The sequence below is a fragment of the Chionomys nivalis genome, chromosome 7 (assembly GCF_950005125.1).
Source record: "Chionomys nivalis chromosome 7, mChiNiv1.1, whole genome shotgun sequence".
Lineage (NCBI taxonomy): Eukaryota > Metazoa > Chordata > Mammalia > Rodentia > Cricetidae > Chionomys > Chionomys nivalis.
Genome location: NC_080092.1, coordinates 65,618,406 through 65,863,041, shown reverse-complemented (window position 1 = coordinate 65,863,041; position 244,636 = coordinate 65,618,406). Strand labels below are relative to the sequence as shown.

General features: G+C 42.6%; 3 protein-coding genes and 3 pseudogenes across 4 annotated transcripts; 2 read left to right on the top strand and 4 right to left on the bottom strand.

Moving 5' to 3' along the window:
* Nucleotides 1-17,545: 17,545 nt before the first annotated feature.
* On the bottom strand, nucleotides 17,546-17,959 carry LOC130877044 (60S ribosomal protein L22-like; annotated as a pseudogene).
* A 17,122-nt stretch (nucleotides 17,960-35,081) lies between these two features.
* Usp32 (ubiquitin specific peptidase 32) lies at nucleotides 35,082-172,816 on the top strand. Its single transcript, XM_057774344.1, has 34 exons — nucleotides 35,082-35,253; nucleotides 73,474-73,601; nucleotides 83,130-83,235; nucleotides 86,603-86,721; nucleotides 92,813-92,972; nucleotides 103,342-103,473; nucleotides 106,283-106,390; nucleotides 109,084-109,199; nucleotides 109,410-109,472; nucleotides 112,122-112,205; nucleotides 112,552-112,613; nucleotides 115,814-115,916; nucleotides 118,264-118,456; nucleotides 121,061-121,236; nucleotides 121,724-121,864; nucleotides 124,710-124,827; nucleotides 129,747-129,901; nucleotides 130,875-130,956; nucleotides 132,757-132,831; nucleotides 134,888-135,026; nucleotides 135,253-135,358; nucleotides 136,490-136,663; nucleotides 138,314-138,488; nucleotides 138,925-139,076; nucleotides 142,719-142,830; nucleotides 145,789-146,000; nucleotides 151,714-151,898; nucleotides 155,100-155,186; nucleotides 156,965-157,085; nucleotides 161,579-161,770; nucleotides 164,743-165,031; nucleotides 168,253-168,677; nucleotides 169,868-169,960; nucleotides 170,690-172,816. Exons 1-34 carry the CDS (start codon nucleotides 35,196-35,198, stop codon nucleotides 170,861-170,863), a joined length of 4,815 nt encoding a protein of 1,604 aa, XP_057630327.1. The 5' UTR covers nucleotides 35,082-35,195; the 3' UTR covers nucleotides 170,864-172,816.
* Nucleotides 68,708-69,852, bottom strand: LOC130877244 (glyceraldehyde-3-phosphate dehydrogenase-like). Its single transcript, XM_057774345.1, has one exon. The coding sequence runs from the start codon at nucleotides 69,791-69,793 to the stop codon at nucleotides 68,792-68,794; it is 1,002 nt and encodes a 333-aa protein (XP_057630328.1). The 5' UTR covers nucleotides 69,794-69,852; the 3' UTR covers nucleotides 68,708-68,791.
* LOC130877245 (acyl carrier protein, mitochondrial-like) lies at nucleotides 160,085-160,434 on the top strand (annotated as a pseudogene).
* Nucleotides 172,817-195,573: 22,757 nt separating the features above from the next.
* Ca4 (carbonic anhydrase 4) lies at nucleotides 195,574-203,295 on the bottom strand. 2 transcript variants are annotated; one of them, XM_057773309.1, is made up of 8 exons: nucleotides 203,143-203,295; nucleotides 199,176-199,229; nucleotides 198,162-198,317; nucleotides 197,467-197,612; nucleotides 197,274-197,360; nucleotides 197,097-197,163; nucleotides 196,822-196,985; nucleotides 195,574-196,057 (listed from the first exon to the last, which is right to left on the bottom strand). In XM_057773309.1, exons 1-8 carry the CDS (start codon nucleotides 203,216-203,218, stop codon nucleotides 195,863-195,865), a joined length of 945 nt encoding a protein of 314 aa, XP_057629292.1. In that variant the 5' UTR covers nucleotides 203,219-203,295; the 3' UTR covers nucleotides 195,574-195,862. The 2 variants fall into 2 exon arrangements, with proteins under 2 accessions (XP_057629292.1, XP_057629291.1); XM_057773308.1 differs by lacking the exon at nucleotides 203,143-203,295 and adding an exon at nucleotides 202,587-202,885.
* A 26,303-nt stretch (nucleotides 203,296-229,598) lies between these two features.
* Nucleotides 229,599-230,224, bottom strand: LOC130878789 (40S ribosomal protein S8-like; annotated as a pseudogene).
* Nucleotides 230,225-244,636: the final 14,412 nt, after the last annotated feature.

The following is a 244,636-nucleotide window of genomic DNA, read 5'->3' as shown; positions in this document are numbered from 1 at the left end:
ATATTGAATCCTCAAAATGTAGCTAATCTGAATTGAGATTAAGTATAACATAATCAGATGGATTAGCCATGATTACACCAGATGCTAAAGATTTAGATCGCCCTCCTCTTTATACTTTGTCATTGTTGGCTTGCCCACACTCCATTCTAGGCAGCTTGGCATTCTCCGTTACTGCACAGGCTGGTCTCCTAGTGATCATGTGCCAACTCCCTACCATAGGGCCACAAGACCGAGTTCCAACTTTTTTTTTTTTTTTTTTTTTTGGTTTTTCAAGACAGGGTTTCTTTGTAGCTTTGGAGCCTGTCCTGGAACTCCCTTTGTAGACCAGGCTGGCCTCGAACTCACAGAGATCCGCCTGCCTCTGCCTCCCGAGTGCTGGGATTAAAGGCGTGCGCCACAGAATTTCTCTATGTAGCTTTGGAGCCTGTCCTGGAACTCCCTTTGTAGACCAGGTTGGCCTCAAACTCACAGAGATCCACCTGCCTCTGCCTCCGAGGATTAAAGGTGTGTGCCACCACAGCTGGGCATGCCATTCTGTTCTCTTAAAACCTCCCTTTCACTCCAAAAGCTTCCAGCAAGTCCCAAGCTCTGGATGGCGGTACTGTTTACATAATGGCTTTATTACCAAACATGGGGAGCAGCCTGCACTGATAACAGCCAGAGAAATGGCTCATATATAACATTAAAACCAAACACAAATCCATTACTTTTGGGAAACATACTTCAAATTCAACTGGTCAGCATAAAATTACTCTAGGCCAAGTCAATTTATTTAACAGTGTTATTCCTTGCAACATTTTTTTTTAAAAGATGTATTTGCTTATTATGTACATGGTGTTCTGCCTGCCTGTGTCCCTGCCAGTCAGAAGAGGGCACCAGATCTCATTACAGGTGATTGTGAGCCACCACGTAGGGGCTGGGAATTGAACTCAGGACCTCTGGAAGAGCAGCCCCTGCTCTTAGCCTCTGAGCCATCTCTCCAGGCCACAACATTTATTTTTAAAAGCTATACACCATGGGATGGTGAGCTGACTCAGTGGATGAGGGCCTTGCCTGCAGTGTGGTAGCTTGAGTTTGATCACCAGGACCCACAAGTGCAAGGAGAGACTCAATCCCAAAATTGTCTTCTGGTCAGGCAGTGGTGGCGCACGCCTTTAATCCCAGCACTCGGGAGGCAGAGGCAGGCGGATCTCTGTGAGTTCGAGGCCAGCCTGGTCTACAGAGCAAGTTCTAGGACAGGCTCCAAAGCTATACATAGAAAAATCCTGTCTCAAAAAAAAAAAAAAGACAACAAAAACCTGTCCTCTGACCTACACACACACACACACAAATAAATAAATTTTTTTTAAAAAGCTCCTCACCATATTTATTAGTTTTCTATGAGGGGTGTGGGAGGGAGGCCTGTTGGTTTGCCCACACTCCATCTAGGCAGCTTGGCATTCTCCGTTACTGCACAGACTGGTCTCCTAGTGATCATGCGCCAACTCTCTACCATAGGGCCACAAGACCAAGTTCCCAACTTTCTTGTATGTACTCTGACTTAAGTAAGCGTGGAAAACGGTTCTCAGCATCTCCTTGAACTTTGCCCCACAGATCTGAAGATCTGTTTCTCTCCCCCACCCCTCTCTGAGCTGCACAGTAACTTTCTGTTCCCCTCAAAGAACTCTCCTTTATCCCTTTCCTTGATGAGAAACTTAAGGGCATCCTTAGAATTGCTAAAGAAGGTGTTTTGATCTTAAGGCAAATTATTCAGTTATGCAACTAAAATTATATCAAGACCCCTAGAAAAGGAAGGACATTCAAATTCTTATCACAGCTACTATACTGTATCATACACAGCGCCTACAGCTCCCAGGTGAGGGCCAAGGCTCTCCTGCGCCAAGGTCATCAGGGTCTGAATCGAGGGAACCAGCCGGGCTCTGAAGGTGCAGCAAACTGTCCGTGAGGACTCATTAAAGACTTTAGGACCCAGGCTCTAGCGGGTATAATGCAGGTGTGAACACCTCTTCAGCGGTGGTTTGGAGGATTACATAGGTCTTTACATCTAAGTCACGGAAGCTCTCAAATAGAGGAAGAGAAACGTCACAGACAGGACTGATCTTGAGAGGACAGGTACAGGAAAGGACAGAAAGATAGGCAGTCTAGCTAACCGTATTCCAGGCCCCAATCAAGCACCTGGGGATTAAAGTAAAACCAGAGCTTTCAAGATCACACACAGTGAAGGTCAAGTGCCGCAGGCTTACCCTGAGGTGTGGACAGGGGATTAGTTCTGCCTGGGCCAGTCCAAGGCTTCTGGGCCTGTCAAAACAGGCTGTAAGGCTAAGTAAGACCTTACCTTCCCGGCTAAGAGGATGCTGATCCCTCCGAGAATGCAGGCCGTGACTACCTCTTCATCTCCTGTTCCTCTCCAACAGCTCTCAGATAAATTTTGTAGCTACTTCCCCTGCTCTTGACTGGATATTTGCTGCAAGTTTTCCAGTCAACAAAGTTTTTACTTAATCTCACTTTTCTTGTCACAATGTTTTAATTTGGGCTCCTTGCTCTAAAAATATCTCTTCAAGGTATCAAAATAACCCTGCAGAATGACAACCTCAGAACCGCCAAGCACATTCCTAAACAGTCTAATAATATGCGAGTGTCTGGGATGCTGTCACGCTTCTGGGCCCAGGGATTTCTACTCTGCCCTTGCAGGAGGTTTCCTTTCTTGAGATGAGATTTGAGAGACGAGTCTGAATTAATACAGCGGGCAAACACGTGAGCCGAGAATAACATTAGAGGGCAAAAAACTCATCAAGTTTTGTAACAGTTTCTCCTAGGAACTCACTTCTGCTTCCTCTCTTCCTGGGTACTGGATTTTGGCTACCTCCTGTCTCAATCCCAGACTGGTGGTTCTAGGAGCAGTGCTATTATCAGTCTTCTAGACTGAAAAAAAATCACCTTGCTTCAGACCTTTAGAATCAGAATCCTGCCTTGCGATGGTGGCGCGCACACTTGGGAGGCAGAGGAGGCAGGCGGATCTCTGAGTTCGAGGCCAGCCTGGTCTACAGAGCTAGTTCCAGGACAGGCTCCAAAGCTACAGAGAAACCCTGTCTCGAAAAGCAAAACAAAACAAAACAAAACAAAAAGTTCCAACAATATTGCTTAATCCACCTCCCCGGCAGTGGAATAACCAGCACAGGCTACTGGGTATAGCTTTGTTACCTGAGCACTGGGCATGGGTCCATGCACGGCCAGTGCTTTACCACCTGCGCTACCTTCCTAACTCTTGAAGCTTCTGTGTGTATACAAAATATATGTTTATATTTCTATATTATATATAATAGTGTGTGCATGTGTGTGTATATATAAAGTTCCCAGTGTCTGTCTCTGGCAGTGGCTCCATGGCTTCTCTCTGACCCCTCCTCCTTTCTCCCAACATTCCGTTTAGTTTTCCCCAACTAGCTCTGTTCCCCTATAGTTCTGCTATAGGCCCAAAGCAGTTCCTTTATTCATTAATGGTAATCACAGCATACAGAGGGAAATCCCACACCATATTGTGTTTGTATGTGTGTGTCTCTGTGTGTGTGTCAAGTTATTGGCAAGCACCTTTACCCAATGAGTCGTCATCTTGCCCGCCACCTTAAAAAAAAAGGTGGGACAATTGTCGTGGTTCATACCTTTAATTCTAGCACTCTGGAAGCAGAGACATTTGGATCTTTTTTTTTTTTTAAGATTTATTTATTATGTATACAGCGTTCTGTCTGTATGGATGCTTGTAGGCCAGAAAAGGGCACCAGATTTCCTTATGGATGGCTGTGAGCTACCATGTGATTGCTGGGAATTGAACTCAGGACCTCTGAAAGAGCAGTCAGTGCTCTTAACCTCTGAGCCATCTCTCCAGTCCCGACATTTGGATCTTTATGAGTTCAAAGGCAGCCTGGTCTACACAGCAAGTTCCAGGCCAGCCAAGGCTAGCTACATAGTGAGACCCTGTCTCAACAAACAAACAAAACAGCCTAAGGTATCCTAGGCTGGCCCTTAATCTCGAACCTCTGATTTTTCTACCCCAACTTTCTGAATGTTAGGATTACAGGCATACATGACCACATCTGCTTTATGCAGTGCTGGGAACTGAACCCAGGGCTGTGTGCAAGCTAAGCAAGGACTCTACCAATTAAACTATAACCCAGCTAGATAGTGGATATGGTAATAATATCTACACAGCAGATTCCCCAAACACTGCTTTGTAGCAGGGACCTCCCCTTTCCATCAAATTTAAGCATTTTCCAGGATGACACTGACGCTGAATCACAGTTTTCTCAGTCGGAAAAATGAAACAATAAAACTTGTCTCACAGAGTTTCTCTGAGGATTAAATAAAGCTCAGGCAGATAAAAGGGCCATCAATGTGTTTGACACATGGTAAGTGTTTGAATAGCATTTGCTCTTCTTCACCAGAGACCATTGAGCGTAGAGTCTTGTTTAAATCAGCAATTCATAATCCCAGTTTCTAGTCCAGGGCTCAACAAATATTTGTTGAATTGGATAAATGATTGAATGAATGGATAGATGCTCCTGGTACTAACGAAGAAAACATTGTTACTGCCGGCACTAGAACGCCTTGTAGGAAAGGGCAGAGGGTCAAAAGCTGCTGAGGCAGAAAAATACCTGAGCTTATCACCAACGAGAGGCAACTGGGCTAATCTCAAGTGGAAAACGAGAAACTGGATTGGTTTGGGTTTTTTTTTGTTTTTTGTTTTGTTTTGTTTTGTTTTTGATCTGGAAAGTTGCCAACAAAAAAGGAAGTTAGACAGAATCTGTAGAGATAGAAGCTTTCAAATTGAATAGGATGAGAAACGGGGGGATGCTGGGAAGAAGTCTAGAATAGAGACTACAGCTTGGATAAAGCATTCCTGGGGACAAGGTGGCAGAACACATTACTGATTTGGGTTGTGTGTATTGGCTGTATGGTACATGATACAATCATCCACCACAATGCACAAATTGTCAGTTAATCCCCAGTCTACTGGAGAGCCTTGTAATATGTGTTTGGTTTGGAATGGGATGAATTAACTTCCAGCCAAGAGATAAAGGGTAACGGCAATGGCAGTGGGTAGGTGAAGGGGGCTATCAAGGGCACAGCAGGGTGCAGATGCTACAAGGGGTAAATGGGAAGATTGGGGGGTTAACTAGGGAATGAGGGCAATATGGAGAAAGGGAGAAAGGAGCAATAAAGAACACTAGGGATGTTTGGAAAAGTTATGATTGCAGGAGCTAGAGGACCAGGACTCCTGCTGCTAGATAGTCTCCTGCACCCATGAAATCTCAGCAGGATGGTTGTCTGAACAAGACCTGCATGGTGACATGCCAATGTTAATGGGGAAATTTCATATGCCCCCATGTCTAGATGAAGAGCTGTATGAGGTCAGCGGCTGCTGAGAGGAAGATTCTGTCTTCTCGAGAGATGAATCCAAAGTGGCCAGCCCTGACATGTCCATATGAGCAGTCCTAAATGAGCTCAGTAGGACCATACCGATCTACATCTCCATATCTATCCATCCATTCGTCTGTATAGAAGAGGAGGTTGTAAATTTGAGAGGGCGTAAGGGTAGATACAAGAGAAGGTACAGGGAGTGAGGGGGGGTGGGAATGTTATAAATACAGTTGTAATATAAAAAATATGAATGCTGGGCAGTGGTGGCACACGCCTTTAATCCCAGCACTCGGGATGCAGAGCAGGAGGATCTCTGTGAGCTCGAGCCCAGCCTGATCTAAGGAGTGAGTTCCAGGACAGCCAGGGCTACACAGAGAAACTCTGATTCATAAAAACAAAAACAACAGCCGGGCGGTGGTGGCGCACGCCTTTAATCCCAGCACTTGGGAGGCAGAGGCAGGTGGATCTCTGTGAGTTCGAGACCAGCCTGGTCTACAAGAGCTAGTTCCAGGACAGGCTCCAAAACCACAGAGAAACCCTGTCTCGAAAAACCAAAAAAAAAAAAAAAAAAAAAAAAAAACAACAACAACAACAAAAATGGTGTTACAGAGTAAAACAAAACAAAAGCAACAAAAAAAACCTCAGGGAGGGGCAGGACGCGATTGGAAGATACCACTATAATGAGATAGATTCCTAAGAATTTAGGGAAGCCCTGAGAAGTATGGTCTATGGATTGGAGGCCCAACTCAACTTCTCTAGAGTTTAAGCACTGGAGAAATCCCAGGATTCATTCAATTAAAGGTACATTCAATTATCTTGAAATTTTCCGGGCTGTGTAACGGCCCATTACTTGACCACTGTATGTTAATCAATACACCTTCACTCATTCTGTTAAGTTCAATTTCAGGCTGTGAGAGAATTCTTTGTCTTTCTGGACTTCACGTAAGAATTAAGAGTATCCTAAGTAAATCCATAGACTCTAAGGTCATAGCGTCAAACCACCATTCTCTTCTTTGAAATGGCCTTTGATACACACCAAAATCTGAGCTATGGCTGGGTATAATGGCACATACATTTAACCACAGCACTCAGAACCAGAGACAGGATGGTGGTTGTGAGTTCGAGGTAAGCCTGACCTACATAGTGAGTTCCAGGACAACTAGAGCTACATACTGAGACCCTGTCTCAAAAAAACAAAACAAAACAAAACAAAACAAAACCAAAAAAACAACAACAACCAAAGTCCGCGCTGTAACACCTGTGGGTACAGCTCAGTGGCAGAACTCTTGTCCAGCATATACAAGATCTGAGTGTGTTCTCCAGTACCAAAAGAAAAGAAACAGGCAAACAGCAACATCAACAAAACTATCCAAAGAACAGAGCAGGAAAAGGGAAAGACAGCAAACTTCAGTGAAGGAATGGAAAAGGCAACATTAACCAAGTGATGGGGGACAGATAGCAGGAGTGATGGAGGACAGACAGACAGCAGGAGTGATGGAGGACAGACAGACAGCATGAGTGATGGGGGACAGACAGCAGGAGTGGTGAAGGACAGACAGACAGCAGGAGTGATGGAGGACAGACAGACAGCAGGAGTGATGGAGGACGGACAGCAGGAGTGATGGAGGACAGACAGACAGCAGGAGTGATGGAGGACAGACAGACAGCAGGAGTGATGGAGGACAGACAGACAGCAGGAGTGATGGAGGACAGACAGACAGCAGGAGTGATGGAGGACAGACAGACAGCATGAGTGATGGGGGACAGACAGACAGCAGGAGTGATGGAGGACGGACAGACAGCAGGAGTGATGGAGGACAGACAGACAGCAGGAGTGATGGAGGACAGACAGCATGAGTGATGGAGGACGAACAGACAGCAGGAGTGATGGAGGACAGACAGCAGGAGTGATGGAGGACAGACAGCAGGAGTGATGGAGGACACACAGCAGGAATGATGGAGGACAGACAGACAGCAGGAGTGATGGAGGACAGACAGCAGGAGTGATGGAGGACAGACAGACAGCAGGAGTGATGGAGGACAGACAGACAGCAGGAATGATGGAGGACAGACAGACAGCAGGAGTGGTGAAGGACAGACAGACAGCAGGAGTGATGGAGGACAGACAGACAGCAGGAGTGATGGAGGACGGACAGCAGGAGTGATGGAGGACAGACAGACAGCAGGAGTGATGGAGGACGGACAGACAGCAGGAGTGATGGAGGATGGACAGACAGCAGGAGTGATGGAGGACAGACAGACAGCAGGAGTGATGGAGGACAGACAGACAGCAGAAGTGATGGAGGACGGACAGCAGGAGTGATGGAGGACAGACAGACAGCAGGAGTGATGGGGGACAGACAGCAGGAGTGATGGAGGACAGACAGTATTACCAAGCATATCTTTTGAACACTCTGTACTCACATAACATTCAAAAAGAGAGGAGGACACTTCTATCCTAATTGTCTGGAGGAACTCCTCCCCAGACCCCTAAAAACTAAGTGGAAACAAAAGAAACTGTCCCAGTGCGATTATGAGAGAAACAGCAGATAAACCAGTTTAAGAGACAGTCTGGCCAGCACACTACTTGAAATGATAAAGGCTGTAAAAATAGGAAAAGAGAAGGAACTGTTACTGAGAAAAGAAAGGGAAACGTGTGTTGAAGCTTAAGGCAGCTCTCAAGTGGAACAGAACGTGAGCAGCAGTAGAAAAAGTTGTGAAATCCAGAGAAGGTCCCAAGTTACTTAATAATATGCCCGTGTGGATTTCCAACTTTACAATTGTATCACTATAATATGCTGACAGTGGACTAAATGACTAAGGTGTATTATAGGAACACTCTATCAATCTTTTTGTAGCTCTAGAATTATTTTGAAATTTAAGAAATTGGAAATGAAAACTAGCTATGTCACGTAATCTAGCTGTACCAGTCCTGGGAAACATCTGAAGGAATCAACACCAGCTTGTTATAGAGATGGCTGCACACTCCTGTGAATGGCAGCACTATTCACAACAGCTGCATGATGAAATCAGCCTAGATACCTCTCACAAATGAATTGATAATGACAGGGTAAATATACACACTGGAGTACACCCAGCCAAAATCATGTAGAGAAAAATAGATGGAACTGGAAATCATATGTGAAGATTGGCCTTGAACTCACAGAGATTCGTCTGCTTCTACCTCCCAAGTGCTGGGATTAAAGGTGTGCGTCACCACTGCCAAGCGTTTGAAGAAATCTTAATTGGCAAGGAAACAATACCCTTTCCTCCTAGATTCTCAGACTCCAAAATATACTGGAACTTAGGGTAAGGGCTGGTGGTAGAGTTCTTGCCCACCCTTCTAAGGATCCTGGGCTTGATCTTGAGTGGAAGAGAGACACAGAGTGGGATAGAGGGAGGGACATATAAAGAGACAGCAGGGAGGTGTCTGGTCTCTGTGCCGAGGAAGATGCTTTAATTTAAGGGGTTAAACCTGGCTCTTGCAGATCTTACAGATGTGTTATTTGTATACCAATCACATGTCGAGATAGCTTGCAAGTCTGTATATAGCTCTGTTCAGAGTAGCCGTACAAAAAGGAATTAATGCATTCAACAGACAGAGGCAAATAGGCTCCATTCAGGGGAGTTTAGAGCTAGCGGAAAGTACCATAATTACATGTAAATCTGTTATGATACAGGTGAGTAGCATAGTCAGAAATGTGAAGTCCTTGTGCCTCAGGTTGGATGGATACGAAGGTCTGGGAGAAACACAGCACAAAGACTGAGAGGCATGAGCCAGGGATGCTTTTCTGAAATAAAACAGTAGCCAAGTTTGACGGGATGCAATGTTCAGGGGTGGGGAGAACGTGAGCGTTCTCTGGTGGAAGGAGTGGAGGAACTACAGTGTGGTAAGGAAGAACCGTGTGGAAGTGGTATCTCTGCTGAAGGGGAGAAACTAAATCAGAGAATGACGACGAGAATGGCCAGGAAGGAGGTCCCAGGCTAAGCTTTGGTTTCACCTTTAGGTAGAGAATTGACTCACATGGGCTATGGAAGAGAGGTGGGAAGGCTAAGGGAAGAGAGAAGGGACACACAAAGGACATGGCACAGTGAGGTATTCAGGGACAAAGAATTTCTGTATTCATTTGATTCAAGGAAAGCTATTTGTCACGTGTGAAAGGGAACCAGACTTTGTTTACGGGCTTCGTGTATGGACCTTTGATACCCTGGAGAATTCATTCATCAAATATATGCTGACTGTGGATCCTTCAGCCCAGGGATGTTGAAGGGAGTGACAGCCTGTTATTCGAAACACTCCTTCCTGAAGGAAAGACGGGAGGCTCCTAAAACTCATGAAGCTAAGGAAACCTACCAGGCTCAGAGAGCTCACAGACCTTCCAGGACTGGGGTAGCTGTAAGAGAAGCCACACAGGCTGCTGAGCAGTTGCTGGTCAAGTTGAGCAGGGAGCTCCAGGATGGTAGGTGTGCAGATTTTTTTAAAAAATATTTATTTATTTATTCTTTTTTTAAAATTTATTTATTTATTATGTATACAATATTCTGTCTGTGTGTATGCCTGAAGGCCAGAAGAGGGCACCAGACCCCATTATAGATGGTTGTGAGCCACCATGTGGTTGCTCGAAATTGAACTCAAGACCTTTGGAAGAGCAGACAATGCTCTTAACCTCTGAGTCATCTCTCCAGCCCCAAGTGTGCAGATTATTATCCATGCTGGTTGACATTTTTTGGTGACAGAGCTGCCCCTGAGTCACACATGCTAAAATAACCCACTGCCCCTGTTTATGTTTATGTAAGAAACCTTAGTAAATGTGTTGGCTCATCAAGGTAGACTTCGATGGAACTGTTTCTTTGGTCTGACATTGCTGTCCTTCCTAGAGGGAAAAGATTTTCAGGTCTCCCCAGGAAGGGTCACACAGCACACCTGGCACCTGAACAGAGAGTGACAGAAGATGGGTTGTGGAGGAGCATGTGTGTGGTCCCTGTGATGGTGATAAGGCTTATGACATCTGTCTGGGGCAGGGGATTGGTGCGGCCATTTCAGCATAGCTACCTTTCCTAGTGTGGCATGGGATGGTATCTGTCCTTGTATGTCCTTGTTGTAGTGACATAAGCAGGCTGTGGCAGCAGTTGTCTGGCCTTTGCTGTGGGTGATAAGGCATGAAACTGAGGCCCAACTGCCCAGAAGGCGCTTTTCTCTATAAGGGAGGAATTGCAAGGAAAAATGACAGACGCTAACATCTGCATTAGCCTCTGATTTGGCAGGAAATGTGGGAGAAGGGGAGGGTGGGAAGGAGATGTTGGCTTGAAATTTCTCATAGCTGGCAGAAGCAAGGGAAAGAAAATACAAATTAGATCTTTGCTGCAAAGTCCTTCCTGAGATCCAAGACTTAGAACCCATGGGAAGGACCAGACAGTGAGGAGGAAGAGATGTAGGCAGAACAGAGGAAGGGAAAGCGTGACTCAGCATACAGATGGAGCCTGTAATAATGACCCAGTGCCAGAAACCATAGCAATCACGGGATGCTCTACCTCTGAGGAAATGGGGAACAAGAGATCAAAGGGCCATCCCTGTCTGATCTGGGAGACTGCAGGACACAGGACAGGGAGTGAGTGTCTTCTAGAGACAAAGGTTACGTCATCTGAGGTAGTGTGAGGATAATCAGTACTTGATGAACCACCTCAAGTGAGTCATTAGGGCTATCAGTAATGTGACTGGAAGACAATGGAAGACAGGCAGTGATGAGAGAACTGGACACAGGAGTGGGAATCTTTGAAATCTTCACCAGACTTGGCAGGACTGTGTTCACAGGGTAATTAAGGAGATTTAATCCAGTGTGAACCCTGGGTAGGGCTTCAGTGGCTTTGCTGAGCCCCATCGTGGGACTTGATCTTTAAGAGGTATGAGAGGCTCTAGTGGAGCTCAGTGATTTTTATGGGGCGAATCAAAAGGGTTCACTGGGTGCCAAAGCATTCAAGAGGTTATAGGGAGTGCTGGAAAAGACTGAACAGACAGATGTCTGGGTCTTTCAAAGGCAGATGCGGTAAGAGTTCTGTTGAGCCAGAGTTTCTAGAGAAGAAAACTGACAGCCAAATGCTGTGCTTATGGGTCCTTGGAAAGTTTTAAGGTTGGAACAGTTCACCGAAGGACTGGAAGGAGGAAATGATCATCGAGGTGTACAGAAAAGGATGTCAGGCGAGTCTGTGTTGTAGTTATCCATTCAGGGTATGCTGTGTGCTCCCCCGCAAGAAAATATGCGGGGGCCGGGTACTGTTCACCCAGCTGAGCCCTTTCAGCAGCCAGGTGTGGTTGACAGACGGCAGCCTGCCAAGGAGACAGTCTGTTAGACCCCAGAGCAGGCTCTAGCAAGCACAGTGGTCAACTATACAGACGTGCTCCCTTTTGGCCTTGGGCCAGTTCAAGCAGTGTGAGCAGGCCCTAATGACGTCATTGGGTCTGGGGCCTGTGTAAGAGCTTCACGGCAGTGCTCCAGGGTGAGGAAGCTGATGACTAATGGAAAATGCCTGTGACTTGTGGAGGGCCTTGTGCACGTCAAACAAATCCCCCTACCTGAAGAATCTCGATATCAATGGCGGTTACTCGGAGCTTTAAAAGGTTTGTTTGTAAATTGTGTGTGCATTATGAGCACCCAAGTGTCACAGAGTGCCAGCTTGTGGCCAGAGGACAGCTTGTGCTCGTTGATCCTCTCCCTCCACCACGTGTGTTCTGGGAATTGAATTCAGGTCATCAGGCTTGGAGCTTGGAGGCAAGACCTCTGCCTGCTGAGTCATCTTACAGCCCCTTTACTGGGAGCTTGAAGGGAGGCCACACTCTCTCTGTAAAAAGGTTTCAGTGCTAACCCTTGAATGTCTTACAGATTTGGAAAAACATCTGAAAAGAACTGGGAAAATGTCAAAGATTTTAAAAGAAGATATCATATTTGGGTGGAAAAAAGACTTCAGAGAGCCATAGGTTATTGTATAAAATCCAGAAAGGAGGAACTTCCTGTGCGTTGTTTGCCAAGGAGTTTCTTGAGGTTCCCAAAATAGTACAACCGATTGCCACTGCTGTTCCATACCAGACCTAGATGGTTAGACCCAATTGCTGAAGACACCTTTGGTTATAGAAAACAGAAAAGAAGCTGGGACTGAGATGGAAGCTCTCTTCCTTGTTGGCTGTCTTTCCCAGGCCGGAAGGTGCTTTGCAGGCTGCTGGGGAATATTTGTCATCAATAGACCTCCTCAGCCCTGGACCTTCACTGTCAACCTCCCAAACTTCTAGGCAAGATGTGCTTACTGGCTGAATAGTGGCACAGCTACTATGGGTGTAACCAACTGCTTTTCCAACTGGACCTAAGATTCATTCATGCCGCAGGAGGACAATCATACTTGATATTGTATTAGTGTTTCTATTGAGATGATAAAACACCATGACCAAAAGCTACTTGGGAAAGAAAGAGTTTATGTCAACCTGGGTCTCAAATACAGTCCATCATGAAGGGAAGTCAGAGAAAGAACTCAAGGCAGAAACTGGAGGCAGGAGCCGATACAGAGACCATGGAGGGGTGCTATTTACTGGCTTGGTCTCCATGGTTTGTTCAACCTGCTTTCTTGTTGCTCCCAGGACCACCAGCCCAGGGATGGCACTGCCCACAGTGAGCTTGTCCTTTCCACATCAATCATCAGTCAAGAAAATGCACTACAGGTTTGTCCAACAGGCCAATCTGGTGGGCGTAATTTTTCTCAATTGAAGTTCTCTTGTCCCTAATGATTCTGACTTGTGTCAAGCTGATATAAATCAAGTCAGGTACTGTGTGTGAGCCAAGATAAAACTTGTAACTGGGAAGGAAGGTCATAGGTCCTAGTTGGGAAGTTACTGTTGTTTTGCTCAACAGACAAGGCATACCTAAATACATTTATGGCAATAGATTATTGCCACCATCAGGTTGTTCATAGAGGAAAAGATTCTCACAGTAGTTGGTTACTACAGAGACTTATAACCAGGCAAGCAACTGTGAATAAGAGATTGTTGCTATGACACAAGGGCCCAGGGCAAAGCCATACATGAAGGATAATCCTTAGACATCTGCATCGCATGCTCCAAGCTCAGGGAACATCATAACAGCGGTAGAAAGGATAACAGCACTGGAGGAAGGGGTAGATTTTTGGAGAGCTATTTCCTACAGATTGAAACGTTCCTCTCTAAACCATGTGGGGGGGGGCACATCACTACAATCCTAGCACTGGGAAGGAAGAAGCACAGGGTCAGGAATTTAAGATCATCCCCAACTGCACAGTGAGGCTAAGACCAATCTGTGTTAGATGAGATCTTATCACAGGGAGAAAGAGGAGAGAGAGAGAGAGAGAGAGAGAGAGAGAGAGAGAGAGAGAGAGAGAGAGAGAGAGATTATATAGGAGAAGAAAGGGAAGAGAAGAAAGAGAAAAAAGAGAGCAACTCTCCCTCTTGTAGGAAGGGGCTCACAAGACTCAGGAAAATAAGGAAGCTTAACGGGCTCAAGAAGCTTTTAAGACTCACAAGTGGGCCAGGTGTGGTGGTGCACACTTTTAATCTTAGCATTCAGGAGGCAGAGGCAAGCAGATCTCTGAGTTCGAGGCCAGCCAGCTCTACAGAGTGAGCCAGGACAGCCAGGGCTACACAGAGAGACCCTGTTACATAAGAGTAAGCGACTGCTGTGGGAAGGCAAGTCTCTGGGAGAAGTTGTCTTCAGGATGGGCAGAGAGGGCCAGGGCGGCAGTTCTTGTGAATCACCACACATGATGTGGTGGGCTTTCTGGTAATGGATCTACCTCTGGGTTGACCATGCTCCTATAAGTAACCCCAATAAACTCGTTGGTTCACTTCTTTGATTTGACACGGGTGCCTTAGTCAGAATGAATAGACGCTTGTTCACATCTCAGCAGCAGTCACATGCACACAAATCCAGTCTTTGTCCTCTGGGAGCTGTCTGTCAAACTGGGGGGTGGGGGGCGGGGAGGAGAGACATGACTAAGTAGCTCCAAAATTTGAGATAAGGGATGAGAAGGGATGTAGATCCATTGGTAGAGTGATCCCCAATACCACATAAACTAGGGGATATGGGTACTACTCCTATAAGCCCAGCTCCCTAACAACAAAAAGACTGAGGCTTTATGGGCAGGAGCATCAGAGGTTTAAGAGCATCCTTGTCATCCTTAGCTACATAGAAATTCAAGGCCGTGTCTAAAACAATGAAAGTGAGCAGTGGTGGTGCACGCCTTTAATCCCACGACTCGGGAGGCAGAGGCAGATGGATCTCTGTGAGTTCGAGGTCAGCCTGGTTTTATAAGAACTAGTTCCAGCCGGGCGGTGGTGGCGCACGCCTTTAATCCCAGCACTCGGGAGGCAGAGGCAGGCGGATCTCTGTGAGTTCGAGACCAGCCTGGTCTACAAGAGCTAGTTCCAGGACAGGCTCCAAAACCACAGAGAAACCTTGTCTCGAAAAACCAAAAAAAAAAAAAAAAAGAACAACAACAAAAAAAAAGAACTAGTTCCAGACAGTGAGGACTGTTTGTTACACAGAGAAATCCTGTCTCAAAAAACCATAAAAAATTAAAAAAAAAATTAAAGCCAACTACTAGATAGGTACATTTGTTTCATGGGATATTTTTCAATATTTATTGTTTTTTGGAAACAGGGTCTCACTGTGTAGCTATATAATCTTCCTGCCTCAGCCTGTCAAGAGTTAGGAAGTAAGTTTAGCTGGGATTTTTTTTCTTTCCAGTTTTTATAAAATCTTTTGAGTAGGTTGAAGTAGGTTGATAACTTAAGTCCATTCAGGAGCTCAAGACTAGACTGAACAACAAACAATAGCAATATTCTATGTCCAGAATAAATAAGATTTTAAAAATATTTTAAGTGTAGAAATCAGTGGGGGACACATACACACATCTCATATTTCCCAGGCTGGTCTTGAACTCACGTACCCAAGTAAGTGAGAATGTCCTTGAAATTCTGCTCCTCCTCCTTCTACCTGTCAGTGTTGGGGTTACAGGCGTCAGACATAACTAGTTTACCGGGGTCAGTGACTCAAACCCAGGGCTTCATGCATGCTGGACCAAGTGTTGTTGGTTTTGATTTTTTTTTTAAGATTCACGTTTTTTTAAATGTGTATGGGTGTTTTGCCTGAATGTTCTGTGTACTACATGTTTGTAGAGCCCCGGAAGGCAGAAGGGTGATGGACCCTATTGAACTGGAGATACAGACTCTTGTCAGCTGTCATGTGGGTGCTGAGGAAAGAAATCCAGGTCCTCAGGAGGAGCAATCAGTGTTGTTAACTCCTGAGCCATCTCTACAGTCCCGAGTATTCTATTGTTTAAGCTACATCCATAGATCCTATTTATTCTATTTTGGAAATAAGGTTTCTTTCTGTTGTGTAGGCTGTTTCTAGAGCAACTGAGATTACTAATGCCTACAGACACACCTGACTCGGTATTTTAAGTACAGAGCTTAGGAAGTCTCAACAAATACATCCTTATAATTTGAAAAGCCACAATCAAAGTATGGAATAGTTTCATCATTCCCCAAAGTTTCCTTTTGTTGTTTTTGAATCTTTCTGCCTTTCTGTTCAGAGTCCCGAGTAATCTTTGCTTAGCTTTTCATTACTCCGGGTTAACCTTTTGTCAAATGTCAGCCGGATAAACCATACACAATGTACTTATCCCTCTCTGACTCATTTTGTTTAGTTTGTTTGTTTGTTTGTTTGATTGATTTGTATTGAATTTTTTTCTTTTGAGACAGGGTCGCATGTAGCACAGACAAACTTACCATATAGCCGAGACTGACTTAGAACTTCTAATCCCTTTGTCTCATCACAAGCAAAACCCACTGAGGATCACAAGCAAAACCCACTGAGGATCACAAGCAAAACCTACTAAGCCTGGCTTAAGCACAGTGTTTTTCAGATTCATCCACGTTGTTGCATGTTCACTTAAGCTGCGCTTGCTTTTGCTTCAATTCAGGCTCTCTTGTAGCCCACTTTGTATTCAAGGATGACCTTAAACTCCTGATTCTTGTCTCCCCCTTCCCAGTGCTGTGCTTATAGCAATGTACCGAAATATCCAGCTTCCACAGTGCTGGGGATGAAACCCAAGGTCTCAGCTATACTAGGCAAGCATTCTTCTAAAACTGAGCTAGATCCCAAGCCCCCGTCTTTCACTATTAACATTATTGTTATTTTGAAACCAGCCTTGCTCTGTGTTTCACCTTAGTCTGGAGCTCACTTTGTACAACTCAGTTTTGCCTCAGCCTCCTGAGGGCTCATGTGAGTTACCATGCCTGGTTTCATTTATAAACACATACACACATATACATCATATACATATATATATATATATGAATGACTACCCAGCTGTCCCAGAGCCTTTTGTTCACGATAATCTTGTATTAGTATCTACTATTAGGAGACAAATCACTTAAAATTCTATAGCGTAAAACAGTAACATTTTCTCACAGTTTCCGTAGCCAAGAATCCAGCAGTGACTTTGCTTTGTGACTGAACCTAATGTTTTTCAGACATTGCAATCAAGATGATAGTCAGGGCAGGGGAGGAGTCATCTGAAGGTTGGAGAGGGTCTAAGTACCGACTTTCAACACAATACATCCACATGCCTGGCACATTTAGTACCGGTTGTTGGCTGGAGGCATTAGCTCTGCACCACCTTGATCTGTCCGTAGAATTTATTGTTCCCTTCAGTGGTACAGTCATGCCAGACTTCTACAGGAGATAATAAATTTGTTGGATGTAAGCCACTGAGTTTGTGGTTATTTATCATACAATGGACAACCAATGCATTGGATGCGGATGTAGCTCAGTGGTAGTATTTGGATAGCATGCCCAAGGCTCTGGGTTTCATCCCCAGCACTAAAACAAACAATAAAATGTAACAAATTAATGTCATAAAAGGCATTTTATCATCTTTTTTTCTTTTTTTTTTTGGTTTCTCGAGACAGGGTTTCTCTGTGGTTTTGGAGCCCATCTTTTTTTCTTTGTGGGCACTTGCTTTAGTTGAGGGTAACTGCAATACTAAACTTTTCATTTCATATGTCATGTTTTTAGTTCTAAAAGCTTCTTTGTTCCTAAATTTTATTTATGAATTAATACAAAACATTCCAGAACAATATATTGTAATCCTCCTCCTCCTCCTCCTCTTCATCCTGGTTAAGCTGGAAGTAACGCAGCTCATAGCTCTCTTTGCTGTTGGCAACAACACGCAACCAGTCACGGAGATTGTTCTTCAAATATTTTTGGTGAGATATTTCAAATACCTTTTGGATACAGGCACCTCAGAAGACACCTGTCTTTTGCTCCTTTTGGTGGTCACAACCCCTCCGCTGAGATGCCCAGCTTTCCCCTTCACCTTGGTTCTCTCCTGGGGCACCTGCTCAAAGCTGGCAGCATCTATATGATTCATTTTCTACAGGGCGGTGCAACCAATGGCGAACTTTAAAACCTGCTTTTACTTTTTTTTTTTTGCCCCCCTTCACCACAAGATTTTTCTCGGACACCATGGCAGCAGAAGAGGCAGGAAAGGGGGAGTATTTTTCTTTCTAAAAGAATATTATGAGCCGGGCGGTGGTGGCACACGCCTTTAATCCCAGCACTTGGGAGGCAGAGGCAGGCGGATCTCTGTGAGTTGGAGGCCAGCCTGGTCTACAGAGCTAGTTCCAGGACAGGCTCCAAAGCTACAGAGAAACCCTGTCTCAAAAGACTAAAAAAAAAAAAAAAGAAAAAAGAAACTAAAAAAAATAATAATATTATGTTTACTTACTTTGTGTGTGTGTGTGCGTGCGCGCGCGTGCACACATATGGAGGTCAAAAGACAGTTTTCAGGGATAAGCTCACTCCGTCCACCATGTGGAACCTGGGGACTGAATTCAGGTTGTCAGGCTTGGTAGCAAGCACCTTTTACCCACTGAGCTATTTTCTTGGTCCTATGTTGTATTTTTTCGACTTTAAAAGTAATTTTTCTTTTTTATGCCTTCCTTTTCTTACTTTAAGAACCTGAATATAATTATAATAGTTTTATCAGTATTGTCCATCAATTCTGTGTCTTTGACTGACTTCTTCTCCTTTTAGGTATTGTTGGTATCTTACTTCTTGCCATATATAGTTTTTTATTTTATTTTATTTTTTTTAATATCTGGCAGATTGTGACACTATTGGGTGTTGGGGGAGGTTGTTTATTCGTTTCCTGACTGCCCTGGCTCGAAATAACCACACTGAAATTATATTATTTGCAATACTGTTTGGCCAATAGCTTAAGTGTATTGCTAGCTGGCTCTTATATCCTAAACCAATCCACCCGTTAATTTGTGTATCACCATGAGGTCAGGCAAAGTTTTGCAGGCTCTGCTCTGGTGGAGTCTGTCTCCTGCGGGCAGCTACATGGCTTCTCCCTGACTCTGCCCTTCTCTCTCTCTCTGTCTCTCTCTCTCTGTCTCTCTCTCTGTCTCTCTCTCTCTCGTCTCTCTCTCTCATCTAATTTTTAAAGATTTATTTACTTATTAAGTATACAGTGGTCTGCCTGCACGCATGCCTGCAGGCCAGAAGAGGGCACCAGATCTCATTACAGATGGTTGTGAGCCACCATGTGGTTGCTGGGAATTGAACTCAGGACCTATGGAAGAGTAGGCAGTGCTCTTAACCACTGAGCCATCTCTACAGCCCTGAAAGGTGATCTTTTATTAACAAATAAAAGCAACACATATACAGAAGGACTTCCCACACCAATTGAGTGTCTATACTATATAGTCTTGTCTTAGAGTATAGGCTTTGTTAATATTTTTTGTTTTATTGAGACAGGGTTTATACTGTAACTCTGGTTGACTTACAGCTATGTAGGTTATGCTGGCCTCAAACTCACGCTAACCTGCCTGCCTCAGCCTCTTGAGTGCTGAGATAACAAACAGACATGAACCATTGTACTCAGGTCTTTCCTTGAACTTATTATTTCTGTTTACTGCTTTTGAGTTTGGCTTGTTTTTACTTTTCTAAGATCTTAAGCTATATCACCAAGTTATTTATTTGAGCTCTTAACTTTTTCCTTTTTCCTTTTTCCTTTTTCTTTTTTTTTTTTTTTTTTTTTCTTTTGAGACAGGCTCTCACGCAGCCTAGGTTGGCTGGTCTCAAACTCCTTATTGTAGTCAAAGTTGGCCTTGAACTCTACTCCAAAGTGCTGAGATTACAGACATGCACCACCACGCTTTTAACTTTTTAATATAATGCATAGATTAAACTACCTTTGTTGTGTGTGCCTGAAAGGTCTCATTTTTATTTGATTATAGGAATCTTTTTTAAAAAATATTTATTTTATACCGGATGGTGGTGGCACATACCTTTAATCCCAGCACTTGGGAGGCAGAGGCAGGCTGATCTCTGTGAGTTCAAGGTCAGCTTGGTCTACAAAATGAGTTCCAGGACAAACAGGACTGTTACATAGAGAAACCCTGTCTCAAAAAACCAAAAATAAAATTATTTTAATTGTGCCTCTGTATGTATTCAACAGAGACCAGAGGCATCAGATCCCCCAGGGGCTGGGTTTACAGGCACCTGTAAGTGGCCAAATGCAGAGTCTGGAAACTGAACTTGAGTACTCTGCAAGAACAGTGTTTTATCTGCTAAGCCATCTGACTGATTCTGGGAATTCTTAAAACTTCCTACTTGGTTATTTTCAATGATGCATTGTTCATACAAGAACTACTGATTGTTGTTATTTTTTTCTTTTCAAATCTCAATTTCCTTGTTGAATTTCCTATCCACAGTTTTTGACTTACATTTCTAAGTCATATTACTAACTTCCTCATCTACACACTTGACTTTCTTCTCCAGGCTCTGAATTGGCCTCCTTATTTCATTAATGACCTTGTTTATATTTCCTTGAAGTAATTATTTTTCCAAGTAAAAATCTGAATTCTTAATATTACTTTTTAACTAGCTCAGAGTCTTTAAATTTAGTAATTGAGGAATAATGGTCTTTTTTTTTTTTTTTTGGTTTTTCGAGACAGGGTTTCTCTGTGGTTTTGGAGCCTGTCCTGGAACTAGCTCTTGTAGACCAGGCTGGTCTCGAACTCACAGAGATCCGCCTGCCTCTGCCTCCCAAGTGCTGGGATTAAAAGCGTGCGCCACCACCGCCCAGCTGGAATAATGGTCTTTAGCAGTAATCTTATTGACCTATATTGTCATGTTTCTGTGTTATGATTTGCCTTTCTATTGGTTTAGATATCTTTTCTGGATTTATTTGAGAGATGTTCTTGAGGACTCAATCCCTAGTAGCATTCAGAGAAGACAACAAATTGCTCTAACAGCAGCATCACCAAACTGAAGAAGCTGTATAAATACACCTAAAATTTGATAGATGCTCTGCCCCTAACTGGGAGCTATTCAGAGGATGGCCTCTAGGGTGTGGCTGCTGATATGTTTCTTATGCTCCAGTGGATGGTGTCACACCCATGTGCATTCCAGTAGCACTAACTGGACTCAAAGGAATTTTTTGGTGTGGGACAATGGTCTGTATTCTGTCAATTATATTTTAAATAAAAGCTGATTGGCCAGTAGCCAGGCAGGAAGTATAGGTGGGATAACCAGACAGGAAGTAGAGGCGGGTCAATGAGAACAGGAGAATTTTGGGAAGAAGGAAGCCCATTCCTCTGCAGTCCTGTCCCACTCACAGAAGAACAAGATGTGACTGCCCCCCTGAATAAGGTACCAAACCATGTGGCTAACACAGATAAGAATAATGGGCTAACATAAGTTGTAAGAGTTAATAAGAAGCCTGAGACACTAGGTCAATCAGTTTATAACCAATGTAGAACTCTGTGTGATTTCTTTGGGACCTAATGACTGCAGAAACCAGGCAGGGCAGAAAACTCAGACAACAATATTTTTTTTCAAAGTGTGGACTGGAGTGGCACTGGCTGCTGTCCCAGACGACCTGGGTTTGATTCCCAGTGCCTTCACGATGGCTCACCACAGTCTGTAATTCTACTCCCTCTTTTTTGGCTTCCTTAGGCACTGTATGCACTCAGTAACAGACATACATGTAGACAAACACCCATACAGACAAAAATAAAACAAAAAAAGGAGGCCGGGCGGTGGTGGCTCATGCTTTTAATCCCAGCACTCGGGAGGCAGAGGCAGGCGGATCTCTGTGAGTTCGAGGCCAGCCTGGTCTACAAGAGCTAGTCCCAGGACAGGAACCAAAAGCTACGGAGAAACCCTGTCTCGAAAAAAAAAAAAAAAAAAAAAGGAGGACATAAAAATGGGAGGGAAATTGTAGGACCCAGCCATGACAAGCTCAATAGAGGCCTGGGTCTCAGTAGTTTTTCCTAAGGCCAATACCTGGTTCCAAGAAAAACCACAAACAGACCACCCAGGCACCACCCAAGAACAGACCATCCAAAGGAAATCCCTAATGTTCCAATCGTTGTAGATAGGATCACCTGCTAGCACACACCCATCGCTTTGCACCAGGACACCCCTAGATAAATGTCAGCCAATAAGGGGTCCTGAACCATAGAAATCCCTTACCCCCAACTTTGCTACTATAAAAACTCAACCCTAACTGAGCTTGTGGCTCTCCAACCACTCCATTGTGACATGGAGAGTCCGAGTTTACAAACTTGTGTAAGAAGTACATCAGGACTCGGTCGGTCTCTTAGTTGTTTTGGGGGGGACTCTGTGATCTGGGCATAACAGAAATGTAGTAGGGAGATCCAGGAGGAGAATAGGGGACCTAGAGGATAGATATGATCAAAATAAATTGTGTACATGCACAAAATTGTTAAAGAATAAACAAAAATACTATGAAAATAATCTTAGGGCCAGTGAGATGGCTCAGCAGATAAAGCCGCCTGAGTTAATCCCTGGGGACCTCCTGGTGAAGGAAAGAACAAACTCCTGTGAGCTGTCCTTGGCCTTTCACAGAGGGCTGTGCAGGAGCAGGCACAAGCCATACAAACCTGACAACTGAAATGTGTTCCCCAAAGCCCAAGTCAAAAGTCAGAGTAAATGCTGCAAATCTGTGATCTTTGCAGTTCTGTATTGAGATGGGAGGCAGAGACAGGAGAATGCCTGGAATACATAGCCCAGCAGCAGAAACAAGAGATCCTGCCTCAGTGGGGAGGAAGGTGAACACCAATTCCTGCAAGTTGCCTTGTGACCTCTACAAGTGTGCTGTGGCATGTGTGCACCTGTCATTTACACACATACACATAAAAGTAAACTTTAAAATGGTTAAAATGCTACTAGTACAGTATAAAAAGAGTGAGCGGACACAAGGAACAACACGATTGTAAAGCTTCTCCTTTCCGGGCCCTTGGAAAGCGGTGGAGCTTCGTGTGTGTGTGTGTGTGTGTGTGTGTGTGTGTGTGTGTGTGTGGTTTGGACTCGCAGTCTTGCCGGCACTGTTTGTGTTCAGCTTATACCGGGAAGTCTCCGATTCTGCTGGGACAGTCCCCCCTTTAGTAGTCTCCTTTTCACTCGGGAACTCTGCTGATCATACTTAGTTTTGTATGCTGGCTGACTGGATTCTCCAACTGGCCAGTCGTAGCACTGAACAGGAAGATCTGTCCTGAACTTTGGGAAGCTGTAACTACGCCATCAGACAAGTAAGGCTGTAGATATAAAGGAGCCCACTGGCGCTTCAGAGTTCCCAGTCTCTAGAACTGTTGATGAAGTCCATGTCTGACTGAAGGGCTGCGGGACAGGCTGGACAGAAACTTCTGTCTACAGTGAACTTTGCAGAAGCTTAGGCTATCCAGTTATCTCCAGGGTGGGCTACTTCTCCCTGTATACTTCACCTTCTGAGTCATCCCTTTGGCCTCCTGAACTTTTCAACTCGTTGATATGTGGTTCTCCCACTAGTCACAGTACCTTCTTACCCTGGGGCTTTGGTTTTTTGTTTTTGTTTTTTTTTTTGGTTTTTCGAGACAGAGATCTGCCTGCCTCTGCCTCCCAAGTGCTGGGATTAAAGGCATGAGCCACCACCGCCCGGGTTACCCTGGGGTTTTGGAAGGTTGACTCAAGTTCCTTGATTGGGAAGGCTCCTTGTTCCTCTCCCCCCAGGTTAACTTGATGTGCCTATGGGTAGGCCTGCCATTCATTCACCTAGGATGCTGGGCTTACCTCTTGGGTGAGGGTCTGTTTCTCTTTTCCTAGGCAGGGAACTGCACAGCTGGAACTTTATGCTGCTTACTTTTTGCTGAGTAGCCCTGTTTTTTCTTGGTACTTTTTTTTTTTTTTGAGACAGGGTTTCTCTGTAGGTTTGGAGCCTGTCCTGGAACTAGCTCTATATACCAGACTGGTCTCAAACTCAGAGATCTGCCTGCCTCTGCCTCCCAAGTGTTTGGATTAAAGGTGTGCGCCACCACTGCCCAGCTTTCCTGGTACTTTTTGACTGTCCTATACCTTTGTGAGTTTTCAATGAGTTTCGTTTCTCTTTGGAATAGCCTATTCTTTGTTATCCTGTTTTCTCATTCCCTGTGGCACATAGAGTTGGCTTCTAATTTGCTGTATTACCTGAAATCTCCTGTTGTTTTTCTTTTTTAAGGTGCTAATACCTTTGATGTAAGGGTAATGAAGTCAGAATAATCAGTTCCCCCGCCATGCGCCAGAGTCTCACTATATAGCCTAAATTGGTCTCCAGTTCAACTGGTAGCTCAGATTGCCTCCAACTTTTGATGGTCTTGTCTTTGCCTTCTGAGAGATAGGATTACAGGAATGGGCTACTAAGCCCATTTAGAATAATTAGCTTTGAAAGAAACAAATTATATAAATTCATTAAGTAGCCATCAAGTGCCTTTTAAGGATACTAAACATTCATAAAATGAGGTGGGTTTTTGTTGTTGAATTTCAAGACAGGCTTTTTCTGTGTAGCCCTGACTATCCTGGAACTAGCTCTGTAGACCAGGCTGGCCTCAAACTCACAGAGATCCACCTGCCTCTGCCTCCTGAGTGCTAGGATCAAAGGCATGCACCACCACTACCCAGCAAGAGTCATTTTTAATTAGTGCTACAATTCCCAAACAAGGAATAAACACCACTAAAAAAAAACCCTCATTTTATGATTGGGGTGGTGGTGGTGCACGCCTTTAATCCCGTTACTTGAGAGGCAGAGACAGGCGGATTTCTAAGTTAGAGACCAGCCTGCTTGGTCTGCAGAGTGAGTTCCAGGACAGCCAGAATTACAGAGAAACCCTGTCTCGAAAATAAAAAAATCAAAAACAAACAAAACAAAAGACTTATTTAAGTAACCTTTGCAAACTGGAAACATGAGGAGGTTGTATCTCAGCAGCTGCTGTTTTTAGAACTTGGCTCTGCGAGCATCAGCATGGTGTGCCTGGGAAGCTAAGCGAGCATCAGCATGGTGCTCCTGGGAAGCTAATCCCAGTCTTTACCAGGATGACGACAAGCTTCTTTCTCTTATAAGTGCACAGTTCCACTATAAGGTAAAGGAAGATTCAATTTTTCTTTAGTATTGCAGGTAATTTAAAAAGTATTAAAAAACTAAGTTTCAATTTGGTCAAATTTCTCCTCTCAAAGGACTGTCTCCAAAAGGGGATCTGTCTTTTTGTGCACATTTTATATACATCAGGGTAGAGTGTCTTCCCTAAGTCCCTAGTGATAATCTGAAAGTCAAGCCATAATTTGACACTGGTTTAAAACTATGGAAATATGATGTTCAGGACTTATTCCATATGTATCACATTAAAAGAACTGTTTTTTTTGTTTTGTTTTGTTTTGTTTTGTTTTGTTTTTTTTGGTTTTTCGAGACAGGGTTTCTCTGTGGCTTTGGAGCCCGTCCTGGAACTACTCTGTAGACCAGGCTGGTCTCGAACTCACAGAGATCCGCCTGCCTCTGCCTCCCGAGTGCTGGGATTAAAGGCGTGCGCCACCATCGCCCAGCCTTTAAAAGAACTTTTTATTTGGAAAGGATTTTGACTTACAGGAAGGATGGAAGAGAAAAATCCAAAGAATATGAGTCCAGATTCCATACCCATCACCATTTTCTTCAATTTGTTTTGCCATTTGAGCGCTCTCTTAGTATAACTTATATGTATGTATATATGTATGAATATACGTATATACATATGTTACCAATCAAAGGTCTAAAACAATAGTTCTTCTGATTTCTCTCGATTATAGCAGTCACAAAATTCTACCCATGCTCCAGGTGAAAGATAATCTCTACAAATCTATCCTCACAGGGCTGGAGAGATGGCTCAGCAGTTAAGAGCATTGCCTGCTCTTCCAAAGGTCCTGAGTTCAATTCCCGGCAACAACATGGTGGCTCACAACCATCTGTAATGAGGTCTGGTGCCCTCTTCTGGCCCACAGACAGAATTTGTATAATAAGTAAATAAAATTTAAAAAAAAAAATCTATCCTCACAGAAATATATAAATATGGCCGGGTGGTGGTGGCACACGCCTTTAAGCCCAGCACTCGGGAGGCAGAGGCAGGCGGATCTCTGTGAGTTTGAGACCAACCTGGTCTACAAGAGCTAGTTCCAGGACAGGCTCCAAAGCCACAGAGAAACCCTGTCTCGAAAAAAACCAATATATATATATATTTGTATAAAAACATTTTTTCTGAACTATTTATTTATTACTTGATTTTCCAAGACAAGGTTTTTCTGTGGCTTGTCCTGGAACTCACTTTGTAGACCAGGCTGACCTCGAACTCTCAGAGATTCACCTGCCTCTGCCTCCTGAGTGGTGGGATAAGAGGTATACACCACCACTGCCAGGGTTTTTCTGTACTTTAAGGTATATTGCATGTCTCTTTCCCCTAAATAAACTCAGTATATATTTACTAATAATAGGTGTTTGGTTAGAACATTTAGGAAGAATACCTGAGACACCTCATTCACTCCTGGATCTAATCTAGATGCTTATGGCTCCTAAGCCCCAAGTCCAAACTTGATGCTCTAGTGCGGTTTGGAAGAGGGTAAACATTTCTTGCTTAGGGGAGGGTTCTAAATTGCTGTGCCCAGAAGGTAGACTGTTAATAACAGTATTTGTGGAGATGATTTCTCCTCCCCTTGAGCCTCAGCAAACGTTTTGACTGCTTTAATGACTAAAATGCAGCTGAAGTGATGCTGGGCTAACATCTGAAACTAAATCTTTGAAGTGATGCTGGCCAGGTGGTGGCGCATGCCTTTAATCCCAGGCTGGCAGATCCTTGTGAGTTCAAGACCAGCCTAGTTCTAGGACAGGCTCCAAAGCTACAGAGAAACCCTATCTCGAAAACACAAAAACAAACAAACAAAAAAGTGATGCTGGGCTTACGCCTGAAACTAAATCTTAAAAGGTGGTGGCACCTACTTATTAATCCCAATACTTGTTGGGGGTAAAGGCTGGCAGATTTCTGTGAGTTCGAGGCCAGCTGTTGTAGAATATTATTTTAAGGTATATTACTTTTGTTTATGCTGTGGAATATTTGTTTCATGATGCAAAGATATGTTTGACTAAATAAAATTACCTGTGGTCTGGAGGCTGCATCAGCAACTAGCTGACAGGAAGTAGAGAGGAGCCAGGTGGAGAAGGGTTTATAAAGAGGAACAAGAAAAAGCACAAGCTTTCTTGGGAAAGGTGAGAAGGTCAGCTAGCTAGGTGAGCTGCTTGCTATTCAGCCTCTCTGGGAAGTGGAATTCTACCTCAACCGTTGAATCTTGAATTCTTTAGTGGGACAGATTTAGACTAGTTTTGTTGGTAGTTTTGAAAGAGTTGGTGCCTGAGGGAACAGAATTTCTTCAGGCCTAGGCTCCTGTATCCTAGCCGCTGCTGGTAGTGACAGAGCTGTGTTGCTGACTAGGACAGCTGGAATTTAAAAGGCAGACAAAGAACTAAGACAACAACAGCCTGTTCCACAGAGTTCCAGGACAGCCAAGGCTACACAGAAAAACCTTGTCTTAAAAAACTAAACAAACAAAAACAAACTCCCCAAACCTCTCTCTTTTCTTGAGACAGGATCTTTCTATGTAGCTACGGTTGTCCTGGAGCTATGTGCACCAGGCTGGCCTATGAACTCACAGAAATCCATCTGTTGTGCCTAACCTCCCACCTTTTTATTATAAAAAAGAAATGGGAATGTAATGGTGCGTCCTGTCCCTTTAAGATACAGGCCCCACCCACTCCTAAGACTAGCTCCCTAGCAACTGAGAAACCCTGTCTCAAAAAACAAACACACAAACAACAAACAAGGGACTGGAGAGATGGTCCAGCAGCTAAGAGCACTGGCAGTTCTTCCTAAGGTCTTGAGTTCTTTTCAGATCGGGGGTTTCTCTGTGCGACACCATGCTGGCCTTGAACTCACTGAGATCTGCCTCTTGAGTGCTGGGATTAAAGCATACTCTACCACCGCCCAGCTAAAGGCTGATTTTTTTATTTGTCCCTCAAGAGTCACATCCCTTAGGCTTTCCTCCCTACTCCTTTGGCATCCTGAAGGCTTTTCTCCCTTACCCGAGTCCTCTGGTTTGAACTAATACCTTTCACTACGGTAGGTTCCCACACTGCCCTATTTTTCTCTTGGTATAGTAATTCCAAGGACAAACAAAACAATAACACACACAAATTCTTCTGGGGGAGCTGCTGAGATGGTTCATCGGGGAAGGTCTTGCTACCAAGCTAGACAACTTGTTTGATTCCAGGAATCCATATGGTAGAAGGAAAGACCCGACTCTCAAAAGTTGTCCTCTGACTCCAACAAGCTCAACAGGAGCTCCATGGCACAGACGTGAACACATGAATGCACGTGTGCGTGCACATTTACACATATATATACACAGACACACAAAACCCACAAAACTTTCTTTGTATTCACTAGATTTATCATTCAAAAGCTCTTTATTTATACAGATTAAAATGTGTTATTTCCAACACTTACACTAAATGTTAGAGCAGTGGGGGAAATGTTGAGTAGGTACAAGAGAAGTGCCGGCCAACGTCCTCTTTTTTTATATTTACTCCCTTCCCTTTTCTGGGAAACACATATTTGATTCTCTCCTTTACCTCTACCAAAGTACTAGAACTTAAACAGAATTGCCAAACTATTTTTTTTGTTCAAATGCTCTAATTTTTAGCTTTTTTTAAAAAAATATTTATTTATTTATTATGTATACAATGTTCTGTCTGTGTGTGTGTCTGCAGGCCAGAAGAGGGCACCAGACCTCATTACAGATGGTTGTGAGCCACCATGTGGTTGCTGGGAATTGAACTCAGAACCTTTAGAAGAGCAGGCAATGCTCTTAACCACTGAGCCATCTCTACAGCCCATAATTTTTAGCTTTTTAGATTTAAAGATTCCAGTGATTTTCTCTGTCTTTACTTCCACTGGAATTAGCTGCAAATTATAACACAACCACTGGCTATTTGTAGGCAGGAACGTAAGTCTCTGAATTTTTATATGTGTATAGGTGCTAGTGGAGATTAATTAGATGGTATCAAATCCCCTGGAGCTGAAGTTATAGGCAGCTGTGAGCTGCCAACATGGGTGATAGAAACCGAACTCATATCCTCTGAAAGAGCAGGAAGTGCTTTTAACCATTGAACGATCTCTCTAGGTTCCAGAAAGTTTGTTATGTTGGTTTTGAGTATCAGAATAGTTAATTTGTTTTTGCTGTTTGTTTTTTGAAACAAATTCTCATATACCACAGGAAGGCCTAGAACTAGATATGTAGCTAAGGATGACCTTGAACTCCTGATCTTCCTACCTTGATGCAGCATGAATAATAAAAATCCAGATATTGGGGTTCAACCTGAAAACCAGAAAAGCAAGGCCTCCCAATATCTGTCTCTGTGTTTTTATTATTCATGGTACACCTTGACCCACCATCTGCTGCAGTTTTACAGGCGGGGCATATGCCACAGCAGAATAGTTACTGATCAAGATTCAGAGTCTAGAAAGGAAAGATAACTAGAAAAAACAAAATAAGCCGGGCGGTGGTGGCGCACGCCTTTAATCCCAGCACTTGGGAGGCAGAGGCAGGCGGATCTCTGTGAGTTCGAGACCAGCTTGGTCTACAAGAGCTAGTTCCAGGACAGGCTCCAAAACCACAGAGAAACCCTGTCTCGAAAAACCAAAAGAAAAAAAAATGTCAGATGGTGGTGGCGCACGTCTTTAATCCCAGCATTCAGGAAGCAGAGGCAGGCGAATCTCTGTGAGTTTTAGGACAGCCTGGTCTACGAAGTGAGTTCCAGGACAGCAAAAGATACACAGAAGCCGGGCAGTGGTGGCGCATGCCTTTACTCCCATCCCAGCACTCGGGAAGAAGAGGCAAGCAGATCTCTTTGAGTTCGAGGCCAGCCTGGTCTTACAAGAGCTAGTTCCAGGACATGCTCCAAAGCTACAGAGAAACCCTGCCTCGAAAACTTGGGGGAATAAAAAAAGATACACAGAGAAACCCAGTTTTGAAAAATCAAAAAGTGGTTGCATTATATGCATGTTTAAAATAATTAGGATGGGGGCTGGAGAGATAGCTGGGGATGGAGAGATGGCTCAGCGGTTAAGAGCACTGACTTCCTGAGGACCCGGGTTCAAATCCCAGCGCCCATATGGCAGCTCAGAACTGTCTGAAAATCCAGTTCCAGGGGATCTGACACCTTCACACCAATGCACATAAAATAAAGCTAAATAAACCATAAAAAAATTTAAAAATAAAATAAAATAATTAGGATGGTTTTGTAGATAAATCTGAGATGCAGGAATGGATGAAATTAAAAAACTAGAAGTTCACTGGGCAGTGGTGGCATACACCTTTGATCCCAACACTCAGGAGGCAGAGGCAGGCAGATCTCTGTGAGTTTGAGGCCAGTCTAGATTACAAAGCAAGTTTTGTAGAACAGCCAGGAGAAACCCTGTCTCAAAAAACTAAAAAACCAATCAACCAACCAACAAAAAACTCTAGAAGTTCCGTTTAGACTAAAAAAGATGTATGTAAAAGTACAATATTACATACGTGAAAAAGAAGGTAATGCAATCATGGGAAACACCTTCCTTTAGGGAGTGAGACTGGGTGAAGCAGTGAGTTTACATTGTAGACCCTTGAATACCAACTGAAAGAATTTTTGGAGACAAGTTTTCATCATTTAGCCATGGCTGTTCTGGAACTTGGAGTTCTGCATACCTTTGCCTCTTGAATGTTGGAGTTAAAGGTGTGTGCTGCCACAATGGGTGGAAAATATTTTTAGAGGTGTATTATTTGCATAAAATAGCTTAAAATGATGTAATGCAAATACAATTATAATTCAGGTGTCTTCATCCTCAAGTTGTGTAAATTATAAGGTAACAAGTTCATAATACTGAAATCAATTCAGTTACTGGATAATCATACTTCATAGAGCACTGGCCTCTTCTTATGGCAGTCAGATTACTCCAGGTTAGGTGTTGGTCTGTCCCTTGTCATTATATTAGCTAACCTCTAGTGTAGGTATGCTTCTTTGGCAAGTACTAAAACGACTCTGACTTCTTCTTATGTCATTTCTCCAGGAATACAAACTAAGCAACACTGTCATTTAGATTGCTCACTGAGAAGCAAAAATGACATACTAATCTCCCATGCTTTAAATCTTTGTATGGATAACCTTTTCACAGGCATGTAATTACAGCTAAAGGAATGGTTTCCCAAGTACAACCTAATGCTTAAAGTGAGGTAGCTGGCCAGCTCTTCAGTGGATTAAGTGAAACTGAAGAAGCTAAATGATTAATAGAATTCTTTCAGCATCATGACAAGTAGACTTTACATTTTCTGCATCATCAAACATAAGTATTGTATCAATTTAAAGTTATAGGGAGATGTTTAACATTTGACTGCATGACTTGTGATACAAAGCGGAGGCTGGTTCTTACCTCAGCTTATCATTTAAAATTCTCATCACACACAACTATCCTTCTTACTGTTTTCTTCAATAATATGCACAATTTAACTCAGACAAAGCAGAAATAGTACTTCATACTTTGCTATCTCAATTCCTAATTTTTAGGAGGATTTAATCCATGAAACTCTGTGACGGAATGAAACATTTTTATGATCCTAGGGGGAAGCCAGGCCTGAAACATAAGAATAAACCCTCTTTTATATATTACTGTGTTTTGAGACAGGGCATTGCTAAGTAAGCGAAACTGGCCTGGAACTTTGTGATTCTCTTGGCTCTGTGGCCCAGGTACTGAGCAGATTATAGGTGCAAGCCACCACCCCCAGGAAATGACAGTCTTGAAAGTTCCTGTGTGATAGCAATACTTTAATGGGTTTTAAATCTAGTCTTCCCTGATATTAGGATTCAGGCATTATGCTGGCCCCGTCTCCTGGCAGGATGCACTCAGGCAGCACCCTAGCCAGCCTGAGGTCCAACGGCTGCTATGTTACTATGTAGTCTGTACACAGGTGCAAAGGTCCCTTTAATAGACAAGCCCCGCCTAACCACGCTCTCTCTTCCTGCCGCTTCTCTGAAGCAGGTCACCATGTTTATGTCTCTTTTCTTTCCCTCTCTTTTCCCTTCCCAATAAACTTCCTTCCCATATAAGCTCTGTATGATGGCATGTTTGTCCCCCACCGTAGGATCCGAGGTCCTACCTCATGCCACATATCATTACTTCTGTGTCGTGACTTGGGTAGGTCAGTGTTATGTTGGAACCCTAACACCTGATATTTAACACCTGATACTTTTGTGATAATCATCTCATGAGACAAATTCCAACAGCAGTCCCAGCTTTCAAGCCAGGCAGTGTGACAAGTGGAGAAACTAATTTATTCAAAATTCACTGTAAATCAACTGGGCAGTTAAACACCCAGGCCCATCCCTCGTACTGTGACATCATTTTTACACACTATTTGGAAAAGTAGTTATGCATACTGTATCTTGCATCTAAACTCTAAAAATAGTTATTTACTTTTAAATTATGTGTGTTGGGGTATATGCACATGGGTGCAGGTGTTTAAGGAGGTCAGAGACATCAGACTCCCAGAGTTACAGGTGGTTGTGAGCCACCTGACACAGGTGCTGGGAATCGAACTCAAGTCCTCTGGAAGAGCAGCGAATACTCTTAACCACAGAGCCATTGCTCTAGCCCCATTATCTGAAATCTGAACTATCTGAAATGTTTCTCAGAGCTGAAATCTTGGTTTAGATTTTTTCCTTTAGAATTGTTCATAACTCATACTTTGCAGGATGACTGAATTGTTGTGTCTGAACTGATGACGTGGAAATTAAAGGGTTTGGCTATATCCCCAACCTCCTGATTCATGGGCTTTTAGTAAGACAGCTAATCTTAGGTCTCAAATTAACTGCCTCAGAACTGGAAAGGGCAGTGCCCCGATTAAAGCATCCACGCTGTTGATCTGGTCTACCAGGAAAGGTAAGTAGAGAAACAGCTTTCTCTGGCAGAGCATGTGACAATCAGCTGGCTTCAGGAACTGAAATCCTTTTGCTGGCCCTAAATTATCTAATTGGCACCTTGAGTCTTCTCTAATCCAAAGAGCTATTTATTTTTCTTTCTTTCTTTCCTTCCTTCCCTCCCTCCCTCCCTCCTTCCTTCCTTCCTTTTGGTTTTTCGAGACAGGGTTTCTCTGTAGCTTTGGAGCCTGTCCTGGAACTCCCTTTGTAGACCAGGCTGGCCTCGAACTCACAGAGATCCGCCTGCCTCTGCCTCCCGAGTGCTGGGATTAAAGGTGTGCGCCACCACCGCCCGGCTCCAAATAGCTATTTTTCAATGTTTCCTTATGAGGAAGCTTCATATTATGACTTTCATGGTGAAGACAGGTACAAACTAGAATTGAAAGGAAGTGGGAATCAGATGCCAGGCACATGTTTTTCATATCTGTAGGCAGAAGCAGGAGGATCGCCACCAAGTCCCAGCCCAGCCAGCTACGTTAGTTACATAAGAACATATCTCACCACCCCAAAAAGGATATGAAAAAAAAATCTATTGTATTTATACACCTCTTTTTGGTTTACTAACATGACATTTGTTTTTTGTTTGGTTTTTTGTTTTTGTCTTTTTGGGACAGGGTTTCTCTGGGTAGCATTGTCCTGGAACTAGCACTGTAGACCAGGCTGGCTTCGAACTCATAGAGATCCACCTGCCTCTTCCTCCTGAGTGCTGGGATTAAAGGTCTGCGCCAACACTTCCTGGCTGTTTTTTTAACATTTTGACTATTGTATTTACTATTGTTACAAACGTGAGAGCACAAAGTAGTTCACACACCCCTTTGAAGACAGTGTTTGGGAGTACACACTCGCAAGTGGAATTGCCAGACCTTCTGGGAAAATCTAACATGCTACAACACAATGAGACGTTAAGTGAAATAAGCCAGTCGTAGGAGAAATGTGGTTCGATTTGCAGTGGTTGTCATGAACTGGTGTGAGGAAAGACTAGTATTGATTGCTGTTGAGTGAGCAAGTTTCAGTTCTCAGCTAGATGTAGCCCTCAAGAAACTGCTAAGGCTGCAGAACGATGTAAATGTACTCAATGCTACTGAATTCACGCCTTAAAAAAATAAAATAATATATATATATATTTTTTAAGTAAGCTACTCTGTCTTGAACTGTTTCATTTCTGGAAGAGGGCAATTGTTGGGCTGAAGCCACATAAGGAACTTGTATATGAAGGAGGCAGGGCCGGGTGTGGAGGAGCTCTTTGTAGAACTAGTAACGCGGGAGGCTGAGGCACGCGAATCGCCAAGTTCGAGGCCAGCCTGGGCTACAAAGACCCTAGCACCAGAAATAAAGTCAACCCAACCCAACCCAAGCAATATACCCAAGGGCGTTTAAAAAATTGGTGGGTGGGTGTGTGCAGGTCCAGCGGGAAGGAGGCTGGGCCGAAGACCGTGAAAGGAGAACTAAGGCAGCCAGGGAACCGGAGTGGTCCTGAGCACCCCCACACCAGGGAAGGGGTCAGGACCGCCTGGCCTGCTGGGATTTGGAGTCCAGTGTGCCCACTCTCAGGGTCAGGGGGCTAGGATAGATACAAGGGGCTGGGGCCTAAGCTCCCAACTTAACAGGCAGAAAATAATCAATTTTGTGACAAGATTCCCTGCCATTAGAGCCCCTGAGCACTGTGGGTTCTCCACCCGCCCGCTCCTTTGTCTCCCGCACCGCTTTCCTCAGACCCCCGCTCCCTAACATTCCGATTCTTCCAAGGTGGGTCTCGGCCACCGCAGCACCAACCGTCGGCGCTCCGGCCCCGCCTGCCGAACGCCAGGACACGGGGGCGGGCAGAACCGTCCTCGGGCGCCCCGGAAGTCCCTGCCCTGCTCTCCAGCCGAGCGCCGCGGCGGGATGCGAGGCCTACGATTGGCGGGGAGGCGAAGATGACGCGCTACGTGCGGCGGCACCGCCCCGCCCATGCGCTCCGGCGCGCTGTTAGCGTGGGGTGGGGCGGAGCGTGGCCCCCGGCGGCCATTACCCGGAACAATCCCGGGCCCCGGGTCAGGTGACCCACGGCGGGGCTGGCGGGAGGGAGGGCCGAGGGGTGGAGACGAGGAGTGAGGCGAGAAGCCGAGGGAGGAGAGAGGAGAGAAGGGCGGAGTAGGAGGGAGGGGAAGGGGGCGGGGTGGGAGCGGGTCACGTGACTCGGCATGGAGGCGGCGGCGGTCGGGAGGAGTCGCCGGGGCAGAAGCCGCACTTGTTAGTGTTGGGGGAGGAGGGGACCGGCGACGCCGACACCGTCAGCCGGCGACGCCGCGAAGAAGGCGGGAGGGGGTGGGGGCGAAACCGGGCTCCGACCCCCCGGCCGAGGGGATGAGGGGAGCATGGGCGCCAAGGAGTCACGGATCGGATTCCTCAGCTACGAGGAGGCGCTGAGGAGAGGTGAGGGGGAGGGGTCGGGCGAGCTTCGGGGAGGCCAGTGCCGGGCGCCCGAGGGTGGGTGGCCCGAGGGAGGGGCGGTAGGGTCGGCTGGGGCGTGGGGTGTCTGGCGAGGGACCTGGTCGGGGGCAGGCGTGGGAATCCTGAGGGCCGGGAGGTGGAGTGCGGAGCGGTGTTTGGGAATTGGGGCGCTTGGGGAGGGGGCGAAGCTTTCTCAGTGACGGGGTACCGGGCGCTGGCTGGCCATTCGATGCACTCTGGTGGCGTTGTTATCTTGATTCGGTCCAGGGAAACCCTGTCCATCGCTCCTGGGGATGCTTCAGCCTTTCCTTCCAGGCCCCCTCATCCTTCAGTGCCATTTTCTTATATCACTCTTGCATTAAAAAAAAAAAAAAATACAAGCCTCCGACAACGTCCTGATCTGGTTCCTAACAGCGTTGGCTGGAGAAGAGAAGGTGGCTGCATTTTGCTTCTGGAAATCCTTTAGTATTAGGGAACCTCTGGTTTTTCCCAGGGTCTTTGCCTCTCTGCCGAGGGCGATGACCATCCTTGCGCCTCTCACCCTTTCAGGGGTTGACTTGGATTAAGAAAGACCTGGAATGAAGTTGTGTTTAAAGGTGACAAGAGATTAGACAGCTGATGTGGCCATAAGACCTTGTCGTAGGTTTTCTCGCCCCGGACATTGATCGGGTTGAGTGCACTTGCTTCCCAGTTCTCACCCCGGCGCTCCCCTGAAATGGCATTCGGAAATCCAGCATTGTGATACTGTTACATCTCCCTTCAGACAGTGGCCTTGCTGTCAGTCCTAGGCTGCTGCTGCTACCATTGCCTCTGATTTATTAACAGCCCCAACCCCCTACCACTTACTTTTGATACTGTTGTCCCTGATCACGAAAGCATACGCTAACTGGAAGTATCTTGCACAGTTTTTATGGCCGGAATGTGACTTAATTTTTCATGGCTGAGATTTGAATGTATGGTTGTGTGGTGCTTGTATTTATTCTCGACCTTTAATGGATTTTCTTGGTAAGAAGTGAAAAACATTAAGCAGATTAGAGGCCAGATATTATTGTTGACAGATTTCTGAGACAAAAAAAAAAAATTCAGCCTTAGGCCAGGTGGTTTTGTAGCTTCAGATAGAAAATGAAAATAGGACGAAAAAGACATTTTAAAGTGAGATCTAGTTCATATGTAAAGAAAATTGTGAGTTCACTGGACCCACTACCTAATAAATAGATAAGAAGATACAGAGTTGTAGTTGCATCAGTTTTGGACTGAGCAGAATAGCAAAAGTAAGCCTTTTAGTGGTGCCTTCCTCCTCTCAGCAGCACGGTGATTGTTCTTAAGCACAATCTTAGTTGAACTTTTTCTCCCTGTTTCAATATGAGAAATATTCCAAATTCTTGGTGTATTTTCAACCCTAATAGACCAGTCATTTCCTGAATGCTGTTGAGCTTGACAGGTCTGGGGGCAATTAGACAGTGGCTTACACGGCATGAAATAGGGCACAGTAGAATTGATTTACAGCTGATTTACAGGTTCAGAAGTGTTTCTAAGTTTAAGGGTGTGAATACCAGTGATATACCTGGTGTTAAGATATTCTAAAATTAAACTTTATTCCAGCTCTTGCTGTTTTATTTTATATCAAATTAAGATTGTACATTTTTTTTTGTTTTTTGCGACAGGTTTGTTTCTATGTCTAGCCCTGACTGTCTTGGAATTCACTTTGTAGACCACGCTGGCCTTGAACTCAGATATTCACCTGCCTCTGCCTCCTGCGTGCTCAGATTAAAGGCATGGGCCACTATACCCAGCAAGAGTGTACATTTTATAATATAAATAATACATATTATAACTATATAAATATAAATGAAATTGTTATATTTTAAAATGATCTGGTGAAAGGCTTTCATTTAATTTGTTATGAAACATGTCTGAAAGTTTAAAATGCATATTTAAATAACATGTATGTATTAAAGTCTTGGTAAAGGTTATTTGAATGTGTTTGTTTTTGTCAGTTTTGCTACAGGGGTATTAAACCAAAAGAGGAGCAAGTTGATAAAGTGGTTTCTATGTGTAAACAGGACATGTTTAAAACAGGCAACTTTTGCCGGGCGGTGGTGGCGCACGCCTTTAATCCCAGCACTCGGGAGGCAGAGACAGGCGGATCTCTGTGAGTTCGAGACCAGCCTGGTCTACAAGAGCTAGTTCCAGGACAGACTCCAAAACCACAGAGAAACCCTGTCTCAAAAAACCAAAAAAAAAAAAAAAAAAAAAAAAAAACAGGCAACTTTTAAACATGATACTATTCACTCAAATTCGATGTCACACTTCAGTTTAACTACAGAATGGGTTGAGAACCTTTTGGGGGACACTTAAATAAATAGGTGCTAATACTTTATTAGTTTTATTTATCTATTTACTTTGTATGAGGTGAGATGGATCAGATAGGATTTGACAAGTAAAAAAAAAAACATCTTGATCCAGGCTGTAGTGGTCCAAGCCTTTAATCCCACCACTCCTGAGGCAGAGGCCGTGAATCTTTGTGAATTCAAGGCCAGCCTCCTTTACAAGTCAAGTTCCATAGAGAAACTCTATTTTTAAAAACTGGAAAAAAAAAAACAGTACAAAAAAGCCAGAAAAAAAGAAAAGAAAAAAATGAACTTGAGAGAACTATTTGACCCTTTCACTTTAATTTAAATGATTGAGCTCTACTTACTGCTTATCTGTAATTGCACAGCATTAAAAAAAAGTCTGATGTATTACTACAAATAAGAAATTGCAGTTTATGTAGCAAAGTAGGATCTTGAAATATAATATTATAGGGAGAGAGGGAGGGGCAGAAATGATATAAATACAGTAGAAATACTAAAAAATTAAAATTTAAAAAGTGATATAAAGACAATAATAAGAAATGGTGGCGTACAGTATTAATCCCAGCACTCGGAAGGCAGAGGCAGGCGGATCTCTGTGAGTTCAAAGCCAGCCTGGTCTACAAAGGGAGTTCCAGGACAGCCAGAGCTACAAAGAGAAACCCTGTCTCAAAAAAAAAAAAAAAAAAAGAGCAATGTTAGTGATGTTAGTGACAGATAACACTGGACCTGAGTGAAAGGGTGGTCTAGTTTATGTCTGAGGCACTAGAAATTAGGATGATTTTTGGGTTTATATCCTATTTTGGTTAGACTGCCCTTTATTTTAACTTTTATTTTTCTGGATGTATGTAGCTTTAAACATTTTGGGGAAGATGTGTTAGTGGTACTTTTTTTTTTTTTCTTTTTTGGCTTGTATTGTAAATACTTTGAATAATATACAAGGGACTTGACTTTTTATTAAGATATTTGTGCTATATTTATTTGTCTGTGTTTGCTAGCCATAGTGTGTATGTGGAAGTCATAGGACAGGTTTTTTTTGTTTGTTTTTTGTTTTTTTGTTTTCCTAGACGAGGTTTCTCTATATAACAGTCATGGCTGTGTCTCCCTGTAGACGAGCCTGGCTTTGAGATCACAGAGACACGCCTGTCTCTGCCTCCCACGTGCTGAGGTTAAAAACTTTCACCACCACCGCCCAGCCACAGGTAAGTTTTTGACTCAGGAGTCAGTTCTCATTCAACCCTATGGATACCTGGGATTGAACTCAGGTTATCAAGTTGGCAGTGAGCATCTTTACTCTCTGATCCATTTCATAGGCCTAACTTGACTTTTTAAAAAAAATACCATTATTAAACTTAAAGAATGCGTGTGTTTGTCTAGGGAACTATGTCTGTTTTCATGGATACTGAGAATTTTAATAGCTTTGTTTGCCATCTCTTTATTTTACCATGTTTTATCAGTTTGTAACTTTTGTGTGTATATGTGTGTATTTTTTTAGACAGGACCTCATTTTGTAGTCCTTGTTCTCCTAGAACTCACTATACAGACCATGCTGGCCTTGAACTCATAGATTGCCTCTGTCTGAGTGCTGGGATTATAGGTGTCTACCAACAGACCTGGTTATAGCTTGTATATATTCTGTGTGTTTTTGTGCACATGCACACCTGCTCTCACATGAGCACACACATAACATGCACACCTTTGCACTTGCATGGATTGACTAGAGGACAATCTCAGGTGTGAATCTTCCTCAGATGACGTTCACTTTTTTCTGTCTTTCAGTAGTTTGGGGCTTAATGATTAGGCCAGTTATCAAAAGTCCCAACAGGTGGTGGTCCATGCTTTTAATCCCAGCACTTGGGAGGCAGAGACAGGCAGATCTCTGTGAGTTCAAGGCCATCCTGGTCTACAAAGTGAGTTCCAGGACAGGCTCCAAAACTATAGCACTTTACCACTTGGGCTGTCTTTCTAACCCTTGAAACTTGTGTGTGTGTGTGTATACAAGATATATGTGTACATTTTAATATTTTGTTTGTATAATAGTATAATAATATAAACACACACATATATATTTTTAATATTTATTTATTTATTTATTTATTATGTATACAATATTCTGTATGTGTGTATGCCTGCAGGCCAGAAGAGGGCACCAGATCTCATTACAGATGGTTATGAGCCACCATGTGGTTGCTGGGAATTGAACACAGGACCTTTGGAAGAGCAGGCAATGCTCTTAACCACTGAGCCATCTCTCCAGCCCACACATATATATTTTAAAGACGGTCTCTATGTAACCCTGGCTGTCCTGGAACTTAACTATATAGACCAAGCTAGCCTCAAACTCACAGATAACCACTTGCCTCTTCTAAGTTCTGATATTAAAGATGAAGCTTATATATTCGGTAAAATGTTCGAAGTACTCAGAACACATTTAAAATTCATTGGATGAGCCGGGCGGTGGTGGCGCACGCCTTTAATCCCAGCACTCGGGAGCAGAGGCAGGCGGATCTCTGGGAGTTCGAGGCCAGCCTGGTCTACAAGAGCTAGTTCCAGGACAGGCTCCAAAGCTACAGAGAAACCCTGTCTCGAAAAACCAAAAAAAAAAAAAAATTCATTGGATGAGGATTGGCATAGTGGCACATGGCTAATCTCAGAATTCAGGAGTCAGAAACAGGCAGATCTCTGTGAGTTTGAGGCCAACTGGTCTTCATAGTGAGTTCTAGGCCAGCCAGGGCTTCTTCAAGTGAGACCCTATCTCAAAGAAAAGTTGAGTGTCAAATATTTCAGCATTCAAAGAAAAATTAAACATTTTCTCTAGTTATTTCTTCTCTGTACCTTCTTTCATCTTTGTAGAAAGAGGATTATGTTTTCTTCCCCTTTTAATCAAGAATTGACAGATTTAAAATGTTCCTGACTGTATAGTATATTAATTTCCCAATCTTTTTTTCTTAGATCTAGGACCTTGTGCATCTAGGTCAGGTTCTACCCCTTAGCTACTTTCTGTCTCTTTTGATACAGAGTCAATGTAGTGCAGGCTGGACTTGAAGTTGTCATATAACCAACACTGGCCTTTAGCTTTTGGTATTCCTGCCTCAACCTCCTAAAGTGCTGGGATTACAGGTAGGTTTCTGTCCTGCCCGGTCCCGCAGCTTTCAGTCCCAAGGAAACACAGAAGTCTACATTAATCATAAATTGATTGGCCTATTAGCTCAGACTTCTTATTAACTTTTTTTTTTTTTTTTTTTTTTTTTTAAAGACAGGGTGTCTCTGTAGTTTTGCAGCCTATCCTGGAACTAGCTCTTGTAAACTAGGCTAGCCTCGAACTCACAGAGATGCACCTGCTTCTGCCTCCTGAGTGCTGGGATTAAAGGTGTGCTCCACCAAGCCGGATCTCTGGGAGTTCAAGGCCAGCCTGGTCTACAAGAGCTAGTTTCAGGACAGGCTCCAGAGAAACCCTGTCTCAAAAAAACCAAAAGAAAAAAAAAAGTGTGCCCCACCACTGCTCGGCCTTATTAATTCTTATAACTTACATTAGCCAATAATTCTTGTCTGTGTTAGCCATGTGGCTCGGTATCTTTTATTAGCAAGGCGTTCTCATTTTGCTTCCTCTGTATCTGGATCATGACTGCAGACTAACTCCTTCTTCTTCTTCTCAGACTCTACTTCCTGCCTGGCTACTGGCCTATCAGCATTTTACTAAAATACAAGTAACAAATCATTACAGGATACAAGATCATTGTCCCTCAGCAACTACACAGCTGAGGGTTTTTTTTTTAATAGCAATTTATGAATGTTATATATTTATGTATTTTTAAGGATTTGTTTATTTATTAAGTATACAGTGTTCTGACCTGAATGAGGGCACAAGATCTCATTATTGATGGATGTGAGCCACCATGTAGTTGCTGGGAATTGAACTCAGGACCTCTGGAAGAGCAGCCACTGCTCTTAACCTCTGATCCATCTCTCCAGTCCCCAGGTCATTTATTTTTTTAATACTTTTGAAACAAGGTTTCTTTTTGTAGCCCTGACTGTCCTAGAACTCACTCTAGACCAGGCTCCCCTTGAACTCAGGGATCTGCTTTCCTCTGCCTCCCGGTGTGCTGAGAGTAAAAGCATGAGCAAACACTGCCTGACTAGAGTATGTTGTTGTTGTTGTTATTGTTTGTTTGTTTGTTTGGTTTTTTTTTTTGGTTTTGTTGCCAGGTTTCTCTATGTAGGCTGTCCTGGAATTCTCTCTGTAGACCAGGTTGGCCTCAAACTCATAGAGATCTTCCTTCTTTTGCCTCCCAAGTGCTGGGATTAAAGGTGTGCGCTACTACTGCCTGGTTTAAATGTTTTTAGTTCAAATAGAATTAAATCATTTTCCTCCCTCCCTTTATTCCCTCTAGCCCCTCCCATGTCCTCCTCACTTTTAACTTGATAGTCTCTGATTACTATTGTTATGTATATGTGGTGTGTATATCCATGTGTATGAACAAATGCAGATCCTGCTGGATCTGTTTTTGTTGTTTATATGTGTATGGTTTCAGAGCGGACCACTCTTCTTTTGAACCAGTAAAGGGGTTTATCCCTGGCAGAAGCTAATTCTTGTCCCAGCAATTATTGGTTTCTAGGAAAGACTGTTTCACAGCCGACTTGCTGGTATTTTTGTGCTTACAGTCTTTTCATTCCCTCTTCCTTGATGGTCCCTGAGCCATGGATGCATACATTGGGGCTGGACTCCCCATGATCTGTTGATCTCTGTATTGTGTTTATTTGTGGTTACTGTGATAGTCTCTATTTGCTTCTTTGATGGAGGTGTGTTAGCTACACCTATCTAGGAAAGGTGGCTCAGCACAGTCACATTTTAGTGTTCCTTTGCTCATTCATTCAATTTTATTTCTTTTAAGCTCTGACTAAAAATAAAGCATAGAGAAAACAGCTAACTAAGTCACTCTCTGATGGATCAAATGCCTAGGTCTGTAATTTTCACTAAAATGGATATGGAAAATATCCATAAGGAGTGGGAATAAAATAAAAAATGTCAGAACCTTTAATACCAGCACTGAGGAGGCAGAAGTAGGCAAATCTCTGCAAGTTTGAGGCCAGCCTGGTCTACAGAGTGAGCTCCAGGACAGCCAGGGCTACAGAGAAATCCTATCTCAAAAACAAAACAAGCAGAAACAACCCAAGACAAAAAACAAAAACAAAAGAGCACTGAACTTTCATCACCTGAACTTGTTAAATTCATTAGTAAACTCTTCGGTGTTTGTGTAACTTGTAAAAGAAAAAGTAGTGTAATTTTAAATTTGTGTGCTTATATGCATTATCTAAGTACTTACAGAGGCAACTCTTCTCCCTTTACAGTTTTTTTACTTTTGGGGTGTGTGAGTGACAAAGAGGAGATAAAGTCACTGATGAATTCTGGAGTTTAGAGCATGAACAGAGTGATGTGACGTCCCATTTACCAAACTGGATAATTGTTTGTTTTCTGTTATTCATTGTCTGTCTTTGAGTTTAGTGAGCTTTGCAGTGAAAGCAGTCAGGCTTGATTTTTAGTGATGGACAATTTAGAGTTGGACTATGATGCCTGACCAATAGCTAGACACTATCTAAGGAGAAGGGGAGGGTTTTTTTTTGTTTGTTTGTTTGTTTTTTGAGATGGGTTTCTCTGTAGCGTTGGAGTCAGTCCTCTTGTAGATCAGGCTGACCTCGAACTCAAAGACATCCCCCTGCCTCTGCCTCCTGAGTGCTGGAATTAAAGATGTGCACCACCACCGCTCAGCGAGAAAGGAAGATATTTGGCACTTGATTCTATACTAGATCAAGAGAACTTAGGGAATTTATAATTATTATTTTGAAGCAACCATAAAAAAATCTGTTATCACTTTAGAAGTAGAAATAAGGGCTGACAGTTTGGAAGTTGTAATATTAAGTAGCTGCAATGGTCAAGGGATTTTCTTTTTCTTTTTTTTTTTTTTTTTTTTTTTTGGTTTTTCGAGACAGGGTTTCTCTGTGGTTTTGGAGCCTGTCCTGGAACTAACTCTTGTAGACCAGGCTCGTCTTGAACTCACAGAGATCCGCCTGCCTCTGCCTCCCAAGTGCTGGGATTAAAGACGTGCGCCACCACCGCCCGGCAAGGGATTTTCCTTGTAGATTAGAAGTTGGTCATTTGAATGCCAGGTGTGGTGGTACACTCAGGAAGCTAGGGCAGAAGGTAGTACCAAGTTCAAGGTAAGCTTGGCTCATAAAAGCAAGATTCTGTTTCAAACAACAACAGTTTAGTGATTTATGGTGGTATTTAAAAGTCAAGATGGAACTGACAATTTTTTTCATATTGTATCTAAGAAGCATGACTTCTCTGTGCTTCTGCTTTTGACATTTGGGCATCTGGTATTTGTGTGTAGATTGAGGTATTACATTCCTTTCCTAAGTGCTAATCAGTGTGGGCATTTTCAGTTAGTTGTAGGTAGTTAATTATTGACGCAGAAGCCTGATAAAACTGGGCTCTTTAGTATGTACTATTATAGTTAGAGGCATAAATGTCCTAAGGTGTGTTCAAAATAACTAGCAGTCAAGCCCTGCTCTTAACACCTTTTTTTAAAAATTAGGATTTAATAATCACTAACATGAAACTTCTAAGCTCACCAGTGGTTTTATGTAATATGTTTCTTGGGATCCTGGATACTAAATTGCTTTTAAACACAAACTAAAAGGAGGTTTTACAGTGGAGGCTTTATAGCTTCTTTTCCATTTCTATAAAGAAGGTTGTTATCCAATTATATTTGTAAAAACACTTTTTAATTCTATTTTTTGTGGTGTGTTAAGGATTGTGCTTGACCTTTTGCATCTGGGCAAGTGCTCAACCACTGAGTTATATCCTGGCACTTGCTTTTTGAGACAGGTTCTCACTAAGTTGGTAGGGCTGCCTTTGAAATTGCTGTCCTCTTGCATGAACCTTCTTAGGTATCATATTACTGCCATGTGTCATGATGTCTGACAGAATAAGCCTTTTAATATTCACTGTGGTTGACTTTTGATAATGAAGTTTGAAAGGTTCTGGAGAAATTTCCTTTGTAGGAAGGATTCTTTCATTAAAATGGGCCTCTTTTAGTTTAACCCATGACAATAAATGACACCACTGTCCCCACCCTGTTGTTTATGGCCAAAATATAGACACATTCATCTTTAATTCCTTCCTGCTCATCTTGCTCATTTGATGTCCTGTTTAATTTCTGCCCAGCTATCGTACTCTTACCTCTGCTCTAGTCCCAGCTGCCATTATTTATCTCTTGCTAAAGTTGCACAGTAGCCATTGTGATCTTAAAATCCAAGTCTTGTAATTCCTTCCATCCTACCGTTTTTTTTAAAGATAGGTCCTACTATATATCCCCATTTTGAATTCTGCTTCAGCAGTGGGATTGTAGTCTTGTACCACAATGCCAGGTCATAAACCCTTTATTTAAAGCCTCTTTGTTATTACTTTAGGGGAAGGTTTTACCCCTTATAATCTTCAAGGCCCCAAATTATTTTGCTTGAAACTCCAACCTACTCATATCCTTCCCCCTTTATTTATTTATTTATTTATTTATTTATTTATTTATTTAGGCGCAGTCTCACTTTGTAGCCATAGCTGGTCTGGAACTCGTGGTAGGCTGATCTTGAACTCATGGAGATCTGCTTACCTCAGCCTCCTGAGTGCTGGGAGGGTGTGCACTGCCACTCTTGGTCCTACTACTTTCCCTTTCATCTATAAGCACTATCACACAGTTTTCTTTTTGTTCCTAAAACACAGTTCTGGCTTGCTGCCTTTGCATTTGTCACTGTCAGATAGGAAAGGCTGTTTACTTTTGTAATTGTTATTTGTTTGTTTTGAAACAGGGCCTCTAGTCGCTCAAGATGGCCTCCTTTGGACTCCTGATGTACCTTCTCCCGTTTTGAAAAAAAAATGAGAATTCTTCTGGGTTGTTTGTTTTAGTTTCTTTGAGACAGTCATTTTTTTGGGTTTTTTTTTTTTTTTTTGGTTTTTTTCGAGACAGGGTTTCTCTGTGGCTTTGGAGCCTGTCTGTAGACCAGGCTGGTCTCGAACTCACAGAGATCCGCCTGCCTCTGCCTCCCGAGTGCTGGGATTAAAGGCGTGCGCCACCATTGCCCGGCTAAGACAGTCATTTTTTTTTCTATGTAGCCCTAGCTGTTCTGGAATTCTCTATGTAGACCAGGCTGACCTTGAACTCAGATATTTCTGTTTATGCTGGGATTAAAGGAATTTTTAAAAAAGGGTTATTTAGTTTATGTATATAAATGTTATGTCTGCATGTACATGTATCTGCACATCAGAAGAGGTTATCTGATTCCATGAAACTGCAGTTACAGATGATTGTCAGCCACCATATGGGTGCTGGGAATTGAACTTAGGACCTATGAAAATGAGAAGTCAGTATTCTTAATCAATGAGCCATCTTTCCAGCACAGGCATTTTTTTTTTTTTGACACAAGTTCTTGCTATGTGTAGCTCATGCTGTCTAACTGCCTCAGCTTTCTGAGTGCTAGGATTATAGGCATGCATTACCATGCTCAGAATCACCAGTATTTTTAACAACTTTATTTCTTAATTTGGTCCTTGCCTTTGTAATTTATTTTTTAAAATTTATTTTTCTATTATGTTCATTGGTGTTTTGTCTGCATGTAAGTCTGTGTGAAGGTGTTAGATCCTGGAGTTACAGACGGTAGTAAACTGCCATATGGGTGTTGGGAATTATTGAACATGGGTTCTCTGAAAGAGCAGTCAGTGCTTTTAACCGCTGAACCATCTCTCCAGCCCACCCTTGAAATTCAAAATGATATATTTATTGTGCTGCTGTCCCCTTTCCCTATTTAAGGTTTATTTATTGGCATCTAACTATTGTAAAGATCAACCATTGTACTGTATCACTCTCTCAGATTCTTCCTATCCTCCCATTTTTGTCATCTTTATATTGTAATTTTTGTTAGATCAGTGTTCTAATTTACGTAAGTGGGCCTTTATTTTTGGTTTTTCGAGACAGGGTTTCTCTGTAGCTTTGGTGCCTGTCCTGGAACTAGCTCTTGTAGACCAGGCTGACCTCGAACTCACAGAGATCCGCCTGCCTCTGCCTCCCGAGTGCTGGGATTAAAGGCGTGCGCCACCACCACCCGGCTCGTAAGTGGGCCTTTATAAATGTTCTTCAGAGCCGGGCGGTGGTGGCGCACACCTTTAATCCCAACACTTGGGAGGCAGAGGCAGGTGGATCTCTGGGAGTTCGAGACCAGCCTCTTCTACAAGAGCTAGTTCCAGGACAGGCTCCAAAACCACAGAGAAACCCTGTCTCGGAAAACCAAAAAAAAAAAAAAAAAAAAAAAAATTCTTCAGAGTTAAACAGTTTAACACGCAGTATTACTTTTTCTTCATACTTAATTTCCTTTTTATTGAGCTATACATTTTTCTCTGCTCCCCTCCTTTCCTCTGCTCTTCTCCTCTACCCTCCCCCGTGATTCCCAAGCTCCCAATTTACTCAGGAGATCTTGTATTTTTCTCCTTCCTATGTAGATCCAGCTATGTCTCTTTAGGCTCCTCTGTTATCTAGGTTCTCTGGGGTTGTGACCTGTAGACTGCTTTTTATTTGCTTTATGTCTAGAAGCCATTTATGAGTGAGTACATATTATATTTGTCTTTCTGTGTCTGGGTTATCTCAGTCAACATAATTTTTTCTAGATCCATCCATTTGCCTACAAATTTCAAGATGTTATTACGGTTTTTTTTTTTTTTTTTTTTTTTTTTTTACTGCTGTGTAGTATTCCATTGTGCAAATGTACCACATTTTCTTTATGAGGAGCATCTAGGTTGTTTCCAGGTTCTGATTATTACAAATAATGCTGCTATGAACCTTAATTTCCTTTTAAATACTTCCTTACGTAATTGCCTTGTTTTTTTCTTTCCTTTATTTATTTATTTTTTTTTAACTTTGTGGCTAGAGAGACAGCCTTGGGTGCTGGGAACCGAACTCTTATATTTTTGGTTGGGAGCCTAGCCTTTAACGGCTGAGCCATCTCTCCAGCCCAGCCTTGTTTTTTCTTTGAAGTTTCTCTTTACTATAATTTAATCCGTCCCAAATTCCCATTCTTTCCACATGTTCACTGGGTTCATCATCAGTGACAAATTGACAAATACCTTTCTTGTAACCAGTGGCCTGCTCCCAAGTATTCCATATTCCAAACGTCTTTATTCTTGGAGTATAGCTGCTGTGCCATCCTGGGGGTCTTCCTTCACCAAATTCCTGGAGTTTCTCTCTACTGTCTTTAGAGTTGTAGCTCCTGTTTTGTGTATCATTTGTTAATTCTTTCTTGATGCATTCAATGGTAGAGTTTTTTGTTTTTTTGTTTTTTGTTTTCCTTCGAGGCATGGTTTCTCTGTGTAGCTCTGACAGTCCTGGAACTCTAGACCAGTCTGGCCTTGAATTTACAGAAATTTGCCTGCCTCTACCTCCCAAGTTCTAAGATTAAAGGCTTGCACCACTACCATTGCCTGGCTAGAGCTTCATAGCTTTCTAAAAAAGATGTGTAGAAGATAAAGCTTTTTTGTTTTTAATGTGTATGGATGTCTTGCCTACATGTATGTCTGTGAGCTATGTGTGTACCTGGTGTACATTAAAACCAAAGAGGGTGTTCGATCCCCTGTGACTGGAATTACACAGTTGTGAGCCACCATGTGGGTGCTGGGAATTGAACCCTGGACCTCTGCAAGAGCAGCCAGTGTTCCTAATCTCTGAATCATTTTTCCAATCCCGGGAGGTAAGGTTTTGTGCTGTTTTGTTGTTGTTTTGTGACCTGCCTGGGACCATATTTCCTGTCCCAATAAAAAACAAAACAAAACTCCCCCTTCTCCCAAAAAGACAGCCTGCTGAGGCAGAGGCAGGTGAATATCTGTGAGTTCACGGCCAGCCTGGTCTATAAAAGCTAGTTTCAGGACAGGCTCCAAAACTATAGAGAAACCCTGTCTTGAAAAGCAAACAAACAAACCAAAAGACTTGTATTTATTTTTGTGAATGCACACATATGATAGCATCTAGTCTTTATCTTTAATTTTTCATGAATTCTGAAATTTAGCCATTAATTCATTTGTTGTAAGGATCTATATGTTACTATTGTAGAGATTATATGAAGTTAAAAGAAGTTTTTTTTTTTTTTTTTCGTTTTGGTTTTGGTTTGCTCTTCAAGATAGGGTTTCTCTGTGTAACAGTCCTGGATGTCCTAGAATTCACTATTTAGACTGGGCTGACCTCAAATTTATAGAGATCTGCCTGCCTCTGCCTCCTGAGTGCTGAGAGTAAAACTGTACCACTACGCCTGGCTAAGAGGAGTTCTCCAGGTTTGGTGGTAAGTATTTGAAATTACAGTATTGGGAAGCTGAGACAGGAAGATCTAGTGTTTGAGGGCAGCCTGGGCCACGTAGTTAGACTCTGTCTCAACCACCACCAACAAAATGGGGCCATGAAATGATTCTTTGGGAAAAGCACCTGCTGCCAAGCCTGAAGATCTGAGTTTGTTCACTGGTTCTGAAGCATGATTATTAAAAACTCAGAGACAGATATTGGGGTTCAACTTGAAGGTCAGAAAAGCGAAACAGCCAGCCACTGGCTCTTACCTCAGTCTAAAATAGCAATCCTCCCTCCAGGAAACCTCAGATTGAGACTGTGTGTGAGAGATGGCTCCTCCTGTTTTATATTCCTTTCTAGGGCTGGGATTAAAGGTGTGTGTCACCATTGCCTGATCTGTAAGGCTGACCAGTGGTACTGTTTTACTCTCTGGTCTTCAGGCAAGCTTTATTTATCAAAATACAAATGAAATATCACTACAAGGACCCACACAGTGGAATGAGAGTACTGACTCTCTAAAATTGTCCTCTGATTTCTACATATTTGCTATAGCACACAATACACAAAACAAGTAACATGTAGTGATTAAAATTATTTATATTATATAGGCAGTTATTGATTTGCATACTTGTATGGTATTGTATAAGGCCTTTCTCTAAAGTTATAATAATTATTATAGTTATTATAATTATGTTTATTGATTATATTATAGTGATTATTATAAAGTTATAATAATGAGAAAAATGCTATTATCCTATATTGACTTCTGAAAGTTTTTAAAAGCATTAAGAGTGGTTGCAACGAGCCGGGCGGTGGTGGCGCACGCCTTTAATCCCAGCACTCGGGAGGCAGAGGCAGGCGGATCTCTGTGAGTTCGAGACCAGCCTGGTCTACAAGAGCTAGTTCCAGGATAGGCTCCAAAACCACAGAGAAACCCTGTCTCGAAAAACCAAAAAAAAAAAAAAAAAAGAGTGGTTGCAACGAGACCATCCTGGTCTACAAGAGCTAGTTCCAGGACAGGCTCCAAAACCACAGAGAAACCCTGTCTCAAAAAAAAAAAAAGAGTGGTTGCAAATGTATAGGAAAATTTAAAAAATATTTTTAGAGTATACTGTACTTGAAAATAGTCAGAAAAATGTTTTATTACTTAAAAAATCTGTTGAGGGGCTGGAGAGATGGCTCAGTGGTTAAGAGCTCTGGCTGCTCTACCAGACGTTCTGAGTTCGGTTCCCAGCAACCACATGATGTCTCACAACCATCTGTAATGAGATCTGACGCCCTCTTCTGGCCTGCAGGCATACATGCAGGTGGGACACTGTATACATGCCTGGAATTGACTGTATATTCTAGGCTGTCCTGGAACACATAATAGTATCTTTCATTTTCCCTAGTACTATACCTGGCTTGTGTTTGTCTTGAAACCTAAAATAGTATGTTTTTTTTTTTTTTTTTTTTTTTTTTTTTTAGTTTTTCGAGACAGGGTTTCTCTGTAGCTTTGGAGCCTGTCCTGGCACTAGCTCTTGTAGACCAGGCTGGTCTCGAACTCACAGAGATCCGCCTGCCTCTGCCTCCCGAGTGCTGAGATTAAAGGCGTGCGCCACCACCACCTGGCTAGTATGTATTTTTTTTTTTGTCTTGATGAATTACCATGCACCTTCCTATATTTGGATTAGCTTCTAAGATTAATTTTTCTATTTTTATTTTATGTGTATGGAGCTTTGTTTGCATGTGTGTATGTGCACCATATGTGTGCCTGATGCCTAAGGAGACTAGAAGAAGGTGTCAATAACACCCTACCTAGAACTGGAGTTACAGATTGTTTTGGGTGCTGGGAATCAAACCAGTTCCTCTGGAAGAGTAGCCAGTACTCTTTTTTTTTTAATTAATTTATTTCTTTATTAAAGATTTCTGCCTCCTCCCCGCCACCGCCTCCCATTTCCCTCCCCCTCCCCCAATCAAGTCCTCCTCCCTCGTCAGCCCTAAGAGCAATCAGGGTTCCCTGCCCTGTGGGAAGTCCAAGGACCACCCACCTCAATCCAGGTCTAGTAAGGTGAGCATCCAAACTGCCTAGGCTCCCACAAAGCCAGTACGTGCAGTAGGATCAAAAACCCATTGCCATTGTTCTTGAGTTCTCAGTAGTCCTCATTGTCCACTATGTTCAGCAAGTCCGGTTTTATCCCATGCTTTTTCAGACCCAGGCCAGCTGACCTTGGTGAGTTCCCGATAGAACATCCCCATTGTCTCAGTGTGTGGGTGCACCCCTCACGGTCCTGAGTTCCTTGCTCGTGCTCTCTCTCCTTCTGCTCCTCATTTGGACCTTGAGATTTCAGTCCGGTGCTCCAATGTGGGTCTCTGTCTCTGTCTCCTTTCTTCGCCTGATGAAGGTTAATATTCAGGAGGATGCCTAAATGTTTTTCTTTGGGTTCACCTTCTTATTTAGCTTCTCTAGGATCACAAATTATAGGCTCAATGTCCTTTATTTATGGTTAGAAACCAAATATGAGTGAGTACATCCCATGTTCCTCTTTTTGGGTCTGGCTTACCTCACTCAGGATAGTGTTTTCTATTTCCGTCCATTTGCATGCAAAATTCAAGAAGTCGTTGTTTTTTACTGCTGAGTAGTACTCTAATATGTATATATTCCATACTTTTTTCATCCATTCTTCCATTGAAGGGCATCTAGGTTGTTTCCAGGTTCTGGCTATTACAAACAATGCTGCTATGAACATAGTTGAGCATATACTTTTGTTGTATGAGAGGGCATCTCTTGGGTATATTCCCAAGAGTGGTATTGCTGGGTCCAGGGGTAGGTTGATCCCGAATTTCTTGAGAAACCGCCACACTGCTTTCCAAAGTGGTTGCATAGGTTTGCATTCCCACCAGCAATGGATGAGTGTACCCCTTTCTCCACAACCTCTCCAGCAAAGGCTATCATTGGTGTTTTTGATTTTAGCCATTCTGATAGGTGTAAGATGGTATCTTAAAGTTGTCTTGATTTGCATTTCCCTGATCGCTAAGGAAGTTGAGCATGACCTTAAGTGTCTTTTGGCCATTTGAACTTCTTCTGCTGAGAATTCTCTGTTCATCTCAGTGCCCCATTTTATAATTGGGTTGATTAGCCTTTTACGGTCTAGTTTCTTGAGTTCTTTATATATTTTGGAGATCGGACCTTTGTCAGTTGTGGGGTTGGTGAAGATCTTCTCCCAGTCAGTGGGTTGCCTTTTTGTCTTAGTGACAGTGTCCTTTGCTTTACAGAAGCTTCTCATCTCAGGAAGTCCCATTTATTCAATGATGCCCTTAATGTCTGTACTGCTGGGGTTATACGTAGGAAGTGATCTCCTGTGCCCATGTGTTGTAGAGTACTTCCCACTTTCTCTTCATCAGGTTCAGTGTGTTTGGACTGATATCGAGGTCTCTAATCCATTTGGACTTGAGTTTTGTGCATGGTGATAGATATGGATCTATTTTCATTCTTCTACAGATTGACATCCAGTTTTGCCAGCACAATTTGTTGAAGATGCTCTCTTTTTTCCATTGTATACTTTTAGCTCCTTTATCGAAAATCAGGTGTTCATAGGTTTGTGGGTTAAAGTCCAGGTCTTCTATTAGATTCCATTGGTCGACTTCTCTATGCCAATACCAGCAGCCAGCACTCTTAAATCACTGAGCCATCTCTATAGTTCCAAGCTCCTTAGATTGTCTTATTTTTACTTTCAGTGTTGCAAAATACTTAGGAGAGTTCCTTTAATGTCGTTTGTGCCAGCATTGCCACCTCTGTCACCTTAATTCTGTTTCCCACCTTCCGTTTGCTCTAACCACAGATCTCACTTAGTTCAAGATTACCTTTCATTAAGTTCCTCCGACTGTGTACTAACAGCCTCTCGAAAGGCAGCAATTTGGCATTCTTAAGCTCAGTTATTTTTTCCAAGTCTCTCTTCTTTATAATCAATCCAAGCTGATTACTATCAGTTTCTTGCCTGCATTTTTATGTTTTGTTGGGCTGTCCTCTTTATTTTTTATTTTAAAATTATATTTGTGTGTATGCTGCCTGTACATGTATGGGATACAGAGGACAGCTTGCAGGAATCAGTTCTTTTCTTCCACCACCCACTGATTAATGCTTGCCCTCCACTTTGATTTTTTAGGTAGAGTTTCTTATTGACCAATTGTCTTCATCTCCCCAGTGATGAGTTTATAAGCCTATGCCATCCCATGCACTGGGCTTTTTATCATGGGCTCTGGGAATTGAACTCAGGTCCTCATACTTGCTAACAAACATATTCCTGACTGAATTCCACTCCCCTCACCTTTTTTTTTTTTTTTTTAAATAAAAAAGTTTTTGTTTTTTTCACTTGTGTATTTGGTAGGTTTATTTGTTTGGGTTTTTGTTGTTGTTGTTATTTCAGTGGGATTGTATCACCTTTGTAAAATTATTGAGACTTAGGTTTTTTGTTTGTTTCAGTGTCTCCTATGTATCCTTGGCTGTCTTGGAACTCACTGTATAGACTGGGCTGGCTTCTAACTCACAGAGATCTTTCTGCTCCTGCCTCCTGAGTGCTGGGATTGAAGTTGTATGCCACCACCCCTGCTGGATTTAGATTTTTGTTTGTTTGTTTTTTGTTTTTGTTTTGTTTTTTGATACAGGGTTTCGCTCTAGTTCTGTGGAGCAGGCTGGCCTCGAACTCACAGAGATCCACCTCAATTGCTGTGCTTAAAGATGTGCGCCACCACCACCTGGCTTGAATTTAGATTTTTTTAAAGATAGTTTAATTTTATTTTATGTGTGTTGGTGTTTTGCCTACATGTATGTCTATGTGAGGGTGTCAGATTTTGGAGTTACAGACAGTTATGAGCTGCCATGTGGGTGCTGGGATTTGAACTCAGCTCCTCAGGAAGAACAGCTGGTGTTCTTAACCACTGAGCCACCTCTCTAGTCCTGGTCTTAGAATTTTTAAGGTTATCTTTTTCTCAGGTTAATAATTGAATGCTTTATATGTGAACTTATTAATTATATTTTTAAATATAAATAAAAAACTTCAAAATTTAAAACTCACAGAGATCCACCTGCCTTTGCCTCCCAAGTGCTGGGTGAGATTAAAGGCGTGCACCACCACTGCCCATCAAAAGATTTGTTAAATGAGGGCTAGCGGGATGGCTCTGTGGTTAAAAGTATAGCAGTGCATGCTGGGTGACCTGAGTTCTAGCTCTAGAATCCATGTAAAGTGGAAGAGAAAACCAACTTCACAAAGTTGTCTCCTGATCTCCTTGGGCTCCCTGGGATGTGGCCCCTTCCTGTCATACACAGACATATACAGTAATACTAATATTTTTTTTGAAAATGAAAATCAGTTTCTAATCTTCCTTGACATTTTCCAGTCCCTTCTGAGGAGACTATTATGTATTTTCATAGTTGAGCTTTGATATTTGATATTGCTTCTTTTCGGATTTAGGTATTTTCTGTTGACTTATCACTTAGAAGCATGCAAATATAGTTTTCATTTCTCTTTACTATGTCCTACTTCCCTTCTCCTTTCCCCTACCTCTTCATTCTAACAATAGTGGCATGGTAGTTAAATAGTTAGTGTTTACCTTAGGACTATGTGTATGGTATATGTATATGTGATTCACTCCAAAGTTAAGTAGCAAGCAATGATTACTTTTTAGCTCATCTTTTCCCTGGAACTAATATTTGTTGTGATTTTATTTGCTTTGGTTTGGTATTCTTTTAAACTTAAAATTTGTTAACTTGCTTATGACTCCTTGATTCGAGGCTGCCAGATTTTCCCAGGCCCAGTGGGTTTCTCATGATTTAGAATTCCAGCATTTAGGAGTTAGGCAGGAGTTTGAGACCTTCTTGCCATTTTGGTTTACATAGCCAATTCTAGGCCAGTCAAAGCTGTATAAGAAGACTTTGTCTCAAAAAACAAAAACAAAAACCCTCAAAACCCTCTAATAAACACCTGCCCATAAAAACTTTATTTTTATGTGCATGGTGGTTTGCCTGCATGTATCTCTGTGTAAGGGTGTTGGATCCCCTGGAACTGGAATTACAGACAGTTGTGAGCTGTCACATGGATGCTGGAAATTGAACCTGGGTTCTCTGGAATAGCAGCCAGTGCTTTTAACTGCTGAGCCATCTCTCCAGCCCCTACATACTAGTTCTTATTAGCCAACAAATATTCTGTGACATTTTGTTTTTTATTTGAGATAGGATCTTATATAGTTCAGGCTAGCCTGGAACTTAACGTGGTTGAGAAAGGCTATGAATTTATAATTTTCCTGGCTCCACCTCTAAAATACTGAGTGAAATAGGTGTCTGTCACCAGATCTACATATAAATTGTTTTTATCTATATATAGTTTTGCATCATAAACTTGTTTTTCTCAGAGAAACTTGACATTGCATAACCTGAGGTCCATACTTCCTTATTTTAATTTTGTTCTGCTTTGGTTGTTTGTGAAGTATTTATGCTCTTTTACTTTATTTAAATGTTTTTTTTTTTTAGGCATGGTATAACTGTGTAGCACTGACTGTCTTGGAGCTTGCTATGTAGAGCAGGTCAGCCTCAAAGAGCTCCTTGTGCCTCTGCCTCTTGAGTGCTGGGATTAAAGACTTGTGCCATCACTCTCAGGTTGTTTATACACCTTTGCTTTTGTGTAATAGATCTTCAGAATGTTGCCATCCTGAGGTTGTGTGTAGGTATGAGGAAATTGTTGACAAGAACAAAATTGTTTATGCAGCAAAGACTGCCAGTCACTAGACTTACTGACGGCAAGATTTAGTTCTTGATTTTTTTCTTTATTTAAGCCATGTGTGGTTTTGTTCTTTCTTGTTTTGATCTGCTTGTGTGGAAATGCACACACCAGTGTTGTGTTCACTGAAGGCAGGAGGATGTTTAGTGTTCTTTTTTATCAGTCTTAGCCTTCTTCCTTTGAGATGGCCTTCTGGTGAACCTGGGACTAGATTGGGGATGTGATCCTCTTGTCTATACCCACCACAGCACTAGGGTTACAGACCTAGATGTGACCAAGCAAGCCCAGCTCTTTTTTTTTTTTTTTAAATTCTTTTTGAGAGGTTCAACTGTGTAGCCTTGTAAGGTCTCAAATTCACCATGACCAAAATGACCTCAAATTCTCTGCCTTACAAGTAGCTTTGAAGCCTGTCCTGAAACTAGCTCTTGTAGACCAGGCTGACTTTGAACTCACAGAGATCTGCCTGCCTCTGCCTCCCGAGTGCTGGGATTAAAGGCACGTACCACCCCCGACCGGCTCAGCTCCACTTTTGAACACATATTTGTCTGTCTGTCTGTCTGTCTATAAAAGTGTTCTTACCTAATGAATGACTGATCAGTCTCTCTAGCCCCCCTGTTTAACACCTATTTATCTATGTGTTTGTTTGTTTGTTTGTTTGTTTATTTATTTATTTATTTATTTATTTATTTATTTATTTATTTATTTATATTTTATGGTCATTGTTGTTTTGCCTGCATGGGAGTGTCAGAACCCTAGAACTAAAGTTACAGAGAGGTGTGAGCTGCCATGTGGGTGCTGGGGAATTGATCCCCAGTCATCTGGAAGAACAGTCAGTGTGTTTAACTACTGAACCATCTTTCCAGCCCTGGTGCTGGGAAATTCTAACTCAGTTCCTTAAGCTTGTATAGTAAGTGCTCTTCTGAGCCATCTATCCAGCCCCCATTTTTCCTTTTATTTAGTAATATATATATATATATGTATTTGGTTTTTCGAGACAGGGTTTCTCAGGGTTTCTCTGTAGCTTTAGAGCTTGTCCTGGAACTCCCTTTGTAGACCAGGCTGGCCTCGAACTCACAGAGATCCGCCTGCCTCTGCCTCCCAAGTGCTGGGATTAAAGGCGTGAGCCACCAACGCCCGGCTGGAGAGAAGATTCTTATCCTAAGCAATCTGGCTAGCTAGACTACTGAAACTAGAAAGCTGTAGACAGAGCAAGTGACCTTGCCTCAGTATATCAGGTAAAGAGTAATATTGGAAGACACCTAACATGCCAGTGGTGACAACAGGCACATATGCATGCACACTAGACACATGCACACATATCTAAGAAAAAATAAAATCAAACCCAACATTCACTGTTGAAATAGCTTTTCATTTTCCTCAAACAAATAAATAAATAATAGTAGTGCTATTGTTTGTCTTCTTGAATCTTTGTATAGTTCAATAATGTTTTTTTCCTTGTGTGTAATTGAATGGTTATTATGTTGCCATTGCTTGATTGTTGCCAGTAATTTTTTTTTTTAAGATTTATTTATTTATTATGTATACAACATTCCTTCCGTGTATGCTTGCATGCCAGAAGAGGGCACCAGATCTCATTATAGATGGCTTTGGGCCACCATGTGGTTGCTGGGAATTGAACTCAGGACCTCTGGAAGAACAGTCAGTGCTCTTAACCTCTGAGCCATTTCTCCAGCCCCCTGTTGCCAGTAATTTTATAGTCAACTTTCTGAAATCTGCATTTGAGAGTTTAGGATAGAATGGCAGTGGATCTGTAGGATATTAGGTTTACAGTACTTGTTTAATGCCCAAATGCTCAAGTCCTTAAAATATACTCAGATCCCCCATATTAGATGACATAGTTCATCCTCAGGTCTTCCTGTAAAGTGTAAATTGTTGATTACTTATAATTTATAGGTTTTTTAATACCTAATACAATATGCATGCTGTATAGTTACTATTCTATGACAAGTTAAAAGTTTGTACATGTTTATATTAGGTAGAATTTTATTTTTTTGTTATTTTCAACATAACTTTGTTTGAATCCTCACATACACTACCCAGATTTTGCGGGCATTGCTATTAGATACTCAGATTTAGAGCTAGGAAACAATATATTTTAAAAATTGTGGTTGAATTATTTATTATTTATTACCAAGTTCTGGTGTGGATTTGATATTTGTAAGCTTGGTTACCACATGAGCTCATCCTAAGCAAGAAGAGCTCAGTTTGACAGTGTCAGTGTGAATTTCCTTAAAGCATTCAGACTTCCTGATACCTGACTCCTATCCTTGTAAATAATTCTTTCAAAATTGCTTTTGGTATCAAAAGGAGTAGTATATTGGTTATTGCATAGTTTTTATAAGTTTTATGTTAGTACCATTAATAGTTATAAGCCACTTTTTTTCTGTCAAATATTAGATGTAGTGGTTGCAGATACATCAGTTTTCCGATGCTATTACTTCTGAAATACTATAATGTTAAGTGAGATAGAATATACTTTTTTCTCTTTTTTTATCTGTCTGTCTGTCTATCTATCTAGCTATTATTTTTTGAGGCAGGGTTTCTTTGTATAGCTTTGACTGTCCTGGAACTCAGTCTGTAGACCAAGCAGGCCTCAAACTCACTGATATTTGATAGCCTCTGCCTCCAGAGTGCTGGGATTAAATGTGTGCACAACTACCACACTACCACACCTGGCAGTCTATGTTTTCTTTTCATCAATTTTGCCAAGGAGGGTGCTTATAAATTCTAGTTATTTCCATTTTTGCATAGAAAGAATAATTCAAAATTTCAATATATTAATTCAGTACATTAATATATTAATGACTAATATATACTTTATTTTTAAAGATTTATTTATTTATTGTGTATATAGCATTCTGCTTACATGCATGCCTGCAGGCCAGAAGAGGGCACCAGATCTCTCATTACAGATGGTTGTAAGCCACCATGTTGTTGCTGGGAATTGAACTCAGGACCTTTAGACAAGCAGGCGATGCTCTTAACCACTGAGCCATCTCTCCAGCCCCACTAATATATACTTTTATGTTACATTTAAATTTTATAAATTTGTTCTCATCTGAATTCTGAGAATTAATAGGAAACATTTTATGATTGCCAAACTAAAATTAGGTACAGGGAATTAGCTTTCAGTTTGAAAATTGTGGGTTCAGCTAGAACACTGTAAACGACTAGAACCTCTGTGCGTAGTTATTGATGGAGTTGTGTATCTGCCCGGATGTGGTGATGCACACCTTTAATTTCACCACTAGGAAGTCATAGATAGCTGGAACTACATAGTGAAATCCTGTCTCCTTGTTCCCAAAAACTATTTGTCTGTATTGTCCTTTGTAGCTTTTCTTACAAAACTATGTAATTTTGAATTTTGAGTTGTATATAGATAATAGATCTTATAACCATTGGACTTTCTTGTCAAAGATCATAGTTGACAGTGAAGTTAATGGAAATGGGAGGTTTAGGGTAAGTTTTTTTTTTTCTGTTGTGAAAGGCTTCTCTTAAAAGTGAAATAGGCCAGGCAGTAGTGGCACATGTCTTTAATCCCAGCACTTGGGAGGTAAAGGAAGACAAATCTCTGAGTTTGAGGCCAGCCTGGTCTACAGAGTGAGTTCCAGGACTGGGTCCATAGCTACTGGGAAACCCTGTCTTGAAAAAATAGAATGGAGGAAATAAATGTGTATAAATTCTTGAATATTAAGTATAATTGCTTTAGTAAGTACTGTGGTCTGAATGCCTCTGTCTGCTCTAAAATTAATTTGTTGAAACCTAAACCTCTGAGTAATTGCATTAAGGGGCATAGTCTGTGGAAGGTGATCAGATCATGGAGACAGGTGTCACAAAAAAACCTGGTACATTTTAAACTTCTGATTCTCTTGCCTCCATCTTCCATGAGCTGGTTTATGGGTGCGGACCCCCACACCTGACTTGCAAATGCTTTTTGAAGAGTAAAATGCTAAGTTAGGTGTAAATTTTATTATTAACTTTGCTCAATAGGTTAAAGACACTGAGAACATTCTATTTTCATATTTTGGTTCAGTTTATAAAGGAATTTGAGCTACTATATGCCTTTTGACTAAAGGTTCCCTCACTGTCTGCTGGAGGGGATGAGGGTGCCTGGAAACGTGTAATGTTGCTGAGCTGAAGAATGTTATGCTGTGGATAGCTTCAAAGGTTTATGGACCAAGAAAATGATAAATTGTGTGTTTGGTTTGAGAAACTGCTGGAAGCAAGTGAATAAACTAGAAAGCTTATCAGCGTATGCTAAATAGTCATTTTGTTATATTGCAGAGAATAGGAGGAGCTAATGAGGACTTAAGGGTATTTTCTCAGCCATATTTTTAAAATTCTACTTTAGCATTTAAGCATATAGCAAATTTTCTTTGACTGTAAACTAAGTCGTGCCTTTTTTTTATTTATGTTCTGTTCTTACAGTTTTCAAAGACATAATCTTCCCCAGAAATTATTTTAAGTTAACTTGATAGTGGCATATTTGACATGTTTCAAAATGGGAGCTGTCACTCCTGTAGAAAAAAAACTTGTACAACTTGAATGTTTCTCCATCTGTGTCCTAAAGTTTGTTGTTATTACTATTTTATTTATTGACTAAGTAGCTTTGTTTTCCTACACAAAGATCCTATTCTATGTTTTTTCCTTTACATTTTTATACATTAAAGAGAATTTGTGGTAAGAACAAGGAATATATTTAGGTTAGTTCAATGTTTCATGTAATTCAGGGAAACTCGGTCTGCTTGGGAACAGAAACAGAGGCAGATGGATACTGATGCTCTGTAAGGTTGGCATGGCTCCTTTTGATTACAGATACTGGCGGTCTGTGAGGTGAAGATATGGAGCCACAATCCATTTACAGTCTGCACTAACCATGTGTGCTGTGGTAAAGCCAAGAACAACTTCATAATATAGCGTAGAAGAGAGCTACTTTTAGTTTTCCAGCACAGAGACTCCCGCACACCAATCCTGTCAGCACTGTCTTTGAACATTGAGGCCAAATGCCATAGAAACTGCTATGCTTCCATTCCTGCTTTGAGTTACAGATGAGTTGCTCGGAAATGTAAGCTAGAGTGTAATAGTAGTGCACCAATTGTACACTTTTCAAAAACAAAAATGGGATATTTATTTTTTTACTTACTTTTAAGATTTGTTTTCAGTTTCAACGTGCATGGGTATTTTGCTTGTGTGTTTGTGTACCAGCTGCATGTCTGGTGCTCTTGGAGGCCAAAGAAGGCCTTGGATCCCCTGGAACTGGATTGACAGATGGTTATGAATCACCATGTGAGTGCAGATTGAATGCTAGGCAAGTACTCAACAACTGAGCTACATCCCCAGCTCTACTTTATTTTTGCTTAGGTGTTTTGCCTCCATCTATCTATCTCTGCATACAGACTTTTAAAAAGTGTTGGATCCCCTGAGACTGGAATTAAAGCAGCTGTGAGCAACTATATGGAGGCTTAAATTGAACGTGGGTCCTCTGGAAGAACAGCCAATGAGTGCTCTTAACTCCTGAGCCATTTCTCACTTCCCATACCCCACCCATTTAAAGTGGGTTCTGGGGATCAAAAGTCAGGTCCTCATGCTTGCATACCAACTAAGTCATCTCCATAGCTTTCTGCTGTCTTTCGGGATTTTTTGTCGTTGTTGTTGTTTTCTTTGGTTTGTCGTGACAGGGTTTCTCTGTCTAAGTCCTGACTGACCTCAAACTCACTGAGATTTACCTGCTTCTCCCCTCCAAGTGCTGGAATTAAAGGTATGTGCCACCATCACCCAGCCCTAAATAGCTTTCTTTATAAATGGAGTTTTTAAATTTTATTTTTAATTTTGAGACCGTGATTTTGCTTTTTCTACAAAAACCTGTGACAAGGGACTAGAGAGATAACTCATTGGTTCAGAGCATTTGTTGCCTTTCCAGAGGACCCATGCTCAACTCCTAGAACCTGTATGGTGGTTTACAAATGTTATAAGGATCTGACACCTTCTGGCCTCCATAGGTACCAGGCACACACATGGTGCACAAATATTAAAGACATACATGCAGGCAAAACACCCATACACGTAAAATGAAAAATAGATATGAGAAAACTCCTTAACTTTTTCTTTTTCTTTTTTAAGTCTTTCCTTTCCTACAAATAGCATGTCTGTTCCCTTGTTAAGTATACTTCATTATGGAAGTCGTTTTATCTTCAGCACAGTGGCTGTGCCTTAATCTACTGCTATTTCAGCCGGCAGTTGTGACTCTGCAGTTACCGGCTGCTTCTTTAGCAGCAGCCTGAAGGGAATTCCATTCCCAAAGGCACCAGCCCTGGCTGCTGCTAAAGGTAACTCTAACTAAATATCATTCTATTTTAAATAAGACTTGAGGTTCAAAGACTGGGGTGAAAATCTGTGAGCTCAGAGAGGCTGAGTAACAACTAACTAACCCTCTCCTTGCTAGCATCCCTGAAAGACCTGTGCTCGGGCTCTGCCAAACCAGAAAATGTCACGGCCACTCCAAACTCTTCTCTACTACTTCTGTGTCTCTTCATTTCTCCAAGATGCCCTCTGATGCTCTATGATTAGTTTCTGTCAGCTAGTTGCTAACTTAGCCTCTTGAACCAAGGTTAATTTTATTTAATCACTACAAATGCAAACTTGGGATTCACAGTGTGATTGAGTATCCCCCACAATTAACTATGGGAAAAGATTCCTTTTTCATTAATCCCTTAGAATATACCTAGAACTGTAGATCACAGAGTCATTTAAAGCTGGTTGGTCTAAGTACTTTTCATTTCTTGTGGTTGGGTATGTTTTCCTTGATCGTTTTCTCTTCTTGATCTTGGATAAATCTTCAATATTGAAGATTTTATTTCTTTGTTTTGATGAAGAAATAGGTTACAGTTCCTGCTCATTCTCCCCCCCCCCCCCTTTTTAAGGCTATGTTAGGTACTATACCTGAAATAGTGCCATTTAGGTATGGTCAGACAGAAATTTGATTTCTCCTGATGAGGCTACAGTTTACATAGTTTTGTTCACTGTCTTTTCCTGCTAGTTGGTATCATACTTTTCAAAAGCGTTGGAAATTCTCTGCCTAGATTTAATCCTGTGTGATAAGTCTTCCTTGAAGAATAGTGGCATGATTTCATTGTTTTTTAGTGTTTTGTTTGTTTGTTTTTCAAGACGGGGAATTTCTGTGTAGCTTTGCAGCCTGTCCTGGGACTCACTCTGTAGACCAGGCTGGTCTCAAACTCACAGAGATTCATTTGCCTCTGCCTCCTGAGTGCTGGGATTAAAGGCTGACCTCTTCAGTAGCACTCCTGTTTTGTAGGGTACCACTGTCTTTAGTACTTAGATATCTAAGGTGTCATGATAGGGTTGTAAAAGGAAATTGTGTGAATTGTTCAGGTACCTATGGAAAAAGAAAACCTAATTAAATGATAATAGTTTATTAATATGAATATTTAAAGTCCATGTATATGACAGATTATACATTTTTATTCATTTAATTTTTATGCATATTGGTATTTGGCCTGCGTATATATCTGTGTGAGGGTGTTGGTTCCATTGGATATAGAGTTACAGATAGTTGTGAGCTGCCATGTGGGTGCTTGGAATTGAACCCAGGTCCTTTGGAAGAGCAACCAATGCTCTTAACCACTGAGCCATCTCTCCAGCTCCCAGATTATATTTTTAAAAGATGGCTATGACAGTATTTCCATCCTACAGGCTGCTTATAACATGATTTTGACGTTTCTCTCATGGTCCTTGAATTTGAAAATTTGAACAGCTTTGTGACTTACCAGTGTTGACTTTTTTTTTAAAAAAAAATTGGGGATAATTGTGAAATGTATTCTGATGTCATTTTCATGCTCCTTTCTTATTTTAAAAGTAATATTACTTTTATTATTTGTATATGTATGGCTTGTGTACATCTGCGTACAGATGTGCTTATGTGTGCCTTTATCCACCCTTTATGTGCTTTTATCCACCCTTTTTGAGAGAGGGTCTCTTACTGAACACGCCTCAGGGTTCCTCTGTCTCCATGCCTTACTCCTGTCTCGGTGCTGGCATTATAGGTGTGTGCTGTGATATTCAGCTTTTTAAAGTGGGAACTGGGGAATCTTATTTAGGACCTTATACTTGTACAGCAAGCACTTTACCTACTTCACCTAAGGTCCCCCAACGCCTTTCTTGAAACGGGGCCTATGTAAACAGAATCCTCTGCATTAGCTCCAGAGTGCTGAGATTATGGGTGTGTTGACCTAACTTCCTTCATTAACTTCTTCTGCTTAATATTTTCTGTGCATTGTTTAATCTTTAAAAAAATCTGTTAAATTTCTTACTCTGATTTCCTCAATCCTATTTTCTTTTGGTGAAACATAGTCTCAAATAGAAACCCCATTGAATTTTCTTTCTTCTCTTCTGTTACCAGAAAATGAAAAGGATGAGAAGAAATGGGTTGCTTATCTCTGTAGACTTTCTTTTTCAAAATGTCATTTTTTTTTATTATAGAGTATGTTGTGTCTCTATGAACATAAAACATTTTAATAGAACATTAAAATCAGATTTAGTTTTTCAGTAGCTTCTTGATTTGAATCATTGAAAAAAAATTTTTTTTTTTTTTGGTTTTTTCAAGACAGGGTTTCTCTGTGGCTTTGGAGCCTGTCCTGGAACTAGCTCTTGTAGACCAGGCTGGTCTCGAACTCACAGAGATCCACCTACCTCTGCCTCTGGGATTAAAGGCGTGCGCCACCACTGCCCGGCTCGAAAAAATTTTACTTGTATTACACATTCATCCTTTCTCTAGAATAATTCAAAGAATAGCTTAAGAGCCCAAACAAACATATTTTTTAGCACTCTTAGAGTTTCCCATACTTTCATTTCTTGAAGCTCCACATCTCACCTCTCATCTTCTCGATTTATAATCCCAGCATTTCTAATGTCCTTCATCCTTCCTGCCTTTGGACGTGTTCTTCAGGCCTCTTTGTTTGTTTGTTTTTTGACAGGATCTTGCTACACTTAGTCCTTGCTGGTCTCAAACTTGCTTTCATACTCCTGCCTTTTGTTCCCTAGCAAGAGCTGAGATTATAGATGTACATACCACCATGCCAGGCTTCTTTTCTGTTTTTTTAATTGTTTTTGTTTTTTTTAATTTTTTCATGTGAATTGCCATTTTCCAAGATTCCTTCATAATAGTTTTGTATCTGTATTTCCTTTGCACTTTTTTTATTACTGTTAAGTTCCTTTGTTACTACTTTGTAGAAACTTGTGTTATGTTATCATGCATTTGAACTCCCCTGCCCTTCCTCTATCAAGTATGTCCAGTCCTTTGCCCAGGATAGCTGTGAGTGAAGCCTGTCATAAATTTGTAAATTTAGTGTAAAATTATGTGTTCTTTTGGGGGCAAAATGCTTTTGGCAACTCTATTGTGCAATTCTTGAGTAGATGACTGCATTGTGTTGCAATGCCAAAAGGTGGACACCCTGCTGAAGAGTTTGATGATTTGGTTGGGAGGAGGGGTGTTGGGCATCAGTTCTCTAAATACTCAGCAGTTGATTTTAGCTGTAATGTAATGATCATTTTACAATGTGTGCATACTTAGAAAGGGGAACTACTAGAATAAAGGTATAACAGCGGCTGACTTGGGACAAGACTCAAATTATTGACATTTTAAAAGGTAGGATCGTTTTTTTTTGTCTTTTAGCTCCCATAGCATTCAATATACTGTTGTCATTATGATTCAACAAATGCATTTGCCTACTGATTTTTGTGGTATTTTATATAGCTATGTAGGTTACTCTGAATGTATCTAGTTTGCTTTATTTTTATTTTTATTTTATTTTATTTTATTTTTGTCTTAGGGTTTCACTCTAGCTCAGAGTGACCTTGAGTTCCTGATCCCTATTCTTGTATCTCCCCAGTGCTGGGATGACAGGTAATGCACCACCATCCCTGGCTTGGATAACTTTTGTAGCAGAAATTACTAGACAACAAAATTGTCAAGTGTCCCTTAAAAAAAAAAAAAATCCAACAAGGCCTTACTATGTAGCTCCTGGCTGTCCTGGCACTCATTATGAAGACCAGGCTGGCCTCAGACTTGTAAGTATTCGCGTACTGGGACTATAGTGTGCACCACCACATTCTATTGTGTATTTTTTTAAATTTATTTTTATTGTATGTGCTTTGGTATTTTGCCTGCATGTATGTTTGTGTAGGTGTCAGATCTTGGAGTTATATACAGTAGTAAGCTGCCATGTGGGTTCTGGTCCTCTGGAAGAACAGCATGTGCTCTTAACTACTGAGCCGTCTCTACAGCCTCCCTCCCCCAGCTAAGTATTTTTAAAAGGAATAAAAAGTACTCTCTAAAGAAGTCTTGGATTAAATAAAGTCTTCACCAGTCCTGTGCTTGATTAATGAATTAAATATAAGAAGTCCTATTCTTCATTCTTCTATTATAAGGTAGTCTTCATAAGATCTGTGTATATTGACTTCTAAATGACTTTAGTCTAACTATGATTCATAAGTCTTATTTGTAGATAACTATAATAAACATAGGAAATAGGTGTACTTTATGCTTTGAGCAATGCTAGGTCTAGATTAACTATAACATTTAGTAAATGTGACAGAATTACCAGATTAACCTTTGATCTTTGGTCTTATCCCCCCTTTTCTTTTTAAGGGGGGGGGGGTGGAAACCCAATATATACTAAATATGTGTTCTACCCCTGAGCTACTCCTCCAACCAGAACTTTTGATCTGTATGTGCAATTTTGCTATATAGCCCAGGTTGATTTCTAACTCCAGATCCTCTTGCCTTGGCCTCCCAAATGCTGGGATTAAAGACATTTGCTACCATATCTAGTTTGAGTCTTTAATCTTTTTTGTTTGCTTGTTTCATCTTATTTGTTTGAGACAGGGTTTCTCTGTGTAGACAGTCAGGACTATCTAACTCACTCTGTAGATGTGCCTGCTTCTATTCCAGGGTGCTGGGATTAAAAGTGTAAACTACCATAACAGATTGGGCCTTTAATCTTTTAAAACCAGTGGCCCCTGGCTTGCTTCTAATTTAATTGCTTTTTGTTGTTGTTGTTGTTGTTTTATTTATTTATTTTTGTTGTTGTTTTTTAATGGTGCTGAGAACAGAACCCAGTGCCTTTGTGAGTCTTAGATAGGTACTCTAACATTGAGCCGTACTTGCTCGTGAAATTTATTTATTTATTTATTTGGTTTTTCGAGACAGGGCTTCTCTGTAGCTTTGGAGCCTGTCTTGGAACTAGCTCTTGTAGCCCAGGCTGGTCTCGAACTCACAGAGATCCGCCTGCCTCTGCCTCCCAAGTGCTGGGATTAAAGGCGAGCGCCACCACCACCCAGCTGAAATTTATTTTTTTGAGGGGAGATTTCATTTACTATTTTATGGACTGCTAGAATGCATTTAGTATCATGAGTGCTTTTAGACAACATTCATGTTCAAATCTAAAGCAGTGATGAATACATTTTTTGCAACGTACAACCGTCTCTTCATGTTTGTATACCTGCAAGGAGGACAGAGGAAGACATCAGGTTTCTTGTTGTGTCATTTCACACCTTGTTCTCTAGAGACAAATTCCAGGCCTTAAAATTACCTTCCCAGCCCTGCAGTGAATATTTGTTTGAGACAGGATCTTGCTTTGTATTACTGTCTGGCTTAAAGTGGATGTGTAGACCAGGCTGTTCTCAAACTCATAGAAATCCACCTGCCTCTACCTTCTGAGTGCTGGGATTAAAGGTTGGTGTCACCAGTACTTGGCAAATCAATGAACATTTTATGCATTTTCTGTCTGCTGATTGATTAAATGTTTGTGTACTATTTTAAGTAAATAAAGTTTTTTTGTAAATAAAGTTTTAATAAGTTTTGACCTATGGCAACATTTTAATGTCTGAAATATTTTTAGTCTGTTGAGTAACTGATCTTTTTATTGATGGACATTCTTTACTTATTATAGATACTTTAAAAGGTTTTCATATGCATTTTATCCTTCATTATTAGTGAATAAATTTATTGATCATTAGTTTGATGTCATCATTCTGTAGTGATTGAGCCCATAGGGAATTTAACCCAGGGCCTTGAGAATGATAGACAAGTACTCTACTAGTGAGATATAGTTCCACTTCAAACATGCTGAACAAAAAAGAATAGTTTTCAAATAATTTGTAACCAGCAGTGGAGCTTGCCATATTATATTTTAATAGTCAGTTTCCTTTTGTCTTCACTAGATCAGAAGCAACTTAATTTGTTAGTAAAGGCATTAATGAGTTGTGATCTTCAAGGAATATTAATAGTTCTAGTAGAAAAGTGTTCTCTCTAATTACTATAATTAATGACATGAGCTTTGTTCTATGTTTTGTTTTCATATTTAAAAACAAAGTACTTAGTTGGTATATTTTAGGTGTTAGTCCAGTTTCTAATGTGCTATGTTTTGTTAACTGTTTGAATTATTTTATTGTTTTTTTTTCTTTTTTAATCATTGCCCTACATATTGTTGAACCTGGAGCCCTCCCTACATATGCCAAATATTTATTGAGTGATTAGTTGTGTGCTAAACCCTTTTCATCTTTATCTTGCTGACCCTTTCTACCTTGTGACTGCTTATCAGGAACTTCTTTCTGGCCTTTGGAGATCATATTTTCAGTTTACTGTATTTTCATTACCAATTTTCTTCACTATTCTTTTCCTCTATTTTCTTCTGTTTTAAACATTGTAAACTTTGGTTTCTTTCAGTTTCATGCTTTTTGTTTGTTTGAGACAGGGTTTCTCTGTCTCTTTCAAGCCTGTCCTGGAACGAGCTCTTTTTTTTTTTTTTTTAGGGGTGCAATGAACTTTATTGATGGTATTCAAGAGAGTAGGGCTCCCTAAGCCCCTCCTGCTATTCTGGGGTCTGGGATGGAAACTGTGAGGGAGATGCTCAGTGTCAAGGGTTGAGTTAGGACAGGGACTGCTCAGCAGCCGAGGGCCTCTCTCTTGCTGTGTCCTTGCTGGGATGGGTGGTCCAGGGTGGGCTTCTTACTCCTTGGAGGCCATGTAGGCCATGAGGTCCACCACTCTGTTGCTGTAGCCAAATTCATTGTCGTACCAGGAAATGAGCTTTACAAAGTTGTCATTGAGAGCAATGCCAGCCCCAGCATCGAAGGTGGAAGAGTGGGAGTCACTGTTAAAGTCACAGGAGACAACCTGGTCCTCAGTGTAGCCCAGGATGGTCTTTAGGGGGCCCTCGGATGCCTGCTTCACCACCTTCTTGATGTCGTCATACTTGGCAGCTTTCTCCAGGCGGCATGTCAGATCGACGACGGACACATTGGGGGTAGGAACACGGAAGGCCATGCCCGTGAGCTTCCCGTTCAGCTCTGGGATGACTTTGCCCACAGCCTTGGCAGCGCCAGTGGACGCAGGGATGATGTTCTGGGCAGCGCCACGGCCGTCTCGCCACAGCTTCCCAGAGGGGCCATCCACAGTCTTCTGGGTGGCCGTGATGGCATGGACTGTGGTCATGAGTCCTTCCACGATGCCAAAGTTGTCATGGATGACCTTGGCCAAGGGGGCTAAGCAGTTGGTGGTGCAGGAAGCGTTGCTGACAATCTTGAGGGAATTGTCATACTTGTCATGGTTCACACCCATCACAAACATGGGGGCATCGGCAGAAGGGGCGGAGATGATAACCCTTTTGGCCCCACCCTTCAAGTGGGCCCCAGCCTTCTCCATGGTGGTGAAGACACCGGTCGACTCCACAACATACTCGGCGCCAGCATCCCCCCATTTGATGTTGGCGGGATCTCGTTCCTGGAAGATGGTGATGGCCTTTCCGTTGATGACAAGCTTCCCATTCTCAGCCTTAACTGTGCCTTTGAACTTGCCATGGGTGGAGTCATACTGGAACATGTAGACCATGTAGTTGAGGTCGATGAAAGGGTCATTGATGGCAACAACCTCCACTTTGCCAGAAGTGAAGGCAGCCCTGATAACCAGGCGTCCAATACGGCCAAATCCGTTCACTCCGACCTTCACCATCGTGTCTCTGGAATGAGGCTGGCACTGCACGAAAAGAAGCGGCTGTCTCTAGAACAGGGAGGAGCAGAGAGCTGGAACGAGCTCTTGTAGATCAGGCTGGCCTCTAACTCACAGAGATCCGCCTGCCTCTGCCTCCCAAGTGCTGGGATTAAAGGTGTGCGCCACCACTGCCTAGCTTCAGTTTTATTTTTATTTTATTCAATGTTTTGATTATATCGAGGACTCCTAGCAAACCTTTCTAAGCTTTAATTCAAGAAATTAAAAAGCAAATGTAATTTCCTGAAGTTTCCACTGGTCTTTTAATAGAGTTGACTTTTATTTTGACTTAATACTTTTGCCTTCCTACAAGTTTCCAATTGTGGAAGCCTTGTGATTTTTAGATTGTTTCCATGTCTACCAATTTTTCTGTCTGTGTATATTCCAAACTTAGTTGGCTTTCCTGTTGTAATAGTGGTCTGCTTTTTGCTCCCTGGTTGTTCTGTTTCAGAGTGTGTTCTGCGCTTGGTGCCTTCTTTCTAATTGGCCCAGAGTTTGTCTGAGTTTTAGCTGATTGTACCCTCCCTTTTGGGTGGCAGAGTAGAGTAACTGTAATTCAATCTTCACAGTTGTAGGTTTATCATCCCCCTTTTTATCATTATTATTATCATCTTGTTTAAGCTTACCTTATTTTGCTGTAGTAGCATATGATAGAAGCCCACACTTTGAAGTAAAGTGTTCTGTTTGGCTTGCTCTTGACTCTTTTACATGGCTTCACCTTTAAAAATTAATGTAATCCTCCCCTGAATCCAGAAGCCCTCTTTGTTTATTCTAGCATGAGCCAAAGCAACCATCTTGTGCCTTCATTGGGATTGTATATTGAACACTTAATATTGAAGACTATTAATTTCTCTTTTATTAATTTGTTTATTACTACTGTTTGTGTGTGCCTTAATTTCTTGTCAACTTGACATATGCTAAAGTCATCTGGGAAGAAAGAAATTCAACTGAGAAAATGTTCCCATTAGATTGACCTGTGGGCAAGCATGAGGGGATTTTCTTGATTAATGATTGATATTGAGGGACTTTGTGCATGATGTTATCCTGGTCAGGTGGTCCTGAGTTATATGTAAAAAAAAATTAGACGGAGTAACCCCTGGGTGCAAGCCAGTAAGTTGAGCTCCCCCATGATTTCTGCCTCAGGTCTTGTCTCCAGGTTCCTGCCCTGAGTTCCTGTCTTGACCTCCTTTGATGATGCAGTGTAAGCCAGAGGAACCATTTTCTTCAAGTTCCTTCTGGTTGGGGTATTTTTATCACAATAATAGAAACCAAACAAAGACAATGCCTGTGCATGACAGGTGTTGGCATGTAGCCTATATTCCAAATCTTGTGTCAAAGTCAGAGAACAACTTTATGGAATTGATTCTCTAAGTCTGCCTTTATTTGCATTATTACAGAGATCAAACTAAGGCTACCAGACTTTTGCAGCAAGTGCCTTTGCCCACTGAGCCATCTCACCAGCCCTTTTGTCTCTTTAGACAGGTTATTGTACAAAGTGAAAGAAGTCTTAAATGCCTACAGTAATGGGATGTGTAATTTTTAAAAAAATATTTTCTTTTGGTATTTGTGTGTGTGTGTGGGGGGTAGATATATAGTATACACCTACTTGTGTTTAGGGGTACTTCTGTGTATGCAAAGGCCAGAGGAGAGTGTCACATACCTTTTTTTTTTTTTTTTGGTTTTTCGAGACAGGGTTTCTCTGTAGTTTTGGAGCCTGTCCTGGAACTAGCTCTTGTAGACCAGGCTGGTCTCGAACTCACAGAGATCCGCCTGTCTCTGCCTCCCGAGTGCTGGGATTAAAGGCGTGCGCCACCACCGCCCGGCTTCACATACCTTTTTGTATCACTTCCTTCCTTATTCTTTTGCAGTGGGGTCTCACTGAATCAGGACCTCAACATTTTTTTCTGGCCAGTAAGCCCCAATGATCCTCTTTTTCTGTACACTCCAGTACTAGCTGGAGTGTTACAAAGGGTATGGGACCACACCTAGCTTACTGTATGGTTGCTGAGATCATAATTTCCTCTTAATTGTGTAACAATGCTTTTAACTCTCCAGCCTGGTTCTGAATATATTCATTATATATTTATTAGTATATGTTGATATAATATATATTCATAATTAGATTAAAAATATTACATGTAGGTTTGTGCATGTGAGTACAGGTGCTCAAGGAGACCAAAGGCATTGGCTCTCCCTGGAACAAGAATTACAGATAAGATTGTGAGTCACCTGACAGGCAAGAATCTAAACTTGGAAATTGTTCTCTACAAGATACATTTGTACTCATGGTACAAATAATGTACTTTTGATACAAAGGAAATGAATATGTTAGTGCCAAAAGCATTGAAGCCAGAATTTAATGCCATTTGGCTTACACGTATGCTACTTTTTGCTTCCCCGGCCGGAAATTTGTGTGCATATATTAACGTTTTGTTTTTTTATTTAAAATAAAAATCTTAAGTGTATGGGTGTTTTGCACGCAGGTATGATTGTGTGTCAGATTTGTTCAGTGCTTGAGAAGGCCAGAAAAGGTGTCAGATCCGCTGAGACAGGAGTTATAGATGGTTGTGAGACACAGTACAGGTGCTAGGTATAGAACTGGAGTCTTCTTAAAGAGCATCAAGTACTATTAACTGCTAAGCCATCTCTCCAGCTCCAGGGTTTTTATTTTTGTTTGATTTTCAAGACAGGGTTTCTCTGTGTATCCTGTCTAATCTGGAACATGTTCTGTAGACCAGGATGGTCTTGAATTCAGGGATTTGCCTTTTTTCTGTCCTGGGATTAAAGCAGTGCACCACACCCAACAGGCCAACCCCAGATTTTGTCTTCTGAAAACATTTGGTCAGGAATTTTGACAAATTAGATTTTACAGATTAGATTTGAGAATATTAGAATTATGACTAAATGTCATTATGTTCCTTTACTTAGCTACTTAGTTGAAAGAATTATTTGCTTGTTCTTAGGAACTAGAAGGTCATCTATCTATCTATCTATCTATCTATCTATCTATCTATCTATCTATCTATCTATCTATCTATCTATCTATCTATCTTTCTATCTTTCTATCTATCTATCTATCTATCTATCTATCTATCTATCTATCTATCTATCTATCTATCTATCTATCTATCTATCTATCTATCTATCTATCTATCTATCTATCTATTTTGTTTTTGTGACAGGGTTTCTCTGTAGCGTTGGAGCCTGCCCTGGAACTTGCTCTTATAGACCAGGCTGGCCTCAAACTCAAAGATATCCGCCTGCATCTGCCTCCCAAATGCTGGGATGAAAAGCATGCACTACCACTGCCCAGTCCCTCTTTATTTTTGTATTTATTAATTTATTAGTTTTTGAGACAAGATTGGTTTCTCTAGGTAGCTGTAGCTGTCCTGAAATTCACCATGTAGACCAGGATGTCTTCGAACTCAGAAATTCCTTTGCCTCTGGGAGTAAAAGTGTTTTGTTTGTTTTTAAAGACATGGCCTAGAATTTGCCATGTAGCTCAAGTTGTCTTCAGACTCCTTTCTTCTCTGAGCCTCCAAATACTGGGATTATAAGTATATGCCCTCATCTGGCTATGAGGAGCTGTTTTGAAAATCTTTTCCTTCCTGGTTTCTTACCTATCTTCTGTTTCTGAATTCTAGTCACAGATATAGAGCTGAAACGACTCAAAGATGCCTTCAAGAGGACCTGTGGACTCTCATATTACATGAGTCAGCACTGCTTCATCAGGGAAGTGCTTGGGGATGGAGTGCCTCCTAAAGTTGCTGAGGTAATCTTTATGGTGCTTGGTTCCTCTCATAGTTCTATACCAGTTTAAATTTCTTTTTCAAGGTATTTTTTTTTCAGTTTTTTAATATTTATTTATTTTTATGTGTATGGATATTTTGTCTGCCTGTTCACTATGCGCCATGTATGTGCAGTACACAGAGGAGAGTTTTGGATGGCTGTGAGCCACTATGTGGATGCTGGGAATTGAACCCAGATCCTTTGGAAGAATATCAGTGCTCTTAACTGCTGAGCCATCTTTCCAGCACCCTATTTTAATTCTTTTTCTGTTATTAAATGTTTTGCTTTGAGACAGGGTCTGTCATATAGCTCAGACTGGCTCCCAACTCATGGTATAGCTGAGGCTTGCCTTGAACTCCTTATCCTTATGCCTTCATTACCTAAAAGCTTGGTTTATAAGCTTCAGCTTACCTCCCTGTGTTCTTGTCTATCTGCTTTTAAAATTTTGCAGGAGTGTCTTCTTAAAAGATTTCATCTTGGGACTGGAGAGATGGCTCAGTGGTTAATGGCACTGCCTATTCTTCCAGATCCAGGTTCAATTCCCAGGACCCAGAAGGCAGCTTACAACTCTCTGTAACCCTAGTTCCAGGGGATCTGATACCTTTACACCAATTCACATAAAGTTTAAAAATTTAAAACAAGATTTCATTTTCCTCACAGTTATTTTTCTTGCTGAGTAGGAAACAGGTCCTAGTTTAGATGTGCTGTATTCTTAAAGTTTGAATGGGAACACTGAAGACCCACAGGTTTGCATTTTTGATGCTTTTGCAACTGATATATAATTATAGAGTGTTAATATGATTTCCTCCTTATTTTAAATATCATCTCTGACATTAGCTTTTTATGTTGTATGTTTTATAAATTTTTATTGAATGGAGTTGAGTCTGTAAAATTAAACCTGTAAGTGAAATAGAAGCTTATTGGAACTTAAATTCTTATTTAAATTGTACCAGAATCTTTAAATAAAATATGCTGAGTTTGAAAGCATTCTTTTTCTAAAAATAATGTTTATTATTTTGTAGTAACATGCACAGATGTATTGTTATTCTGAGTATGACTAAGTAAAATTTATAAAACAAGATTATGATAGAAATTTTAAGCTTAATATTAAATATCAGCCCTAATTCTCTATTTTTTTATTGTTTTTAGCAGGTTTTTATTTATTTTTTATTTTTTTCCCCCTGAAACAGGGTTTCTCTGTGTAGCTTTGGAGCCTGTCCTGGAACTCATTCTGTAGACCAAGCTGGCCTCGAACTCACAGAGATCCACCTGCTTCTGCCTCCCAAGTACTGGGATTAAAGGTGTTCACCACTGCTGCTTGGCTATTTCTCATATTCTTGTTTTCCCTTAATAAGTTTATCTTAAGTACTGTTATAGTACAAAAAATGTTGAATTTATCTTTTATTTTAAGATATAACAAGCAATTTAATACTATGATATCTACCAATTAGAAAAAGGGACATAGCCCAGTTATGCTGGTGCACGCCTTTAATCTTAGCACTAGACAGGCAGAGTCAAGTGAATCTTTGTGACAAGGCCAACCAGGCCTACACAGTGAGGCCCTGTCTCAAAAAATAAAATAATGAAGGTCGTCATAGTGATTAATAGAAAATGCTTTCAAATTCAAAGACTCTTCGGCCCTTTTTCCCCCCTCCCTGCTCCTGTACTTAAAGTCAGTCAGAACTGTTTCATGTTGCTAGGAACAATTTAAAATCACAGAATTATATCTCCTTGGATTGTATATAAATATCTACCTGTACACATTCTTATTTACCTAAAGTCTCTTTTTAAATTGTGTTGTCTTTTTATTGAATTTTAAGATTAGATATAGGCCCTTTTATAAGAGACATGGCTTGCAGACAGTTTCTCCCACTCTTTATGGTTTCTCATTACTTCCTGGTGCCTTTTGAGTCAAAAACTTAAATTTGGCAAAGTCCATTTATCTCTTGTGCTGTTCCTTTTCTTTTTAAGAAACCAGTGCTTTGCCAGGCGGTGGTGGCGCACGCCTTTAATCCCAGCACTTGGGAGGCAGAGGCAGGCGGATCTTTGTGAGTTCGAGACCAGCCTGGTCTACAAGAGTTCCAGGACAGGCTCTAAAGCCACAGAGAAACCCTGTCTCAAAAAACCAAAACCAAAACCAAAAAAAAAAAAAAAAAAACCAGTGCTTTACCTAAGATTGCAAAGATTTACTCATGTATTCCCTAAGAGTTTTGTAATTTTAGCTTCTTAGAGAATCTACTGCTACCAGCCCAGGGATGGCACCACCCACAATGGCTGGGCCCTCCTGCATCAATCACTAATTAAGAAAATAGTCAGCACTTGGGAGACTGAGGCAGGCGGGTCTCTGTAAGTTCAAGACCAGCCTGGTCTACAGAGCGAGTTCCAGGACTACTGGCTCTAAGACTACAGTTTCTTTGTAACTTTGGAGCAAGTCCCAGATCTAGATCAGGCTGGCCATGAACTCTCATGGAGCTTTGCCTGCCTCTGCCCCCCACGTGCCACCACTCCCTGGCGCAGCCTGAGATTTTATGGAAACATTTTTCTCAATTGAGGTTCCCTCCTCTCAGGGAACTCTAGCTTGTGTCAGGTTGATGTAAAAATTAACCAGCACAGCCTTTAATCCCAGCACTTGGAAGGCAGAGGCAGACAGATTTTTCTTAGTTTGACACCATCCTGAAAACATAGTTAAGTTCTAGGCCAGGAAAAGAAAAAAAAAATATGGGGCTAAAAAGGTGGCTCATTGGTTAAGACATTAACCATTGACTGCCTTTCCAGGGAATCCAGGCTTGATTTCCAGCACTAATATGAGAGTTCGTAAGTGTCTGGAACTCAACTCAGCGATCTGATGTTAGGGCACTTTTCTGACCTCCACGGTACCTTATTGCACAGAATATATACAGATGAAAAACCCGTGCACATAGAAATAAATCATTTTTTTAAAGTTTTGGCAAAGTTGAAGCATAATTTCTTTTCTAGTGATTATCAAGTAGAGCTATGAAAAAAGCCATCTGGTTAAAATAGATAGCACTGTGTTAATAATTGGCTATAACCATAAAAAATAAAAGTAAATAAAATTTAAATACTAAATGGGGCTGGAGAGATGGCTCGGTGGTTAAGAGCACCAACCAGCATTCAGTTCCCAGCACCCACCTGGCAGCTAACAACTGTCTGTAATTCTAGTTCCGGGGATCTGACACCCATGGGAAAACAAACACCAATGCACACGAAAATAAACAAAAAAACAAATAATTGGCTATTACAAGGCCTGGCCACCATTAAAATTAGGTGATTGGCAAATCTAAATTACTAGATTTAAGCTTGGTGGCAGATATTATATTTATATTGTAAGATTTCTGTATGACCCTTTATACCTTTTTTTTTTTTTTTTTTTTTTTTTTTTTTTTTTTTTTTTTTTTTTGTTTTTCGAGACAGGGTTTCTCTGTGGTTTTGGAGCCTGTCCTGGAACTAGCTCTTGTAGACCAGGCTGGTCTCGAACTCACAGAGATCTGCCTGCCTCTGCCTCCCGAGTGCTGGGATTAAAGGCGTGTGCCACCACCGCCCGGCAACCCTTTATATCTTTATATGATACTTTCTGTCTTTTTTTTTTTTTATTTTGAGAGTAGTTTATTTCTTTGTGCATTTTTATAATAAAAATATCATAAAATTAAATTTTATGATATACTTTTCCTTAAAGTTCTTGTCTAATACCTATAGTATTTGTGTCACAGTTTGAGTAAATATTTTCTTGGTCTTCTATATTGAGGAATTTTTGGATTACAGTCTAGATATTTGTAATGTTCAGAGACTCTGAGTCTTGAGATGTAACTATATTTTATCAGATCATGATGACAGTGGACTTAGGATAAAGCTTTGTACTTATCTTCTCTTGCTTATTTTACAATGTCAGTTACTTTTTTTTTTGTTGTTTTTTTTGTTTGTTTGTTTGTTTTTGTTTTGTCGAGACAGGGTTTCTCTGTGGTTTTGGAGCCTGTCCTGGAACTAGCTCTTGTAGACCAGGCTGGTCTCGAACTCAAAGAGATCCGCCTGCCTCTGCCTCCCAAGTGCTGGAATTAAAGGCGTGCGCCACCAACGCCCAGCTTGTCAGTTACCTTTTTAAAGCTTGTACAGCCCTTGTTTGGATTTATTCTACAGTGACTAGTCTTAGACTCAATTTTAGTTCAGACTGGTTTGTCTTTTAGGATTAGGCAGACCCAGAAGTTACAAAGAACAGTTTTCCTGCTTCTTCCTCCCCTTAGTGTTCACATGAATTTCCTTTTCTCTGGAGCTCCTATTTCCAGTCCTGTCAGAGATGCCTACTGTGCCACACACTTCTTGAATTTGTCTGTATCCAAGGAGGAGATATAGGGGGAAAGAAGACAGAAGAGGTCAGGAAGAAATGGAAATTTGGGGGGCCGGAGAGATGGCTCAGTGGTTAAGAGTGCTGCCTGCCCTTCCTAAGGTCCTGAGTTCAGTTCCCAGCAACCACATGGTGGCTCACAGCCATCTGTAATGAGGTCTGGTGCCCTCTCCTGGCCTGCAGGCATACACACAGACAGAATACCGAGAATACTGTATACATAATAAATAGATTTAAAAAAAAAAAAGAAATGGAAATTTGTCTCATTCTCTTGGGACTGTAGTATCTGTGATGAGCTACATAATATCTTCTAAAGATTCCTAGATCCTAGTTCCTGGAAGTTACATGTAGAATGTGTCTGGAATTCTAGAAATCTGGATGCTTAAGAGATTCAAGTTTATCACTTCTTACCCTATGTGAAATTATTTCTTTTAGAATTAGAGAAATTCTTAAGTTAGCACCATTGGTAGACTTGTGTAGCCATGGATTCTTAGTCATTTGCTTAAATATCAGTTTGAGATATTCTTCAGATGATTTTGAAAATTTATTGTGAAAAAGTTATTCCAATACTAATACTGAAGATATTTACTATCTTTTGTTTTGTGATGAGTGAAGCATTAGCATTGCCCTTGATTTAGCAAAGTGAAACTGTTGATAACAATGTTTAATACTATCATAGGGTTTATCAAGTTTTGCTTTTCCTCTTTCCCATATTTATTTAATAGTTGAGTGATAACAGTGTGTAGGTCACTACAAGGTACTGAAGATTCTAGGTTACAGTATGAGCTGGTATCAATTTAAAAAAAAAACTTGGTCTGAACTTGCCTGCCTTTTACTTTTGCAAGGACAGGTCAAGGTAATTTATAGTGTACCGTAGTTTGTTTAATACTTGCTTAAATGGGACAGTCTTTGACTATATGGCTCTTGCTTACAACGAATTTTACATTTAAGAAAATAAAGAGTACTAAGGGCGTGGCTTAGTAATTAGAGCAGGTTGCCTTATTGGCAAAACCTCCCAGTTTCTCATCCTGGCACTGAAAGAGAAGGTAGGGGAATTGTATGCTATTAGGTTAGGTATTTTTCTGTCTTGGGCTTGTGGAAACTTAAGAAAGTAACCTAATTTTCCTTTGGAACTGGGAGCATTATTAATGGGATGAAGAAGATAATATGTATCTGTGGGAGTTTGTTTGTTTGGTGGTAGCAGTTGGCTAGCTTTTAGTTGTTTGAAACAAGGCCTCAGACTTACTATGTAACAAGGAGTGATCTTGAACTACTACTGATCCTTTATTTTCAGAGTGCTGGGATTCAGGCATAAGCTACCATGCCACATTTTCAGAGGTCTTTTATTACTACAACTACTACTATTTTTATTTTACTTGTGCGTGTGTATGTGCGCATATGCATGTGCTGGGTGTGCATGTATTAAGTTTTATGTACTTTTTATAACTTAGTCCACATCTGAACTTCATGGTTTGATAACCTGTGTTTTCTGTAAGGTATATGCCTTTTGGTATAATAAGACAGTTGAAACCATATGCAGTATAGTTTGCTGTTGTCCAGCCAAAGTTCCTTTGGTTCCTGGTTCTCATTGGGTTGGGATTGGAATACTTATAACATCGTTTTGGATATTGGAATCCCTCATTTAAATGTGTTTGAGGATCCTTTTGTTTTATATCCCAGAGAAACCAGTAGCAACTTCTTTTTACTGATGCTATCTATTAAAAGGGGTTTTGGTGGGGCGGTGGAAAGAAAGAAGGAAGAAAGGAAGGAAGTAAAAGTTTTGTTGTTTTAGCTGAAGTAAAATTCCTACTACTAATTTTCATTGCATTTTCCCCTTCCCATCTACTTTCTGAAGGTCAAGACTGTTTTTGTAATAATTCCTTGGAACAATACTAAACTCTTACGAAGCCATATATTTGAAGGACAGTAAGGTATTCATTTAATATCCTTGAACTCTTTGCCATTAGTGACAGTATTAGTTACTTTTATGCTGATTTGACCAAGTACCTGATAAGAAGCAACTTAAGGAGAAGTTTTATCTTGGTTTTATAATTGGAGGAAGTCCTGGTCATTAGGGTGGAGAAAACATGGTAGCAGGAATATGAGAGCGCCATTCACATTGTGTCTCCAGTCAGTAGGCAGAGAGACGTGAGTACTGATGCTCAGTTTTCCTTTTTCTTTCTATAATTACCAGTCTCTAGTTCGTAGTATGTGCAGACCACCTCCAGGGTGGCTATTCCCTGTTCAGTTAGACCTCTTTGGAAATACTCCCACAAACAAGCCTAGAAGTATCTTGTAGGTAACACTAAATTCATCAAGTTAGCTTTTCTTTTTTCTTTTTCTGAAACTCACTCTGTAGACCAGGCTGGCCTCAAACTCAGAGATCCACCTGCCTGTGCCTCCCAAGTGCTGGGATTAAAGACGTTTGTTCCACCAACTGGCTAATTCATCAAGTTAGCATGGTGCATTTTCTCATTAGGTTTGTATGTTTATTTTTAATAGTTTTATTAGTGTATATTAACTATATGCAATAATAGATTTTGTTCTTAAATTTCGTATACATATATAATGTATGTATTTTGATCATTCCCCATTATCCTCCCTTATCCCCTGCTGTTCTTACTGATCCCTTTCCGCCTCCCAGCTAGTCCTCTTTGTCTTTTTTTGTCAAAACCTGCCCTCCCCACAGTGACATATGTCTTCCAACAAGGCCATACCAACGAAGCTATCCCTTCTAATAGTGCCACTTCCTATGAAATTATAGGGGCCAATTACATTCAAACTACCACAAGCCCTGTTTTGTCTGGAAGATACTGTATTCTTCTCATCATCCATCCCCTCTGGCTCTTACAATCTTTCCAGCCTCCTTTTTTGCAGAATTCCCTGAGCCATTAGGGGAAGGATTAGATTAATACATCCCATTTAGAATTGAATGTTACAAGATCTCTCAATCTCTGCTCATTTTTCATTTGTGTGTCTTTGTAGTTTTTATCTTATGTAGGAAGAGGCTTCTCTAATGATGCTGAGTGAGGAGCCTGATATATAGGTGTAGCAGAATGTCATTAGGCGTTATTTTATAGTTTGTTCCTTTAGTGGAACAACAATGTTTGGTTTTCCCCTAGGTTCCCTCACACAACTATGTCCACCCAAAGCTTACTATTGATTAGATATTTCCTGGAAAAATCATTTCTTCATTAAGAAATTCAGATCTGCCAAATTTACCTGAGAAACTGAATTTAAAAGAATAATATTTGCAAAAGAAAAAGTATTTGCTAAAGATTGTTTGCCTGGAAAATGTTTTTGTAGATAAAAATGAATTGATGGTCCACATGTTCACCCAAATTTTAAATGGAAAGTATTTGTCCTTATGAATATTACATAAAGCTTAAGTTTTGAAGACATTAACTTGATGCCACTGACTATTTACTTTTGTTTTCCTTCAAGATTAGGGATTGAGCCCAGAGCCTTGCACATGCCAAAACAGTGCTTTATCAACTAAAATATATCCCCCAACCAAGTCCTGCTGACTTTTAATCAGGTGCTTTAAAAGGTATATTAAAGTTTACTCAGGAAAAGTATTTTCTGAAGCAATAGCCATGAATTTATATCCCAAATAGCTGAGATTATAGGCCTGTACCACCAAGCCATGTCTTGCACCTTTTGTTTTGTTTTGAGACAGTGTCTCACTGTGTAGCTCTGGTTGACCTGGAACTCACTATATAGACCAGGCTAGCCTTGAAACTCATAAAGATGTACTGGCCTCTGTTTGCTGATCATTTTGGATTATAGACATGCAACACCATGCCTAGCCCATGTTTATTTTACATGTGTGTCCATGCCATGATGTACATGGTGAAGATCAAAGAACTTCAAACTTGCAAAAGTTGTTTCTTTCATTTTATCTTGTGAGTTTAAGGGATTGAATTCAGGTTGTCAGACTTAGAGGTGAGCTCCCTTAAACACTGAGTTGTCTCACTAGCCCATACTGTGTGTATGTGTCGGTCTGTCTGTATGTACTTTGGTTTTGTTGAGACAGGGTTTCTCTGAGTAACAGTTCTAGCTGTCCTGGAAGTAGCTCTTTTAGACTAGGCTGGCCTCAAACTCACAGAGATCTGCCTGCCTCTGCTTCTCGAGTACTGGAATTAAAGGTGTGCACCATCACTGCCCAGCCATAATTTTTAAAAAATCAATCAATCAATCTATCTATCTATCTATCTATCTATCTATCTATCTATCTATCTATCTATCTATCTATCAATCATGTATGCAGTGTTCTGTATTACTTCAACCAAGAAGAGGGCACCAGATCTCATTATAATTGGTTGTGAGCCACTATGTGGATGCTGGGAATTGAACTCAGGACCTCTGGAAGAGCAGCTAGTGTTCTTAACCTCTGAGCCATCTCTCCAACCCCCATACATAATTTTTGAGTAAAAAATTTTTTTTTGTTTGTTTGTTTTTTTTTTGTTTTTCGAGACAGGGTTTCTCTGTGGTTTTGGAGCCTGTCCTGGAACTAGCTCTTGTAGACCAGGCTGGTCTCGAACTCACAGAGATCCGCCTGCCTCTGCCTCCCAAGTGCTGGGATTAAAGGCGTGCGCCACCACCGCCCGGCTTAAGTAAAAATTTTTAATGATGAATAAGTAATTTGTAATAATTTTGAATAAGTTCCTTTTATGCCTAGTTTTTATTCTATTATAAATAATGTAATAAATTTCTGTTAATTTTTTGTGATTTCTTTAGAATTTTGAAAATTAGGGAATGTTGTTCTTTGTAATCACAATAATAAACGTATAAGTGTAGTCGAAGTTAAAGGATACTCTATAACTGCATAAATTCTTTATCAAATTATTGCAGCTTTAAAGGAAGTCATCTCCCTCCCCCCCACTCTCACCTTTTGGACCTTGATAAGGATCCAAAACAAAATAAGTGGTCAGTTGTGTCATCCTGTAATCTGTGCATGTGTTAGAGTAGGTGGGCATATCAGCTGAGTGTTGTAATAAGGTATAAAAGAAGAGAGAATCATTATCATTTCACTAAAACTAATCAGAGCCTTGTCTGAAGATGGAGACAAGGTTTAGTTAAGGATGATGATACCTCTTGTCCTCAATAACTGAAGCATCTCTAAGGTTGGCTTTCTCACGTTTTTTTCTTCAGGTGATTTACTGTTCTTTTGGTGGAACATCCAAAGGGCTACACTTCAATAACTTAATAGTTGGACTTGTTCTCCTTACAAGAGGAAAAGATGAAGAGAAAGCGAAATGTAAGTTCTTTTATCTTAGGTTATAATAATATCCTATGTGCAGAATAATTTACTGAAAAATCTGAAAGGCAAAGATTGTAATGGCTATTTCTCCAAAGACACACAGCTGACCAATAAATAAGCACTTCAAAACTGTTCAGTGTAGCTAGTCATCAAAGTCAACTAAAACTACTGAGTTACTACATCACATTTTAAAATATAACAGTGCCAACGTCTATAAAAATTGCAGTCTGTTGTTGGTTGTTTTTACTCTTTGCTCTTTTTGTGGGGCCCACCACTCAACTCCCAAATAAATACACACATAGGCTTAGCTTGGCTTATTTCTAGCTAGCTTTCCTTAACTTAAATTATCCCGTCTACCTTTTGCTTCTAGACTTTTCCTTTTCTTCTGTGTATCTTACTTTCACTTTTACTGCTTAGCTGATTCTGTGGTTGGGTGTCTGGCCCCTGTTGCCCTCTCCTTGTTCTCTCGCTCCTTCATCCTTTCTTCCCAGATTTCTCTGCTTACTTATTATTCTCTCTGCCTGCCAGCCCTGCCTATCCTTTCTCCTCCCTTGCTATTAGCTGCTCAGTTTATTAGACCAATCAGGTTTTTTGGACAGGCACAGTATCACAGCTTCATAGAGTTCAAGATGCAACATAAAGGAATGCAACACATCTTTACATCATTAAAACAAATGTTCCACAGCATAAATGAGTGTAACACATCTTAAAATATATTCCACAGCAGCTGTCCTTTGCTTTGGGGAGTGTAAAATGATAGTGCAGCCACTTTTGCTTTTGTTTTTATTCAGTTATTTTTGGTGCTGGGAATTAAACTCAGGGCCTATCTGGATGGATAAACAAAATGCAAATTTCTGTACAATCTAGCCTTACTTTACCAGGAAAGGAAGTCAAGTGCTGACTGATCTGTCGCGTCCGCCTCGGCCAGCAAGGAAGACGCAACACCGGAGCTCTTCTTGCTGCAGTTTATTCAGGACCTTATTCTCTGCTTCTTTCTCTTTCCTTTTCTCTCTCTCTCTCTCTCTCTCTCTCTCTCTCTGGGCAAACCTCTCCCAGCCCTTAAATAGGCACGGGCCGCCAACCCTGGATTGCCAGGTGGGCACTGTCCATAGGTCCACACATATGCAAGCAGCTGACGATCATTGCGTGATAATAGCATAAATCAGGCCTTAGCCATAAGGAGTTGATTATCACAGAGAGCACTCGCTTTCGGGATTGCAGAGGGCGGAAGCCAGCACCATCAGGTGTGGCTCCACGCAGCTCTCTACACATTGCCATCAGGTGCGACTCCACGCAGCTCTCTACACATTGCCATCAAGTGCGACTCCACGCAGCTCTCTACACTGATCCATGCTAAAAACATAGATAAGGCTTACAAATATTTTACTGAGGGGTTGGAGAGTTGGTTCAGCAGTTAAGAGCTTGTATTACTCTTCCAAAGGATGTGAGTTTGGTTCCAGCACCGATGTCATGAGTCTCATGACCTCCTGTAACTTCAGTCCTAGAGGATCTGACATCCTCTTCTGTCCTCTTGTAGGTATATCCCATATATGCACACGCACGCGCATGCACACACATACATGTAAATATCTTTAAAACATATATTCATACATTTAAAACATACTTGAGTCAGGCAGTGGTGGCTTATGCCTTTAATCCCAGCACCTGGGAGGCAGAGACAGGCAAACCAACAAGAGCTAATTCTAGGACAGCCAGAGCTGTTACAGAGAGAAACCCTGTCTTGGGGGGTGGGGGAGGGAGGGATTCTGTCATCTGCGTTACACATCTTGATGTCTTTTTTTTTTTGGTTTTTCGAGATAAGGTTTCTCTGTGGTTTTGGTTTCTGTCCTGGAACTAGCTCTTGTAGACCAGGCTGGTCTAGAACTCACAGAGATCCGCCTGCCTCTGCCTCCCGAGTGCTGGGATTAAAGGCGTGTGCCACCACCGCCCGGGTCTCAATGTCTTTTTTAAGAAAGGAAACAGTTTGCTCTGTTTGACAGCACATCCCTATGATCCCAGCACTTGAGAGATAGAGGCAAGAGGATCAGTAGTACTCCAGGGTTATCCTCAGCTACATAGCAAGTTGGAAGGCTGTATGACACCCTGACTTTTTTGTTTTGTTTTGTTGGTTGTTTTGGGTTTTTTTGAGATGAGTTTCTCTGTGAATCCCTACCTGACCTGGAACTCACTCTGTAGGCTAGGCTGGCCTCAAATTCAGAGATCCACCTCCTCTCCCTCCCAAGTGCTGACTAAAGGTGTGTGGCACCCCTGCTGGCATGACACCCTATCTCTAAGAACAAAAAGGAAATGTGATGAATAATTCTTACATCTTTTCAAAATCCTAGTATTGCTGCCTTTCTTAGAGATGAGTGCTCTCAAAAATGTAATGACCTCTTTCACCTTTTGAACATTTTATGTCTTATATTTATATCTGTAAACATATCTTCAAGAATTTGGCCTTTTTTTCTGAATATCATTTTACTTAATGCTTATTCATCTTGAAGTACCTATTCTGTTTAACTGCTGTATGGTATTGCATTATCTGTACTCATACATCTCAGTTTGTTTTCTCAGTAAATGTTTATTTTGTTTCTAATTTTTGCTCTTACAAACAATAGTTGAGTGATTATACTGCATTTTGTACACAAGTAAGTATCAACATTTCTAAAAGTTAAAATGGGATTGTTTAGAGTTTCTTACCTATATCTTTACTTTTTCTAGATTTTTGGCAAATCCAGAATGGTTACATTTATTTGTATACTCATTAACATTTTTTGGGGACAGGGTTTCTTTGTGTAACAGTCCTGATTGTCCTGGAACCACCACCTGGCCCCATTTTCTTTCTTTCTTTTTTTATTTTTTGCTTGTTGTTTGATTTTTTTTTTTTTTTTTTTTTTTTGTCTTTGCCTCCACAGTGCTGGGATTAAAGGCATGTGCCACCACCCCACGCCAGGTCTTTTATAATATGTGAGTGAGGCCAGGTGGTAGTTTGATCCTGTTTCTTCCAGTCTTTGCTAGGACTTGGTATTAATCACATATATGAAAAAAACACCACAATTATTTTGAATAGTAATTTATACAGACAGGCATAGTGGCACACACTTGTAGTTATAGCTCTCAGGAGGCTGAGGCAGGAGTATTATAAATTCAAGACCAGTCTGGGCTACATAGTACTAACCCAACCAAGACTGCAGAGCAAGACTCTCTCAAAAAGAAGAGCAGGAGGAAGAGGATAATGAAAATGACAACAATAGTAATAAGTTGTACTCATAAAATGCAGTAAATTATGTCTTTCTCTTCTTTTCTTGCTTCTACTAACTGTACTCGATGTATGCTAAGATTAACTTATTTTTCTTTCTCTTAGATATTTTTAGTCTTTTTTCAAGTGAATCTGGGAGCTATGTCGTACGGGAAGAAATGGAAAGAATGCTCCATGTGGTGGATGGTAAAGTCCCAGATACAATTAGGAAGTGTTTCTCAGAGGTATACTTAAAGATTTATATTTTATTTCTTCTTGTTGATGTAGTGTTAACTCTTAGTTTGTGGTAATATGGCTATGATGGATGCTTGTGCACAGAGGATTTTTGGTATTTTTATATTCAATGATTTATGTGCTGTGCTCAATAAAGAGTATTTGTATTATCTAATAATTCTACAGGAAAATAAAAGTGGAATAAGGGAAGAAATGTTGATAGGGCGGAGGTAAGTGTTGCTCTTTTTAAGATAGCTAGGAAAATCTTTCAGATAAAATGAAATTCAAGAGTTTATGTCTCAGATGGGTGTGATGGCACATACATTTAATCTCTGCACTTGGGAGGCAGAGGCAGGTGGATCTCTGTGATTTTGAGGCCAGTCTGGTCTACAAAGTGAATTCCAGGACAGCTAGGACTGTTAAACAGAGAACACAGAGAAACCCTGTCTCAGAAGGACCAAAACAAAACAAAAAAACAAACCAAGAGTTTATGTCTCTCATTGCTGCTGTGTTTGTGAACTAGAAAATCCTCAATTCTGGGACTGAAGAGATAGCTCAATGGTTAAGAATGCATGCTACTCTTCCAGAGGACCCTACTTTGAGTCCTGGTTCCCAATTTGAGTGGTTCACAACTTCACAGCTCCAGAGAATCAGGCACTTTGCTCTGTGGGGGCATATACTCATATACATAATCTTAATTTAATAGTAATAAACTAAAACTTTCAAAAAGAAAAATCCTCAATTCTACTATGAAGACAGTTACTTGTTTATACTTACACTTTAATACTACACACTCCCGCACAGATACACTGACACCGTTGCACATGCAGGCTCTTGCAGAGATTATAGGTATACACTAGATCTATTTAGCATTTTCATGTGTTCAGTACTACAGAATAAACTTCTATATTTTGGTTCTGCCATACTTACTTGAAGTTACTGTAATAGTATTTTAGTACTTCAGTACAAATTGGGTTATACTTTGTTTCTTTCTAGTAACAAAAGTTGCTGGTCAGAAAAAAGTCTTTGCAAATTGAATTAATGGATTCCACAAAGATAGCAAATATATTAATATTCTATTCTTTTTTTTTCAGAGAAAGTGATAATAGTTTTACATTTAAATAAGGCTTATTCAGTCATTCTTATTTTGCTGATGGGACCTATAAATGATTGGCCACCTGTCCCTTACAATTATTGACAGTAGCATATGCTTTAGGTGGTAATTAGTGCTCTAAGGAAATTAAGTAGAATAAGAGGTAGGTGCTGGTGGGGAGAAAACAGCTAAGTGTTCTCTTCTGTATGGAATAACTATGAAATTCTCTCAGATAAAGTGAAACTCATGCAAGGATTTATATTCATGAGGATACCGACCTCCCTGAAGAGAGTATAGTAAAGACGCTGAAGTGGAAGTGTGTTTTTCTCTGTCAAAGAAGCAATAAGGCTCATTTAGTTGGACTAGAATTAGCAGTGGAATAGTAAGAATCAAAGTGGGATTCTTGGGGCATTGAGGATGTCTATTAGTTACTTTTTACTGCTGAAGCAAAAAACCATGACCAAGGCAACTTGTTGAAAAAGTGTTTAGTTGAGCTTAGTTTCAGAGGTTGGAGTTCATGGTGGTGGAACAAAAGCTAGCGGCAGGAACAGTTTAAGGCTCTTATCTTGATCCACAAAACACTAGACGAGAGAATGGGAATGGTGGGAGGCTTTTGAAGCCTCAGAGCCCACCCCCATATGATACCCCTTTCTTACAAGGTCACACCTCCTAATCTTTCCCAAATAGTTCCATCAACTGGTGAGCAAGTATTCAAAGTATTCAAGTATTCATACTTTTATATGCTATGGAGGCTATCTCATTCAAACCGCCATCGGAGGTTACAGTGTGAGTCTTTGATTTTTACCTTAAGATAGAGATCCTTGGAAGTTTTGGGCAGATGAGTAATGCATAAAGTCCTTCTTTTTCCTCCTCATTTTAAAATTTACAGTGCTAGCAGGTGAACACAGAGCCTTGTATATGCTAGGAAAGCATTCTACCATTAAGCCACATCTCCAGACCTTTTCATTTTTACGTTAGATAGGGTCTCCATAAATTACTTAGGCTAACTTTGAACTTTGCCTCAAACTTGCTATCCCCTTTCATTTTTCTTTAACTTTTAAGTGGCTGGGATTATAGAAATGCCTATTACACTGGCAAGATGGCAGCATTCACTTTTTTTGAGACAGGATCTAATGTACCCCAGGTGGGAGTCCTGGTAGGAGGCAGCGATTCTTTAGATCACGGCATATAGCAGTGAGATCAGGAGAGGTTATTAGATTCTATACTTAACTATTTTAAAATGTTTCTAAATTTCAGTTATTATTGTGTGTGTATATGATATGTGTGTGTGTTTGTTGGTGTCATGCTGTGGTATGTTTACATATGGAAATCAGAAGACTGCTTTGTGGAGTTGGTTCTCTCCTTCCATCATTACTTGGGTTCTGGAAATGGAGCTTAGGCCACCAGGTTTGCTTAGTCAGCGCTTTTACTTTCTGACCATCTTACCAACCCTCCTGAGAGTCTGTCTGTTTTGAAGGTAGACTTACAGAATCTTTTCTTGTTTAGGTTAGAAGCTAGCATAGAATAGAAAATCATGATTTGAATATTTAGAGTTTCTGTTAATGGAGATGGCTATGAACTAGAGAAGGCTGTTTGGGGAGTTGACTATGATTTAATTTGCTGCAATCTGCAGCCCTTTATTTGTTTTGTTATGGGGTCTGCTATGTTGCCCAGATTGGTCCTCATCTCATATTCAATATTAAATCTGCTTTAGTTTTCCAAATATATGGGGCTGCAGGTGTGTTCCATCATTTTTATTCTTGTTGTGTATAGTGTATGCATGTGAGTATGTGATTGCCTATACCTGTATACATACAGGTGGCAGAGCAGGAAGTCTTGAGACAGTGTCTCTCACTGAACCTGAAGCTGGGATTTATTGAGCTTAAGGGAACTGCCTATTTTTGTCCCCAGTGCTGGAGTTACAGGCATTTGCAGCCATGATCAGCTTTTTACGTGGCTGTTGTCTTAGGGTTTTTATTGCTGTGATAAAACAACATGACCAAAGCAACTTGGAAAGGTTTACTTCAGTTTAAGGTTCCACATTACAGTTCATCACTGAGGGAAATAAGAGTAGGAACCTGGAGGCAACATCTGAGACAGAGGCTGTGGAGGGGTACTGCTTATACTGGCTTGCTGCTTCCCTCCTGGCTGCTTAGCCTGCTTTCTTATAGTATCCAGGACCACAAGCCCAAGGATTGCACCACCCACAATGACTGGACCCACCTGTATCAGTTGTCATTTAAGAAAATGCACCATGGACTTGCCTGTGGGCAAATCTTATATAGGCATTTTCACAATTGGGTTTTTTTCGCAAATGACTAACTTGTGTCAGATTGACAGAAAACAAGCGGGCAGAGAGAGAGAGAGAGAGAGAGAGAGAGAGAGAGAGAGAGAGAGAGAGAGAGAGAGAGAGAGAGAGAGAGAGAGCGCGCACAGGCACGTAGGTGCTTTCAGAGGCTGTAGACATTGGATCTGTTACAGGCAGTTCAGCGCCACCTGATGTGGGTGCTAGGAATTGAACTCTGGTCCTTTGGAAGAGTGATGTGTACTCTTAACTGCATCTCTCAAGCCACCCCCTTTTGGTTTTTGTAAAAGTTTAGTTATATAGCCATGATTGACTAGATGATCATTGGTGATCAACTCAGCCTTCAGCTTCCTTTCTTCCCCAGTATTTGGCAGATGGGCTTGAAATTAATCGTTGTTATCAAACTTGTAATGATTATTTAGTGAAGATACCTAGTGGCTGTAAGCTGTCATACAGCCTAGTAACAAACATATTTTATAGAGTTCAGGAGTTTTTAGGTATATGTTAGGAAAAAAGAAAGAAAACCAAGTACAGAATTCATAAATTCATAAAATCATAACCATTTTTTAAAAAGTTAGTTGTAGTAAATGATTCCACAACTTTTAAGATTTATCCCAGTATCTTAAGAGTTAATGATGTGAAAAGTGTGGAATTTATACTCCTTTATTTTTAGACACACATGGTTAGAGTAAGAATATGATGATAAAATCCTTAATTCCCAATATGTTTTCAGTGTCTTCTTGTGTCCATGTCTCAAATTTGAAACAAGGCTGTCATTGTTGTCTCCATAGTTTGCATTGCATTGGTGCTAAGTGTTTTCAAGCTAGTAGGTTAAGCATATTGTACTTAGGAGGATCCTACTCAACAGTGCAGAAGTTGTTTTAAATCCGTCAGCATTTCCCTTAGGATTGGAGTTGCTAGGCCCCTGAATGCCAGTCTTTGTTGTATTTCCAGTGAGTTTTTTCTTTTTCTCAGAGAAATATCTAGTCCTTACTAAACTTAAGAGCTATTGTCTAAGCAAAGCTTGACCTAGAGAGCAGTTTCAGCACAGTCTTGTTTAACCTAGATACTTTTTTTTCTTTAGAGATTTAGTAAAACAAATACTTGTAAAAGACATGAAGTTGAGAGGAGTGTGTGTGGAGGGGGTTTAGAGGAACTTAGAGGAGTGGGATGGGAAGGTAGAGATGAATATTTCATTGTATAACTTGTATGAAATTTTCAAATAGTTCTTTTAAAAAGGAAAGCAAAAAGTGGAAATGAACTTGTTTCTTTGGGGGGGTTGTTGAGATAGGGTCTTATTATGTAGCTTTGACTGTCCAAGGACCTGTCCTTGCTATGTAGACCAGTCTGGCCTCAAATTCACAGAGATCCTCTTGCCTCTGTCTCTTGAGTGCTGGGATTAAATGCCTACACTACTAAGTCTGTCTAACTTGTTTGTTTATAAACTCTAATTGACTTTTGAGATCCTGATTGTCTAGTCTAGAAATGACTTCTAGATAATTGTTTTAAGTGTTTTAATTTAGGCAACTTTAGTTAAATATATGCTAATTTAGATTACAAAATGCAAAAGATAAGGGATAAGTGAAAATGTGGAGTTATTATAATTTTTGAGAATAAGGGAAACACATTTTTTAAAAGACATGTATTTAGTATGTATAATGTTCTGTCTGCATGTATGCCTGCAGGCCAGAAGAGGGTGCCAGATCTTATTACAGATGATTGTGAGCCACCATGTGATTGCTGGGAATTGAACTCAGGAAGGGCAGTCAGTGCTCTTAACCACTAAGCCATCTCTCTAGCCCAAGAAACACATTTTTTATGGTTTTTAGTTTATGTGTATGCTTCTTTTGCCTACATACATATATTTGCTCCACATATGTGCCTGGTTCCTGAAGAGCCAGAAGGTGTTGGTCTTCCTGAAACTGGAGTTAAGAATTTTGTGAGCCATCATGTAGGTGCTTGGAACTGATCCTTTGCATGAGCAGCCTGTGCCATTTCTCCAGCACTAGATTTATTAAATATCAAAACAGATATAAATATAGCCTATTGGTTTTAGGATATACCTTAGCAAATAAAGTGTAGGGGTTTTTTTTCTTTTTTTTTTCTTTTTTTTTTTTTTTTTGGTTTTTTTTGAGACAGGGTTTCTCTATACTTTTGGGGCCTATCCTGGAACTAGCTCTTGTAGACCAGGCTGGCCTCGAACTCACAGAGATCCGCCTGCCTCTGCCTCCCGAGTGGAGAGAGATTAAAGGCGTGCGCCACCACTGCCTGGTATTGTAGGTTTTTTTTTTAATTATTATTTTGGTTTTTTTCTTGTTTTGGTTTTTCAAGACAGGGTTTCTCTAGGTAGCCCTGACTTTCCAAGAACTTACTTTGTAGACGAGGCTGGCCTTGAACTCAGATATCTGCCTGCCTCCTGAGTGCCACCATGCCCGCCTTTAATGTTTATTATTGTAAGTTGACTGCATTAATGAATTGATAATAATTTACAGTTAGCACATAGATTTTAACTCAAGTGCAGCTGTTTTGTTTTTCAAAAAGCAGTTTGCTTCCCAAATACCTATATCTGATGGATGATGTTTAGGCAGCCCTGAGTTTAGATGTAAATGGGAAAATGTCAGCCACTGATAAGTTCCAGGCTGCTTAGGCTCTAAGTACTATACCTAAAATTGTACTAAACATGCTTTTCTTATTTCAATTTCAGGGTGAAAAGGTGAACTATGATAAATTTAGAAATTGGCTTCTTCTAAACAAAGATGCTTTTACCTTTTCTCGCTGGCTACTGTCTGGGGGTGTATATGTGACCCTCACTGATGACAGTGACACGCCTACTTTCTACCAAACTCTGGCTGGAGTCACACATTGTAAGTAGTGACACTATATTGTTTGCTTTTACCTTTGATATAATTGACTGATACTGGCAGAATATGCTCATAAAGATGGAAAGGTTTTTGTCACTGCTTTCTTCTTCCAGTTATAACTGAATGAGATGGTGGAGCGTAGAAAATACAGCCCTTTACTAATTGTCCTTAATACAGCTATATTAGTTTCCACAACTATTTGTCATAGATTACCACAATTCATAACCTAAAACAAGAGAAATCTAGTCTCCAGGAGCTCCAGTGGCTGAAACGAAGTTATTGATAGAGCGCTGTCCCTGGTCGAGGAAGAACTCATTTTTCTTTCTACCTTCAGTAATCCCAAGCATTCCTTGGCTTGTAGCTGCATCATATCTGCTTTGGTTTTCATGTGCCTTCTCTATCTCTAAGTTCTTTTCTTTTTTTCACATACTCTAAATAAGCTGACCCTAAATTTATTATATAGCCAAGGGTAACACTGAATTTTTTATTCTCCCAACTCTACTTCCCAAGTGCTGGAATTAATAGGCGTGTTTCACTACTTCCAGCTTTTTGTGTACTTTGCGTTTGTCATTGGATTTAAGGCCCAGACTAAATCCATAACTTCATTTCAAGCTGATAATAAATTCATTATTTCTTCAGGCACCCTTTTTGCCAAAAAAAGACCACATTCTAAAGTTCCAGTAGATCACAAATTTTTGAGAGACACTATTCAGTTATACAATAGTATAAGTAAATATATTCTAATATGTTCTTTTTAGTAGTTACCAAAAGCAAAACAAAAAAGGAAACAAAAACAAGAAGAAAAAAAACCACTCTGCTCTTGCTCTTTCCTGACACTAAGATTCCTTTTTGCTCACCTATTAAATCTTGAAAACTTAAATGACATCTCCCCACCTACTTTTTTTTTTTTTTTTTTTTTAAATATGGACAGGATTTTACTGTGTAGACCAGGCTAACCTTGAACTTGCCTGCCTTTGCTTTCCAAGTGCTGGTTAAAGGTGTGTGCCACCACCATCCACCTGGCTTTTTAAAATACGGTTTCTGGAGTTTGAACTCTGGTCCTCATGCTTGCACCAACTTAGCTATCTCTAGCCTGTGCCCCTTCTTTAAATGAAACTTTTTATTGCAGTCCTATCAGAAATCTACTTTCTCTGAGTTTCTTAATTTTTAATTTTATTTTGTGTGTATGTATGAGTGTATATCTGTGTGCCACATATGTACAGAGTCAGAAGAGGCATAGGAGTTAGAGATGGATGCCACTATGTGGGTGCTGAGAACTGAACCAGGGTTCTCTGCAAGAGCAGTAAGTGCTCTTAGCCATTGGGCTATCTCTCCAGACCCTCTCTGGGGTTTTTTAAACAACTTTATGTGTCCCTCTTTTTTGAACTTACATTTTACCCTATGTTATAATTATTTGAAGCAACTTATTTGTTGTCCGTGCCATCTCTTCTCAGTCATAGGACCCTATCCTGGCTAGTTCTATGTCAACTCGACAAAAACCAAAGTCATCCGAGAGGAAATGCCTCCATACTATTGGGCTTAAGGTAAACCTAAATGTAGGGCATTTTCTTCCAGATGTTCTGAGTTCAATTCCCAGCAACCACATTATGGCTCACATCCATCTGTAATGGGATCTTGTGCCCTCTTTTGGACTGCAGGTAGACATAGAGACAGAATATTCTATGCATAATAAATAAATAAATAAATCTTGAAAAAAAAAGATTTTGAGTGCCATGATTGGTGGCACACTCAGAAGTCTGAGGCTGGTAGATTGTGGTAAGTTTGAGACAGGCCTGGTCTATATAGAGAGTACCAGGCTAGCCAGGGGTATAAACTAAGATCTTATCTCAAACAAAACAAACAACAAAGACTCGGGAGATGATTCTACCTTAAAGGTCAAACCTTGGACATTTTTGCTTTTCTTGTAATAACCTTTTCTTGTTCATACTTTTTGTTTGTTTGGTTGGTTGGTTTTTCGAGACAGGATTTCTCTGTAGCTTTGGAGCCTGTCCTGGAACTAGCTCTTGTAGACCAGGCTGGTCTCGAACTCACAGAGATCCACCTGCCTCTGCCTCCCGAGTGCTGGGATTAAAGGCGTGCACCACCACCGCCCAGCTCTTGTTCATACTTACTTAGCACACATATCTTTGGAGTTTGCAGAAACTGACTAAAATTCAAAATTGTGGAAAGATAAGTTTTTCCACACAATCTGTTTTTACCTTGTTCTGTGCTAAAAGAAAGCCCTAGCCAAACACTATGGTTTAAACCTAAATTTTCCTATCTGCTGAACACACATTTTTATCACTGAAACATATGCCCAAGACCCTCCTCTTTTTTTTTTAAATTCCTGTTTGGTTGGTTGGTTGGGGGTTGTTCTGTTTTGGTTTGGTTTGGTTTTGTAGTGTTTTATTTTTGTTTTTATTTTGAGACATGGGTTACTCTGTGTAGCCTGGCTATCCTGAAACTCACTCTATAGACCGGGCTGGCTCAAATTCAGCCTCCTGAGTGCCGGGATTGAAGCTATGTGGCACCACCACCCCTAGTACAAAATTATATTGTCTTTAAAAAAAAAATACAAAAAAACACCCCTGTTCATTTGTCATTATTGTCATTCATCTTATTTCAATGGCATAAGGCCTTGGGATATATAGCAGAACTTGTCACACAAAACAGAATAATAGATGTTAACCTTTTCCTTGGTTTTTAATTAAATCCCCATACTTCTTTTTTAATTGCTGTGTATCTTAGCTTTGTGCTTTGTTTTTTTATTGTCTTTGCTACGTAGAGACTAAGCCTAGGTACTGTACTAGAAAAGTCCTCTACCCCTGAGCTACATCCATCTCCTTAAGATTCTAAACATCAGTGTCTTCTAGTCCCTTGCCACATCTCGTATTAGAGCCTTCTTTCAGTAGGGGAAGTATATTTCAGTGACTGTAAAACCATAGGCCCCCAATTAAATCATGTCTCCTTCACCATCCTCTTACTTGTCCATAATGACATAAGACTTATAGGTATTCTAAGTAAATGTCAGAGGCCATTGCTTCTGAGAGCAGGTTGTCTCCTCAAAACACTAGAGGACTGTGTTACTATATAAGACACTTGAGTTTGAGTAATGAGCCTGGTCTTTTTCATGAGGATCATTCTGACATTAAAGAACTTCTAGAGCTGGAGCCTTCTGTGAGGTGAGACTGATTAGAATGGCCCAAAGTCAGTCCAAATAACTGAGAATACTGGTATTCTTGGTAGTCCCAGGAAAAATTATACTTACAGGTGGATGTAGATTCATTCTTATTTAGCCAGTGGAATGCAAGTTTTGTTATATATTTACTTAACATTTACAAATAAAAGGAATGTTAAATTTGTTGCTTTTTTCTTTTTTAAAAAATGCCTTATTTATTATTTTGTGTGCATTGGTGTTTTGCCTGCATATATGTCTGTGTAAGGGTGTCAGATCCCTTGGAACTGGAGTTACAGATAGGTGTGAGCTGCCATGTGGGTGTAGGGAATTGAACCTGGGTCCTGTCTCCCCTTCCAAGACAGGGTTTTGCTGTTGCTATTGAGTCTGTTCTGGACCTAGGTCTTGTAGACCAGGCTGGCCTCGAACTCACAGAGATACGCCTGCCTCTGCCTCCCGAGTGCTTGGATTAAAAGCATGTGTCACCACCACCTGGTTTATGTATTTATTTTTAATGTGTATTGGTATTCTGCTTCTGTTGTCTTCTTTTAGAATCAGGTACTTCATATTGCTGTTTCATTACTTTAAAGAAAGCTTAGAACTTAAGTGTTTTTCTATAGTCACTGTATTTCATCATAAACAAACATCTTATTTAGAATTAGAGGAGAAAAATGACATCTCATTTAAATATCAGGATGCAGTTCTATTTGCTAATATTTTAGATTATTCTTTGTTTTTGTTCATGGTTTAGAATTGTTTTCTCTATGAATTTTTCAAATTAGAATGTGGAATAACATGCTTCCTTGTGGCATATTCATACTTTTTTTTTTTTTGGTCATCTACCTTCACACCACCCCTGTCTCTATGTGTACTTTCCCAGTTCAGATAGCCCACTTTCTGCTGCCATGGCAAATGTAAAAGTACTACTACTGTCTTTTAAATATGTCTAGTTATCTGGGTATTTAAAGCAGGTATTTCAGGTTTTGTTGTTGTTGCTGATGTTGTTTATTTTATTTTGTTTAGGGGTGGGAGTTGACACAGGGTTTCTCTATGTACCTCCTGGACTTTGCTCTGTAGACCAGGCTGGCCTCAAAACTCACTGAAATCCGCCTGCCTCTGCCTCCCGAGTGCTGAGATTAAATAGGCATGTGTCACCACTGCCCGGCTTCTTTTCTTTTTAAAAAATTTTTATTTATTCCACATTTGGTTGTGTACAAGTCAGAGAACAATTTGCAGGGGTGAGTTCTTTTGTTTCTGCCATGTAGGTCATCAAACTCAGGTCATTAGGCTTGTCAGTGAGGGCCTTTACCTGCTACACTATCCCACAGGTCCTTAGCTGTTAATTTGTAAATAGATTCTCTTGAGGTTTTTGTTTGTTTCTTACTTGTTCCTCCATGGTGAGGATTGAACCCAGAGCATCTCACTTACTAGGCAAACTATCTGTCACTGAGCTACATTTGCCGCCTCTACTATTGAGGTGTGTGGATTTTGTATGTTTGTTTGTTCATTTATGAGTTCTATTTACGTGCAAATAACATTGGTTTTCTTTCTCTATATTATATTCCATGATTTTTGTTTTCTTGAACTAGTGAAAATTTTCAAATCATGCGGAATGATAATCGAAGGGAGAAGGTTCTGTTTATGCTAGGAAATAAAAAACTAAGACCCTTACTGTCAAGTATAATAAAGTAAAATAACCACATAAACTGAATAATCATGCTCTTCTTTTAAAACTGTAAAACTTATGGGCTGGAGAGATGGCTCAGAGGTTAAGAGCATTGCCTGCTCTTCCAAAGGTCCTGAGTTCAATTCCCGGCAACCACATGGTGGCTCACAACCATCTTTAAAGAGGTCTGGTGCCCTCTTCTGGCCTGCAGACATGCACACAGACAGAATATTGTATATACAATAAATAAATAAATATTTTTAAAAAAAAGAAAAGAAAGAAAAAATTGTAAAACTTAAAGACAATTCTGGGGACAATGCTGAGCCCTCTCAGTCTCAGCAAGAATGCGTGGTGGTGGCGCACGCCTTTAATCCCAGCACTCGGGAGGCAGAGGCAGGTGGATCTTTGTGAGTTCGAGACCAGCCTCGTCTACAAGAGCTAGTTCCAGAACAGGCTCCAAAACCAAAAAAACAAAACAAAAAACAAACAAACAAACAAAAAAATGCTTCCTCCTCCCCTCTGGGAACCAAGGACCTAACAGCTACACATGCACATACTGAGATGTTGGGAACTTTCCATCTCCCTGAATAGGGGCAAGATAACCCTTAGGTGTTGACTCAGTTACTGATGTTTTGACTCAGTCCCTGGGAAAGGGGCAAAGTGACCCTCAGATGTTTCCCTTACCTCATCTGATCTGGCAACAGCTCTCCAGCCAATTATTGGTAATAGCCCTTTTGAATAAGCCAATCATAAAAGTTAAAGAACAACTCCCAGACACCCCCCTTGCTTCTGTGGTTTTTTGCTTTTAAAATAGCCTGTACCAGCCATTCGGGATCTTTCTGGCCTCTCTAATGCTGAAAGACCCTGTCATGACAGAATTAATAAAATTCTCATGCTTTTACATCAGCTGTGGTATGAGAGATGGTCTCTTGGGGCCACTCCTCCTTTGTGATTGGACTCTAGGGTCCAACAAAACCACTAGAAAGCAAAGCTTAGTTCCATATGAGTGAGTGACTCTTCCTAGGTGATGTGAAGGAATATAGGATGTCTTCAATCTTGAGAACAGATGCTGAGCTTTCAGGTCAGGCCAGTGGAGGTAGAGAAACCAGACAAACCTGAGAGAAAACTTTTCAGATTTGAATTTGAAGAAACCCCAAACGAAAAGATTATCTACCCAGTTAGTTTCTCAATTAAAAATGCTCTAAAAGCTTAAAAAAAAAAAAAAGAGTAAAAAAGATCAACAGTAAGCTAGGTGGTGGTGGTGGTTTAATTTTAGCACTCAAGAGGAAGGCAGATCTCTGAGTTTCAGGACAGCTAGGACTACACCCTGTCTTGAAAAATAAAACAACAACAATAAAATATCAGCAGTTAGCCAGGAACTAATGGGGAGGAAGGGTGAATATGAAGGAAGAACACAGACTTTTTTGGGGGAATTATGAAGTTACTTTGTGATACTACAATAGTAGATAATAAGTCACTTGTCCAGACCAGTAATCCACAACATCAAGAATGACCTCTAATACAAATCATGTAAATTACGGACTTTACTTGAAATCGTGTCAGTGTATGTTCAGCAATTATACGATGTGCCACTCAGGTGGGAGGTGTCACAAAGTTTATGAGGGTAAGGGTATGTGGCAAATTGCTGCCTTTACTCTACTTTTTAAAAATATCGATAAAACAGAAAAAGGCCTTTCAATCTTATCATTTCAGGACATCAGAATTGTGAAATCTCAAATCTTAAACTCTGTTTCTTAACTCATGATTCCAAAGTCCTAGTGTTTTGTTTTGTTTTTTGTTTTTGTACATCACAGTTTATGTTTGATGTTTCAAAGACTTAATAAAAAGATTTACCAAGCGTTTTCTGAAGAGGCCAGTAGTAAATAATCTGAGGCCTGTGGACATTCCCTAGAAATTAATACCACCGTTGCAACACATAGTAATTATCTTAGTTTCAGAATCTAGCAGTCTCAATGACATCCTCAACAGAAAGCTGCAGCCAAATTCGTACTGAAAAGAATCTCCTAAGGTTGTTGATAGGATCTCTGTGGCAGTAAGAGCCTGAATGTTTCCTGGGTTCTTTGCTTATTTGTCTGTTTTTTTGGTTGTTGTTACATATTCTTTTCTAGAGATATGGATTCCAACTAGTATGTTTTTCTTCTGTTTATTCCTTTTTATGTAATTCTGTTATTGTTGAATACTGTGTTGCTTCACAAAGCCCTTGTATTTCCTGTATTTTTAGTACAGTTTTGGCAGTATATATTATTGAGATTGGCAGTTTTGTTTTTAGTAGTTTGCATTTTTTACTTCTTGCTCCCTTTTATCTGAATATACTTATTTCCTTTGTTTTGTTTATAATGTTTGTCCTGTTCTTGTTGTTATCCCCTATTTACCCAACCCCAAGAGTTTCTCTCTAGCCCCAGCTGTCTTGGAACTCATAGATCTGCCTGCAACTACTTCCCAAATATTGGGATTGGCCGTATGTGCTACCATGTCCGACCTGATCTTTTTTTTTTTTTTTTTTTTTTTTTTTTATATTTATTTATTAAGTATACAATATTCTGTCTGTGTGTATGCCTGCAGGCCAGAAGAGGGCACCAGACCCCTCTACAGATGGTTGTGAGCCACCATGTGGTTGCTGGGAATTGAACTCAGGACCTTTGGAAGAGCAGGCAATGCTCTTAACCTCTGAGCCATCTCTCCAGCCCCCCCGACCTGATCTTAAAGATCCTTTTCCTTCTTCTTGTGCTAGGGATCTGACTCGGGGCCTCACATCTGCTAGGCATGTGTACTGCATCCCAGCCATGATTTTTTTTTTCGTTATCAGTAATTTATTATATCTTGCATTAGTGTGGTTAGGTATGGGGATTAGTTCTCACCAAATTTAAAAAATTTTCAGAGCCACATAGGACCAGTAATGCCCACATTTGGCAGACTGAAGCGGGTAGGTCTCTATGAATTAGAGACCAGGCTTATCTGTATAACGAATTTCAGGCCAGCCTGGGCTGTTTAGTGAGATCCTGTCTCAAAGACAAAACAAAAAACACTTGAGAGACTGAGTAAGGAGGATCATTGTTAGTTTGAGGCCAGCCTGAGCTACATACCAAGATTCTGTCTCCAAGAAAAAAATTTTTTTTTTTTTTTTTTTTTGGTTTTTCGAGACAGGGTTTCTCTGTAGCTTTGGAGCCTGTCCTGGAACTCCCTTTGTAGACCAGGCTGGCCTTGAACTCACAGAGATCCGCCTGCCTCTGCCTCCCGAATACTGGGATTAAAGGCGTGTGCCACCACCGCCCGGCTCCAAGAAAATTTTTTAACTGCAAATATTTCTAATATTTTCTTTTTTAAGATTAATATTTATTATGTATGCAACATTCTGCCTGCACATATGCTTGCACGCCAGAAGAGGGCGCCGGATCTCATTACAGATGGTTGTGAGCCCCCATGTGGTTGCTGGGAATTGAACTCAGGACCTCTGGAAGAACAGCCAGTGCTCTTAACCACTGAGCCATCTCTCCAGCCCTCAAATATTTTCTTTTGTTGTTTTTGGTTCCTTCACAGTTTTATGTTTAATATTATCTTATAATCACTTTGGTCCTAATGAGTTGTTCAGTCTGTTTTCTCATTGTGTTTGCATTTGAATAATTTCTGTAGTCCTGTGTTCAGCTTTACTCATTTCTCCTCTTGTCTCCTTCCTAACCTGTTACTGAGTTCTCTAATGGTAGTTTTTGAACTTAAATGTTATTTTTCATCTTAGATGGTTCCAGTTAGTTTACGTTTTATAGTTGCCGTTTCTTACCTCAGTTTATTTATTTCTGAATTGCTTTGTTTTGTTTTGTTTCTCAAGACAGGGTTTCTTTGTGTAGCCTTGGCTCTCCTGGAATTATAGACCAGGCTAGCTGACCTCGAACTCAGAGATCCACATGTCTCTGTCTCTTTTTCCCTAGTGCTGAGATTAAAAGGTGTGCACCACAACCATTAATTTTAGATATTTATAACTCATAGTTTTCAAGCCTTGTCTAATTCCTTTGTCTCTTATTTTTAGGTCTTTTTGTTAATTTTTACCTTAGTTTTGTATCACATCTTCCTACTTTTTTATGTTTTCTTTTATATTTTTATGTGTGCATGGTGTGTACGTGCCATGTTGTATGTGTGTGAAGGTCAAAGGACTTCCTCTCTTTCCACCATGTGGATTCTTGAATCAGATTCAGGTTGTCAAACTTGGTGATAAACTCCTCTACCTGCTAAGCCATCTGCTGGCCTCTTTCCTGCTTTTTCTCAATGCTAGACAATGTAGATGTACTGTGGTATCTCCTAGCTTGCTTACACTCTGAGAACTTTTCTGCTTTCAGTTCCTAGACAAGCTTCAGTGAGTTTCACTCTGTATAACAAAAATTAGCTTCCAAAACAATGTAACTGTACAGATTTCTGGAATTCTTTCTCTGTGTAACTTGTTTCTAATACGTTTTTCTCCAATTTTCAGCTACCTCAGCCTCCCTGCAGTGACCTCTATTCTTAACACAGTGAAATCTCTATATTGAGACTCCTTATCCTTTGTCACTTTGATGATAGTAGTCACAGGCAATAACTGAGCAATAGAAGTGCTCACCTGATAGTGATCTCAGGATTGAAGCCCTGCACTGTGTGTTCTCTAGTTTCTAGAAATGCTTGATTTGTATAGTTATGTAAATAGTTTGTAGCCATTTATGACCAGAGGGTAAGTCTGATACTAGTTGATACTTCTTTATGGCCTGAAAGGGACAAGCCCAGAATTACATTTTAGTAAGATAGCTCTTGAAGCCGGGCGGTGGTGGCGCACGCCTTTAATCCCAGCACTTGGGAGGCAGAGGCAGGCGGATCTCTGTGAGTTCGAGACCAGCCTGGTCTACAAGAGCTAGTTCCAGGACAGGTTCCAAAACCACAGAGAAACCCTGTCTCGAAAAACCAAAAAAAAAAAAAAAAAGATAGCTCTTGAGTACTGTGTTTAGCTGAGAATAAAATACCTACATGCTTCCTAAATTTTAATTGCTTAGGAGGGAAGCAGAAGCACTTAAAATGTAACCATGTTTAGAGTTTGTCTGTGTTCATATTTATCCTGTCAGTATTTTGCTGTTCGTTACCTAGAGCATTGTGTTGACTGTGTGAGTTAAATGTGGGCCCTACCATTGTGGTGGTTACTTTCTAACCACGAGAGAAGATCTGCATAAAGAAAAATTTACATCTAAGGTGGAGGTTGAAAATGACTAGAATGGTTCAATAATATATGATTTTGTATGTTAGATTTTAGAAGTCTGCTTAATTGGAAATTAAGAGTTTATTTTTCTATGAATTTTACAGTCTCATACTTTTGCTATTTTGATTTTATTTTCTTAGTTTTTAAATATGATAAATTTATCTTTTAGTGTGTATTTTTAGCATAATTGCTTTTAGTAGTTGAATTGAGAAAATATGCCCTTAAAAGACATATTATCTGGATAAACTAATGGCTCAGAAGGGCATTCTGAGTTTATAATCTTGTTTGATTTGATTCTTAGTGGAGGAGTCAGACATCATTGATCTGGAGAAACGCTATTGGCTACTGAAGGCTCAATCCCGTACTGGACGTTTTGACTTAGAGACCTTTGGTCCTTTGGTTTCACCACCTATTCGCCCTTCTCTGAGTGAAGGTAGGAAATTTTCCTTAAAAAACAAAACAAGCATACAAAAATAAAACAGCTTAGCAGTGGTGGCGCATACCTTTAATTCCAACAATTGGGAGGCAGAGACAGAACACCCAGAACTGTTACACAACGAAACCCTGTCTCAAAAAATAAATAAATAAAATTAAAAAATAAAATAAAAACATGACAAATGTTCATTTGGTAAGTAAATAGACTGAATCCGTCTTATTTCAAACCAAAACAAAATTTAACTTGGACAAACTATATTCCTGTAGATTTAATAGTTCCTTGCTTAGTTGTATAGTGGTGAAGAGAAAAATAAGATTATTAAGGTTATGATCTTCAGCTTCATATTTTACTTGTGTGATCTTACATGAGTCAGTTAGCTCTCTGTACCCCAATGTCCTTACCAAGTGTCAGTAATATGACAGTGCTCTGCTAAGGAGTGTCGCAGTAGGACATGCAGAAGATGTTGGCCACTGCATGGCCAGAACTCCCGGTTTCTTCACGTGATCTATCCCTTCCTGAACCATTTATTTTTCATTCACATAAGATTTCACTGCTGTTTCCTCCCCTGAAAAAGAGAATATAAGCTTCTAGATAGAATATCTCTGAAAGTTGGACAATGGTGGTACATACCTTCAATCCCAGCACTCGGGAGGCTAGAGAGAATCTCTGTGAATTCAAGGCCAGCCTGGTCTACAAAGTGAGTTCCAGGATAACCAGAGCTGCTGTGTAGAAAAACCCTGTCTCAAAAAACAAAACAAAACTATATACATCTATATATACTATAAACACACATTTAAATATACATATATATGTATTATATAGTTTTAGATGACAACATAAGCATTGTATTTGGAATCTGAATATTTGGGTTCTGTTTCTGATTATAAAGTATTTTTAGTTTTTTATTTTTTTAAATTCTGTTGTTTTGTGTTATATAAATTTTGCCTGAATGTAGATGTGCACCGTATGCATGTCTGAGGCCCTCAGAAGTCAGAGGAAGACATGGGATCTCCTGAAACTGAAGTTACAGATGGTTGTAACCCATCCTATGAGTGCTAGGAAGCAAATCTGGGTCTTCTGTAAGAGCAACAAGTGCCCTAAAACAGCGAAGCTATCTCTCCAGCCCCAGTTTTTGAATTTTTCTTGAAATTACTTAACTTTCTAATTTTAATATTTTGTTTTTATTTTCAATGTAAGGATGTTTTGTCTGCATGTATGTGCACTGTTCATGTACCTGGTGCCCCCAGAGGCCTAAGGAGGGCATTAAATTCCCTAGGACTAGAGCTACCATGTGGGTGCTATAACTCAAGCCCAAGTCTTCTGGAAGTGCAGTCAGTGCTCTTAACTGCTGAGCCCTTTCTCCAGCCCATTCTCATGTGGCCCAAGATCATTTCAAACTCAACATCTATCTAAGAATGATCTTCAACTCTTCAGTCCCCTGTCTCTATTTCCCATGTACTGGGATTATACGCTTGTACCACCATGCCTAGTATTCTGTTGTTCAAACTGAAACACAGAGTTAGATAAATTCTTGAAGCATATTATCTACATTTTTTTCAACTACCTAGGATATTTCAGAAGTACTCCTTAGTAGAACTAGAGTACATGGCACTCTGGATTTCTTTTTTTCTTTCTTTTTAACGTGTGTGTGTGTGTGTGTGTGTAAGACAGAGAAGAGGGAGGTATTGTGTGTTTGTGTGTGTGTGTAAGAGAGAGAGAGAAGAGGGAGGTATTGTGTTTGCATTGAGCATGTGTATACACATGCCGTGGCACACATGGAACTTAAAGGACAGCTTTCAAGAGCTGGTTCTTTCCTTCCACCATGTGCTTTTCAGGAATCTAATTTAATCATGCCACAAGCACCTTCACCCCCTGTACCTGGACTTCTTGTTCCAACAGTGTGGTTTTTACCTTTCAGAAATTAGGTGACTAGTGTGGAGGATTGTTGGAAGGAAGTTCTTGGAGAAGGTGTAAGTAGGGGGAAGGTTGAGAGAGGAGATGATTGAGATGCATTGTTCACGTATATGAAATTGTCGAAAAATAAATTAAAATTAAATTCTATTAGAAAAAGAGAATTGGGAGGGTCGCACATAATTTTATTTAAAATTGTACATAGTTGATTAAGAAATGAAAATCACAGGATGAAATTTTAAGTTCTTGCCCTCTTTCGATATTTAAAATACATATGAAAGATTTTTACCAAGAAGGTACTGTAGTCATTTCTTATAGTAATATATTCCCTTTTCCAGGAAAGGTTTATGAAAGCTTGTTGATGATGCAATGGCATATATTTGAACATTCATTTAATAAGCGATTCAATTTTTCTCCTGTCTTTATTTTATATATTATTTATAAGACAGGGTTTCGCTGTAGCTTTTGAGGCTGTCCTGGAGACCTCTTTCTTGTAGACCAGGCTGGCCTCGAACTCACAGAGATCCACCTGCCTCTGCCTCTTGAGTGCTGGGATTAAAGGCAAGTGTAATCACCAGCTGTCCTGTCTTATCTTTCTAAGAGATATTGTTACAATTTCTGACCTTGATTCTATCTTGTTTGTTTTTGTTTTGTTTGTTTGGCTATTTATTTATTTGGAGACAGTTTCTCAGGTTGTTCCCTGGCTGTCCTGGAACTGAGATCCACCTGCCTCTGCCTCCTAAAGAAAAAAGTATTTCCTTGGAAAATATTTTCTTGGAAGCTTTTTTTTTAATGTAGTCACTTTATGTAAAAACATTCCTAACTTTATAAATCTATCAGTGTTGCATTAGGAGGTTTGTTGACTGTGGTTTATGGTGTCTTTCTTATTTTATAGGTTTATTTAATGCTTTTGATGAAAATCGTGACAATCACATAGATTTCAAAGAGATATCCTGTGGATTATCAGCCTGCTGCAGGGGCCCTCTTGCTGAAAGACAGAAATGTAAGTGTGATAAATAGTATCTGCAAACTGTCAGATTATGTAAAGACAGAATTAACCTTCACCCTTGCATCATCATTTTTATAAGGATTGAGTTTCTTAACTATCATGTTGGCAAATAGTAATCTCATAATTCGTGATTTAGTGAGTTCTGTCTAAGGAAGCAACAATAACCTATTCTTTAGTACTTACTAGGATATAGTTTGGGATATTTTCTGTTATTAATAGGATTAGTTTTCCTGGAAAATCTGAAATTCATAATTAATCAATAATAAATGATAAAAAAATATTTGAAACAGGGTATTAACTTGGACTGACCTGGCACGCTTGACCTTCCTTTCTCAGCATCTTGAATGATAGAATTGCAGGTGTGAGCCGCCATGTGTAATTGAAAATTTTAAATATTAGAAAATATTCTGTAAAATATTTTGCATTTTAATTTGAAGCATAGCTCATTCTGTCATTTATATATAATATTCTATTTGCAAGATGAGATTTGTAATTGGACATATTTTAGTAAATACTAAAATGATAGTTTTTATATAAAATGGTCTTAAAACATAATTTATAAGCATAAATATATTACATTAATAAATCTTAACCATAGTTGAGGAAGTGTGACAGTTTACTTGGGATTTAGCACAGAATATATTTATGAAGGTTCATTATCTTTTTGATTTTTTAAAAATAGAGCTTTTTACAAATATCTGTTTTGGTATTGTGTCTGAGTTTTTAATCTTATTTAATAATATACACTGAATTGATTTACTACTGTAGTTAACATATTAGGAGTGTTTATAAAAAGGGATTTTTGTTTTGTTTGGTTGGTTTTTGGTTTTGGTTTTTTGAGACAGGGTTTTTCTGTTCTGGAACTGTTCTCTGACTCTTCTGGAACTCTGTAGACAGGCTAGCCTCAAAGAGATCTTCCCGCTCTTCCTTCTGAGTGCTGAGATTAAAAGTTTGTGCCACTGTGCTCAGTTTATAAAAGGATATTTTTAAATTTAAATTTCCTTGTTCTTCATTATTCCAGATTGGTTTTATGACAGATTGTTTCTTATTAAAATCTGGTTGGTTGGTATGTTGAGACAAGATTCTAATGTGTAGCTCAGGACAGTCTTGAACTTACAGAGGTCTACCTACTGCCTCTTATATGCTAAAATTAAAGGCATGTACCAACACACCCAACAGTTATTTTTCATTGAAATTTAATGTCTTTAAGGAGAGTTTAAGTTTTGGCTCTGTGATGTGGCTTGATGGGCAAGAAAGCTTGGCACTAAGTCAAACAACTAGCATTAGATCTGAGGGGAAGAAGAAAATTGACTCCTACAGTTGTCCTCGGACGTCTACATATGCACTTAAATACACACACTAGGTAAATAAATACAATTTTTTAAATAATTTTTATGAGCCAGGTGATGGTGGTGCATGTCTTTAATCTCAGCACTCGGGAGGCAGAGACAGGTGAATATCTGTAAGTTTGAGACCAGTCTGGTTTACAAGAGCTAGCTCAATATCTACAGCAAATCCAGTATCAAAAAAAAAACTAATTTATGGGGCTGGAGAGGTGGCTCAGAGATTAAGAGCACTGGCTGCTCTTCCAGAGGTCCTGAGTTCAATTCCCAGCATCCACATGATGGATGACAACCATCTATAATAGGATCTGGTACCCTCTTCTGGCATGAAGGCAAACATGCAGACAGAACACTGTATATTAAATAAATAAAATATTTTAATAGATAAATAATTTTTATTTTTTCTTTCTCCTTTTTTTTTTTTTTTTTTTTGTTACTGATCAACCAGAAGTTAACAAACCAGAATTATTCATTTAGGATTAATGTGATAATTGTCTAATTTCTACATTGTTGTATATAAACTTTACTAAAGAGTTATACTTGACAAAGTATTAAATGTAAATTAGATTTTTTTTTTTGACAGGTTAAGTAAAAGTTAGGATTCTAATTCTCAGTGTAGATGGGAATTTTAAGCATAGGAGAAATAGCCCTTCAGTGATCAGTCTTGGATATGAGAAACTAACTAAAGGGAGGGGATAAGTGATTGAATGCAAATACTAACCTAAGGGAGGGGATGTAGCTGAGTGCAAACAAAAGCATATGCATACAATTACCAGGGCTCAGGTTTGATTGAGCAGCTCCAGGCCGAAGAAAGATTCAAAAATTTGCCTTGCCTCTTGAAAACCTATAAGGTTACGCTTCTTACAGAATGACTTAACCCTTTCTTTCCAGTGTATAAGAATGGTAGCTCCTCTGAATTTAACTGTTGGATGGGTCTCTTTAACCTGTGTGGTGATTTAGAGACAGTCATAAGATCTATTCACAAAATTCTGTATATTACAATAATGGTAATAATCATAATAATAATGCTAGCTAGATGATGGTGGTAGACACCTTTAATACCAGCACTTGGGAAGGAGAGACAAGCGGATCTCTGAGTTTGAGGCCAGCCTGGTCTACAGAGTATGTTCCAGAACAGGAACCAAAGCAACAGAGAAACCCTGTCTCAAAAAAACAAACAAACAAATAATGATAATGCTATGGAATAGTCTACTCCCGATGAGAACTGCTCTAGAACATGCTGACTTCAGGAATTAAGTAATTGTAGAGGGTAGTTTCTAATGAAATGTATCATGTTTCAGAATCTAAAAGTGATTTCCTTTCCTAAGAGTTTTTTGTCATTAGTTTGCTTCAAGGTGTTTGATGTTGACCGTGATGGAGTTCTCTCCAGGGTTGAACTGAAAGACATGGTGGTTGCACTTTTGGAGGTTTGGAAAGATAACCGCACTGATGATATTCCTGTAAGTTTCTTTGTAGTTTGATTGATTTTTGAGACAGGTTTTTAATGTTACTAAGGCAGGTATGTAGTGTGCCCCATGTCCTGCTAAGTTCTGATTGTTTACAAGGAAGATGGAGTGAATGTTTGAGAAGAAATTTTTAAAAAGCATCATTTTTTATGTATGGGGAGATTAAAAATTATACACACTACTCTCTTGGATTTCTTTTTAAAGGAATTACATATGGCTCTGTCGGACATTGTAGAAGACATATTGAATGCACATGATACCACAAAGGTGAGACTGGCTATGAGTAATTCATTTTTTTCTAAAAATACTGTATGCTCTAATCAAAATGTGTCATTTATATGTATGGTCAAATGACTCTTCTGCATTCCAGATACCCACTTATCTGGACCTGTGGTTAAAATATCTTCACATCATCTCTAAAGATAGCCCATTCCATCTTCAAACAGTGGCTCAGTGAGGGCTAATACATGTGTTAAGTAGAGACTTCCATTGATAGCCTTTTATAGTTTTTATTTCTTCCATTTAATAAGTTATGAAGAGGACAGCTTTATAGTGAATAAAGGAAATTAAACAGTGTATTTAGCATGGCTCTAGTGTGTCAGACTTAAGAACAGAAGAAAAGCTAACAGTGGTAAACATAGAGGTTGTGATTTCTGGGCTGATTAGATTAACTGGGAAGAACCATGAAGATAGCTGAGGCCATGGATTTACAAATAATAACTCAAATTATTTAGTTTGTTAAGACTTGTTGGTAGTACCATAACAGATTTATTTACTTCTGTAGCTTGTTTTAAAATTTTAACTATTTATCTCTGTGAAATTAAAAATAATTTATATATGTGAAGTACATTTGAAGTGATTTGAATCTTTTCAAATACTGACATGTACTTAGTAGCAGACTGGTTATAAAATTGAGGTTTAGAAAAAATAACTAAGTCAGTTATTTTCTTGGTTCAATCACAGAAGAAAAGATATTCCCATTAACTGTAGAAACAAATGATGATATATTTTTTCAGGGCTGAAAGTCTACTTATCAATTTAATCTTCCCTGTTTATTCACCTTTTCTGTCAAACTAAGGTGTCCACTTCTGTTTGGTATGTGTAAAAATAAAAACCTAGAGAAAGAACTATTAGAAATTGCTTTTTAGTTTAGTTATGATGGCTCACACCTATGATCCTATTACTTAGAAGTCTGACATAGGAGAGCAGGATTAAGAGTTCTAGGCTAAGGCCAGCCTGGTCTACAAGAGCTAGTTCCAGGACAGGCACCAAAGCTACAGAGAAACCCTGTCTCAAAAAACCAAAAAAAAAAAAAAACAAAAACAAAAACAAAAAAACAAAAAAAAAAAGAGTTCTAGGCTACATAGTAAAACCTCATTAATTAAAAGATGATAGAATGGTTATGGTACACACCTTTAATCCCAGCACTCAGAAGGCAGAGGCAGACAAATCTCTTGAGTTGAGGCCAGCCTGGTCTACAGAGAGAGTTCTAGGACAATCAGCTCTTGGAAAAACAAAAGGAAAAAGAAATTGCTTTGTGTAGAGATGCAGTTTAAACACTTTCCTTTAATATCTTACAAATACACAAGTATTGCTATCTATGGCTAGAAAGATGGCTCAGCAATTAAGAGTATGTACTGCTCTTGCAAAGGATCCATATTTAGCTCATAACTACCTGTATACTCCAGTTACTTACTCTCCTCTTCTGTACTTTGTACACACACACACACACACACACACACAGAGGGTGGGGGGTGAAAACACATTATATAATTTAAAAAAGAGCAGGTTGGAGAGATGACTCAGTAATTAAGAGCAATGGCTGCTCTTCCCAAGATACTTGGTTTGCTTTCCAGTGACCCACCCCTGACTGCAAATCCAGTACCGAGGGATGATGTTTGCGGCTTCATCGCGCATCCATGTGGTGCACAGACAGACATACAGACAAAACACTCATACACATTAAAAATAATAATAATAATAAATATCTTTTTTTCTTTTGGTTGTTTTGAAATAAGGTTTCTCTGTGTAGCCCTGGCTATTCTGAAATTCTCTCTGTAGACCAAGCTGGCCTCAAACTTGGTGATCTGCCTGCCTCTGCCTCCCAGTGCTGGGATTAAAAGCCTGTGCTGCCACTGCCCTGAATAAGTAGTGTATTTTTATGTTAAATGAAGTTTAATATTTCTGGCTTCAGTGACCATTGAACAGATTGTTTAGCTGCTCAAGTCTCCATGTAACCATGATAATAAAATAGTGACAGTTTAGGATAGAACTTGGGTATTTTGCTGATTCACTGGTACTATATACTATGTATATATGATATCTCACTATTTATCTAAGACATCTATTATTGTTGTCGTTCTTTATTTTTTGAGAAAGGATTTCGCTATTTGTATCCCAGGCTGGTCTCAAACTCTCTGGGTATCCAAGAATGGCCTCGAACTCCTGATTTTTCTGCTTCTACTTCCCAAGTGCTGAAATTACAGATCCTTGTCACTGTGTGCAGGTTATTTCCAAAATCATGTCGGAGAAAGGAAATTGTTAATAAATGCTTTGTTTCCACTGACTGCTTGAATAAAATTATAGATTTTTTTATCATTTGTAATCACTTGTAAATTGATACTAATTGTTATGCTTCTTGTTTTTTTTTTTGTTTGTTTTTTTGGTTTTTTTTGTTTTCGAGACAGGGTTTCTCTGTGGTTTTTGAGCCTGTCCTGGAACTAGCTCTTGTAGACCAGGCTGGTCTCGAACTCACATAGATCCGCCTGCCTCTGCCTCCCGAGTGCTGGGAGCTTCTTGTGTGAACCCATACCATATGTATATTATTAGTTTGCTTTCAAAAAATATGATTTTTTTTTCTAGTGCTGTAATAAATGACATTTATTGACAGGATCAGCTTAAATGTCTCTCTTTCAGATGGGCCATCTTACTCTGGAAGACTATCAGATCTGGAGTGTGAAAAATGTTCTTGCCAATGAGTTTTTGAATCTCCTCTTCCAGGTATGTTTGAGGCAAATGACAGATTTGGGAGGGTGCCTTCTGTCATGTGCCTGTATTAGTGAAGAAATGGAAATTGGTCTCTTCTTGACAGCTGATGCCTGGTTATTACAGATGTAAAACAAACACTACTCTGTTACTGGAGATTTGGAAGTTAACCTCCATTAAAAAAAAAAATCCACACTACTAAGTTAAATTTCCTCAGGTAACAATTGATAATTAACCAGTTAAACCAATGTTAATTCAGTTCCCATTTAAAAAGTAGATTTTGTATAAATCACATCAAATATTACTCAGACTAATCATTGGTTCCACTAGTAAAGTTTGAATGTCCTTTCTTTTTCCCTAGGTATGCCACATAGTTCTGGGGTTAAGACCAGCTACTCCAGAAGAAGAAGGACAAATTATTAGGTAACTTTATAGTTTCATGGGTTTTTTTATTACATAGCTGAAATTTCTACGCCTGAAATACATTAGTTACAAGGAACAATATGTGTTGCTTTGGTTATTAAAGTAAAGCTATTTTTAAAAATTACATGTAGAGGCCTGCATGGTGGCCCACACCTTTATTTTTTTTATTTATTTTATTTATTTATTTATTTATTTATTTTATTTATTTATTTATTTATTTTTTTGATTTTTGAGACAGGGTTTCTCCATAGCTTTTTGGTTCCTGTCCTGGAACTAGCTCTTGTAGACCAGGCTGGCCTCGAACTCACAGAGATACGCCTGCCTCTGCCTCCCGAGTGCTGGGATTCAAGGCGTGCGCCACCACCGCCCAGCTGGCCCACACCTTTAATCCCAAGACATTCTTCCTAGCTAAGGAACTAGATTAATTTTTTTTTTAAATTTATTTATTATGTATACAATATTCTGTCTGTGTATAATACGTGCAGGCCAGAAGAGGGCACCAGACCCCATTACAGATGGTTGTGAGCCACCATGTGGTTGCTGGGAATTGAACTCAGGACCTTTGGAAGAGCAGGCAATGCTCTTAACCTCTGAGCCATCTCTCCAGCCCCGGAACTAGATTAATTTAAAAGTCAAATTCTGCTTAACTTTAAAGTTGTACTGGGGCAGGGATGTCAGTCAGTGGTAGAAAACTTACAGTCTAATGTAGTTACTAAAAGAATTTTCAGAGCAGCAAGATAAAATCAGCTTGTCATAATGGGAGAACATCACTAAAGAGTAGCCAACTTTTCCGTAAAAAAGTATAGAATTCAGAATTAAGAAGGGTAGAAAAAACCAACTAAGAATTTTATATCCAATAAAACACTCTCTTTAAAATGATTTTGATAGTGGTAGGGGAAGAGATAAATTGAAAGTAGGAAGGAAAAATAAATTATTTGGATTTGCATTTGGTTTTTAGATGTGACTCCAAAAGCATTCTCTTACAAAGTAACTTAGACTTCCTCACAAACTAAAACTTGTTTATATGAAAGACAACTTACAAAGTGAAAGGCAATATTAACAAACTGTAGCTTCCATAAGCCTTCATTAGCCAGAATGTATAAGGAGATGCTACAGCTCGACAACAAAAAGATAACTGTTGGGCTGGAGAGATGGCTCAGCGGTTAAGAGCATTGCCTGCTCTTCCAAAGGTCCTGAGTTCAATTCCCAGCAACCACATGGTGGCTCACAACCATCTGTAAAGAGGTCTGGTGCCCTCTTCTGGCCTGCAGGCATACACACAAACAGAATATTGTATACATAATAAATAAATAAATATTAAAAAAAAAAAGATAACTGTTTAAAATATAGAGAACAGGCAACTCCTTTAGCAGTTGCCACCAGAGGGGACAATCAAAACACATCTAGGGAGTACTGTATGAGGCAATGACATCTGTGTACAGCTGTGCCCTTGACCTGACTGGATTTCTAAAGCCCTGAGTTTGTCCTATGGTTTCTGTACACATGCAGTGACGTAGGTGCATGCAAGAATACACACATACACACTCATACTTGCTTGCGTGCATGCACAATAATAGATGTTTTTAAGTTTCCTTGGAGGGAAAAATGAGAGTGGTGATTTGTCTCAGTTGTCTTAGAGCAGTTGAATGTCCTCAAGTATATTTTTTAAAATGCAAGACAGTCTATGTCATTATCAATTATAGCAAGGATCCTTGTGGCAGGATTTTATTATCTGATATCAATTTGGAGTTTTATTTAAAGAGCTGTATGTAGTCGGGCAGTAGTAGTGCATGCCTTTAATCCCAGCACCTGGATGCAGAGGACAGAGAACACTGAGTTCAAGGGCAGCCTGGTCCACAAATCAAGTTCCAGCACAGCCAGGTTACACAGAGAAACTCTGTTTTGATAACACAAAACAAACAAACTGTATGTAACAAGTGGTTTTTATGACTTTGATCAGTATAATCTTTATATTTTTCAGATTACCTAATGGATCATAATAAAACTTATAGATGTGTCTTGAGTTAATGAGCTTGATATTTTTGTTTTGTTAGCTATTCTTATAACACATGTCTGTGTGAGATATAACTTAAAATGCAGAGAACTACAAGTGTTTGGTTATATAGTGTTTTCATTGCATCAGTGGACATGTGTGTCATTAGAGATATTCAGTCTCCAGACACATGGAAAGATGAACAATATAATTAGTTATTAAGGGAATAAAATCAAAACCACAATGAAATTCTGATTCTTACCACTAGGATAGCTTTAAATTGTTGTTATTTTAAATTTATTTTTACTAGCATACGAAGAGTTTTTATTATGGTGTTTTTCAAACAATTTTTACTGCATCCTACTTTTTTGTGAGGACGGGAATGTGATGGGGCATGTATGGCAGTCACAGGACAACTTACGGGAGTCTTCCTATCCTGTAAGTCACTGTTGTATTACCATGAGAAATACCATGACTAAGGCAACTGTGGAAGCATTTAACTGAGGGCTTCCTTTCAGTTTCAGAGAGTTAGTTCATGATCACCTTGTCAGCAAGCTTTGGCAGCAGCGGTAACTGACACCTTACATCATGATCCAAGGCAGCAAGTAAAGAAAAGGCAAAAGACTGGGTCTGGTATAGGCTTTTCAGATCTCAAAGCTGACTCCCAGTGACACATCACCAACAAAGATGTGTCTCCTAATCCTTTCCTAATAATTCCATTAACCAGAGACCAAACATTCAAACATGAGCTATGAGAGCCATTCTCATTCAAACCATCACAGTTACCCATTGACTAGACTACTGGCCAAAAAAACTCAAGGAATCTACCTGTTTACATACAACCTTTGTGCTTGAATTTTAAGCATGCAGTACTACACCTGGCTTTTACATAGTGCTGGATCTGAAGTCAGGCCCTTGTACTTGTGGGTAAGCACTTTCCCACTTAGCCATCTTTCCAGCCCCAACAGTGTTTGTGAATGATGCTTTGCTGTGGCCTGTAACTATTGAAATTGACTTTCTGGTAGAACAGTGTTCCACTACATTAGTTGCAATAGTGGCAGTCTTTGCTGAGTACATCTTTGTGTTTTGTGTTTTTCTGTTTTGAAATTTCTAATGAAAGAGAAAGTAATTCTAGTGACAAGTTACAGTCTTGCCTTTAATTTCACACAATTTCTTTTTATGCATTGGCTTTCTTTTGTATGTACAGAGGATGGTTAGAACGAGAAAGCAGGTATGGTCTGCAGCCAGGACACAATTGGTTTATCATCTCCACACAGTGGTGGCAACAGTGGAAAGAATATGTCAAATACGTGAGTTAAATTCCTATCTATATAAATTTTATAGTAACATTTTCAACTCTATCAGATTGTAGAAGTATTACCTAGTAACAATACATGCCAACTTAGACCAAGACTTAACAGGAAAGGAAATGAGTATTTGTAAAAATTGTATATATGCATTTCTACACAAATTTCTTCCCTTATCATCAACCCTATGAAAAAGGAGGTGCCTATTTATGTTACCCACTCTATATGTCATTGAATTCTCTCTCTATGAGGGAAGAGGTTATATTTCTTTTACTTGTGAGGAATTTGTTGCTGAGAGAAAAATAAACCTGGTTATCTTTTTCAGTGTAGACCTGGGATTCAGTGTAGCAACTGGTTTCTAAAATAATGTGTTGTCAGCTATGTTATTTGCATTGTCCTTCACCTTTTACATTAAAAAATTGGGAGAGAGGCTGGGTGGTGGTATCCCACACCTTTAATCCCAGTGCTTGAGAGCTGGAGGTAGGTGTATCTCTGTGAGTCTAGTCTACATAGGGAGTTCCAGGACAGCCAGGACCACATAAAAAAAAAAAAAACCTTGTCTCAAAGAAAGAAAAGAAAAATTTGAGGAAATTAGTAAGAAGTGTTATTTTCTTATTTAAGAAACTTCATTTCAGCTGAGCATAGTTATCCACACTTCTAAGTCTGCACTCAGGAAGTGGATCTTATTTAAGTTCAGTTTGCTGTTCTGAAGGTTGAGCTTTAGTGCCTCACACACTAGACAAGCACACTGCCATTTGGCTACATGCCTAGCCCATGTGTTTTCCAATATAAAACATAAACAGCAAACATGGAGGGTAGTGTTTCTCAGTGAATAAATGTATGTAGACTTCAGGTACCTGTTGGCAAATAATGTTGAATGTAGTAGACAAATGGGAATCTCTTTTTGTTTTGTTTTTGTTTGTTTGTTTTCCAGACAGTGTTTCTCTGTGTAGCCTTAGCTATCCTGGAACTCAACTCTGTAGTCAAGGCTGGCCTTGAACTCCCTGCCTCCTAAGTGCTAGGATTAAAGGCATGGACCACCACCACTGCCCAGCACCTACTTGTTTCTTAGTTCCATTTGCCTGGAATACTCTTTTCCATCCTTTTAACCCTAAGATAGTTTTTGTCCTCAATGATGAGGTGTGTTTCTTGGAGGCAGAAGAAGGATAAATCCTGTTTTCTAAGCCAATCTGCAAGACTTTGTCTTTTTTTAGAGAATTGAGACTATTGATATTGAGAGTTATTGTTGAATAATTTTTTAATTCCTGACATTTTGTTGTAGTAGTGGTGTTTTTTTCCCCCACCTCTTCTGATTAACTTTTCTGTTATTATTCCTTCTGTCCTCTTGGTGTGGTTAACCTTCTCTTCAGATTGAAGTATCCTTCTGGTGTCCTCTGTAGATCTAACTTGGTGAACATAAATTTCTTAAATTTGTTTTTAGCACGAATTGTTCTTCTCCTTTGATTTTGAATGTTTTGCTGTATGTGGTAATCAGTGCCTTTCAGACCTTGTTTATGTGGTACACTCTTTTTCAGTGTACTGTTGAGTATATTGTATGTATTATATGAATATATTATGGACATTGTGTATATGTGTGTATATACATATTCATTCTTCCCTTAAGGAAGTAAAATTTAATTATATAGTAAATGATTTTAGCAACTCACAATGATAAGAATTGTTTTTAAGAACTAGAAAGATGGTTCAGTGGTTAAGAGCTCTAATTGCTCTACCAGAGAACCCAGGTTCAATTCCTAGGACCCACATAGCAGTTTACAACCTTCTGTAACTCCAGTTCCAGGGGTTTCAGCACCCTCTTCTGGCCTCTGAGGGCACCAGGCACACACATGATACATAGACACATGGAGGCAAAACACCCACGTATGTTGTAAGGAGGCTGCTTGTTTCATTCCCATTGCTCAGCTCCCTCAGAAACTGTATTAATTAAGTCACTGATTGGCCCATTAGCTCTAGTTTCTTATTGGTTGACTCTTACATCTTAATTTAACCCATCTCCATTAATCTATGCATCTCCACGAGGTCGTGGCTTACCAGCAAAGTTTTAGCACGTCTGTCTTCAGCACGTCTGTCTTCAGCAGCAGCTCCATGGATTCTCTGTGACTCTGTCCTTCTTCCTCCTAGAATTCAGTTTAGTTTTCTCTGCCTAGCTAAGTTCTGCCCTGCTATAGGTCCAAAGCAGTTTCTTTATTCATTAATGGCAATCATAGCATACAGAGGGGAATCCCACATCACATGTACATAAAACACAATAGAATAAGTTAAAAATAATTCCTTAAAAGCTACAGTTACGTGTAGAATGTTATATTTGTCTTATTTTTTATGATTTTAGGATGCCAACCCTGTTGTGATTGAGCCATCATCAGTTCTAAATGGGGGAAAATTTTCATTTGGAACAGCAGCACATTCTATGGAGCAGGGAGAAGATAGAATCAGTAATAACCTCAGTTATATGAATACCACAGAAGAGAAATACTCAGACAACATTTCTTCTGCATCTGAAGCCTCAGAGTCTACTGGCAGTGGTAAATATGTCTCCCATGGGGCTTAATAATGTTTTTGACACAGGTTCTCAAGTAACCCAGACTAGCCTTGACCTTGGCTTTGTAGCTGAGGAGGACCTGGAACTTCTCCTGCCTTTACTTCCTAAGTACTGGGATTACGGGCATGTACCACCACACCACACTCGTGATTATTCTTTCTGAGTCTGCTTTTGTGGGCACAGTGTTGTAAGGATAGGGCCCCTTGTTCATCCTGGCTGCCCGGCTACCTGGCTACCTTACACTTGAAATAACCACACAGAAACTGTATTAAAACACTGCTTGGCCATTAGCTCTAACTTCTTTTTTTTTATATTTATTTATTTATTTATTTATTTATTTATTTTTTGGTTTTTCGAGACAGGGTTTCTCTGTAGCTTTGGTACCTGTCCTGGAACTAGCTCTTGTAGACCAGGCTGGCCTCGAACTCACAGAGATCCGCCTGCCTCTGCCTCCTGAGTGCTGGGATTAAAGGCGTGCGCCACCACCGCCCGGCAGCTCTAACTTCTTATTGGCTAACTCTTACATATTATTTTAACCCATCTCCATTAATCTGTGTATTGCCACATGTCCGTGGCTTACCAGAGATTCTAACCGGTGTCCATTTCAGGCGGAGGATCCATGGCTTCTCTGACTCTGCCCTTCTTCCTCTCAGCATTCGGTTCTGTTTTCTTCACCTACCTTAGTTCCACCATATCAACTAGGCCAAGGCAGTTTCTTTACTCATTAACCAATGAAAGCAACACACAAACAGAAGGAACTCTACACCAGAACAGTATCAATGTCAGGCTTCCAATCAAAGAAATATATTTTGAATGAAATATTCAGTTATAAAATTCTTGAGTGTATTATTGGTTTTTAAGTAAACATAATCTCTCACTATGAAAGTCCTTTCATTTTTCATTAACCAAGCCATATTGCTATTTAATGTTTTGCCAATAAATTCAGTCTAGTGAATACAGATTTTTAAGAAAATAAAATTATCCGTATCCAGAACTCCTTAATCATAAACATGCCTTCATTGGATTAGAATCTTCGTATTAGATTGTTTTAACACTTCAGCCCAGAAGTTTGAGATTTATTTTGTTAAAATACTATATATTAATAATACTTACCATAATTCCCTTCTGTCCTTTGTACTTATCTGAAGCTTAATGGTTCTATACTTACAAGGAAGATACTTTAGTACTACTATAATTCAACTTGAGAATCATTCCTCTTAATTGCTGATAAAATACTAAAACCCTCAAACATTTTCTCTTCTGACATTTACTTCCTTTTTCTGTGGGAGTAGTAAGCACACTGGCAGAACTAGCGTTTCCTTCATTCTACTATTTCCCTCCCTATCTGACATGACAGAAATCATTTAGTGGTCCTAGAAGTATTGTGATCTGCTTTAACACCACATTTCATTCTCATATTTTTCTCCATCATCATTTCTTTTTCCATTTGAGTCCAGGTTCTGATGTGTATTTTACTATATAACATTATTACCCATAGGATGAGTAGTACCATGAATAGAAGTTTACAAAGCAGTTGAATATTAGAATGTTTACAAAAGATTGACATCTAGTTGAGAGTTGAAATATCTTAAAATACTATTAGGTTCAAACTCTGCCATTATTAGGCATTTTTCTCTGTGTTTTTCTATTATAAAGATCATGACTTCTTTTTAAATAGCTATATTAAGAAAACAGGCACTGAGTGTGGTAACACTCAACCACCTTTAAGGGGAATAGAAGGCAGGTAAATATCTGAGTTCAAGGCCAGCCTGATCTATATAATATGAGTGCCTGGCTAGCCAGAGATATACACACCTTGACTCAGAGATAGGGAGAAGGAGAGGGACAGAGGTTTAGAGGCTTCCTATTGCTGTTTTTGCCAAGAATATTTGGAATAATGCTTGCAGTATGAGAATTTTAGGGAGTATGAAAACACAACTACTTGGCCTGTAATTCTCATTATAAATTATTGTATAGTCTAGGAAGATGTTCAAATGTTCAGTTGGTAAAAACTTGTATTCTAATTCTATTATTGTCTTTTATCTAGAAAGAATACATCTGTCCTTCTTCTATATTTATCAAAATGTAAAACTTGAGTAACATACCAGGATAAGAGCATTAACAAAATACATGGACATTTGGATTTATATATTTAAGCCTGTGTATATAGACAAACCAAAAATAAGGTCTGGAGCATACTGGCTGCTCTTCCAGAGAACTGAGGTTCAAATCCCAACACCCACATGGCAACTCCTAACTATCTGTAACCTCAATTTCAGGGGATCTGACACCCTCACACTAATGCACATAAAATAAAGTTAAATAAATTAAAAAGAAGGTACAGTCATTTTCTGAAGAAAAAAACTAAAAATAGCTTCACTGGACTGTGGTGGCTTATGCCTTTAATCCCAGCACTTGGGAGGCAGAGACAGATGGATCTCTGTGAGTTCGAGGCCAACCTGGTCTATGGAGTGAGTTCCATTACAGCCAAAGCTGTTACACAGTGAAACCCTGTCTCAAGAAAACAAAAAACAAAAACACTAAAATTAAGAAACTATCATTATTGTTTTGTTTTGTTTCTTGATAGGCTTTCTGTATTCTGGCACACCAGGGGCAGATATGTGCTTTGCAAGGCAACATAATACTTCTGACAATAACAACCAGTGTGTACTAGGAGCCAATGGGAATATCCTTTTGCACCTTAATCCTCAGAAGCCAGGAGCTATTGATAACCAGCCACTAGTAACTCAAGAACCAGTAAAGGTAGGTGTTTGACATCAGACTTTCAAATTGTTCTCTTCCAAGTAGCCATTAAATTTCGAAGGTTTTAGCATAAAGAAAAGCATTGTAGTTCATCTAAATTAGCCTGTCATAGGCATGATGTCATCTCATAGTGCTTCTCTATGAGAGAGGATATGCTGTATAGCCCAGGCTGACCTGGAACTCAAGAGGATTCACCTGCCTCTGCCTCCTAAATGCTGGTGCTAAATGCCTATACCACCCTACTCACCCAGAGTTCCTTTTCTTAAATAGTTCACTGAAAAGTAAAACTTACAAATCTCTGCCAAAATCCCATTTTCTGGGAAAACTTGTTTACAGAATAGGAGCCACCAAAAATCACAGACGAATAAATTTATTTCCAGCAATGTGAAACTAGGAAATAATATTAATTTGTTCTATGTCTACATTTTTTTGATGTACAAGAGACTATAAAATTAAAAACAATACTTAAATTTCATTTTTTTCTAAGGCTACGTCATTAACACTAGAAGGAGGACGATTAAAACGAACTCCACAGCTAATCCATGGAAGAGATTATGAAATGGTCCCAGAACCTGTATGGAGAGCACTTTATCATTGGTATGGCGCAAACCTGGCCCTCCCTCGACCAGTAAGTATCCTAATAGTGCCTTATGTAAGAAGTAGTCATAGAAGGATGTGTGTATGTGCATGCGTGGTGTATGAAGGCCAGAGTTTGATATTCACTTTTCTGTGTGAATTTCTCTAGTCACAATTTAATTCTTACCTTATGGTAGCACAGTATTTGAAACCTGTTCAAATTAATTGAAAAATAATTTTAAGTTCCTTTACATTTTATGTATTCAGTTAGTATTTAGGTAATACTTAAGGTTTTGGAAAGGTATTAAAATGTAATTATATTATTTCTCTCCATTTTTTTTTCCTTCCTCTGATTCCTCCCACCACCTTCCACTCCACCCCAAACTCTTGGCCTCTTCCTCCCCAATTGTTATTTACAGACACGTATGTGCACAGGTGTGTGCTCACACACACACACAAATATATACAGTAGTCCATTCAGTGTTGCATGTGCAAGGTTTCAAGGCTGACTGACCTGGGTATTAAATAACCAATTAGGGGCCTCTTCCATGGGGAAAGACTACTTCTCCCTCTCTTAGCATTTCTTTGTTGCCTATAGTTTTTTGCCTAGGGGTGGGGCTGCTTGATTCCCTTTCCATGTTAGCATGCCTTGGTGTTGTCCTTAGGTAGGTCTTGTTTAGGCAGCTGAACTGTTGAGATTCCATGGATGATGTTTCCTTGAGCAGTTGTGATTTCTTTGTAATGGTTTGTCCGTTTTGAAGAGAAGCTATTGAGTGTTGAAAACTAAAACTAAACTCACATCTGAGATTTGGAGGGTTTTGTTTTGTTTTGGTTTTTGACACTTAATTTTGTTTTTAAATGAAAGGTGGGATAGAAATGTCCATAAATTCTAATCTTGAAAGATTAATTTAGGAGCAGAAACCTGAGCATATTCAAATCTTTGTAACTTGAATGTAGGAGTAAGCTACTAAAATACAGGTAGTGAACTTATTGAATATTTTAAAATTAATGTCAGAGCTTGGAATGGTGACACATGCCTTTTGTTGTTGTTGTTGTTTTTTTTTTTTTTTTTGGTTTTTTTCGAGACAGGGTTTCTCTGTGGTTTTGGAGCCTGTCCTGGAACTAGCTCTTGTAGACCAGGCTGGTCTCGAACTCACAGAGATCCGCCTGCCTCTGCCTCCCGAGTGCTGGGATTAAAGGCATGCGCCACCACCGCCCGGCTGTTTTTTTTTTTTTTTTTTTTTTTTTTTTGAGACAGGGTTTCTCTGTAGCTTTGGAGCCTGTCCTGGAACTAGCTCTTGTAGACCAAACTGGCCTCGAACTCAGAGATTCGCCTGTCTCTGCCTCCTGAGTGCTGGGATTAAAGGTGTGTGACACATGACTAGTATACCAATACTCAAGGGTCATAGGTTCAGGGCAGCCTACTATATAGAGCAACACTGTCTTTAAGAAGAGGACCTTAGGTTAAGGGCTAGAGAGAATTGCTTGCTCAGTGGTTAGAGCACTGGCTGATCTTGCAAAAGAACTTGGGTTTGATTCCTAGCACCTACATGGTGGCTGACATCTATCTGACACTTCAGTTCCAGGGGACCTGACAATCTCTTCTGTGGATACCAGGTACACGTATGGTGTGTATACATTTATGTTGGCAAAAGCCCATACACATGGGGGCTGGAGTGATGACTTAGTGATTAATAACACTGAATTCTCTTGTAGAGGATCTGAGTTTGATCTAAAATACACATATATCTCAACCATTCTTAAACTCCAGCTCCAGAGGATTCCCTCTTTGAGCCTTCAAGGATACTGTACTCATGTGGTAACAGACATACATGCAGGTAAAACACCCACACACACCAAATAATAAAATGGTCTATTGGTGGGGAGTGAGACATAGTCTTGTTTGTTTGTTTGTCTTTTGTTTATCGAGACAGGATTTCTCTATAGCTTTGGAGCCTGTCCTGAAACTAGTTCTTTTTTTTTTATTTATTTTTTTATTTTATTTTATTTTTTTTTATTTTCGAGACAGGGTTTCTCCGTAGCTTTTTGGTTCCTGTGCTGGAACTAGCTCTTGTAGACCAGGCTGGCCTCGAATGGAACTAGTTCTTGTAGACCAGGTTGGCCTCTAACTCAAAGAGATCTGCCTTCCGCCACCTCCCCAGTCTTGGGATTAAAGGCGTGCGCCACCATCACCCGGCTGAGACATAGTCTTTTTGCATAGCCCTGGCTAGTCTGGAACTCACTATGTAGACCATATTGACCTGTCACTCACAGAGATACACCTGCCTCAGCCTCCTGAATGCTGAGGTTAAAGTGTGTACCATCACACCCAGCTTAAAAATTGTTTTGTTTGTTTTTTAGACAGGGTTTCTCTGTGTGTCCCTGGCTGTCCTGGAACTGGCTTTATAGATCAGGTTGTCCTCCAACTCAGAGAGATCCTCTGCCTCCTGCCTCTGCCTCCTGAGTGGTAGTGTTAAAGGCATGTGCCACCACTGCCCAGCTTAAAAAAAATTTTAAGGAATGTACATATGTTAATTTCTTTTTAAAAAATGTTCATAAAGTAAAAATAATTTTCAAAAATGCACCAAGAGGGGCTAAAGAAATGGTTCAGAGTTTATAAGAACACTTACTGTTCTTTCAAAAGACCTAGGTTTGGTTCCTTGTACCAACATGGCGGGTAACAGTCATTTGTATCTCCAGGTCCAGGGGATCTAGTGCCCTCTTATGTCCTCTACAGACAATAGGCACACATGTGATGCACATACATGTAAACTAGCAAAACATTCATACTCATAAGATCAATAAATTATAAAACTTTTTAATAGAAACTTAAGTTTGACTAAAAGGGTTTTGTTTTTTAGAGTTATCACTACTTTTTTAATCTTTTACAAAAATAGGTAATCAAGAATAGCAAGACGGACATCCCAGAACTAGAATTATTTCCTCGCTATCTTCTCTTCCTTCGACAGCAGCCCGCCACACGGACTCAGCAGTCTAACATCTGGGTGAATATGGGTATGATGAGCCTGAGAATGTTTCCTCAGCACTTGCCTAGAGGTAACTTAAGAATGCAGCAAGAATGCCATGCATTTCCTTAAAAATAAATGGAAAATCACATTGCTCAAAGTCTGGTGCCACTGTGCTAATATATGCCCTTTGCTTTCATACAGAATCAGTAAATCACTTGTGAGCTTAGATCTTTGGTCATGCACAAGATTGGATGGGACAGAGGCAAACTCTTAGGTGCAAACTAAGGTTTATTTTCTTCTTAGGTGCAAAACTAAGGTTTATTTTCTTTTATAGTTTGTAAGTTTATGAAAATAGCAAATAGAATAGATTTTACTTAATTTTCTTTAGTTAAGCCATTGTAAATTGTTGTTATCCCTAAGATGCAGTTCACCAATCATTGACTGATTTTTTTCAACCTTACTCAAATTTATTGACATAATTAATCCCTTATGAGCTACTTTTATTTTAACAAAATGAGAAGCATTTATTGTACTAGCTAAGAACATTTTGTAAGAGACATAATACACATAATACATTTGCTTTGATTTTGAGGAAGTTTTTTTGTGGTTGCATTCTGATTGGGTTTTTTGTTTGTTTTGTTGTTGTTTCCTTTTTGGTAGTGTTGATAAATGTTCGGCCTAGGCCCCTGTGTGTGCTAGATAGATGTTCTGTCTATCACTTTGTCACATCTCTAGCCCAATATTGTGGCTTTGAGAAATGCCAAGCCATCCCTCAACAAAGGGGAAAAAAAACAAATCTATCATTATCTTACACATGTCCTCAGCCTGTTTCTGATGACACACATCTTTAATCCCAGTGTTCTAGAATCAGAGGCAGGTGGCTCTCTCTGAGTTCAAGGCCAGCCTGGTTGCATAGCAATTTCCAGGCCAACCAATGCCAGGTAGTGAGTCCCTATCTCAAGGTGGATGGAAGGATGGATGGATGGGTGGGTGGGTGGATGGGTGGATAGAATGTTGAGACAAGGTTTCTTGTAGCTTTGGAGCCTGTTCAGGAACTTGCTCTGTAGACCACACTGGCTTGAACTCACAGAGATCTACCTGCTTCTGTTTCCTGAGGCTGGGATTAAAGGCATGCACTGCCACCACCTGGCAAAATGTTCCTCTTAATATATAACATGAATAAGGTTCTCCTTTGATTCTAAACTAAGTTAAATTTTATTGATGGAGAATATTTATGTATTTTTCCCTTGCAAATATTTGAAATTACTCTTCAGTTTAAAAAAAAAATAGAGGGGCTGGAGAGGTGGCTCAGAGGTTAAGAGCACTAACTGCTCTTCTAGAGGACCTGGGTTCAATCCCCAGCACCCACATGGTGGCTCACAACCATCTGTAATGAGATCTGATGCCCTCTTCTGGCATGCAGACATACATGCAGGCAGAACATTGTATACATAATAAATGAATGAATGAATGAATAAACAAACTTAAAAAAAAATATTTGAGCTGGCTAGCTGGCTCCATGAGTTACTTGTGACCAAGCCTGACAACCCTGAGTTTGATCCCCAGACTCACATGCTGAAAGGAGAGAACTGACTCCTACAAGTTGTTCTCTGACCTTTACACGCACACACAGATACTAAGTAATGTAAAGCAAAATTTTAAAATTAATTCATCAGTTCAAAGTCTTGAACTGTGTTTTAGTTATTAGAATGTTATGACTATCTGTAAACCCTGTGTAAGTGCTAGCTCTCTTTTGAATTTTCCTTAAAGGGGGGCTGGAGAAATGACTCCGTGGTTAAAATCATTTGTTGGTCCTGCCCAGACTGTAATGGCTTAAGTAAAATGCTGCAGGTCCCCAAGCAGCAACAGGCAGCAGGTCCTGAAACCACAGCAGGCCACGAGGGTCCCAGGCAGGAAGCTGCCTGGTGGGTGAGAGACCTTGATGGATACGCAGGCCATGCAGAGTGCAGTTGGAAATTGAATATTTATTTAGTGCCTTATGAAAGGGAAGGGAAGAGAAGAGTGAGAGACAGAGAGATTGAGAGATTGAAATGGAAAGGAAGAACTCTGACTTCAGGCAGGCAGTAAGATCTGCCTGCCTCTGCAGTGGATGCGGGAGGGAGTGGGCGGGGCTTGTCTTTTAAAGGGACAGGCCAGACCCCAGATTTAGTTCCCAGCACCCACATGGTTTCTCACAACCATCCTTAACGCCAGTAGTACTTGGGGTTCTGACACGTCTTTTAACCCCCACAGGCACCAGGCACACATGTACATGCATACTTACACACATAAAATAAAAATAAATAAATCTGGTCTGGAGAAATGGCTCAATAATTAAGAACACTTACTGCTCTTCCAGAGGACCCAGCTTCAAATTCCCACCCTCCCATGACAGCCTACAGCTGTCTGTGATTCTAGTTCCAAAAGATCCTACACCCTCACACAGGCATACATGAAGGCAAGAACACCATTTGCACGTAAATAAAAATAAGCATATTATTTAAAAAAAATAAATCTTCAAGAAAGTAAATCTTTTTAAAAGGCTACCTTCAGATAATGTATGAAGATGATTTCACATATTGTTTCATGACAATTAGAACAAAACAGTGTTCACTCTTTAACGTTAAAATCATGAACAATGAATAGAATCTTTATGAAATATTCTTTATTTAACTTTCTGGTAAATAGAAATGTTAAGCATACCTTCCATGGCACCCATAGCATGTCTTTTTTGATTCTCTTTGAAAGATAACATGAGAGGCAAGATACGTTGTTGCATTTTTAGTAAGTATTTGTAACTCTTGTGCTGATCCTAGATTTTTGCTGCTTATGTGAATTTCTGATTTGCTGGTTCTCTTCAAAAGCACAAAATTATGCATATAAGTGGCTGCCTGCTGAATGAGCTAAACTGTATAGGCTCTGGAACTCAGTTTTCCTTTTTGTGGCCTAGGAAAATGAAGATTGGCTGGGGCATTATGCTTGCCGGTGCTTCTGAATTCTAGAATGGGATAGTGCTGATTCTCCAAATTTGTTTCTTAGTTTGAAATTTTATTCCTGACTAATTATAAAATGAATCATTATTTTGAATTTTATAAAACTGCTTTCTTGCTGTAATCTTAAAACTAATCCTCTGATGTATAATTGAAGAAATCTGTTGTTTTAAGGGTTATTTTTTTTTTGCTTGCTAATAGATAAATATTTGCTTTGCTACACATTAAAAAAATCATGGTTGAGTTTTTTTATGCTATACATTGTGTGCTTCTTGGTCAAATACTCAGTTATTAACGATATTCACTAGGCTTTTTTAAAAATTACTTTTTTTAGCCGGGTGGTAATGGTATACACCTTTAGTCCCAGCACTCGGGAGGCAGAGGCAGGTGGATGGATCTCTGTGAGTTCAAGACCAGCCAGTACTAAAATAGCTAGTAACAGGTTTCAAAGTTATAGAGAAACCCTATCTCAAAAAACAAACAAACAAAAGATTATTTCCTTTCAAAGGAGAACTTAACAAAAATCTAACCTCTTGTAGGTATGTATAACTGTTGTAAGCTACAGCTTTTGTCTAGGTTGTTGACTAAGTTAGTTGACCAATATTTAGCGCATTTATAACCTGTCTTTGATTTTCATAGGCCTTGTCATTTTATTCCTTCATGTTTTAAGTGTAAGTAGACTTAATATATTTAGTATATATGTATATATAATAAAGTTCTCACATCAACACCTCTAAGAGCCTGAAAGACAATTGTATCACCAGTCTTTTTGATTCTACTCTGAGCACTTCAGGAATTCAAGGTCATTGTGTTGCCAACAGGTTGGGTAGGCAAACTAGATTATATCTACCTCTCTTTCTGTCTTTCTGTCTTTCTTTCACCCGCGCTCCCTGTCTGTCTGTCTGTCTGTCTGTCTGTCTGTGTTTGGCTTGGTTAGGTTTTTTTCAAGACATGGTTTCTCTGTCCATCCCTGTCCTGGAACTAGCTCTTGTAGACCAGCCTGGCCTCGAACTCACAGAGATCTGCCTGCCTCTGCCTCCCGAGTGCTGGGATTAAAGGTATATGCCACCACCCAGCTGCAATTCTGAGTTTTAAGAACTAGATTAGGTGAACGAAATTAACTATCTGTTGAATTCAAATTCCATTCTATTTCAGGGACCCCCCACTCTTCATTTTATTTTATTTTCCAGTTCTGGGCATTAAACCCAGGTCTTTTGCACATGCTGGGCAGGCATTTTACTCCTGAGCTAAATCCCTAATCCCCTCCCGAAATTCTTTTTGTTTTCTTGTTTTTTCAAGACAAGGTTTCTCTGTAACTTTGAAGGCTGTCCTGGATGTACTAGCTCTTGTACACCAGGGTGGCCTTGAACTCACAGAGATCCTCCTGCCTCTGCCTTCTGAGTGCTGGGATTAAAGGCATGCACCACCACCACCCAGCCCCTCCCTATTATTAATGAGAATTTTATTTCATCTTGCTATTATGACCAAACTGAGAACAGCCATATACTGATGTCAGTTATTTTTTTTTTTTTTTATCATCATGTTCCCATTCTTGGGATCAAAATATGTCAATTATTTGGATCACTATGCTTTTATTTTTATTCTTCCAAAATTGAGGCTTTAAGATATTTGGGTCTCCAATTTTCTCAAGCAGCCCCCTACTTTGGTTTCTTTGAGTCAGGGTCTTGTGTAGCTCAGACTGACCTTTATGTAGCTGAGGATGACTCTGATGAACTCTTGGTCTTTTTGTGCTGGGATTACCATGTCCATCCATATTCAGGTTTTTCATAATATTCTTCATTTATAAAATTATTAGACATTTACTTCTTACTTCTCATCATTGTTTTCTAAATTACCATGGTCACCATTGCTGAGACCGGTGTTTTATGTTTGTTTGTATATATATATATATATATATATATATATTTTTTTTTAATGTCTCCTTTTTTCCTTATCATACCTATTATAACTATAGGAAATGTACCTTCTCCAAATGCGCCTCTAAAGCGGGTATTAGCCTATACAGGCTGTTTTAGTAGAATGCAAACCATCAAGGAAATTCATGAATATCTGTCTCAAAGGCTTCGCATCAAAGAGGAAGATATGCGACTATGGCTATACAATAGTGAGGTAAGAAACATCTCAGACTCATGAAAAGTCTGATGTTAAATCATGCTGGGGATATAGTCCGGTGGTAAAGCACTCGTTCAATATATACTAGGCTCTGGGTTTCAAAAAAGAGTTTAACTGTATTTCATAAATAAGAGAATTGTCTGTAGTAGTTATGCTAAAAGCCATTTCTGGGTTCTCAATGAAAACGTTAGACTTTTAAAGTTTCTCTATTCTCTAATATATTCTTTATTGTGTCCTGCTTTAGTCACCATTAAGAGGCATAATCATAAGAAAAAAAATTTTAAAAAAAGAGGCATAGCCGGGCGATGGTGGCGCACGCCTTTAATCCCAGCACTCAGGAGGCAGAGGCAGGCGTATCTCTGTGAGTTCGAGACCAGCCTGGTCTACAGAACTAGTTCTGGGACAGGCTCCAAAGCCACAGAGAAACCCTGTCTCGAAAAACCAAAAAAAATCCAAAACAAAGCAAAAAAAAAAAAAAAATAGAGGCATAATCATACAGGAATTAAGGGCACAGTTTGTGTGCACAAGGAAGGAAAATATGGGTAGCAATAGGGAAATAGGTAAATTCAGTTACAAAGTTACATTACTAAGAGTTAAATCCTTACTCTGCCATTTGTTAGTTGTATAGCTGAGGCAAGTCACTTAACATTCTATACCCCAGTTTTCACAGTAAAGGGGAATGAAGCTTTATTTTCTGCAAGTTCTGTTGTCTTGGTGAACTTTGGTTTGGTCTGTAGTGACTTATCTACTCTTTCCACAAATTATATATAATTTTGTTTCAGCAACACGTAAAATTTTAGAACACACCATCATTCCGTCACTTTGTCCCCTAAACTATATATTTGAACAACTAAATATCTGTAAAATGAATCATGTAAGTGCAAAGGAATAGTAGTTGTCATTCATTTTTATTTTTGTATTTGTTTCAAGTTTACTAGCCAAATTAACAGAAGCATTTTCTTCTCTACAGAACTACCTGACTCTTTTGGATGATGAGGATCATAGGTTGGAATATTTGAAAATCCAGGATGAGCAGCACCTGGTAATTGAAGGTACAGAATAGAAATGCACATCTATATTAGATTGGGGGGGCATCTGTAGTAGTGGTGATGTATGTGGGGGAGTGTTTAGTTTTGTTAATGGGTTGTTGGTGTGTGTTGGGTTAATTTGGGGAAATTGTTGTTTTGTATTTTTGAGACAATCTCTTATAGCCCAAACTGACCTTGAACTTCACTGAATAGATGAGGAAGATCTTTTACTTTTTACTCTGATCCTGCTGCCTCTGCCTCCCATATGATGGCATAGATTAAGTTTTAGCTTAGGGTAAGACTCTACAGAATTACTCACTAAGGAATCCCATTTTACAATTTTCTCAAGATAGTTAGCATTATATTCCTTATGTTAAAGCAGACCCACTGAACTCCTAGTGTGTTTCTTACCTACTAGATTGTTTCAAAAGAAGAATGGCCTGTTTATATGTAGCCTTAGGCTGACCAAGGAAGGAAAATGTGGGTGGCAACAGGTAAATTCAGTTGTAAGTTATGAAGTTTTATAAAATTTTCAGACTACCATTTTGAGTTAAGATACCAACATTTCTCCCCCAGTACTGGAGAATGAACCTAGGATCCCATGCATGTGAGGCATCCTACCCACTAAGTTTTGTTCCCATCTCCTCTCAGACTCTAGTATTCATTAGCACTGGCCCCTCACCAACAGTGCAGCTCCTGTACTCACCGATGATTTACACATGGCGCATTCATGTTGAAGTTGTGTTTTTCCCCATAATGCCTCATGAAAACACTGCATGTGATGAAATTAGTGGATTGCATCAAAAATTGTTAATTCGATGAAAAGATTTTCATATTTCTGATTTTTGTTTGTTTTGTTTTTTGTTTTTTTCAAGATAGTGTTTCTCTGTGACAGCCCTGGCTGTCCTTGGACTCGCTTTGTAGACCAGGCTGGCTTTGAACTCACAGAGATCCACTTGCCTCTACCTCCCGAGTGCTGGGATTAAAGGCGTACACCGTCACTGCCCAGCATATTTCTGATGTTTTAAGTTTGGGAAATTTTACTATATCTAAACTTCAGTTACTTCTGTAGATGTTTAAATACAATTTTAACTTCAAGTTAGTACTTGAAGTAGTATCTTATTATTATTTGAAATGACTTTAAAATCCCCAGTAGAAAGAGTAGAATTGAACAAGCTATCATGATGATAATGATGATGATGTGTAAAGATTCTGTGATGAACTCATTATTTTGTACATTAACCAAAGAGAGAGAGAGAGAGTGAGATCAATTAACCAAAAAAACAGTAAGGGCTAAGGATATAGGGATATAATTCAGTTAGTAGACTTGTTGCCTGGCATGCATGAGATTTTTTTGTTTTGTTTTGATTTTTGTTTGTTTTAGTTTTTAAAGACAGGGCTTTTCAGTGTGACCCTGACTATCCTGGAACTCTGTAGATCAGGCTGGCCTCAAACTCAGAGAGATCTGCCTGCTTCTGCCACCCCAAGTGCCCCAAGTGCTCGGATTTAAGGTATGCCACCACTGCCCAGACTAGCATGTATGAATTTGATTCCTACTCCACACAAAACTAACTATAGTTGTAATACCAGCACTCATGGAGTGGAGTCTGGTTATCGTTGGCTACACATAGATATAGCAAGTCTGTGGCTAGCCTGGGCTCCATGAAACACTCAAAATATAAAGAATTGGAATGGTTTTAGACTTACTAAAATTTACTTGATTTTTTTTTTAAGTTCTGGTAATAGAAATAATTTTTTAACATGGCTTTTTGAGTGATTGAATCATATGGGTAAGAAGTTAATACATTCCAATCTTCTTTCCAGTTCGCAACAAAGATATGAGCTGGCCTGAGGAAATGTCCTTTATAGCAAATAGTAGCAAAATAGACAGACATAAAGGTAAGTCGGTATATTATTTTTACAGACTTATTTTGTTGTAGTTGGAGATACTTTCACTATGTCATCTAGACTGAACTTGAATACTTGAACTTGATCCTCCTGCTACCTCTGGAGAGAGGCCACCACATCTAACTTAGACAGTTTTAAACTTACTCTTTTTTGTTCTTGTTGGGTAAACTCTTTAAGGTTTTTTTTTTTCAGATTTCTTTCTAACTCTGCAATTAAATAATTTATACACTGGATATGGTGATATACTTTTGTCACCCCAACACTTGAGATAAAGCAGTGATCTAGAGCAGTCTGGGCTCAAAGTAAAAAACTCTGTCTCAAAAAATATTAATAAGGGCCAGGAAGATAGCTCAGATGGTAGAGTGCATAGGATAGGACTGTGAGGATCCAAGTTCAGAGCCCCAGCACCCATGTAAAAATTAAGTCACTGCAGTACATACCTGTAATCTCCACACTGTGGAGACAAAAATAGAAGGATTCCTGGCCAGGCGGCTCGGCCAATTAGTGAGCTCCAGGTTCAGTGGGAGACCTTGTCATAGAAAGTAAAATGGAGGAATAAACCCACATAATCTTCTGATCTTCAAATGCCCACATATACACATACAAATAATAATTCACAAATATATTTTTGTTAATTTGTTTGTTTTAAAAGACAGTGTCTTATGGGAAGTGGTTGGATGGGGATGACCAAAATACATTGTGTATGTATATAGAATTCTCAAAAATAATTCTTTTTAATTTCTGAAGTTTATATTTTACTTTATGTGTATGGGTGTTTTGAATGCAGTTATGTCTGTACACCACAGGTATGCCTGGAATCCTTAGGGTTCAGCATATTAGATCCCTGGGCTTGGGACAGTTATGAACCTCTACATGTGCTGAGAATCAAACCCAGGTCCTCTGGAAGAGCAGCAAGTGCTTTTAACTACTAAGCCATTAGGACCACCCCTCAAAGAATAAATTGTTTTCGATTTCCTTTCCTTTAAATCTAAGATCTTACTATATAACCCAGACTACATGATTTTTCCAGTACCGCCTTCCTAGAATCATAGGTGTGTACAACCATGCCCAATATAAAGTCATCTTCGGAGAATTTAATTCTGGGGTGTTTTTCTTGTTGTCGTAAACAGAGTCTCATATTGACTTCCTAATCCTCCTGCTTCTATCTCCCAAGTATTGGGGTTATGAGCATGCCTACCACAAGATACCAATAGCCACAATTAAAAACAACACTTGGCTATTTCTAGGTTACAAATGAGCAAGGATCATCATGTTTGCCCAAGAAACTCCATGAAAAACTGATGTGAATGACGTGATTAAAAAAATGTAAGGTGCTGGAGAAATGGCTAAGAGATCCTCAGTTCAATTCCCAGCAACTACATGGTGGTGTAATGAGATTTGGTGCCCTCTTCTGACCTGAAGGCATACATCCAGGCAGAATACTGTATGCATAATAAATAAATCATTTTTAAAAAGCTTTTAAACTAGGCAGGGGTGGCATACACCTTTAATCCCAACACTCGAGACCATCCTGATCTACAGAGCAAATTCCACAGCAGCCAAGGCTACGTAGAGAAGCCCTGTCTCAAAACACCAAAAAAAGAAAGAAAAAAAAACTGAAAGTAAGGTTAAAGAAAAAACCCTTACCATTAATCTCCATTTATCTGACAGGGCGATAATGGCACATGCCTTTAATTTCAGCTATCAGGAGGCAGAGGCAGGTGAATCTCTGTGAGTTTGAGGCCAGCCTGGTCTACAGAGTAAGTTCCAGGACAGCCAAGGCTACACAGAGAAACCCTGTCTCAAAAAGAAAAAAAAAAAATTTAAATTATCATGTTGGGAAGCCAGTATTGTGACGCATGCCTATAATGCCAGTACATGGAATTTTAATGCAGGAGGATTCTTAGTTTGAGGTCAACCTCTGATGCTAAGTAAGTTTCTGTCAAAAAGAGAGGGACAAGAAAAGTAACACAGTTGAAGTTGAGTACAAATGACCATTCCACAGCATGTTGTTACAGCTAGGCTCTTGTCTCATTATTTGTTGCAGTTCCCACAGAAAAGGGAGCCACAGGTCTGAGTAACCTGGGAAACACATGCTTCATGAACTCAAGCATCCAGTGTGTTAGTAACACACAACCACTGACACAGTATTTTATCTCAGGGAGACATCTTTATGAACTCAACAGGTAATACTCTTTGACCCACTGGCAATTTATTTTCTGTAGCTTTGATCTAAATCCAATATTGCTTAAATCTCCTCTCCCTTTAACGTGAAGGAAAAAATGTTATTTCATTGCCTTATCAAATATGAGTAAGGGCCAAGGGATATGTCTTTTGATAGGTAGTTTTGGGCCCACATGATTGTAAATTATGGAGAATCTATGGCAACAAATTTCCCTCTCAAACTTCTAGGACAAATCCCATTGGTATGAAAGGCCATATGGCTAAATGCTATGGCGATTTGGTGCAGGAACTTTGGAGTGGAACTCAGAAGAATGTTGCCCCATTAAAGCTTCGGGTAAGCAGACTAAAATAATATGAAAATATTATTATTCCCTAATGGTTCTTTTATCACTTTTATTGCACATTTTCTCTATTTAGCTTTCTTAATCAATTTTTAAATTATTTTACTAAGTAGCCTAAATACCAAATTTGCATAAAATCAAGTAAGTGGAAAATACTGCTTTATGTGTAGTGAACAGAGAGAAAACACTAAATAAACAGTATGTCTTTGAGACATTGTTCGTTTTATAGATTTACCAATTCCTTTGCTTGTGTGAAGAGCAAACTTTTTTGGTACTCCTTGACTGCTAGTATAGGCCACCTAATTATACCTGATAGATTTTTAGCATTGATAAGATAATTTAGTTGTAAGTTCTGATAGTTAAACACTATGCTTTTTGGCCTCTAATCTAACAGTAAAACTTAAAATAGAACAAGACCAGAATAGGCAACTAGAAGAAAACCTTTTTATACATTAGGAAATATTTCAGGATGATCAGTTGCCATTTTACTATTTCTATAAATAAAAATTTTATAAATATAAATTAAGCATCTCTGTGAATAAAGAACTGTTTGCTTTGATAGTATCTTAGAGTTCTGTTGCTGTGATGAGACATTATGACTATGGCAACTTATAAAGAAAACATTTAATTGGGGCTGGTTTACTCTTCAGAAGTTTATCTCTTATTATCATGGTGGGACATGGTGGCATATCATGATACTGGAGAGGTGGCTGAGAGTTCTACTGCTGGATAGGCAGATAGCAGGAAGAGAGAGGGACACTGGATCTGGCTTGAACTTCTGAAACTTCACATCCCACTTCCAGTGACACATTTCCTCCAACAAGGCCACACCCCCAATAGTGCCACTCTCTGTGGGCCCTTAGGGGCCATTTTCATTCAAACCACCACATGGATGGTAAACTAGGAAACGTTCTTGTCGAAATGCCTCTCCTTTTTTTTTTCACCTGAGATTAAAGTTAGAAAGAGTAAATTCTTATCCAGAATTTGTTTGCTGAAGTAGCGGAAGACCAAATATTACGCCATTTACTTTCTTTCTGATGTTTATCAATGACTGAATTATGGAACATGCTTGTTCCAAATTTTATAAGATAGGAAATAATGACTGCTACTCCTCCTTTTTATAGTGGACAATAGCAAAATATGCTCCCAGGTTTAATGGGTTCCAGCAACAAGACTCCCAAGAACTTCTGGCTTTCCTTTTGGATGGTCTTCATGAAGATCTAAACCGAGTCCACGAGAAGCCATATGTAGAACTAAAAGACAGTGATGGACGACCTGACTGGGAAGTAGCTGCAGAGGTTTGTTTGTTTTGAATGTCTTTTGTTGTTTTTAACGAGTCTTGTGTTCTATTGACTTAGCTGGACACTTTTTTTATGCCTTTTGGTGAATAAACTAGCCAGTGTATGTGCGTACAGGTAATAATAGAGGTTAGAGGTTTGTGTTGGCTGTCTTCTTAATCTATGCCCTATCTTATTTTTGAGATATGTCTCTCATTGAACATGTAGTTCACTGATTTGGCAGTCTGGCTAGCCAGCAGGCTCCAGGGATTCTCCTGTCTCTATCTCCCCAGCACTGAGTTTACAGGCATGCCCCAAGATCCTAAGTTAACATGGAGTATTTTTTGTTGGACAACGATTCCTGGGCATGTGCAGTGTTACTCTATTCGAGAAAGCTAGTTTTGACACTTGTAGCAGCTATCAGCTGCACATAGCTTCTTAATTTGGCCTTGGATTTTGTGCTCTCTTCCCCTTGTCTGGTCTAAGATGTTGTCTGGTTTAAATTAGGCAGGTCTTATGAATGCTATCACAGTTTCTGTGAATTCATATGTACATCCAGCCCTGTTGGATCTGGAAAACACTGTTTCCTTAGATTTATCTTCCACCTCTAGATCTCATTTTTCTACCCCATCTTCTCATAGATCCCTGAGCCTGGAGGCTCGGGGTGTGATAAAGACATCCTATTTAGGGATGAGTGCTCAAGAGGTTCTCACTCTATGCATGTTGTTCTGTTGTGGATCTCTGTCTTAATTCCCATCTACTTCAAGAAGAGGCTTCTCTGATGAGAGTTCAGTAAGTCACTGATCTATGGATATAGTAGTATGTTGTTAGGAGTCATTTTATTTCAATATTCATTTAGCAGAAAACTGTAGGTTTTCCCATAGGGCCTATCATCTATCTAGTCTCAAATTCTTGGCCTCATTAACTGTCAAATACAGGTTCAATCTCATGGAGCAGGTCTTATATCCAATCAAAAGGTGGTTGGTTATTCTGAAAATATTTGTGCCACTATTGCATGAATGGGTATATCTTGCAGGCAAGTCACTATTATAGTTCACAGGGTTCATAACTGAGTAAGATTGATGATTCCTTTTCTCTTCCTGTAGTGTGTATAGTGCCTTCCGGTCAGTAAAAGTGAAGCTTGTAGTTAAGAACCAGCTCAATTTCTCCATATTCAGTGACATAAATATGTGGTATATTCAGCAATAAAATCTTATGGTCAGATTGTACAGAGTAACAAAGAGCAGTGGCTTATGTTTGGGGAAGTCTATAGGATCTCTTTGGCCAACAATTCAAAATGATGTAACCCATTCCTGGATCTACAGGTTTTATTTGGTAGTATATAGTGTGTAGTGGGTCTTTATGTAGCTCTGACTGTCCTGCAACTTTCTGTGTTGACCAGGCTGGTCTCAAACTCACAGAGATCTGCTTGCTCTGCCTCCAGAGTGCCAGAATTAAAGATGTACACCAGCTATGCCTTCCTTGGTTTTAAGTTTCTTATAAAGCAGTAAATACGATGTTCTTACCACAATTATATGTGGCACCATTTAAATTTGAATAAGAGTATATTCTGTGGTTATTTAAACCCAATATACTTAACCAGTAATTTTAGATTGTATTGAAAGGTTTATCTTTTAAATTTGAAAATAAAATTTTGTTTTTCCTTAATAGGCCTGGGACAACCATCTAAGGAGAAATAGATCAATCGTTGTGGACTTGTTCCATGGTCAGCTAAGATCCCAAGTCAAATGCAAGACATGTGGCCATATAAGTGTCCGATTCGACCCTTTCAATTTTTTGTCTTTACCACTTCCGATGGACAGTTATATGCATTTAGAAATAACAGGTAGGTCACAGAGTTCTGAAAAACCAATTCATTTTTTTTATTTTCCAGCCTGAATTTAGTTGTTTGCAATGAGTTCTCCTAAATATGAGTAGTCAGCATGCTATAATCAAGCACTCCACATTAAAGCACAATTTCAGATTCCAAAGGTTTAGAGCATGGGCCTGTTTTTGAGCTCATTGATGCTTTTCTTAATTCCAGTCATAGCAGAAACTCTGAAAAGCTTGTAAAGCCAATCAGACTTCTTTATCAGATGAATATTAAAAAAAAATTCTTGATTTTAGTCAGTATTATTCCTAGGTTTTACTTTAGCATTTACAAAAAAAAAATCTAGGCTAAAATATTTGCTATTTGCAAGTCAGATATATCTTTTGTGTTTTGTAAGACTTTCCTTTTAACCTGCATTTTACTAATAAAAAGTTTTTGTTTTATTTACTAGTAATTAAATTAGATGGTACTACCCCAATACGATACGGACTAAGACTGAATATGGATGAAAAGTACACAGGTTTAAAAAAGCAGCTGAGTGATCTCTGTGGACTTAAATCAGAACAAATCCTTCTTGCAGAAGTAAATAGTTCCAACATAAAGGTAATATTAGTTGTTCTTTCTAGGAAATATGATTCTATTCTTCAAAGATAGGTTTCTCAGTGATTTCAGTTATTATGTTAATGCCTTACGATTATATTGCTGAGCTCCCACAGTCTACATCACCCTCAGCACCACTATCTTCCAAGCCCCTACTTGAATGACCCATTAAATCCTGCTTAAAGCATTCAACTGCTTTCCTAATCCAAAATTCACATTCTGCCAACAAACAGTGTGGTCAGGCCCATCACAGCAATATCCCGCTTCTGGAACCAGCTTCTGTCTTAGTCAGTGTGTTGCTGTGAAGAGACACCATGGCCAAGGCATCTCTTATAAAGAAAGCATTGAGTTGAGGCTTATTTACAGTTTTAGAGGGTTAGTCCACTATCATCATAGCAGGGAACAGGGTGGCACACAAGCAGATATGTTGCTGGAGAAGTTCTAAATCCTAATCAGCAGGCAGCAGGAAGAAAGAATGACAGTGGGCCTGACTTGGACTTTTAAAACTACAAAACCCACCCCCAGTGACACACTTCTTCCAACAAGGCCACACCTTCTAATTCTTATCAAGTAATACCACTCCTTAATGACTAAATGTTGCAGGGAGGCTGCTCGTTGGTTCCTGGTGGCTCAGCCCCTGAAATAATCACACAGAAACTATATTAATTAAATCACTGCTTGTCCCTTTAGCTCTAGCTTCTTATTGGCTAAGTCTTACATATTAAATTAACCCATTCCTATTATTCTGTGTATCCCCATGAGGCTGTGGTTTACTGGGTAAAGTTCTGGCATCTGTCTCTGGCGGGGCTACATGGCTTCTCTTTGACTCCACCTTCCTTCTCTCAGCATTCAGTTTAGTTTTCCCCACCTAGTTCTGTTCTACCCCGTCAGACCTAGCCAGTTTCTTTATTAACCAATGGTACTCATATCATACGAGGGGGGGAGAAATCACACATCACCTCCCCTTTTCTCTTTAAATAAAAAAGGAAGGTTTATAACAAAACAGGTATCAAGCAAGAATTATAGTTACAACATTTATATCTACTTTATCTTTTATCATAACTAAGGAAAACTATAATAACTATTCTTCAACTCCATCAAAGACTTAGGAGAATATAATATTACCTAAGTAAACAGTAAGTACATTGTAAACAACTTCCAAAACTCTAGAATTGGCAGAGACATCTTGCTGTCTGGACAGTCACCCAAAGTTCTGTCATTTTGGGTCATCCATATTCAGCCTACTGACCCATAGTATCTGGCAGACTTTTTCATGAAGCTGAAAATTTCAAAAACAGGTCTGCATATATTGGCAGTTTGTCAGTCACTTTCTTCTGTATCCTGCAGAATGTCTGACAGTCTCTTTCATGAAGCAGGAACCCTAAAGGACAGTCTCACCTTTAGGCAAGTTGAACAGTCATTTCTCTGTGGTTCCTGCATATCCAGTTCACACAGCATACCATCAAGCAGTCTAGGCAAGAACAGTTTCTTGCCCAAATGGCTAACAAACTCCATAGGGAGCCTCTTCAATGCCCATCATCTTCTTGAAGTAATTGGTGCTGCCAGGAGATGTGCCTCATGTCATGAAAATTCCAAAATTTAAACATTTTAAATGCCATATTCTATAGTCTTTGAAAGGTTTGAAGAATGCCTATCCATCTGAAATACATATCTGTCCATCTAGAAAATCTAACATGACTACAAGCTTGACTATTATAGATGACTCTCTATTTACCTATACTTCTTAATTATATATTACATTAATGAGCTACACAATCACAATACCTTAATCAAGAGCAGAAATATATATACACAGTATAGCAAAATTGACCTTAAATTTGTAACAATAAACCAAGATCCATACCAATGCAAATTATTCATATCTATATCATATCCCCCTTTAAATGTAAACAAATATTTATAAACAATATTTGGGAATATGTGCATAGTTTTCTCCAAACTGCTTCTTGCTGTTTATTGGGCTAAATAATTTTTTTTTGTTGTTGTTTTTTTTTTTTTTTTTTCGAGACAAGGTTTCTCTGTGGTTTTGGAGCCTGTCCTGGAACTAGCTCTTGTAGACCAGGCTGGTCTCGAACTCACAGAGATCCGCCTGCCTCTGCCTCCCGAGTGCTGGGATTAAAGGCGTGCGCCACCACCGCCCGGCTTAAATAATTTTTTGAGTGGTGTTCAAGGTGACCTTTCAGGGGTGTTTGGTCCATCAAACCACATTAGTCTGGAAATAATCCACAGGTTCTCATTCTCTGTGGAAACAAAAGAAGAACCTCTTTTCCAAAGAAACATATCCTTATACACAAATTCTAAAGTCAAGATACCTTTATAATATACAGGCTGATTTAGCTTAGCAGCCCATACAATGAAATGTCTCTCTGTTCTTATCTCCTTCACAGTCAACAAATTTAAAGAAGGGGCCGGGCACTTTTAATCCCAGCACTCAGGAAGCAGAGGCAGATGGATGTCTTGTGAGTTCGAGGCCAGCCTGGTCTACAAGAGCTAGTTCCAGGACAGGCTCCAAAGCTACAGAGAAGCCCTGTCTTAAAAAAAGAAAAATTAAAGAAAACACAATAATATACATAATCTAGACAACTGTCTATATTCTTATTCCTTCCTCTCCCAAGCCTACATACATTTATCCAACACTGTGACCCATTTAGAGGTGGGGGGGGGGGGGGAGGCTCGGCATTTCTTTTTTAAATTTTTTATTTATTGATATTGGTTCCAGGAGATCTGACACCTTCATACCAATGCATATAAAATAAAGTTAAATAAATTATAAAAAAGAGAGAGAGAAGGAAAAACCACCATCCTCATACCTCATCCCTCTAATCGTCTGTGATTACTGATTCCCGCCCTCTGAACAAAGCCCATCTAAGTTGACATTTTTGTTATTGTTGTTTCCTTTCACTCTGTGTAGCCTTGGCTGACCTTCATCTTACTCTGTGCACCAGGCTGGCCTTGAACTCAGAGATTTGACTGTCTCTTCTGGAAGGTGTGTGCCACCACACCCAGGCCGCATTGATTTTTTTTTTCTTATATAAAATGTAAAGAAATCTGTTGGGGTTTACAGTTTGGATAGTTGAGACAGAATGTAAAAGTCTGTCACTCGCAGCATATGTCCTTTCCATGGACAGGGATAAGGGTTTTTTGTTTTGTTTTGTTTTTTTTGGTTTGTTTTTTTTGTTTTTTTCAAGACAGGGTTTCTCTGTGGTTTTGGAGCCTGTCCTGGAACTAGCTCTGTAGACCAGGCTGGTCTTGAACTCACAGAGATCCGCCTGCTTCTGCCTCCCAAGTGCTGGGATTAAAGGCGTGCGCCACCACTGCCCGGCTAAGGGTTTTCTTTAGCAGGGGGTGAATTGTAAGTTTATCCAACATTCATCTTTAGTTGGTCAAGGAAGATTGTTTTACTGGTGTGGTGGTGTACACCTTTAATCCCAGCAGGGGTAGAAGCTGGCAGATCTCTGTGTGCTCAAGGTCATCTTGGTCGACAATGTGAGTTCCCAGACAGCCAGACAGAATTATGTAGTGAAACCTTGTCTTAAAAAAATAAATAAAAAATAAAATTTCTCTACATCACAGGTAATTTTTCTGTTTTATTTAAAACCTGTTTTTTCTTTATTCTTTTTGTAGACCTTCCCTCAGGACAACCAAAAAGTTCGACTCTCAGTGAGTGGATTTTTGTGTGCATTTGAAATCCCTGTTCTTGCATCTCCAGTCTCAGCGTGTAGTCCAATACAAACAGGTAACCTAGACCACCTCCTCGGGATCTCAGTGTTAAACTTTGGTGTAGGGCCTTCAGAATAACTCAGCTTGATAAAGGGACTTGCAATGATCTAAGCCTGATGACCTGACATGGTGGAAGGAGAGAACTGACTCCCGCAAATTGTTCTCTGACTTGCACATGCATGCTGAAACATGTGCTTGCACACACATATGTGTACAGATACATAAATGTAATAAATTTGGTCTAAGAGGTTTTTATATATATTGTTTGTTTTGTTTTCTGAGACAGTCGGGGCTACACAAAGAAGTCCTGACTGTCCTGGAATTCTCTTTGTAGACCAGGCTGAATTTGAATCATAGAGATCTAAGTGCTGGGACTAAAATCACAACAGAGGCCGGGCGGTGGTGGCGCATGCCTTTAATCCCAGCACTTGGGAGGCAGAGGCAGGCGGATCTCTGTGAGTTCGAGACCAGCCTGGTCTACAAGAGCTAGTTCCAGGACAGGCTCCAAAGCCACAGAGAAACCCTGTCTCGAAAAACCAAAAAAAAAAAAAAAAAAAAAAAATCACAACAGAAACCTTTTGACTTAGAGCTTTTTTGTTACACTAAAAAGAATTTCTTGTTTTTATTGTGCTATACATTTTTCTCCTCTCCCCTCCCTTCCTCCCCTGTCCCCTAAAAAATTGTTTGAGCCCAGCAGAAACCGTTGACTGGAGATTTTTGTAAGAATTCTAATAATCATTTAACTCCGGTTTTTCTTGATGAGGTACCTAAAATTCAGAACCAGTAAATAAACAAGCTAAGTAATTCTTAGTTCATAAACATACCATGAACATTCATAACCCCTTATCTTTTCATAATGGTAAGACAGTATGAAAAGAACTTACTACATGTTTGTGTTATGAGTTCCCCAGAAACTACCAGCAATCTGAGTTCATATGCAGAAGGAAAGAGCCGTTAATTTCAAGCTTGAGCCTGGGCTCTCCCATCCTCTCCAACACAGCGGCTGAATCAGGGAGAGCACTGAGCTCAGCTATGACAGGGTTTTTAAGGAGTAAAGGATGGGGAAGGGGAAGGGAATTCTGAATTCAGATGGGGGTTGAATTCCTGAGTGAGGTGACAAAAGTCTTACCAAACAGGGATTGGTACTGGCATTGCTGTAAGGAAATTAGCAACCTATGTACAAGTTAGGTAAGCTATTCCTAATGTTCTGGAGCATCTAGTACTTGTCTCAATTCCCTCAATTCTGCTCTGTGGCTTTCCTGGTTATTGTATCGCTGAGGCCTATTGTCAGCATTGTTAGTTTGTAGCCTGTCATGACTGCACTGATGTTAAGTTAGGCCTTTTCAACTACCAGAAAATAAACACAATAATTTTAGTAAATAAGAATGTGTCTGGTTATCACACAGGCTTTAATATGGTTGGACACTTAGTCTTTTGGGCTTCATATACTTTGTTCTTTTAGTGAGGTGCTAAGTATCTAAGATCTTAGACATGCTAGGACTGTGCTATACTTCTTGATAGCATGTTGTGTAAGAGTATTTTCCTGAGGAGTTGCCACATACACATGTCTACTAACCCCAAAAAAGTAAAACCATGAGATTAAAAGTAATGACTGCACCAAAGTCCAGTTTGGTAAACCAATGAGTTTGTATTGGAGCTACTAACAGAGGTGGGTGAGGGATTACTAACGGGTATAGAAGAGGGATTACTAACAGGGGTATAGGAGAGGGATTACTAACAGGGGTATAGGAGAGGGATTACTAACAGGGGTATAGGAGAGGGATTACTAACAGGGGTATAGGAGAGGGATTACTAACAGGAATATAGGAGAGGGATTACTAACAGAAGCAGAGATGATTCAAAAGAGCTGTTGCATCACCAAAGACCTCCCTAGCTCTAGTGAAGACTCAAGAAATCTGTATCCCTGGAGCACTCTGCACAGCTTGAGGCAGCTCCCACAGTCTAAGAAATCTCTACCTAACAGTTTAGCTAGCTGTTCTCAGTCTCCTTCCTCACACTTATTTACTTTTTCTATAAAGCAGAGGCCTTCAAGAATCTTGCAATTTTCCACTTTGTCAGACATGTGGCATTTTGTTGGTTGCCTGATCTCTTGAGCCTCCCCCTTTCCTCTTGGGAAAATATTTCAGTTGGGAGGAAAAATGATATACAACATAGCCTTTGGGTTTTGACACAATTTTGCACTGTGTATCTCAGATTTGACCTGATCTCACTGTTTAATCCTAGACATCCTCAAACTCACAATCCTCCTACCTCTGGCTTCCAAGTGCTGCAAGTACAAGTGTAAGCCATTATTCCCAGGGATTCTTCCTTGACAAATTACTATTAGGTTAATTCTCCTCCTATAACAGACTTCATAGGAAGTGAAGCTCCTAACTGCATGTAATAGTTATGCTGATCATGAGTTAGTAGATGATCTCATGTTCTTTATTTAGAATGTCACTATTTGGTGGGACTTTGCAGTGATGGAAACTAGCATCTCTGTACTTCAGTACAGTATCTGTCACTGGCATGGGCTATTGATCTCTTGAAATGTAGCTATTTAGACTAAGCCTTAGTCACTAAGAGTGCATTTTTATCTTTGTTTTCATTTAAAAATTAACAGTTGGCTTAAGGTCACATTGAATAGACTATTTTGAGAATAATTTTAGAGAAGAAGAAAATGAATGGTAGAGACGTTTGTGTACCACGTGATACTCATGGAGCTGCTCCAGAAGCACTACGTAATAGTTACCACACTTCTCTCCCTTATCCTTTAGTCATGAGTTACAAAACTAAATTCTAGACTTTAAATTTACCAATAAATTTAGAATTGTTTCTTGGTCTGTGAGTTATCCCTGTCCTGAATTGGGAAAGTCTGCACTGTCAAGTGTTCAAAACACTCATAAAACTTGAGAAAAGAACAAAGATGATGGTGATACAGGGTTATGATATGTGCACATCTCTGAATTTACAGATTGCTCCTCTTCTCCATCTACAAATGGACTGTTCACCCTGACTACCAATGGGGATCTCCCTCGACCTATATTCATCCCCAATGGAATGCCAAATACAGTTGTGCCATGTGGAACTGAGAAGAATGTCACAAATGGAATGGTGAATGGTCATATGCCACCTCTTTCTGATGATCCCGTTACAGGCTACATCATTGCAGTCCATCGAAAAATGGTTAGTTAAATGTTGGGCAAATTACTATTGGTCCTGCCAGCTGTCATTGGTGAAATGCAGCCATTTTGTCTTTTCCACATCTTTCTTAAATGTACTCTCATTATATCATATATGCTTATGTGTTAGAACCAGGATTCTGTGTCATATATGTCTGCCGTTATATAAAATGACATCCTTACCGAATGTTAAGAGGAACAGAATGATAGTTGCACACCTGTAATCCCAGATCTGGAGAGGCTGAAATATTATTGTCATTGTATGTTTTTCTGGAAGACACAAGAATCTTCTTTGACAAAGTTTTTTGTAATTCCTCCCTTGCTAAACTAGCTCTTTCCATTGAAGGCTTTTTAATTTTTTCCTAATTAAAAAAAAAAATGGGGGTGGGACTGGAGAGATGATTCATTGGTTAAGAGTACTGGCATTTCATGACCTATTTTAACTCTAGTTCCAGGAGACCCAGTGTCCTCTTCTGGCCTCCATGGGTATTGCATGCATGTGATATACATATATACATGCAGGAAAAACATACATACACGTAAAATAAAATAAAATAAAATAAAATAAAATAAGGTGTGGAAGAAGGAGATGGCTTGGAGGCTTGCAAGCATGAGGACAAGTTGGACTTTGGATTCCCAGAACCTGTGTAAATGCCAGGTGGGGGTCTTGGCCAACTGGTCAAGCTCAACATTTCAGCTCAAAAGACAGAGACAGGAAATCCCCAGGGCAAACTGTATTGCAAATTCCAGATTTAATTAAGAGAACCTGCCTCAGTGAACAGGTTTAAGAATGATCAAGGATATTGGGCTATGGTGGTGCATGCCTTTAATCCCAGCATTTGAGAGACAGAGACAGGCAGGTCTACAGAGCTAGTTAGAGGATAGCCAAAGCTACATAGAGAAACCCTGTCTCAAAAAATATAAACAAAAAAAAGAGTGATCAAGGATGATTTTCCAACATCAACCTTGGGCCTGCACATGTACTCACACACATATGAAAAAAAAGAAAAAAATTTGAAAACTGATCAGTAAGTGATTGGGGCATAGTGGGGACTCAGAAAAGGAGAATGAACAGTTAGGCTAGCAATTGAACAACCTGTATTGTGGTTCTAATCCTGCTACTAAGTAGCCATTTGAGCCCTTTGAGCTTTGTTATCATCATTTTATAAAATAAAAGAATTGGACTGGTGCATGCATTTAAATCCAGTACTCAGGAGGCAGAGGCACGTAGATATCAGTTGTTGCGTTTGAGACCAGTCTGGTCTACATGGCACATTTCAGACCAGCCATGACTAGAGACTTTGTCTCAAAAAAATAAAAATAAAATAAATACAATTTCTTTTTTTGGTTTGGTTTTTTGGCTTTTCTTTTTCTTTTCTTTTTTTCTTTTTTTCCTTTTTTTATTGGCTTTGGTCTTTTTGAGATGGTTTCTCTATGTAATAGCCCTGGCTCTTCTAGAACTCACTTTGTAGACCAAGCTGGTCTCAAACTCTCTGAAATCTTAGTGCTGGGATTAAAGGCATGTACCACTACCGCTGGGTGATAGGTAATTTCTTTTTCTTTCTTTTTTTTTTTTTTTTTTTGCATTTTACTTATTTGGTTTTTTGAGACAGGTTTTCTCTGTAGCTTTGGGGCCTATCCTGGAACTAGATCTGTAGACCAGGCTGGCTTCGGACTTACAGAGATCACCTGCCTCTGCCTCCCAGGTGCTGGGATAAAAGGTGTGCACCACCACTACCCTGCTTGATAGGTAATTTCTTAGAGCCACTAGTTATCCCTGCCACTGTTCATAATTCACTCTGGATCTAGGGGTATTATTTAGTCGTCATAGAGTATTTGCCTAGAGTGAAAAAGAACTAGTCCAGGGTTTAATCTCTAGCACCGAGTGGGGTGGAGGAGAAAGAAAAAGAGAAATAATCAAATAATCACCCCCGGCTCTCAAATTCTCATTTATTATGTTTGTTGGCTAAAATGTACTACCCTGCTCATATAAAAAGAAAATAAAAGTCATTGAGTCATTGGTACCTAGCTGTAATCTTAGCACTTAAGTTGCTGAAACAGGATGACCTTGAGTTCCAGGTCTACATAGTAAGACTCTGCTTCCAAAAAAAAAAAAAAAAAAAAAAACCGACAGGAGCTGGAGAGAATGGCTCAGCAGTTAAAAGCACTGGTTGATCTTCCAGAGAACCAAGGTTCTATTCCCTGCTCCCACATGGCAATTCAAAACTGTCTATAACTTCTGTTCCAGGGAACTTAGTAACCTCATATAGATCTATATGCAGACAAAATACCAATGAACATAAATAAATTATATATTGTAAACGATGTTTAAAGGGAAATCAGAAAGGAAGGGAAAGTAAAAAGAAATGAGCTTTGTGAAGAAACAAATTAGTGTGTTTAACAAAATAAGTACATTGATTAATTCTATAACAAGAGAAAATGTAATTAGAGGTGAAGTACTATGTTAATTTCCAAGGACTTCTGTAACAAATTATAATAAACTGTGACTTAACAGAAATTCCTTTATAATCTAGGAACCAAAAGTCTGAACTTAAGATACCAACAGAGTTGTCTCTCCAAAGGAGGACTCTAGGGGACTCTCTCTCAGCTCCTTTCCCTTCTGGTCTGAGCATCCCTTAGCTTGTGCCTACATAACTGCATTTCCTGCCTGTTCATCTGAACTTTCCCTTCTGTCTCTCCCTTTCTCTTACAAAGATTCTTTCCACTTGGTTTCTTATGTCATGTGATTTCATATTAAAGACCTCCGTCTTGGGGCTGGAGAGACGATTTAATCAGCAGTTAAACCATGTTTGCTGTTCTTCCAAAAGACCAGAGTTTGGTATTAGCACCCATGTCAGTGGCTCATAACCTCTTATAAATCCAGCTGCAGGGTATTCAGTACCTGGCCTCTACTGGTAACTGAAAATATGTGGCATACATATACACACAAGTAAAAATCATATGAACTCTTTCTTAAAAATGAGTGAAAGAATTTAGGGAGGCAGGAAGACTCTCAATTACATTAGCAAAAGCTCTTTGCCCTGTAAGATTGAATTTACCAGTTACAGAATTTAGACATAAATAGGTCTTGGTGGCAGGTAGTTCCTAGTCACCTCTATAAATACTTTAATCCATCACATTTTTTAAATTGTGTATTCAAAAACTCTTTTCAATACAAACAAGCTTTAGAAATCATAGAGGAGGTATCTATATAGAAAACAATACTGTTGGGAGTTTGGTTTTTTTTAAAACAAAAATATTAGCACTGGAGAAATTGCTCAGTGATTAAGACTACCTGCCACTCTTCCAGAAGACTCAGGTTTAATTCCCAGCACCCACAGACGATTCGTAACCATCCAGATCTAGGATATGCAACCCCATCTTCTGGTACCAGGCACAAATGTGGTGCCCAGACATACCTGTAGGCAAAATACCCATAACATAGTATTTTTGAATTTTTAAGAACAAAAGGGCTGAAATTAGATTAATCTTGACACTTGGGAGGCAGGAGCACATAAAACTGGAGGCCTGCTTGATCTACAGAGCAATTTCCAGAACCAACTAGGGCGATACAGAGAAACCCTGTCTTGAAAAACAAAACAGAAAGGGGGGGGGTGTCTGGGTGGAGAGGTGACTCAGTGGTTAAAAGAGCTGACTGCTCTTCCAGAGGACCTGAGTTTGATTCATACCATCCCCATAGTAGGTCACAACTGTCTGCAATTCTAATCCCAAAGGATCTGATACCCTGTCTGACCTCTACAGTCACCAGCCCACATGTGGTGCACACACATACATGCAGACAAAATACCCATACTAATTAATTAATGGATAAATGAAATGTTAAACAACTTAAAATCATAGGATCAGTCAGATGGTTCAGTGAATGAAGGTGCTTGCCATGCAAGCCAAGTGACCTAGTTCATCTCAGAACCACAGAAAGTGGAAAGGGTGGACCTTTCCACTTTTGACAAGGCTGTTAAGAGCACATTTGTTAATTGACAAGGCTGTTCAGAGCACATTTGTTAATTGACAAGGCTGTTCAGAGCACATTTGTTAATTGACATGGTTGTTAAGAGCACATTTTGGGGGCTAGAGAGATGACTCAGAGGTTAAGAGCATTGCTGCTCTTCCAGAGATTCTGAGGTGAGGTGAGGTTTTGTTATCCCTGGAGAGTGGGTTGGAATAGACCAAGCTTCCTGGGACTGCTAGGATACATCCTAGGGGGGCCCAGTCATCTAGGTGACCAGTGGGGACTACATTCCCCACCAACAATGGTAGATATTTCCCTCTTGGAAGAACCTAGTCTCAACTCCCATTGATTGCTAGAATGTATGTTCAGTTGCCAGGAAGAGGGCAGACAGCCCAGAGGCAAGGCTTGTACCTTCTCATCACTCTGTGAGGTTAAAGAAATAGAAGGGAAGAGAAAAAGAGTACATTTTGTTCCTGCAGAGGACCTGAGTTTATTTCCTAGCATAGAAGGTGGCTAACAGGCACCTATAACTTAAGCTCCAAGGTATCCCATGCCCTTTTGGGACTCCAAGAGGCACCTGTTCTCATGTGCAGAAACTCACATAGATAAATATACATTAAAAAATTTTTAAAGTCATGAAAGTGGGGAGCTGAAGAGATGATTAGTGGTTAAGAGTGTATATTGCTCTTCCAGAGGACCTGAGTTCAATTTCCAGTACCCATGCCAGACAGTGTGCAACTGCTTATAGCTCCTACTCTAGGAGATCTGACACCTTTGGCCTCTTGTCACCTGCACATATGTGGTGTGTGCATGCACACACACACACACACACACACACAACTCAAATGTTAAGTAATAAAAGTAAAAGGACAGATCCAGCTCTATAGAGTTGTCCTAACCTCCATGCACACCCACGTATACCATGACACACCCCCACACAAGTATGTACACATACAATAGTAATTAAAAATAAAAAGGGGCTGGAGAGATGGGTCAGAGATTAAGAGCACTGGCTGCTCTTCCAGAGGATCCAGATTCAGTTCCCAGCACCCACATGGCAGTTCGCAACTGTCAGTAACTCCAGTTGCAGGGAATCTGACATCTTCACAGACATGTATGCAGGCAAAACACCAATGAACATAAAATAAAAATAAGTTTAAATCAATAAATAAATAAATAAAAAGATGAAATAATAGATCAAGTTCTTGGATGAAAAGAGAATATTTAAAGATGTCAGTTCTGCAAACTTACTCAGATATTTGATGCACAATCCCAATAAAAATGCTAAATCTGTCAGGCATTGGTGGTACAAACCTTAATCCCAGCACTTGGTAGAAAGAGACAGGCAGATCTCTGTGAGTTTGAGGCCAGCCTGATCTATAGAGTAAGTTCCAGGACAGGCCCCAAAGCTACAGAGAAACCCTGTCTCAAACTCCCTCCCACCCCCCAAAAAAAGCTAAATATGTATATGCATTCTTTTTCTAACTTTTTCCATTGTATTTTATGTATGGTATTTTGCCTATATGTATTTGCACCGTGTGCATGGAGCGCCCAAAAAGGGCGTTGTCTCCCCAGTGTGTGTGCATTCTTGTGTGTATATGACTTTATAAACCAATTCTGGCATTTGGAAAATAAAAAGCACAAAAAGGAGCTGAAAAGATGGTAGTAACTAATTTGAAAATGAATATTAATGCATGTTAATTGGCAGCCTATCTTGTCTGCTCTCTTCTCTTGTTTGTGCATATAGATGAGAACAGAACTGTATTTCCTGTCATCTCAGAAGAATCGCCCCAGTCTCTTTGGAATGCCACTGATTGTTCCTTGTACTGTGCATACCCGGAAAAAAGATCTCTATGATGCAGTTTGGATTCAAGTATCTCGATTGGCCAGCCCTCTCCCACCTCAAGAAGCTAGTAACCATGCACAGGATTGGTAAGTTCTGAGGATAAGCCAAGTCCTGTTAATAACTCCTATGAATATGTTGTAATATAGAAGAACTATTTTATATATCAACGAACTATTCTGGTATCTAATTTTTTTTTTTTTAGGGAGAGTCATTTTCTTTCTGTATGTATGTATACATACAATATTCTGTCTGTGTGTGTGTCTGCAGGCCAGAAGAGGGCACCAGACCTCATTACAGATAGTTGTGAGCCACCATGTGTTGCCGGGAATTGAACTCAGAACCTTTGGAAGAACAGGCAATGCTCTTAACCACTGAGCCATCTCTCCAGCCCCTCTAATGATTTTTTTAACATTTGTTTGTTTGTTTGTTTGTTTTTCGAGACAGAGTTTCTCTGTGTAGTCCTGACTGTACTGGAACTCACTCTGTAGCCCAGGCTGGCCTCAAACTCATAGAAATCCACCTGCCTCTGCCTCCCAAGTGCTAGGATTAAAAATGTGCACCACTGCCACCTTTATTTTTTTTTTTCATTCTTTACTCTTGCCTAAATCCCACCTAAAAATGCTTTAAGTAATGTCTTTGTCTTCTCTTGTTGCAAAAGTATGACTTCACCAGGAAATTTGTATCATCTCAGTCCTCTGAAATTTAGAATGGAAGTGTAAGTATACATATCTAGATATGAACTCTGAAAAAGACTCATGCATAACGGTTCAGTTGGATTGTGTGCATACTGTGCCTTCTCAAAAGGAAGTAATTTCAAAAACCTAGGTAGAGGTAGCAAACATTTTTTCTGTTTTCTTTGCATGCCTTCTACTGTTCTATGATCATCTAAATGATCATTGAGATTTTCTGTCTTCTATCGCAGTTGACTTGCAGCTCATTTTCTTGCTATTGTGGCAATGAAAAGTAACTTCTGTGATAACAGTAAAAAAAAGTTACGTTCCTTATGTTAGAGGGTCTTTTGATGATTAAGAGGTTAGAGTAAGTCTTAAACCTATAAATAATTCATAAGCAAATTAGCTAATGGATGTGTGGTTTTAGTAGAAGTGATATTTGGGTAGTATTAAATTTAAATTAAAGGACTGCTGAGTAAGAACTTTCCCCTGGATTTGCTACTGAACTGGGTATGGATTTTGAGAAAAAAGGATAGGTTTCCAATATGAGCGGTGGTTTGTGGATGATCATATTCTTTTGTGAAATGAGAAACTCAAGAAGGAACAGGTTTTGGTAAGAATTACAGAAATCAAGTTAAATTTAAGACACCTGTTGTGTATGTGGGACGTGGATTTGAATGTCCTTTGTTGGAGATGCAGGTGTCACCAACAAATAGATATTTAAAGTCCAAAGGTGAGGGACTATTACTTAAGAGAGGAAATGTTAGATAGAAGAATGTCCAAGACATAATTTCTAATGCATTTCAACATCAGAGGTTCAGAAAGGAAGGAAAAGAAGCAGCCAGTAATGTCTGACCAATTAAGACTGAATGATCACACGCCTTTAATGCCAGCACTTGGAAAGCAAAGGCAAAAGGATCTCTGTGAATTCCCTCGTCTACAGAATGAGTTTCAGGAAAGCCAAGACTACACAGAGAAACCCTGCCACAAACAAACAAAGGAATGAATGGTTAATCAAAAGAAAATGACCAGGGGGTTTGGAAGGAAGGGTAGGGGAAACTGGTTGGAATGTTTAAAAAAAACAAAAGGAAATGATTGTTTAAAATCAGAGAGACTGAATAAGGAGTAAACATGGCCCACTGAACAAGAGTAAGAACCACTGACCCAAACTTTTTTTTCTTTTTTTAAGATTTATTTATACAGTATCCTGCCTGCAGGCCAGAAGAGGGCACCAGATCTCATAGGTGCTTGTGAGCCACCACGTGGTTTCTGGGAATTGAACTCAGGACTTCTGGAAAGCAGTTAGCACCCTTAACCGCTGAGCCACCTCTCCAGCCTGACCCAAATTGTTTGTTTTTTTTTTTTTTTTTTTTTTTGGTTTTTTGAGACAGGGTTTCTCTGTGGCTTTGGAGCCTGTCCTGGAACTAGCTCTTGTAGACCAGGCTGGTCTCGAACTCACAGAGATCCGCCTGCCTCTGCCTCCCGAGTGCCGGGATTAAAGGCATGCGCCACCATCGCCCGGCTACCTTGTTTCTTACTTAAGTAAAGATTAATAGATTTTGTTAAACTTTGGAGAACTCAAAACGCACAATTGGGGGCTGGAGAGATGGCTCATAGTTTAAGAGTACTGGCTGCTCTTCCTGAGATCCTGAGTTCATTTCCCAGCAACTACATGGTGACTCACAATCATCTATACTGAGATCTAGTGCCCTCTTCTGGAGTGCAAGCATACATACAGGCAGAACATTGTATACATAATAAATAATCTTTAAAAAACAGGCACAATTGTTCTCAGCTTTATAGTTAATTTTAAAGATAATGTATAGTTCTAAGAAGTCAAGATACGAAAAGGGGTACTATACCTGGAGATGTAAGCTGACGTAGTTCTAAGAAGTTAAGGTATGAAAAGGGGTACTACTACACCTGGAAATCTAAGCAGGCAGTAAGTCCCAGGACAGCTGGGCTACACAGAGAAAATCTTGTTTCGAAACAACAACAACAACAAAAATGTTAATTATAAATGGGTGGGTTGAGGTTGTAACTCAGTTAGGAGAGGGCTTGCCTACCCTACGAAAGGCCCAGGATTGATGCCACAGTATTACCTAAACCAGGTGTGAAGGTACACACCCGTATTCTCAGCACTGGCGAGATATGTGCAGGAGGACCACAAGTTCAGAGTCATCCTCAGCCGCATTGTGAGTGTGAGACCAGCCTAGGCTACATGTGACTCTGTTTCAAAAAAAGACGACCAGCCGGGCGGTGGTGGCGCACGCCTTTAATCCCAGCACTCGGGAGGCAGAGGCAGGCGGATCTCTGTGAGTTCGAGACCAGCCTGGTCTACAGAGCTAGTTCCAGGACAGGCTCCAAAACCACAGAGAAACCCTGTCTCGAAAAACCAAAAAAAAAAAACAAAAAAAGACGACCTGTGGCAGTCTAGTTTATACTCAATCTTGTGACCAGATTCACGTGATCCAGCCTGGCCGGTTCAAGACTGTGTTTGAGGAATAAGGATGAGCAGCATGGAACTGTAACATGGGCACACTGCTGTGGAAAGTGAACCTTAGGAGCTCTCAAACCAGACATGCTTCTTAGACTTTGTGTGTTTTCTTCTTCCAGTGATGACAGCATGGGCTATCAATATCCATTCACCCTCCGAGTTGTTCAGAAAGATGGAAATTCCTGTGCCTGGTGCCCATGGTATAGGTAAAATTGTCTTCTATAAAACCAGTCTCAGTAGGCTCCGTTTCAAACATAGTACTTTTGTATAAGATTTCTCTATTTAGGGGCTGGAGAGATGGCTCAGTGATTAAGAGCACTGACTGCTCTTCCAGAGGTCCTGAGTTCAATTCCCAGCAACCACATGGTGGCTCACAGCCATCTATAATGAGACTTGGCGCCCACTTCCGGCATGTGGGAACACATGGAAGGAATGCTGCACACATAATAAATAAGTAAATAAATAAATAAATCTTTAAAAAGAAAAGATTTCTCTATTTAGAATGTAATTGTGAACAGTGAGAAGATTGAGATAAACTTGTGAATTGTCCATCTCTTCTTTGTAAACTCCAAACTATAAATTTGCTTTCCAAATGTGTGATTTTACAGATTTCACTCTATCCCAAATTAATAACCAAGGCTAAACATTTTTATTCTAAATTTTCTTTTAATTTTCTTTTCTTTCTTTTTTTTATCCTTGTTTTAGGTTTTTTTTTTTTTTTTTTTTTTTTTTTTTGGTTTTTCGAGACAGGGTTTCTCTGTGGTTTTGGAGCCTGTCCTGGAACTAGCTCTTGTAGACCAGGCTGGTCTCGAACTCACAGAGATCCGCCTGCCTCTGCCTCCCGAGTGCTGGGATTAAAGGCGTGCGCCACCACCGCCCGGCCCTTGTTTTAGTTTTTATTTCATGTACATTGGTGTGATGGTGTCAGATCCCCTGGAACTGGAGTCATAGACAGTTGTGAGCTAGCTGCCATATAGGTTCTTGGGATTGTACCTGGGTCTTCTGGGAGAGCAGCCAGTGCTCTCATCTGTTGAGCCATCTCTCCAGCCCCTCTTTGGTCCTTTTTATTTTATTTTTATTTTTTTTTAATGTTTATTTATTTATTATGTATACAATATTCTGTCTGTGTGTATGTCTGCAGGCCAGAAGAGGGCACCAGACCCCATTACAGATGGTTGTGAGCCACCATGTGGTTGCTGGGAATTGAACTCAGGACCTTTGGAAGAGCAGGCAATACTCTTAACCTCTGAGCCATCTTTCCAGCCCCCTTTGGTCCTTTTTAAATGTAGTCTTACTGTGTTGCTCAGGCTGCTCTCAAACTCCGGGGCTCACGTGACCCTCTTCAGCCCCCTGAGTACTGTGACTACTGTCATGCACACATGGCTATTATTAGTCCAAATGTTCTTTCTGAGGTAGGAGAACAAATCTGTTACTAACCTTGCTGGTAGTCTGGTAATCTTTCCTGAAGTTTTATAAGAGTTTGATAAGTCATTGCTATTACAGCAGGGATATCATCTGATGGTACTGCAGTCAGCTTTTAGGAAACTGTGAGAGACATGATGGCAAATGAAGTCTAATAGGTATTAGAGTCAAGACTGTGTCTTTCCCTTGCACCTGCCTCCATAAATTTGTATACATATTTACTTAAGGTGCTATTTTACAGAGAAAAACTTACAGCATTGTAGAAATGAATTTATAATTTCTTTCATCAGTTTACATCAAATAGCAGCTGTTTTCTGTATCATTTTATTTGCCAAGAAATTTGTATCTTTCGTATATTAGCAACTGTTAAGTCATTTTTAAAAACAAAAGTTGAAGTTATAAACATGATTCCTGATATTATTAAGTTTTGTTACTGCATTTATCGGGTTCTAAAGTTAGAATTTGACAAATTATGAGGCCAGGAGAAATATTAAAGAGTATTTCTAATTGAGAAAATTTTAATTCCTTACTGTTTTTCTCTGTGAATGCTTTCCCCTTTTAGATTTTGCAGAGGCTGTAAAATTGATTGTGGAGAAGATAAAGCTTTCATTGGAAATGCCTGTATTGCTGTGGATTGGGACCCTACAGCCCTTCATCTCCGCTATCAAACATCACAAGAAAGAGTGAGTGCTGGGGGTGGGGGGTGGGCATAAAGTTGTGGTTTTTATGTGGGAAATATTTCCCAGTTTAACTGTAACATAACAGTTAAATCTGAAAAACCTGTGGTACTTGATGTATTGGCATGTGTGCTTGACTCCTCCCCATAATTTCTAGAATCAGTTGTATTGGGTTATTAATTTCAGAAACATTAGTCTTGGGCCAGGCGGTGGTGGCGCACGCTTTTAATCCCAGCACTCGGGAGGCAGAGACAGGCGGATCTTTATGAGTTCGAAGCCAGCCTGGTCTACAAGAGCTAGTTCCAGGACAGGCTCCATAGCTACAGAGAAACCCTGTCTTGAAAAACCAAAAAAAAAAAAAAAAAATTAACTGCATGATGAACTCCAATTTTGATAGTTTATTGGCACATTTGACGTCCTATGCCTCAGCTACCTTCTCTGTAGGGAAAAGGTCTCACTTGAAAACCTGCAGTAAATGAAATGGGCTAAAATGTGCCACCTCATAATCCAAGCAGTCCAGTGTTCCCAAGAGTTTCAAGAAACGCTAACAGGAAATTGCCTCAAGTGACGATAAGCTGTTCACCTGTGGAGGAGGGGTAGTTAATGATGTAGTGAACACTGGGATCTTTGGCAGGAAGAAGCAAGAATTGTTGCAATTTTAGTCCAGGCTCTATCTGGGGGAAAAAAAATACCATTATTCATATGTGAAGTCTCAGATAGCCTTCATATCACTGATGACATGCCTTTCCTACTTTCTCATACACAGTAAAGACAAACAAATCTCAACTCTGCTGTATTGAATGCTTGTTGGGTTATAAACATGAGTATGAGATTGGGGGAGAAAATCTTTCACTGTTGCTCTCTTGGCCCTTTCCCTCTCTCCTTCTCTGTCCTACACACCTTCCCACTCCCTGTATGTTCTCTCTTTTGTTTGTGCTTGGTCTTTTTCTTTATGATGCTAGAGGTTGAAGCTGGAGCCTCAAAACACCCTAGGCAAACACTACTTGCTGGTTTACACTCCCAGCCTTTGCTCTCTATTCTCATACTTAACTCTTTCTTGTCCCAAAGCTTATCATACTGTTTACCTGGTTCCCAAAGTTGTTGGGTTTTTTTTTTTAATTCCCCCCCCCCACACACACACACACACAGGGTTTCTCTATGTAACAGCCCTGGTTGTCCTGGAACTCACTTTGTAGGCCAGGCTAGCCTTTTTTTTTTTTTTTTTTTTTTGGGGTTTTTTTTTGGTTTTTCGAGACAGGGTTTCTCTGTGGCTTTGGAGCCTGTCCTGGAACTAGCTCTTGTAGACCAGGCTGGTCTCGAACTCACAGAGATCCACCTGCCTCTGCCTCCCGAGTGCTGGGATTAAAGGCGTGCACCACCACCACCCGGCTTTTTTTTTTTTTTTTTTTTTTTTTTTTTTTTCTGAGACAGGGTTTCTCTGTAGCTTTGGAGCCTGTCCTGGAACTGGATCTTTTTTGTTTTTTTAAGATTTATTTATTTATTACGTATACAGTATTCTTTCTGCTTGTATGCCTACAGTCAAGGAGAGGGCACCAGATCTCATCATTACAGATGGTTGTGAGCCACCGTGTGGTTGCCGGGAATTGAACTCAGGACCTCTGGAAGAGCAGCCAGTGCTCTCAACCTCTGAGCCATCTCTCCAGCCCTGGATCCCAAAGTTTTGGCGAGAAATTAGAGATTGTATCAACAAATGTATGCTCTTTTAAAGCTTGCTCTTCATTTTGTTGCCATCACAGATAGTACTTCCATCTAACTGAGGGAACTCAGTGGTAGAGCTGCCTAGCCTGCATGAGGGATTTTTTTGTTTTGTTTTTTCGAGACAGGGTTTCTCTGTGGTTTTGGAGCCTGTCCTGGAACTAGCTCTTGTAGAACAGGCTGGCCTCGAACTCACAGAGATCCGCCTGCCTCTGCCTCCCAAGTGCTGGGATCAAAGGCGTGCGCCACCACGGCCTGGCTTGCATGAGGGATTTAATCCATTTTCCTCTCTTATACCGTCCTCCAAAACACAGTCATGAAACATAATGACAGCTAGTGCTCTGGTAAGTCTGTTATGTATGTTGATATGCAAATGAGTTGCATATTAGGGTTTAATGCCTAGTATATTGTACTCTTTGGGGTGGGGGTGAGACCAGGTTCTCCATGTGGCCTTGGCTGTCCTGGGACCTCAACTCTGTAGACCAGACTGGCCAGGCAAGAACAAGTGCTGAGATTAAAGGTGTGTGCCACCAACCCCCAACTGTAATGCTTTCTTAGAATGAGCTTTTCTGGGTCCTTTTTTCTTTCATCCAGATATTTTCATATTATTTCTCCTAACTGTTCCACGTGCAGCATTCTAATGCTGTCTTTCTGCCTAAAGAACTGACTTACTCTTTTCTTGAAAGCTAGTTCACATTTAAGCTGTTTTGAGGATTTCAAAATTATGAAATAGAAAAGCAATTTAACTCTTGGTTTTTTTGTTTTGTTTTGTCATTTCGAAGGATTCAGAAAAAAATTTTCAAAAGAAACTATGGTCAGGGACTGGGCATGTATTCAGTTGACAGAGTGCTTAACTAGCACATGTAGAACCCTGGGTTCCCTCCATAGCACAGTGTAAAATCACGTGTTATAACTGAGCAGTGGTGGCACACGCCTTTTAATCCCAGCATCTGGGAGGTAGAGGCAGGCGGATCTCTGTTAGTTTGAGGCCAGCCTGGTCTACAGAGCGAGTTCCAGGACAGCCAGGACTGTAACACGGAGAAATCCTGTCTCAAAAAAAAAAAAAAAAAAAAAAAAATCACGTGTGGTGGCACACACTTGTTTTCTCCAGCATGCACCCACACCTATTCACCTCAGAAAAAGAAGCTACTGCAGACAAAGTAACATTTACACCAAAGTTCAACTTGGTGAGCCCCTGAGTTTTTATTGGGGTTGCTACCAGAGGTATGGTGAGAAATTACTTATAGAAACAGGTATTCAATGGCAGTGCATTCTGGGTTGGTGCAGTCATGGCAGCTCATGTCCTTTCCGTCTGTGTCCACCGCCTGCCCTTGGCCTTCACACAGGTGCCTAGAAGGGTCACACACTTGTGCAGCCAGTATAGTGGTGCACCCCCTTTGATGTTAGAGGGAATTAAGGACCAAGTGCTGTGTGTCTTGAAACTCTATGACAAGACTGACCAGAAAAGCTCTCAGTAAATTCTCATTTTATGAAGGACCTGGGCTTAGACCAAGTGGAGATTATTATGTCCATGGAAGATGAATTTGGATTTGAAATTCCTGATATAGATGCAGAGAAGTTAATGTGTCCACAAGAAATTGTAGATTACATTGCAGAAAAGAAGGATGTATATGAATAAAGTTTCAGAGCCTTCTTCCTCATCGGGAGGACTCCGAGAACACCCGATTGCATCACGGCTGACTGACAGCAGTTCTGTTGGACTTGTATTTAAATTGTCTGAGTGTTTTACTCTTTAAAAATAAATCTATTATAAAACTAAAAAAAATAACCAGGTACTGAATTATACTGCTTTATCAGAGCTATTATTCAAGAGTGCTGCTCTTTTCCAGAGGACCCACATGACGGCTCCAGAGGATCTTCTGGCTACTGACTATCCACTTTTGACTGGCCAGAGTCTTCTCAGACAAATTTTTATTGGTTATATACAGATTTTGGAGTTGAAGATCTTGCAGGTTTCAGCTTTATTTGAAGTTTACCTCTTGAATCTCATGAGCCTGCTGCCTACCTCCTAGAGGGAATATGTGTGAGGATGTTTTGTCTGCATATCTATGTGCACATGTACAATGCCTGCAGAGGCCAGAAGAGGGCATGAGATCCCCTGGACGTGGAATTACAGATAGTTGTTATACATCATGTGGATACTGGAAATTGAACCTAGTTTTCTGAAAGAGGAGCCAGTGCTTTTAATGGCTGAGCTATCTCTTCAGCTCCACGGAGAGAATGTTTCAGTTCTGGGGAGATTTCTGTTCGGTTAAAAAGGAGGATCAGGCCCAGCGGTGGTGGTACATGCCTTTAATCCCAGTACTTGGAAAGCAGAGGCAGGGGGATCTCTGTGAGTTCGAGGCCAGCCTTGTCTACAAGAGCTAGTTCTAGGACTTGCACCAAAGCTACAGAGAAACCTTGTCTCGAAAAAACAAAACAAAACAAAAAAGGAGGGCTCAAAAGTTCAAAGTTATTCTCAGTTACACAGTGTTCAAGGCCAGCCTGAACTACATGAGACCTATCTCTCTAAAGGAAAAATATAGTTGTATAAATAGGCATTTAAACTAGAATGATATTGATTTTGTGTGTGTGTGTGTGTGTGTGTGTGTGTGTGTGTGTGTGTGTGTTGTACTGCTCAAAGACTCTTAATTTGGGTTGTATTCCCACCCACCCATACATACTATATAAGAGCAACTGAGTGACTGGGAAGATGGTACATACCTAGTGTTTATTTTAAACGCCCATTGCACAATTCTGGTTCATTCTGTTTCCTCTTGTAGGTTGTAGAGGAGCACGAAAGTGTGGAGCAGAGTCGGCGAGCACAGGCTGAGCCCATCAACCTGGACAGCTGTCTCCGTGCCTTCACCAGTGAGGAGGAGCTGGGAGAAAATGAGATGTACTATTGCTCCAAATGTAAAACTCACTGTTTGGCAACTAAGAAGCTGGATCTCTGGAGGCTTCCTCCAATTCTGGTATGCTGATAGCCTCATCTCTATGAGAGGAGTCCAGTGTAAATGAGAAAAGTCATTAAGGGAATTTTTGGGCTGGTTTTGAGTATAATTTACTTCGTAACTGTGTTTAAATCCCTTTTGTACTTGGATGTGGTGGCACACACCTGTAGTTCCAGAATTTAGGAGGCTGAGACGGAATGGTCACCAAAAACTTAAGGCAAGCTTAGGTAGCATAGTGAATTCCAAGCCAACCTAGACTACAAAGTAAGGTCTACAGAGCAAGTTCCAGGACAGTGAGGACTATTATAGAGAAACGCTCTCTGTCTTGAAAAATCAAAAGAGAAAAAGAGATTGGGAGCTGAAAAGATGGTTCAGTGGACTTGAGTTGGTGTTCAGTCCCAGGGAGATCTAACACTTCTAGCCTCCTCAGATACCTGCACAAACACTTGCTTATAATCAAAAACAACAATCTTTTCTTTAAAAAAGAATGGATGAAATCTGGGCCGTGGTAGCGTTCCCAGCACTCGGGAGGCAGAAGCAGGTGAATCCCTGTGAGTTCGAGGCCAGCCTGGTCTACAAGAGCTAGTTCCAGGACAGCCAGGGCTGTTACATAGGGAAACCCTGTCTCCAAAAGCAAAACAAAACAACAACAACAACAAAAAAGAATCGATGAGTGAATAAATGAGCTTTTCTGTGTAAGGTTTTTATGTTGAACAGAGAAATTAATCGTTCTAAAAATATGTGCTAGATTCCATAAGTGAGCTTAGAGCCTTGAAGGAGAGAAAGTGATGTAGGCCAGTAAATGAAGACTGGTGCAACTTGAGAAATACTGTAAATAGGTTGTAGCCTGGTGAATTGGAATTCCAAAAGAGAATGAAAGTCCTTCTAGCCCCATAAAAGAGGGAGTTTTAGGCTAGCCCATATTTAGACTGTAGGAAAGCAGCCACCACAGGAGCTTCCATGCCCAGTGAAGAGTTGAGTGGCTGTGCACACTACTGTGTGCTGTGGTGCAAGTATACCAGGGCACAGAGCTGTGCTCTCTCAGATTTGGTTGACTCTCCTGCCTCTGGTTGCCTATCAGCAGAGTTTATAAAGACATTAATTACGAAAGCATTTTCTCATCAGACATAGAGGCCCATGTCTGTAATATCAGTGCTTGGGAGACTGAGATAGAAGGGTTACCATTTGTTCCAGGCCAGACTGCACACATGGTCACAGCAATACTCCAGTCTTGGTACCAAATGACATCATAAGGTTTCTATTGCTGTGATGAAACACCATGACTTGGGGATGAAAGGGTTTATTTTATTTTATTTTATTTTGCTTATACTTCCATATCAAAGTCCATCATCCAGGAAAGTCGGGGCAGGAACTCTTGAGACTAGAAGAGTACTGCTTACTAGCTTGCCTATAGCCAGATTTTCTGGCAATTTTCTCAATTGAGAATGTATCTTCCCAAATGACTCTAATCTTGCATCAAAACTAGCTAGCATAGTGTGGAGGTCAGAAGGGAACTGTGAAGTTGGGTCTCTTTTCACCTTTATTTGAGTTCTGGAGATCAAATTGAGATCGTGAGGCCTTATAGTAAGTCCTTTTACCCACTAACATGCCTCTTTATTTTTTGAAAACATAGCCTCTCACCAAACATGAACCATTTGGCTAGACTGACTTGGGTCAGTAAGCCCAGGGATCTGGGTGCTGGGGATCTGAACCTAGGCCCTCATAACACACATTTTAGTGACTAAGCCATCTCCACAACTAAGTGCTGGGATTTTTTTCTTTAGATACAGGGTTATACTGTGTAGCTCTGGCTAGCCTGAATCTTGCTATATAGACCAGGCTGACCTCAAATTTAAGAGATCTGTCTTCTCTGCCTCTGTAGTGCTGGGATCAAAAGTGTGCACCACCACAGCTGGCTCCAGTACTAGAATATTTTTTCTATGTATGGGCGTTGTTGCCTGTTGCATATGTGTCTGCACCATGTGCATCATGTGCATGCAGTGCCCCGAAGCCAGAAGCGGGCATTGAATCCTCTGAAAATGGTTTACCAAGGTCAACTACCATGTAGGCACTGGGAACCAATCTGGATCTTCTTCAAGATTTCTCTAGCCCCGGGACTAGGATATGTTAGCAAAACTCTGATTTGTGTCATCATCCTACTACTCTAGAAAAGAAATGTAGATTTTTATTCCCTTGCTTATAGTAGTACACAAGAAATTGATAGCATTTATGAAGCTAACTCCAGAAATTAAACTGAAGGAAAGGAAGAAGCGGGCAGGGGCTGACTTGGGAACCTGGTAGGTAAGGAAGAGGGAATTTTTTTTATTTATTTATTTATTTTGGTTTTTTGAGACAGGGTTTCACTGTAGCCTGTCCTGGAACTAACTCTTGTAGACCAGGCTGACTTCGAACTCACAGAGATCCGCCTGCCTCTGCCTCCCGAGTGCTGGGATTAAAGAGGGAATTTTTTTAAATATAAGGTATGATTAACATGCAGTTAAATGCATAGCTTTTTGAATGTCAGGTTTGATGACTTTGTCAATTGCATATATGCATATAACCATCCTATAAAACAAGGAATAAATGCATTTATTTAAAACTTAAATTTGGCCAGGCATAGTGGCACTCACCATAAGTCCCAGCACTTGGCAGGCACAAGCAGGTAGATCTCTGAGTTCAAAGCCAGCCCGGTCTACAGAGTGAGGTTCAAGACAGCCAGGACTATGCAAAGAAACCTGTCTTGGAAAAAAGGAAGGAGGAAGGGAGGGAGGGAGGGAGGGAGGGAGGGAGGGAGGGAGGGAAGGAAGGAAGGAAGGAAGGAAGGAAGGAAGGAAGGAAGGAAGGAAGGAAGGAAGGAAGGAAGGAAGGAAGGAGATAAGAGAAAAGGAAAAAGAAAAAATATCAAATTTACATTTGAGATTTTATAACAATGTATAAATGTTACATATTCTTTAGAACCCTTAATGCAATTATTCCTACCTTTTCTTCTTCAGATTATTCACCTTAAACGATTTCAGTTTGTAAATGGACGGTGGATAAAATCACAGAAAATTGTTAAATTTCCTCGTGAAAGTTTTGACCCTAGTGCTTTTTTAGTACCAAGAGACCCAGCTCTTTGCCAGCATAAACCACTCACACCCCAGGGGGATGACGTCTCTGAGCTAAGGATTTCAGGAGGAGATGTGAAGAAAATGGATGTCCAGAACTCAGCAGGGGAGGAGGATGTGCTCCTGAGCAAGAGCCCATCTTCACTCAGTGCAAATATCGCCAGTAGCCCCAAAGGTAAGGGCTTTCCCTCTCTCTCTCTCTCTCTCCCTCTCCTCTTCTCCTCCGTCTCCCCCCCCCCCCCCACTTCTTCCTTGTCATAGTCTTGCTTTGTAGCTTCAACAGCCTCTATTCTGGACCAGTAATTTGTATTTCAGCTTTGTGACTTTTAGCACAAAATAGCCTCCTTAAATCTAGATTCTCTTTTGTCATTTGTAAAATGGAGAGATTACCAAGTTAGGATAAGAGGATTTGAAATACCAGCAGTAGTTATATATTGTTAGTGGTTGCATCTACAGTTTAAGCCAGCCTAAGTTACATACATTCTATCTTTAAAAATATAAATAAGAGCCAGCAAAATGACTCAGTGGATAAAGATGCTTAAGTTCAGTTCCTAGTCTCACATGGTAGGAAGGAACTGACCTCCTACAGGTTGTCCTCTGACTATACATAAACACCATGGTATGCATGCCCACATAGATGCACACATATAAATGTAAATGTATATGTATATGAATAAGTAAATAGCTGTTATTATAGTATTTATGAAATCATACAAAAGAAATATGTATGTTTCAGTACAAATGTAATTTTTTTAGTAAGTCTGATCTGTGATTATTTGGATCTTGTGGGACCCACAGGTGAAGAGCACTACACATATATAATTCTTTTTACCGTGTTCCCACCAACTATAGAGCCAGCCCTGTGTTTGAGCTTTATTTTTTTTTCTCTGAAAAATATACAGTGCAGTCAGGGAAAATTTCATGAAGTTAGATTAACCTTTTACCAATGAAATAGATGGTTGAGGCTACGCGGTGGTGGCGCATGCCTTTAATCTCAGTACTCGGAAGGCAGAGGCAGGAGAATCTCTGAGAGTTCCAGGACAGCCTGCTCTACAAGAGCTAGGCTACAAAGCTACAGTGAAAACCTATCTTGGAAAAAAGAAAGAAAGAAAAGAAAAGAAAAAAAAGAGAGATGGTTGAGTATTGTGTGGCTTTAATTTCTCAGGATTTTTATATGTCTTCCCCCTTCCTTTTACTAGATATCCCAGGATCTCACACATGTGAGACAGTGCTTTACCGTTTATTTTGAGGTAGCATCTTACTAAGTTTCCTAAATTGAACTTGACTTTACTATTGCCCAGACTGGCCTCCTTTCAGTCCTCCTTGTGTCTCTTGAGCAGTTGGAGTTAGAGGCATGTTCCACCAAGCCTAACTCTAAGTTTTCATTTCTAACATGAGAAATACATACAGGTAAAATGCGTCTAAACAGATGTTCTAGAGGTCCTTGGTAATTTGTTTTTCTTTGTTTTGTTTTTGGCTTTTTGAAACAGGATCTTGCTATGATGGTACAAGTTGGCCTGGAACTCACTGTGTAGCCCAGGCTGGCTGTGAACTCAGAATCCTGTAATCAGATGTTTCTAACCTGCCTGCCACTTCTCAAATAACCAACTCAGAGGTTGAATATGAATTATAAATGCTCACCCAATAGCTCAGGCTTATTACTAACTAGCTCATACATTTTAAGTTAACCCATATTCCTTATTTATATTCTGCCATGTGGTGGTACCTTTATTAGCATGGCACTTTCATCTCCTGCTCCCTCTATGTCTGTCTGTTGACTCCAGACTCCGCTCTCCTCCTTCCCATCATCCTTAGTTTGGTGTCCCTGCCTATACTTCCTTCCTGGATACTGGCCAGTCATTGTTTTATTAAATCAATTTGAGTGACAAATCTCTACAGTGTACAAGAGGATTTTTTCCACAACAGAATCCTTCTACTTGAGTTTCCTGAGTATCAAGACCACTCTTGGTTTAAGAATATACTTATAAAATTTATTGTTTTGAATTAAATATGACATAAATCACTTTTCTATGATTTTGTGATTCCTATGATATACTCTACATACATTTTCATTGCTCCCTATATTTTAGTAACAGAAATGATAGAATGAATACATGCTAGATGTATATATATGGTATTTATTAGAATAACTTACAGGCTGTGATCCAACGAGTCTAATAATGGCTGTCTACCAATGAAAGGTCTAAAAATCAGTAGTTGTTCAGTTCACTAGTCTGGATGTCTCAGCTGGTCTTCAGTATACACCAGAATCCCAAAGAGGTAGGCTCTAATTCCAGTGAAAGAATGGATTTGCCATCAAGAGTGAGAGTCTGCAGGCAAACAGTGAAAACTTTCTTTTTCTGTGTCCTTTGTATAGGCTGCCACCAGAAGGTGAGGTGCAGATTAGGTGGGTTTTACTACCTCAAACAATCAGGATTTTGAGGCAGTGGTAATGGGGCATGCCTTTAATCCTAGCACTCTAGAGCAAAGACAGATAGATCTCAGAGTTCTAGGTGATCCTGGTCTGCAGAGCGAGTTCCAGGACATCCAGGACTGCACAGAGAAACCCTGTCTCAAAACAAACAAACAAAAACCAAATAAATGCCAGGTAGTGGTGGTGGCGCATGCCTTTAATCCCAGCTCTCAGGAAGCAGAGACAGGCGGATCTTAGAGTTTGAGGCCAGCCTGCTCTACAAAGCAAGTTCCAGGAGAGTCAAGGCTGTTTTGGGGTTTTTTGTTTTGTTTTTTTGAGACAGGGTTTCTCTGTAGCTTTGGAGCCTGTGCTGGAACTAGCTCTTGTAGACCAGGCTGTCCTGGAACTCACAGAGATCCGCCTGCCTCTGCCTCCTGAATGCTGGGATTAAAGGCGTGCACCACCACCACAAGGTAACAAAACCTTGGAAATCTGGATTAAAAGAGTTTATCTTTCCACCTCTCAAAAGATCTGACTTAGAAATGGGTCTTCCCACTTCAAATGATTTAATTAAGAAAATCCTCCCAGGTATACTCAGTCACTTGGGTTTTAGATAATTCCAAATGTAGTCACATTGACGGCCAAGAATAGCCATCACAAGCTATGTAATAAAGTAATAAGGAGTGAGAGTAGGCGGTCAGCATTCCTTTTTGTTTTTTTCTTTCTTTCTTTTTTTTTTCAAGACAAAGTTTCTATGTGTAGCCTTGGCTATCCTGGAACTCACTCTGTCCAGCAGGCAGGCTGGCCTCAAACACAGAGATCTACCCACCTCTGCCTTCCAAGTGCTGGGATTAAAGGTGTGAGCCCCCACCACTCAGCAGCATTCCTATCTTTAGTTGGGAAGCTAACGTCAGTTAACATTTGGTTTCGAACTTACTTGTGGCATTTGGACCTAAATATCTTTCTATCTGTCTCTTTCACAGGTTCACCTTCTTCTTCAAGAAAAAGTGGAGCCAGCTGTCCCTCCAGCAAAAACAGCAGCCCTAACAGCAGCCCACGGACTTTGGGGAGGAGCAAAGGGAGGCTTCGTTTGCCTCAAATTGGCAGCAAAAATAAGTTGTCCAGTAGTAAGGAGAATTTAGATGCCAGCAAAGAGAATGGGACTGGGCAGACATGTGAACTGGCTGACACCTTGAGCCGAGGACATATTTTGGGAGGCAGCCAACCTGAGCTGGTCACTCCTCTGGATCATGAGAGCACTTTGGCTAATGGATTCCTTTATGAGCATGAGGCATGTGGCAATGGCTATAGTAATGGTCAGCTTGGAAACCATAGTGAAGAAGACAGCACTGATGACCAAAGAGAAGATACTCATAATAAACCTATTTATAATCTATATGCAATTTCGGTAAGTGACATATTATGTGGGTCTTAAAAAAAAGTCTAGCCGGGCGGTGGTGGTGCACACCTTTAATTCCAGCACTCGGGAGGCAGAGGCAGGAGGATCTCTGTGAGTTCGAGGCCAGCCTGGTCTACAAGAGCTAGTTCCAGGACAGGCACCAAATACTACAGAGAAACCCTGTCTCGAAAATCAAAAAAAAAAAAAAGGCTAAGCTGGGCCTGGTGGTGCATGTTTTTAATACAGCACTTGAAATGCAGAGGCAGGCAGATTTCTGAGTTCAAGGCTATCCTGGTCTACAGAGCAAGTTCTGGAACATAGCTGGGGCTGCACAGAGCAACCTTGTCTCAGGAAAAAAAAAAAGTCTAACTTTTAGTGGTTTGTTCAGTTGTCCATTTAACAAAGAAAGCTTGGCCTCCTGGATAGACTCCAAGCTCACAGTATGATTTAGAAGATGGCCATTTAATAAGTATAATTTGATTCAGAGGTTCAATTAATGCTATATATAATAAGTATTTCTAAGGAAATTTTGCTTTCTAAATAACTGATACAGGGCCAGACTTGATGGCAAGTGCCTCTAATCTTAGCATTTGAAACCTTGAAGCAAGAGTATTTCTTTTTTTTAAAAAAAAATATATATATATTTATTTATTTATTATATATACAATATTCTGTCTGTGTGTCTGCCTGCAGGCCAGAAGAGGGCACCAGACCCCATTACAGATGGTTGTGAGCCACCATGTGGTTGCTGGGAATTGAACTCAGGACCTTTGGAAAAGCAGACAATGCTCTTAACCTCTGAGCCATCTCTCCAGCCCCGAAGCAAGAGTATTTCAAGTTTAAAGGCAACCTAGGATATATAGCAAGACATTGTCTTTATTCTTTTTTTGTTTTTTTTTTTGAGACAGGGTTTCTTTGTGACTGTTATGAAACTCGAACTGGCCTTGAACTCACAGAGATCCAACTGCCTCTATTGGGATTAAAGCTGTGTGCCACCACTACCCACTGACACTATCTTTAAACACACACACATGAAGTGTGTATGTGTGTTAAGATTTTGTCTTTTAATAAAATTAGGTGATTGTACACATTTTTCCTTACCACCTAAGTGGTCGGTGTTCTCCTGCTAAGATCTTAGCACTGTGCCCTGGCTAAGCACTGTTAATTACTAACATACCACCACTCTTTTCTCTCTTTAGTGCCATTCAGGAATTCTGGGTGGGGGCCATTATGTCACTTATGCCAAAAACCCAAACTGCAAGTGGTACTGTTACAATGACAGCAGCTGTAAGGTAAATATTCTCAATCTTTAAATGACAGAAACAGAATGCCAACAAATTCTGGCAGTGTTATTGAAATAATAACCTTTCTGCTGAGCAGGAAATAATGTGTTTGTATGAAGGTCTCTACATAAGTAATGTTCAGTTTTAAGGAAGCAAAGGTATGATGGGAAAACTGGGGAAGAGCTGAAAATATGAAAAGTGAACAAAGCAAAGGTGCTGGTTAATGAGAAATTCAATCTTTTAGGTTTGAGTTGATCATGTCCTGTCATGAGTTGATGCCCCACCCGTATAGAACATCAGACCCAGCGTGGCACGTATGTTGGGAAAGGCTTATATACTACAGTCCCGAACTCTCCAATGCTGATTTTTTTTTTGAGCTATTAGAATTTGATGGCATTTGTCAGATATGATGGCTACACCTTTGATGGAGGTAGTGGCAGGAGGATCCGCAGATTAAAGTCATGCTCTTCACTGAAATGAGTTTAAGGCCAGTCTGGGCTGTATGAGACTGTGTCTCAAAAGAAAACTCTTCCTCACCTACCTAATAAATTGTTGTTGTTGTTGTTGTTGTTGTTGTTTGATGAGGGTTAGGGCCTGTGGTTAGAATATTCTCCAAAACAGAGACTGAAAATACAAGACTCACTTTCAGTGTAGGTGTGACATAGTTGATTCAAGCAATCAGAGTTAGTGAGAGTTGTTCTTCCTGGTAAAGAATTAAAGCTTTTCTTATCCTTTTAGGAACTTCACCCTGATGAAATCGACACCGACTCTGCCTACATTCTTTTCTATGAGCAGCAGGGGATAGACTGTGCACAATTTCTGCCAAAGATCGATGGCAAAAAGATGGCAGACACAAGCAGCATGGATGAAGACTTTGAATCCGATTACAAGAAGTACTGTGTGTTACAGTAAAGCGGCTGCTCTGGCCGCTAGGTGGACTGCTGGAAGGGAGGTGACTCCTTGTAGGTGACATTTGGCAGAATCGTCAGTGAAAAGCAGGCTAAGTGTAGTTATTTTATCCTGTGACCTGAAGCACAAAATAAAAAGTCCTAATTAAAATAGCAGTCAACTTTAAGAATAGTACTAATTTTGTTTGAAGTCTCTCACAAGCTGTTCAGTGGAGGACTTTCAGGCAGATCCCACCATTAGCCTGTAAACAAGAAGGTTTGGCACCAATCACCTGGGACCAATTAAGAATTTAATGTGCTTGTCCAGATAATGAACAAACTTGTAGTGAGTATAGAGTTTTCCGATAATCATAACAGGATACTAAGGATTTCCTTAGAATCAAAGTTTAAAAAAAAAAAAAAAAAAGTTGAAATGTTGTCTGGGGACGACATGATATGCTACCTCCTTTTTCCTGAAGTTTCATTCCATTGTATTGACAGATGGAGAAAACCAGGTCGTGCAGGAGTGCAGATGACTCTCAGAGTGCAGACACAGGTTCTTCCTTTTTTGAACCATTTCCCTGTTCTTTCTGTGTCTTTTTCTTTGCTTTTTGTTGTTGTCAAGTTTATGTTTGGAACAGTGACTGGCAGAAGTTGTAGTGGTTGGTCTGAACCCACGCATCCCTGAGACCATGTGCCTTCCATCCAGTCTCAGCACAGAGGCCCCAGGAGAGATCCAGCCCAGGTGGCCCTTCTGCCAAGGCTTCTTTAGGGTACTAGAGAAGTCCCCACAGGCACACTGCTGGGTGTGGCTGCTGCCAGGGTTTGCACCATAGTCCCATGCATATGTTGCACAAAGTGTTTCTAGGAAGGTATGCAAAAGCCAGACGACGTGTTTCCTGTTAGTGGTGGGTTTTTTTTTTTGTTTGTTTGTTTGTTTCTCATTTTGCACTTTATAAGAGAGAACACATGCAAACAAATTGTGCTTGTACTTTAATGGCTGTAAGGGCTATTAATTAACTCCATCAGTGTGTAAAATTTAAAAACAAATATATCCAGCATTGATAGTTTGTAAGTATTGTACAAAAGAACTCCTGGGTTTAGGAAGCAAACTCTAGTTGTTTTCATTTCTGCCCTTCAGCTTTTTTTTTTCTTTACTCACTTTTTTCCTAATTATTCAAAACTGGAACGAAAGTATAAATGTCATTTTTCTGGCCTCATTTTTCCTGTATTGTGTTTTAGTTTGTAGTCCAAGGAAATTCTCACCTTATTTTTGGTCTTTTAAAAAATTTGAGACCCTGGAAGCTGATTCTCATTGTTGTCAGATCCTATCCCCTCCCTTCCTCATGGTGCAGTTAGTGTCCTGACATCTGAGCCCAGTGCTGAGACTGGTTTCAGTGCCCTGGGAAAGCTGTTGCAAGCAGCTGCTGAGGCTGACGTCCTTTCAGAAGGATGTACGGAAGAGGAAAGAATGGCCTGGAAGGAGTATTGTAATGAAGTCACACAAAGTACATACTTCATAGATTCAAAGTTTTCGTATATGAGATTGTCCACCCCTACCTGGACAAGTCCCATGAAAAAGTAGATTTTCAATAATTTCTTTGCAGATATTTTAGTTGAGCAGGTAGCACAATCTACTAATGTTGTTTGATCTGTGTTTGTTATATTGGTTGTAATTAATTTTTTAAACTTGAGAACTAGCAGAAAATTTATTAAATTAACTATTAACTACATTTACCTTGTAAATTTCTGTATAAAACTTGTTGACAATGCACTGACTTTAGGAAGATGTTGATGTACATAGAGTGTAAATAAGATAGTGTTGATGTACTGAATATGAACTGTATAAAAAAGTATTGGTCATTGTATATGGCGTGTACCTGTTTATCTGTAACTATTACCCAAACAAATTAAATACTGAAGATGTCCACATGTCGTTTTTCCTTGTACAAGTAAACACAAAGAGCCTGTTTCTTCAGCCTTTCTGTCTGTGATCCTCCTTAATTCTTCTGGGTGCATAATACCAATTCCACTTACAAAGAAGATGTTCCGCCTTAGAGGGGTGGAAACTGATGAGGTAGAAGGAGGCACTCGCACTGATGAGGTGAATTTTTCTTAGACGTGGCTCACGTTCACAGGGTAAAGAGCTGGTATGAGCTGAAAGTTCGTGAGAGGAGCCCTGTGGTAGTTTTCATACTGGTTAGAACGTAAGATAAAGGAACTTTATATAATACACTGAAATGGCTCTAGTTGTGGGGACAAAGGGTAGGGGCTATTAGGGATATGCTGGGCTCTCTTTTTTTCTTCAAAAGATTTATTATCGACACTGGCGAGATGACTCGGAGGATAAGAGCACTAGGTGCTCGCCAGAAATCCTGAGTTCAATTCCCACCAACCACAGGGTGGCTCACCGCCATCTGATGAGATCTGGTGCCCTCTTCTGTCCCATAGGGGGTACATGTAGGCAGAATATCGTATATATAATAAATAAATAAATCTTTAAAAAAATTATTTTATCACCAGGCTATGGTATCACACACCTTTAATCCCAACACTCAGGAGACAGAGTCAGGTGGATCTCTTTGAGTTTGAGGCCAGCCTGATCTACAGAGGGAGTCCCAGGACAACCAGGACTGTTAAACAAAGAAATCCTGTCTCGAAAAGCTTAAAAAGAAAAAAAAAGTCATTTTATTTTTGCTTTTGTCTCTGTGTCCAGTCTGTAATGTCTAGTTGTCCAAGGAGCCAGAAAAGGTTGTTGACTTCCCTGGAGCTGGAGTTGAAGAGCCCATGGCAGAAATGCTGAAAAACAAGCCCCAGATTCCCTGAAAGAAGAATGAGTGCTTTTAACCACTGAGTCTTCATGCCAGCCCCATAAGATTTATTTTTAATTATATATGTGTATGTGAGTATGCACATGTTTGAGCGCAGGTGCCTATAGAGTCTACAAGAGGGCATTGGATTCCCTGAAGCTGGAGTTGCCTGATGTGGGTACTGAGAACCAAATGTCAGTCCTCTGCAAGACCAGCAAGGATGCTTAACCACTGAACCATCTCTGCAGCTGTGCCTCTTGTCTTTCTGAGAGCTCTCCAAGGAAGGACACCATTGATACTGTTAAGAACAAATGAAGGGGGCTGGAGAGATGGCTTAGAGGTTAAGAGCACTGCCTGCTCTTCCAAAGGTCCTGAGTTCAACCACATGGTGGCTCACAACCATCTGTAATGGGGTCTGGTGCCCTCTTCTGGCCTGCAGGCATACACACAGACAGAATATTGTATACATAATAAATAAATAAAAAGAACAAATGAAGGACCAGGCAGGCACACGCCTTTAATCCCAGCACTCGAGAGGCAGAGGCAGGTGGATCTCTGGGAGTTGGAGGCCAGCCTGGTCAACAAGAGCTAGTTCCAGGACAGGCACCAAAAACTACAGAGAAACCCTGTCTCAAAAATCCAAAAAGAGGCCGGGTGGTGGTGGCGCACGCCTTTAATCCCAGCACTTGGGAGGCAGAGGCAGGCGGATCTCTGTGAGTTCGAGACCAGCCTGGTCTACAAGAGCTAGTTCCAGGACAGGCTCCAAAACCACAGAGAAACCCTGTCTCGAAAAACCAAAAAAAAAAAAAAAAAAAAAAATCCAAAAAGAAAAAAAAACAAATGAAGGTCCAGAGCTGTCATTCACCCTATGGTTATTTTGCTGCCACAGTAATTTTATTTACCTATAAAATTCAAATCTAATAAATACTGCAGCTTACATGACGTGAACTACATAAATTTCATGGTAAGTACTCAGTATGAATTGAAAGTCTGCTCCCATAAGATTCGGTCCTGTTTTGCAGAAAGATTTTTAAAAAAAGTATTGCCGGGCGGTGGTGGCGCACGCCTTTAATCCCAGCACTTGGGAGGCAGAGGCAGGCGGATCTCTGTGAGTTCGAGACCAGCCTGGTCTACAAGAGCTAGTTCCAGGACAGGCTCCAAAACCACAGAGAAACCCTGTCTCGAAAAACCAAAAAAAAAAAAAAAAAAAGTATTGACACTAAGAAAATTTAGTGACTGTCTGCTCACATCCTTCAGAAATGGCATATACATTAAACATACGTAAGATGAACTGTTAAATCAGTAGTGGTGCCAGCTTATTGAAGGAACAAACAGAAAATGAATCCCAAAAAGCCCTAAAAATTGAACAGTTTCTCAGGTACCACTCTGCATTCCTAACTTTAAAGAGCCTTGAAAGGACCATTGAGTGGAGCAAGCTTTAGTTTAGCTTTTGAGTAAAGCTCATTTGGGGTCCCGCAGCGCGTGTCCGTCCTGGCTACTTGTTACATCATTTATTGTTGGGGCAGGATGTGCATGCACTTGGGGAAATAAGAGTATACTTTGCTTTTTCCTTCCACTTGTGGGTCCAACAAGTATTAGATTCAAACTTGGTGGCACGTGCCTTTACTGAGCCATCTTGCCAGACTCTACCCACTGCCTGTCCCACCCCTGCTCTGCTGTCTTAAAGGTTAAGCATAGAGCCAGATACTGATGGCACATGCATTTAATCCCAGCACTCAGGAGGCAGAGCAGATGGATCTCTGTAAATTCCAGACCAGCCTAATCTATACAGTGAGTTCGAGGACAGCCAGGGCTACATAGAAAAAATGCTGTCTTGAAAAAAACTAAATAGATAAACTTTCTTGAGAACTGAGTGTGGTGATGCCTTTAGGCCCAGTACTTGAAAAGTTGAAATGGAGAGGATCTTTTGAGCCCTGGAGATACTTTGAGCTTATGTACAGGAGACATAAACTCAGACCTGTAGAAAACAGATTGGAAATCTAAGATCTGATCTGGCTATGACTGAGATGAGAAGCAGTGAAATTATTTTTCCTTTTTTTTAAATTGATTTTTATTGAGCTTTACATTTTTCTCTGCTCCCCTCCCTGCCTCTACCTTCCCCCCCTCAACCATTCCCCAAAGATCCCCATGTTCTCAATTTACTCAGGAGATCTTGTCTTTTTCTACTTCCCATGTAGATTAGATCTATGTAAGTCTCTCTTAGTGTCCTCATTGTTGTCTAAGTTCTCTGGGATTGTGGTTTGTAGGCTGGCTTTCTTTGTTTTATGTTTAAAAACCACCTATGAGTGAGTACATTGTCTTTCTTTGTCTGGGTTACCTCACTCAAAATAATGTTTTCTAGCTCCATCCATTTTCCTGCAAAATTCAAGCTGTCGTTATTTTTTTCTGCTGTGTAGTACTCCATTGTGTAAATGTACCACATTTTCCTTATCCATTCTTCAGTTGGGGGCCATTTAGGTTGTTTCCAGGTTCCAGCTATGACAAAACTGTTATGAACATCATTGAGCACATGTCCTTGTGGCACGATTGAGCATCCTTTGGATATATACCCAAAAGTGGTATTACTGGGTCTTGAGGAAGGCTGTTTCCTGATTTTCTGAGAAATCACCACACTGATGACCAAAGGGGTTGTACCAGCTTGCATTCCCACCAGCAATGCAGAAGTGTTCCCTTTTCCTCACAACCTCTACAGCATAAGTTGTCATCAGTGTTTTTGAGCTTGGCCATTCTTACAGGTGTAAGATGGAATCTCAAAGTTGTTTTGATTTGCATTTCTCTGATGACTAAGGATGTTGAACATTTCCTTAAGTGTCTTGAACCCATTTTAGATTCCTCTGTTGAGAGTTCTCTGTTTAGGTCTGTACTCCATTTTTTAATTGGATTATGTGATTTTTTTTTGGTGTCCAATTTCTTGAGTTCTTTGTATATTTTGGAGGTCAGACCTCTGTCTGATGTGGGGTTAGTGAAGATCTTTTCCCATTCTGTAGGCTGTCATTTTGTCTTATTGACCATGTTCTTTGCTTTACAGAAGCTTTTCAGTTTCAGGAGGTCCCATTTATTAATTCTTTCTCTCTGTGTCTGTGCTGCTGGGGTTATATTTAGGAAGTGGTCTCCTGTGCCAATGCGTTCTAGTGTATTTCCACTTTTCTATAAGGTTCAGTGTGGTTGACTTTATGTTGAGGTCTTTGATCTGCTGGACATGAGTTTTCTGCATGGTGATAGATATGGGTCTATTTTCATTCTTTTGTTTGTTTGTTTTTCGAGACAGGGTTTCTTATAGCTTTGGAGTCTGTCCTGGAACTCACTCTATAGACCAGGCTGGCCTCGAACTCACAGAGATCCGCCTGCCTCTGCCTCCTGAGTGCTGGGATTAAAGGCGTGCTCCACCACCGCCTGGCAATTTTCATTTTTCTATATGTTGATATCCAGTTATTCCGGCACCACTTGTTAAATATACTTTCTTTTTTCCATTTGATATTTTTTGCTTCTTTGTCAAAAATCAAGTGTTCGAAGATGTGTGGATTGATCTCTGGGTCTTCTATTCGGTTCCATTGGTCCTCCTGTCTGTTCTTATGCCAATACCAGGCTGTTTTCAGTACTGTAGCTTTGTAGTAGAGTTTGAAGTCAGGGATTGTGATGCGTCCAGAGAAGCAGTGGAGGGGCTGGAGAGATGGCTCAGCGGTTAAGAGCATTGCCTGCTCTTCCAAAGGTCTTGAGTTCAATTCCCAGCAACCACATGTTGGCTCACAACCATCTGTAATAAGATCTGGTGCCCTCTTCTGGCCTGCAGGAATACACGTAGACAGAATATTGTATACATAGTAAATAAATTTAAAAACAAAAAACAAAAAACAGAGAAGCAGTGGAATTTAAAATTCTGCATATGTGTGTGTGTATAAAAATCCCATCTGTTGTTGAAGAACACAGTCCTGTGTTAAACCTTTCCCCCCAAAAAATCAGAAATTTAGACATTAATAAAAGATACTCCATTTAAAATGAAAGGTGTGGGGCTGGAGAGATGGCTCAGAGGTTAAGAGCATTGCCTGCTCTTCCAAAGGTCCTGAGTTCAATTCCCAGCAACCACATGGTGGCTCACAACCATTTGTAATGAGGTCTGGTGCCCTCTTCTGGCCTTCAGGCATACACAGAGACAGAATATACTTAATAAATAAATAAATAAATAAATAAATATAATAAAATGAAAGGTGTGGTGGCTAGCCAGCACTTAGGAGGTAGATGCAGGAGGATCACAGGTTTGAGGCTATATACAGCAAGTTCCATGACTGCCTAAGATATAGGGAGAGAACCAAGTACTTGACCAACACTTAGGAGTCCATAATAAGTAGATATCTGTGAGTTTAAGACAAGTCTGGTTTATACAAGTGCCAGTCAGGCAAGGCTACAAAGTGAGATCTAATCTTTAAAACAATATCAAAAACAAAAGTAGAACTTTCATCTGGATAGTGGTGGCACATGCTGTTAATTCCAGCACTCCCGGAGGCAGAGGTAGATGGATCTCTGTGAGTTTGAAGCCAGCTTAGTCTACAAAGTGAGTTACAGGGCTACACAGAAAAACCCTCGAAGAAAACAAAAATAAATAAATAGAACTTCCTTGAAAACAGTGTGATGACTGATACTCTAGGCCCTGTACTTGGAGAGTTGAAATGGAGAGAATCTTTTGAGCCCTGGAGTTCAAGACCCTAATCTCAAAGGCAATTTATGTGAAAGCCAGGTACAAGCCTTTTTGTAATCAGAAAGGGTATGAACTTTTTTTTTAATGAGGGTTTAGTGAGACGGTCTCTCTACATAGCCCTGGCTGCCCTGGAACTTGCTTGTCTCAAACTCACAGAAATCCACCTGCCTCTGCCTCCTGAGTGCTGGGATAAAGGTGTGTGCCACCACCGCCTTGACAGTTTATCAACTTTAATCCAGTCAGGGAAGAGTTCGGATTCTGGCAGCGCTGTTGGAATACTCGTAAACTAAAACATGTCCCCTATAGACTCCGGGTCAAGTGCCATGAGAATTTTACGTTAGGGGCTAGAGAGGTGGCTCAGTGGTTAAGGGTGCTATGAAATCAAGAAGACAGAGTTTAGATCGCAGCACCCACGTGACAGCTGTACCTGCACTGGAACCACAAATGCCTGTACTTCCAGCCCCGAGAGCCAGCACCCTCGTCTGGCCTCTGCATGTGCACTAAGACGTACATTTATTGCAGAATTAATTTGTCTTTACAGTGAGAAATTATTGCACACTTAGAGGTTAATAAAGGGAAAGGTTCCTAGCCTGCCAGTGCGTCAGCACCATGAGAGTCATCCGGGAGCTGTGAAATCTGTGGACCCATCCACCACTGTCCTATCCCTTCTGCATTCACAGTCTTACAAGGTAGGGTACGTTAAATACACTTTCCAGGGGAGCATTTTTTGCAACCAGTTTGCAACAGTCTACAAATCGGTCATTTTTGGAAACCACGGCCCCAGGAAATGAGTCGTTACTTCCACTCTGCCCTGGGAAGGATGACAGAGGTGCTACAGGTCCATCGCAAGGAGGGGCGACAGTAACTAACAAAGACAAAATAGCTGCGATGAGGTGCGGCTCCTATGACGTGTTGACTCGGAACGCCCGACTGTTGACAGTGTGCTTAGAGGAGAACTAAATGGAAAAGAAAAGCAAGCTCTCAGTGAGGGAGGAGCACGACCGGCAACAGTGGATGAGACACTCGTACAGGCAGGGTAATAGGCTGTTAGAACTGAGTTAAAGGTACCTGAGGGTAAATCACTAAGCAGGAGCCCTGATCTGAAGGCCTTCAAACATCAGACCTCTTGTGGGATATTTATATACTGCGTGAAGATGTGTCACTGTGATTGGTTTAATAAAGAGCTGAATGACTAATAGCTAGGCAGGATTTCTGAGGAGAGAGGAAGAGGAATGTAGGCTTGTACATTATGCAAGGGAGATGCCAATGAGACACGGAGGGAGTCAGGCAAAATGAAATAAAGGTAAAAAGCCACATGGTAAAACATAGATTAATAGAAGCAGGTTAATTTAAGTTTAAATTATGAGAGCTAGTAGGACAAGCCTAAGCTAAGGTCGAGCTTTCATAATAAGTCTCCATGTCATTATTTGTGTCAGTGTAGGTGAACGCGAATAGAGTAGTCCCACACTAACTCAGAATTGAGTATCATAAAAGTCTCTTTATTTAGGGGTAGATCACAGTCCACTGCACAAGCCAGGGAACAAGAACTGAATCCAGCAGCTGAAAGAGAGAGAGAGAGAGAGAGAGAGAGAGAGAGAGAGAGAGAGAGAGAGGGCGTGCAAGCAGTAACAGGCACATTTTTTTGGTACCCTGATCCAGCATCTCAAAGCCCATTCCCCAGCACCTCCCCCTTTTGTCTAAAGAGAGTCCCAAACCCAATATAAAAAAATACATTAAGAACAGATATCAAGTATAAAAATTGAAATTACAACCAGCATAAACAATATCAAGCAAGAAACATATGCTTTTTTTTTTTTTTTTTTTTTTTTTTTTTTTGGTTTTTCGAGCCAGGGTTTCTCTGTGGCTTTGGAGCCTGTCCTGGAACTAGCTCTTGTAGACCAGGCTGGTCTCAAACTCACAGAGATCCGCCTGCCTCTGCCTCCCGAGTGCTGGGATTAAAGGCGTTCGCCACCACTGCCCGGCTAAGTCTTGTATTAGAAATGGCTTGGCTAAGTCATGAGAGGAAAGTAACTACGGTTATCTAGTTTTCAACTCCATCAAAGACCTAAGAAGGAAGACAATCTTACTTGAGTAGACAGGAAGTGCAATCAAACAACTTCCAAAATGTGCAACAAATGACAGAGACAACTGGCTACCTGGGTAGTCAAAGTCTCATTTGCAACATTGGAGCAACCAACTTTGGCTAAGGCCTAGAGTAACTGACAGACCATTTTCAGAGCAGGAAAAATTTTAAAACCATCTTACCTGTCTTGGCAAGGTTTGGCAGTCTTTTTCTTGTATCCTGTTTGTCCAGTCCGGCCACTGTGCATTTTGTCAGTGGTTGAGGCAGGGGCAGTTCCTTGCCCAAAAGTCAGATTTGCCAAGAAGAAAACAAAACGCCAACTGGAGTGCTCAGCATTCTCTCGGGAATAGATTGGTGCTACCAGGTGCAATCACGCCTCACATCAACAGAACCCTAAGTTATTTAAAGGACATGTTCTACAGTTCTTTGAAGTGGTTGAAGATTACCTATTTATGCAGAATACAATCTCCATGTATCTAAAGAACCTGATTAATCTAACAGTAAGTATGACAAACATGGATGGCTATTGACCTATAATACTTAATACGTGTATAGCTTAAAGACTGAGACTTCATATTAGAATATTAAACAGTCTTTAAACAGCTGTACAGCAAATGAGGACAATGACCTTGAAATGTAAACAATGCATAAGCATCTTGATCAGAGGTAGAAATGTATAGTACAAAATATGATAAATATATCCTAAAACTGTATTGATATACAAAATGTCTTAAGCAGAGGTAGAAGCATGCATGCATGCAATAGGACAAAATAACCTTGCATAGGTGTGCAAATATTGTGAACAGAAATAGGAGCATATTCAATATAACAAATTGAATTTATATCAATATATAAGAATCTATTCAAATGTAAATTGTCTATAAATAATAGCTCACAAGTATTTACTCTATTACTTACTATTATTATTAGTATGAGTTAATCCACCTATGATTCCATCCAATTTCCCTTTTCCTTTAATTAAAGGAGATCCCCGAGCCTACAAAATTTCTACCCCAACCCCCAACCCTATATCTATACCTATAAGTTGGCCAAAAGAAAAATCTGACTACACAGGACAGTTCAAATAAAGCTAGTTCACATTGCTGAGTATTTTGGTATGGCTAGGATATTGTTTCATATTTCATATGATTTGCATAAGGTCAGGGTACTTGATTATAAATTCTGTTTACTGTAATTTCCTTTCTTGTGTACAGTCTGCTTTTGCTGGTTTCTCTCTGTCAGTCTCTGCCTCTGTCTCTATCCCCCATCTCTCTCCCTCCATCCCCTCCCTCCTGTACTGGAGATGGAGCCCATGCTTTGCACGTGCTACACAGCACTCTCACCACAGAGCCACACGTCCAGCCTTAGAATTTCTCTTCCGACAAGGCCAGGGGAACTCGTGATTGAACACTAGGCTGGCAGTACTCCAGGAAGTCTTGAGTAAGTAGAGGCAAAGGGAAAATGGGTCAGACAAGAGGAAGGAAGAACGAGAAAGGATGAAGGTATGCCAAGGAGAGGAGCCTGGCCACAGCCAAGTGTGGCCCAGAAGGGTGCCTGGCTGGTGTGAGTGTCCATGCTTCTTAGCTTCTGTGATGCCTCATTCAGTGCCAGTCATTCCGTCTCCACGGTAGTGTCGTATGCTGGATTGCTAAACTGCCGTGTCCGCTAAAATTGCAAATTAGACAAGGAGAGAAGGACTTCCACATTGGAAAGCACCAAGGAGCCTTTTGGAATGGAGAAGGAAATACACTTGTCTTCAGAGGCTGCTGAAGGTTCAGCTCTAGCTTGCTGCGAAAACCAGGCCATGCTCTGCACCTTGTGGAGCTGTATGAGGGGACAGGTCACTAACCTCTGCGTCTCCTGCCCCTTGTAAAGGATGATGGTGTTGTGCTAGAGCATAGGTGTTCTATCTTTTATTTTGAAAGTGTCAAGTCTGGATCCTTTTCTTCCATCTCATGACCGCTAAGGCAGATCAGGTGGAAATGCTCAGGCTGATGTGCAAGTGGGAAGTAGGCCCTGCCAGAGCACAGCATCAAATGTCTTTAAAGCACCTTCCACCTACTAAGCGTGCAAGAAGCCACTGGTACGGGACTTCAGAAATCCCCAAGGAGCTAGCTCCAGAGCTAGAATGATTCCCACCAACGCATCTCATGAAGCTCTCAAGAGAGGCCCAGCAAACACCTCGGCAATGTAATGGGTTTTGCAGAGGCCATTTTGCTACTCTAACTAGTTGTGGGCAAGAGAGGAAGAAAGCTGGGCAACCAGAGAAAGGCCTGGCAAACACCTTGGCAACACTATGGGCTTTGCAGAGGCCATTTTGTTACTCTAATTAGTTGTGGGCTAGAGAGGAAGGAAGCTGGGCAACCAGGGTGAAACCATGGTTGAGTGTGAGCATGTAAGATCCTTTGCAACCAGCTACCGTTGTGCAAGTGCACAGGGGTTTTGTGCTTGAGGCCAGGCGAATCCCAAGGTGGTGCCTGGAGCAGCCAGCCTGCTGCCTGGCAGCTGTCCTGGAGACTGGGCACCTGTAAATATCCAACCCACGGCCTGTGGCCTTCAACTGTGCCAGCTGGAGAAAGTCCCTGCTGCCACTCCTTGTTTGCAGAGTTCTCCATAACCTGGAAGTGCAAATAAACATCATCTCGTTTTCCTTAAGGGATAGGGAAAAGGCTATAGAGGAGTTTATCTCTCATTCAGCAAGTGTTTATCGAGTACCGACTACTGAGGTAGTCCTGAGCCTAGAACTGGGGGGAAGGTGCCGGGTTTTTATCAGTTTGACACTAGATTGATCCTCTGGGAAGAGGAGAGTTCAGTTGAGAATGTGCCTTCGTCAGACTAGCCTGTGGACCAGTCTGATGGTTGATGTAGAAGGGCCCAGGCAACTGTGAGCTGTGCCAGCTCCTGGGCAGATGGTCCTCGGTTACAACAAAAGCCAGATGTGTGAGCCTTGGAAAGCAAGCCAGTGAGCAGTCCTCCTTGGTCTGTGTTCGAGTTCCTGGCTTCCTCTGGTGATGGACTGGAAAGGGTAGGCTGAAATAATCCCTTCCCTCCCCCCCAAATTGGTTTTAATTAGCATTTTTATCACAGCAAGGAACCAACTAAGACAGGAACCAAAGATGGAAGGGCACTTAGACTCAAATGATGTTTTTTCTGTTTGTTGTTGTTGTTGTTGTTGTTAGTTTGTTTTGAGATCAGGTCTCCTGTATCCCAAGGCAGCTTCAAATTAGCCTTGAACTCCTGATCTTTCTGTCTCTACCTTTGGAATGTTGTGATTATAAGTTGGTCACCAAGTCTGGTGCATCCAGTGCTGAAGGTCAACCCAGGACTTCCAGCAGCCTAGGTAAGCGCCCACACCCTGAGCGACATCCCCAGGTCCTATTTAGAAATTCTGTTTTGCCTATGATCTGTGTTCATTACCGAACCACACTCACCTCGCATAGCTTTGTGAGCGACAAACTTCATCCCCTCTGGTGGATGAATTTGAAGATTAAATCACCTGCCCAGGATGCTGGTATCCCAGGGACAGAATGTTTCTGAGCCCACTTCAAACCAAGATTGGAGGAGGGGGAGAACCCAGTTTTTGCTTTACCACCCCATTCCTGGAAGAACGATCGGCCCATCCCTTGGTGGCTTCCTCTTTGGCAAGGTTATGATGACCTTGCCCACATCACACTGTACTGATAACACTGACCAGGAGCCACCTTTACCATCAATGACGTTTGTGCGAATGCAACATTGCGGCATCGGGAGGAAGTGGGCTTTCTTCTTTCTTCCTTTCCTTTCTTTCTTTCTTTCTTTCTTTCTTTTTTTTTTTTTTTTTTTTTTGAGATAGGGTTTCTCTGTGTAACAGTCCTGGAACTTGCTCTGTAGACCAGGCTGGCCTCGAACTCACAGATATCCACCTGCCTCAGCCTCCCGAGTGCTGTGATTAAAGGCGTGCGCCACCATTGTCCGGTAAGAAGTGGGTATCTTAATAGCAGTGCCTCCCACCATTCCTGAAAGATGGCAAGGCCTCAGACCCAGGGAATCTGCAGTGACTCCAGAGGGACACTGACATCCTAGGTTTGTACCTTGCTGTGGTGGCCCAGGGACCTCTAGAGGTAGACAGAAGAAAGTGGGGAACAGATGGGGCAAAGGGGTTCAACTTGATTGTTCTCCCCCACTTCTCAGGAAGGGCCAGGAAGGAAAGGGCTCAGGTGGAGAAGAAGCTATTGTCTTCAGTAGGTCAAGCATCACCAGGTAGCCTGGCTGGCAGGGGGCCTGGAGGACTTGTGACTGGAGTAAAGGTCACTTGTTCCCAAGTGCACTCCCGAGCACCTGATAGTATCTTATCAAAGATTTACTGCAGTGTCAGAGGTGGTACGGAAAGATAGAGGCTTGAGTGAACTTTGTGGGACATTAGAGTGCCCGTCAGAGCCTTCTCACTGGCCCCCTGCCAGTCAGGCTACCTGGTGATACCCACTGAAGACAATAGCATCTTCTCCACCTGTGGCCCTTTCCTTCCTGGCCCTTCCTGAGAAGTGGGAGAACAATCGAGTTGGATCCCTTCTCCCCAGATGTTTGATCCCCAGCAGCCGGGCTTTAACACAAATACCACATGTCCTTCCGGCAATCATGGCAGGCCAGCATACACCAGGCTGATTCCCAAGCTATCTGCATGTATTCAGGGCTAACTGCCGAGTTCCAGAGGGATAGCCAGCACTGCCACAAGGTTATTGAGCCCAACTGTGGCTTTCTCCTCTTTCCTGCTTTGTTGTGGTGGTGGTATTGGTTTTTTTGAGACAGGGTTTCTCTGTGTAATATCCCTGTCTGTCCTGGAACTCAATTTGTAGGCCAAGTTGGTCTTGAACTCACAGAGATCTGTGTGCTTCTGCCTCCAGAGTGCTGGGATTAAAAGCGTGCACCACCACTGCCAGCCTTGTTCCAAGGGTTTCAATTGCCCTCTTCTGTCCTCTTTGGGACTCCCAGCCCTCAGGGTTTTACTACATAGCTCTGGCTGTCCTGGAACTCTCTATGTAGGCTGTCCTCAAACTCACAAAGATCAGCATGCTTTCATTATCACTCAGTACCGTACGTCCGTATGTCCGTCTGACTTTCTCCGTGTCTCACTGGCAAATCTCCTGTGCCTCTGTTTCTTCCCAAAGTCCCTACCTCTGCCTGGAAGCCTCTTGTCCTCTCCTACCTAGCGTTGGCCATTCAGCTCTTTATTAAACCCACCAGAAGGTGCCTTAGGCAGGCAAGGGAAAAGAGAAGCACATCTTCACAGTGTGTTCAAACATCCCGCAAACACCCCTCTAATCACTGAAGGCAGGCCTCTGAGAGTATTTCAAACACACTCTTTTTTGAAATAGTTACTTTTATTATTTTACGTGTATGAGTGTTTTGCCTGCATGTATACCTTGCACCTCATATGTGTCTGGTGCCCAAGGAAGTGGTGAGCCTCCACATGCGTGCTTGGGATCAAACCTGGGTCCTTGGCAAGCACTAGAAGGATTCTTAACCACCAAAACAACTGTTTAGCCCTGCACACAGACTCTAAAGGTAATTCCATCAGCTGCCGTGTGGTATCCACTGCACAAGACGACCTGACAATCTTCAGGGTGCTGCCGACCCAGCGGCTCGGAGACTTGGAACCCCTGCTCCACTTCAGCGTTCACAGGGCAAAACTGCTGTTTCCACATGGTACTGTCTTAGTGAAATCATTGTTATGAACATCTCATTCTTCCTACGGTAGTGAAATGCTTGAGTCAAACTACGTTAAAAAGAAGTTTCCAACTACGTTAAAAAGAAGTTTATTTAAGCTAGTCATTCAGGAGAGATAAGGTTAAGGGAGGTACCTGGTGATGGAAGAACTTTAAAGTGTACATGTGAATGTGTGTGCGTGTGTGTGTGTTCTAGTCTTATTTTCCCTTTTTTTTTTTTTTTTTTCATTTCGAGACAAGGTTTCTCTGTAGTTTTTTGGTGCCTGTCCTAGAACTAGCTCTTGTAGACCAGGCTGGCCTAGAACTCACAGAGATCTGCCTGCTCTGTCTCTCAAGTGCTGGGATTAAAGTTGTGTGCCACCGCCCAGCTAATATGTGTTGTTTTAATATGTGTTGTGTGCTTTGGAAGGACACGTGGCTACACCTAAATATGACAACCTCAGGTGTCATTCTTAACATACAGGGTCTCTTATTGGCCTGGAGTTCACCAATTAGGCCACAGTGTCTGGCCAGTGAGTCCCCAGGGATCCTCCTGTCTCTGCCTCCCAGCAACAGGATTACAAGAACACATCACCATGGCTGGCCTGTTTTCTGTGGGTTCTGGGGATTGAACTCAGGTCCTCATGCTTGCACGGTGATCCCTTTACTAACTGAACTGCTTTCCAGTCCCCCGAAGTCCTATTTCTTATTTAATTATTTCGTAGGTGAGGGAGAGCACACACACCACGACACAGGTGCAGAAGGCAGGGGACAGCTTTCAAGGGTCAGTTCTCACTTCTGTCTGTTGAGCAGGGTTCTCTGGGAGTGTCTGCCGCTTTGCAGAACGCCATTGTGTCTCTATTCTAATCTCACACAGGAGCACCGGGGCTAGAGATGCATGTCAGTGCGTCTAGAGACTCAGGTTGTCAAGCTAGCACAGAACGCTATACTTCCTGCAACCCCAAAAGCTCCACTTCAAAACACAGAACCAGACTAAGTGCCTGTGCTCTCTCTCATCCCCTCTCTCTCTTTTTGGTGTGGTGTTTTGAAAAAAAAAAAAAAAGACCCCGGAGGGAGTGGCATTATTAGGGATGTGACCTAGTTTGAGTGTGTGATCTTGTGGGAAGAAGTGTGTCACTGTGGAGGTGGGCTTTGGAGTCTCATATATGCTCAAGCCACACCCGGTGAGACAGTTCACTTGCCTGTGCAAGACGTAGAACTCTTAGCTACCGCTCTAGCACCACGTCTGCCCAGAGGCCACCATGTCCCTCCATGATGATAATGGACTGAGCTTCTGAACTATAAGCTACCCAACGAAATGTTTTCCTTTATAAGAGTTGCTGTGGTCATGGTGTCTCTTCACAGTGATAGAAACCCTAGCTAAGACACAGGGTTTCTCTGTATAACTGCTCTGGATGTACTGGAACTCACAGACATCTACCTATCTCTGCCTCCTGAGTGCTGGGATTAAAGGACTGCACCACCAAGCTCAGCAGGTCCCTGCTCTCCTGCTGCCCCACAGTGGGGGTTCCACACAGGAACCCTTACAGAACACACTATCCAAACCCCAACACCCCGTGTAATTTCCATTTGCCTTAGACCTCTGAGGTGAATCCAAGAGACAACAGGACTCTGCTCCTCTCTTCTGCATTTCTGAAGTGTGACAGACTCCCCTTGTCACATCCAAACCTACACCTTCGTGAGAGTGTCCCAGGAGGTCAGAAGCAACCTCAGGCAAGTCCACCCTATCCCACACATAACTTAATTCATGCCAAATGAGGATGGTCAGCTTAGGCTACACTGAAACTCCAGTTGGACCTGTAGCCAGACAAAGAATGCAGAACAAAGTACCAAAGCCTCCTGGGGCACAAGGATCACACAGTAGCTTCCCTGAGGACACACAGAGAGGGGAGGCACCGGAGAGCAAACACCTCCTTTGCCCAGGCCCCACATGTGGAAGCAGGTGTTCAAACGGCAGCACGGCCAGGCTGATTGTGTTTGCCACTGAAGGCAAGGCGGAATAAACAGAGTTGAGAAAGCCAGGCTTATCCTAGGCTTTATAATGAGCAAGGTAAATATTTGGTCCCAGTCCAGGAAAGACGACCGGCAATCCCATTCCCTGCTATCATTTTGCCCTCTTGTTCATCCGTCCTGCAAACCTCTGCCGTGCCTGCCCTACTCTCTGTGTGCTGGTGTTGGTCTGGGCAATGACATTGGTTGAGCGTGGTCCTGGGGTGGGAAGAGCAGAGAACAGAAAGCTTCACGAGTGAGCTTATGCCCAGTGGTATGCAGCCCCCACTATGAGAACACAGCATGGGTGGGGACAGGGTAGAGCATTCTTCTCAGGTGGGGTAGTGGACCAACACACAGATGTGTGTCCTGGCCTGGTGGTTCCTACGTTCCAGCTTCTCTCGAAGGGAGGGCTCCCAGGAGGGACTTTCAGGAGCAGTTTGCGGGGAGTAGCAGAGACTGGGCATTGCACGTGCTGATCCAGCTAACGGGGTGACCTCTGCTTCTCCAAGAGCCTGTTTCCTCTGAACAGTCACGAAGCCTACGCCATAGCTCGGGTCTGCAGCGGCTCCCACAGGCTCACTTTGTGAGTGATCAGTCCCCAGCTTGCCACAGTGTTCAGGACTCTGGGAACCCTGCTGGTGGAAGCTGGCCCTGGGAGCCCAGCCTTTAAAGGTTATACCACCGTGGTTCTGAGCAGCTCTTGTTTCCCGGCCGTTCCCACCGCACAGAGAAGCAGCTGTGGAGAGAACCTCTTGGCCACATCTTTGAAGTTATGATGGACTAAAACTGCAAGCCAAATCTTTCTCCCGGAAGTTGTTTCCGTCCAGTATCGCGATCACGGTGACGCAGAGAGAACTGACATACCTAGGATTCTAGACAGCACACCTGGAGCGCAGACCTTTCTCTGCTATTTGTTCGCTGTGTGTCCTGTGCATCTTATTAAATGAGGCAAACAGGTGCTCAGCTCCCCATTGCTGTGCTTAGGTTGGGGAATAAGCCACTTGTACTGGAGCACTTGTTCCTATCCCCCCAACCTTCTTCTGGGCCACTGTGCGTTTAGAACCTGACATGTTTTGTGTTGTTCTGGTACAGCTGGGCCATGGCTGCTGGGGCATTTATTAAGGAGTTGCCGCTTGGACTTGCATCTGTGAAAGGGAAGGGAAGGAAGTGGAACTAGCAAGGAGAGTGGCGCTGACACACAGGCCGATGGTGACCTTGACTGCCCCAGGGGGAGCTCCTGGACTGCAAAGGACCTTTGGAATCATCTTGAATCAAGCCACACATCCATCAGGTGCCATTCACCCCGAGTGATCTGCACCCTGAAGCCACTCACAGCAACTGGGAGCGTCACTTCCTCAAGGGGACACAAACAGTAGCTAGCATAGGGTGCCAGATGCCACCGGGAAGAAACTGTTCCAGAAGTTTCTGCTCTAAAGGTTGCTGTCATCATCAGTCAGATAACAGTTCTAAAGGGCCCAGCGTAAGACAGTGGCTGCATAAACACTGACAGCTAGAGGCAGTAAACTTGGTCAAGATTATAAGGTGAAAGGAGTTGGAAGGAGAACTTTGAATTTGGACCAGAGGTGCTCAGCTCCCTCCTGGTGCCTAGAGGGTGTGAACACACACACAGCTGAGGGTCCCTTTGGTTTGTAAATGACCCTTGGTATCAAGTCCCTCCCCACCCTTCCCAGGAGGGCAGCCTGGTGCTACCTAGAAGTTCTACCTACACAAGAGGGTGGCAGCGATGGTGGGCGCTGGGCCGCCAGAAGGCAGCCTTGCAGCTTCCAGCTCAGCCAGCTTGAAGTCAGGCCAAGACCAAAGGATAAGGAAAGAGATTCCCCAGGTTCTGACCTCTCCCCAGTTACGGGGACTCTGCGGGAGGAAACCCACAGGCAGGTAGATGGGCTCCAGCTGCCCTCCCCACAGCCCTCTCCTAGAACTGCTCTGGAGGGAAAACCTTTGAGCTTGCTGCCCTAACTCTGCCCCTGAAGTCATGGCCAGCGGAAGAGGGGACAGGAAGCACCGGGAGGAGTGCCCCGTACTCCACTCCCCAGCCCTCTTCTCTTTATCTCAGCTTCCTTGGGGTGGGAAGAAATGGGGTGGGCTCTGGACCAGCTGACCTGAGGCTAATGGAACTGCAAGACCAGGATTTATCCCTACTGCTTGTTCCGGCTGTTTGGAACCCATTCTTTCTGGAGGGATACTTGCTCAGCCTAGACATAGTTGGGAGGCCTTGGTCCTGCCTCAAAGGAATGTGCAAGACTTTGTTGACTCCCCGTGGGAAGCCTAACCCTCTTTGAGGAGTGCATAGGGAGTGAGAAAGGGGGTAGGGGGAAGGTAGAGGGAGCAGGAGGAGGGGAGGAAGTGGGAAATGGATTTGACATGTAAAATGAGAAAAGATATTTTTTATAATAAATTTTTAAAAATAAAAAAAAAAGAAATGGAGGTAGGACCACCACATCTAAATTATAAAAATGACTTAAAAAATTGACTAATAAATTATAAATAAAAATTGACTAATAGCCCGGCAGTGGTGGTGCATGCCTTTAATCACAGCACTCAGGAGGCAGAAGCAGGTGGATCTTTGTGAGTTTGAGACCAGCCTGGTCTACAGAGCAAGTTCCAGGACAGGCTCCAAAGCTACAAAGAAACCCTGTCTCGAAAAACCAAAAAAAAAAGATTGACTAGAAAAATGACTAATAAAAATTATCACAGTTGCCTTCCTGTGTAGTAGAATCCCCAGGGAGCACCTAGCTGCCCTCCTGGGTAGGATGAGGAGAGGCTTGATGCCAAGAGTTCATTTACAAACCAAACAGACACTTAGCTGTGTGTTCTTATCACAGCCTGGAGTTCAGGAAGGATGCTATCCAGCCAGGCACCAGGAGGAGGCTTCTGGAGAGGATTTACTGCTCCTTCTTCCAAAGAACCAGAGCACGGTTCCAACACCTACATCAGGCAGCTCACAGCCCCTGCTAACTCCAGTTCTGGGAGATTCAACTCTCTCTTCTGGCTCCAAGGTCATCCATATGCAGAGGGCAAGCCATCATGCAGACACATAGAGAATATACATACACAAACAGAAAGCATACATACACATACAAAATAATGAATTTTAAAAAATCACCAGGTTACTAGTTAAAATTAAATTTCAGATAAACAAGAAACAATGTTTTGATTTAAGCATTTCCTTTGCACTGTGAGGGACACACTGAAACAATTCTTAGTTGTTTCTCTGAAATTCAAAGGCAATTGGGCTTCCTTTGTTTCCGTAGAAGGGCCCAGGCCTTGGGCTGCCAGACTGTGTGTGACCACACCAGGGTGGGGAGGGGGCTGTAAAGAAGATCCCTGTGCCTCCCAGAAAGCACAAAGGAAGACAGCAGTGGATCCCCAGTCTGACAAATCCCACAGTGAGAAAGCAGCTGGGGCCCCAAGTAGCCCACACTTTCCTATCAGAGATGTAGGTAGGCTCAGCCAGATGCCATCCTTGACACCCAACAAAGTGGGGCTCTCCCTGGGGCCCCTCCTATCCCCTGAGCCACAGGGTGAACACTGATCAAGATTGGGCTAAGACAACTGGCCTCAGTAGACTCCGCGTGTCCCTGTCTTCAGTGGAGAGTGGCTTCACAAGGCCTTTGTTCTGTCTTCCATGAAGGGAGAGGAGCATCAGACAGCAGTCACCTGCTGCTTCCGGTCGCCCCCCCAGAAGCCCAGCTCACCAGAAGTCCGGGCTGTGAGGCTGCCTGCTTCAGTGCTCTCTCTAAAAAGAACGGTAACAATTGCAGTACTGAACATATTCTCTTGCTCAGGTGTTATACTTTATCTTTGCAGCAAACTCTAAGGTAAATGCTGTCAGAACGGTCTCCACAGTTCCCATCATCCCCATTTTATAGACAAGGAAACCGAGGTTCCGGTGACTTAAATTACCGAAGCCCCTGGTTAGTTCTCAGTAGAAAAGGATTCTACCTGGGTCTGTGTGTCTCTGTGCCTAGGGGTCCACAGTCTGCTCCCAGCCTGCTCCCACACTGTCTTCCCTGTATCTGGCCTGTGACTGGGAAGGGTAAAGGAATGGCCTGGTTCCTGGGTCTCTAGACTGAAAGATAAAGTAGTGTTTGTTGGGAGATTAGATCTTGTTGAAAGCAGACTGTTCCGATATATACTCAACAACCCTTCCGGTGTGCCGGGTCCCCAAACAGCATCATGGGAAGGAACCAGCTTGGGACTTATCTGTCCAGCTCCCTTCCAGAGGAAGCCCCTCCCAGGGCCCCCGACTAGGCGCCACCTCAGCCTCTCCTTCATCACAGGAGGTCAAGTCTTTGTCCCTACTCTGATAAACAAACAAAGCGGCTGAGACGTGTGTGGGGCAGAAGGTCTAGGGGCCCATGCTCCACCCACAGAGATAGGCGTGGCCTTCCTCCCGAGGTCTGCAGCAGAAGCGCTGGGACAGTGAGGTCACTTAGACAAGAGGGCCAAGCTCGGACCCATCTGCGAATGGATAAGTCGAGGCTGCAAAGGAAGCCTGGAACCCTGCCAGCTGGGCCATGAACTTCTTCGCCTCTTCCCAACAAGCGCACATATAAGTCTGGCACCTACGGGTTGCCCACACTGGAGAAACGTTCACAGTGATGGTCTCCATCCCGGTGACCAAACAGCCTCCCCAGTCCACACTCACAGGGAGTTCTTCCACCCCCGACGACCCTCCCTCCACTCCTACCTTCCTCTCCCCTCCCACGCGGTCAGATCAGAGCCACAGGAAGCAGGGCCAGCAAGAGTGCAAAGTGAGAGCCAAGATGGGGAAGTTTATTCTCCAGGAATCATCTAAACACATGGGAGAGTATTTTTAGCCCCTGGCTCCTACCGGGATGCCAGACCTAAACACAGGGAAGGAGAGGTGGCCCCTTGGGAATCGAAGCAGCCACTGGAAATAGGGTGGGAAAGGTACGGCAGACCCCACCCTGTCCCTCAGAGTGGCCTGTCTTCCTGGATGGCTCTGATGAAGCTGACTATGGGAACTTCAGGAAGCAAAGAGTGACCCTAGGCTGTGACCCCAGGCGGTGACCCCAGGGTCTGACCTCAGGGTCTGACCCCAGGCAGTGACCCCAGGCTGTGACCCCGGGGTCTCACAGGTTTCTTCCCCTCTGTACTGCAGAAAACAGTAGAGTCCCCCAGTCAGCACATAGTAGGGGTTCAATAAAAATTCTTCATAGTCTGTGCTGGGAACCTTCCAGAAAAGGGACAGTGGAGCTCAGAGAGATCTGGCCGTGGCCTTTGTGCTTCCCCAGGCTGGCATCTGCAGGGAAGCACACATCTGCAGGGATGGAGTTGTGCACCCAGTGCCATCACCTAAGCAGAAGAATGAGAAAGAAGGAAGGCTGGGGCGCAGTCAGAGCAGGATCCCTCCCTCGTAAGTAAGGAGCCACTGGCAGGCCCCATGCCCTTGGGGTGCCCTGCCTCAGGAGCCAAGCAGGCTGGGAACAAGCCACTTGGGCCACCTTTTCCAGATGGGGGTCAACACAGAGCCAGTGAGTTCACGCGGAAGAGGTTGTTCTTCAGTGGCGCACACTGACAGGAAGAAATGCCCCTCAACCTCCTTGTGTGGGGCCAAAGCCAGGGAGCAATCTGCCCATTCGTGGTGGCCAGCCACTGAGCGGCTTCGCAGGGAGTGATGCCACAATGCACAGAGCTGGTCTGAGGCCTGGATGAGCACAGCCCACTACATTAATTCTGCTAGGCTGATTGTGGAGTCAGCTAGACAGGAGCATGTCCTGGGCCTTACACCTGGAGTGGAAAAGCCAGACCTCCTCTGGTCACTTGCAGAGAGCTAGAACTTTCTGCTTCTGCTGCTGCTTTATTCCCCGAAGGCCAGGTGGAGGACAGGGGAGTGGGGAGGGAGATGGCAGCAGGGGTGTGAGGGAGAGAAAGGGGTTGAAGGAGCGGGTTGGTTGTCCAGTGCAGGAGTGGCTGTTCTGACCTCAGAGTCCAGAGCCTGGGGAGGAGGCAGCTGAGATGCCTGCCGCACAGGCTTCCTGGGAACTAGAGGAGAATGCTTGGTCCACACACCCCCTGCTGACACAGGCTGCCTGCTGTTGCCATGACTACACAATACCACCACCATTCCAGCTGGGTGGTCATTGGTGAAGCAGGAGGAAGGTACTTATTATTGGCCACAAATAGAAAAAAGAGTGAAAAGGCTAGTTTGTGGGGGTATACGGCCATTCATCCCAGCCCAGGCTTAGCTGAGTGGGGGTGCTGGGACCATTGTCCCCTCCAACCAGACAGCCTCCTCGGGTTACCAGCAACAGGACAAAAACCTCATGTGTCCCAGTGGTTTGCACCTTCCTATGGGGACACAAGCCTCTTCTCGGCCCCAGGCAGAGCAGCCTGGCTCTGGCCTGGCTCCAGCTCTCCATGACCTCCTATGACCTCACCCTCACTTCTCATAGCTAAGAACCCCAACATTGCCATGGATGGGGCCTACCATCTTTCCTTCTTCTCTCCACTCACTCTCCCTGCTGTCCCTCCTTGGGAAAAAACCACAAGAGAGACGTGATGGGAGGACACCTGACCCTTCTCCCGTCACACCTATTGCTGACCCATGAGCAGATCCTGCCCTGGACATGAGCCTGGGAACCCGGGAATTGGCTCCACCTTGTCTTTGCCTCTGCAACCCTGTGCCACAGAAGAGCTGCATCCTGACTGGCCCTGGGCGCTAACCCACCGGTGGTCCAGGATCTAGAATACCCAGTCTATCTATCCCTATGCCTCTGACTGCCACTCTGTCTTCCTCCCCGCTGCTTCCTGATGGGCAGCCTGCCCCACTCCCTGCCCGAGTGCTACTGAACCCAGGTGGCCTCCTTCCCTTGCAGATGCCCCTGGCCCTGACCGTCCACGAAACTGCAGCTGCCCTTCCTAGTCTCTGTCACTGCCTTCCGACCTCTTGAACAACGTGAGTCTTTTGTCCACGTCCTGGACTGAGAACCCCAGCCATCTCCCTGTTTTGTCCCATCCCCTCCCAGTTATCTGCCAAGCTCCAGGGCAAATGAATGAATCCCTGTTCACCACCACAGCATTTCCAGGCCCCAGCTGAGGGGTGGGTACCCAGCACCATAGGTATCTCCACTCTAGCTCAAACATGTAGCCTTCATCTAACCTATTCTTAGGGTTCAGTTTCCACCACTTTTACTCTGACCCAAGAGCCTGGGTCAGAAGTCCTCTGACGTTTTTTCGTGTTGCTGCTCCATGGTCCTTTCAACACATTTCTGAGGCTGAGATTGAGGGAGTGTGCATTGATAGGGCGATTCACACACTCAGGCAGGGTCACACCTACTCGGGAGAGATCTCCAGGGCCTTAGGGTCCCTGTCCTGTCAGGACTGGGGTGAAGGGAACAAGGTGATTTTCAGAGGTTTAAAAAAAGACTTTTACAAAGGGTTTCTCCAAAAATATATGCATATTTTATTTTGTTTAGTTGTGGGTAGGGCCTGAAGGTCAGGGTCTCCCTTGGTAACCAACCCTGGTTGGCCTAGAATTCCCTATGGAGAACAGGCTGAGCTCGTCTCAGATATCCACATGTCTCTGCCCCCACCAGTGCTGGGATTAAAGGTGCGTGCCTCCACGGCCAGGTACCCGTACTTTAATAATCCCCAAAATCCAACCTGCAAGTCTAGGAAAGTGAAGCCGTATCCTCTAAAGGCTGAGGTCAGAGGTCACATATTCAGAAGCGGTCCATCACTGGAGGAAGCCGGCCAGCAGGCAGGTGAGTGTAGGGACCACCAGGGTAGGCAGGGGCAAAGCCAGCAGTTGTCCTGGGGCATGGGACCTGAACACCTGGCGGTCTCCTAGTTGCTGCAGGGGCCTCACGTTGTCCTTCATAACGAACTTCTGTTCTTCATCGTAGAAGAGCCTCTTGGAGAATTCCAGGAACTGTGAGAGAGACGGGACCGGGCTCAGCAGGTGGAGCCATGCTCCTTGTGTGACCTCAGGCCAGAGGCGTCACCTCTCGGAGCCGGAGCCACGTCAGAAAGGAAGAGGGGGGCTCAGAATGACTACTATGAGTATAGAATGTGGCGTTAGTGGGAAGCTGAGTTCTGTTGTCTTCTCTTTCCTCTACCAGTCCCTTCTCAGCCCTGTTAGCATCACTGTTGTTGCGGCACAGTGACTCTTGAAGGTGACTATCTTCAGCCTCAGCTGGAGGAGCTCAGGGGACCCCAGCCCTAGAGTATCTGATTCAATAGAAGTGGAGTGAGCCTAAGAATAGACATGTCTAGAAAAGTTCTCACTGGTGAAGATGTTGACGTCACCCTCTGAGAATCACTGCTACAAACCCAAGGGATTTTGGTCCTTTGGGCTTCCTGCTGTCTATTGTAGACTCAAGTTCCTGCTGTCTATTGTAGACTCGAGTGTTGTTTGTTGGATGGCTCCCTGATAGCACTAAGGAAGTGGTTCCCCACACTAACCAGTCAGCTCTCCCACTTTATTCTGGGCACCCTTTCCACGACTTCCCACAGGGCCCCCTATTCAGGAAAGCGGCGAACAGCCTTCTCTCCAGCCTGTCTCCGCTAGCGGAAACCCAAGGACCAATGCAATGATTCCCATCTCCCTACCCCAGAGACCTGTGGGGCAAGCAGCGAGGGCATGAAGGAGCTAGACTCCATAGGGAGAATGCACCTTGCCCTAGGCCTGAGTACCTGGTCCTTGTGGAGCTTAATGGGCTCCTCGAACACAGTCCAGACAACCGTCTCATCACAGGTTGGCGTGGTCAGCGAGCCCAGGTAACGGAAGTAGTGAACCAGTTTCTCCTTCTTAGGAAGCATGTCCTCCAGGGAGATCTCATTCATTGTGGTGTTTGTACCTAGGTGGGGGACAAAGTCCCTTACATATGGCACTGTTGAAAGCTGCTACCTCAGCACCTCTGTCCCTTCCATTATGGGAAGAAGCCACCTCCTCCCCAGTCCTGACTCACTGGGTTTGGAGATACGGGATAGCGCCTCCACCAGGGGCTGGAAGGCCTTGTTCTCCTCATCTCCCACCTGGAATGGGAGGGAAGGGAGCTAAAGAGAGGTCCTGGGGAGCTGCTGGGGACAAGCAGCTCTTTCTGGAGGACAGCCAGCCTCCAGACTTGAGGGGATGGGAGTCCCACCTCAATCATGAATGCCAGCACTGCATTCTTGTCCTTGGAGTCCTCAACTGTGTTGCTTGATGTCCCCTTCTCATGTACGATGTGCATCTAGGGGGTGTGGATGGATGACTTATGGGGAGCTGGACCACCCATCCTGCCCACGGCGGCTCCACACCCAGGGCCCAGCCCAGGCACCAGCTCGAAGGCACCTCACCTCCATAGCAAAGTGTTTCCCGTCGATGCTGTGTTCTGAGCCTTTGTTCAAATCCTGTGACCAGTGCAGGTGCAACTGCACAGCCTGGTACTTTGCAGGCAGGTCTCCTCCAGTGATGAAGCTCCCGTTCCCCAGCATCATTTTCACTGGGCGACATCAGAGTGGGCAAAGTCCTCACACTGGCCTCCCGGTGCCCACGCCAGCCCCCACCTTCACTAGGCCCTGAGAGGTGGGCGGGGGACGCAGCCTGAACTCTTACTGGCGGCCACACCACTCACCTTGCTCTCCCCTACACCCATCCCAAAATGCACTCCTGTCCCGGGCCTGCCTCTGTTTTGACTCCCTCTGTGGTGACCTGGCGTCCCCAGGATAACGTCCAAACTCCTCAGCCCTGGTGAACCGTTCTGGGCGTGGGTCATCTCCTCCTGGCTTCCCACACAGCTGCTCCTACTCACAGTTCCCCCACTCAAAACACCCAGTTTCACGCCTCTGTGCTTTCGCAAAGGTCGGCCCCTCCTTCCGGGAACATTCCCTCCCTTCACCCACCCTGTTCTGATGAAATGACTGAAAACACACCTAGCTGATGGAGCCTCCTCTCTAGAAGCGCTCGGTGGCTCCTCCCACCTCCCCGGCCTGAGCAACTCACCGGTCCTGCACCAGTAGGCCTGTCCGTGCCCAGCCCACACGAGACCCACCTGAGTGTCCATCGTTCTTGACTTCCCACTTGTTCTTTTGGTCATAGCCAAAGAAGGCAAAGGGCTTCAGGTTGGGGTTCACCTTTGCCTCCTTGGTGACGATGTTGATGGGGGACTGGTGGTTCTTCTGACAGTCCCCAGTCCATAGGGAAGGTCCTGAGCGGGCAGAAAGGGCTGAGAGTCAAGGGCACATTGACCCAGCGACATGAGTCAAGGTCTTTGGACGCTGGTGAGGTCCGGAGCAGGGTATGAGTCTCAGAATTCTGCCCGGGCGTTCTTCCTCCTCCAGCATGCTGGCACAGGTAGGTGCATGGGTCTCTGATGTGACTGAGGGTTGGGGATTCGGAGAGAGGGGTGGGGGAGAAGCCGGCTTGTCATTGATGGATGGCTAAGAGCTCTGGGATTCAAGTAACCTCAGGATGTTGAACTCTGGCTTTCTCAGTGGGAACCTGAACTCCTAAGGTGTTTCCAGGGAATGTCGGGAAGATTAAAAGTTCCTGAGGGGGAGACACCTTTTCAGCTTTGGAAACCGTGGAGGACAACCCCCGGAAGAGCTGTACCGGAAGGAACCTGGATCTGACAAGGCATTCTCTAGGGCACGGGAAGGAGGGAGAGCCAGGCAGGCAACGCCAGCATTTAGCTAGGTAGGGGCAAGACAGTGGCAGTTCCTCAACACAGCAGGCTACAAGGAAATTGGCCAGCTTTAGGAAAAGTGCCAGGGAGGCAAGGGGGGTGTGGCTCGGCGGTAAAATGCTTCTTGTCTAGCACGTGCAGGACCCTGGATGACTCAGCACTCCAACAATAAACTCCTAAGAACCATCTCCCACTTCTACCTCAAAGGGCTTGACCGGACTCAGCCTCCATTGTGTGGGAAAAAAAAATAGCAAATGTGCTGCTAATTTAGTTTCCCGGGTCAGCAGCCTCAGTGACATCCGCCATCTCCTAGTCACTGAGTGCTGGACGCGTGTGCAGGTGTGCATGTGTTGGAAGGGGCTGCTGGCAGGCAGTACTCACCCTTGCAATTGCTGTTGGGCTCCTTGGCCTGGATCTCATAGCACCAGTGCTCATCTGGAACGAGAAAGGAAGAATGTGAACCCTAGGCGTGCGTGTGAATTGTTCACACAGCCCCGTGGACCAGAGCCTGGGAAAAAACCCTGGTGTGAAAACTTGGGTGGGGATGGGAGCCTTCTGGAGTGTGGGACTGAAGTCCCCAGGGAAGTAGACTTAACGACCAAAGGAAAGGCTGCGATTGGAATGGCCTGTGCACAGGACTGTAATCCCAGCACTGGGGTGGGGGTGGGGGGGCAGAGGCAAACGGATCTCTTGTGTTCCAGGCAAGCCTGATTTACAGAGCAAGTTCCAGGCCAACCAGGGCTAAAGCCATCGTAGAAATGTCAACAACACCTAGTGCCATCATGATCTTCAGGCGGCTAGCTCTGTCCCTGAGTCATCAACCTCTTTTCCCGCCTGCATCCTGCTGGGAACCTAAAAGGAGGCTCAGTTGAGAGCGAAGAATGAGAACCCTCCTTTCTGGAACAATGGTGTGGGTTCCAGCCTCCCAGGCAGGCTGCCTTGGGGGATGGGCAACCCTTCCTTAAGGCCAGTGTTACTGAGGAAAGCAGCACAAAGGAGACATAGCGGTGCAATCAACTGTCCAAGGGAGCCATGCAGAGGCACGGCACAGCCTGGCATTCTGCATTTCTCCTGTAAAGTTAAATCTTCTCTAAAAATAAGGTCTACAAGAGAAAAAGACAGAGAGAGAGAGAGACAGAGAGACAGAGAGGAGACAGAGAGACAGAGGAGAGAGAGAGAAGAGAAAGAGAGAGAGGAGAGAGGAGAGAGGAGAGAGAGAGAGAGAGAGAGAGAGAGAGAGAGAGAGACCCTCAGGGTGAATGAAGCTTTTCATCCAAAGTTAGAATTCTGACTTAGGAGCCCTGTGTTTAAGGATGGTCCCTTACTTACTCTCTTTGGTTTTACCATCTGTGAAATGGAGTCAACGTGCCCACTCATGAGACTAGAGAGGATTAAACGAGAGATGGTATGGGCTTCTCCTGGCAGCCCATATTCAGAAAAGTTCACAGACAACTCTGCCCCTCCTCCCTGGCCTCCTGTCAGCGAGCAGATGGCCAAAACTAAGCCAAGGCAGGAGAGGAAAAGACATAGAGTGAGCTGGAAAGAATTCAGGGGTGAGGACATTCCTAAGAAAAGTGCTGCGGGCTCAGCTCTGAATCCTCACACTGCATCACCAGCCCCTCCCTCTGGGAGCTTTCTGGGGTTTCGTCTTATTTTATTATTCTTCCAGGGCTAGGAATCAAACCCAGGACCTCACCCATGCCAGGCAAGTGCTCCACCACTGAGCTATAGACCCAGTCCTTGGTTTTTTTCTTCTTTGTCAGACACCATCTCCCTATATAGCTAGGCTTGGATAATAGGTATGTGTCCCGGACTCCCTTCTTGCCTGAGCTCAGCACCTCCATGCTCTATCTATCTCTTCCTGATTCTGGGCAGGGGACTGTCCCTGAAATGGAGACAGGTGGGGAGGGAAGTATACAAATCAGGCTACAAGAGGGAGTCCTCCAGGAAAGCAGCCTCCAGTGGCCACTTTGGATTTTCTAGTTTCCTAGCCCTAAATCAGAGTTCATTCCTGCTGCTCAGCTAGTATGGCCACATTTCGAGGTCTTCCCCATGGTGGTCCACTCTCTCCAAGCTGATGTGCTGGGGTGGTGTGCAGTGGCCATCCCTCTCTAGGTGGGCCTAGTGCCTCTGAAGCTGGAATCTGTTCCCCTTCCTTCCAGGCCTGCTCTGTCTCTACCCCAAACTCTCAGACAGATGAAGGGCTGGCCAAGCACATTGAAGAGAGGAGCAGATCCAGACTCCCTGAGTGTGCCCTGCCCTCAGAGGACCTGGAAGTGGAACAGGCTTCAATGAAGAGTCCTAGGAGATGCAGCCCAAGGGGAAACTATTCCTTGAAGGAGGCCAGCTTTGGAGAGCAGAGCCCTCAGGCCCTGCCCCAGGGGGAATCCATCTGGGCACTTCTCAGGAATCTTCCCTTCTCTGCCACTGGGCCCAGCTCCCTGGCTAGTGTGACCTCTGCTCCACTGTCTTAATCACAGAGACTTTTGACCTGATTGACTGAACACTCTTGTAACTACCCTCTCTTCAGGAGGTGGCGGCCAGAAAACACGATGCTCATTGAAGCAGAGGCCAGGGGTCAGGTAGACATCTTACAGTCAGTCAGGTGGCAGGGCACCAGCCAGCTCAGGCTCCCACATTTGCTTCTGAGGTGCAACCACTGCAAAGAATAAGCTGTTCAGTGCCTCTGGCCATGTCCGAGATAAAGGATCTGGGAAGGATAGAGGCTCCCAGCTCTGGATCCTACCTAAGCCCTGACCAGAGATGGGGTTGGAGACAAAACATCGCCCCTCGGAGAGCCACTATTCTCCATCCAGTCATAGGCTCCCCTCCCCTCCGCTTTTTGAGGCAGGAAGGGTTGATTTTGGCTCCTGGTGCAGAGGTCTTTTAGAGAAGACTGAAGTCATTTTAATGGACCTTGCTCACCTCACCCTCACACTGAGAGAAGGTGGAAGACTCCAGCAACCAGCTCAGCAGAACACAAGTGTCCTGGGCAAAGTCTCAGCACCGGCTCAGTCCGGGGTCTGGGACCCTGAAGGGGTGAACTATCACCTCCACCCTCTAAGCAGTGCAACCAGGGCTCTTTCCAATCCCTGCAGTATGACGCCTGAAGGAAAGTGGTCCTGGCGCTCTAACTGGAACAGTTCCTGTGAAGAGGTCAGCTGAGAGGATTCCTGCCTACAAAGCCCCAGGTCATCGGCTGAGTCGCATGACCATCCTGTGGAGTACTTCTGCCCAGAGCCTACAGGCACTGTGTAAATTCTCTTACCGATGATCCTTAAAACAGCACCCAGGAGCAGAGTTACTATACCTGCTTTGTAAACAACAAAACCCAAGGTGAACAGCTAGGAGGCACCCATTAATTTAAAAACATTTTTCTTTCTATTAAGTCGTTTCAAATATCCACCCCAACCTTGTCTTCTCTCTCTCCCCCCCCCCCCCGTTTTATTAGTTGTTCTTTTCTCTCCCCATAGGAAGGAGCTTTGGAGCTGTAGGATGCCCTACATCCCCCTGCAGCAGGGAGTATTCTCTTTCCACCTCTGCGGCTGAGAGCTTCCTCAATCCCTGCTCCCCCAGCTCCATTATAAGGGCAGAGCACCTAACTCTGGAAGGGAGGTTTGGCCCATTGAAGGGGAAAACTTCCGCCCGCGGACTAAGAGATGAGGTCTTTGTGAAGAGCTGTGGGGTAGCGGAGGTGCCAGCCTCTAGAATCTCCTTTAGCTCCTTATCAAATATTAACACGCCTCTACCGCTACCTCCCACCTAGAAGAATAATTAAGAGCCCGTGCTCACCATTAATCTTTAAACGAAAATCACCTTGTCTGGAAAGACCGGCTTGGCCGGGGACTTGGGTCTTGGGATGCCCCCCGCCAGGCTCCCAATCCAGCGCTGGAGGCTGGGGAGAAGGGAGCTTGCAGCTCAGAGGAACCCAAGGTGGGAAGAGGGGAACGCCGGGACCCCAAAACATCCAACCTCCCGCGCTTGTTCTGGGCGGGCAACAGCTACCGGCTCAGAGTCCCTGCAGATCAGACGGCCACTCGCCACCCAGGGGGAGACCCAGGAGAACCAAGGTGAGGAAAGGATCATGCATCCGGGCGGGTCGGAGAAGCATCCTCACCACAGATCACAACGCGCGCCCGCCACGAGAACACCCCTCGGCCGCTCACATACGGCCGCGCACATGCGAGCACACGCTCCCCCGCAGCCGCCCGCGGACACGTGTAGGCGCCCACGTTCACGTATAGCCAGGTCCGCTGCACCCTCACGGTTCCCTGCATGAACCATGCGCAGCGGGAGCACGCTGACAAGGGGAGCGGGGCTGGGGGCGCAGAGGGTCACCCAAGGGTACCTGCGGTAGAACTGGCTGCGTAAGCCAGCGCCAACAGAGCAAGAAGCAGCTGCATGGTGCTTGAGGGCAAAGACATTGCCCAGCACAGAGTCAGGCACCGAGGAAGCCACTGGAGGCGTCGCGATCATGCCTGTTGAGGCTTTATAGCAGAGCCACGACGGGAGGGAGCCCCGACAGCAGGTCGTGGGAGGCGGCTCCTCCTCCTGGCGGAGCCTCCCCTTTCTTGCCTCGTCCAGTCTCAGGTCTGAAAGAATCCTCTCCCCGCCTACCCTACTACCTTAATCCGCGGTGAAAAGACCCCTCACCTACGTCACGTCCCCAGGATTTGGAAGTGTAGTCTTTTCACCCTGCCTCCATCCTACTCCTGGTCACTGATCCGGGAACAGATGGGCTATCCTGAGATACCTGACCCACAGGGGTGTCTTCCCAGATTCGTAACTTCCATCATGTTGCCACTAACCACTGTGCTGGGTCTCCTAATGTGTCTTTGGAATGAACTTGATTTGAGGCTGGGTGAATGTAAACGGTCTCGGGGGAGACCGAGAATCAGGAGGGTTGAAAACTTAACTATGCTGGTTGTTGAAGAGAAGCCCGGTGAGAGGCTCTTTCAGAGAATGGTAGCTGTTTCTTGAGTCTCATCATTTTCCTCTCAGGCTGTACCAAACTTGATTTTGTTTTGAGTTTTCTTTCTCGATTCTGGAGATCCTCCTTTCCCCACCCCTTCTTTTTCTTTCCCTATTTCTCATTCTTACCACTGGGCTACACCCAAACTAAATTCTAAGAAAACCATGACTCTTCTTCCACTCTTAAGCCAAGCCCCCAAAGCTGCTATTACTAGTATTGTGTGTGTGTGCGCGCGCGTGTGTGCCGGCGTGCTGAGCCAAGATGGGGAGGAGTGGAGAGTTGGGGGCTGGAAAGGGTGTGGACTTTTAAGGGGATGATAGTAAGGTGAAGAGTGGGGGAACGGGGCGGTGGGGGGGGGCCGCGGGGAAAACACAATTGAAAGTTGGTTTGTAAAGTGGCTTACTAGGAAACCCCAAGGTGTCACAGGGGATAGGACTAGTTGCTATTGAGATGCCCTGACCTTGGGAAGAGAGAAAAAACAAGGGTCTAAGTGTACTCTCAAGTTCTCCCGCCAGTCAGGAAGAGTCAAGAAAGATTCCTTGAGGAAACCGTCTCCTATATCCGGAGAAATGGATCCCGCCTCGCTTCCAGACAAGCGCTTCTTGACGTCGGTCTCTGCGGTGATCCCCTGAATCTCCTGGAGAATCGGTGCATCCATGGGAGGTTAGGAATCTGGGACAGGGTTGGGGAGATGGACGAGGAATCAGGCAGTACACCTGGACTCCACCATCAACAGGAAGCCCTGTTTTCTGGTCCAGCTACTTCCCCATCCGTTGCCAAATTCTCATCACCCTCTCCCTGCCTCGACACCGGCTTTTGGACCCCTGAAGAGGAATGGCTTCATCGGGACAATCTAAGCAAAGGGTTTCCGCTCTTGTTAGAGACTGGCCTACTCCTCTCTCTGGCCTAGGATCACACAACCTACACCAGCAGCTTTGATCCTACCAAGCGAGAGGCAGGGTGGGGGAGGGGCGTCCCCATCAGGGTCTTATTGTCTGCAGGGCTCTGGAATTTAACCTCTAACCTGGGAGCCTTATTTGGAGAGTGGATTTGTGTGTGGTTTTTTTTTTTTTTTTTTTTGGTTTTTCGAGGCAGGGTTTCTCTGTGGTTTTGGAGCCTGTCCTGGAACTAGCTCTTGTAGACCAGGCTGGTCTCGAACTCACAGATATCCGCCTGCCTCTGCCTCCCGAGTGCTGGGATTAAAGGCGTGTGCCACCACCACCCGGCTGGATTTGTGTTTGTGGGGCTGAAAATGTCTCTTTTAGGAATGAAAGAGGAGGAATTGAGGATTCAGGATGTCCCTGGAACCTAGGCCAGCCCCCTGACAAGCGGGGAAGAGATTTGATAGCCTGATCAAGCTATAATTATTGATCAATGATTTCTATATTCATTTTAAAAGAGGTGGGGGTCCTTGGAGAGAAGCCTATGGGAGGCCAGGATGTGTTCAGGCCAGGCTGTGGGCAGCCCCTCTGAAGAAGGTATTCCTGGGGACACGGGCTAGTTAGGATGCCTCAGAGCGTGAATATGGTGCTTGAGGTGATCTGGGTCAGGGTCTGGCCCAGGGTCTGGTTGAAGCCTCTCCCCAGCTTCAAGAATTCCAACACAGCCGGGCGGTGGTGGCGCACGCCTTTAATCCCAGCACTTGGGAGGCAGAGGCAGGCGGATCTCTGTGAGTTCGAGACCAGCCTGGTCTACAAGAGCTAGTTCCAGGACAGGCTCCAAAACCACAGAGAAACCCTGTCTCGAAAAACCAAAAAAAAAAAAAAAAGAATTCCAACACAACTGACATTTGCCCCCCCCTTGTGTAAACCCACAGTTTAGGAATCTCACCAGAAACCCCACTTACAGAGTAAAAGGGTTCTTCCTGCCACCAAGTGGTTCCTGTTTTTACCTTATCAGATGTCACCTCTAGAGATACCCCATAGTCTCCCTTATCAAAGAGAGATAGAAAGGTCAGAGACATTCCTGACTCTGTGGCTTCCTAGGTGCCTTGGCTATCACATCCTACCCCACACTCCCTCCCCCAGCTCCCCCTGTCATTCCAGCCGGAACTCCAGTCCTAGCCATAAACCTGTCACATCACCTGGAGCCCAGCTTCCTGCAGAAGGAACCAAGCCTGCTTCGTGATGATTAGAAAGATAGATGGCACTAACATGTCCCAGGAACTTAAAGGACCATAAAGCTGCCAGCCCAAACAAGCCCTGCCCAGTACCCAAGCCCTAAAGCAGTTTCTTTCTCTTATTCAGCCCAAGGTACCCCAAGCTGAAAGCTCAGGTTCCGAGTTCAAGTCTTTGTTCTTCCTCTTGCAGGGATGGCCTTGAGCAATCTTCCTCTCCCTGGGTTGCGACTTCCTCCTCTGCGAAGGGAGGGAGGTGGGAGGAAGAGGACTGAGTGGCAGTCTTGCCCCCATGACCTCCACCAATAAACGGTTACTGGGAACCAACTCAGTGGAGACTTTCACAGAGTTTGCTAGGGCCTGGGTGTGACTGCTGGCCCACGGGTATTCAAAGATGAATCACCACCCTTGTCCAGGGGCTTTCATTTGTGTGCCTCTAACTGCAATGGGGGAGGCAGTGGGAAGTCACAGGCTCCATCTGAGGTCAAAGTGAAACAGAAAAAAAAGAAAGAACAAAATATAGGGACATGAAGCCGGGCGGTGGTGGCGCACGCCTTTAATCCCAGCACTTGGGAGGCGGAGGCAGGCGGATCTCTGTGAGTTCGAGACCAGCCTGGTCTACAAGAGCTAGTTCCAGGACAGGCTCCAAAACCACAGAGAAACCCTGTCTCGAAAAACACCAAAAAAAAAAAAAAAAAAAAAAAAAAAAAATATATATATATATATATATATATATATATATATATATATAGGGACATGAGAAGGAAAAGGAAGCCTTTAGCCCAGGGTCTGGTTGAAGCCTCTCCCTAGAATTCCAACACAACTGACATTTGCCCCCCGCCCCCTTGTGTAAACCCACAGTTTAGGAATCTCACCAGAAACCCCACTTACAGAGTAAAAGGGTTCTTCCTGCCACCAAGTGGTTCCTGTTTTTACCTTATCAGATGTCACCTCTAGAGATACCCCATAGTCTCCCTTATCAAAGAGAGATAGGAAGGTCAGAGAAATGGCCCAGGCTGACAAGCTGGGCAGCCTGAGTTCCATCCATTCCAGGACGGGCAAAGCGGAAGGAGAGAACCAGCTCCTGCCAGTGTCCTCTGACCTCAACACACTCACTAAATAAATGCATTAAAAAAAAATTAGGATGGGCTAGAGAGATGGCTCAGAGGTTAGGAGCACTGCCTGTTCTTCCGAAGGTCCTGAGTTCAATTCCCAGCAACCACATGGTGGGCTCACACCATCTGTAATGAGATCTGGTGCAGAATACAGTATATATAATAAACAAATAAATATTAAAAAAATTAGGAGAGAGAAGGGGAAAATAAAGTTTTCTTAGTAACCCCTTGAGAACCACCAATGTAGGAAATGCTAGCACAGGTCATTGTGACTCCCCTAAGAGAAGCCCACACCCACACTTGGGTACTTCATGTTCTTATCCCAAATGTCTCTCTTGAATACCCCCTCCCTCCACCCCTGCCAGGGTTTAACGTGACTCCTTTGAGAAGCCCACAGCCATGCTTGAGGTGTATTTTTGTTCTCTTGGGTGCATGACTTTGTATTTTTAGTAAATGCCCGGCTCTGCTTCATACAGGCTATTTATGAAATTCTTTTTTGTGTCAAAGACACAAATCCTAGGTTTGCTTGAATCCAGCTTTTTAAGAGATTAAGGGAATGCTTCCAGTTGCCTTGGGTGACAATGCAGAGCTCAGTCTGGGTCCCTGTCCCCACTGACATCTTTAGGGGATTTGTCTGGGCTCTGTGCAAGTATAGTTCATGAGTTACCCCGACCGTCGCTTAGCTGGACCGCTTTGATTGCGGTCTATATGTTTCCTTAATTTCTTTGTTTCTGTTTTCCTGGTGATAAATCCATACAGTGTTTATTTTATTTTATACGGTTTTGAAGGGTTATCTCTATTTGGGTAACGTGTGTGCATGAGTGTGAGGGTGCCCTCATAGATACACATATGCATGTGGAGGTCAGTGGCAGTTTTCAGGGGTTCTCTTTTTCCACCACCTCATCAAACTCAGATCGTCAGGCTTAGCAGCAAGCACCTTTACCCACTGAGCCTTCTCACTGGTCCCAGGTAGTGTTTAATGAGTGCCACGAGCATCCTAGACAGATCTCCTGGAGTTATTCACTCTCAAGTGCTGGGTCAGATGAAACCGTTCCCATTCCTCTGAGACATCACCATGGGCATGGATCCTCTGATGTCCTAGGCTGCTCTCTTCCCTCCCTCCGGGAGAGCAGCCCAAGATGCCTTGAGAAAGATACTTCTCTTCTACTCACTGGATCCAAATGCGTTAGAATGGCCCCTCCAGGGAGCTGAGAGATGACTTAGCAGTTAAGAGCACGGACTGCTCTTCCAGAGGACCCAGGTTTGATTCTCAGCACCCACAAGCCTTACAAGCCTGGTATCTCTAGTCCCAGGGTCCTCGACTTCCTCTTCTGGCCTCAACCAGTACAAAGGCTGCTTATTGTGTTCAGACAGACATGCAGACAAAAACCCCATAAACATAAAGTAATAATTCTAAAAGGATGGCTACTTATATAGTCTCTTGATTCTGAAATCTTTTGTGTGTAGTGGTATGCGTATAGCTGTATAAGGGTGTGTGTGTGTGTGTGCGCGCACGTGTGCTCTTGTGCGTGTGATGCATGTCACAGCACATACATGTAGAGGTCAGAGGACAACTTTCAAGAGTCTTCCACAGTGGGTTCTGGGGATTGAACTCACCTATTCAAATTTAGAGACTGAACTAGCTAGCTCATCAGCCCCCACTTTATTTTCAGAGATAAAAGTTTCTCACGGAAACCTGTCACTCACTGAGGGATCAGCCTGGTCCTGCTTTCCCAGCACAGGGTGACAAGAGCTTGTCACCATGCCCATCTTTTTACGTGGGTACTGGGTGTCAAACTCCCATCCGATCCCTGAAGCTCCTGAAGCTTGTGTGGCAGGCAGGTGTTTTACCAACTGAACTATTGACCCTGGTCTTAAGAGCCTTCTATAGTCTTGCCTGCCTTCCAAAAGTGCTTGCTAAGACTATTTTAGAAGCGGTGGTTTGTAAAGTTGATAGCCTTAGGCACTGCTTCCTCAAGGCGGTTTTACCTGGTGGTTTTATAGCCTCAATTAAAGGGAAGTCTATGGGCCTTTGCAGTCCTGTATGCCAGCCGGATTTTCTCCTTGAGAGATTCTAATCTCCCATCTTTAGTTCCAGAGTCTCACTAACCGGTGTTTTGAGGAAGAGGCCTCTATAAAGCTGAAGGCCAAACAAATGAATCTGAACACCGTGCATTCTCATCAAACCCCGTTGTACTGTGTACCTGTGTCTCTGTACTACCGTAAGTAGTAATGTACATTGAATGGAAGTTTCACCCCAGCCCCTGGCATCCATATATCCAAAGAGTCTGGAATGTTTAGGTTCAAGCTTCACTCCGAACCCCTCCTCCCTCTCTCTCCAAACCCTGCTGCATTTCAGGAAGCCTGCCAAATGATGACCCCTCTCCCAGAGATGCTCAAGACCACTCCCACAGGGTATTTAAACTGCCCCCCAGAAAACAAACATGTGGTTTTCCGGTCTTCCTTCCTTGTCTCCTCTCTGGGGGCTGGAAAGCCATCTAGTCCGGGAGCATTGTATCCATTAAACCTGGGCTTCGCCGGGCGATGGTGGCGCACGCCTTTAATCCCAGCACTTGGGAGGCAGAGGCAGGCGGATCTCTGTGAGTTCGAGACCAGCCTGGTCTACAAGAGCTAGTTCCAGGACAGGCTCCAAAACCACAGAGAAACCCTGTCTCAAAAAACCAAAAAAAAAAAAAAAAAAAACCTTTCTTTTAGATACACAAACAAGCTCGGGAAGCATGGCATAACCTCACTGTAAATCGGAATGGAGCGACCTTGGCCTAAGCAATGGTGAGGGAGAGAAATTCCATCTCCTAGGACAGCTCTTTTTCTGCTACTTGGCTCCCAAAGTTTCCTGTTCTGACCTTTGTGTTCTGTACCTCTACTTGGATCTTGAGCTTTCTCAGTAACCAGGTTAGGCTTTGTTCTTTAAGATGTAAATTTGCAAGGTGGGCTTCAGAAAAGGTCCAGTTAGAAAGGTGCTTCTGTACAAGTGTTGAGGACCTGCGTTCGGATCCCTAATCCCCATGTAAAAAGACAGGTGCAGCTGTATGTACTTGTAATTCCAGCCCTGGGAAAGCAGAGTCAGGAGAAACCCTGGGTCCTGCTGACCAGACCGTCTAGATGAATCCATCCATGAGTACAGGTTTAGGGAACCTCAGATGCTGGACCACAACGTGCGATTTGGATTTCCTTTTGGGGCAGCGACATGGAGTACAAGGTAGATAAGACCCTTGACTCCTGGGGTTCCTAGCTGAAGGGAGATCAAATACAAGTAACTAAACAAAAAACCGTCATGCGTTCTGTTCAGGGATGGGTTAAGCACAGATCAGAATAGACTTTGGGGCTTCATTGTCCTGGGTTACCATCCCAGCCCCACCAGGTAGCCACGCTCACCTCGCTCAGAGTCGACTGTCACATGGGTACGGTTGAGAATCCAGCTAGATGATTCTGGGAATGACCTAATAGAGTTCTGGGCACTTAGTAAAGGCTAAGGGCTCAGGAAACTCCAGCGTGAGACACTAAGTTGGACTTCACATCCTGTGATTTGGCAGATAAAGTTAGCCCCAATATCCTGTGGCTGCCAGGAGAAACCCTGTGTTATGCTAACAGACTGTAGCTCCACCCACCAGAGGGCTCAAGTACTGGGGAGATCTGGCTCCTAGCAGAATTCTCCCCGGTTGGCCGGAAACCTCCTCTCTGATGCTTCCACTAGTGGCTTTGAAAAGTGTCTTGAAGCCGGGCGGTGGTGGCGCACGCCTTTAATCCCAGCACTTGGGAGGCAGAGGCAGGTGGATCTCTGTGAGTTCGAGACCAGCCTGGTCTACAAGAGCTAGTTCCAGGACAGGCTCCAAAGCCACAGAGAAACCCTGTCTCGAAAAACCAAAAAAAAAAAAAAAAAAAAAAAAAAAAAAGAAAAGTGTCTTGATTTATGACGTATTTTTGTTCTGCTACCATAAAAACTTGGTAAATGGCTTCCCCAGTGGAACATGGCATTGGGGGCAACCTAATTTTCCAGGCCACGGTAACTCATCTCCAGCTTCGGAATAAACTACCCCTTTTCCCCTTTGAAGGGAGAGCTGTGTTTTTGCTCGGACAGTCACGGTGCTCCAGCAGGGACCTGCTTTTCACAGGACGTGTGCCTGGGTGGAAACAATGTGCCCTTTGGGTCCAAGCCACCTGGCTTCTCCTCAGCTGGAAGGGTCAGGGAACTTCCAGGCTCTCCTGGTTGGTAGATGCCTCTGTCTTTGGTTTTCTTTCAAAGCATTTGGCTCAAGGTGTCTATTTTGTCTGTTTGCTTTGAAAACATTATTACTTTATTATATTATTATTATTATTATTTGGTTTCCACCATCAGTTTGTTTTTGTTTGTGGCTTCTGAAAGCGCTGTAGACTCTGGCTGTTTTTCAGGCTTGCTAGCTGTCTTTTTTCTCCTTTTTCTCCAGATATTTCTCCTAAATCTAATGAAAGGAGTAGGGAAATGCTTGGAGAAAAACAAATACTTTGTGTTCCAGCTGTTTTTGTATTTGAGTAGGATGTTAATTCAATTTACAAGTGTTAAAAGAAAACGGGCAGTCTAACTAAAGGTAAGAGTCCCCTCCGTGGGGAGCGTCAACTACTTTCAAATTGTCTTATTTTTGCATAGTGAGCCAGAAGTCCTCAATCATAAAGTTTAAAAGGAAAAAAAAATCACAAATGGGCAGCCTGCTCTAACTGGAAAATAAAAGAAATGATAAAGTTGGTAATTTACAATAATTAACAAGACTCTAAAACTACACAAGAGGTGAAAGGAGACACCAATAAAAAGTTAAGTTGAAAGTGTTCGGAAAGCAAGGTGTGGCTGCATCCCTTTAATCCCAGCACTCAACACTCAGGCGGCAATGCTGGCTCTTGTGGGGTTGAGGCCAGCCTTGTGTTTAGCCAACACATCAGAAAGAAAGAGAAACAACGGCTTCCTACTCCCATCTTCTTCTGACCTCGTCCCTTCATTTTTTTTTTTTTTTTTTTTTTTTGGTTTTTTCGAGACAGGGTTTCTCTTTAGTTTTGGAGCCTGTCCTGGAACTAGCTCTTGTAGACCAGGCTGGCCTTGAACTCACAGAGATCCACCTGCCTCTGCCTCCCAAGTGCTGGGATTAAAGGCGTGCGCCACCACCGCCCGGCCTCGTCCCTTCATTCTTTACCTCAACAGGGCAAAAGTCTGTATTGTAGGTGGAAGTTTTCCTGTCCCACGGCCGTTGTCAAATAATCCCTCAAAGGCTTAATATTAATCACTCGGGCTTATTACTAACGCTCACACTCTTACACCCTATTTATTTGTTTTTGGTTTTTTGGGACAGGGTTTCTCCGCAGCTTTGGAGACTGTCCTGGAACTCACTCTGTAGAACAGGCTGGCCTCGAACTCACAGCGATCCACCTGTCCCTGCCTCCTGGGTGCTGGGATTAAAGGCATGTGTGCGTCACCACTGCCCGGCTAACTCTTACGCTTTCAGTTAACCCACATCCTTATTTTTGCTCTCCCCCGTGATGGTTCCTTTATTAGCATGGCACGTTCATCTCCTGCTCCCTCTGCTGCTGGCTGCTGGCCCTCTGACTTTGCTCTTCCTCAGCCCATCTTTCTCAGTTTGGCTTTCCTATCTAGCTTTGTCCTGTTCAGCCAATGGCCTGTCTGCTTGCTTCTTAAACCAATCATAGTGACATAGATTTACACGATGTACAGAAGGATTAGTGCACATCACTGTATCAACGATTGTGGCCTGTTTTAAGTTTTTTTGAAAAAGCTCCCTTGGCTGATCATTCCAGGCCAGCCAAGGCTAGTGAGACCCTGCCTCAAAACAAACAAACAAGCGATGCCATTTATGAAGACCTTTTCCCCTAGGAAGCCATTCACACACCTGGACGTGTCTCATAGTTTTCCTTGATCTCAGTGTGCCATACGCTGAGGCCCCTGTAGCTTAGGGGAACTCCTTAGGCCGCTAAGCATGGCTATGTGGAGCTCTGTCTGCTCACTGCTAACATTTCTGAAGGCTTGTGTTGGGGCCCCTCTTGAAGCATTGTTGGTGAATCTCTCTGTCTCTTGGTAGATTTACCCTGCTAAGCATGGCTTGCATCTTACCTTGGGTTTCTTCGTTTTTGTTTTTCTGGCCAGTGGTTCACTTAGTGTTTGTTAAGTGCCACTGGATACCAATAATGAAAATCCATACTCTGTCCCTGGGTCAGATAGAATAATGCAGGACTTTCCCAGGGAAGCATCCTAAGAACTGACCCCCAAGATGTCCTCAGCCTGTCACCCCCAGGAGAGCAGCCCAAGACACAACATGGTGGCACATTAGGCATCACCCCTAGACTTTCTCCTAAGCTGAAATCTTTGTTTATCTATTTTTCAGGTAAGGTCTTACTATATAGCTTTTACCGTCCAGGCTCACCTCAAGCTCACAGGGATCTCTGCCTTGTTAGTGCAAGTCTTAGAGGCATGCACCCCCACCACACCTGGCCTAAAACTGATGAATTTCAACTCCATTTGTTCTCCCTTTAAAAGAGGGTTTGCTGTTTTTTTTTTTTTTTTTTTTTTAAGTCACTTAGTGATGTCCAAACATTGGGCAAATGACTCTGCAGGACAAGTCTGTGTTGTTTAATCTAAGGTAAGAGGTAGGTGCCTCTACCAAATCTGAGAAGGGAATCATATCTCAGATTGACATTGGGTCTGTAGCCGATTCTTGATGCAAAAATTTATACTTCTTTTATTTCTTTCCTTTTTCTTTTAGATACAAACACGAGCTTTGGCCTAAAGTAATAGCTAGAAATCCATTTTCACCACTAAAAGCTTCTCCCTCTCAGCTATCTAGCTCTGAAAAGAGGAGCCATGGCAAATGCCACCTTTTGATTTTTTTTTTTTTTTTTTTTTTGGTTTTTCGAGACAGGGTTTCTCTGTAGCTTTGATGCCCATCCCGGAACTAGCTCTTGTAGACCAGGCTGGCCTCGAACTCCCAGAGATCCGCCTGCCTCTGCCTCCCGAGTGCTGGGATTAAAGGCGTGCGCCACCACCGCCCGGCCACCTTTTGATTTTTGATGGTCCCGCCAATCACAGGGCTAAAAGCACCATCAGACGGCCTCGTAGGCCCAGCTACAGAGCTCTCCCCCTTTGGCTGCAAACCCCCTCTCTGGTGCTACCACCTGAGGATTTGAAAACTGTCTTGATTTATGACTTTCTTTGTTCCATTACCATAAAAACCATCATAAACTGCTCCCACAATGGAACATGGAATTTGGGGCAACCTAAGTCTGAGTTTCTGGGCCACAGTCACTGGCTTCAGAATAAACTACCTATTCTTATCCTCCTTGAAGTGAGAGATGTGTCTTCACATTGGCACGCTATAATTAATAACCGGAGTACAATGTGCTTCTGCGTGTATTCATGTGCACTTGCGTGTGTACATAAATGGAAGCCAGCTACTCTCCACCTCATTCTTTTCAGATAGGGGTTTCTCGCTGAACCTGGAGCTCACCAATTGGGGTAGGTCCCCAGCACTGGGGCTACAGACACACACCATCATGCCTGGATCTTTCTTATGTGGGTGGTGGGGACCAGAGCTCAGGTCCTCACGCTTGAGAGGCAAGTCACCTTATTAACCAAGGAGGTAGAGACTCCATCTGTTAAGAAAAATCCTCTCCGCCAGTGCACAGAAATCCAATCAGGCCAAATCAAACTGAATTAAAAGGCCCATGTTTTAAAAAAAATGCAGCACTCTTGGGTGGCCAAGGGAGACAGAAAACCAGGGAGCACAAGCAAAAGCTGGGACTACATATTCCTCCTCTGGGTGCCCACTTAAATACCCTGTGGGAGTGGGGAGGGGTCAGGACCTGGCATGCTGGGATTTGGAGTCCAGACCAAGGCAACTCACAGGCCAGGGGATCTGGGATGGATGCCAGGGACTGGGGTGACACTCCCAACTTAACATCACACAGTCTTTAAATTAGCAGCTCTTTAGGCCAACAATGACATTGTAGCCAGAATATTCCAGGAATTCAGAGAAGCTTCACCTAAAGTAGCCAGAAGGTGAAAGATTAGGCTTGAGACCCGAGGTCTTGAGGGCTGGAGACTTTGAGTATTTAAAGTAAATCTGGGGTGTGGCTCAGCAGTAGGGTGCCCACTTATCAATTAGGCATCATGATGCACCTCTGTAATCCGTTTCCTCACTGGAGGCTGAGGGGCCACTGCCAGACCCCAGCTAGGAAAAAAAGAAGAAGAAGAAAAGAAAAGAAAAGAAAAGAAAAGAAAGAAAGAAAGAAAGAAAGAAAGAAAGAAAGAAAGAAAGAAAGAAAGAAAAAGAACCAATAGCTCCTTTATCTATTTTGTAGGCCAGCACACCCAAAGAAGCTCACAACTCTGGAGGGGGCAGGGATCCTAAGTTACTTCTTTGACTACGAGAAAGGAAGCCAAGGCTCAGAGAGGACAATGACTTGCCTCAGTTGTCCAACCGGGAAAGGGCAGAAGTGAGACCTGTACCCATCTCCTTCCTTCTTCCCAGGCCTCGGCACACTGTCTACCCTCCCCCAGCTAGCTCACGCTTCCTTCCTGCTGCAACCTCACGTCCATCTGGTCTTCTTGTCTGCACTCCCCAGAGTTAATTAGCAGAGATCCAGGGGAGGCTTAGAGAGATTCCAGCTTTTGTATTCCTGGATGTTGAGATTAAATCCACAGGCCCAGCAAGGTTTAATCAATAGCTTGGCTTCACCACTCCCCAACCTGGAACTCCGCCATGTTCCGAGGGAGCCAAGAGTGTTGTGCTTTTGCCAGCTCTGTGCAGGCGGCAGCCCCTCCCACCCACCCTGTTTTTCTAACTGTGGAAGAGAAACCTGAAAGGTAGAGAGAAGTGGGGGGGGGAGCAGAGAAAGGGACACTCTCACAGGCTTCTCTTGAGAAATCCGCAGAGCCTTCTGCCCCCAACCATTTTGAAATAACAGCAACAGGATGTGTGGAAAAATCCAGCAACAGGGACGACATATGTTCTGTCCTTGCCCTACCAGCAGTTTAGGAGAAACCAGTGACTGTCCCTGTCCCCACCTCTCTTAGTTCCACCTCAGAAGCCAGGCTCACAAGCTAGCAGGAGGTAGGGGTTGCAGTGTCTTTGGGTTTTTCCAGCTGTATTCATTGACATTCAGAATTTGCTGTGGAAGGATCCCTAAAGGGGGGTGGCGGGGGAGGCTGAGCCATACTGGCAGCCTGGGTAGGAAAAAGGAAAATTAAAAGGACAGACTTTGAGCCAGGCATGGTGGCACATGTCTTTAATGCCAGCACTCCCAGTAGGCAAAGGCAGGCCTAGCCCTGAGTCTGAGTCCAGACTGGTAGTCTATAGTGTGAGCTCCAGGACAGAATGGGCTACACAGAGAAACCTCGTTGCAGAAAACCAAACAGAACAAAACTAAAAAAGACTCTGGCCGGGCGGTGGTGGCGCACGCCTTTAATCCCAGCATTTGGGAGGCAGAGGCAGGCGGATCTCTGTGAGTTCGAGACCAGCCTGGTCTACAAGAGCTAGTTCCAGGACAGGCTCCAAAACCACAGAGAAACCCTGTCTCAAAAAAGCAAAAAAAAAAAAAAAAAAAGACCCTGGGCTGGAGTGCTTGCTTAGCATAGAGGCCTGGGACTGTTCCCAGCCCCACATAAACCAGGCGTGGTGGTGCGTACCTGCACTGCGAGGGGGAGGTAAGAGGATTGGAAGCTCAGGGCTATCTTCTGCGACATACGGACAACCTGGTGGTCAACCTGGCCTCCATGAGGCTCTATCTCAAAATAAATAAATATGAAGAAAAGAGCAGGGTATGATGGCACATGCTTTTTAATCCCAGTTCTCTGGGGTGCAGAGGTGGGTGGATCTCTGTGGGTTTTTGTTTGTTTGTTTAAGCAGGGTTTCTCTCCTGAAACTCACTCTGTAGACCAGGCTGGCCTTGAACTCAGAGATCCTCCTGCCTCTGCCTCGGAATTATGGAATGAGAGGTGTGCCGCCACCACGCCGGCTTTTGTCTAATTTCCAATGTTCCCTTGCAGTCCTTAGCTATACGCAGATCCTACAGAGTTAACAGTGTTCTTTTCAGCCTTCACAACCGCAGGACACCCAGGCGAGCCCTCAGCTCACTTTCCACTATAAAATCCTCGCCATGCAACTGCCCAGCAGAAGGGTGAGGCCACAGTGTCTACACAGTTCTGAACTCAGTTTCTCACTGAACAGAGGGCCTAAGTTCATGAACATAGCTGTAGGTGAGCCAGTGTTTATAACGGTCCTTCGGAGGCCAGCAGAAGAATCTAAGCTCTGCACTTGAAGTACCTGTAAGGTAGACAGTGTGTGTGTGTGTTAGTGTTAGTACGGTGAGGCTTTTGTGGTTACAGTTTCAGGGTGACTGGGGTACATATGTACTTGTAGGTATCTCCTCTGAGTCTGCACATGGGCGCCCTCTGCTGCCCCGATCTTCCAACAGCCCCGGGCCTTTCATAGTGGAGAATACTTCCATCCACCTAACTGCTGCTTCCTCCTTGGCTTGGCTTCTCCCTTTCCCTCTGCCCCTCTCTTCCTCCTGTAGTGTTGATGGAAGGGATGGACGCACGACAACGCGTCCACGACAGCTGCCGGAAGGAGCTGAGGTGCAGGCAGGCAGCTGAGGCGTTCACCTGTGTGCTAGAAGAGGGCCCTACGTGAGACCGTGCAAGCTGACTAGAGGGACTCACCTCGTCTGCTTCCTTATTATGGCCATTGAGGAAGAGTGACTGGGAAGTTCGCAGGAGTGTAATTCATTCCCGGGAGTGTAGTTAAAGTTTAATGACTCCTACCCGGGATGGGTGGGAGCAGGCTGACTTCATTGGTGTGGGCCTTGTGTAGCAGCAGAAGGCTGCGCGTGGATGCAATCTGCACATGTTCACTGCTCTGCTCTTCCCCTTCTTAAAATGTTTGGGCCTTGAATAGCAGGCTCCACGTTTTCGTCGGGTATCATTTATCAGAGTGTGGCTAGGGACAAAGGCAGACAGAGAGCAGAGAGCCTGTCTGCCTTCTGGCTGCAGCTTGACCTGCCGAAGACTGTCAGAGGGCATCTGGGCAAATGGGCACACCTCTCGCTGAAAATGTGTGGACGCTCACTGCTCACCGTTCGTCATGCCTTGTGGCTCTAGAACTACACCCCTGAAAGCCTAGCTCTCAAAGTCTGTTCCTATGCAGGTGACCTCAGCCACACTGTCATCTGCTCCAGGGCCCCAGAGTGGTCACCAAGCCCTGTTCAGAGCTGTGTGTCTGTGCTTGCTGAAGACCGGGCTCTGGAATGTGGAGGAAGGCGCCCGCCAGCCTGACGGTCAGCTTGCAGTATCTAGATCTGATATCACAGGATGACCAGGGCTGCAGAGGTCTCAGGAGGTGGTCCAGGAACACACCAGGGACCAGGCTGGAGTGAGGACAGGCTTCAACCCTCCATGTCAGGTAGAACACAAGCAAGACCTTTTGGGTTTTCTTGTGTCTTTGGAACCCTTTTCCCCTTAGCTTCCGCCCCCCACCCCCAGGGAGTTTTACTTCTTGGCACCTCTGTCATTAAAGTCATACTAGACAGTTTTGTTATCGGCATCCCACTCCAGGGTAAAAACCTGCCCCAGAGGTTGCAAGACCTTCTCTTGGAAATGCTGAACCTCATCCAGAAGGAGTTGTGAGGTAAAGGGCCAAAAGAATGGTGGCATCTGAAAACTGAGAACGGCCTTCTGCAGGGCTAGGTGGGAGAAGCGGGATTCAAGTCCATAATGGGACAGAAGACGATGCCCAAGGCCTGCCTGGGTCCCACGCAAATTATGCACTCTGTCTGGCCTTCCTCAGTCAAACACCCTTGTCTACTGATTCCAGTTCACACAAATGGCTTATTATACCCGTAATGAGGCCTTCTGAACTCCGTATGGGAAGCCGAGCAACTCCTAGCAGCTCGTGGGGGGTGGGGGGGGGCAGAGGCGTTTCAGCACCACAAGGTGGACAGCACCCCTGCGGCTACGTGGGAAGCCTTTTGCTGCTGCGGCAGCTGGGCTCGTACTCCTCCCTCCCCCTCCTTCTCCCGGTTCGTCGCACAGGTTTATCCCTGCGGAGAGACCATCTCCGCCGGGCAGAGCTGTCACATGGGACTTCAGGACCAAAGGTTGTGTGGGTCCCGGAGCTGAGCTCAGAGCATCAGAGATAAAGAGTGCAAGAAGTGGGGAGAGGGGCAGAGTTCCTGGAAGAGCAGGCGCCCAAAGCCTTGGGGTGGGTGTGGGGGAGGGGAAGCTCCTTGGAATTACAGTGTAAACACCTTGGACCCTCGGGCTCCTGCAGGCTAGGCCAGGCCAGCAAGCTCAACTCTAACCTCTGACTCTAGGATTAAAAGTCACAGGAAGCACCCGCAAGGGAGATAGGAACGCAGAAGGTCTTCGCGCTGGTTAAGGCAGAGCAGACCAGCTAGCTGGCCCGGTTCCCCGGGACCCCTGCAAAAGGTCCTCTGCAGGGTTACCATGACAATTCTCCTTCCACGCAGTCTCCTCTGAGAATCACTACAGCTGGGAAATGGAGGCCTGCAGTCCACAGGGGATCCCAGGGTGGGCGGCCAGCAGCTTCAGGTCAGGCAGCCAGAGAAGCTAGGAGCAGGATGGAATCCAGCACTCCGAATCCGCGGCTTGTCCTCCAGGACCACCTGCCTCCCCAGGTGGTGCCTGCCTCCCTGGCAGTGTACCAGACAACTAAGAAGTCCACAGTGACATCACAGTGTGGCCCTGAGATCCTGAGACTGGGTGGTCAAAGACAGTGTACTTGGGGATCGCGGCAGGCAATTTAAGTCTTTCGAGTCTCCTGAGTCTGACTCTTGGGGACAGGCACAGAGCTGGGAAGGGACTTGGCCATAATTAGGTGTTGGGCATAGGTTTCTGGACTTCTTCCAAAGTTTGTTTATGCAACTTGAGGAAGTTTTTCCTTCAAGGACAAGTAACACCCAGGACATTCTTTTGGACTTCAGCCTGGACAAGAGGCAAGATGAGACCCTGTTATCCCTGGAGAGCGGGTGGGGGCAGGCCAAGCTTCCTGGGGTTGGTAGGTACACCCAGTCCCTTAGGTGACCAGTGAGGACTGCATTTCCCACCCACAATGGTAGTTATTTCCTTCTTGGGATAACCTAATCTTGACTCCTATTGATTACTAGAATGTATGTTTTCTTCCCAGAGGCAAGGCTTGTACCATCTCCCCACTCTGTCTCCCCACTCTTTCTCCCCATTCTGGGAGGTACAAGAAGTAGCAGAAGAGACTGCCAGGGGAGCTGTGGGTATCGAGCTCTTGTTAAGATGGTGACCAAAGGTGTCTCATGTTCTGGGAGCAGTGGGGCTCAAAAGAAATCAGCTGAGGGTTTGGAGAGATGGCTCAGAGGTTAAGAGCACTGGCTGTTCTTCCAGAGGTACTGAGTTCAATTCCCAGCTGGTGGCTCACAGCCATCTGTCATGAGATCTGATGCCTTCTTTGGGTGTGTAAGCATACATGCAGGTTGAGCACTGTATACATAATAAATCTTTTTTTGTTTTGTTTTGTTGTTTTTTGAGACCTATGGTGCCTTTTGTCCCTACATCTCACCAACGACCCAGGCCTGGATCTGCATGCTCTTCCTTTGGACTGAACTCCCAGCTCAGCCACTAGCTCTCTCCGACAAGAGCCAATTGAGCTGCATCCTCAGCCCCTCGCATTTTAAACATCCCACTCCTCCCAGTCCATCTCTAAGTCCTCCTTACGTATGGCAGGGATGGTCTGCTCTTCAGCTCTGTAGTCCCAGGCTTGAGGCTCAGGCCACCCTCCTGGCTTTCTCCTGCCCTTACATTTGAACCCTCCTTCAGTTAAGCAGTTGGGCCTCATCTTTTGAGTCAGGAATCTGGACATTTCTGAGAGTCAGTTGCTCAACTGTGACCCGACGAACAGAAGAGGAGGATCAGAAATAGGAAAGGATGCCGGGCAGTGGTGGCGCACGCCTTTAATCCCAGCACTCGGGAGGCAGAGGCAGGCGGATCTCTGGGAGTTCGAGGCCAGCCTGGTCTACAAGAGCTAGTTCCCGGACAGGCTCCAAAACCACAGAGAAACCCTGTCTCGAAAAAAAACAAAAAAAAAAAAAGAAATAGGAAAGGACATAGTGTGGGCATCTTCTGATCAGGAACTGGAGTCCAACCTGCTGACCGTGATGCGATGATAGGATAATAGCAGCTTCCAGTTCTTGGCCAAGTAGTCCATGTCTCTGCCAGACAAAATGCAGTGTTACACGAACCATTTCATTTCATTCTTCTTGTAAGCTGTGATATGCGTGTTGTGATGACGCCATCACAAATACGGCTGGTGGAAGTTTTTTTTTTTTTTTTTTTTTTTTGGTTTTTTGAGACAGGGTTTCTCTGTAGCTTTGGTGCCTCTCCCGGAACTAGCTCTTGTAGACCAGGCTGGCCTCGAACTCCCAGAGATCCGCCTGCCTCTGCCTCCCGAGTGCTGGGATTAAAGGCGTGCGCCACCACCGCCTGGCCGGCTGGTGGAAGTTGAATCACTCAGATCATCGTCAGAAAAGCAAAGGCTAGAATTGAACCCCTGCTTTCTGACTTCAGCTGCCTCTTGGGTGCTCTCCTGGCCTTGTAGATGTTTTTCTCGGTGGAGCCTTGATAGTCAAAATGGCCTGGACCCCTGGCCAAGACAAACATCTGAAAAAGAACGCACAAGGTAGCAGGCCTAGGGGAGTCAGGCTAGGAACAGAGGGTGGGAGAGGGCCTATATTAAGTGTGCGAAGAGGGGAGACTCTTTCCCAAACTTCCATACTCCTCTCCAGCTTTGACACTCAGGAGAAGGTGGCTTCCTCAGCCTGCTCAGGTCTCTTGTCTGTACATGTGGCTCTTGTCGGAAAGAGCTAGCGGCTGAGCTGGGAGTTCAGTCCAAAGGAAGAGCATGCAGATCCAGGCCTGGGTCATTGGTGAGATGTAGGGACAGAAGGTACCACAGGTCCATGCAGCAACCAGTGTAGGCATTGCAAAAACAAAGCTCTTAATCTGGAGCAAGGACCACGCCTGTTTTACCCAGTGCTGGCCCAGTACCAGATAAGAAAAGCACAGCAAAATTTCCCCAATGAACAGAACCAGTTTTTTTTCCTTGTTCTTCTAATGTTTCAGTTTCCATAGTGACAGCATCCAGACTGGGGGAGAGCCTGGCTGGGATGCATGTTCCTGTCTGCAAAGCTTTGGAGCATGTGGCCAGAATAAGACACTGATATCCAAGTCTGAGAGGCAGGGGTTGATCCTGGGCTTGCAGGCCTGGTACCCCTAAGGGACTGGGATAAATGATTTTATTTTAGGGTTTTTGAGGTTGGATCTCATTATGTAGCTATCGCTGTCTTGGAACTTGCTTTGTAGACCAGGCTGGCCTTGAACCCACATGCCTCTGCTACCTGAGTGCTGGGATTAAAGGTGTACACCTCCATCTCCTGGAGATTTTATTTTCATATTCATTTAGTTCTTGTTTGGTTGAGACAGCATTTTGGTATGTCTCCCACGTTGGCCTTAAATCCCACATCCCTTTGCTTCAACCTCAAGTGCTGACTTCTCTCATTCATTTTATGTGTAGAATTGAAGCAGAATAGAAAGGAGAAATGATGGGGACACAGGAGGAGAATATGAAAATGGAGATCTGACTGACCTATCTGCTCACGTAGTCAGGAAAAGTCAGGCCCAAGTTGTGTTCGCTTGTTTTCTTTAAACAAAAGCAAACAACAACAACAAAATGGGATTAGAGAGGAGGTTCAGAGGCTAAGAACACTGGCTGTTCTTTTATGTGTGTGTGTGTGTGTGTGTGTGTGTTTATTAACTTTTATCAAACTCTACGTTTTTCTCTGCTCCCCTCCTTTCCTCCCCCTCCCCTTCAGTCCTCTCCCATGGTGGTCCCCATGCTCCCAATTTACTCAGGAGATCTTGTCCTTTTCTTTTCTTTTTTTTTTTTTTTTTTTTTTTTTTTTGGTTTTTCGAGACAGGGTTTCTCTGTGGTTTTGGAGCCTGTCCTGGAACTAGCTCTTGTAGACCAGGCTGGTCTCGAACTCACAGAGATCCGCCTGCCTCTGCCTCCCAAGTGCTGGGATTAAAGGCGTGCACCACCACCGCCTGGCGATCTTGTCCTTTTCTACTTCCCATGTAGATTAGATCCATGTATGTCTCTCTTAGGGTCCTTTTTGTTCTCTAGGTTCTCTGGGGTTGTGAATTGTAGGCTGTTTTTTTCTTTGTTTTATGTCTGTTTAGTTGGGGGCTTCACCTCAGCCCCCTGGCATCTATTTTGAGCCACTTCCCCTGGGAGTTGCCTCAGTCCAAACTCCACCTCCAAGAAAGCCCACCAAATGGTGACCCCTCCAGGGAAGGTCAAGACCACTCCCACAGGCTACTTAACCCCCCCCCCCCCCCCATGAACACGTGGTCTCCCGGTTTTCCCTGATTTCTCTGGTTCTCCTTTCTTCCCTCCTGGGGGCCACCCGGGAGTATTGACATTCATTAAACCTGGGCATCTTCTAATTCGGTCTGATTTGGTCTGATTGGATTACTATGTTGGCAGAGAGATTTGTTGGCTAAGAGAAAATATTTAACAATGTCTAAAAGTCACTTATGAGTGAGTACATATGATATTTGTCTTTCTGGGTCTGGGTTACTTCACTCAATTTGATGTTTTCTAGATCCATCACAAATTTCAAGATGTCGTTATTTTTTCCGCTGTGTAGTACTCCATTGTGTAAATGTACCACATCTTCTTTATCCATTCTTCAGTTCAGGGGCATTTAGGTTGTTTCCAGGTTCTGGCTATGACAAATAATGCTGCTATGAACATAGTGAGCACATGTCTTTGTGATATGATTGAGTATCCTTTGGGATATACCCCAAAATGGTATTGCTGGGTCTTGTGGTAAATTGTTTCCTAATTTTCTGAGAAATCGCCATTCTGATTTCCAAAGCGGCTGTACAAGTTCACACTCCCACCAGCAATGGAGGAGTGTTCACCTAAACTGACCAATGGTTTCAGAAACTACCTTACCCTATGCCCTCCTTACCCAGTCACAAGATGACAGGACATGACCTCTCCTGATTACAGCATTTCCCCTTTAAAAGTTCTCTCCTCCCTGGGTTCATGGCGATACTTTTTTCACTTACCAGGCTGGGGTGGTGGAAGGGGGTGGTCCAAACTCAGGTTTGTAAAATAAAGACCCTCATGTAATTTGCTTTGGAAACCGGGATCCGTGAATTCATTTGTGGACCAGTAACTTGGTTATAACAGTCCTTGTGTGTGACCCCTGCTCAGGGTCCTCCCCTGGAAGCCCCACTTAGATTCTCCACTGTCTTCGGTTCTGACACTCCTGACTGCTCCTCCACCTTTGTTTTGAAGCAAAGGTTTTCAACACCGATGCCTTTGAAGAGGAATCTATTGAAAGTGGTCCAGCCTGTCTGAGAGTCGGGCCAGTGCCCTGGGTTTCCAACATCTCTGGAGTCACAGCTCCTTTCCACAGATCTGTAAAACAACGCTTTTGGGAAACCAGGCCACATGAGACCTCCTTTAACTAAGTAGTCTTCGCCTTTGCCAGGGTGAGGTTTCTGGATACACAGTTCTGACCAAACCACTCCCTAGGCTCACCCAACACAGTGGCTCCTAGCCCAAGTATTTCCCTCATTCAGTGGAGAGAGGTTGATTTCTCTTGCTGGTTAGATCCCCAACCTTCCTCTTCCTCAATGTCTACCTCACCCACATTCCTTAACTTGGGACTAGTCTGGATGGTGGTTCAAATAGCAATGTCCCTGAAATTAAGGTGCTTCTGGGCATGGTGGCACAGCCTTTTGTGAACCGAGTTTCCCAGAAAAAAAAACAAAACAAACAAATCCACACCTGTTAAAGATTCTACTTTAAGAACTTCTGTGATTAGTGAGAATTACAATGTTACAGATCCAATGCCAAGTTGTCTTGGGCTATCCTTAGCCCCCTTAATGGCCATTTTTGTCCACTTCTGCCTCTGTGCTAACAGTCCACGATGATTAGGTAAACCTTTGAAATGCAGCAACAGACCCCTAGCTTCTACCAACGCGAATGCTAAGAATGTCATCAGAAAGATCTTTGCCCTGCTCTGCTGTAGCTTTCCTGATGTTCCCACCAATGACTTTGAAAGTGCCTTGATTTATGACCCGCTTTTGCTCCGCACTGATAAAAACATCAAGCATCTGCTCCCATGTCGGAACATGTTGTTTGGAGCAGCCTGTACCTGGGTTATTAGGGTCATTCATATTTGGCTCCAGAATAAACTTGTTTATTGCCTTTGAGAATTGTATTTTATATTGACGTTTGTAATGCAGCCCTTGGGAGTTGGCTGCTGGAACATCAAGTGTTCAAGGCCAGCCTTAGCTTTATCTGCATCTGAGGGCAGCCTTTGGGTCCAGAATGAACATTCTTGCTTTCTTCCTGTTGAGAACTGTATTTTGTATTTATATCCATAATGCCCAGCCCTTGGAGGTAGAGGCTGGAGTATCCGGAGTTTGAGGCCAGCGTGAGCTGCGTGAGACATTGTCTCAAATAAACAAACAAAACAGAAACAAAACCTCAACAACAACAAAAAAAACCTTAACAAACAAACAAAAAAAACAACAAAAAGGTTGGAGACGGCTCAGACGGCTCAGTGATTAAGAGCACTTGCTGCTCTCTCACGCAGAGAACCTGGGTTCAGTTCCCAGCACTCATGTGGTGGCTCACAGCTATCAGTAACTTTTTTTGTTTTGGTTTTCCTAGACAGGGTTTCTTTATAGCTTTGGAGCCTATCCTGAAACTAGCTCTTGTAGACCAGGCTGGCCTTGAACTCCTCTGCCTCCCAAGTGCTGGGATTAAAGGCCTGAGCCACCAGCACCTGGCTGTCAGTAACTCTTGTGCTAGGGGATCTTCCCTCTCTTACTGGGTACCCTGTGACTCAGGAGAACACACAAAACCAGCCTGCTCAGAAGTGAATTTCGGGTACACGCGACATGAAACTTGAAGGCATTATGCTAAGTGAAGGAAGACCACACTTCATTCAGGATCACATACCACCGGATCCGGTTTATGTGAAATGTTTAAAACACAGAGGCAGAAAGTAACTTAGAGTTGTCTTGGCTGAGAGGATGGGAGGATTTTGAAGAGGTGAGTCGGGCGTCAAAGTGTCTTTGTTCTAAATTTGAGACCGTGCTGGGATTTGAAGGTGATTTTTGTCCCTTGAATGAACGTAGGAATTAATGACCAAAGTCGTGTGTTAATGTTATTCAGGGAGTAGAGGGCCAGGGTGGTGGTACCTGCCTTTAATCTCAGTACTTGGGAGGTAGAGGCAAGAAAATACCTGTGTTAAGACCAGCCTGATCTTCATAGCGAATTCCAGGTTGGTTGGGTCCACATGGTGAGATCCTATCTCAGAAGACTACGACGACAATAATAAAAACTAACAGGCACAATGGCAGGAGCTGAAGTTCCCAGGGTGATGGGAGCCACACCTGTGATAAACATTTTACGACCCTGACTGACTAAATCTCCAGTGACTGTGAATATCTGGAATGTTACAGATGGGAAAGCAAATCATCTCAGGCTATGAATAGCACCCTGACAGCCAGCTGGTGCCCACCACCTCTGGGTGTGACCTAAGGTCCTCGTGACTATTGGGTACATAAGTTTGGAATTTACAAGCATACATCTGGTTTCCACCAGCCTGGTGTCTATCAGATGTGTCCTTGCTTTGCTGTAACTACCTATAGTGTATTTCCACGAGCGAAGGTCAGGGAACAGCTCTAAAGAGTTAGTTCTGCCGGTCCACCTTCATAGGGTGTGACAGCTGACCTTGGTTGCCAACTTGACATACCCGGGAAGAAGGAACCTCATTTGAAGAATTGCCCAACAGATTGGCCTGTGGACGTGTCTATGGATCATTGTCTTGTTTGTTAACTGATGCAGAGGGACCCAGGCCACGGTGGACGACGCCATGCCTGGTCACTTAGGCCTAGGCTGTTTGTAAGAAAGGTGGATGAGGATCTCTGTGAGTTGGAGGCCAGCCTGGTCTCCATAGCCAGGCCAGACATGGCTACATAAAGAGACTTTGCCTCAAAAACAAAACAACAAAAAGAAAACATAGGTGAGCAAAAGCCGGAAGGAGCAAGGCAGTAAGCAGTGTCTCTCTGCTGGTTCTGCTCGAAGTACCAGCCCTGAGTGCCTGCTTTGGCCTTGCTCCATGGTGAACTATAGCCTATAAGCCGAATAAGCCCTTTCCTCCCCGAGATGATCTCAGTCACGGTGTCTCTTACAGCAGCAGAAAATCAAGCCAAGACACGTGGCTCTCGAGCTGAACTCCATTGTCTGGCTTTAGTGGCAAATGCCTTTACCAGCTGAACCGCTGCCCCAGCCCCTCCCCATCAATGTATTTTTAGTTGTTTATATTTATTTTTGGTTTTTCGAGACAGGGTTTCTCTGTGGTTTTGGAGCCTATCCTGGAACTAGCTCTTGTAGACCAGGCTGGTCTCGAACTCACAGAGATCCGCCTGCCTCTGCCTCCCGAGTGCTGGGATTAAAGGCGTGCGCCACCACCGCCTGGCCTTTTTTGGTTTTTTTTGAGACAGGGTTTCTCTGTGTAGCGCTGGCTGTCCTGGAACTTGCCCTGTAGACCAGGCTGGCCTCCAACTCAGAGATTCACCTGCCTCTGCCTGCTCAGTGCTGCGATTAAAGGTGTATGACACCACAGCCTGGTGTTCATCAATGTATTTTTAAAGGACCTTGATTTATGATTTTTATTGTACTGTAAAACAAACAAAAACAAAAAACCTTCCCTTCATGAAGTTGGTACTACAATGAAACATAGTATTGGGGCAACTTAAATCTACTCCATTCCTAGACCATGGTCACTTTTGGTTGCACATGTTCATATTTGGCTCCAAAATAAAATGATCTCTCATTTCCTCTGAAAGGAGAGCTGAGTTTTGCATTAGTGGTGGTGATTGCACAGCTCCAAACAGACTAACAGGCACTGAATTATGTGCTTTAAAAGAATGTATTAGAGTCCAGTGTGGTCCCAGCAGTGAGGAGACTCAAGAGTTCAGGGCTGTCCTCAGCTACATGGTGAGTCTGAGGCTAGCTTGGTCTACATTGTTGTGGGAGTTTGCTCTGACAGCCAATTGTATTGGAGCAGCTTGGTCCAGTGGGCGTGGTCTTCTCTGGGGATAGTGACCCGATAAGAACTCGGACAAGGGGTCACACACTCTTTTGGATAGCAGACAGCAAGCCATGGTTTGGAGATTCCTCGTCGCCTTTTAGGAACGAGGTTATGACAGCAATCAGGAAGATCTGGTTCCCCGGGGAACAGTGGAGCAGCTGGTGACGTGGCCCAGATAGTCCTCATTCTGTCTTGTAATCATTGTGCACGGATTTTGATATTAATAAAAGGTAACCCCTCCCCCCTAAAATTCCCTCTTGTAAGAGATTCTGCCTCAAAAACAAAACAAACAATACCACAGTCAACTAAACAGGAAAATACTGAATTATTTGATGTGAGATTTATATCTCAATAAAGATTCTTTTACTTTTTTTAATGTACATTGGGGTTTGCCTGTATGTATTGTCTGTATGTAGATGCCACATCTTCTGGAGCTGGAGCAACAGTTGTGAGCTGCCATGTGGGTGCTGGGAATTGAACCCAGGTCCTTTGGAAGAGTAGCCAGAGCTCTTAACCACTGAGCCATCTCTCCAGCCCCTCAATAAAGTTGTTGAAGACAGTTATCTTAACCCAGAGATGGTGTGTTGGCATCTTAGGGGTGTAGGAGCCAGTCATAATAAGCTAAATAGAAACAGACCACCCAAAGGAAGTTCTTTACTTCCAACCATTATCACCTGCTAGAGTAGGACTCAGCCATCGATAAGTTTAATGAAGGCCTGAGTCTCAGTAGTTGACCCTGAAGCAATACCTGGCTGCAGGAAGAACCATAAACCGAGACTGCCCAGGCACCACCCAGGAACAGACCATCCAAAGGAAATGCCTAAAGTTCCAACTGCTGTAGATAGGATCACCAGCCAGCACACATTCAACTCACCAAGACACCCCTAGATAAATGTCAGCCAATCAGGGGTCCTGAACCTTAAAAAACCCTCACCCCCACCTTTTTTTTTTTTTTTTGTTTGTTTGTTTGTTTTTCGAGACAGGGTTTCTCTGTGGCTTTGGAGCCTGTCCTGGAACTAGCTCTGTAGACCAGGCTGGTCTCGAACTCACAGAGATCCGCCTGCCTCTGCCTCCCGAGTGCTGGGATTAAAGGCGTGCGCCACCATCGCCCGGCACCTTTTTTTTTTAAACAGAATAATAAACACCTTTATTACATGAGTTACGAAGGATGGTTTATTTATTTATTTTTTAAAAATATTTATTTATTATGTATACAATATTCTGTCTGTGTGTATGTCTGCAGGCCAGAAGAGGGCACCAGACTTCATTACAGATGGTTGTGAGCCACCATGTGGTTGCTGGGAATTGAACTCAGGACCTTTGGAAGAGCAGGCAATGCTCTTAACCACTGAGCCATCTCTCCAGCCCCGAAGGATGGTTTATTTGCCTTTCCGGGCTTTGATCTTCCTCACATAGAACTCCAGCTCCTTGCCTTCTAGCGCATAGTCATCTGCTCTGCCGTACTGGCCTGGTCTTGAGGCGATACAGGCCAGAAGCTTGCCCTGCTGGAACTGCTCCTCCAGAAGACTGCTGATCTTGGCAATCTTTTTCCTTTCATCGTATTTCTTCTGAATTTTCTTTGATCGTTTTTTGTTTAATATTTCTTCCTCCTCAGGAGTCAGCTGGGCCCCCTTCTTGCGGCCCAGGGGCAGTGCATAGCGGGACTTATACCACTGTCGGTACGGGGTGCTGTCAATGAGCACAATGCAGTTCTTGACCAGAGTCTTGGTGCGGACCAGCTTGTTATTGGACGCATTGTAGACGACATCAATGATCCTTGTTTGCGAGTACAGCACTCAGAACCCCAGGAAAAGTTCCCCACATCCAATCTTAGGGCACGGCACTTCTTATTGACTCCTCGCACACGGACCATGTGGATGCGACGAGGGTCAATCTTAGTGTTAACCGCAGGTGGTCCCAGCTCATACTTCTGCTTCTTGTGGTAGGGCTTTCTCTTACCCCCGGTCTTGCGGCGCTTGTGCCAGTTGTCCCGAGAGATACCCATCGCTCGGCGCTGGCAGGAAAGAGGAAGCGCCTCACCCCCACCTTTACTACTATAAAAACCCAACTCTCACTGAGCTGGGGGCTCTCCAATTATTCCAATACGTTCGACATGCAGAAAGACCGAGTTTGCTCTTTGCTTTTACATATGGTACTCGGTCTACTTGTTGGTTTTTGAGGGACTTCACAGATCTGGGCATAACAATGGGTGGTGGCAGTGACTTTGGCTTTATTTTTGTCTTAGTATCTCATGGCCTGGAGTAGCCTTTTTCTGTCTAATAGTAGGACAAAATGAGCTGGCTGAGGTCTGGCTATGAGAATTAGGTCCATTCTGGATGTCAGGGTCTCTGCTTTTGTTCCCAGGTCTCTGATGATTCTCAGAAGCTCTCTCAAACCCTCGGGGCCCACAGGACTGTGAATAAATGCTCTGGGAAGGTCCCCAGAAGCTCTCATCCCAGCCTCCTGCTGCTGTAGGGCTGCTTCCTTTAGTGGGACACTTGGGGGGGTGACACAGCGAGAGGAGGGTTTTCGCTCATCTGAGGCTGTGGTGGATTGGGGGGGGGAAACAATGATCCACAAAGAGACAAGAATGAAACTCGGCTTAGCCCGATTCTATTTTTTTTTAAATATTTATTTATTATTTATTATGTATACAATAGTCTATCTGTGTGTATGCCGAAGGCCAGAAGAGGGCACCAGACCTCATTACAGATGGTTGTGAGCCACCATGTGGTTGCTGGGAATTGAACTCAGGACCTTTGGAAGAGAAGGCAATGCTCTTAACCACTGAGCCATCTCTCCAGCCCCCAATTCTATTTATTTACTTATTCACTTATTTATTTTCCACTTATTCGTACTTTTTTTCCTATTTATTTATTTATTTATTAAAGATTTCTGCCTTCTCCCTGCCACCACCTCCCATTTCCCTCCCCCTCCCCCATTTTTTTTCTTTTTTCTGAGTTGGATTCTGTTCTGGAACTCACTCTGTAAGACCAGATTAGCCTCAAAGTCACACAGATCCATCTGCCTCTGCCTCTGGAGTGCTGGGATTAAAGTGTTAGCCAGATTTTACTGTAACATCTAGAGTCTGGCCCTAAGATAGCACAGAAGTCACTTAGACTGTTGTAGAGCACAAGTGACGTCACTCATGTCAATGGGTTTGTGTTTCTAAAAGCAATGCTCAAGCTTTAGGGGGAAAGGTCTTGGATAAGCACAAACATAAATTCTGAGAAATTCTGCAGAGCCTGCCTCATCAGCGGGTTGTGAAATAACACCATTCCTGGCATTGCAGGAAGAGCGGCTCATGTACCTCATTCCGTTGAAGAACTAAGTGGTGCGTTTAACTTTCCTGGCTTTCCCAGGGCTTACAAGTATGCACAAGGCCTTTTTTTTCTTTCTTCTTCTTTTTTTTTTTTTTTTTTGGTTTTTTGAGACAGGGTTTCTCTGTAGCTTTGGAGCCTGTCCTGGCACTAGCTCTTGTAGACCAGGCTGGTCTCGAACTCACAGAGATCCGCCTGCCTCTGCCTCTGCTGGGATTAAAGGCGTGCACCACCTGCACAAGGCCTTTTTGCCCTCTACCTGTTGCTACTGCAAAATATTTAATGGTAGCCTTCCTTGTGCATTCTGCCATCATAATCACATCCACCACCTCTTGTCCGTCTCTTGATCCTCAAGGCTTCCAGCACTATCTAGTCCATATAAGAAGGACAGTAAGCTGGAGGTGAGAGGGAAAGGGGGTGATCTGCAGTCATTTCAGGCCCTGGTAAGGTGGGAAATTTGCCTGACTCCCCTCTCCACTGTGAGACTCAGGATTGACTAGGCTTTCTCCCAGCAGGTACTGAAGGCACCGGAAGTCACCACATGTTTTTTGTTGTTGTTGTTGTTTTTGTTTTTGTTTGATTTTTTTTTTTTTTTTTTTTGGTTTTTCGAGACAGGGTTTCTCTGTAGCTTTGGTGCCTCTCCTGGAACTAGCTCTTGTAGACCAGGCTGGCCTCGAACTCACAGAGATCCGCCTGCCTCCCGAGTGCTGGGATTAAAGGCGTGCGCCACCACCGCCCGGCTTTTTTTTTTTGATTTTTGAGACAAGGTTTCTCCATAGCTTTTGGTTCCTGTCCTGGAACTAGCTCTTGTAGACCAGGCTGGCCTCGAACTCACAGAGATCTGCCTGCCTCTGCCTTCCGAGTGCTGGGATTAAAGGTGTGTGCCACCACCACCCGGCTTGTTAGGGTAAATTCTAGAGACAAAGTTGGTTGGAGATGTAAGGCCCAGCTGCGATGTGCTCGATAGAGGCCAGAGTTTCAGATTACCCTAAGGCAATACCTTGTTCCAAGAAAGACCACAAACTGAGACCACTCAGGCACCACCCAGGAATGGGCCAGCCAAGGAAAGTACCTAACATTCCAAAGAAAATTCCTAACATTCCGACTGTTGTAGATAGGATCACCCAAAGACCCTTAGTCCGGCACACACCCATCCCTTTTCACTGAGACATCCCTAGACAAATGTCAGCCAATCAGGGGTCCTGAACCTTAGAAATCCCTCACCCCAACCTCTGCTATGATAAAACCCCCACCCCAACTGAACTTGAGACTCTGATCGTGTTGGACACACGGAGAGTCCAAGTTCAAACTTGAATAAAGGCCCTTTGCTTTTACATATGGGACTCAGTCTCCTTGTTGGTTTTGGGGGGACTCCGCCATCTGGGTATAACAGAAGCAGAGGAACTGGAGTGGAGTAGATCAGGTTTGGAGTCCCAGCCCCTATTTCCTACCCCTCCCCACCTACTCTGGCTACCCAGGTGGGCACTTGCCCTGTCTGGACTTTAGCTTTCTAGCCCTCAATTCAGAGAAAGGTAACTGAGCTCGGTCATCAGAGTGTAGCACGCTCAGTTTGCCCCTGGACCAAGCCCTTCAGACAACCTCATCTCCTTGAATCTGGAGGACAAGGACCCAAACCTCAGCTCGGACTGCAGAGAACATGTCTTCTCTGGCTTGGGTAACTAGATGAAGCAGTTCCCTAGGCAACAGGACCGAAGCAGAGCAGAACCAGGAAGGTGCTGCACCCGCTGTGTTTCTTCACGGTAGCCCTCCAATATCAGGAGCTCAGCTGTGGCTGTTTGAATCTGTTCAGGAAGAATGCAGTCTCCTGTCCCATCCCTGTGGCACACCCCCCCTTCCCGCCCTAGTCCCCGAGGGTCTGAACTGCTTTGAAACCAGAGAGGTAGTCACAAATCCCTGCTAGGCGCCTGGCTGCCCCAAAAGGTTTTTCAAATACAACCCTGATACTATATTTAAATACTGGTTTAGTTCACACAAGCCCTTTAGGCACAACAAATTTAGCTCCCTTGTGTTCTGACCTCCATCTAGGTGGCCTAGCAGCCAGGTGGGGTTGCACACGTCTTTAATCCCAGCACTTAGGAGGCAGAAGCAACTGGATCTCTGTGAGTTCAAGACCAGCCTGGTCTACATACGTCTCTTAAGCCTATCTCACCCCCTCCCCTCTATACAAAATACTGGCCTAGCAGAATTGAATCAAAATCTTGCCTAATCTAGTCTACAGTTCCCACTGTTTTACTCTCTTCCTACCCCTGGCCCTTAGGGGTCTGGAAACAATCCTGCCACCTGTCCAGATGCCCCAGACAGCAGAGGGCTTGCAGTCATGTGTTGTGGCTCCTGGCTTAGGCTAAAGATCCATACTCTGGTTAAACATAGTTTGTCCCTTAAAGGTCTGTGTGTTGGAGGCTTATGTCCAGTATGATGATGTGAGAGGGAACAGAACCAAGGGTTGGAGAGGTGGCTCAGCCACTTTGGAGCTGAGCTGCTCGGGAGGACCTGGGATCAGTTTCCAGCACTTACACACAGGGTCGTTCACAGTTGTCTGTGTCTTTAATTCAAAGGCAAGATTCCAGACTCCAAGTTGCAAACTCCTTTGCTGAGGATTCTGATCTTCCTGACTGTTTGGCCTTATAGTGAGAAAAGGGCTGTGGCTGTCTATGGAAGCTGGTCGAGTCCTTCCGGAGGCATGGGAGAGAGAGAGAGGGAGGGAGGGAGAGTGATGGGTACAGAAGGAGGAAGGGAGGGAGAGAGACAGAGAGACTCACCGACTCACTGCCTGGCATGTGTATGGGGCGGTCAAGGCATCATGGCTTTGTGCCACTTATCCCATAAGTAACAGTACCACCATTTGGTAGCCAGGAGGAAGACGAGATCATGGAAGGCCAGAGGACCTTCCCCTGGGATTTGTTTTCCCACAGAATTCATAGGACAGTCCTGAAATGGTAGGTCCCGTGTGCCAATGCCTGTGACTTCCAGGTCTAGCACAAACTGTCTGTTTAGCCTTCCAAGCTGCCTGCTCTCTAGACTGGCATCGCCCTCCCTGTCCTTCTCGAGTTTCCAAGGTTAGTTCAGGTTTAAACCTGTGGGGCAGATCATCTCTGAGGATTAGCAGTTTGTGTGGTAGCAGCCTGGAGCAGGCTGAGTTTAGAACGGTGACTGAAGGCAGAGGCGTCTTTCTGGCCTTTACAGGCAAACCCTGCATGCTTCAGCACCCTGGGCTGGACAGCACCTTTGGGCTGCTGGTGGTGTCCTATGTGGAGGACACTGGCTGTGCTCACTCCCTAGCCAGGCGTGAGGAGGAGAACCATAACATGGGAGAGGGGACTGTCAGGTGCCCCTTGTCTGGCCAACAGGAGGAATTTGGAGACCATAGCCGTCTGTGGTCCAGCAAGACCTGGAAAGCCTCAACAGGTTGGCATGGCTTGGGGTCAGAATGAGGTGCAGGGTTCCTGTTAGAGAATCACATTATCTATCCACCTCCTAACTCCTGACCTGGACTACCTTGGTCAGATACACTACACAGGTTTGCTCTCATCTGGGGACAATCCATGTCCTAAGGCTCCAAAGCATGTGTGTGTGTGTGTGTGTGTGTGTGTGTGTGTGTGTGTGTTGGAGGTGTTCAGTGCAGAGGTCAGCAGGTCTGTATCCTGCTTAGTCTCCCCTCAGGCATCCCAGTTCCTGCTCGATGCTGCAGGCAGTTAAAGCAGCCTCCACAGTTGTCAGAGGACCAGGCCTGTCTTTCTTTCCTCAGCAAGGATGTTCTCAACTGGCAAGGAGGACCAAAGGCTGTGTGTAAACAGGCTGAAGTCACAAATCCTTTCACTGATTGTGGTTCACACCTCATGTCAGTGTTTGGAAGGCTGAGCCAGGAGGATTGTCTCAGGTTTGGTGCTAGCTTGGGTTATGTAGCTCAACCATGTCTCAAAATGCATGCTTCTCAAAATATACACATGCATACATGCATGTGTGCATGCATACATACATACATACTTAGAATTGCAAGACTGGGTTCTGTCAAGAGTGAAAATTCAGGGGTTGGACTGATGGCTCAGTGGTTAAGAACACTGGTTGCTCTTCCAGAGGTCCTGAGTTCAATTTCCAGCAACCACCTGGTGACCCACAACCATCTATAGTGTGACCTGATGCCCTCTTCTGGGATAACAGTGCACATGCAGATAGAAAACTCATATACATAAAATAAAATACAGAGAGAGAGAGAGAGAGAGAGAGAGAGAGAGAGAGAGAGAGAGCAGGAATCCAGCCACAAAGCCTTTCTGTCTTAGTGAAGTAGGTTCCAGGCTTAGAGAGGCTTTGAGTCACTCCCAGTTGGAGAGAGGGTGGCTCAGAGAGCCAGTGGGACCTGAAACTTTAGGGAAAAATAGTTTCTGTTTTAAGGAAACCTTAGTAAAGTCTGCCTCCCACCAGTTGCCCTGAATTTGGTAGCCACCCTGCCTAGCTTCAGAGTTCTTGTTTTGAAAATAAAAAAAAAAGGAGTCGGGCGGTGGTGGCGCATGCCTTTAATTCCAGCACTCGGGAGGCAGAGGCAGGCGGATCTCTGTGAGTTTGAGAGCAGCCTGGTCTACAAGAGCTAGTTCCAGGACAGGCTCCAAAAACCACAGAGAAACCCTGTCTCGAAAAACAAAACAAAACAAAAAAAAAAAAAAAAAAGAAAAAAAAAGGGAGTGGGAATTGCTGTGGGACAATGGTCTTATATCCTGTAAAAATTTATCACTTGTATTGGTTTAATAAAATGCTAATTGGCCGGTAGCCAGGCAGGAAGTACAGGCAGAGCAACCAGAATAGGAGAATTCTGGAAAGAGGAAAGTCTCAGTCTGCAGTTGTCACCCAGACACAGAGGAAGCAAGATGAGAATGCCTCACTGATAAAAGGTACCAAGTCATGTGGCTAACACAGACAAGAATTATGGGTTAATGTAAATTATAAGAGTTAATGCCGGGCGATGGTGGCGCACGCCTTTAATCCCAGCACTTGGGAGGCAGAGGCAGGCGGATCTCTGTGAGTTCGAGACCAGCCTGGTCTACAGAGCTAGTTCCAGGACAGGCTCCAAAGCCACAGAGAAACCCTGTCTTGAAAAAAAAAAAAAAAAAAAAAAAGAGTTAATAAGAGGGCTGGAGAGATGGCTCAGTGGTTAAGAGCATTGCCTCCTCTTCCAAAGGTCCTGAGTTCAATTCCCAGCAACCACATGGTGGCTCTCAACCATCTGTAATGAGGTCTGATGCCCTCTTCTGGCCTGCAGACATACACACAGACAGAATATTATATGCATAATAAGTAAATAAATATTTAAAAAAAAAAAGAGTTAATAAGAATCTTGAACTAGCCGGGCGGTGGTGGTGCACGCCTTTAATCCCAGCACTTGGGAGGCAGAAAGACCAGCCTGGTCTACAAGAGCTAGTTCCAGGACAGACTCCAAAACCACAGAGAAACCCTGTCTCGAAAAACCAAAAAAAAAAAGAATCTTGAACTAATAGGCTAACCAGTTTATAATTAATGTAAGCCTCTGTGTGTTTCTTTGGGACTGAAGGGCTGCAGGACCAGGTGGGACAGAAACCTCTGTCAACAGCCACCAGCTCCATGTCCGACCTGATACCTTTGGGACTATCACATGGGACCTTTGGGCTGTATACTTTAATAGACCTCTAGCTTCCAACCTCAAACTAAGATCTTTATGTCAGGGCTCATCTGAGTCCTGTGACACAGATTGCCTTGGCTGTTTTTTTTTTTTGTTTGTTTTTTGTTTATTTTTGTTTTTGTTTTTGTTTTTGTTTTTTGAGACAGCGTTTCTCTGTGGTTTTGGAGCCTGTCCTGGAACTAGCTCTGTAGACCAGGCTGGTCTCGAACTCACAGAGATCCGCCTGCCTCTGCCTCCCGAGTGCTGGGATTAAAGGCGTGCGCCACCACTGCCCGGCTGCCTTGGCTGTTATAACCTCTCAAAGTCCATTGTGGGCAAGAGCCATGCAACTCATTCACAAATGTTTCTAAAACCAAAATGATAACGTGCGTGCATGTGTGTGTGCATGCATGTGTGTGTGCGTGTGTATGTGTGCGTATGTGTACTTGTCGTGACCCACATGCAGAAGTACAATTTTCTAGAATTTAGTTCTCTTGTTCCATCATATAGGTTCCAGGGACTGAACTCATGTCATCAGGCTCGGTGGCAAGTGCCTTCACCTGCTGAGACATTTTGCATCTCCCTCTCTTTTTAGGACACGGTCTTACCTCTAACTGGTGATTCTCCTGCCTCAACCTCCTTGTGCTGAGACTACAAGTGTGCACCACCATGCCTAGCTTAATATCTTCCTCTTTTTCCTTTTAAAATATAGTTTATTTGGGCTGGAGAGATAGCTCAGTGGTTAAGAGCACTGCCTGCCCTTCCAAAGGTCCTGAGTTCAATTCCCAGCAACCACATGGTAGCTCACAACCATCTGTAATGAGATCTGGTGCCCTTTTCTGGCCTGTAGGTATACATGCAGACAGAATACTGAGAATGCTGTATACATAATAAATAAATAAATCTTTTAAAAAATATAGTTTACTTATTGTTCTGTGTATGAGTGTTTTGCCTGCATGAATATATATGTGCACAACCTGGGTATCCGGTGTCCTTGGAGGTCAGAAAAGGAGGTTTGATCCCCTAGAACCGCTGGGGTCACAGATGGTTGTGAGCTACCATGTAGGTGCTAGAAACTGAACCCAGGTCCTCTACAAGAAAAAATGTTCTGCCGGGCGATGGTGGCGCACGCCTTTAATCCCAGCACTCGGGAGGCAGAGGCAGGCGGATCTCTGTGAGTTCGAGACCAGCCTGGTCTACAGAGCTAGTTCCAGGACAGGCTCCAAAGCCACAGAGAAACCCTGTCTCGAAAAACCAAAAAAAAAAAAAAAAAAAAAAAAAAATGTTCTTAATCACTGAGCCATCTCTCCAGCCCCCCTTGATGTCTTTCTTAATGATACCTAAAAACGAAACATTTAAAACCATTAGCAGCAGATAAGTCTTGTTTTCTTTCTGGAAGGAATTTACTGCTGGAGTTTGAAACACTATCTTTGCAGACGAGGATGAAGGTCCAAACTCCCCATCTCAGCTTGTTTGCACCATGCAAACAAACCTGCCTCTTGAAGGGCTCTCTTAAACCTTTCTTTGAACTCGCTGGGTGCCTGGAAAAAGGAAGTAGGGAATAAAAGTGGGGCGGGTTCTGGGCAGTTCAGGGATTCCTGACAATCCAAGGACCGAAGGAGGACAGTTCCTGCAAGGCTTGCTCGCCTGATCTGAGTTTTGCTGTTGTTTCCAGCTGGACACTAGTCCCCTAGTGGTGCACTTCGAACCATAAACTTTTCAGTACTTGTAGACGTCCCTTTCGCGGGGGAGAGAGGTGGTAGTGGGTCGAGACACGGTTTCTGGTTTCTCTGTGTAATAACCTTGACTGTCCTGGAACTCATTTGTAGACTAGGCTGGCCTTGAACTCACAGAGATCTGCCTGCCTCTGCCTCTAAGTGCTGGATTAAAGGTGTGTGCTACCACCACCCCGAATAAGAGGGCCTTTTGGCTTCTCATGTCTACTAGGGATGACCTCAAATTCTTGTTCTTGTTGCCTCGAACTCCTGAGTACTGGAATTACAGGCTTTTGTCACCAAGGTCCAGGTCACTTTATATAGAACTTCATTGTGATTAATAAATCTGTTTAGGAAAACAAACAAAAACAAAAACATAAACAAAAAAATCTAGGCATGGTGGCATGTGCCTGTGGCCCAAATGCTGGCAGTGGGAACAGGAGGGTCCCTGGGGTTTAGTGGCTGGGTCAGTGACTCTGCCTCAGGCTGAGCTGATGATAATAAAGAAATAGCATTATTTATACAGAGTTGTTTAATTACAAAGCTACTAAAGCCCTCTCAATATTTTAATAATATTTTTGCTTAAGTTGAGTGAACATAGTGGTGTTTGTTTTGTTTCGTTTTGTTTGAGACAGGCTCTCTCTGTGTGCCTCTGACTGGGCTGGATTCACTTTGTAGACCACGCTGGCCTCGAACTCACAGAAATCTGCCTGCCTCTGCCTCCTGAGTGCTGGAAATAAGGTGTGAGACTCCACACCTGGCAAGAATGTAGAAGTGAGGAAGCCCCCTGAGCCAGAGTGGGAGGAACTCTGAGACAGGGTTACCCCTCACTGTATATTTTTCCTTAAAAAGGACTTATTTATTTAATTTCTTATATGTGTGAGTGTTTTGCTTCCATGCCTGTTACATGTGTACATGCCTGGTGTTCAGGGAGGTCAGAATAGGACATCAGATCTTTTGGAACTGGAATTACAGATGATTGGGAGCTGTGGTGTGGGTGCTAAAATCTAAACCTGGGCAGCTTTGCAAGAGCAGTGAGTGCTCTTAACTCCTGGGCCATGTCTCCATCCCCACTCACTACACTTTTAAGCCTCTGCACTTTCTACAGCTTGGCGTCCACTTTGTCTATGAGCAATCTCTACCAGGATCCAGGGTAAAGCTGTCCCTGTTCCCATGACCTCATGCCCGTTTTCATAAGCTGTCTCATTTCCGTGGAAAGCACACTCACTTTTATAAACCCCCTCAGCCCATTGAGTATGTGCAAAATAGCACTGTTACCAAATGGATGTTATACACGTTAAGCGGAATGACCATCATTTCAAATCTGGATGCGGTGGTACATACTTGTAATCTCAGTACTTGGAGACAGAGGCAAAACTGTGAGTTCAAGACCACGTAGCAAGACCATGTTGAAACAAAACAAAACCCAAAAAAGTTGTCTCCCTTAAAAAAAACCCTGTCAAAATCCCTACTTAGAGATCTCAGTGAGATGAATACCAGGGACAAAGTATAAGGGGATGAACTAGTTGGGGGGGGGCAGGTATAAATTACCAAAATATTCAGAGCAGTGTGGATCAGCAAGTCTTTGGCATAGAGAACATGGGTGCTTTTTGCCTGACAGGAAACGTTTTTCCAAAGAAATATTTGCTGAGAGTTAAAGGAGGGGCAGAAATGTACTGGCCTAACGAGGAAATAAAGAATTCCAGGAAGATTGGCGAGGGCAGGGGAGTAAGAGATGAAAACCTGGCATGAACAGGGTGGCTTGCCCGGAAAGCTGGGTGCTCAGGATGAGGACAGCTTGACTGGGTAGCAGGTTTGGTAGCTCTCACAGGCTGAGGGCTTAGTTTATTGGCCAAACGCTAACACAGCTTGAGCTTGGTTCTGAGAACTGCAAGAAAAAAAGAGAGAGAGAGAGAAAGTCATACTTGGCACAACAAATTAAATACACCCAGGGACTAATGTGGAGAAATCTAGACTCGATTTAACTATTTTTCGGGGAAAGGAAAGGAAAAGGAAATGACAGCTGTTTGATGATTAGATGTGAACACTGTGTGTTTCCACTTGTCCTTGGGATTGGCGTCTGGATTTTACGAAGTTCCTTCTGACTCAGGCACGCACGTGTCAGTCTCCAGCCCTATGGATGGGCCAGTGAACAAGGCTCTGCGAAACCTTGCTGAGCAGAGCCCCTGGGCTCCCTTGTGCTTCCCACAAGGTCAGGCATTGTAGCCATATTATGTCTACGTTTTTAACAAGTAAAGCTTGCCTGAAGATCAGAGTGTAGAGATAAACCACTAGAGGCCAGGGGGTGGCACACACCTTTAATCCCTGCACTTGGGAGACAGAGCTAGTCAGATCTTTGTTAGTTCAAGGCCCCCCTGGGCTACACAAAATTGAGTCTGTTTAAAAGAGAAACAGAGCACACACGAAGGTACTCCCAGCACTGGGAGTGAGTGGAGAGAGGAGTATAAAGTGGAAGGAGACGGGCTCAGCGCAGTGTGAGAGGTTTGGTGGAGACAGGTGCAGTCTGAGGATTGCCCTTGCAGTCAGAGGGCGACAGCTGAGCACACAGTGTGAGGACAGGGTCGCCCTTTGGTCTGAGCATTGGTAGAGATAACAGAACTCTCTAGTGTCTGGCTGCTCTGCTTCTCTGATCTTTAGCATTAACCCCTCTGTCCGACTCTGGGTTTTTATTATTGATACCAATTAGAGTTAGTGCTACAAGACATGACCAGACAAACCTTATTCTAGAAGTCTATCAAAGGACAAATGGTTCACCCCTTTGCTGTGAGTTTTAAGGACCATATGGGGGCTGCTTGTACTACATAGACCTCTCACTACATATATGGTGGCATGTGTAGTGTCTATGATCCCAGCATTTAGGAGGTGGGGGCAGGAGGATCAGAAGTTCAAGGTCATCCTCGGCTACGCAGTGGACTTGAAGCCATCTTGAAACAAGCAAACAAATGCCCCCTCCCCCCCTCGCCTTGAGGGGGCATCCTCCCTCATCCTAACCTGAGAACATTTGCGTGTGGAGGGGAAGCCCATATGTGCAGCCAGAGGATAACTGGCCAGACTCAGTTCTCTCCTACCAGGTCGGGACCCTGAAGACGGAGCTTCAGGCGTGGCACCTGTACCCGCTGAGCCGTTTTGTGGGCCCTGCCCGCTCTTGTGTCCCAGGATGGAAATGGACGCAAGCAGCAGGCAGGAATGCGGAAATGGCCTCCCGAGAACCGGCGGTGGCTGCTTCTCAGCGCCGAGGTGGAATGGATACACCCGAGCTGCTGGGAGGAGCTGGAATGTAGCAAAGCACAACTTGGTTAGTCCCCGGCCTCTGGCAAGAGCTGATGTGATACGTGAGGAAACTATATACCGAGACAGAGTCTCGGAATCCCAAACTTTCCAGAGGCCCCGAATTCCAGATCTTCCTGCCTCCACCTCCAATTCTGGGATTACAGGCATGCATCGCTACGTTAGATTTGTGCATTGCCGAGACTTGAACCTAGGGTCTCCTGCATGTTTAGCCAAAGAAACTATATCCCCAGTCCCCAGGAAGACCAGGAAATGCACACGGTAATGTAACATGCTCTAGATCAGTGGTTCTCAACCTTCCCAGTGCTGTGACCCTTTAATAGTAATTTGCTACTGTTATGAATTATAATGCAAATAAGTTTTCTGATAGTCTTACGTGACCCCTGTGAAAAGGCTGTTTGATCCCGCCCCCAAACGGGTCGTGACCCACATGTTGAGAAACACTGCTCTAGTTAGTAACTCCAACGTTCCTGAAGTACAGCTAAATTTTCATTAGGTTAATATAGGCAGGTGGCCAGCTTCCAGATGGACCGCCGCTATCCTGGAGCTGTGCTTGAGCTCGTAGCTAAGAGGCACGAAGAACTGGTCTTGGTCAGCTTTCAGCATTTGGAGCCCTAGGCTGGCGCGTGTCCTGCTTTTCCCCAGGAGACACTCCTTTCATCGCCCCACGAGGTAGCTCCTGGTCTAGCATTGTTCTATGTGCCAGTTTAATCTGCTGAATAGAGAGAGTGGGGTGTGAGCAGGGCTACACCAGTTCCAAACGCGGCCTGCAGCGCCCCCTGGCGGTGCCTGTTGCTCGTCCGCAACACCGCGAGCATCTCCGGAACTAGTTGCCAGCCGCTAGGGCAGGTGCCTGTTAGCCAGAGCTATAAAACTCTTCCTTGATAACTCGCTCTTCTACAAGGTTTTTTCACTGCGTTTCAGCCTCATGCGGAGGAGTAGGTGGAATCGAAGATGGGTCTGATAGGATTGAATAGAGAGCCAGGGTGTTCTCCTTGGGACCTCAACTGTGGACAACTAGACGATGATCTGGAGTCATACGGTTCCGTCTCCTCTGTATTCCCCAACCTCGTCTCCATCACACTTCCTTTCTCTCCTGGACATTGAAGAAAGACTGACAGTGATCCCAGAAGCTAGAGACATCCAGAATAGAGGGAGTAGCATCTGTACCACAGGAAGTGTGTTTAGGAGAGATCCCAGCCTCAGGCTTTACATACAACGTAAAAATCTGGAGTGGAGTCGGGCAGTGGTGGCGCACGCCTTTAATCCCAGCACTTGGGAGGCAGAGGCAGGCAGAACTCTGTGAGTTCGAGGCCAGCCTAGTCTACAGAGCGAGTTCCAGGACAGGCTCCAAAATTACAGAGAAAGCCAGTCTCTAAAAAAAAAATTTGGAGTGGTCAATGACAGTTTCTACCCTCGCCACACCCACACAGGACACCGACTCAAATATGATCACGGATGAGTTGCTGGCCTTCTCTGGTTGTCCCACATTAATCTGAATCTTCTGGGAAGATTCAGGTTTAAACCAGAGTGGGTAAACTGTTGAAAACTAGGAATGTGAAGGGCTCGAGGGTCAGTGTGGATGCTTACTGGATTCTCAGCAATGGGCTGCTGACGGAAGCAGAGACAGCCAAAGGGCCCTTTCCCTATAGCGCCTGGGCCTGGACAGCATTACCGCAGTCAGGCGATACCTGAGGAGTCTTGCTCACTTCCCACACTTCCTAATGAGGCAGATGCAGAGTTGTACTCTACTGTTTTGAGCTTTGGCCCCAAGACTTGTCAACCTGTGCTCACAGATTCCGTAGGAGAAATCCAGGAGATTACAGTCCTTCCAAACATCATAGAAACAACCCGTTTGCCAGCTGCAGATTACAAAAGCCTTTTATGTATGCTTTCATTTTGTCTTTCGCTAGCTCAAGAATTTAGGATGGGCATCCCCTCTAGCTGGTGAAAGGTCTGAGAGGCCACCACCAAGCCCTCCAAGACACACACTCAGGGGGCGGGAGTCAGAACTCCAGGCAACACCTAGGTTGTAGCGGATCATCTCTACAGGCTCAGATGCTCATATGCACCATTATTAAAAAGAACCCTAGAAGCTGGGAGGTGGTGTCTACAAAGAGAGTTCCAGGACAGCCAGGAGTACACAGAGAAACCCTGTCTCAAAAAATAAACAAAACAAACAAACAAAGAAAACCCTAGAGACTGGACAACATAGAAGAGAAGGCATTTGGGATGAGCATGATTTAAGGTCCTGGGGGCAGAGGTTAGGTTGGGTCAAACTCAGAGCTTCAAGGAGCAAGGTTCTTATAAAACAGGACTCTGAGCAAGGTGTGGTGATGTACGCCTTTAATCACAGAGATTGATAGATCTCTCTGAGTTTAAGGCTAGCCTGGTCTACATACAAGTTCATGGCCAGTCAGGACCCT

What these genes read in the sequence shown, in the direction of transcription:
- Usp32 (XM_057774344.1), top strand. Translation starts at nt 35,196, where the DNA reads ATGGGCGCCAAGGAGTCACGGATCGGATTCCTCAGCTACGAGGAGGCG. An exon ending in ACCTGGCCCTCCCTCGACCA is followed by an intron (nt 121,865 to 124,709) that starts GTAAGTATCCTA and finishes TTACAAAAATAG; the next exon opens with GTAATCAAGAATAGCAAGAC. An exon ending in TATGCATTTAGAAATAACAG is followed by an intron (nt 138,489 to 138,924) that starts GTAGGTCACAGA and finishes TTTATTTACTAG; the next exon opens with TAATTAAATTAGATGGTACT.
- LOC130877244 (XM_057774345.1), bottom strand. Translation starts at nt 69,793, where the DNA reads ATGGTGAAGGTCGGAGTGAACGGATTTGGCCGTATTGGACGCCTGGTT.
- Ca4 (XM_057773308.1), bottom strand. Translation starts at nt 202,761, where the DNA reads ATGTTTTGGGGTCCCGGCGTTCCCCTCTTCCCACCTTGGGTTCCTCTG. An exon ending in GCCCAACAGCAATTGCAAGG is followed by an intron (nt 198,318 to 199,175) that starts GTGAGTACTGCC and finishes CTGCCCGCTCAG; the next exon opens with GACCTTCCCTATGGACTGGG. An exon ending in TTAAGCTCCACAAGGACCAG is followed by an intron (nt 196,058 to 196,821) that starts GTACTCAGGCCT and finishes TCTCTCTCACAG; the next exon opens with TTCCTGGAATTCTCCAAGAG.